The sequence below is a fragment of the Opisthocomus hoazin genome, chromosome 9 (genome assembly GCF_030867145.1).
Source record: "Opisthocomus hoazin isolate bOpiHoa1 chromosome 9, bOpiHoa1.hap1, whole genome shotgun sequence".
Lineage (NCBI taxonomy): Eukaryota > Metazoa > Chordata > Aves > Opisthocomiformes > Opisthocomidae > Opisthocomus > Opisthocomus hoazin.
The window spans coordinates 41,322,385-41,607,826 of record NC_134422.1 but is presented as its reverse complement, the minus strand read 5'-3'; the positions used below and the strand labels follow the sequence as shown (position 1 = coordinate 41,607,826).

At 47.0% G+C, this 285,442-nt stretch overlaps 10 protein-coding genes and 1 pseudogene across 15 annotated transcripts; 10 read left to right on the top strand and 1 right to left on the bottom strand.

The window, feature by feature from the left end:
* Positions 1–7,631: 7,631 nt before the first annotated feature.
* On the top strand, positions 7,632–8,507 carry LOC142362385 (testis-specific serine/threonine-protein kinase 6-like). Its single transcript, XM_075430426.1, has one exon. It carries the CDS (start codon positions 7,647–7,649, stop codon positions 8,475–8,477), a length of 831 nt encoding a protein of 276 aa, XP_075286541.1. The 5' UTR covers positions 7,632–7,646; the 3' UTR covers positions 8,478–8,507.
* A 198-nt stretch (positions 8,508–8,705) lies between these two features.
* Positions 8,706–9,301, top strand: LOC142362452 (testis-specific serine/threonine-protein kinase 6-like). Its single transcript, XM_075431085.1, has 2 exons — positions 8,706–8,729; positions 8,825–9,301. The coding sequence occupies exons 1-2, from the start codon at positions 8,706–8,708 to the stop codon at positions 9,269–9,271; spliced, it is 471 nt and encodes a 156-aa protein (XP_075287200.1). The 3' UTR covers positions 9,272–9,301.
* A 9,712-nt stretch (positions 9,302–19,013) lies between these two features.
* Positions 19,014–19,889, top strand: LOC142362374 (testis-specific serine/threonine-protein kinase 6-like). Its single transcript, XM_075430303.1, has one exon. The coding sequence runs from the start codon at positions 19,029–19,031 to the stop codon at positions 19,857–19,859; it is 831 nt and encodes a 276-aa protein (XP_075286418.1). The 5' UTR covers positions 19,014–19,028; the 3' UTR covers positions 19,860–19,889.
* Positions 19,890–20,087: 198 nt separating this feature from the next.
* LOC142362451 (testis-specific serine/threonine-protein kinase 6-like) lies at positions 20,088–20,683 on the top strand. The gene is made up of 2 exons (XM_075431084.1): positions 20,088–20,111; positions 20,207–20,683. Exons 1-2 carry the CDS (start codon positions 20,088–20,090, stop codon positions 20,651–20,653), a joined length of 471 nt encoding a protein of 156 aa, XP_075287199.1. The 3' UTR covers positions 20,654–20,683.
* Positions 20,684–27,197: 6,514 nt separating this feature from the next.
* Positions 27,198–28,811, top strand: LOC142362450 (testis-specific serine/threonine-protein kinase 6-like; annotated as a pseudogene).
* A 198-nt stretch (positions 28,812–29,009) lies between these two features.
* LOC142362449 (testis-specific serine/threonine-protein kinase 6-like) lies at positions 29,010–29,640 on the top strand. Its single transcript, XM_075431083.1, has 2 exons — positions 29,010–29,033; positions 29,129–29,640. The coding sequence occupies exons 1-2, from the start codon at positions 29,010–29,012 to the stop codon at positions 29,573–29,575; spliced, it is 471 nt and encodes a 156-aa protein (XP_075287198.1). The 3' UTR covers positions 29,576–29,640.
* A 1,611-nt stretch (positions 29,641–31,251) lies between these two features.
* On the top strand, positions 31,252–31,989 carry LOC142362411 (testis-specific serine/threonine-protein kinase 6-like). The gene has a single exon (XM_075430772.1). The coding sequence runs from the start codon at positions 31,252–31,254 to the stop codon at positions 31,987–31,989; it is 738 nt and encodes a 245-aa protein (XP_075286887.1).
* A 9,794-nt stretch (positions 31,990–41,783) lies between these two features.
* Positions 41,784–42,671, top strand: LOC104337241 (testis-specific serine/threonine-protein kinase 6-like). Its single transcript, XM_009943141.2, has one exon. It carries the CDS (start codon positions 41,841–41,843, stop codon positions 42,669–42,671), a length of 831 nt encoding a protein of 276 aa, XP_009941443.2. The 5' UTR covers positions 41,784–41,840.
* Positions 42,672–56,149: 13,478 nt separating this feature from the next.
* Positions 56,150–179,765, bottom strand: MYO1B (myosin IB). 5 transcript variants are annotated; one of them, XM_075430050.1, is made up of 31 exons: positions 179,686–179,765; positions 159,667–159,807; positions 143,239–143,354; positions 122,513–122,607; positions 119,358–119,462; positions 116,404–116,450; positions 113,726–113,789; positions 104,561–104,659; positions 104,083–104,186; positions 102,542–102,689; positions 101,758–101,876; positions 101,040–101,126; positions 100,645–100,710; positions 88,361–88,465; positions 86,724–86,786; positions 85,771–85,971; positions 83,149–83,375; positions 82,729–82,929; positions 81,404–81,497; positions 80,808–80,957; positions 78,266–78,334; positions 76,908–76,994; positions 76,527–76,613; positions 73,392–73,478; positions 70,233–70,307; positions 69,685–69,819; positions 68,672–68,778; positions 64,859–64,991; positions 63,149–63,301; positions 62,034–62,161; positions 56,150–59,042 (listed from the first exon to the last, which is right to left on the bottom strand). In XM_075430050.1, the coding sequence occupies exons 2-31, from the start codon at positions 159,799–159,801 to the stop codon at positions 58,919–58,921; spliced, it is 3,411 nt and encodes a 1,136-aa protein (XP_075286165.1). In that variant the 5' UTR covers positions 159,802–159,807; positions 179,686–179,765; the 3' UTR covers positions 56,150–58,918. The 5 variants fall into 5 exon arrangements, with proteins under 5 accessions (XP_075286165.1, XP_075286160.1, XP_075286164.1 ...); XM_075430045.1 differs by lacking the exon at positions 179,686–179,765 and adding an exon at positions 177,808–177,861; XM_075430049.1 differs by lacking the exon at positions 179,686–179,765 and adding an exon at positions 177,706–177,852.
* A 35,343-nt stretch (positions 179,766–215,108) lies between these two features.
* STAT4 (signal transducer and activator of transcription 4) lies at positions 215,109–255,726 on the top strand. 2 transcript variants are annotated; one of them, XM_075430052.1, is made up of 23 exons: positions 215,109–215,236; positions 216,782–216,926; positions 230,127–230,225; positions 230,989–231,081; positions 233,013–233,091; positions 234,719–234,804; positions 235,682–235,833; positions 237,061–237,219; positions 238,132–238,224; positions 239,046–239,105; positions 240,498–240,515; positions 240,604–240,688; positions 241,518–241,562; positions 244,585–244,668; positions 245,450–245,548; positions 246,753–246,888; positions 247,994–248,046; positions 248,851–248,945; positions 249,386–249,522; positions 249,937–250,128; positions 251,311–251,377; positions 251,818–251,926; positions 254,048–255,726. In XM_075430052.1, the coding sequence occupies exons 1-23, from the start codon at positions 215,109–215,111 to the stop codon at positions 254,072–254,074; spliced, it is 2,241 nt and encodes a 746-aa protein (XP_075286167.1). In that variant the 3' UTR covers positions 254,075–255,726. The 2 variants fall into 2 exon arrangements, with proteins under 2 accessions (XP_075286167.1, XP_009931711.1); XM_009933409.2 differs by having other exon boundaries at positions 240,595–240,688.
* Positions 255,727–257,751: 2,025 nt separating this feature from the next.
* On the top strand, positions 257,752–283,705 carry STAT1 (signal transducer and activator of transcription 1). The gene is made up of 24 exons (XM_075430051.1): positions 257,752–257,832; positions 260,127–260,255; positions 260,907–261,051; positions 262,315–262,413; positions 264,322–264,417; positions 265,146–265,224; positions 266,310–266,401; positions 267,023–267,174; positions 267,444–267,602; positions 268,409–268,501; positions 268,942–269,001; positions 270,110–270,139; positions 270,224–270,317; positions 271,227–271,265; positions 271,785–271,868; positions 272,389–272,487; positions 272,987–273,122; positions 274,934–274,989; positions 276,007–276,101; positions 278,388–278,527; positions 279,901–280,086; positions 280,714–280,789; positions 281,231–281,333; positions 281,873–283,705. Exons 2-24 carry the CDS (start codon positions 260,128–260,130, stop codon positions 281,894–281,896), a joined length of 2,265 nt encoding a protein of 754 aa, XP_075286166.1. The 5' UTR covers positions 257,752–257,832; position 260,127; the 3' UTR covers positions 281,897–283,705.
* Positions 283,706–285,442: the final 1,737 nt, after the last annotated feature.

Here is a 285,442-nt window from a genome sequence, read left to right as displayed (position 1 = left end):
TATCTCTAGAGAAGGAGACTCCACAGCCTCTCTGGGCAGCCTGTTCCAGTGCTCCGTCACACTCAGAGGGACTAAGTTCTTCCTCATGTTCAGATGGAACTTCCTGTGCCTCAGTTTGTGCCCATTGCCCCTTGTCCTGTCGCTGGGCACCACTCTTCTTCAGGCTGAACAAGCCCAGTTCCCTCAACCTCTCCTCGTAGGGGAGATGTTCCAGTCCCCTCATCATCCTCGTAGCCCTCCGCTGGACTCTCTCCAGTAGCTCTTCATCTTTCTTGAACTGCGAAGCCCAGAACTGGACACAGTACTCTAGATGAGGCCTCACTAGGGCAGTGTAGAGGGGAAGGAGAACCTCCCTCGTCCTGCTGGCCACACTCTTCTTGATGCACCCCAGGATCCCATTGGCTTTCTTGGCAGCCAGGGCACACTGCTGGCTCATGGTTAACCTGTCGTCCACCAGGACGCCCAGGACCCTCTCCGCAGAGCTGCTCTCCAGCAGGTCCACCCCAAGCCTGTACTGGTGCATGAGATTGTTCCTCCCCAGCTGCAGGACCCTGCATTTGGCTTTGTTGAACCTCATCAGGTTCCTCTCTGCCCAGCTTTCCAGCCTATCCAGGTCACGCTGAATGGCAGCACAGCCTTCTGGTGTATCTACCACACCTCCCAGTTTGGTGTCATCAGCAAACTTGCTGAGGGTACATTCTAACTCTTCATCCAGGTCGTTGATGAAGAAGTTAAACAAGACTGGGCCCAGTACTGACCCCTGGGGGACACCACTTGTTACCAGCCTCCAACTAGACTCAGCGCCGCTGATGACAACCCTCTGAGTGCTGCCATTCAGCCAGTTCTCTGTCCAGTTCACCGACCACTCATCCAGCCCACACTTCCTCAGCTTCCCTAGGAGGATATCATGGGAGACTGTGTCGAAAGCCTTGCTGAAGTCAAGGTAGACAACATCCACGGCTCTCCCTTCATCTACCCAGCCAGTCATGTCATCGTAGAAAGCTATTAGATTGGTCAGGCATGATTTCCCCTTGGTGAATCCATGCTGACTACTCCTGATAACCTTCTTTTCTTCCACTTGCTTGATGATGGCCTCCAGGATAAGCTGCTCCATCACCTTTCCCGGGATGGAGGTGAGGCTGACCGGCCTGTAGTTCCCTGGGTCCTCCTTCTTGCCCTTTTTGAAGACTGGAGTGACATTGGCCTTTCTCCAGTCCTCGGGCACCTCTCCTGTCCTCCAGGACCTCTCAAAGATGATGGAGAGTGGCTCAGCAATGACATCCGCCAGCTCCCTCAGCACTCGTGGGTGCATTCCATCGGGGCCCATGGATTTGTGGCAATCCAGATCACTTAAGCGATCCCTCACACAGTCCTCCTCGACCAAGGGAAAGTCGTCCTCTTTGTAGGCTTCTTCTCTTACCTCCGGGGCCTGGGATTCCTGAGGGCCAGTCTTAGCACTGAAGACTGAAGCAAAGAAGGCATTTAGTAGCTCTGCCTTCTCCGCATCCTCCGTCACCAGGACACCCGCCTCATTCAGCAGCGGCCCCACGTTGTCCCTAGCCTTCCTTTTGCTGCTGATGTAGTTGAAGAAGCCCTTCTTGTTGTTTTTGACATCCCTTGCCAGCTTCAATTCCAGGTGAGCCTTGGCCTTCCTCGTCGCATCCCTGCATGCTCTCACCACGTTTCTGTACTCTTCCCAAGTGGCCTGCCCCTCTTTCCACATTCCATGGACCTTTCTCTTCTGCCTGATCTCCGCTAGAAGCTCCTTCTTTAACCATGCAGGTCTCCTGCCTCCTTTGCTAGATTTCTTTCTCAGGGGGATGCATTGCTCCTGTGCATGGAAGAAGTGTTGTTTAAAGAGCGACCAGCACTCATGGACCCCCATGCCTTCGAGAGCCCTGGCCCACGGGATTCCTCCCAGTAGCTCCTTGAAGAGGGCAAAGTCAGCCCTGCTGAGGTCCAGGGTTTTGATCCTGCTTATCGGCCTGCTTCCTCCACGCAGGATCCTGAACTCGACCACTTCATGGTCACTGCAGCCGAGTCTACCTCCAACCTTCACATCCTCCACCAGTCCCTCCTTGTTTGTTAACACGAGGTCCAGCAGCGCGCCTTTCCTTGTTGGTTCCTCCACCACTTGCATCAGAAAGTTATCATCGATGCTCTCTAGGAACCTCCTGGATTGCGCCTGCCTAGCTGTATGGTCTTCCCAGCTGATGTCAGGGTGGTTGAAGTCCCCCATGAGAACCAGGGCCTGTGACTGTGAGGCTGCTTGCAGCTGCCTGTAGAAGGCCTCATCAACCTCCTCCTCCTGGTCAGGTGGCCTGTAGTACACACCCACCGTAATGTCACCCTTATGAGCCTGTCCCTTAATTCTAACCCACAAGCTTTCAACTCGTTCCTCATTTGCCCCCAGGCCAAGCTCAATGCATTCTACTTGCTCCCTCACATATAGAGCAACTCCCCCACCTCTCCTTGTTGGTCTGTCTTTCCTAAAGAGTCTGTAGCCATCTATGGCAGCATGCCAGTCATGCGAGTTGTCGCACCACGTTTCTGTGATGGCGACCAAGTTGTAGCCGTCCTGCTGTATAATGGCTTCCAGCTCCTCCTGTTTATTGCCCATGCTACATGCATTGGTGTAAACACACTTGAGCTGGGCTGTCAATCTCACCCCTGGCCTTGGCACTCCAAGCCTAGGCTCATCCCTAGTGAGCTGGGCAATATCCCCTTCCCCCTTCGAACCTAGTTTAAAGCCCTCTCAATGAGCCCCGCCAGCTCGTGGCCAAGAATTCTTTTCCCCCTTTGAGATAGCTGAGTTCCACCTGTCGCCAGCAGGCCCGGTGCTGTGTACACCTCCCCATGATCAAAGAAGCCAAAATTTGACTGATGGTACCAGTCCCTGAGCCACCTGTTAATCAGGTGAGTTTTCCTGCCCCTTTCAGTGCTGTTCCCTGCCACTGATGGGATGGAGGAAAACACCACCTGCGCCCCTGATCCCTCAACCAGTCGCCCCAGTGCCCTGAAGTCCCTTTTGATGGCCTTGGGACTTCTTTCTGCGATCTCGTCCCTGCCAACCTGCATTACCAAGAGGGGGTAGTAATCAGAAGGCCGCACCAGACCAGGGAGTTTCTTCGCAACATCCCTAACCCGGGCCCCAGGGAGGCAGCAGACTTCCCTGTGGGATGGGTCCGGTCGGCAGATCGGGCCCTCTGTTCCCCTCAGAAGGGAATCGCCTATGACAATGACCCTCCTTTTTTTCTTAGTTGAGGCAGTCGTAATTCTTGGGGCTGTCTGACTCGTTCTAGGCAACCCCCTGGATGGAGCCTCACCTTCACCCACATCCTCTGTGGCCGCTCCCTCACATTCCAGAGCCCCATACCTGTTGCTTAAGGGCAACTGGGCCGGTGAGGGAGGCCCGGGGGAGATTCGCTTGCCCCCCCGAGCAGGGACCCGTTTCCATTCCCCCCCATCTCTTAGGCCCCCTCTTTCTGCTCGGTGGCAAGAGGGTAGGGGGTTCTCTGCTTTCTGTGGAGCCGCCTCCTGCTGCCTCTGCCTCAGGGAGGGCAGGGTGCGGCTCCACCAGTCGATCTCCCTCTCACACCCCCGGATGCTCCTCAGTCTCTCCACTTCCTCCTTCAGCTCTGCCACTAGGCTGAGCAGGTCATTCCCCTGCTCGCACCGAACACAGCCGTTGTCTCTGCTGTCCTCCGGTACGAGCGCCAGGCTCAGGCACTCCCTGCAGCCGGAGACCTGGACACCCGCGTTCTGGCGTGGGGCCTCCGTCTGGGTCCCCACACTCCTTCGAGCAACAGCTTTCCCACGGGTGGTAACCATGGCTAGAATATCTCCTGGAAGAGCGATGCCCACTACTTGAGCTGCCAGAAGGGGCGGCTGCACCCTGCCAGTCGCCTTCCCCGCTCGCCCTGCCCGCGCGAACTGCCGCGCGAACTGCCGCGCGAACTGCCGCGCCGCTCCCGGGCTGCTGCGCCGCCTCCGTTTGGTCGCCCGCGCTCCCTGGGGCTGCTCTTACCCGTGAGGGGGTTCGGCCGCTCGCGCTCCCTGGGGCTGCTCTTACCCGTGAGGGGGTTCGGCCGCTCGCGCTCCCTGGGGCTGCTCTTACCCGTGAGGGGGTTCGGCCGCCCGCGCTCCCTGGGGCTGCTCTTACCCCTGAGGGGGTTCGGCCGCTCTCACACTCGGCTCCGCCCCCGCTGAGGCAGAGCTACCGCTCGTTGGCACCTCCCGCTTTCCCGCTCAGGGGGGGCGGACTGGGGTCTCCTCTCTCTCTCTCGGCGCTTTTTGCCGCCTCGCCGCTGCGGTTTTGTCACCGGAGAAAGGGTCACTCGGCGCGAGCCTCTGCTCCAGAACCCTTCACCTTCAGTAGCTTCGCCGAAATGAAGCAAGAAGATCTGGCCATAGACCGGCCACAAAGTGGGGCACCTAGGAATTCCTTGACCGGTCTTGAAAGCTACAACCCCTGGGCAGAATATTCCCGCTTGTATGGAAATGGAGGTATATAAAGAAATCTCAAGGGCTCCACGCAAGTACAGAGGTCATTCTACACGTTGTAACTTACTTGTAAGGTATGAAAATGTGGTTTGTTTTGGCTTCAAGGACATCTGCACTAACTGATGGAGCAGAGCCTCGCTGAGGTTCGGCAAGAAGGCAGCCGCCCAAGGAGGCACGGCACCGACATGTTTGATCAACCCCGGTGTTCCCATAGCAGGCTGGTGATTTCCCAGCTACCTACTGCAGCACAGCCAGGATTTTCCTGCAAGAGAAGACCTTATTATTAGTGAAAAAAACTATGGGATGATGCAGGAAGGAAAAAAAAGTCCTCCTTCTATCTCATGGCGTGTTTGTTCGAAACACCGCACAAGCCCCTTTCGCCCGCAGGATGCTCGTCCAGCGTCCAGCTGCACGGTGCTTTCTCTGGCTGTGGGTTTTGGGGACGTGTCTGTCACGTGAGCTCCCGTTCCTGTTTTGAAAGATACACGGAGCATCGGCCAGACCCCTGTCAGAGCGTACGACGACGGCGTTTTCCGGACGTGCTCCTCTGCTGAGCAGGCAAGGGACGCCTGGTCTCAGCGTTTTCCCTTGTAAAAATGCCCACATTGGTTCAGTTACGTTTCGCCACCTCAAAGTTCCCAGCTCCTGTGAAAAGTCCGGCTCAGACCGCTGCTAAGTCACTGCGGTTATAACTCACGGACTAACCAGAAATGCCAGGAAATCCTGGGTAGCCAGCAAAATGGCTTTCTGCGGCTGGCCTGCTGACTGCTAGGCGGGATTTTCTGGTGTTTAAGTAGCAGCAGTTTATGAATGAGAAGTCCTGGAAATGGCTTCTTTCTGAATCGCTCCAGAAGTACAAAATCGGGGGGCATTTATTTGATGGCTCTCTTCGGAGGAGAGAACGATGGCCCGAGGACATTCCCCACGGGTCAGCAGGAACAAATCCTCCATCGTGCAGCGCACGTGCTGCTCGCCTGGCCTTTCGACGGCGTGCCTGCTGGTACGTGCCCCATACACGCCCAGCAGCTTGCGCTCGACCGCAACTTGGTGCACCGAGATCTGAAGTGTGAGAACGTGCTGCTTTCCGCTGACGGCCGCAGGGCAAAACTCACTGACTTTAGTTTCAGCAAGGAGGCCAACAGCTACCCGGACCTGAGCAGCACCTTCTGCGGGTCGGCACCCTACGCTTCCCCAGAGGTGCTGATGGGCATCCCCTACGACACCAAGAAGTACGACATGTGGAGCCTGGGGGTGATGTTCTACGTGATGGTGGCCGGCTGCATGCCCTTCGACGACACTCACATCCACAGCATGCCCCAGCAGCAGAAGAAAGGGGTTCTGTACCCAGAGGGGCTGCAGCTGCCGGAGCCCTGCCGAGCCCTCATCACCCAGCTGCTCCAGTTCAGCCCGGCTTCCCGGCCCGGTGCGGGGCAAGTGGCCAAGAACAGCTGGCTGAAGGGGGACATCTGAAGGAGGAAGCTCTCCCCCAGAGATCCCAGGAGAACAGTAACGCTTTCATGCAATTAATGCTGTAGCAGAAAACCATTCCTGTGGTTTGTTGGTCATTTTGAGTCCTGGTGTGCCTGTGCGTGGAGCTGGTTGAACTTTGAGCACCGGCAAGACCTCACTGCAGTCATCAGCCCCTGGCAAGGTCCTTGCCATCAAACGGGGCCTCCGCTCTCTTCGGAGGAGAGAACGATGGCCCGAGGACATTCCCCACGGGTCAGCAGGAACAAATCCTCCATCGTGCAGCGCACGTGCCGCTCGCCTGGCCTTTCGACGGCGTGCCTGCTGGTACGTGCCCCATACACGCCCAGCAGCTTGCGCTCAGCCGCAGCACAGTGGACTCCCAGACTTCAGCTTGCCTGTAGAAGTAGCACCTGAAGTGAGAAGGTGGTTTGGTTTCAACCCATAACTTCCACAGCAGATAAAACCCGACATGACGATTACTTGCCCTTAGGAGTCAGGGCGAAGCTCGCCCGCAGCTCCTATAGACCTGCGTCTGCAGTTTTTAATTAATTTAATTTTCTCAAGTGGCTTCAGAGCACTGACAAGGTGGACTCACGGGAAAGATTTTCTTCCGTCTGCAGTTGAGTCTTACTCCTCTTCAGAACCGATTTGCGGAATGAAACCTATATTCCAAAATTAAAAATAGCATTTGGGTGGGTATTTAGGAAGTTGGACGTTGTATGGTCCTAGGCTCCTCTGTGCAGCTGGAAAGGAAATGCGGGCTCCACAGGGAGGACAAGATCCTTGAGCAGCTTGAAAACAACAGCACAAACCAGAAACCACTGTTTGTGAGAGCCGAGGACTCAGCGCGTGGGGGAAGGAGCCAACGCTGGCCTGAGACGCAGCGTGCAATGGGTAGGGATGCTTTGCTGTGGCGACCCAGCCAGCTGCCCTCTGCTCCCGCCCCGTGCTTCATTCGACTGTCACAGCAACTAAAAATGACTAAAAAGCATTTAAAATCTAAACTACAGAAGCTCTCCGAAGGACCTCTGGTCTCACTTCTTTGTAAGTCTCCAAAATACGATTTTGATAAAAATAGAGGGAGAGCAATTCCAAGTCCAAGAAACCGAAAAGCTGTTTCTTCTGAAAGATGCATTTAAAGTTCCCCGTCCGTACCGCCCAAAGTCAGAAAGTCGACCTAGAAAAATAGCCCGCTGAACCATCATAATAAAAAAGTAAATATTTACAGCCAGCCAAGGTGTTTTGCGGTTAGGGACAGTAGAAATCACTCCTCTGTACCGCTCTGTGCCCTTCTGATTTTAATACAGCGAATACCCTGCAGAAAACTGGCTTAGGTCCCCAAATGGATTCCTCCTCCCAGAAAGGGGACATTGAAACTCTCCTCATCCAAAAAGCCCTATTTGGAAAACGCAGGTGAAGAGGCCGAGAAGGTAAAAACTCTGAAATCTCCAGAGGCCCGTGAGCGGAGGGGACCCGCCCGACCCCCTCGTCGTCTCACAAAGGCGCTGCCACAGAATGCGCCACGCCATCACAGTAGCCGGGCGAGCCCCGGAGCCCACCCGTGCCACAATGGGGCAGAGTGAGGGCCAGCAGCCGCCACGCACCATGTGTTAAAGCTTTCAGATCCCAGAGCAAAACACCAGCTTCGGTTAAGGCCGTCGGGATCACGCATCATGCCAAAAGTCGATGCAGGAGAGAAGTTACTTCGTGAGCTGGGCTACAGGCTGGGTCCCACTTTAGGAGAGGGAAGCTTCTCCAAGGTGAAGGCAGCCACCTCCAACAAATTCAAGGGCCCCTTAGCCATCAAGGTGGTGGACCGGCAACGAGCAACCCGGACCCTCGTGTACAAGTTTCTGCCCCGGGAGGTCTCCATCGCGCGCAGGATCCGGCACCCCAACATCATCCGCGTCTTCGACATCATCGAGGTCTGTAACAGGAAGCTCTACATAGTGATGGAGGCGGCAGCCACCGACCTGCTGCAGCTGCTGCAACAGCTGGGGAAGCTGCCCTGCGTCCCCAGGGCCCGGGACATCTTCGTGCAGGTTGTGAGGGCCGTGCAATACCTGCACGACCGCAACTTGGCGCACCGAGATCTGAAGTGTGAGAACGTGCTGCTTTCCGCTGACGGCCGCAGGGCAAAACTCACTGACTTTAGTTTTAGCAAGGAGGTCAACAGCTACCCGGACGTGAGCAGAACCTTCTGCGGGTCGGCAGCCTACGCTTCCCCAGAGATGCTGATGGGCATCCCCTACGACGCCAAGAAGAACGACATGTGGAGCCTGGGGGTGATGTTCTATGTGATGGTGGCTGGCTGCATGCCCTTCGACGACACTCACATCCACAGCATGCCCCAGCAGCAGAAGAAAGGGGTTCTGTACCCAGAGGGGCTGCAGCTGCCGGAGCCCTGCCGAGCCCTCATCACCCAGCTGCTCCAGTTCAGCCCGGCTTCCCGGCCCGGTGCGGGGCAAGTGGCCAAGAACAGCTGGCTGAAGGGGGACATCTGAAGGAGGAAGCTCTCCCCCAGAGATCCCAGGAGAGCAGTAACGCTTTCATGCAATTAATGCTGTAGCAGAAAACCATTCCTGTGGTTTGTTGGTCATTTTGAGTCCTGGTGTGCCTGTGCGTGGAGCTGGTTGAACTTTGAGCACCGGCAAGACCTCACTGCAGTCATCAGCCCCAGGCAAGGTCCTTGCCGTCAAACGGAGCCTCCGCTCTCTTCGGAGGAGAGAACGATGGCCCGAGGACATTCCCCACGGGTCAGCAGGAACAAATCCTCCATCGTGCAGCGCACGTGCCGCTCGCCTGGCCTTTCGACGGCGTGCCTGCTGGTACGTGCCCCATACACGCCCAGCAGCTTACGCTCGACCGCAACTTGGTGCACCGAGATCTGAAGTGTGAGAATGTGCTCCTTTGCGCTGACGGCCGCAGGGCCAAACTCACTGACTTTAGTTTTAGCAAGGAGGCCAACAGCTACCCGGACCTGAGCAGCACCTTCTTCGGGTCGGCACCCTACGCTTCCCCAGAGGTGCTGATGGGCATCCCCTACGACGCCAAGAAGTATGACATGTGGAGCCTGGGGGTGATGTTCTATGTGATGGTGGCCGGCTGCATGCCCTTCGACGACACTCACATCCACAGCATGCCCCAGCAGCAGAAGAAAGGGGTTCTGTACCCAGAGGGGCTGCAGCTGCCGGAGCCCTGCCGAGCCCTCATCACCCAGCTGCTCCAGTTCAGCCCGGCTTCCCGGCCCGGTGCGGGGCAAGTGGCCAAGAACAGCTGGCTGAAGGGGGACATCTGAAGGAGGAAGCTCTCCCCCAGAGATCCCAGGAGAGCAGTAACGCTTTCATGCAATTAATGCTGTAGCAGAAAACCATTCCTGTGGTTTGTTTGTCATTTTGAGTCCTGGTGTGCCTGTGCGTGGAGCTGGTTGAACTTTGAGCACCGGCAAGACCACGTGCTCTCAGAAGGCGGTCAGATACCTCCAGAAAGGAGACACGTGAGCCTGCTGCGTGTTGGGTTTCAGGACACAAAGACCACGGTAAGAGCAGAGCGTGGGGCTGGAGGGGACCTGCACCCCCTGTCCAGCAGCAGGTCGGGGCTCTCCCATGGAGCTGGGGCAGGGCGGCGAGGTGCAACGTGCGGCAGCGCAGTCCTTCACGTTGCCTGCTCCCTAGGACACGTATTGTGCGCCAGAACGCCTGTGCTGCTGCCCCTCTCTGCTGCTGCCCACCTCTGCGCGGGGCATTGCCCCGGGCTACAGCAGGACACCTGCTCTCACACGGGTCTTGGCTTGTCCTCAATCTTGTTCGTCACCAAACTGTGTTTGAGCTGGTGGGAGGGGGGGAGTAGCGGTCCTGCAAACCGCTACTGCGGAGAAAAAATTCACGTTTTTGGTACACCGCTGTGTAGATCTCACAGAGATATTCACAGCCCAAACTCAGAGCAGGATGTTTGCAGGGAACTGGACAGTGTCACCGAGCCAAAAGTGTTGGTGTGGGTTTGGGATCCACACCTTACGTTCAACTACGTCTTTCAGGTATTGATCCTTACCAACATTTGAAATCTCTGCCAAAAGACATTTGATGAGACAGGAGTGCCACTGGCCATGGAGAACCTGAAATGGGAAAGAGATAAAGAGGGAACTGCTTTGCTAACACCCGCTGTCCACCTTCGACATAGAAGGTTACCCATTATTCTGAATGCAACCCCCCAGATCTACAGATCCCTACTGGCAAGCCCCGTTTTCAAAGGGTTAGTTAGAGGTAGGAGCTGGCATCTGAAACGTGCTTTCATGAGACATTTCAAGCCCCCTTTACACAATCTCGGATCTAGCTTCCACCGAAACTGAAGTCAGGCAGAAGACTGCCAGCTGGGTGGTCTGCCAGTCGTCGCATTGCTGCTGCCACGTGAGCTCCCGCAGCCAGGCGACGTCTTACACGAACAAACCAGAGCCCGTGGTTCTGCTGGAAGAGAAGGAAACATCTTTGGTAAAGCAGACGTTCTGGGTCTATTTAAAGCAGCAGTGTAAGTAGAACAAGATGTGGCAGCAGAGCCAGCCCAGGGCTTTTCAGCACGAGCTACAGTGAATTTTGCCACTTCCAGAATAAAGATTTATTTTTTTCTCCTTGCAGCTGCAAAATAAAACTTTATAGTAGCAGCAGCAGCAAAGTCCAAAGCAGAGAGAGCAAGGGACAGAAAGGGTGTCTTGGGGCCATCCATGGCTGTGGATGCAGGCTTGGGAAGGAGCAGGAGCAGGATGGGGATGGAAAAGGAAGAGAGAAGTCGTAAGGATGTGGGAAGCAAGGAGGCAGATTTCAGGGTAGTGAGATTCTCAGCTAGGCTCAGGCCTCCTTTTGCTGCTCGCCTTCCAACCCCGCTGCCAGCCTCATCTCTCTGCAAAGCCACCACCTTCCTTGGGAGAGCTCCCCGCTCTGTACCCCAGGGACCTTCACATCTCCATCCCCTGCTTCGCTCCAGCCCTTGCTTATCTCCAAGCACCTCCCTGCAACCCGGGAAGCAGAGACCTGGTGCTGCTGTATTGCTTCTCCTTTGCCTGTCTTTTCACTTTCTCTCGTTAAAGCTAACATAAAATGAGTTGTTCTAGAACCCAGCCCCTATTTGTCTCCCTTCAGTACCACGCTCTCCTGAACAGTTGCATCTGTTGAGGGCATGAGTAGGGACGGATGACCGATGTTTTGCAGGGATGTGTCCCCTTGAGTGGCTTAGGAAAGCGGCTGGGGTTCAAGTGGCCAGTGGTTTGAATGGGCCACGGGAGACTCGTAAGGCTGCCCCGCAGCCCTCGCCTTCTCCACGCAGACGGCGATCTCACGGGGCCCAGCGCTAACGAGCCCAGAGCAGTCCCGAGACTGCGACAATAGAATCACAGAATCACAGAATCACAGAATAGTAGGGGTTGGAAGGGACCTCTGTGGGTCATCTGGTCCAACCCTCCTGCCTAAGCAGGGTCACCCAGAGCAGGCTGCACAGGACCTTGTCCAGGTGGGTCTTGAATATCTCTAGAGAAGGAGACTCCACAGCCTCTCTGGGCAGCCTGTTCCAGTGCTCCGTCACACTCAGAGGGACTAAGTTCTTCCTCATGTTCAGATGGAACTTCCTGTGCCTCAGTTTGTGCCCATTGCCCCTTGTCCTGTCGCTGGGCACCACTCTTCTTCAGGCTGAACAAGCCCAGTTCCCTCAACCTCTCCTCGTAGGGGAGATGTTCCAGTCCCCTCATCATCCTCGTAGCCCTCCGCTGGACTCTCTCCAGTAGCTCTTCATCTTTCTTGAACTGCGAAGCCCAGAACTGGACACAGTACTCTAGATGAGGCCTCACTAGGGCAGTGTAGAGGGGAAGGAGAACCTCCCTCGTCCTGCTGGCCACACTCTTCTTGATGCACCCCAGGATCCCATTGGCTTTCTTGGCAGCCAGGGCACACTGCTGGCTCATGGTTAACCTGTCGTCCACCAGGACGCCCAGGACCCTCTCCGCAGAGCTGCTCTCCAGCAGGTCCACCCCAAGCCTGTACTGGTGCATGAGATTGTTCCTCCCCAGCTGCAGGACCCTGCATTTGGCTTTGTTGAACCTCATCAGGTTCCTCTCTGCCCAGCTTTCCAGCCTATCCAGGTCACGCTGAATGGCAGCACAGCCTTCTGGTGTATCTACCACACCTCCCAGTTTGGTGTCATCAGCAAACTTGCTGAGGGTACATTCTAACTCTTCATCCAGGTCGTTGATGAAGAAGTTAAACAAGACTGGGCCCAGTACTGACCCCTGGGGGACACCACTTGTTACCAGCCTCCAACTAGACTCAGCGCCGCTGATGACAACCCTCTGAGTGCTGCCATTCAGCCAGTTCTCTGTCCAGTTCACCGACCACTCATCCAGCCCACACTTCCTCAGCTTCCCTAGGAGGATATCATGGGAGACTGTGTCGAAAGCCTTGCTGAAGTCAAGGTAGACAACATCCACGGCTCTCCCTTCATCTACCCAGCCAGTCATGTCATCGTAGAAAGCTATTAGATTGGTCAGGCATGATTTCCCCTTGGTGAATCCATGCTGACTACTCCTGATAACCTTCTTTTCTTCCACTTGCTTGATGATGGCCTCCAGGATAAGCTGCTCCATCACCTTTCCCGGGATGGAGGTGAGGCTGACCGGCCTGTAGTTCCCTGGGTCCTCCTTCTTGCCCTTTTTGAAGACTGGAGTGACATTGGCCTTTCTCCAGTCCTCGGGCACCTCTCCTGTCCTCCAGGACCTCTCAAAGATGATGGAGAGTGGCTCAGCAATGACATCCGCCAGCTCCCTCAGCACTCGTGGGTGCATTCCATCGGGGCCCATGGATTTGTGGACATCCAGATCACTTAAGCGATCCCTCACACAGTCCTCCTCGACCAAGGGAAAGTCGTCCTCTTTGTAGGCTTCTTCTCTTACCTCCGGGGCCTGGGATTCCTGAGGGCCAGTCTTAGCACTGAAGACTGAAGCAAAGAAGGCATTTAGTAGCTCTGCCTTCTCCGCATCCTCCGTCACCAGGACACCCGCCTCATTCAGCAGCGGCCCCACGTTGTCCCTAGCCTTCCTTTTGCTGCTGATGTAGTTGAAGAAGCCCTTCTTGTTGTTTTTGACATCCCTTGCCAGCTTCAATTCCAGGTGAGCCTTGGCCTTCCTCGTCGCATCCCTGCATGCTCTCACCACGTTTCTGTACTCTTCCCAAGTGGCCTGCCCCTCTTTCCACATTCCATGGACCTTTCTCTTCTGCCTGATCTCCGCTAGAAGCTCCTTCTTTAACCATGCAGGTCTCCTGCCTCCTTTGCTAGATTTCTTTCTCAGGGGGATGCATTGCTCCTGTGCATGGAAGAAGTGTTGTTTAAAGAGCGACCAGCACTCATGGACCCCCATGCCTTCGAGAGCCCTGGCCCACGGGATTCCTCTCAGTAGCTCCTTGAAGAGGGCAAAGTCAGCCCTGCTGAGGTCCAGGGTTTTGATCCTGCTTATCGGCCTGCTTCCTCCACGCAGGATCCTGAACTCGACCACTTCATGGTCACTGCAGCCGAGTCTACCTCCAACCTTCACATCCTCCACCAGTCCCTCCTTGTTTGTTAACACGAGGTCCAGCAGCGCGCCTTTCCTTGTTGGTTCCTCCACCACTTGCATCAGAATGTTATCATCGATGCTCTCTAGGAACCTCCTGGATTGCGCCTGCCTAGCTGTATGGTCTTCCCAGCTGATGTCAGGGTGGTTGAAGTCCCCCATGAGAACCAGGGCCTGTGACTGTGAGGCTGCTTGCAGCTGCCTGTAGAAGGCCTCATCAACCTCCTCCTCCTGGTCAGGTGGCCTGTAGTACACACCCACCGTAATGTCACCCTTATGAGCCTGTCCCTTAATTCTAACCCACAAGCTTTCAACTCGTTCCTCATTTGCCCCCAGGCCAAGCTCAATGCATTCTACTTGCTCCCTCACATATAGAGCAACTCCCCCACCTCTCCTTGTTGGTCTGTCTTTCCTAAAGAGTCTGTAGCCATCTATGGCAGCATGCCAGTCATGCGAGTTGTCGCACCACGTTTCTGTGATGGCGACCAAGTTGTAGCCGTCCTGCTGTATAATGGCTTCCAGCTCCTCCTGTTTATTGCCCATGCTACATGCATTGGTGTAAACACACTTGAGCTGGGCTGTCAATCTCACCCCTGGCCTTGGCACTCCAAGCCTAGGCTCATCCCTAGTGAGCTGGGCAATATCCCCTTCCCCCTTCGAACCTAGTTTAAAGCCCTCTCAATGAGCCCCGCCAGCTCGTGGCCAAGAATTCTTTTCCCCCTTTGAGATAGCTGAGTTCCACCTGTCGCCAGCAGGCCCGGTGCTGTGTACACCTCCCCATGATCAAAGAAGCCAAAATTTGACTGATGGTACCAGTCCCTGAGCCACCTGTTAATCAGGTGAGTTTTCCTGCCCCTTTCAGTGCTGTTCCCTGCCACTGATGGGATGGAGGAAAACACCACCTGCGCCCCTGATCCCTCAACCAGTCGCCCCAGTGCCCTGAAGTCCCTTTTGATGGCCTTGGGACTTCTTTCTGCGATCTCGTCCCTGCCAACCTGCATTACCAAGAGGGGGTAGTAATCAGAAGGCCGCACCAGACCAGGGAGTTTCTTCGCAACATCCCTAACCCGGGCCCCAGGGAGGCAGCAGACTTCCCTGTGGGATGGGTCCGGTCGGCAGATCGGGCCCTCTGTTCCCCTCAGAAGGGAATCGCCTATGACAATGACCCTCCTTTTTTTCTTAGTTGAGGCAGTCGTAATTCTTGGGGCTGTCTGACTCGTTCTAGGCAACCCCCTGGATGGAGCCTCACCTTCACCCACATCCTCTGTGGCCGCTCCCTCACATTCCAGAGCCCCATACCTGTTGCTTAAGGGCAACTGGGCCGGTGAGGGAGGCCCGGGGGAGATTCGCTTGCCCCCCCGAGCAGGGACCCGTTTCCATTCCCCCCCATCTCTTAGGCCCCCTCTTTCTGCTCGGTGGCAAGAGGGTAGGGGGTTCTCTGCTTTCTGTGGAGCCGCCTCCTGCTGCCTCTGCCTCAGGGAGGGCAGGGTGTGGCTCCACCAGTCGATCTCCCTCTCACACCCCCGGATGCTCCTCAGTCTCTCCACTTCCTCCTTCAGCTCTGCCACTAGGCTGAGCAGGTCATTCCCCTGCTCGCACCGAACACAGCCGTTGTCTCTGCTGTCCTCCGGTACGAGCGCCAGGCTCAGGCACTCCCTGCAGCCGGAGACCTGGACACCCGCGTTCTGGCGTGGGGCCTCCGTCTGGGTCCCCACACTCCTTCGAGCAACAGCTTTCCCACGGGTGGTAACCATGGCTAGAATATCTCCTGGAAGAGCGATGCCCACTACTTGAGCTGCCAGAAGGGGCGGCTGCACCCTGCCAGTCGCCTTCCCCGCTCGCCCTGCCCGCGCGAACTGCCGCGCGAACTGCCGCGCCGCTCCCGGGCTGCTGCGCCGCCTCCGTTTGGTCGCCCGCGCTCCCTGGGGCTGCTCTTACCCGTGAGGGGGTTCGGTCGCCCGCGCTCCCTGGGGCTGCTCTTACCCCTGAGGGGGTTCGGCCGCTCTCACACTCGGCTCCGCCCCCGCTGAGGCAGAGCTACCGCTCGTTGGCACCTCCCGCTTTCCCGCTCAGGGGGGGCGGACTGGGGTCTCCTCTCTCTCTCTCGGCGCTTTTTGCCGCCTCGCCGCTGCGGTTTTGTCACCGGAGAAAGGGTCACTCGGCGCGAGCCTCTGCTCCAGAACCCTTCACCTTCAGTAGCTTCGCCGAAATGAAGCAAGAAGATCTGGCCATAGACCGGCCACAAAGTGGGGCACCTAGGAATTCCTTGACCGGTCTTGAAAGCTACAACCCCTGGGCAGAATATTCCCGCTTGTATGGAAATGGAGGTATATAAAGAAATCTCAAGGGCTCCACGCAAGTACAGAGGTCATTCTACACGTTGTAACTTACTTGTAAGGTATGAAAATGTGGTTTGTTTTGGCTTCAAGGACATCTGCACTAACTGATGGAGCAGAGCCTCGCTGAGGTTCGGCAAGAAGGCAGCCGCCCAAGGAGGCACGGCACCGACATGTTTGATCAACCCCGGTGTTCCCATAGCAGGCTGGTGATTTCCCAGCTACCTACTGCAGCACAGCCAGGATTTTCCTGCAAGAGAAGACCTTATTATTAGTGAAAAAAACTATGGGATGATGCAGGAAGGAAAAAAAAGTCCTCCTTCTATCTCATGGCGTGTTTGTTCGAAACACCGCACAAGCCCCTTTCGCCCGCAGGATGCTCGTCCAGCGTCCAGCTGCACGGTGCTTTCTCTGGCTGTGGGTTTTGGGGACGTGTCTGTCACGTGAGCTCCCGTTCCTGTTTTGAAAGATACACGGAGCATCGGCCAGACCCCTGTCAGAGCGTACGACGACGGCGTTTTCCGGACGTGCTCCTCTGCTGAGCAGGCAAGGGACGCCTGGTCTCAGCGTTTTCCCTTGTAAAAATGCCCACATTGGTTCAGTTACGTTTCGCCACCTCAAAGTTCCCAGCTCCTGTGAAAAGTCCGGCTCAGACCGCTGCTAAGTCACTGCGGTTATAACTCACGGACTAACCAGAAATGCCAGGAAATCCTGGGTAGCCAGCAAAATGGCTTTCTGCGGCTGGCCTGCTGACTGCTAGGCGGGATTTTCTGGTGTTTAAGTAGCAGCAGTTTATGAATGAGAAGTCCTGGAAATGGCTTCTTTCTGAATCGCTCCAGAAGTACAAAATCGGGGGGCATTTATTTGATGGCTCTCTTCGGAGGAGAGAACGATGGCCCGAGGACATTCCCCACGGGTCAGCAGGAACAAATCCTCCATCGTGCAGCGCACGTGCTGCTCGCCTGGCCTTTCGACGGCGTGCCTGCTGGTACGTGCCCCATACACGCCCAGCAGCTTGCGCTCGACCGCAACTTGGTGCACCGAGATCTGAAGTGTGAGAACGTGCTGCTTTCCGCTGACGGCCGCAGGGCAAAACTCACTGACTTTAGTTTCAGCAAGGAGGCCAACAGCTACCCGGACCTGAGCAGCACCTTCTGCGGGTCGGCACCCTACGCTTCCCCAGAGGTGCTGATGGGCATCCCCTACGACACCAAGAAGTACGACATGTGGAGCCTGGGGGTGATGTTCTACGTGATGGTGGCCGGCTGCATGCCCTTCGACGACACTCACATCCACAGCATGCCCCAGCAGCAGAAGAAAGGGGTTCTGTACCCAGAGGGGCTGCAGCTGCCGGAGCCCTGCCGAGCCCTCATCACCCAGCTGCTCCAGTTCAGCCCGGCTTCCCGGCCCGGTGCGGGGCAAGTGGCCAAGAACAGCTGGCTGAAGGGGGACATCTGAAGGAGGAAGCTCTCCCCCAGAGATCCCAGGAGAACAGTAACGCTTTCATGCAATTAATGCTGTAGCAGAAAACCATTCCTGTGGTTTGTTGGTCATTTTGAGTCCTGGTGTGCCTGTGCGTGGAGCTGGTTGAACTTTGAGCACCGGCAAGACCTCACTGCAGTCATCAGCCCCTGGCAAGGTCCTTGCCATCAAACGGGGCCTCCGCTCTCTTCGGAGGAGAGAACGATGGCCCGAGGACATTCCCCACGGGTCAGCAGGAACAAATCCTCCATCGTGCAGCGCACGTGCCGCTCGCCTGGCCTTTCGACGGCGTGCCTGCTGGTACGTGCCCCATACACGCCCAGCAGCTTGCGCTCAGCCGCAGCACAGTGGACTCCCAGACTTCAGCTTGCCTGTAGAAGTAGCACCTGAAGTGAGAAGGTGGTTTGGTTTCGACCCATAACTTCCACAGCAGATAAAACCCGACATGACGATTACTTGCCCTTAGGAGTCAGGGCGAAGCTCGCCCGCAGCTCCTATAGACCTGCGTCTGCAGTTTTTAATTAATTTAATTTTCTCAAGTGGCTTCAGAGCACTGACAAGGTGGACTCACGGGAAAGATTTTCTTCCGTCTGCAGTTGAGTCTTACTCCTCTTCAGAACCGATTTGCGGAATGAAACCTATATTCCAAAATTAAAAATAGCATTTGGGTGGGTATTTAGGAAGTTGGACGTTGTATGGTCCTAGGCTCCTCTGTGCAGCTGGAAAGGAAATGCGGGCTCCACAGGGAGGACAAGATCCTTGAGCAGCTTGAAAACAACAGCACAAACCAGAAACCACTGTTTGTGAGAGCCGAGGACTCAGCGCGTGGGGGAAGGAGCCAACGCTGGCCTGAGACGCAGCGTGCAATGGGTAGGGATGCTTTGCTGTGGCGACCCAGCCAGCTGCCCTCTGCTCCCGCCCCGTGCTTCATTCGACTGTCACAGCAACTAAAAATGACTAAAAAGCATTTAAAATCTAAACTACAGAAGCTCTCCGAAGGACCTCTGGTCTCACTTCTTTGTAAGTCTCCAAAATACGATTTTGATAAAAATAGAGGGAGAGCAATTCCAAGTCCAAGAAACCGAAAAGCTGTTTCTTCTGAAAGATGCATTTAAAGTTCCCCGTCCGTACCGCCCAAAGTCAGAAAGTCGACCTAGAAAAATAGCCCGCTGAACCATCATAATAAAAAAGTAAATATTTACAGCCAGCCAAGGTGTTTTGCGGTTAGGGACAGTAGAAATCACTCCTCTGTACCGCTCTGTGCCCTTCTGATTTTAATACAGCGAATACCCTGCAGAAAACTGGCTTAGGTCCCCAAATGGATTCCTCCTCCCAGAAAGGGGACATTGAAACTCTCCTCATCCAAAAAGCCCTATTTGGAAAACGCAGGTGAAGAGGCCGAGAAGGTAAAAACTCTGAAATCTCCAGAGGCCCGTGAGCGGAGGGGACCCGCCCGACCCCCTCGTCGTCTCACAAAGGCGCTGCCACAGAATGCGCCACGCCATCACAGTAGCCGGGCGAGCCCCGGAGCCCACCCGTGCCACAATGGGGCAGAGTGAGGGCCAGCAGCCGCCACGCACCATGTGTTAAAGCTTTCAGATCCCAGAGCAAAACACCAGCTTCGGTTAAGGCCGTCGGGATCACGCATCATGCCAAAAGTCGATGCAGGAGAGAAGTTACTTCGTGAGCTGGGCTACAGGCTGGGTCCCACTTTAGGAGAGGGAAGCTTCTCCAAGGTGAAGGCAGTCACCTCCAACAAATTCAAGGGCCCCTTAGCCATCAAGGTGGTGGACCGGCAACGAGCAACCCGGACCCTCGTGTACAAGTTTCTGCCCCGGGAGGTCTCCATCGCGCGCAGGATCCGGCACCCCAACATCATCCGCGTCTTCGACATCATCGAGGTCTGTAACAGGAAGCTCTACATAGTGATGGAGGCGGCAGCCACCGACCTGCTGCAGCTGCTGCAACAGCTGGGGAAGCTGCCCTGCGTCCCCAGGGCCCGGGACATCTTCGTGCAGGTTGTGAGGGCCGTGCAATACCTGCACGACCGCAACTTGGCGCACCGAGATCTGAAGTGTGAGAACGTGCTGCTTTCCGCTGACGGCCGCAGGGCAAAACTCACTGACTTTAGTTTTAGCAAGGAGGTCAACAGCTACCCGGACGTGAGCAGAACCTTCTGCGGGTCGGCAGCCTACGCTTCCCCAGAGATGCTGATGGGCATCCCCTACGACGCCAAGAAGAACGACATGTGGAGCCTGGGGGTGATGTTCTATGTGATGGTGGCTGGCTGCATGCCCTTCGACGACACTCACATCCACAGCATGCCCCAGCAGCAGAAGAAAGGGGTTCTGTACCCAGAGGGGCTGCAGCTGCCGGAGCCCTGCCGAGCCCTCATCACCCAGCTGCTCCAGTTCAGCCCGGCTTCCCGGCCCGGTGCGGGGCAAGTGGCCAAGAACAGCTGGCTGAAGGGGGACATCTGAAGGAGGAAGCTCTCCCCCAGAGATCCCAGGAGAGCAGTAACGCTTTCATGCAATTAATGCTGTAGCAGAAAACCATTCCTGTGGTTTGTTGGTCATTTTGAGTCCTGGTGTGCCTGTGCGTGGAGCTGGTTGAACTTTGAGCACCGGCAAGACCTCACTGCAGTCATCAGCCCCAGGCAAGGTCCTTGCCGTCAAACGGAGCCTCCGCTCTCTTCGGAGGAGAGAACGATGGCCCGAGGACATTCCCCACGGGTCAGCAGGAACAAATCCTCCATCGTGCAGCGCACGTGCCGCTCGCCTGGCCTTTCGACGGCGTGCCTGCTGGTACGTGCCCCATACACGCCCAGCAGCTTACGCTCGACCGCAACTTGGTGCACCGAGATCTGAAGTGTGAGAATGTGCTCCTTTGCGCTGACGGCCGCAGGGCCAAACTCACTGACTTTAGTTTTAGCAAGGAGGCCAACAGCTACCCGGACCTGAGCAGCACCTTCTTCGGGTCGGCACCCTACGCTTCCCCAGAGGTGCTGATGGGCATCCCCTACGACGCCAAGAAGTATGACATGTGGAGCCTGGGGGTGATGTTCTATGTGATGGTGGCCGGCTGCATGCCCTTCGACGACACTCACATCCACAGCATGCCCCAGCAGCAGAAGAAAGGGGTTCTGTACCCAGAGGGGCTGCAGCTGCCGGAGCCCTGCCGAGCCCTCATCACCCAGCTGCTCCAGTTCAGCCCGGCTTCCCGGCCCGGTGCGGGGCAAGTGGCCAAGAACAGCTGGCTGAAGGGGGACATCTGAAGGAGGAAGCTCTCCCCCAGAGATCCCAGGAGAGCAGTAACGCTTTCATGCAATTAATGCTGTAGCAGAAAACCATTCCTGTGGTTTGTTTGTCATTTTGAGTCCTGGTGTGCCTGTGCGTGGAGCTGGTTGAACTTTGAGCACCGGCAAGACCACGTGCTCTCAGAAGGCGGTCAGATACCTCCAGAAAGGAGACACGTGAGCCTGCTGCGTGTTGGGTTTCAGGACACAAAGACCACGGTAAGAGCAGAGCGTGGGGCTGGAGGGGACCTGCACCCCCTGTCCAGCAGCAGGTCGGGGCTCTCCCATGGAGCTGGGGCAGGGCGGCGAGGTGCAACGTGCGGCAGCGCAGTCCTTCACGTTGCCCGCTCCCTAGGACACGTATTGTGCGCCAGAACGCCTGTGCTGCTGCCCCTCTCTGCTGCTGCCCACCTCTGCGCGGGGCATTGCCCCGGGCTACAGCAGGACACCTGCTCTCACACGGGTCTTGGCTTGTCCTCAATCTTGTTCGTCACCAAACTGTGTTTGAGCTGGTGGGAGGGGGGGAGTAGCGGTCCTGCAAACCGCTACTGCGGAGAAAAAATTCACGTTTTTGGTACACCGCTGTGTAGATCTCACAGAGATATTCACAGCCCAAACTCAGAGCAGGATGTTTGCAGGGAACTGGACAGTGTCACCGAGCCAAAAGTGTTGGTGTGGGTTTGGGATCCACACCTTACGTTCAACTACGTCTTTCAGGTATTGATCCTTACCAACATTTGAAATCTCTGCCAAAAGACATTTGATGAGACAGGAGTGCCACTGGCCATGGAGAACCTGAAATGGGAAAGAGATAAAGAGGGAACTGCTTTGCTAACACCCGCTGTCCACCTTCGACATAGAAGGTTACCCATTATTCTGAATGCAACCCCCCAGATCTACAGATCCCTACTGGCAAGCCCCGTTTTCAAAGGGTTAGTTAGAGGTAGGAGCTGGCATCTGAAACGTGCTTTCATGAGACATTTCAAGCCCCCTTTACACAATCTCGGATCTAGCTTCCACCGAAACTGAAGTCAGGCAGAAGACTGCCAGCTGGGTGGTCTGCCAGTCGTCGCATTGCTGCTGCCACGTGAGCTCCCGCAGCCAGGCGACGTCTTACACGAACAAACCAGAGCCCGTGGTTCTGCTGGAAGAGAAGGAAACATCTTTGGTAAAGCAGACGTTCTGGGTCTATTTAAAGCAGCAGTGTAAGTAGAACAAGATGTGGCAGCAGAGCCAGCCCAGGGCTTTTCAGCACGAGCTACAGTGAATTTTGCCACTTCCAGAATAAAGATTTATTTTTTTCTCCTTGCAGCTGCAAAATAAAACTTTATAGTAGCAGCAGCAGCAAAGTCCAAAGCAGAGAGAGCAAGGGACAGAAAGGGTGTCTTGGGGCCATCCATGGCTGTGGATGCAGGCTTGGGAAGGAGCAGGAGCAGGATGGGGATGGAAAAGGAAGAGAGAAGTCGTAAGGATGTGGGAAGCAAGGAGGCAGATTTCAGGGTAGTGAGATTCTCAGCTAGGCTCAGGCCTCCTTTTGCTGCTCGCCTTCCAACCCCGCTGCCAGCCTCATCTCTCTGCAAAGCCACCACCTTCCTTGGGAGAGCTCCCCGCTCTGTACCCCAGGGACCTTCACATCTCCATCCCCTGCTTCGCTCCAGCCCTTGCTTATCTCCAAGCACCTCCCTGCAACCCGGGAAGCAGAGACCTGGTGCTGCTGTATTGCTTCTCCTTTGCCTGTCTTTTCACTTTCTCTCGTTAAAGCTAACATAAAATGAGTTGTTCTAGAACCCAGCCCCTATTTGTCTCCCTTCAGTACCACGCTCTCCTGAACAGTTGCATCTGTTGAGGGCATGAGTAGGGACGGATGACCGATGTTTTGCAGGGATGTGTCCCCTTGAGTGGCTTAGGAAAGCGGCTGGGGTTCAAGTGGCCAGTGGTTTGAATGGGCCACGGGAGACTCGTAAGGCTGCCCCGCAGCCCTCGCCTTCTCCACGCAGACGGCGATCTCACGGGGCCCAGCGCTAACGAGCCCAGAGCAGTCCCGAGACTGCGACAATAGAATCACAGAATCACAGAATCACAGAATAGTAGGGGTTGGAAGGGACCTCTGTGGGTCATCTGGTCCAACCCTCCTGCCTAAGCAGGGTCACCCAGAGCAGGCTGCACAGGACCTTGTCCAGGTGGGTCTTGAATATCTCTAGAGAAGGAGACTCCACAGCCTCTCTGGGCAGCCTGTTCCAGTGCTCCGTCACACTCAGAGGGAAGAAGTTCTTCCTCATGTTCAGATGGAACTTCCTGTGCCTCAGTTTGTGCCCATTGCCCCTTGTCCTGTCGCTGGGCACCACTCTTCTTCAGGCTGAACAAGCCCAGTTCCCTCAACCTCTCCTCGTAGGGGAGATGTTCCAGTCCCCTCATCATCCTCGTAGCCCTCCGCTGGACTCTCTCCAGTAGCTCTTCATCTTTCTTGAACTGCGAAGCCCAGAACTGGACACAGTACTCTAGATGAGGCCTCACTAGGGCAGTGTAGAGGGGAAGGAGAACCTCCCTCGTCCTGCTGGCCACACTCTTCTTGATGCACCCCAGGATCCCATTGGCTTTCTTGGCAGCCAGGGCACACTGCTGGCTCATGGTTAACCTGTCGTCCACCAGGACGCCCAGGACCCTCTCCGCAGAGCTGCTCTCCAGCAGGTCCACCCCAAGCCTGTACTGGTGCATGAGATTGTTCCTCCCCAGCTGCAGGACCCTGCATTTGGCTTTGTTGAACCTCATCAGGTTCCTCTCTGCCCAGCTTTCCAGCCTATCCAGGTCACGCTGAATGGCAGCACAGCCTTCTGGTGTATCTACCACACCTCCCAGTTTGGTGTCATCAGCAAACTTGCTGAGGGTACATTCTAACTCTTCATCCAGGTCGTTGATGAAGAAGTTAAACAAGACTGGGCCCAGTACTGACCCCTGGGGGACACCACTTGTTACCAGCCTCCAACTAGACTCAGCGCCGCTGATGACAACCCTCTGAGTGCTGCCATTCAGCCAGTTCTCTGTCCAGTTCACCGACCACTCATCCAGCCCACACTTCCTCAGCTTCCCTAGGAGGATATCATGGGAGACTGTGTCGAAAGCCTTGCTGAAGTCAAGGTAGACAACATCCACGGCTCTCCCTTCATCTACCCAGCCAGTCATGTCATCGTAGAAAGCTATTAGATTGGTCAGGCATGATTTCCCCTTGGTGAATCCATGCTGACTACTCCTGATAACCTTCTTTTCTTCCACTTGCTTGATGATGGCCTCCAGGATAAGCTGCTCCATCACCTTTCCCGGGATGGAGGTGAGGCTGACCGGCCTGTAGTTCCCTGGGTCCTCCTTCTTGCCCTTTTTGAAGACTGGAGTGACATTGGCCTTTCTCCAGTCCTCGGGCACCTCTCCTGTCCTCCAGGACCTCTCAAAGATGATGGAGAGTGGCTCAGCAATGACATCCGCCAGCTCCCTCAGCACTCGTGGGTGCATTCCATCGGGGCCCATGGATTTGTGGCAATCCAGATCACTTAAGCGATCCCTCACACAGTCCTCCTCGACCAAGGGAAAGTCGTCCTCTTTGTAGGCTTCTTCTCTTACCTCCGGGGCCTGGGATTCCTGAGGGCCAGTCTTAGCACTGAAGACTGAAGCAAAGAAGGCATTTAGTAGCTCTGCCTTCTCCGCATCCTCCGTCACCAGGACACCCGCCTCATTCAGCAGCGGCCCCACGTTGTCCCTAGCCTTCCTTTTGCTGCTGATGTAGTTGAAGAAGCCCTTCTTGTTGTTTTTGACATCCCTTGCCAGCTTCAATTCCAGGTGAGCCTTGGCCTTCCTCGTCGCATCCCTGCATGCTCTCACCACGTTTCTGTACTCTTCCCAAGTGGCCTGCCCCTCTTTCCACATTCCATGGACCTTTCTCTTCTGCCTGATCTCCGCTAGAAGCTCCTTCTTTAACCATGCAGGTCTCCTGCCTCCTTTGCTAGATTTCTTTCTCAGGGGGATGCATTGCTCCTGTGCATGGAAGAAGTGTTGTTTAAAGAGCGACCAGCACTCATGGACCCCCATGCCTTCGAGAGCCCTGGCCCACGGGATTCCTCCCAGTAGCTCCTTGAAGAGGGCAAAGTCAGCCCTCCTGAGGTCCAGGGTTTTGATCCTGCTTATCGGCCTGCTTCCTCCACGCAGGATCCTGAACTCGACCACTTCATGGTCACTGCAGCCGAGTCTACCTCCAACCTTCACATCCTCCACCAGTCCCTCCTTGTTTGTTAACACGAGGTCCAGCAGCGCGCCTTTCCTTGTTGGTTCCTCCACCACTTGCATCAGAAAGTTATCATCGATGCTCTCTAGGAACCTCCTGGATTGCGCCTGCCTAGCTGTATGGTCTTCCCAGCTGATGTCAGGGTGGTTGAAGTCCCCCATGAGAACCAGGGCCTGTGACTGTGAGGCTGCTTGCAGCTGCCTGTAGAAGGCCTCATCAACCTCCTCCTCCTGGTCAGGTGGCCTGTAGTACACACCCACCGTAATGTCACCCTTATGAGCCTGTCCCTTAATTCTAACCCACAAGCTTTCAACTCGTTCCTCATTTGCCCCCAGGCCAAGCTCAATGCATTCTACTTGCTCCCTCACATATAGAGCAACTCCCCCACCTCTCCTTGTTGGTCTGTCTTTCCTAAAGAGTCTGTAGCCATCTATGGCAGCATGCCAGTCATGCGAGTTGTCGCACCACGTTTCTGTGATGGCGACCAAGTTGTAGCCGTCCTGCTGTATAATGGCTTCCAGCTCCTCCTGTTTATTGCCCATGCTACATGCATTGGTGTAAACACACTTGAGCTGGGCTGTCAATCTCACCCCTGGCCTTGGCACTCCAAGCCTAGGCTCATCCCTAGTGAGCTGGGCAATATCCCCTTCCCCCTTCGAACCTAGTTTAAAGCCCTCTCAATGAGCCCCGCCAGCTCGTGGCCAAGAATTCTTTTCCCCCTTTGAGATAGCTGAGTTCCACCTGTCGCCAGCAGGCCCGGTGCTGTGTACACCTCCCCATGATCAAAGAAGCCAAAATTTGACTGATGGTACCAGTCCCTGAGCCACCTGTTAATCAGGTGAGTTTTCCTGCCCCTTTCAGTGCTGTTCCCTGCCACTGATGGGATGGAGGAAAACACCACCTGCGCCCCTGATCCCTCAACCAGTCGCCCCAGTGCCCTGAAGTCCCTTTTGATGGCCTTGGGACTTCTTTCTGCGATCTCGTCCCTGCCAACCTGCATTACCAAGAGGGGGTAGTAATCAGAAGGCCGCACCAGACCAGGGAGTTTCTTCGCAACATCCCTAACCCGGGCCCCAGGGAGGCAGCAGACTTCCCTGTGGGATGGGTCCGGTCGGCAGATCGGGCCCTCTGTTCCCCTCAGAAGGGAATCGCCTATGACAATGACCCTCCTTTTTTTCTTAGTTGAGGCAGTCGTAATTCTTGGGGCTGTCTGACTCGTTCTAGGCAACCCCCTGGATGGAGCCTCACCTTCACCCACATCCTCTGTGGCCGCTCCCTCACATTCCAGAGCCCCATACCTGTTGCTTAAGGGCAACTGGGCCGGTGAGGGAGGCCCGGGGGAGATTCGCTTGCCCCCCCGAGCAGGGACCCGTTTCCATTCCCCCCCATCTCTTAGGCCCCCTCTTTCTGCTCGGTGGCAAGAGGGTAGGGGGTTCTCTGCTTTCTGTGGAGCCGCCTCCTGCTGCCTCGGCCTCAGGGAGGGCAGGGTGCGGCTCCACCAGTCGATCTCCCTCTCACACCCCCGGATGCTCCTCAGTCTCTCCACTTCCTCCTTCAGCTCTGCCACCAGGCTGAGCAGGTCATTCCCCTGCTCGCACCGAACACAGCCGTTGTCTCTGCTGTCCTCCGGTACGAGCGCCAGGCTCAGGCACTCCCTGCAGCCGGAGACCTGGACACCCGCGTTCTGGCGTGGGGCCTCCGTCTGGGTCCCCACACTCCTTCGAGCAACAGCTTTCCCACGGGTGGTAACCATGGCTAGAATATCTCCTGGAAGAGCGATGCCCACTACTTGAGCTGCCAGAAGGGGCGGCTGCACCCTGCCAGTCGCCTTCCCCGCTCGCCCTGCCCGCGCGAACTGCCGCGCGAACTGCCGCGCCGCTCCCGGGCTGCTGCGCCGCCTCCGTTTGGTCGCCCGCGCTCCCTGGGGCTGCTCTTACCCGTGAGGGGGTTCGGCCGCTCGCGCTCCCTGGGGCTGCTCTTACCCGTGAGGGGGTTCGGCCGCTCGCGCTCCCTGGGGCTGCTCTTACCCCTGAGGGGGTTCGGCCGCTCTCACACTCGGCTCCGCCCCCGCTGAGGCAGAGCTACCGCTCGTTGGCACCTCCCGCTTTCCCGCTCAGGGGGGGCGGACTGGGGTCTCCTCTCTCTCTCTCGGCGCTTTTTGCCGCCTCGCCGCTGCGGTTTTGTCACCGGAGAAAGGGTCACTCGGCGCGAGCCTCTGCTCCAGAACCCTTCACCTTCAGTAGCTTCGCCGAAATGAAGCAAGAAGATCTGGCCATAGACCGGCCACAAAGTGGGGCACCTAGGAATTCCTTGACCGGTCTTGAAAGCTACAACCCCTGGGCAGAATATTCCCGCTTGTATGGAAATGGAGGTATATAAAGAAATCTCAAGGGCTCCAAGCAAGTACAGAGGTCATTCTACACGTTGTAACTTACTTGTAAGGTATGAAAATGTGGTTTGTTTTGGCTTCAAGGACATCTGCACTAACTGATGGAGCAGAGCCTCGCTGAGGTTCGGCAAGAAGGCAGCCGCCCAAGGAGGCACGGCACCGACATGTTTGATCAACCCCGGTGTTCCCATAGCAGGCTGGTGATTTCCCAGCTACCTACTGCAGCACAGCCAGGATTTTCCTGCAAGAGAAGACCTTATTATTAGTGAAAAAAACTATGGGATGATGCAGGAAGGAAAAAAAAGTCCTCCTTCTATCTCATGGCGTGTTTGTTCGAGGCACCGCACAAGCCCCTTTCGCCCGCAGGATGCTCGTCCAGCGTCCAGCTGCACGGTGCTTTCTCTGGCTGTGGGTTTTGGGGACGTGTCTGTCACGTGAGCTCCCGTTCCTGTTTTGAAAGATACACGGAGCATCGGCCAGACCCCTGTCAGAGCGTACGACGACGGCGTTTTCCGGACGTGCTCCTCTGCTGAGCAGGCAAGGGACGCCTGGTCTCAGCATTTTCCCTTGTAAAAATGCCCACATTGGTTCAGTTACGTTTCGCCACCTCAAAGTTCCCAGCTCCTGTGAAAAGTCCGGCTCAGACCGCTGCTAAGGCACTGCGGTTATAACTCACGGACTAACCAGAAATGCCAGGAAATCCTGGGTAGCCAGCAAAATGGCTTTCTGCGGCTGGCCTGCTGACTGCTAGGCGGGATTTTCTGGTGTTTAAGTAGCAGCAGTTTATGAATGAGAAGTCCTGGAAATGGCTTCTTTCTGAATCGCTCCAGAAGTACGAAATCGGGGGGCATTTATTTGATGGCTCTCTTCGGAGGAGAGAACGATGGCCCGAGGACATTCCCCACGGGTCAGCAGGAACAAATCCTCCATCGTGCAGCGCACGTGCTGCTCGCCTGGCCTTTCGACGGCGTGCCTGCTGGTACGTGCCCCATACACGCCCAGCAGCTTGCGCTCGACTGCAACATGGTGCACCGAGATCTGAAGTGTGAGAACGTGCTGCTTTCAGCTGACGGCACAGGGCCAATCTCACTGACTTTACTTTTAGCAAGGAGGCCAACAGCTACCCGGACGTGAGCAGCACCTTCTGCGGGTCGGCACCCTACGCTTCCCCAGAGGTGCTGATGGGCATCCCCTACGACGCCAAGAAGTACGACATGTGGAGCCTGGGGGTGATGTTCTACGTGATGGTGGCCGGCTGCATGCCCTTCGACGACACTCACATCCACAGCATGCCCCAGCAGCAGAAGAAAGGGGTTCTGTACCCAGAGGGGCTGCAGCTGCCGGAGCCCTGCCGAGCCCTCATCACCCAGCTGCTCCAGTTCAGCCCGGCTTCCCGGCCCGGTGCGGGGCAAGTGGCCAAGAACAGCTGGCTGAAGGGGGACATCTGAAGGAGGAAGCTCTCCCCCAGAGATCCCAGGAGAGCAGTAACGCTTTCATGCAATTAATGCTGTAGCAGAAAACCATTCCTGTGGTTTGTTGGTCATTTTGAGTCCTGGTGTGCCTGTGCGTGGAGCTGGTTGAACTTTGAGCACCGGCAAGACCTCACTGCAGTCATCAGCCCCAGGCAAGGTCCTTGCCGTCAAACGGGGCCTCCGCTCTCTTCGGAGGAGAGAACGATGGCCCGAGGACATTCCCCACGGGTCAGCAGGAACAAATCCTCCATCGTGCAGCGCACGTGCTGCTCGCCTGGCCTTTCGACGGCGTGCCTGCTGGTACGTGCCCCATACACGCCCAGCAGCCTGCGCTCGACCGCAACTTGGTGCACCGAGATCTGAAGTGTGAGAACGTGCTGCTTTCCGCTGACGGCCGCAGGGCAAAACTTACTGACTTTAGTTTCAGCATGGAGGCCAACAGCTACCCGGACCTGAGCAGCACCTTCTGCGGGTCGGCACCCTACGCTTCCCCAGAGGTGCTGATGGGCATCCCTTACGACACCAAGAAGTACGACATGTGGAGCCTGGGGGTGATGTTCTACGTGATGGTGGCCGGCTGCATGCCCTTTGACGACACTCACATCCACAGCATGCCCCAGCAGCAGAAGAAAGGGGTTCTGTACCCAGAGGGGCTGCAGCTGCCGGAGCCCTGCCGAGCCCTCATCACCCAGCTGCTCCAGTTCAGCCCGGCTTCCCGGCCCGGTGCGGGGCAAGTGGCCAAGAACAGCTGGCTGAAGGGGGACATCTGAAGGAGGAAGCTCTCCCCCAGAGATCCCAGGAGAACAGTAACGCTTTCATGCAATTAATGCTGTAGCAGAAAACCATTCCTGTGGTTTGTTGGTCATTTTGAGTCCTGGTGTGCCTGTGCGTGGAGCTGGTTGAACTTTGAGCACCGGCAAGACCTCACTGCAGTCATCAGCCCCTGGCAAGGTCCTTGCCATCAAACGGGGCCTCCGCTCTCTTCGGAGGAGAGAACGATGGCCCGAGGACATTCCCCACGGGTCAGCAGGAACAAATCCTCCATCGTGCAGCGCACGTGCCGCTCGCCTGGCCTTTCGACGGCGTGCCTGCTGGTACGTGCCCCATACACGCCCAGCAGCTTGCGCTCAGCCGCAGCACAGTGGACTCCCAGACTTCAGCTTGCCTGTAGAAGTAGCACCTGAAGTGAGAAGGTGGTTTGGTTTCGACCCATAACTTCCACAGCAGATAAAACCCGACATGACGATTACTTGCCCTTAGGAGTCAGGGCGAAGCTCGCCCGCAGCTCCTATAGACCTGCGTCTGCAGTTTTTAATTAATTTAATTTTCTCAAGTGGCTTCAGAGCACTGACAAGGTGGACTCACGGGAAAGATTTTCTTCTGTCTGCAGTTGAGTCTTACTCCTCTTCAGAACCGATTTGCGGAATGAAACCTATATTCCAAAATTAAAAATAGCATTTGGGTGGGTATTTAGGAAGTTGGACGTTGTATGGTCCTAGGCTCCTCTGTGCAGCTGGAAAGGAAATGCGGGCTCCACAGGGAGGACAAGATCCTTGAGCAGCTTGAAAACAACAGCACAAACCAGAAACCACTGTTTGTGAGAGCCGAGGACTCAGCGCGTGGGGGAAGGAGCCGACGCTGGCCTGAGACGCAGCGTGCAATGGGTAGGGATGCTTTGCTGTGGCGACCCAGCCAGCTGCCCTCTGCTCCCGCCCCGTGCTTCATTCGACTGTCACAGCAACTAAAAATGACTAAAAAGCATTTAAAATCTAAACTACAGAAGCTCTCCGAAGGACCTCTGGTCTCACTTCTTCTCTGTAAGTCTCCAAAATACGATTTTGATAAAAATAGAGGGAGAGCAATTCCAAGTCCAAGAAACCGAAAAGCTGTTTCTTCTGAAAGATGCATTTAAAGTTCCCCGTCCGTACCGCCCAAAGTCAGAAAGTCGACCTAGAAAAATAGCCCGCTGAACCATCATAATAAAAAAGTAAATATTTACAGCCAGCCAAGGTGTTTTGCGGTTAGGGACAGTAGAAATCACTCCTCTGTACCGCTCTGTGCCCTTCTGATTTTAATACAGCGAATACCCTGCAGAAAACTGGCTTAGGTCCCCAAATGGATTCCTCCTCCCAGAAAGGGGACATTGAAACTCTCCTCATCCAAAAAGCCCTATTTGGAAAACGCAGGTGAAGAGGCCGAGAAGGTAAAAACTCTGAAATCTCCAGAGGCCCGTGAGCGGAGGGGACCCGCCCGACCCCCTCGTCGTCTCACAAAGGCGCTGCCACAGAATGCGCCACGCCATCACAGTAGCCGGGCGAGCCCCGGAGCCCACCCGTGCCACAATGGGGCAGAGTGAGGGCCAGCAGCCGCCACGCACCATGTGTTAAAGCTTTCAGATCCCAGAGCAAAACACCAGCTTCGGTTAAGGCCGTCGGGATCACGCATCATGCCAAAAGTCGATGCAGGAGAGAAGTTACTTCGTGAGCTGGGCTACAGGCTGGGTCCCACTTTAGGAGAGGGAAGCTTCTCCAAGGTGAAGGCAGCCACCTCCAACAAATTCAAGGGCCCCTTAGCCATCAAGGTGGTGGACCGGCAACGAGCAACCCGGACCCTCGTGTACAAGTTTCTGCCCCGGGAGGTCTCCATCGCGCGCAGGATCCGGCACCCCAACATCATCCGCGTCTTCGACATCATCGAGGTCTGTAACAGGAAGCTCTACATAGTGATGGAGGCAGCAGCCACCGACCTGCTGCAGCTGCTGCAACAGCTGGGGAAGCTGCCCTGCGTCCCCAGGGCCCGGGACATCTTCGTGCAGGTTGTGAGGGCCGTGCAATACCTGCACGACCGCAACTTGGTGCACCGAGATCTGAAGTGTGAGAACGTGCTGCTTTCCGCTGACGGCCGCAGGGCAAAACTCACCGACTTTACTTTTACCAAGGAGGCCAACAGCTACCCGGACCTGAGCAGCACCTTCTGTGGGTCGGCACCCTACACTTCCCCAGAGGTGCTGATGGGCATCCCCTACGACGCCAAGAAGAACGACATGTGGAGCCTGGGGGTGATGTTCTACATGATGGTGGCCGGCTGCATGCCCTTCGACGACACTCACATCCACAGCATGCCCCAGCAGCAGAAGAAAGGGGTTCTGTACCCAGAGGGGCTGCAGCTGCCGGAGCCCTGCTGAGCCCTCATCACCCAGCTGCTCCAGTTCAGCCCGGCTTCCCGGCCCGGTGCGGGGCAAGTGGCCAAGAACAGCTGGCTGAAGGGGGACATCTGAAGGAGGAAGCTCTCCCCCAGAGATCCCAGGAGAGCAGTAACGCTTTCATGCAATTAATGCTGTAGCAGAAAACCATTCCTGTGGTTTGTTGGTCATTTTGAGTCCTGGTGTGCCTGTGCGTGGAGCTGGTTGAACTCTGAGCACCGGCAAGACCACGTGCTCTCAGAAGGCGGTCAGATCCCTCCAGAAAGCAGACACGTGAGCCTGCTGCGTGTTGGGTTTCAGGACACAAAGACCACGGTAAGAGCAGAGCGTGGGGCTGGAGGGGACCTGCACCCCCTGTCCAGCAGCAGGTCGGGGCTCTCCCATGGAGCTGGGGCAGGGCGGCGAGGTGCAACGTGCGGCAGCGCAGTCCTTCACGTTGCCCGCTCCCTAGGACACGTATTGTGCGCCAGAACGCCTGTGCTGCTGCCCCTCTCTGCTGCTGCCCACCTCTGCGCGGGGCATTGCCCCGGGCTACAGCAGGACACCTGCTCTCACACGGGTCTTGGCTTGTCCTCAATCTTGTTCGTCACCAAACTGTGTTTGAGCTGGTGGGAGGGGGGGAGTAGCGGTCCTGCAAACCGCTACTGCGGAGAAAAAAATTCACGTTTTTGGTACACCGCTGTGTAGATCTCACAGAGATATTCACAGCCCAAACTCAGAGCAGGATGTTTGCAGGGAACTGGACAGTGTCACCGAGCCAAAAGTGTTGGTGTGGGTTTGGGATCCACACCTTACGTTCAACTACGTCTTTCAGGTATTGATCCTTACCAACATTTGAAATCTCTGCCAAAAGACATTTGATGAGACAGGAGTGCCACTGGCCATGGAGAACCTGAAATGGGAAAGAGATAAAGAGGGAACTGCTTTGCTAACACCCGCTGTCCACCTTCGACATAGAAGGTTACCCATTATTCTGAATACAGCCCCCCAGATCTACAGATCCCTACTGGCAAGCCCCGTTTTCAAAGGGTTAGTTAGAGGTAGGAGCTGGCATCTGAAACGTGCTTTCATGAGACATTTCAAGCCCCCTTTACACAATCTCGGATCTAGCTTCCACCGAAACTGAAGTCAGGCAGAAGACTGCCAGCTGGGTGGTCTGCCAGTCGTCGCATTGCTGCTGCCACGTGAGCTCCCGCAGCCAGGCGACGTCTTACACGAACAAACCAGAGCCCGTGGTTCTGCTGGAAGAGAAGGAAACATCTTTGGTAAAGCAGACGTTCTGGGTCTATTTAAAGCAGCAGTGTAAGTAGAACAAGATGTGGCAGCAGAGCCAGCCCAGGGCTTTTCAGCACGAGCTACAGTGAATTTTGCCACTTCCAGAATAAAGATTTATTTTTTTCTCCTTGCAGCTGCAAAATAAAACTTTATAGTAGCAGCAGCAGCAAAGTCCAAAGCAGAGAGAGCAAGGGACAGAAAGGGTGTCTTGGGGCCATCCATGGCTGGGGATGCAGGCTTGGGAAGGAGCAGGAGCAGGATGGGGATGGAAAAGGAAGAGAGAAGTCGTAAGGATGTGGGAAGCAAGGAGGCAGATTTCAGGGTAGTGAGATTCTCAGCTAGGCTCAGGCCTCCTTTTGCTGCTCGCCTTCCAACCCCGCTGCCAGCCTCATCTCTCTGCAAAGCCACCACCTTCCTTGGGAGAGCTCCCCGCTCTGTACCCCAGGGACCTTCACATCTCCATCCCCTGCTTCGCTCCAGCCCTTGCTTATCTCCAAGCACCTCCCTGCAACCCGGGAAGCAGAGACCTGGTACTGCTGTATTGCTTCTCCTTTGCCTGTCTTTTCACTTTCTCTCGTTAAAGCTAACATAAAATGAGTTGTTCTAGAACCCAGCCCCTATTTGTCTCCCTTCAGTACCACGCTCTCCTGAACAGTTGCATCTGTTGAGGGCATGAGTAGGGACGGATGACCGATGTTTTGCAGGGATGTGTCCCCTTGAGTGGCTTAGGAAAGCGGCTGGGGTTCAAGTGGCCAGTGGTTTGAATGGGCCACGGGAGACTCGTAAGGCTGCCCCACAGCCCTCGCCTTCTCCACGCAGACGGCGATCTCACGGGGCCCAGCGCTAACGAGCCCAGAGCAGTCCCGAGACTGCGACAATAGAATCACAGAATCACAGAATCACAGAATAGTAGGGGTTGGAAGGGACCTCTGTGGGTCATCTGGTCCAACCCTCCTGCCGAAGCAGGGTCACCCAGAGCAGGCTGCACAGGACCTTGTCCAGGTGGGTCTTGAATATCTCTAGAGAAGGAGACTCCACAGCCTCTCTGGGCAGCCTGTTCCAGTGCTCCGTCACACTCAGAGGGACTAAGTTCTTCCTCATGTTCAGACGGAACTTCCTGTGCCTCAGTTTGTGCCCATTGCCCCTTGTCCTGTCGCTGGGCACCACTCTTCTTCAGGCTGAACAAGCCCAGTTCCCTCAACCTCTCCTCGTAGGGGAGATGTTCCAGTCCCCTCATCATCCTCGTAGCCCTCCGCTGGACTCTCTCCAGTAGCTCTTCATCTTTCTTGAACTGCGAAGCCCAGAACTGGACACAGTACTCTAGATGAGGCCTCACTAGGGCAGTGTAGAGGGGAAGGAGAACCTCCCTCGTCCTGCTGGCCACACTCTTCTTGATGCACCCCAGGATCCCATTGGCTTTCTTGGCAGCCAGGGCACACTGCTGGCTCATGGTTAACCTGTCGTCCACCAGGACGCCCAGGACCCTCTCCGCAGAGCTGCTCTCCAGCAGGTCCACCCCAAGCCTGTACTGGTGCATGAGATTGTTCCTCCCCAGCTGCAGGACCCTGCATTTGGCTTTGTTGAACCTCATCAGGTTCCTCTCTGCCCAGCTTTCCAGCCTATCCAGGTCACGCTGAATGGCAGCACAGCCTTCTGGTGTATCTACCACACCTCCCAGTTTGGTGTCATCAGCAAACTTGCTGAGGGTACATTCTAACTCTTCATCCAGGTCGTTGATGAAGAAGTTAAACAAGACTGGGCCCAGTACTGACCCCTGGGGGACACCACTTGTTACCAGCCTCCAACTAGACTCAGCGCCGCTGATGACAACCCTCTGAGTGCTGCCATTCAGCCAGTTCTCTGTCCAGTTCACCGACCACTCATCCAGCCCACACTTCCTCAGCTTCCCTAGGAGGATATCATGGGAGACTGTGTCGAAAGCCTTGCTGAAGTCAAGGTAGACAACATCCACGGCTCTCCCTTCATCTACCCAGCCAGTCATGTCATTGTAGAAAGCTATTAGATTGGTCAGGCATGATTTCCCCTTGGTGAATCCATGCTGACTACTCCTGATAACCTTCTTTTCTTCCACTTGCTTGATGATGGCCTCCAGGATAAGCTGCTCCATCACCTTTCCCGGGATGGAGGTGAGGCTGACCGGCCTGTAGTTCCCTGGGTCCTCCTTCTTGCCCTTTTTGAAGACTGGAGTGACATTGGCCTTTCTCCAGTCCTCGGGCACCTCTCCTGTCCTCCAGGACCTCTCAAAGATGATGGAGAGTGGCTCAGCAATGACATCCGCCAGCTCCCTCAGCACTCGTGGGTGCATTCCATCGGGGCCCATGGATTTGTGGACATCCAGATCACTTAAGCGATCCCTCACACAGTCCTCCTCGACCAAGGGAAAGTCGTCCTCTTTGTAGGCTTCTTCTCTTACCTCCGGGGCCTGGGATTCCTGAGGGCCAGTCTTAGCACTGAAGACTGAAGCAAAGAAGGCATTCAGTAGCTCTGCCTTCTCCGCATCCTCCGTCACCAGGACACCCGCCTCATTCAGCAGCGGCCCCACGTTGTCCCTAGCCTTCCTTTTGCTGCTGATGTAGTTGAAGAAGCCCTTCTTGTTGTTTTTGACATCCCTTGCCAGCTTCAATTCCAGGTGAGCCTTGGCCTTCCTCGTCGCATCCCTGCATGCTCTCACCACGTTTCTGTACTCTTCCCAAGTGGCCTGCCCCTCTTTCCACATTCCATGGACCTTTCTCTTCTGCCTGATCTCCGCTAGAAGCTCCTTCTTTAACCATGCAGGTCTCCTGCCTCCTTTGCTAGATTTCTTTCTCAGGGGGATGCATTGCTCCTGTGCATGGAAGAAGTGTTGTTTAAAGAGCGACCAGCACTCATGGACCCCCATGCCTTCGAGAGCCCTGGCCCACGGGATTCCTCCCAGTAGCTCCTTGAAGAGGGCAAAGTCAGCCCTCCTGAGGTCCAGGGTTTTGATCCTGCTTATCGGCCTGCTTCCTCCACGCAGGATCCTGAACTCGACCACTTCATGGTCACTGCAGCCGAGTCTACCTCCAACCTTCACATCCTCCACCAGTCCCTCCTTGTTTGTTAACACGAGGTCCAGCAGCGCGCCTTTCCTTGTTGGTTCCTCCACCACTTGCATCAGAAAGTTATCATCGATGCTCTCTAGGAACCTCCTGGATTGCGCCTGCCTAGCTGTATGGTCTTCCCAGCTGATGTCAGGGTGGTTGAAGTCCCCCATGAGAACCAGGGCCTGTGACTGTGAGGCTGCTTGCAGCTGCCTGTAGAAGGCCTCATCAACCTCCTCCTCCTGGTCAGGTGGCCTGTAGTACACACCCACCGTAATGTCACCCTTATGAGCCTGTCCCTTAATTCTAACCCACAAGCTTTCAACTCGTTCCTCATTTGCCCCCAGGCCAAGCTCAATGCATTCTACTTGCTCCCTCACATATAGAGCAACTCCCCCACCTCTCCTTGTTGGTCTGTCTTTCCTAAAGAGTCTGTAGCCATCTATGGCAGCATGCCAGTCATGCGAGTTGTCGCACCACGTTTCTGTGATGGCGACCAAGTTGTAGCCGTCCTGCTGTATAATGGCTTCCAGCTCCTCCTGTTTATTGCCCATGCTACATGCATTGGTGTAAACACACTTGAGCTGGGCTGTCAATCTCACCCCTGGCCTTGGCACTCCAAGCCTAGGCTCATCCCTAGTGAGCTGGGCAATATCCCCTTCCCCCTTCGAACCTAGTTTAAAGCCCTCTCAATGAGCCCCGCCAGCTCGTGGCCAAGAATTCTTTTCCCCCTTTGAGATAGCTGAGTTCCACCTGTCGCCAGCAGGCCCGCTGCTGTGTACACCTCCCCATGATCAAAGAAGCCAAAATTTGACTGATGGTACCAGTCCCTGAGCCACCTGTTAATCAGGTGAGTTTTCCTGCCCCTTTCAGTGCTGTCCCCTGCCACTGATGGGATGGAGGAAAACACCACCTGCGCCCCTGATCCCTCAACCAATCGCCCCAGTGCCCTGAAGTCCCTTTTGATGGCCTTGGGACTTCTTTCTGCGATCTCGTCCCTGCCAACCTGCATTACCAAGAGGGGGTAGTAATCAGAAGGCCGCACCAGACCAGGGAGTTTCTTCGCAACATCCCTAACCCGGGCCCCAGGGAGGCAGCAGACTTCCCTGTGGGATGGGTCCGGTCGGCAGATCGGGCCCTCTGTTCCCCTCAGAAGGGAATCGCCTATGACAATGACCCTCCTTTTTTTCTTAGTTGAGGCAGTCGTAATTCTTGGGGCTGTCTGACTCGTTCTAGGCAACCCCCTGGATGGAGCCTCACCTTCACCCACATCCTCTGTGGCCGCTCCCTCACATTCCAGAGCCCCATATCTGTTGCTTAAGGGCAACTGGGCCGGTGAGGGAGGCCCGGGGGAGATTCGCTTGCCCCCCCGAGCAGGGACCCGTTTCCATTCCCCCCCATCTCTTAGGCCCCCTCTTTCTGCTCAGTGGCAAGAGGGTAGGGGGTTCTCTGCTTTCTGTGGAGCCGCCTCCTGCTGCCTCTGCCTCAGGGAGGGCAGGGTGCGGCTCCACCAGTCGATCTCCCTCTCACACCCCCGGATGCTCCTCAGTCTCTCCACTTCCTCCTTCAGCTCTGCCACCAGGCTGAGCAGGTCATTCCCCTGCTCGCACCGAACACAGCCGTTGTCTCTGCTGTCCTCCGGTACGAGCGCCAGGCTCAGGCACTCCCTGCAGCCGGAGACCTGGACACCCGCGTTCTGGCGTGGGGCCTCCGTCTGGGTCCCCACACTCCTTCGAGCAACAGCTTTCCCACGGGTGGTAACCATGGCTAGAATATCTCCTGGAAGAGCGATGCCCACTACTTGAGCTGCCAGAAGGGGCGGCTGCACCCTGCCAGTCGCCTTCCCCGCTCGCCCTGCCCGCGCGAACTGCCGCGCGAACTGCCGCGCCGCTCCCGGGCTGCTGCGCCGCCTCCGTTTGGTCGCCCGCGCTCCCTGGGGCTGCTCTTACCCGTGAGGGGGTTCGGTCGCCCGCGCTCCCTGGGGCTGCTCTTACCCCTGAGGGGGTTCGGCCGCTCTCACACTCGGCTCCGCCCCCGCTGAGGCAGAGCTACCGCTCGTTGGCACCTCCCGCTTTCCCGCTCAGGGGGGGCGGACTGGGGTCTCCTCTCTCTCTCTCGGCGCTTTTTGCCGCCTCGCCGCTGCGGTTTTGTCACCGGAGAAAGGGTCACTCGGCGCGAGCCTCTGCTCCAGAACCCTTCACCTTCAGTAGCTTCGCCGAAATGAAGCAAGAAGATCTGGCCATAGACCGGCCACAAAGTGGGGCACCTAGGAATTCCTTGACCGGTCTTGAAAGCTACAACCCCTGGGCAGAATATTCCCGCTTGTATGGAAATGGAGGTATATAAAGAAATCTCAAGGGCTCCACGCAAGTACAGAGGTCATTCTACACGTTGTAACTTACTTGTAAGGTATGAAAATGTGGTTTGTTTTGGCTTCAAGGACATCTGCACTAACTGATGGAGCAGAGCCTCGCTGAGGTTCGGCAAGAAGGCAGCCGCCCAAGGAGGCACGGCACCGACATGTTTGATCAACCCCGGTGTTCCCATAGCAGGCTGGTGATTTCCCAGCTACCTACTGCAGCACAGCCAGGATTTTCCTGCAAGAGAAGACCTTATTATTAGTGAAAAAAACTATGGGATGATGCAGGAAGGAAAAAAAAGTCCTCCTTCTATCTCATGGCGTGTTTGTTCGAAACACCGCACAAGCCCCTTTCGCCCGCAGGATGCTCGTCCAGCGTCCAGCTGCACGGTGCTTTCTCTGGCTGTGGGTTTTGGGGACGTGTCTGTCACGTGAGCTCCCGTTCCTGTTTTGAAAGATACACGGAGCATCGGCCAGACCCCTGTCAGAGCGTACGACGACGGCGTTTTCCGGACGTGCTCCTCTGCTGAGCAGGCAAGGGACGCCTGGTCTCAGCGTTTTCCCTTGTAAAAATGCCCACATTGGTTCAGTTACGTTTCGCCACCTCAAAGTTCCCAGCTCCTGTGAAAAGTCCGGCTCAGACCGCTGCTAAGTCACTGCGGTTATAACTCACGGACTAACCAGAAATGCCAGGAAATCCTGGGTAGCCAGCAAAATGGCTTTCTGCGGCTGGCCTGCTGACTGCTAGGCGGGATTTTCTGGTGTTTAAGTAGCAGCAGTTTATGAATGAGAAGTCCTGGAAATGGCTTCTTTCTGAATCGCTCCAGAAGTACAAAATCGGGGGGCATTTATTTGATGGCTCTCTTCGGAGGAGAGAACGATGGCCCGAGGACATTCCCCACGGGTCAGCAGGAACAAATCCTCCATCGTGCAGCGCACGTGCTGCTCGCCTGGCCTTTCGACGGCGTGCCTGCTGGTACGTGCCCCATACACGCCCAGCAGCTTGCGCTCGACCGCAACTTGGTGCACCGAGATCTGAAGTGTGAGAACGTGCTGCTTTCCGCTGACGGCCGCAGGGCAAAACTCACTGACTTTAGTTTCAGCAAGGAGGCCAACAGCTACCCGGACCTGAGCAGCACCTTCTGCGGGTCGGCACCCTACGCTTCCCCAGAGGTGCTGATGGGCATCCCCTACGACACCAAGAAGTACGACATGTGGAGCCTGGGGGTGATGTTCTACGTGATGGTGGCCGGCTGCATGCCCTTCGACGACACTCACATCCACAGCATGCCCCAGCAGCAGAAGAAAGGGGTTCTGTACCCAGAGGGGCTGCAGCTGCCGGAGCCCTGCCGAGCCCTCATCACCCAGCTGCTCCAGTTCAGCCCGGCTTCCCGGCCCGGTGCGGGGCAAGTGGCCAAGAACAGCTGGCTGAAGGGGGACATCTGAAGGAGGAAGCTCTCCCCCAGAGATCCCAGGAGAACAGTAACGCTTTCATGCAATTAATGCTGTAGCAGAAAACCATTCCTGTGGTTTGTTGGTCATTTTGAGTCCTGGTGTGCCTGTGCGTGGAGCTGGTTGAACTTTGAGCACCGGCAAGACCTCACTGCAGTCATCAGCCCCTGGCAAGGTCCTTGCCATCAAACGGGGCCTCCGCTCTCTTCGGAGGAGAGAACGATGGCCCGAGGACATTCCCCACGGGTCAGCAGGAACAAATCCTCCATCGTGCAGCGCACGTGCCGCTCGCCTGGCCTTTCGACGGCGTGCCTGCTGGTACGTGCCCCATACACGCCCAGCAGCTTGCGCTCAGCCGCAGCACAGTGGACTCCCAGACTTCAGCTTGCCTGTAGAAGTAGCACCTGAAGTGAGAAGGTGGTTTGGTTTCGACCCATAACTTCCACAGCAGATAAAACCCGACATGACGATTACTTGCCCTTAGGAGTCAGGGCGAAGCTCGCCCGCAGCTCCTATAGACCTGCGTCTGCAGTTTTTAATTAATTTAATTTTCTCAAGTGGCTTCAGAGCACTGACAAGGTGGACTCACGGGAAAGATTTTCTTCCGTCTGCAGTTGAGTCTTACTCCTCTTCAGAACCGATTTGCGGAATGAAACCTATATTCCAAAATTAAAAATAGCATTTGGGTGGGTATTTAGGAAGTTGGACGTTGTATGGTCCTAGGCTCCTCTGTGCAGCTGGAAAGGAAATGCGGGCTCCACAGGGAGGACAAGATCCTTGAGCAGCTTGAAAACAACAGCACAAACCAGAAACCACTGTTTGTGAGAGCCGAGGACTCAGCGCGTGGGGGAAGGAGCCAACGCTGGCCTGAGACGCAGCGTGCAATGGGTAGGGATGCTTTGCTGTGGCGACCCAGCCAGCTGCCCTCTGCTCCCGCCCCGTGCTTCATTCGACTGTCACAGCAACTAAAAATGACTAAAAAGCATTTAAAATCTAAACTACAGAAGCTCTCCGAAGGACCTCTGGTCTCACTTCTTTGTAAGTCTCCAAAATACGATTTTGATAAAAATAGAGGGAGAGCAATTCCAAGTCCAAGAAACCGAAAAGCTGTTTCTTCTGAAAGATGCATTTAAAGTTCCCCGTCCGTACCGCCCAAAGTCAGAAAGTCGACCTAGAAAAATAGCCCGCTGAACCATCATAATAAAAAAGTAAATATTTACAGCCAGCCAAGGTGTTTTGCGGTTAGGGACAGTAGAAATCACTCCTCTGTACCGCTCTGTGCCCTTCTGATTTTAATACAGCGAATACCCTGCAGAAAACTGGCTTAGGTCCCCAAATGGATTCCTCCTCCCAGAAAGGGGACATTGAAACTCTCCTCATCCAAAAAGCCCTATTTGGAAAACGCAGGTGAAGAGGCCGAGAAGGTAAAAACTCTGAAATCTCCAGAGGCCCGTGAGCGGAGGGGACCCGCCCGACCCCCTCGTCGTCTCACAAAGGCGCTGCCACAGAATGCGCCACGCCATCACAGTAGCCGGGCGAGCCCCGGAGCCCACCCGTGCCACAATGGGGCAGAGTGAGGGCCAGCAGCCGCCACGCACCATGTGTTAAAGCTTTCAGATCCCAGAGCAAAACACCAGCTTCGGTTAAGGCCGTCGGGATCACGCATCATGCCAAAAGTCGATGCAGGAGAGAAGTTACTTCGTGAGCTGGGCTACAGGCTGGGTCCCACTTTAGGAGAGGGAAGCTTCTCCAAGGTGAAGGCAGCCACCTCCAACAAATTCAAGGGCCCCTTAGCCATCAAGGTGGTGGACCGGCAACGAGCAACCCGGACCCTCGTGTACAAGTTTCTGCCCCGGGAGGTCTCCATCGCGCGCAGGATCCGGCACCCCAACATCATCCGCGTCTTCGACATCATCGAGGTCTGTAACAGGAAGCTCTACATAGTGATGGAGGCGGCAGCCACCGACCTGCTGCAGCTGCTGCAACAGCTGGGGAAGCTGCCCTGCGTCCCCAGGGCCCGGGACATCTTCGTGCAGGTTGTGAGGGCCGTGCAATACCTGCACGACCGCAACTTGGTGCACCGAGATCTGAAGTGTGAGAACGTGCTGCTTTCCGCTGACGGCCGCAGGGCCAAACTCACCGACTTTACTTTTACCAAGGAGGCCAACAGCTACCTGGACCTGAGCAGCACCTTCTGTGGGTCGGCACCCTACGCTTCCCCAGAGGTGCTGATGGGCATCCCCTACGACGCCAAGAAGAACGACATGTGGAGCCTGGGGGTGATGTTCTATGTGATGGTGGCCGGCTGCATGCCCTTCGATGACACTCACATCCACAGCATGCCCCAGCAGCAGAAGAAAGGGGTTCTGTACCCAGAGGGGCTGCAGCTGCCGGAGCCCTGCCGAGCCCTCATCACCCAGCTGCTCCAGTTCAGCCCGGCTTCCCGGCCCAGTGCGGGGCAAGTGGCCAAGAACAGCTGGCTGAAGGGGGACATCTGAAGGAGGAAGCTCTCCCCCAGAGATCCCAGGAGAGCAGTAACACTTTCATGCAATTAATGCTGTAGCAGAAAACCGTTTCTGTGGTTTGTTGGTCATTTTGAGTCCTGGTGTGCCTGTGCGTGGAGCTGGTTGAACTTTGAGCACCGGCAAGACCACGTGCTTTCAGAAGGCGGTCAGATCCCTCCAGAAAGCAGACACGTGAGCCTGCTGCGTGTTGGGTTTCAGGACACAAAGACCACGGTAAGAGCAGAGCGTGGGGCTGGAGGGGACCTGCACCCCCTGTCCAGCAGCAGGTCGGGGCTCTCCCATGGAGCTGGGGCAGGGCGGCGAGGTGCAACGTGCGGCAGCGCAGTCCTTCACGTTGCCCGCTCCCTAGGACACGTATTGTGCGCCAGAACGCCCGTGCTGCTGCCCCTCTCTGCTGCTGCCCACCTCTGCGCGGGGCATTGCCCCGGGCTACAGCAGGACACCTGCTCTCACACGGGTCTTGGCTTGTCCTCAATCTTGTTCGTCACCAAACTGTGTTTGAGCTGGTGGGAGGGGGGGAGTAGCGGTCCTGCAAACCGCTACTGCGGAGAAAAAATTCACGTTTTTGGTACACCGCTGTGTAGATCTCACAGAGATATTCACAGCCCAAACTCAGAGCAGGATCTTTGCAGGGAACTGGACAGTGTCACCGAGCCAAAAGTGTTGGTGTGGGTTTGGGATCCACACCTTACGTTCAACTACGTCTTTCAGGTATTGATCCTTACCAACATTTGAAATCTCTGCCAAAAGACATTTGATGAGACAGGAGTGCCACTGGCCATGGAGAACCTGAAATGGGAAAGAGATAAAGAGGGAACTGCTTTGCTAACACCCGCTGTCCACCTTCGACATAGAAGGTTACCCATTATTCTGAATACAGCCCCCCAGATCTACAGATCCCTACTGGCAAGCCCCGTTTTCAAAGGGTTAGTTAGAGGTAGGACCTGGCATCTGAAACGTGCTTTCATGAGACATTTCAAGCCCCCTTTACACAATCTCGGATCTAGCTTCCACCGAAACTGAAGTCAGGCAGAAGACTGCCAGCTGGGTGGTCTGCCAGTCGTCGCGTTGCTGCTGCCACGTGAGCTCCCGCAGCCAGGCGACGTCTTACACGAACAAACCAGAGCCCGTGGTTCTGCTGGAAGAGAAGGAAACATCTTTGGTAAAGCAGACGTTCTGGGTCTATTTAAAGCAGCAGTGTAAGTAGAACAAGATGTGGCAGCAGAGCCAGCCCAGGGCTTTTCAGCACGAGCTACAGTGAATTTTGCCACTTCCAGAATAAAGATTTATTTTTTTCTCCTTGCAGCTGCAAAATAAAACTTTATAGTAGCAGCAGCAGCAAAGTCCAAAGCAGAGAGAGCAAGGGGCAGAAAGGGTGTCTTGGGGCCGTCCATGGCTGGGGATGCAGGCTTGGGAAGGAGCAGGAGCAGGATGGGGATGGAAAAGGAAGAGAGAAGTCGTAAGGATGTGGGAAGCAAGGAGGCAGATTTCAGGGTAGTGAGATTCTCAGCTAGGCTCAGGCCTCCTTTTGCTGCTCGCCTTCCAACCCCGCTGCCAGCCTCATCCCTCTCCAAAGCCACCACCTTCCTTGGGAGAGCTCCCCACTCTGTACCCCAGGGACCTTCACATCTCCGTCCCCTGCCTCTCTCCAGCCCTTGCTTATCTCCAAGCACCTCCCTGCAACCCGGGAAGCAGAGACCTGGTGCTGCTGTATTGCTTCTCCTTTGCCTGTCTTTTCATTTTCTCTCGTTAAAGCTAACATAAAATGAGTTGTTCTAGAACCCAGCCCCTATTTGTCTCCCTTCAGTACCACGCTCTCCCGAACAGTTGCATCTGTTGAGGGCATGAGTAGGGACGGATGACCGATGTTTTGCAGGGATGTGTCCCCTTGAGTGGCTTAGGAAAGCGGCTGGGGTTCAAGTGGCCAGTGGTTTGAATGGGCCACGGGAGACTCATAAGGCTGCCCCGCAGCCCTCGCCTTCTCCACGCAGACGGCGATCTCACGGGGCCCAGCGCTAACGAGCCCAGAGCAGTCCCGAGTCTGCGACAATAGTCTGTTACAAATCTAATTACGCAGGTCAAAAATAAAAATCACAGTTAAAGACTCTGAACCAATTCTTACCTGATTTACACTAGTGGAAAATCGGTTTTGAAGGAGAGCAGAGCCACAGCCTGGGGAGGAGGATGCTCGGCCGTGCCCCGGCAGCACGCCCTGTGAGCATCCCTCCCCACCTCGCTCGGCACCGGAGGGACTCCTGAGGTCTCTGCCTGGGCCAAGCCTGCCTCTTCCCTGGGCTTGTCTCCTGCTCAGGAGGATAGAAATGCTCGTTAGCCTTCCTGGGAGTCGATGGAAGTGCCCCTTCCCAGGCTTCTGGCAGATACACCCCGCTATCCCGGCCGTGAATCACAGCGCCCTGCATTTACGGGAGAGCCCTTGACCTTGGAGCGAGCACCCGCAGGAGGTGTAAACAGCTACGCCAGGTCATCAATATTCTCATCAGTCCCACCAGAGCCCTTCTGCGATGTGACTCTGTCCTCCTCAGGCTGTTTGTAACGTACCGGTGCCCTGTGATCTGCAAACGAAGGGTCCTGTCTGTATCAGCACCCAATAAATAACTTCCTCTGGGGAAGCTGATCACCGTGCAAGCCACACAATAAATACACTTTATCGAATCCTTCTTCAAGCACGAGAAGGGAGATGCTCTGAGACCGCATAAGGCAGTCCTGCAGCACGTCACCATCTTGCTCCTGTTGGCTTGCTCCATGGTCTGAGCATCAACCCGTCTGTAGCCCTGTTGTCAGCCGTTGCCGTGCCCCGTGATGGGCTTACTCTGCCTTTCAGATTTTTAAGCTCGTGTCTTGAAATCAATTAGAGGGACTCTCAAAATGATGCTCAGCAGAATGGCGTTTGGTATTTTCTTGAGATGTTTTCTCAGCATCTTGAAGCAATTTTACCCCATTTGATCCGAGAAGAGTGCTAATCATTTCAAAGACGCCTTCCAGACTTTTAGCGTAGCTTTCCTCCCACTGCTCCTTTGCCCAGATTCAGCATCACCTTTCCTGACATGCAGTCTTTATTTCAGGTAAAAGAAAGGAGGGGAGATAATTCACTGCACGTTGACATTAAAGCTCCCTTTTCAGCTAAGCAAAATTTGCTTTCAGGATTTTAGGTCATAGCTGATGTCTCTGATGAGCTTTAGCACTCGGCTAGTTCAAAGTCTACACGTTACAGAGCTCTGGAGATAAGTATATTCGTGACTTGTGGGAAGAACCTGCTGGGTAATGGAACACCTCGCGTGCCCCTGCCTTCGCTCTGGAGCTGGCTCCCTCCGGGCTGCCCGCTCCTGCCGGCAGCGAAGCCGGGCTGCCCGGCCCACAGCTAACGACCTGCTCCAATTACCGTCGGCCGAGCCGGCGCAGGCAGCTTGGGTGAGACGGACCGGGGTGACCCTGCCTCATTGCAAAGGCAAGGCTTTCAGCAGGCATTTAGCAAATAAATACACCTTGCTCTGCTCGAATGCATTAACCTTTCCGTAATTGCACTCTTCAGCGCCAGCAGCCTTTTATCGAGCTTCCTAGCGTCCTCCTCCCTCTTTCCAAGCCCTGCCTCGTACCAAGCTATGGGTGTCCCATGCTTTTGTGTGCATCTTGACCTCTCTTCAGCTTCAGATCCCTTCTTCTCTTTCTTTAGTCCATCGCGCTGAGGGTCTACACTTCGTTACCTGTTGGAAGAGATGGGGAGGGAGGAAGGGGGCCAACATTTTCCTGCTGAGCCATTTGATCCTGTTGCCAAGGTCAGGTTCCAGAGGCTCTTTGTGTGCACAGTGTTCCCTGCAGACAAGAAGCTTTCTGTGAAGAATATTTTCATTTTCACAGTGCCTAGCAAACATTAATCCTCGCACTAGCACCAAGTGGTCAATATTATCCTCCCCGCGCTACAGTGAGCAGACCTCAAGCCAAGAGGATTTCATTTTATATTATGATTCTAAAATTCCCTGGCCTCCAGTCTTCTAGTCAGATCATGACTGTCTTGAACAATAATAAATTCAACAGTATTTGATGGCCTGGAAAGATATTTGAATTCCCTTGCCCAAAACTGCTTCCAAATCAACCTCATTTTATCTCATAAATGCATGAAAGGGAATATACTACAAAAGCAGATGGTCTGAGCTTCTTTTCCATGCTCTGAATAAGGGATCCAAATTTCTTCACTGCATTGAACACCCATTTTCAGGCAGCACCCACGCCATGGCATGTAACGCAAGCCCAGGGTGCCCGGAGAGGTCGTGCAATCTCCACCCGTGAAGGTTTTCAAGGGCTGACCAAAGTCCCAGGCAGCCTGGTCTGATCCCCGAGCTGACCCCGCCTTGGGCAGGACGCTGGGCTGGAGAACTCCGAGGTCCCCTCCTGCCCGAGTCACCCTGTGATCCCACGAACACGGAATTCTGCTGTGAGGTGATGACGACTGTTTCTCTCGCAGATGCACAGACTTCTCCATGCTTTTGACAGCAAGGGTGACAGATAACCGAATTTTCTTGAGTCATGAAAATGTGGGACAGCAAGCAACGCCTGCATCTCCCAGTTAAGTTTTGGTTATTACTGACTTCTCTTACAGGTGGTGACACGACAGAAGCATCTAAAAAGACAGGGCACGGGTGAGCGTGGTTGGTAGATGTTTCTCTTTGAAGTTCAAGAGCTGTACAAGGGAGGGTGGGGCATCTGTTCTCCTTCCTTCCTTCTTTCTCATGTTATTACCAGCCACAGCAGCAACCAACAGATTCCTTGAAAGACATATGTGATGTTATTTCTTTCTCTCAGCTGACAGATGTTCATTAAATTGAGGTAGCACCTAAAATCCCAAAGGTCACAGGAGCGCTGTTAGCAGAGGTCCTGCGTACAGATTTCGTTATTGATCTGCCTCAGCTCTTCTCACCTCTTAAATGAGCGGCACCTTGGCCACAGGAGAGGATCTTCCCCTGGACCATGCGATCTGTAGGTGGCATCAATGAGGATGGACGGTAGGACACCGTGGTGATCCATTTGCCTCACGTATTACCTCACCTCAGAGAAGCGTTTCTGGGCAGCGCAGCTCACAGCATGCTCCGCAATACGAGTGAATTCCCACTAACAACTGGGAAACTAATTAAATGCCTCTTCGCAAGCCAGTTTAACACCAATAACGAGACAAGGTCTATGGCAGCGGCATCAAAGTCAGCGCGGTAGCTGACAGGTTCGCAGGTCGCCTTGCACCCTGGTAGGAGTCTGTTTACAAAGGGGCCGGATCCCACCAGATGCGGAGAACTCTCGAGTCCTACTAAGTGGTTTTAAAGTGAATAGTAGCTGAGGGAACTGAGCTCCCCCAGATAAACCCTGAAGAAATCCCTGACTGCTTCTCCTCCATATGGCCACTTATTCTCCATGTACCATATTGACCCACTGGAAGCGTAACCGGCAACATCGCTTTTTTCCTAACGCTCTGCACAGCACTGTCATATCACTGCATCCTCCAGAGAGGGACAAATGCTCCATTTCCATTAAACCCTTAATTAAAAACACAGCTTGAGCATCCACTGCAGCCAGCGCGGCTTTAGCTGTAACTCAGACGTCGGCGTCCGCAGCCTGAAGGCTGGTGGGAGGTTGGAGATCCAGCCCAAGCCAAGGCAGGGCTCGGTGGGTGGAGGCCGAAGGAGGTTGTGGAGAGGAGCGGGAGGGCTGCGGCGAGCAGCCAGCCTCGTCTGGGGGCACGCCAGCGAGCCGGACGACGCTCTCATTAATTGCAAGCAAAAAAAAAAAATCCCAAAATACACGTTACTGTCTCAAATATAACGATAATCCTTAGCTCTTCGTTTGCCTGCTCGTTAGCTTGTTAATGGGGATACCTGTTATGGAAGACCTGAAACACAGAGTCATGCACAGGCGCACCCAGTCATTAATTATAGCAGTAGCTTCCTCTCTTTCTCTTTGCTGTATTTCTCCCCTGTCCAGAAAATGGTTCAAACCGCGCCAGCCAGGGCAAAGCATAATTGATGAGTAAATCTCGAGGAAAGCAATTTTGCTTTTCACGCATTATACAGCCAATTATCTTTTCCAGTGCCGAGAGCTGTGTTTATTTATTAGCGATGGATCCGGGGAACTGCTGGAGGAGGGACCCGTGGGAGGCTTGGACCTGCTAGCAGCCTTCCGATAAATCCACACAGCCTTCAAATAAATGCACGTATTCCTATAAACAGGGGGAGAAACACCAAAAGTACGTCCCCGCAAACAACCGGTCCTCAAACCACCGTGTCAGAGTAGAAGGAAACTGCCCCTGGCGAAAGAGGGACACAGACATCCCGAGGCTGAGGAGGGAGGATGAGGAAGGACGCACCGGGGGAAGCGGCAGTGGGCAGGAGAGCGCTGGGGACAGGGAGCAGAGCGTGGCCAGCCTGGGCGAGCCGGAGAGTCACTCGTGTCCATCACCGCGTATTTCGTTTCATCTTCACGGCAGAAACAGCAATTTCAGTTTTCTGTCATTTGTCAGACTCTGCTTCGGGCAGCACCCGGCCGGAAGACATCATGGAGACAACCGCGCTGGTGGTTTTGGGACGGAGCGTCAGTCTGTCGGCAGAGTCAACCCATTACAAATGCCACTCTCAAGACATCGCGCGGGATCTAAACTTCAGACCAACAGCTCAGCACAGACCTCATTTCATTCCACAACTGGAGCCTCGTCATATTTTGTCTCTACAACACTTCCAAAGCATTTGTGTGCTTCGCTGCACCCGGTTCTGTTGCAGCAGGGTTTTACTCCACCCCAAAATTTGCTGTGTGCCTCAGATTTGGCAGTGGGCAAGGAGGAGCTGCAGTGCTTCGCTAGCAAAACTCCATGGCCACACGGCCATCCAGGAGGACGCAGAAACGGGCACGGGCCGATGACCTGCGGGGTCATGGAATTTCTAAAAAACCCCCTTCTGCTCCTCACGGTATGAAGTTCCCAAGTGGGACCCGGCCTCACCAAGCGCCACCGCAGAGGAGAGCCCTGTGACACACGTTGGCCTCAACCCTTCAGCCCAGGGGACGACCACAGAGTACCAAACCCTGGCGCGGTGGTTGCCCTCCCGGTTGCGGTGCCTCTCTCACAGCGCCGCGAGCAGGCAACGTTGGGAAGAAACCAATGGCAGCATGGGTCAGGCACGGTCAATAGAGGACTGCTGCTGTCGAGGACGGTCTACTGTGGTAAAGATCTCTTGGTGTTATCACTACGTGTCTTGTGAGGTAGCCCTCCCCGCGGTTTCAAAGAGATGTTCTACCAAAAGAAATCAGCAACCACCAACGACACCGGGGAACAAGCTACAAGGTTCGAGGAGTGCAGGAGACTCTTTTTCTCATCGAAGGCTAGTGGTCGGTTCAGCTGCTGCTGGGGCCGGGGAGGCTGGACATGTGGTTGCTTGGAGGCGGGAGGAGGAGGAAGGGTCATAAGAAAAAAGTCCAGAGACCCATAGAAGGCTGAAGAACACAGGCACAAAAAAAGAACACGTTGTGTCCAAAGAAAGTTCAACAACTTTCCCAGCTCATTGGATTGTGGGAACTTTGCTTTTCCAGGGAATAACTGTGCTATTTTGAGCATTTTTATTGTACAATTTATCACGAGCCGTCTCAGGAGACTATCAACGATCGGTTTCAAGCAGCATCTGACCACAAACACTTCCCCACATGTGATTTAGAACATCTGGAAGTGAGGGAGTCGGCTTCCAAAGCACGCCAGCGCTGCGCTGCCTCCCCGCATTTCTTCTTCTTCCTCCCGTCTTCGCATCCGCTGTCGGACCGCGCGTGGAGAGCGAGCTCGAGGAGGAAAGCTCGGAGGCCCTGACCGTACGTCCATGGTCTGTCTCTGCTGTAAGGGTGTGGGGAGCGGGCACCGCCCGCTTTGAAGAGGAGCCCGGCTGGGGATCGCTGGTGGCACGTTCCCCGCGTCACCATCTCACATCCGCAGGATGGCAGATGCGGTTCTGGGCCTGGAAGCAGGGGAAGCGGTCCAGCGTGAGGACTCGTGCCAAAGCGTGCGCGTTGCACGTCGCGTCCAGAGCGCCAAAAAGGAGGCGCGTGCTTGGCCCCGGCACCAGCTCTGTATTCGGTGCGCGGACTCCTCCGGCAGCCCGGGGAAACCTTTTCGCCAGGGAGCCCCAGTGAGCTTGGTGTAAGCTCACGGAGCCGTTCTTCAGCAAGCCTGAGGAGGGAACGGGGAGATGCGAGACAGGAATCCGGGCACGGAGCAGAGGAGATGAAATTACGATCCCAGCTGGCAGCTCTGTGACCGTCTGCTTGGTGTCCGCGCAGAAACCTGCAGGAGAACGGGGAGAGCTTCTGGCCCCCGCAGCGCCGATGAGAATTTTATCGTCAGCCAGAGGAGGGGTGAAGGTTTCACACAGTCGTTAATTCTGCGTTCATCTGTAATTTCTCCGACTAATCCACGCAAATCCTGGTTTGTACCAACGAAGTCAGCACCGGGCAGACAGAGAGATCTTGAACTGGGCTTTGTAAAGAGCCGGTGACATCGCAGCAGGATCTGTACCTACTTCTTGCGCTCCTTCGTATGCTTTCAAAGAACAGCTGGTAAAATTTGGGGTGTTTGTCTCTCTGACAGGTAGAAAACCCGGGGTGTTGGCACACAGCATCTTTGGAGAGAGCTTATGAAGTCCTTGACACAGGGATGTGCAGCTTCGGCTCCAGCCGAGGCATGAAACCACAGCCTCAGCTCTACTCTTCCAGCCGTTATTAGGAAAGAAATAATTATAAGTACAGGTCTCGTTTGTAGTTGCTAGGATCCATTTTGTTTCCTTTTTTCCAATACTGAGAACTGTTTTCAACTCCATTAGCAGTCACTTCATTCTAAAAAAGAAAAAAAAAAAGAAAAGAGGAAATTTGTCCCTCTGTGTTAAATTATGTTTCTTTATGAGGAAAAAGATGTATCCTTAAAGCCACAGTGACCTTTAGGTCACATTCCACATACAACAACCCAAAAAAAGAGAAAAAAACCAAACAACGAACCCCCCAAAAACGCTGAACTAACGCTCCCACAGGAAACCAGGCACTGCCTCCACAGAATGTCACAGCAGGTTGGAAGGGACCTCTGTGGGTCACCCAGTCCAACCCTCCTGCCCAAGCAGGGTCACCCAGAGCAGGCTGCACAGGACCTTGTCCAGGCGGGGCTGGAATATCTCCAGAGAAGGAGACTCCACAACCTCCCTGGGCAGCCTGTTCCAGTGCTGCGTCACCCTCAGAGGGAAGAAGTTCTTCCTCGTGTTCAGAAGGAACTTCCTCTGCTTTGGTTTGCTCCAAGGACAGAGTGGACAAATACCTTTGGCCGTGAGGAAGGGCGTCCAACAGGTTCACACACGGCGCCCATTTCCCTTCCCTTGGAGCACGCACATTCGCATACCCTGGTTGAGGACACCCCGAGCAGCTTCCCAAGCGCCCTGGTGAGAACAACGCTTTCTCACTGCCATCTCCTTAGCAAACGCGTTTCCCACCGATCAGAGTTGTCATCAGTATCGAACGGAGGACCTACAAACTCCAAAAGCTGCGTGCCAAACCTCGCAAGCTCCCCATGGAGCGGCTGCCGTGATGCCCTGGATTTGGGGCCGAGGTCTTCAAGCTGGAAGAGGCAAAGCAGCTAAACCCGGAGGGAGGTGGCTGTGGCTTAGGAGTTGCCCACAAACTCCTGATGCCTCGCGGCTCAAGCGCTTTTTCCAGGTGCCTCTTCCCCACACCCTGCTTTGGATTCGGTTTCCCTTCAGAAGAGATCTCTGCTCCCCCTGGCATCCCACCAGCTTCTAGAAATCATCCCCCGGCACGAGGGAGCCCAGGCAGAGAGGTCTCGGGCAGAAGGGGGTCGTAGGACACGCTGGGGTGGCGTGAGAGCAGGGGACATCTGGCAGTGCAAAACCGAGCGCGGGGAGAGACCCACACTGAGGGAAGCCTCTGAATAACACCACGGAGCGGGGTAAGCACAGAAACACAAAACCAGAGCAAATCTACAAGAGGCTTTGCTCCAGCCTGGCTGCAGGAAGACGCGGTCCCCCACCCGTGGCATCCAGAGATGATGTCCTCCTCTCTTTGGAAAGGCTTTCCTCGCCCCTTTTGTCCAGAAGAGCCTGGAGGTGGGACTGAAACTCGAAGCACAGATCTGGCTCACGGTCCCCCTTGCTTTTCCAGTTGGTTCTTTTGTTTGCTTGTTCGTTTTACCCGGAGAAATCCCACCTCCCCTCGACAGACGGGAGAAAGCCACCCAGGTGGGATCAAACCCCACATCTCCCAGGACCCTGTGGTGCTCGGGAGCCACGGACGCGGGGGGCATCGGGTGACGTTGGTACAGCAATGCCTCCAAAATACAGCGTTCAAATGAAGGACGGTCAGGGAGAACACCTCTGCGCTGGCAACGGGCGGACTGGGAGCTGGAAACAAGCCTACATTTACGTCGCAGTGAGCTTGCTGTTGGTTTAAAGCAAATGGCTTTTCCCTATACCATAAATCGCTGAAATGTTTTATTATTTTTCGCATTATCCCCAGAAAAGCTCATGAAAACTGGTGGAGCAGCCATCGTGGGGCCACAATCACCATATAATATTAAGTTTGGGATGCAATCAACATTTAGGATCCTGCGCCGCAAGCGCATCCACAATTTTTGGACTTTATTATTAAAAATTAAATGTTAATCAATAGCTTATGGCGATTTTGATCAGACAGCATTGCTTTGAACACCTCCAGCTGGAGACTTCATGGTTAAACTTCAGCCAAGGTCCCTCTTCCCTAGATACAGCAGCATACAGGCAAGTAAAAGTGTTTTTGCAGCTATTTAATGCTCCTTTGCATCTTAATATAAACGAGCTCCCTCCTTTGGGCACCAGCTGGAAACTACCTATTCCACATTCTGATGGATTTCAGGCTACAAGCAGCCCGTCCAGCAACCTCGGAGGCTGCGTGCCATGGGTCAGGCCGGCGGGGACTTCATCACAGCACCGCTCCGAGTGGATTTCTAACAGGAAGAGACCGAGCGCGTCGCAACAGCAGCTTTTCAGGTGTCAGGCTTCAGTTTTGCTTTTTGTCGGAGTTCTGGGAAGCCCTGTCGACGCCGATACAGCTAACAAGTTAACTTGAAAGGGAAAAAGCATCTCCCCTTGGGAGAGCAGCCTACAAGGCATTCGATGTTTCCAAGCGTGAAGGCGAGACTGGGCAGGGGAGCCCGGGGCACTGGGCAAGGACCCCTGCAGCCCCCCAGCACTTGGCCATGTCCCCAGGTAAGAAGATTCCCTGGCCAGAGGAATATTATTTTTTATCTTTAACAATTAAAGACCATAAAGAGTAGAACGTTATACAGCAAAGAGACCCTTACCTTGGGCTGAGCGCAGGGTGCAGCCTGGGGAATCAGTTGTGTTCTTAAGAAGAGATACTCGGATTCTTCCGATTTTCTTTTCATTCATGCGTTTTGCGTTTCATACTTCAGTTTTGCCTAGCCGGTCCACAATCAGATGTCAATGTCTGTAAAGTTTAGGGTGAAGGAGAGAGGGAATCTGTTCCTCAGAATCTTTTAGGACTCCGTTTCATCAGCTGATCGTAACCCAAGTTAACTGCAATGGCCTCACGCTGTCCTAACGCTCATTTTCAGTTGAAGCCCGAAGACCCAACTCATCCTTGCGGGCAAAGGAACAGGAGCAGAACTCGTCCTAGCCGATAACTAGACGAAGTTGATATTCCTCCCACAGCCTCAGTCCTTTACGTAGCACTAGTTCACTGCAGGCAAATACACCCAGACGTGAAACGGCGATGGGGTGCCTTAAACCCAACAAATTCCTTTTGTCCTCTCTGAACGCAGAGACTGGCCCATGCAAACCCGCCCCAACCTACGCAAATACATTTTTACAAGAATTATTAACAGCAGCTGTGAATCTACCACAACCCTCCATCTTCTAGAGACTTCTACAGGTGCGGCAGAGCGGAGAGATTCAGCGTCGCCGAACAGGCGAGTGCTGCTGTGAGAACGGACGTGGATTTTCCACGCGGTGCGTACGTAACGTGTGCTTAGACCAGCCACCGCCCGTACGAGTGCTGGTTCAGCAGGAGCAAGTGCTGCCCTGCCAACAAGCTCTGGCGAGGAGGGGTTTTTTTAATATACTGAACCTCCCTTTAGCTACATCTCTAGGAGGGAACGCTCCAGTCGGTCATGAGACGGAAAGGCTCGCTGTAACTGGGACTGACACACCAAGGCTGTTATTTTAAACTAGATGATGGAAAGCAGTACCCAGAGAATTTTAATCACTCTGAGGGGTTCTGCACACACTGGTAAAGAGTTGTTCCCACCTCCCCGACAGTCAGATGTAACCTACAGCATACTCCAGTAAGGACAGGAGCTAGATCACAGAATCACAGAATGGTCGGTGTTGGAAGGGACCTCTGTGGGTCATCTGGGCCAACCCCCTGCCAAAGCAGGGTCACCCAGAGCAGGCTGCACTGGACCACGTCCAGGCGGGTCTTGAATATCTCCAGAGAAGGAGACTCCACAGCCTCCCTGGGCAGCCTGTGCCAGGGCTCCGTCACCCTCAGAGGGAAGAAGTTCTTCCAGATTGGAGCAAAGGCAGAACTCATGTGCTAGTGGTGCTCGATATTACTTAAAATTCACGCTGGTCGGTGGTGGCAGCATCCCCACAAAACGCTTGCCGCCCCGTCTTTGCAGCACGTGTTTGTTGGGAAGGTCTCACGCCCAAAGCAGCATGGACACGCGCGTCTCCCTCCTGCCCACCACCACCACACCGCAGCCCGGTCTTTAAACACAGCCACCGCCGTTTCCTGCGGAATACGGGAAATGGGCTGTTCTTCGAGGTGAAGGATCTAAAAAGCTTAAGAATTAACAGTGAAATTTACACCAGCTGGGGAAGAATTATTTCAAATCAAAATCTTGAATTTAATTCTGCGATTTTTTTTTCCCAGAACTGTTTAGGAAAAGGCTCTCATTTTGGCAATGAAAACAAACCTGGATTAAAACTGAAGACGCTTTTTCTATTTTAATTTCTGTCTTCCATGATGAACAAAAATATACCTAAATCAGGATAAAATTGTTAAAGATAAAAAGAGAGAAAAAGATCACAAGACAAAACGTGTGGAATATGACAGGTTTGGGCCTCAAAGCCATTTCCTAAAAATCAGGTTAATCTGGCCGTTAATAGTGTTCTTAGGGAGTTGGTCCAAATCCTAACGTTAGGAAAGCTGAGTCTGCAGCACATTCAGAGCAAACGGTGTCAGGGAAAGCAAAAGGTCCCGGTGCGGCACTGAGGAAGATACGCTGCCTCTTGAGGCATCACATACAAGTTTCTCCAAGTCACGCGCCGGTGTTGCGTACATTTAACCTAAAACTCCGTCACCTGCTCTTTTTAGATTTGGTGGCAGTAAGGAAGATACAGATAGAGAGAAAGCATAGGTCTAGGAACAGAATTTTATTTGATTCTGGAAAGTATCATGCAACAAATCTCATTTTTTTTGAACGATCCTTGCCCGGCTTTCAGATGACAAATTAAAATTTACAAGTACAAGCATGCGTAAGGTTAGCACCATAGGAAGACCGGTCTTCTCTTTACAACTCCATTCGATAGAAGGTTATAGAAGAAAACAGACAAAAAGGAAACTAGCTAACCCTGCATTTTTATTTTCAACATCCTAGATACTTCACTCTCAACATCAAGATGCCGTCACTCGTCTAGCACGTCTAAATAATCCATGTTCGGCCAAACTTGCTCTGTCCCTGAAGAAAGATGTGAGGGTCAAGTGGTAACTATCACAAAGTACCAGCTAATGGGCCAGGCAAAAACTGTAAAGGTCCGGAAAAAGAAATGAAACCACAGAAATCAAAGCGAGGGGCAAAATTCCCCTCTGCCACTCTTACGCTAGCGTAGCTGTCACGACTTGCTGCAAAGATCAAAAAAATGAGAGAGGTGTGGGCTGGGTCTGCCGGGGGTGGGTCAAATCTCCTGATATTATCCTGCAACACCCTAATTTCGCAGGCCAACTATCCAGATGCCCCTCATCTAAACTCGCCCGTTTCCTACCTGCCAGCAGCTACGGGATTACATCAGGCTTCAAATGCTTGTTCTCCTTACTTTTGTATTCATTTTATTTGGTTCTTGTGGTTCTTCCCGTAAGGCTTTCGCGATCCTGAGCAGCTTTACAAACCCTCCGATCTCTACCAATAGAGGACTTTGGAGTTTTAAATACCACGTTCCTACGGGCTGTCTTCTTAAGCCAATGGACTAATTGCTTCAAAGTATCCTAATTCTGCATTACAAATCGACCCTACGATTTCCCTCGTAAGCATCTCTAATTAAAAGACATGTAAAATCATTTAAATCTTATTAGCCTGACACAGTTGTTGCCAGAAGGGTTGAAACTCAGATCGTAAGGAAGAGGCAGCTTTTGTCCCCTCTTTTGATGACTCCCACCTCTCAAGGTCGTGCACGTGGACGGTTAACAGCAACATGAAAGCAACCAGCGAAAGCAAATGTTTCGTATCCAAATCACAGCAAAATCGTTTACTTTAACCCAAAAGTAAAATGCGGCGTCTAACCCAAACCGGCCGTTTTTCAGACCGATAACCATTAGCACTAGAACGTCTATCGCAGTAAATGCCAACGCCAGCGTCGAACTACCAGAGGAGCCTTCGCAGCCACCAGCGCTCCGTCACTGTACCACCGGGAGAGTAACGAGACTCTGAACTTGTCTTTACCTTTCCTTTATTTATGCTTGGACCTCCAGCACTGCACGTCAGCCACCCAGGGCCTTACCCTGCCCTGCACCAGACTGCAAACACACAAACGCTCACTCGGCTGTCCTGGCACCGACAAACCAGTCCGTCACATCCCACAGACCCTTCACCCGAGCGGTTACTTCTGGCTAGAAAGGCAGCTCTCCTCTCCAGGATTTCAGCTGACGCTTCTGGCTCGTCAGAGCGTAAGCGCCGTCAGCTACACCGCAACTTTATAACGCGGCTCTCGATTGCGTTCTCTGCGCGCGCATTTGCATCAGGCACGCAAGTTATATCAAGTAGTCTGCAGTACAAAAATATGGTTATAACGTAGGACCACCAAACAGCACAGAATTACAACAGTTTTATTACCAATTTATATACAGACCCCCAAACTAAGGATTTTTTTTAATTCTTAGTATTTTTCCCAAATCGACAACTGTAGTGTACACTCTAAAAAACTGCAGATTAACAACACAGTTCTATTTTAACCCCTACACTGTCTACGCAGTCTGCACCAATCCTCTCTCTTCCACACAAAAATGTATTATAAATAATTTTTCACAAAATGCCGTGTATGTTTTATTGCACATTGTACATGCCAATATCTAAAAGAAAGGCTCAAACCTTTCGCTGGGTAACTAACTGTTTAAATACCTCGCGTTTACTTGTGGTATGAATACTGTTGCATTTTTCAGGCCCTCATCTTAACTGATAATTTAAAAGAGAAAAAGCAGAACAGAAAATATGCCTCGAACCGTATAGATTTTGTCAAAGAAACAAGCTTTTAAAATTTTAATCATTCCTACTGTATAAAGGCATTAAAAACATCTGACCTAATCAAAAATCCCGTTTCAAAATGCCTGCATTTTTTACTGCAAAGTTAGGCGCGTAGCTGCTCGTACGATCGCATATTGCTTCTGTTTTGCAGAACTGGATGCTCCTGTGCCGTGCTGCCTGCGGGGCCGAGCGACGCAGGTCCTGGCCGTGGTGACCGGAGGAGCCGGTGCGTCGGTGAGCCGGCAGAACGCCGGGAACAGGTCGGTGTGAAAAGCCACGGGGCACGAGCGGCCAGCGAGCGTCGCGGCCGTGGATAGTTCCTGTGAAGCGGATCTCTACGCTAAGGGGTATGAGTAATTGATCGTTAATATGCGGGTTTATGGTACGCGGCACTAAAATACGGCCGCTAAAGAAAGGGAACGACTCCTACACGACAGATACGTGCCAGCTGGTAGAAACGCCTCGCTGGGGGGAAACTCTGCATTTCGAGGGTTAAAACTCCGGCAGGACCAAAAAGATTAAAAGGTCGATCGATCGAATGTTTTGCCAAGGGTTTCTGAAGCTGTTAGCCATCAACAGCTCCAGAAAGGGATAAAAACCAGCAAAACCACGCAACTCAGATTGCACTGTTACAAAGAACGAAGTCCGTGGAAGGCAGAGCCGCCCGCCGCGGTTACGGGACGGCCACCTCCAGCAGCCGATTGTTTTTTCGCTTGCAGGTTGGGATGTTGCCGTTTTTCTGGCTGCCTTGTATGAACTTCACGCACACTTTGTCTTGCCTGAACTGGACCAGAAACCTAGGAGAGAGAATGAGACACGTTTCAGTTAAGGGTGGAAAAAACCACGGGAGGAGCAGAGTCTCTGCCTGTTGGCTCCGAGCATCGCTCAAAAAGATGTCGTTTTCAGATCCGTATTAATAGTAACAGTTGGGGAATAAACAAAGAGACATAGGTTATGGCATGGTTTCAGTCTCCTTCAGGTAGTATCTCTTAATTATCACCTTTTGCCTGTAACTCGAGACCTTTTACAACAGTTTGCTATTCCTTTAGAAAGATGGCAGTTTAAAACGGAATTTCTAATGTATCAGAAATGCAGCAAAGACCATTTCCAGCTGCTTCACCGTGGTCCAGAAGGACTTTTCTGTTTCCACGGAAGGAAGATAAATACTTCTGTAGCAACACTGGGAACGCTGCTCTTCTGGTTTATGCTTAATTTAGTACATCTGGTATTCCAGCAGCTCTCATACTTCTAATCCTTAGTTAGCCTTTACAGCCCCCTGCTCGGCAATTGGGAAAATTCTCTTCCTTCCCAGCAATCTCCAAATTTAGGTATTTCCTCCAGCCCAGGGTAAACTCATCCAGATTTAACTCTTTCCTTCTTACTGGAAGATAAATGTCACTTAATGGGGAGAACTGCTTTAAAAACCCAGCGGCGGAGCCGCAAACTTCTCACTGATGCGGACAGCAAGATTAAAAGCAACAAACAGGGCGGCGCTGCCTTTTGGCTCGCACGCGGCGGCTGCTGACCTAAGAAGTCCTTTGCAACACAGCAGATTTTCCCTTTTAGCATCCTTAAAAAGTCCTTCCAGCAGAGGCCAAAAACTTCAAAGAATTTGTTCTCCCGCCGGAAAGCACAAATCAAGCTGACGGCAGAGCTCGGGGGAGGAAATGGCCTCTGCTGCGCCGAGCTGCCCTCCGCTCCCGCGTTCCTGCCGAACCGCCCCGACGCTCGGGGATTAACTTCTTCGGCACTCCCAGCCGTGCCAGCATCTGGAGAGCACGAGCAGGGCTTACAGCCGTCGTCTCCTGTCACCGACGCTGCGTTTTCCTAGAGCCATGGCTCCAGTGTTACACATATAAACGGCATGCCTCTTGCTAGGCATGCGCCTGGATCGACAGCACTCTCACAGAATCACAGGATGGTCGGGGTTGGAAGGGACCTCTGTGGGTCACCCAGTCCAACCCCCCTGCCGAAGCAGGGGCACCCACAGCCGGCTGCACAGGACCTTGTCCAGGCAGGTCTTGAATATCTCCAGAGAAGGAGACTCCACAGCCTCCCTGGGCAGCCTGGGCCAGGGCTCCGTCACCCTCAGAGGGAAGAAGTTCTTCCTCATGTTCAGACGGAACTTCCTCTGCTTCAGTTTGTGCCCATTGCCCCTTCTCCTGTCGCTGGGCACCACTGGAAAGAGTCTGGCCCCGTCCTCCTGACACCCACCGTGCAGATATTTAGAGGCATTTCTAAGGTCCCCTCTCAGCCTTCTCTTCTCCAGGCTGAACAAGCCCAGCTCCCTCAGCCTCTCCTCGTAGGAGAGATGCTCCAGTCCCCTCCTCATCCTCATAGCCCTCCGCTGGACTCTCTCCAGTAGCTCCTCATCTTTCTTGGACTGGGGAGCCCAGAACTGGACCCAGTACTCCAGATGTATAAGCTCTCTTCCCGAAGAGGAGCGTACAGCAGCTAAAGTAAGGCCACATTTTCTCCTCAATTCCTAGCTGTGCTTGTATCCAAACTCAGAAGAGAGTACTGCTTCACCACCAACATAGATGGAACTGCTAAAAAAGCAGCAAACCACTGAAAATTATTTAGTCTGGGTAGACTCAACAGCAGTACACGCTCGAATGCTTCCAGTCTGCAAGACAAGAAATAAAACCACATCCCAAAGTGCCCGACTCCCAGAAAGCAGGCTCTTCTGACCGAAGGCGGGCAGGCAGGCCAGCCTGGTGCCACGTATGCTTCAGCTTTGCTTGAGTAGCTTGTTCCTTTGTAGCCATCGCTAGACTAGAATGGGGATGCCCACACTCTTAGTGGCTAAAAACTAAGTGAGCAAACTGAATCACATCTGGTAGCAGAACAAAGGAAAATGGCAGATGTTATTTGCAAGGAAACGGCAAAACTGGCCTTTAAATAAACCCCGAAAGCTGAACAAATGGTGCTCACCGTGACTCTAGCACAGAATCATAGAATACGAGCGGTGCTGTCCAGCCAGATGAAAGGTTCAGTTTCTGCCTACAGAACTTTTATTCCACTGTTGTTACAGGGGTCCAAACTGTCGTTTTTATTCAAAATGAGTAAAACCACCCCACGAACACTGCTGAAACGAGGGGGCACCTCACACCACAAACTGAGTGTGTAACCACGGTGGACTAAGCGAGGAGTTCAGGAGCTCCATGGCTACAAACACTGCAAGCGCAGTCCTTACTTAAGGCCAGAATACGCAACGGAACCAAGCCGAAAGAAATGCTAAGTTGAGATGGAAGCTTTTTATCAATCAAAGCTTTTTAACAACCCCAAACCCACAACAGGTGGTTCAAACACCATCAGCAGGAACTTCAGCAGAGCTTTATGGACCTCCATTCCTAGCACCATCATGACATGTGGTTGGGAAGAGCTTTTCATTCTGGTTTGGTTCTTCTCACTGGAACTTGGCACCTGGTGCCCGCTCTAATTGCTCAGCGTCTGACAGGAGTATGTGAACTTTAGTCACACACAAAATGACTGTCTCAAACGTGGTATCTCTTCATTATTTCTACAGCAGCAGTTGTGCTTCGTAGCCCTATTTGAAACTACCTGAAGAAAAGCACAGTTTCTCTAGTGACTTCCAGGGAAGTAAGAGCAAAAATGAACACTAGAGACGAGCACACGCTGAAAACTGCATCCTTATTTACAAGTATTCTGTCCAGAGAAAGAAGTACTAGTTACAGAACAGCATTTTGTTTTTCTAAAATTCGATGCTTGACTTTTTAGCGTGTTGCATTGAAGGAAACGCACTTCCAAGCAAAGAAGACACTTACTCGTCAGATATCTCAATGTTGAGCTTCTGCTTGGTTTGGCTGAGAGTAGTGCGGTAAAGTTTAGTGGCCATTTCAATAAGGTGGTCGCTGCTGAGCAGGAAATCTCCTTTACCAGCTGCTCCTGATCCCTGAAACAGAAAGGAAAGCAGTTAGGACTACCAAAACCTAGAAGTAGTGAAATATTAAATGCCAGGTTTTACGGGGAGTCTGCTCTTCCCGGTGCAACGAAACAAGAGTATTTTGTCTGGTGAATTAAGCAGGGATGCAGTGCAGTCTATAGGACCACAATGCAATTCACTCTCAAATAAGCACCAAACCTGTGGAGCAAGTCAAAACCCCCTCCTGACCCTCGGGGAGGGTCACCTTCAGCTGTCCTACAAAACTGCAGAGTTTCTGTATCCCTCCTTCTGGCTATGCCGCAGCAAGCTCACGGTATTTTCAGAAAGGAACAGAAACCAACGGCCAACACCAGGACTAGGATGCAGGCGGTCAGTACGAGAAGGCACTATATATGACGTTCTTCCAAGCCATTTAAGCGAGAATACAAACGCCAGCTTAATCATTTTAGCAGAGCTCTGCTGACAGCGCAGTGAAGCAAATATAGCACTGAGCTAAGTTCTTTAGGACGGAGTCACCAAATCAGCTGTGCCGCAACGTGGATTTCTTGGCATCCCTCAAAGAAGAGAGAAATATTCTGCCAGCGTGTCAGGAAGAATTATACGAGCAGCTAAAAAGGACAACGCTGCCACAAAGCATCCGAAGCAGATCAAAGGCCCATCTTACAAATGGAAAACTCCAATCCTGAAGAGGCTACAGTGAAATATGAAGTTTGATTTTCACAAGGAAATCATAGAATCATAGCATGGTTTGGGTTGGAAGGGACCTTAGAGATCATCTGGTTCCAACCACCCTGCCATGATCATTCATAATGTAGTAACTGTTCTCATTTGGCTTCAGTAGTTTTATGTGAAAGTTTTTACAGATATGGCAAAGTTCAATAAACTTCTGAACCTAGGGAATAACCGCTACGATTTAATGCTACAAGATAATTAAAGAGTTTTTATATCGCCGCATGTAAAACAGTCATGTTATCGTATTATAAAGTTGTAACCGACCTCCTTGAGGTGCACTGCAAAGAAGCCGTCGTTTTGGGAGCTCATGGACACTTTGGTTACATCTCCCAGGGGAACCTCTGACTTGATATTCCCAGATTTCTGATCCGCAAGAAGGACGTTGTTTTTGGTTAATAAGAAAATCCTGGATGTAGCCTGTGAAAATACAAAAGCGCAAACCATTACCTACACAGAGAGACAACTGCTCTGTGCTGAGCACCTACTAAGACGAGCAGCAGTTCATGGAGCTAACAAGCTTGGCCCACATTAGTAAACACGAACATTTGATGTTCGGTAAAAGCTGCAGATCAGTTAAAATCAGGTCAAATTTTTTACGTGTCTAATTACAGATTGAGAAGCTTAGCTCATCTTGGCACGTATGCTTAGATAGAAACAGTTCCTTTAATTACCAGCTTACAGTTATGAAATTCAGCAGCTGAAACTCAGAATCTATGCAAATCAGGATAACCTCATTTCTCATGCTCTGCCAGTCCCCAGGAAAACCAGCGTACCTTCTCAGTGAGAGCTAACTCGGGACTAAGCCTCACTATTTACTGATATTCGCCAAAACTGTGTTGCAGAACACCACAAATCACACAGGTATTTTCAGTGTGACGTTCTCCTCCCTTTATCTACTGGAATTATTCTTGAGGAGGATACTCGTTCATATTTTCAAACAACAAATATTTTTAGAGCGTGAATGTGTGTTCTTAAATTCATCTTAGCAAACAGTGAGAAAGAGAAATGAGAACTTAATTTACATATAGCTTTTTCTCCTGTAAAATTTTAAATTATAAAATCTTAACTATTATAATTAAGAAGTAGCTGTCTTAAGCACATAGAACCATAGCCCATTATTATTATTATTGGTTTTTAATCTTGAGAGCTGTAGCATATGCAAGTACTGGAAAGATATTGTCTTCATTTAATTAGTTTCTTCCAAACCGGAAAATTAACTTGGCATCAACAACAGGCAACCTAATTTCACACCTACAAATGCATAAGTGGCATTTACATCTGAGGAGCTGAGATCTACTACTTCTAATATTTAGACAGATATGGTGAAAACAATTACATTTACTAAGGGAGGAGAATACTTCCTGTTTTAATAAGTATCATTTAAATGCAAAACAAGTTCTGTGTGGGCAGAATAAAAAAGTACCCAGCATATTTAACAGCTTTATTCAAATGATACAAGAAATTTGCCTCTTCACTCCCAAAAGCTTTTGATATCAATCAGAAGCCAGGTAAAGCCAGTGGAGTATGCCACTCACAACTCTAAAACAGCATAAAATGTGATAATCAGGAGCTTCCATGACAGCATGAACCTTGAAAGGGTATGGTTTTCTAAATACTTGAACAATATTCTCTAAATAGTTCTTCTCTTTAACTGGCAAACAGAAGATCTACCTTTGGTACAGAGAATACAGTTAGTTGTGAATCAATACAGTCTGTTGCTGAGATACCATTTTGGTTTGGAAAAGTCACTGAAAACCAGAAACCCAAACAGAATTTTAGTATTCTTTACATAAATTCAAAACCGGTGTTTAAACCCACCAATTTGCATAAATCCAACATTTCCAGCCTTGCCCTCAAAAAAAAGGCATTTTTTAAATCCTCAGACTATCACACGACAGAAACGGAGTCTCCCCCTCGGGTTATTTACAACAAAAATGATCTGCCCTTCTGGAGAAAGCAATTCCATTTCCTTACCTTCCCATTCGCTCTGTTGATCTTATTGACAACCTCGGCAATAATGATCTTCTCATCCACGGCGTCCTTCAGTTTTTTGTACTTGGGGTTCTTGCTGATTTCCAGGTAAGCCCCTTGGAACGGCTGCCCGACGCTGCCCACCGAGGAGAGAAGAGAAACACCAGTGAAGCGTGAATGGCAGCCACGGAGTGACCCTCCTGCAACCGCCACGTGCTGCGTCCGGCTTGGTGGAGCCGCGAGATGCGCCAAATCCCATTTTTAATGTCTCTGCATTGGCAGAAACTTGCTCAAACTTTCACACGCTCTCTGCTCAACCCAGAAAACTCTACTAACGTTTTTTACCTGTTTCAAACAACAGCGACGCAAAATAATTTGCAATTTTTGGAGGGCTAATTTTGTAGGGCTAATTCAGACTGGAACATCTCTCCTACGAGGAGAGGCTGAGGGAGCTGGGCTTGTTCAGCCTGGAGAAGAGAAGGCTGAGAGGGGACCTTAGAAATGCTTATAAATATCTGCAGGGTGGGTGTCAGGAGGATGGGGCCAAGCTCTTTCCAGTGGTGCCCAGCGACAGGGCAAGGGGCAACAGGCACAAACTGAAGCAGAGGAAGTTCCAGCTGAAGATGAGGAAGAACTTCTTCTCTCTGAGGGTGACGGAGCACTGGAACAGGCTGCCCAGGGAGGCTGTGGAGTCTCCTTCTCTGGAGATATTCCAGACCCGCCTGGACAAGGTCCTGTGCGGCCTGCTGTAGGTGACCCTGCTTCGGCAGGAGGGTTGGACCAGATGACCCACAGAGGTCCCTTCCAACCCCGACCATTCTGTGATTCTGTGATTCTGAGCAATACGGAACTGAGCTCAAACAGGGCTTGGTGTTCATTTATGGGGCGCAGCTGTCCTCAGCGCTGCTGCCAAGCGGAGAAGTGCAGCCCCCCGAGGCTCTTCGGGTCGGTACCACCGCCCACTCACCGCCGTGGGGCTGGCATCAGCCTCCGCCACGCAGGCACGCTGCATCAGCTGAGAGTAGCTTGGGAGTTGCTGCGGAGTAGTGCGAGTATTATCTCCCAGCACATCATCCCAGGGGGAGGAGGAGAGGAGGAGGAGGAGGAGGGGTAAGAAACTGTACACGTGTTAGACACAGAATCTCGTACACGTTAAGAGCACAGTGATGGTGAGCAAAGAAATTTATCACCGAAGACAGTAACAGGATTTCCCCCCCCCCCCCCCCTTGCTCTGGAAACATTTTCCAATGACACGGGCCATACTGCAGTGTGTCTCAGACACGAGCTCATCCTTGCGTATGCAATCAATTCTGATTTAAAATCACCCAGTAACAGTCTCCGTGAAAACAGAGGAAATAAAACTGCAGCGGGACCGACGCCTCTGCTCTTCCACGGTATGTCAGAGGGACAGAGGAGAACTCGCCTTCAAGAGTGGCTGCCGTTTGCTGAACGCATCCCAGCTCCTCCTCAAGCCTCGTTGCGCTTGCAGATCGCCCCATCTCTATCCACCTCGGGGTTACAGAGTGTAATGGCTTCGCTATCAGTTAAGAACTGCTGAATACAGCTGCTGCTTGCTTTGTTTGGAAGTTCCTTTAATTACTCGCTTTGATTAAATTCCAAAGTACTAAATGCAGAGCTTTGCCAAGACTGGAGCCCAAGAGGAACCAACATATTGCGTGGAATAGCAATGCGTTTGTAACCGCGTCTCTGGCACGCAGGGAGATGGGAGAGAAAAGGAAGGGCGCTGGTATATTAGTACTCGCAAGAAGTCCCTCTCTGGTCTTCAATAATTATACTGCACACTGAAAATTAGCCCCATCCTATGGATCATTATCATACTAACTAATCAGAAACTTTATACCGTGATTTCCTCCACCCTCAGGCCAATAAAAACACCCACCGGGAGCTCATCAGCTCTGAGTGCAAGACAAAGAGAGATGGAAATGGTTCCAAACGAGCGCTGGGTGGGGCAAGCATTCGAACTTTCTACAGGGCTGGAGCTTTGGGGTTTTTTGTTTTTATTAATTAGCATCATGAAACCATAGCCACCAAAACTGTTGATTCCCTACCCAAACAATGACAACTTCCAAGCTAAAACTGAAACGAATCAACAGTTTATCAGACATACCACTGAAGGATGTCTTGGATCAAAGTAACTCAAATATCTATGGTGCTGTATAATATTGTTCAGTCTTGGTGTAAAAAGCACCAAAGCAGGGACATTAATAAAATGCCTTCCCTCCCCAGGAAGGGGGATGACCAGATGTACTCCGACTCAAAGCAAAAAAACTGGCTTGCTCCTGGAAGAGGCCAGAGGTAGCATCTTTCTCTTCTCCCAGCGGCATAAACAGACATCCCAAAGCAAATACGGACCAAACCACAAGCTAACACATCCAGACTTCAGATAAATGACCTACTGAAGGGAAAAAAGAGAAACATAAACCGAGCCTATCACGTGAAAAAAAACCAAACCCGGGTCTGAATAAAGAAATGAAACAAAACAAACCCAGTAACAAACACACTAGCATCCAAGCAGCGCCTGTCCCTGCATGGAACTGCCCTCATTGACTCCTGCAGATTCCTGTTCCTCCCTCTGCTGAACCTTGCTCCTGCTCTGCTCAAACTATGGCTTCTAATAGAAAACTCTCCCGAGATCGACCAGGCCTTTGTTTTCAAGAAAAACACAATTTCTGAGCTCACATTCACTTAAAAAGTTCACCTTCTTTCAAGGACATCAGGTCTCTATTTTGTCAGTTTTATTGCATGCGAAAAAAAAAGAAGCGCATTCCTTAAGTAAAATCAGATATGACTGCGCTTTCTTGAGTAACGTTAACTCTGCAGATAGCAATGACCAGGATTTATCAGTTTTGAAGAACTCAGTAACGTGAGAAACCAAAAAACTTCTCTGCAGAGATTTCTCATTGTTAAGAAGTCTCCAATTTAAAAAAAAAGACAATTCTAAAATGGAAATGAACTTCCACGCACCTTTTTTTAAAAAAGCATCCTTTCAAAAAGACACGTACTGATATATCTAACTCCTAAATCAGCTAGCCTTCACACTGCAGCACTGTGCGGACTGCACGCGGTGTGACCCCAGGCGAGCTCCCTGGCACGCCGCGCTGGGGAGGTCTTGAATATCTCCAGAGCAGGAGACTCCACAGCCTCCCGGGGCAGTCTGGGCCAGGGCTCCGTCACCCTCAGAGGGAAGTTCTTCCTCGGGTTCAGCTGGAGCTTCCTCTGCTTCAGTTTGTGCCCATTGCCCCTTGTCCTGTCGCTGGGCACCACTGAAAAGAGTCTGGCCCCGTCCTCCTGACCCCCACCGTGCAGATATTTAGAGGCATTTCTAAGGTCCCCTCTCAGCCTTCTCTTCTCCAGGCTGAACAAGCCCAGCTCCCTCAGCCTCTCCTCATAGGAGAGATGTTCCAGTCCCCTCACCATCCTTGTAGCCCTCCGCTGGACTCTCTCCAGTAGCTCCTCATCTTTCTTGAACTGGGGAGCCCAGAACTGGACACAGTACTCCAGATGAGGCCTCACCAGGGCAGAGCAGAGGGGAAGGAGCCTCCCTCGCCCTGCTGGCCACACTCTGCTTAATGCACCCCAGAAGCGCTCAGCGTCGCAGGATCTGTGGGCTGCACCAACATCCAAGTCAGAAAAAAACTGAGGCCAGTTGTAAAGTAAAATGATGGAGGGGCATTGTCAAACAAGGAAAATGCACTTCCCTGCTTAAGATGAAAAGCAAAACCGTGCTTAGTTTCCTAAATTTATGTAAGGATATTGAATTTATTGTACACTGAAAGCAGCAGAATAAGTCATTACCTGGCTGGATATAAAGCCTTCTTGTCCTTGAAAAGTTCGCTTGCTTCCAGCTTTTCTTCGTATATAAGCTTCTGCTGATCTGTGAACTGGTCTCTGTACTTTTTACACTACAAAACACGATATATTAAACAAAGCACAGCGTTATCCTTCCAGATCTGATTTGGAGCGGCAGCCCCACAGGCTCATGTTTGCCCGTTGCTCAAGACGCACATTCCTTGTGTGCCTCAGAAGTGACTCAGCTCCATCCCGCGTGCCACTCCAGCACCCTAACAGGCAGCAGAGGTGTTTTTCTCCTCAGCCATTCTAGGTATTTCTGAATTACACCAAAACCAGTCTCTAAAACGCATCATTTCAGCACGCTGCATTTGAACATGAGCGTAATCTATCGGACACCAGTCACTGGAAGACTGTGCCGAGAAGGTCCACAGAAACATATGTAGTTCCACGATCGTGGAAGTTGATGTAAACAGACAGGAAGAACAAAACATAGCTGAGGGGATGAATTTTGCAGAAAGAAAAACTGTTCCTTGACAATTCACAGAAACCGTAGCCCACAAGATCAGGGAAACGTCTCATCAGCCCTTACCCAGATTCTCGCCGTTCTCTCCGTCCAAAGATCCAAACCAAATTCCAGCTAACCACAGTTCCTAAGTAAAACATTCCACCCCATACTTCCAGTGTTGGTCTGAGAGCTAGTCCCAGTCCTGGCCGTGGGCACAAGTACTGTAAGCTACCAATTAGCAGGCAGCAGGCACACTGCTTTACTATGAAGTGAAGAGCTGATGGCAGGAAGCAATCCTCCCTCCCTAGCCCCAGAAGCGAGCAGGCAGGATAGTTATAGCCCTTGCAGGCCAAAGGCAAGGAGCAAAAGACAGGCTTCTTCCAAAGAAATTAAATATCCTGCCTGGAGCAGGAAGAAATACATCCTAAAAGCAGGCTCTTCACGAACAACACAACAGTACTGAAAATCAGGCAATGGAGTTCTGTACAGACTGGAGCAGAACGTGTCCTACCCTCCACAAATGGAAAATCCTCTTTAGCTCCTTGTCAGTTGAATCCAAGAAAAGGTAAGGTCTCACCGGCCAGTTTTTATCTATCGGTGATAAAGACGGCATCTTATTCTTCATTTCCAGGAAATATTTTTGCATCTGTGATAGAATTGAAGCAAGATGTTTTGTTAATGTTCAAATACCAGCGTTATTGAAATAAGCACGGAAAAGCAGACGCTCTGCGATTAAAAGCACGGTTGCCAAACTGCAACCCTCAGCTTTCATAAACCTGAACGTGGATTTAAAAAGCCAGGTATATTGAGAAATGCAGATTTAGACATCATACAAGCGTGGCAAATGCTTAGTTAGTAGCACTACCACACCTTCAAAACACTTATAACTATCCTTTCTTTACAACATCGGAATATTTAAGCCATCAATTTTCCATACGCTTAGCTTGGACGTTTCCTTACCAAGACTACCCAGGCCACAATACAGCTGCTACTTTTGCTAGGAAACAAAAATGTAAACCACAGAAAATGTACATGTGCTTTGTACAGATATATACATACAAGCCTCTGAAGGGTAAATTCATAAATTTTTCTTCCAGCATTGGCTCTGAAGAATTTCCTGTACTCTCTACGGACCTGCAAAGTTAAACAAAGCCGCAAAGTGAATACAAAGAATGAATTTGTTTGCACAGGTACTCTTTTATAAAGCTCTGTGGCAGAAAATACAAAAAAAAAAAAAAAGCATACAAACATGCAAAGTGGTCCCTGAAATAGGAACACTGACTGGATACACTTAAAATACGGGAACCAGCCCGTGGACCAAGAGGTCAGAGAGTTAACCTCGGATGGTCGGAGTGCAGTCATTGACAAATTTAACAGAGAATGGCAAATACTTCTCTCTGAAAAGGCAAGCTATCCAAATATTGCTGAATTCACAGCATGGATTAATTTTCATAAAGGTGGACTGGGAAAAGTGAGGTATCATCAGTGATACATACTCTACTGTGTCTGAAGTGACACTGAGCTGATGTTAATTACAGAGTTAACTCATGAGCTCTTTCTCATTTTTCTCCTTTAAGATTCTTCACAGGCAGACTTTACTATAATAAAAAGGGATTTTTTTTTCCCAGAGCAGAATTCTGCACAGAAGAAATCCTCACACAAACAGTCCTCATTCAAAAAGGAAAATGAGTTTTTGGTGTTTGATAAAAGCAGAGGTTGCTTAACGTCAGCAAGCTTGCTACTTGCTACTTAAATCTATTTAAAAAAAAAAAATCAGAAAAGTGATCCTTGAGAACCGTTTTTGCAGGTGATACTGATCTTTAACACATACTTGTGAATGCAAGTTTCCCAGTCCTTGTTTTGCCCTTGGTATTTCTATCAGTGCTAATTAGCACAGCATCTAAATCGCCCCCTTCAGAAACCCAATCTGAGAGCCGGCACAACCGGTTTGCAGTTTTAGGCGAAGCCCAGGCTCCCATCAAGTCAGGCGAAACATCCCCCAGCTTTTCTCCAGCTTTGGCACGGCCGGCGACGCACCTGGTCAAAGTTTTGAGCAAAAACCAGGGAAAACGTCGTGGCTTTGCATCATTGACCCTCGAGCAAATTTCGTGGTTTTTTAGCTAATCTCGCTACGTGTTGCTGAGTTCGCCGCAGCCAGAAAATAAAGGGAAACCCACAGAGGGGAAAAAACCCACATCAGCTTCTACGAAAAAGTTTGCTTGGCTTATCCTGGCACACCTTCTGCCCCACACTGAGCATCGTGAGTTCTAAAATAAGCCAGCATGTTGAAAGCAAGAATCTGTCACTATTCTGGGATTAAAAAAACCCCACAGATAAACGGGCTTTGCTTAATTACATATGAAGATGGATCAGCAAAGCTGACAGCATTCAGCTGTCTTCATTCTATGCAAATGCAGCACATCATTTTTTTCCCTCCTCACTTTACAAGAAAAATTATTAGAGTTCTCGTTCACCGACTTTCTGTAAGGTTTAGTGCTGTACAATTAGTGCACATCCTTTATTTATTATTCAGGGATGGAAGTGAACACACTCAAAGCCACTGCAGCCACAAGCATCCCAAATCTCCCCGTGCTCTCAGAGACTCTCTTTAATGATGTTGCTTTATATTATCCCTCGTGAGCGGCAAGGTGTGCAAATTAATTTGGAACACAGGGACTCCTATACACCCACGCATCCTACCGGCGCTGCAGGGAAGCCGCAAAGCGAGCGCTCAGAAATGCAAGCCGCTCCAGAAAAGCCTAAATCTGGAAAGCACCACAAATGCTATTAAAACCTACTTAGCACACAACCAAAAAAAAGGCTTAAGAATTAATGGTTTAGTCTTGATCGCTTATATCAACTCGAAAATCTTCACCTCCGTAAGTCGTGGCTGAAAATACTTTGCCATCAGACAAATGAGAATTGCCTGCGGTAACGGCGGTGTATTGGCACTACAGCCTGTGTTCTTACTCAGAAAAATCAGGTGAGACAGCAGCGCTGCTTACACTATTTAAAAAATAGATTGAAAAAACCACCCCACAGACAGGCAGAAACATATTGCTGCTGCTGCAACGTGCCTTACGGGTTTGGGATGCATCAGTTTTCATTTAAATGCCGCCGCTTGACATAAAACAGCCTCTGAGGTCTCAGGAGGGACATGTTCTTGTTTTAAAATCACAAAACCAGACCCACTTTGGCAGTAGGACCTCAAGTGTGATTCTGATCTGCAGAACAACTTCTTAAAATGGCTCCTTTGTATTGCCAGCTCTGGTTTCCATGCGTGTATTGTAATGGATTTTTTTTATATACATAATATACATATATTACCTATAATTATGTTTCATAAATATTTTCCCCATTTCGTCATTGTTAGAATAAGGACAAGAATGGGAGAGCTGGACTTTATTTTGCATTATCAAGTAAGTTGTTCCCTTTTATACTTCTGTAGTCTACGATATCCCTATGGGCAAAAGCGACACCCAGCCAAACCGAACGGATTCACATTTCCGCAGTTCTTCAGGACTGCGTCTGTAAAACCGTGTTTGAAAACTGCATTATGTAAATTATCTGGGCACAGACTCGAAACATCTCAAGATGCCATTGTCGCAGTCTATTTTCAGAGCAGAACGACATTTTTCCAGATTACAAACGTGTTTTCTTCTGCCAACCAGTCCTCGAAAGCAAAGGGCGGAAAACACAGAGACTCTCGCAGGTCTCGGTTTTTCCCGGGGCTGGTGGCTGCCGCCAGCCATAGGTGACTGCGTGCAATGCCGTGCCCTAAAGGGGCTTTACCATCAGCTTTGCACCGCGCCCTCGACGCTGGGGTCAGGGCTCCAGCTCGCCCTGCTCCCCGTTCAAACGGGCAGAGGTCACAGTAAGAAAATGCACGCTCGTGATCTTTCTGGATAGGTTCTTTGCCAACGTAGGTCAGGTTTTTAGGTCAACCACCATGACAGGGTGCCTTAAATTTGACCCTTGCCTTTGACTTGCAGACTGGAATTCCTGACACGCCGGGGAACGCCAATGCCCAGGTATTGCTACAGATGGGGCATTTTCAGCTTATGAATTTCTCAGTAAAGTCCATGACAAAATCAAGGACCGTAATTCTGTGTCAGAATCATCCCCACTAGGGAGCCCACACAACTGCTTGTTTATGAAGTGTTAGTAGGATGCCACGCTTTATTTTACGTTGACAGACGCGAGCGTTTAAGAAAGTACCTTCAGTCCAAGCCAGTAAGCCCAAATGACTGCCACAGCATGCTTACGCCTAGCCTCCTCCTTCAAGCGTTTCAACTCCCTTCGAGCCTAAAAGGTTTAGATAGTCATCAGAAGAGACAGCCCGACGCAGACAGCACAACGACCAGGAGAAGGCTTCTCCCAGACAGAGCAGCCGACTTACAATCACGGTACAGAGAGGGGGAAGCGCAGCGTTTAACCTCCAAAACCCAACGTGTCAGTGTGAGTTGGTGTGAAGCCACGTAGGAGGTCAGAAAGGCCGCTTACGTGGCACGTACAGGTAAGAACTCTGTCAGCCCCGTTATTCGCTGTCAGTGTTCCCACCTGCTTTTCCGTGCGCACCTCGCAATCAGTGGAAGCATCTGGTAGCTTGGTTCTAACGGAGAACTTTGCCTGCAGCTGCGTGAGCGAATCGATGCGTATGGAAATCAGGACTTGCTAAAATCTCACTGTCTACTCACATCTTCCTCCGGCCTTAAGTGCCTGGGCAGAGCAGAGCCAACTCTGAAGCTACGTACGTAATGATGAATTAACAACGCTGTACCGAAGGCTTTTACTCTGGAGGTTATTTTTCATTTTGATCTTTATGTACTTTTAAAAAAAAAAAAATCTCCAGGCTGGTCAGTTGTGTCTGTCTTTAGGGGATGAAGGGGTAGACCCCCCAGACATAGTGCCTTCCTCACGCACAAAGAGATAGGCGCCTGATTACATTTATATACTTACAAATATCTGCAGGGTGGGTGTCAGGAGGATGGGGCCAAGCTCTTTTCAGTGGTGCCCAGCGACAGGACAAGGGGCAACGGGAACAAACTGAGGCACAGGAAGTTCCGTCTGAACATGAGGAAGAACTTCTTCCCTCTGAGGGTGACGGAGCCCTGGAACAGGCTGCCCAGGGAGATTGTGGAGTCTCCTTCTCTGGAGATATTCCAGACCCACCTGGACAAGGTGCTGTGCAGCCTGCTCCGGGTGACCCTGCTTGGGCAGGGGGTTGGACCAGATGACCCACAGAGGTCCCTGCCAACCCCGACCATTCTGTGATTCTGTGATTCCGTGATTCCCTTTCTAGGAAAGCAATTTGCAAAGTATTCTAAAAGACAAAGGCACACGTGGGTGACTTCATAGGATCTCACATTTTAGGAGATACCAGCGCATTTGTTCTTCAGTTATCTGCTGACAGAAGTCACGGAAAACGAAGCGTCCCGGCGTGCCAGGCCCGGTCAGCGCAGCGCTAGCCGCGCGCCCACAGTCGCCGAGCCGCGTGCTGCCAAGCAGACCCGTAGGGCAGCAGGTCCAGCCTGTGCCAGGCATGCTCTGCTGCTGGAGCCAGGACCGCTAACCGGCGTGAGATGCAGCTTCTCCTCAAGAACATGTTTTCGCCCATCTGCCTGGAACAAGAGCTCCTACCAGGCAGCGCTGCGAAAACAAGGGCTCTGCAAAGCCAAGTATTTGCCTGCCTTGGGGAAAGGGAGGAAACTCAGTCCTCGAGGGCTAGAGCTCTTTATTTTTTATTTTATTTTTTGGTTAAAGCAAGCCATCTCTGAAGATAACTTTTGGAAATTTTTTTTTAAATAGTCCCCTAGGAAAAGATAAAACATCACACCAATAACAAGTTCTATCTTTTATCAGATACAGTAGTTCTTTTTCTAATCTTAATTCAATTTAGGTTATTATCTTTAGATATATACATATACTAGATTTTTTTATACTTAAGAAGTAAGGAGGCAATTTTTCATTAAATTCTTGCGAACCAATTGATAAAAATAGCTACTAAAACATGTTAAAAATCATCCAATTCAAAATATTTAAAGGAGAAGCTCTAGCACAGTTAACACTATTGCATTGCTTTCTGGATGCGTCCTTTTTAATTCTAAAGAAAATCTTAAACCTAGGAAAGCAAATATCACTTCTGCAGTACTGAGCAATTGCTGGGGTGAAAGGAACTCTGGCTAAAAATAAAATAAGTTCTCAGTGTATCGCATTTAAACAAATGTAGAGGAAGCGGCGTGCCTGTCAGCTTGCATAGCTACCTAAATCTCAAGCTAGCGCTGAGAAGATGCAAAGTCTCCCTAGCACAAGGGAAATTCTGTGCGTGTTTGTTTGCATTCCCAGGGCTGCCATTTCATTAGAAATCGAAGAGATTTATATCAAAACAGCAAAGGTCAAACTCCGCGTTCTACTCCAGATGTCACTGGAGCACATTTCTCCCTGTAGTTGGCAAGGTGTTCTGACAACATCCCCCTCACCCCCCGATAACTGGAAGATGTTTTAAACTTAATGTATTTACTGAATGTGATGTTCAGCTCAGTTACGAGCTTATTAATTGGAACCAATACATTTTTGACCTCTAGTGAACAGCATTTCAAATGTTCACATAACCCACAACTGCAGGCTGGGGATTAGAAAGAATCTTTCAGTGGGACTTTGCTTCTGAAAACAAACAGCTGATGCTGGAATTCCTGGGATTTTTCTAGGGCTGTAAGTTTAGAATTGCAAACGAACATCATTTTCTGCTAAAAGATCAGGCAATAAAACCGAGCTTTACTTGTACTTACTGACATTTTCCTACTGGTTCAAATCACAGCCAGGGAATCAATTAAACCAATTCAAAATAAAATTTAGTACAACTTAAAAGCATGAGTTTGAACTTTTAAATGAAGACAGCCCAGGGTGCAGAATAGACAGCCCGGTGAAAACCTCCATTGGGTCTTTAACACAGTGACACTGAAAGCACTTGTTAGGGGGGAGAAAAAAACCCCACCAACACCCCCAACCTTCTCGCCCCCCGCAAACCATGCTTTGCATATTTACAAGCCGTTAAACGCGTTTCCTAATTTGAGAATACTGTAGTCTAGTCATGTTTGATCTAGTCTAACGGCTTGTTAGTGCAAATCACTACTAGGCTGCCATGCAAGGAACTTCCTACTCTACGAAAAGCTGACGCACGGAACGCTGTCGGATTTATTAAGTGTGGCGCGGATGGAAATGGAAGGAATCAATGATCATGCTCTATTATTTTCAAGTCAATTGTATTAGTCATTAATTCTCACTGTTTACTACCGATTAAATGTTGACGTTGTTGGGTAATGAAGGGGAGCACGTGATAGGTGCATGAAGTACCTTATATCCAAGCCAGTAAGCCCAAATAACAGCAATAGCATGTTTATTTCTAGCCTCCTCCTTCAGTCGTCTCAGTTCCCTTCGCGCCTGTGATGCATTTGAAAATGGGATATAGAAAAGCTTAGGCAAGAACAGGTTACTGCAAGCTCCCAGTGGTGCAAGAAAGAAAGAAAGAAAGAAACCAGTCAGTACAAACGGCAAATATTAAAGCGTGTCCCAGCTTCCCAGGCTGCACCAGCTAAAACACGTTAGCAGCAAAGAGAAACATAAAAATCAGTCGTTTAAGCCACTGTAAAATATTCCCAGATCATTTTATCCTGAAGGGCCTCCTTCATTCTAGATAGAGACAATTAAGCACGCAATTTGTGGCCATTTTCTTACCCGGGTACCGTGCCAATAAGCAGCAATTATCGTGGCTGCCTCGTTACAACGCTTCTGATGCTTCAGTTCCCGAAGAAGCTTCCGAGCCTGTAAACAATTGAAAACGTTACTTTACATAAATAAGTAATTTCTTAAGGATATTAAGCTAAGGCACTGCAACCTGTAGATCTAGGCAAAACCAAAACACAAGGCTTCCAAATCCCGGACAACTCAACTGACGACCGCTCAGCAGCCCAACGTTGGAGGATTCTGTGCCCGAGCGAGAGCCTGGGCTGGCGGGGCAGGGAATCTTGGTGCAACGTTTAGTTTGCTCCCAGATTTGCTGTGTCCCCCCGAGATATCTATACGTCCATCTCTACAAATGGCAACAACGCTTTTCCTCCATGCAGGATGTGTCTTATCCATTTAGACGGCAATAAAGAATAAATCACCAGTAAATTGCCTGGCTGTGGGTCGCACTTAAGGCTGCTGTCACACCAGGCTTTTATCCGCAGCAGCGCTACCGCACCAGAGCGTATTCTCTAATGACAAACAGAAAACCGTAACTCAAGATGAGATGATGCTTTTACCCAGTTTTCTTCATATAACGCTCATGGGAAAAGACAGCATGTCAATAGTTAGGCTGAAATGATATTATTTTAGTTTAAATGAGTTAAAGAAGACAAAGTACAGCTCAAGAAAAATAATAAAATCAAATTACGCTAGCTTATTGCTGGCAAATATTAAAACTTTCTGGGTGGGAGAGGACTGTAGAGGAACTGCAGCCCCTTCCTTCCCTGTCCCACAGGAGGGGAACTGACTCCAGAATTAAAGGCACTTCTCTCTGCCCTAAATAAAGCAAGCCATGTTTAGTGGGGTGGAGAAAGGTGAAGAAGAAAACAGAGGAGCCCAGGGACGTTTCTTCTGAAGCTGGGCAGCAGCAGCAGTCGCTTTTAAGCACTGTGGCTGCTTTCATGTGAGCCGTTAACCTCATTTTTACCTCTCATTACAGCATCGCTCCTGAAGTCTCTACTATGGCTGCAGGATTATCCCTTCACGAAGTACAAACCTCTCAGAGAAGCAGCAAAGTTCTGGCAAACGGGGGCAGAGGACAAGTAAACAGGGACAACCCAGTAGTTCAGCGTGGTCCCAGCCTTCCGCTCGCACCATTTGTGGGGATTTGGAGCCCAGGCTGCTTGCAGGTGCCCCAAACTCACCCCTCCTACGGCAAACATGAGTGCTTAGCGAGGGCTGCGGCACAGCCACGGCTCGATGGACAGAAGGCATGAAAGGCAGGAGGCTGCGGGCACCTGGAATGCGATTTCTGCCCTGCTCCGTACCTCCCCACGCAGAGCCAGCCGCAGGCACGGGAAACTCACCTTCCAGCCTCTGATGAAAGACTGCACGACGATAGCCGAGCTCTTGATCTTCTGGTACTTTTTTTGTTGCTGTATTGGAAATAAATACGCGATGCTCAAAAGTGAATATTGCAACTGTAAAATATCATAGAATAAAACTTCCATCGCTAACGTTTGAGAATAGGATTAAGGGTACAAGCACTTGATGTAAAAAGGGAACAACTTTGGACCAAGCAGATCAGCACGAGGGGAGACAACGCACCTCGACAACGCTGCATGGACAACGGCACTCTCTGTTCACAGAAACACTAAGTTCTGGTCAGCAGCACAAAAGTGACATGGATTAAATGCTAACAGAAACAGCTTTATTTGCCTTTTCCACCAACAGAGTAGCTGACAAACACTCACAAATGCTCAGGTCTGTTGGCTGAGCTTTTCACCATCTTCTGATGAGACTTGTGCTGGTCCTGTTACCCACAGTCCCTTTATAATACTAAACATTGGTGATAACTGAGGAACAGGAAGAAAGAAAACCAATGGATTCCCGAATGACATGCTGGAATATTACCCAAGTATACCAGTTTGAACAATAAATTTTCTGGGCAGCTGAGCATTTTCCTTCTTAAAAAGCTCAAGTTCTCCAGCAGACCAGTACAATACTTAGTGAACAACACTCGATGGACTTTGCAAGGAGGCATTGAGACTTCACCCTCAGCCCACTGAATTACAGTGCCCATCTCTGGGAGCAAGCTAGGGAGAATCCCCTCTAGGCCACGTTCATGCCATGGCTGACATCCGTTACGCCTTGCAAGGGCGCAGGCAAGTCTCTGCAGATCCTTCAGCCCAGCCTCCAGCACGAGGAGTTGTCAAAAAGCTTTGCTCATGCAAGGGATTCCTTATGCAACCTTCCAAACCACAGTGCCCAACAGTCACGTTAGGTTAGGAGAACGGTGCCTTCCGTCTACGTGGAGAGCCTGAGGAAAAATCGCTGATGTCACCCATAAGTAATTCTGAGGGGCTTGCTACGATTTCATCCTGCATTCAGAGGCAACTGCTGCCATGTGTCACCAGTGAACCAGTAAAGGTCCACAGTTATATTTGTTTTTATTTCTTTCTATCACAAGTTGTGCCAATCTGGCTGCGGTAACTCCACTTTTCATTCATTAAGGTTGTGTGAGATCATCAAGAAGCCATACGGGCACAATGCTGTTCTGTAACGACGCTGTTTGTAGAAACGGTGCAGCCAATCACAGAAGTTCAGAGAGGAGAGTTTTTACAGTGAAAAAGCATTTATTCCTGCTTTTTCGAAATGCTCTGTACTTCTCTCTAATTATCCAAGGTAACCGAACCAAACACTTAACGGCTTTCAAGGTGATAAACAAGTGCTGGTCAATTGAAAAACAGTGCTTGATAATTCTGCAGCCTGTAGTTTAAGAAGATGTCTTCTTTCCATATCATATATTTTATCAAGCTTTCTGATATGCACACAAGACTAAAATGCAGCTGAGATGTTTAAGAATGGTTTTAGAACTTAAAACCAGTAAATCTTTATCATATAAGTCAATGTTATTTACTAACTGACGAAAAGACACGAAAGAGACAGATAACAGCACTGTTCAGTTCATAACACAGAATACCCACTCTACAAACAGACTGGAAACTGGTTTAGAACTGCATCAATAACAACTACTGAACTACGAGTCTTACGAGCTAGAATTAAAATAAGCCCCTGGGATCCTCCCAAGCAGCATTCTTGAGCCTCAAATGCAAAGGTTCCAAATAAGGCAAATATACAAAAAGCCGTAGGAATGACTGAATTCCACAGAACGACACATGTGTATTACCAAACTTTTTTCTTTTTAAAAACACGTTAACGGTATGTTGTGAGAGCACTAAGTGCCAGGCAGCACAGCATTTTAGCTGAATGAAAAAGGCTCTTCCCAGCTGGGCCACAAAATGCTGCTCTTGCAGAGCTAAAGGACTCTGGTGAGCTTTTTAATTATTTAAGCACAAGCACAAAGTAAATACTTAATAGTGGCCTCTAAAAACGAACTTTTCTGTTATTCACATTTTTGGTACTTCTGTACTAACTTAAAATTGAGTTCTTTCAACAATTCTCCATACATAGGAGCCTATAGGAAAGATGGGGACAATCTTTTTAGTAGGGACAGCAGTGACAGGACGAGGGGTAATGGTTTTAAACTAAAACAGGGTAGGTTTAGGCTGGATATAAGGAAGAAATTCTTTACAATGAGGGTTGTGAAACACTGGAACTGGTTGCCCAGAGAGGTGGTCGATGCCCCATCCCTGGAAACATTCAAGACCAGGTTGGACAGGGCTCTGAGCACCCTGATCTAGTTCGTGGTGTCCCTGCTCGCTGCGGGGGGGTTGGACTAGATGACCTCTATGGATCCCTTCCGACCCAAAACTTTCTATGATTCTATGATTCTATATCAAGGAAACCTATCGTATGAGGTTTACATGAAATATCATATCAAGGTTATATGAAAAAACGTATTAAACAATAAAAAGAACCCCTCATTTAGTAAGGGTATTCTCCTACCGCGTATCTCCTGTACCAGGAAGCAATCACAATCTGGCTTTTCTTCATTAACAAGAAGCGTGTGCGGCACTTCCAGCCTCTATAAATCTTCTCAATCAGAGTAGCCAAGTCCTCCAACCGCTGCTTTCTCAGATCTTCCAGTTTGAAGAGCTGGGTGTGGGGGTTTTTTTAGGGTTGTGTTTGACATCCGAAGAAAAACAGCAGGGGAGAAAAGACAAAAAAACCCGTAAGCAGAGCTATTGTAAGAGAAATCTCCCCTCTATTCAAGTGCCTCTTCAAACACCTTTAGGTTTATTCATCTTCAGAGCTGTAGGCAGACACATCCACAGGGTTTGTGGCAGATACGTTGCCACCAGTCAGTGCACGAAAGTTCCATTAAATTCAGGGTGACAGCTATTGTAGAGTCATGATTCACACTGATTTTAATGGGTCTAACATTAAAAAGTCCCCTTTTTAATGCTATATTCCACAGCAATATATCACAGCACTGTATCTAGAAAAATCCGTAGCAACCAGCTAGTGAATTATGCAGTTCCTAACAGGCTGTCCTCATGAAAGTTGGCTTGATTTTGCAGGGGAAGACATTTTTCGCTTACCGTTCTTGGGTTGCGGATGAATATCTTTGATCTACCGAATGAAAACTCTTCTTCAGGGATTTCCAACTCATTAAACAGTACCTCTACTCCAGCCCTAAACAGGAAGTAAACGAGCTTAGCAAACATGACCCCCAGCTCTAAAACTTCTTAGTTTACATGTTCACAGATTAATTGATGGAAAGCATATGAAAGCATATTTTCAATTCTTAAATAGTGCTTGACATAAGAAGATTGAAAGCCTAACTCCTTTACTCACTGGTTATTTAGCTAAAGGCAAGAATAATCATTGTAAAGACCCAGAATAAGTTGATGAAAAAAGAGCAATTTTTATTTAACATCATCAGCAACGACCTATTTTTTCCTCTTACATCTATAATGATTTTACTAAAAAAAAGAGAAAGAAAAAAGGAAGGGCTCTCGCACTAACGTCACAACGTGAAACAAAGACTGGCGAGTTTGACAAATGCTGATGTTCCACTCTACCAACTGCGTTTTATAAATGTCAACAGAAAAAGGAGAGGAATCGCACAGAACTTTGTGAGGACTGTCAGGGTGCTATTGTTACCAACACCGCTCTTCCACCGTTACCCTGATAACCTAAAGGTTTAAATTGTAGCTGAAGATACTAATCTATGATGAAAGAAATTTAAAGCATGCTACCGGTGGCCAGGTGTAAAAAGAATTAAGAGAAGCTCATTTGACTACCCAAGACGTCGTCTGTAAAAATACATGTGAATACTATGCAATGTAAAATTACATATTTAATAGAATTGATTTGCAAGAGGTATTATCATTGTTCACCAATCATTATGTAAAATTATTCTTGAAAGGACAGAGGAAGATTGCGTGACTGTCTTCAGAGAAACGGGCGTTCCTACACTTTGAAAGTTGGTGATTACAGATAAACGTCCTTCTGATCATTCCAGACCTCCTCGCCTTTTTGATTCCACTCCAGGATCTGTTTCTCTCTCCCCCTGCTTGATTTCAGGCCCAAATGAATAAAGACTGCAAAGCATTCTTAAAACAATGTGCTCTCCTTCCTCGCATGTAGTTCATCACCAAAATGATCTCCTCTGCCAAGGAACTGTAATTTTCAGCCTACTGAAAAGTACAGGTTTCCCAGTGAATGAGCTCATCCAAAATCTGGAACAAGATGCTAAGGAACAACATACAAGTAAAACATTTGAGCCACACTGGCTTAGTTTTTAATTTACTTTTAAAGTACTTAAAAGTTCACTAATTAAAAAAAAAAAAATCAGAACATGTGGAAGATAGTAATTTCAGTCGTTGGAACAGGACAGGTAAGAATACCGCTGTTCTCCTACCTGGCTGGCCCTCTCCAGTGGGGCCATGTCTGCTTGCACAGCATTTTGTACCTTTCCAGGCACGGCTCGTACGCCTGCCTGAAGGCGTAACCTGCCCGCCTGACCCGGACGTTCTCCAGAAGACCGAGGTAGCGGATCTGGTGGCACACCAGGGCGTCATTGAAAACGTGGGCAGCCTTTTTGTCATTGGGCTTGATGCACCTGGAAAGGGAAGCGAACAGGGACACTTGTTTGCGGTACCGTACGTGTCAACAACAGTTATTGTGAGTTTAAACCATAGATTTCAACAGATTATTCCTTGGAGACCATGGATTTTGGGTTTGGGTTTGCTTTTTTTTTTTTTCTCTTTTTTTTTTTTTTTTTTTTTTTTTAATTTAACCAAGCATAACTTCACCAGAGCTTTGCCACTGGGTAATTTACCTGATGTAGTTTGGATTTTTGGTCTGAAGATTTTTCATCAGGGTAGCCACCGAAGCCTTGAACTGTGAACCCGCTGTTGGCGGCCTCTTCAGATTGATCTTAGCAGGGTTACCTTCGGGGAACAACGCCTTGATAAGAGAGTGACTGGCCTTCCACATGGCCTGGGAGAGGTCCCGGTATAGAAGATCGTTATTTTTGTCAACAAATCCTTCCACCTGGTACATAACCTGAGCAATACAGAAGACTCTCATCAGAGCATGTTTTGAACTACAACATAGGTCCCTTCTAAACTGAACCAAGAAATTTATTTCTCCTCCTTTATCACCATCCAAAACAAAGACATCCCAGCTTTCATTTTAACTTTGCCACTTAGAAGACTTTTCACAGAATCACAGAATGGTCGGGGTTGGAAGGGACCTCTGTGGGTCACCCAGTCCAATCCCCTGCCCAAGCAGGGTCGCCTACAGCAGGCTGCAGAGGACCTTGTCCAGGAGGGTCTGGAATATCTCCAGAGAAGGAGACTCCACAACCTCCCTGGGCAGCCTGTGCCGGGGCTCCGTCACCCTCAGAGGGAAGAAGTTCTTCCTCATGTTCAGACAGAACTTCCTCTGCTTCAGTTTGTGCCCGTTGCCCCTTGTCCTGTCGCTGGGCACCACTGAAAAGAGCTTGGCCCCGTCCTCCTGACACCCACCCTGCAGATATTTGTAAGTATATATTAGGTCCCCTCACAGCCTTCTCTTCTTCAGGCTGATCTTGTTGGATAAGATTTCCAGGAACACGCTTCCTGACAAGGTGCGTTTCCTCACGCTGCTAACAGTTGCTCGGGCTGATCAGTTCTGGTTTCCAAAATGGAAAAAACCCTTCTCCCGTGATAACCCTGATACACCACCGCTCGCCAATACCCCCAAACAATCTTCTTTTTTGGCTGACGAAAGGTTTCCTCCCTTTCTTTCGAATCACAACAGCAAGAATACCCTTTGCCTTCCAAGTACTAATGCTTACCTGATCTGCCTAACGAGAACAAGAGACGAAATGTCCCCTCGTGACAGCGCAGCAGCACGCGGTCCTCAGCAGACTGTTATTTTAAAGGGCTTTAACCAGGAAAACAGTGCAATGACAACACACATGAAGGCAGTGCCCTGACCTACGGCTGGAGAGCCAGGAGGTGGCCAGGAGAACTTTACGTCATCTGGCTGGTAACACAGATTCTTCAGCTTCACGAGTTCACAGTTCTGTGTCGCTACGTACTATGTACACAGAATATTGAGCAAAACCAACGCTGACATAACCATATTTTACACAACAGCAAGTGGCTGGCAGCTCAGGTGACATTTTTCTTTGGAGTACAGGTTTCTGTTTCTGACAGGTGTGGTAAATGCCATTACTGCAAAAGCTGTTCACCTGAACTTTGCTTCTGTTTCATAAAAGGAGAGTCAAACTTTGGTTTTCCAGTGATTAGATCAAAATGTTCTCAGCTGAGGATGGAAAAACAACATTCCTTGAAAATAGGGGGAATTCACTGCCTGCTCTGTGGGGTAAGCGAATGCCAGTAACAGCCGAAGACCCTCGCCAGCCGCTCAGACACAATCTGTTTGCAGTCCTTTTCAAAGCACTACTCTCAATTCACTTTGAATTTTGACAGCCAAAGAAGTACCTAAGCATTAATCCCCGATAGATGATATGCAATTACAAAATCTTCTTAGCAAACACGTAACACAAAGTTAACGAATGGCTGCCTCAAAGGCTGGAAGTAGGACATTTCCAGCACTATTCTGAAAGAGCAAATTATCAAGGTGTGCAAAATTCTGAGACTGAGAAAACGTTAAAACCTAGGGAGGTATTAAACAGTTCTAGGAAAATGAAACGCTTCCCAAATATTATTTCCTCTGTGAAATTAGCAGTTCAGCAGATTCAAACAAGAAGCATAGTTTCAACCCCTATGCTTACTTTTAAACTTTTTTTTTTTAAATACGTGGTCTTCTTTTACAAATTTAATGATTTTGATTTTTCATTAATAAAAAGTCATACTGAATTATGCATCAAAACCTGTCAGACTTGTATTCATTCACACTGCTTACACTGTGAAAAGCAAGCCCCTTTGCAAGCCCCCTGCGTAGCATTCTCCTCCATCCATTCAAACACGCAGGCTGTCAAAATAAACTCGGTACCTTCACATGTACCAAAACCTCCACTTTCTCATCAGCGGGACCGAGGACTTCCCCTAGCTCAGTGACAAAGAACATGTTTTCCAAAAGATCTTGCCTTCAGCTGCGTGTGAATTTTTGTCATTCGAGATGGCATTTTCTTGCCTGAGACGTGGCAGCACAAGAGTTCCCCAGCAAAGCACCTGGGACATCTTTCTGCTCTGCTGCAAGGAGAGCTGCCCTTGATTTCAGCTACAGCAGCACCATCTCTGAAAACCCTCTGGCCCAAATCTCGAATCTTAGACTTAAAATGGAAAAGATGAAGGCAGGTCTGGATTTTTTGGTCAACTATTGACTCAAGCAATTCTCCTCCACTGCTGCAACATCGTTTAACGGACAAAGAGCCTCCCCATCGTACCAAACCCCGACTTCACGCAGGTACACCGCCTTCCACGCGCTCCCCGGCTTCGCCCCGTACCTTGCCAGCGTAATGCTGGATCCTGAAGCAGCTGTGAGGCAAGGAGGTGTCGTTGAGGAACCGGGAGCACTTGCTCATCCTGCTCTCAAAATGCTGGTGGGTAGCACAGACTTGGTTCAGTTTTTCTAAAAAGGTGTCGTCAGTGACGGTTCCCGGTCTCAGGCATTCTTCGTCGAGCATGGCCAGGATTCCAGTTTGGTTCTGGAGTTTCAAGACAAGAGCTCTAGTCTCTGTTTCCATCACATTTACATCAATGCATAAAAAGGAGACCACTCTCTCCTGTTTGACTTCTGCTACCCAGAAACACGTCCTTCAAGCCATCTCCAAGTCTGGCCAATTCTCTTGTCCTCACCCCCACTGCCAACAGATTTTTAGCACCTGCGTTTCTGAAAGACTGCTTCTGAAAGCTGAACCTTCCAACCACTTTTTACCTGGGAATTTCCCGTCAGACTGTAGGAATTCCAGCTTAACTGCAAGTACCCAGTTTATGGGTCAAACCAGCATACGTTTCATACTAATGGTTAAAAACTGCTCTTTTCTGATTGTTGAGGAATTCTGTCATTCTTGCCGCACCACGTCCCTAAGAAGTCCTCTTATTAGATACAAGTACTTGCTGTATCTAAAGCACTCGGTAACAAGTTGTTGAGTTTTCCAGTTTCCATATAAAAAGAAATGGTATTTACAACAAAGCACGTGACATCTGCTGTTGAAAACAGAGTTGGGTTTTTTGGTGCAGGTGCTGCTGAACATTTCTAACAAAGTAATATCTAGCCTTATAAAAAATGAATAAAACAAATTTTTACCATACGAAGTAAGATGACTAACACAGTGAGTGGCTTGTTTTATAAAACCAAAGTGCGTGAGGATGCATATAGATTTTAGAGCCAAATTAAATCCATGCATTAAAAAAAAAAAAAAAAAATCATTCAGAGAGATTCTTGAGTATAACTTACATTTTCTATTAGGTCACAAATTATAGCATTGTTGAAATACTCAATGTGGGTCCATTCAATCCCCTGTAAGAAAAAAATAATAACATACGAACAGGAAAACAATCGGGGGAGCTTTTCCTCTAGGCCATTTAGATTATATTCCCGTTAACTAAGATGCTACTTTGGAATTCAGTCCTATACGCTTACCAACATTTTATTTATTAAGAAAGAAACGCAATCATCTACTGCTAACATTATCTGTGCAAACCGCGCGTCCCCGAGGGGCTGCCCAACCCGCTCGCCATTCCTTTCCCCCGCCCGTGTCAGCTTCCCACGCACTCCCCCGGCGCCCGGCCAGGCTCCTCCTGCCGCGCTCCCCGGCTTGTTCTCCATGCTGCAAGCATCCGAGAGCAGAATTTCTAAGCTCTTAGTTGTTGGGGTTGTTTTTTTAACAGGAGGAAGAAAGAGAGCTAAATTTAGATGGGGCCATCTGAAAAATCCGGAGTCTGGCTGTTGTTCAGATATTCCTAATATCCTAATTTTTTTCAAATATCAGTGATAAAATTTCCAGGATGAGATGCCAGTGCATCAGGAGGTAACACTGGTAAGGCAAAGGACTGGAAAAAGCAAACATTAATTTCGTTCTTAGTTTGCATTCTGCAGTACTCCTTACAGTTCCGTTTTTTCAGAGCATTTGAAATATCATTCAAGAACCAAATTGCGGTAATGATGTTCCAGGAGTTTCACCACTAAATGCAAAAAGAAAAAAGGACATGCCCAGACTTCATATTATCCTCAGGATTACAAGGCAGGAACTTTATTTAATTTTTTAAAACGTTTATACAGCAAAATGGTATCATCCAACTCCAGCACAGAGAGCGTCTGCCAGTTTCTACAGCTGCGAGCTGGCATTTTTGTCTGAGCTTTGTAAATCACAGGGTGTGCTGCTAAAACCTATTAGAACTTTAACTTGGTGTTCACTCACAGAATAACATCAGAGTCTGGGCTCCGAAGCACGTCTTAAATCTACCCAATAAAGCTCACACAGCTCCCTTCAATACTTAGCTGGAAGAAAACTCGAACCAAAAATCTATTTGTACTTTCTCCCACCTTGCCTGCTGCCTTTTTACCCAGCCATCTCCCGTTTGAAACGGGACTAGCTGTGGCGTATCCCAGACTCTACTGTGTCATCCAAAACACAGGCTGTAGGGTAACGGCACCAACACCAGGAAGCAGTATTAGTCTGCTAATAAATTAATTAGAATTAATAAAAAATTTAAAAATTTGCTCAGAGCTGCCAATCATTTTTGCCAATGAATGATAGTTGGGTCTGGTGTACACCTGGAGAACTCATAAAGTGAATCACAGAATGGTAGGGGTTGGAAGGGACCTCTGTGGGTCATCTGGTCCAGCCCCCCTGCCAAAGCATGGTCACCCAGAGCAGGCTGCACAGGACCTTGTCCAGGCAGGTCTTGAATATCTCCAAAACCAAAGCAGACATTTTTGATTGATGCAACTACCAGGCAATCCTACACAAGCCTGCAGCCAAAAGGTGACTCTGTTCCCTGAGAAGAGGGTCCCGCATGCACACCTGTGTATCTCCATCGCAGGGACAACGGGAAGAGGAGAGGGCAAGGAAAGATCCGCTCAGGTATTACCTCTCGGATGTATTCCTCCTGCTCTTCTTTGAGGGTCAGTTCGATGAAGATCTGTTGCAACTTCTCATTGCAGTAGTTGATGATGAATTGCTCAAAGCTGTTGTCCTGTCAGACAAAACAGGTTTGCGTTTGCTGTTGTGTAAACGCCCTCTATTAACTACTCCTTCCAGCTTTGCAACGTGATGGTTTGAGCAATATTTTATTGGGGGTGAGATTAGTTTGGAGATTTTAGACCAAATCCTTCCCCTGAGGCTTCCTCCATTGGGAGGGGCCAAAACTCTGTAGGTTCATAATCTGTAACGACTCCTCGGGGCAAGTCATCAGGAGCCCTGCGGCGTCAGGGAATCAACAACAAAAGCTTCACCTGCCCTGATCTGTCCCCACGTGCGAAATGCAGGCTCCTGCAGGTTCTGATCAAGGAAATCACCAAGGCAGCATTAGCTCTTTTCCAAGCAGGATCACTCGGTGGGCAATAAAGTATCCTGTTTCACGACAGATCGAGGGCCAAACTGCTATGCTGGCTGCAGCAGAGCCTGGGTTAAGAGATTATTGGCTCCAGAGGTGAACCCACCTCCTCCTTGCCAACAAACTGCTTGTATAACTGCCCCGAAAGGATGGGAATTAAGAGAACTTTATCAGCCAAAAATCCTTTAAAAGGCTGACTTGCATGAAGGCGGGCCAGGGGGCAAGCACGCGCGTGACCCATTGCAGAGGGGACGGGGGCACGGCACAGACCCCGGCAGGAGAACATTATGGTTATGTTGTAAGGCTGAAAATTTGCAGAATAAACCACTATGCCTTTTTACACTATCAAATACATCTGCTACACCATACCGGTGAAGCTCAAGTGACGGTAATAGAATTTTTATGACTAAGGGCAACTGCAAGCATTTAAATGCTTAGATTAAGGATCTGATTGCTAAAATGAGATTAAGAACACGCAAGCAGATTAGAAAAATATCGAGGCAGCACAGATTACTTTCATTATTTTAGTTTCAGGTAAAGCAAAATCACAGCTGATCACCGAGCCTTCTCCGCCCCTCACACCAACCGCAATTATCAATCAGAGATCGCAAAACTTGCATAGCTCCAGGTCAGAAAGTTAAAATTTGGCATGCGTCCAAACCAGCACTGCACACAAGACATACTTACTGCATTCTGTTGCGAAAAGAAATTACAGAAACTGCAGTCAGTACTTGTACTACTTCCAGGACAACAGAGAATTCAGCTATTAGCATTTATTTGGTGTACCAAGTAGATCAGTCTTATCATCAGACTCGTATTTGTATGTCAATGAGAACAGAAAGAACTCCATAAATGTTATGTATGACGTTGTAGATGAGCGTATCTTTCGGTGCTCTCCAAAGATTATCAAATAAACCAGGGGACCGAGGCACAGCGGTGTAACACAGACCGGCATTCTTGCACTGTCATGGCTCTAAACCACCACGTACCTCCTTCGGTCTCAAACAGCCCTACGTAACCACCTCTGGGAGACACATCTCAGTCAAGGGAGGGGGGACAGGGGAGGGAGGAGAGAATACTGGGGGGAGAATGAGTAAAAATTGATTTGACGCATTCAGATAAGGCCATCGCTTTGGATATATCGGGTTTGAAGTAAAAGGACCCCAACTGACTTACACGTAGCGAAGAGGAAGGGTGAAACACCCTCTGCATCCTCCTGCCAGGCGCACGCCACCCGACGCGGCAACATTGCTTCTCCACAAGTCCACGTTGTCCCAATTACAAGGACTGCAGGACTTTTTCGCTCGCCTATTACACCACACTCTTCATCTTCAAAAGAGGATGGAAACCAAACTGCAAATCCAGTTAAACCATCCAACTAAAAGGTCATTAACAATATATTAAAGTAATTGCTAGATGCTTTCCTGATTGGCTATGTATCTGTGATATTTATGGTTTGCCGAAGAAAGGCAAACCAAAACCCAGAGAGTTCTTCACCGATTACTCACTTCAAGCTATGAAATTCTATCTGACATTGCCAAGCCACTGAAAATTGCTATTCCAGGAAAAAAGTCATTGAAGAGCAGTGGCGATTTTGTTCTTTGCGTATGATACAGACCAAAAGGCTAACAGCTAATTACAGCAAAGGAAATGAGGGAAAACGTTTGGAGTTACTGAAATTCCCAAAACGCTTAACTCTGAACAGACCAGAAGACATTTGATAAATTAAATACACTTCAGAAAGCAGCATTTCCTTTTACAGGTTTTAAGAAACACTATGAAAAACCAACTAGAGTGTTTATCTCTGGGCAGATCTGAGTAAGGCAACTGAGACTGTGAATTCATTCTCCCTTATTGTACACCTGTAATTTTTAACTATGTGAGGGCTTCACAAAGCATAGACAAACGCTCACAAATGAATTGTCCCCCAATATTTCACAGAATCACACAGAAGGTTAGGGGCTGGAAGGGACCTCTGTGGGTCATCTAGTCCAACCCCCTGCCGAAGCAGGGTCACCCAGAGCAGGCTGCACAGGACCACGTCCAGGCGGGTCTGGAATATCTCCAGAGAAGGGGACTCCACAACCTCCCTGGGCAGCCTGGGCCAGGGCTCCGTCACCCTCAGAGGGAAGAAGTTCTTCCTCATGTTCATCTGGAGCTTCCTCTGCTTCAGTTTGTGCCCGTTGCCCCTTGTCCTGTCGCTGGGCACCACTGGAAAGAGTCTGGCCCCATCCTCCTGACCCCCACCGTGCAGATATTTAGAGGCATTTCTGAGGTCCCCTCTCAGCCTTCTCTTCTCCAGGCTGAACAAGCCCAGCTCCCTCAGCCTCTCCTCATAGGAGAGATGCTCCAGTCCCCTCATCATACTCATAGCCCTCCACTGGACTCTCTGCAGTAGCTCTTCATCTTTCTTGAACTGGGGAGCCCAGAACTGGACACAGTGCTCCAGATGGGGCTCCTAGAAATTAATACAACAGAACTAGGAGGGATCTAAAGGACTTCTGGCATTGTTTTCTAGATGGCAATAGAGAATGGTTGATATCAGTGACAGCACATCACTAAAGCCATTCAGGAAAAACAGGCTGGAAGGATCCAGCCACCGGAGATGGTATTTGCTCCTTACACTGACCATCCGCATTAAGTGACAGAAAGGGTTTGGACCGACACAGAAGCTGCATGGTCAGACCCAAAATTTCAGGAAGAGATACTAACTTCTTAGGAAATTTTACAAAAAAAAAAAAAGATAATAAGACCAGCACTTCTCAAAGTGTCAGCTTCTCTTCCAGGCTGTAATTCTGCTGCTTTAATGTTGAGATCATCACTTCGACCCCTGCATTTTTATAGCAGCTTTCAAACTATCCCTTTGAAATCACTGTGGAATACAAAATATAACCTTCAGGGAAGAAAAAAACCCACTCAGTCTCTCAAATTAAATTAAAGTTGCTGGGAAACAGAATGTCACCTGAGATAGGCTTAACGTCATGTTAAATTTATAGATACAGATCAACCAACCACCCCCAGCTTATCCTCTCAATCTTTTGTCAGCTACAACAATATACTTCGGTAGAAAAACTCACTGACAAAAATCAAAGCCCACTTCACCACGTTTTTCACTTCACAAACAACGCTGTCTTGCTCACACAGCTTTATTCTTATCAGCCTTCAAACTACTGGGCATCAGGGTGGCACTTCATCAAGAGCAGGTTTTTGAACTCTAAAAAAAACTCTGCTCCACGTAAAAATACAGTGGTTATATACGCACACAAATCACGATGTTGTACTCGCTCAGGTTATTGGAGTCAACCACGAAAAGATAGAAAGTTCTCATTTTGAGCCACTGCTCTTACACGAATTACATACAGGCACTTGAGAGTCTAAGGAAAATATCTTTTTTCTTCCTTAATATTTTACCTAATTTCTTCTTTGGAAGATTCCTGTCATGCGTATCATGGAATCATATGAAAAAACATATATGGATGTTCCTGACCTTATACATTGTTATAACAGGAAAATACCAATAGCAAACAGACAAAAATATTTTTGTCACAAAAAAAAAAAATAGCCTAAAAGTCTCTTACTGGTCTCGGGCAGAAATGTCTCCGTATGCTGATGCTGAGTGTCATTTCTTGCATTAGATTTATAAACACAAAATACCTAAAACAGGGCATTTTTCAGTTAAAACCATCTACCTCCTAACCTTCGCTCCCCATAGAGAATTCAAATACACTTTTGAGTACCCAGATTCCAGTAATTTCCAGAGACACTGGGGCAACTAAGATGCCTGCTTAAAACTGAAAACTGGGTACTTTGCCTTACTGGTAGGTAGGAATAAATTCTTCTCTTCCCCCTGCCTAATAAAGTCCTAGTTTAAGTGTTGCATTTTCTTGCGTCCTCTCCACTTCGCTGTTTTCCCCAAATCAAGCATATGTTGTTGATCCAAATCTACAGACTAGGCTGTCTCATCAGCATTGCACCTAAACAAGGTGTTGCTCAATATTTCCTCTTCCTTCTTCATCTTCCATCACACCAGTTCTTCGTGGCAGCCAATTCAAAAATCTACATATTGCTCAGTCTACAACCACGCTGACGAAAAGGTGCTCAGCAACACCTTTTCAAATACCTTATATGAACACATACAGCTAAAAAATACATGAGAAGTATTTAAAGGAAAAGCATCATTTAAAAGAAAACCTCAACATTTGAAGCCATGAGACTATCTGTTGAAATCAACAGAACTAATGCCATTAAAATGAACTTTTTGATCAATATGGAGGGGGTGGAAAGGCACACAGAGACTGATGCTTTTGCTCCAACATGTACAGCCCCAGAAAGGAACTTTTTTCAACACCAACGCAGCTCCAGGCATCAGAGTTCTCTGACCTGCCCCTAACACAGGCAGGTGACCCCAGGGAGTCCCACCAGGCCCCTAAACTACTGCTGAAGCTCCTAGAGAAAAAGCCAGATGGCAAAAGTAATGATGATAAAAGACGAGCATACTCGCTTCGCTGAGATGAATGGTGGAATGATTGGTGAAACCAAGCAGCAAATTTCATTTACTGGGGTGCCTGGGGATAGGGAGTTTTATGTATGACCACAGAAGCATGTGAGTTTATGAGATGAAACTAAGAAATATAAATGCTAGAAAAAGAAAATCGGCAAAATGGGGAAAGTGCATTTAAAGAAAATGAAAAAAGACACTATTTTTACCTTAGAAATCAATGTGACCCAGTAATAGCAACTTTTTAAAAATTTTTTCAAAGTTAGTGAAGATATGCTATCAGTATTTACCCCTTACTTTTCTGTTCACATATACAAACATTCGCATAATCAAACTGAATTGAAAAATATCTCACAGAAACTAGAATAAGCCCTGTGCTTTTGTGTAAATATCTCTATAGGCAAAGAATCATAGAACAGAATCACGGAATCGTTAAGGTTGGAAAAGACCTCCGACATCATCAAGTCCAAGAAGCAGAGAAGCCTATCATTTAACTATTCCACAGATATGTAATCAAACTATGTTTCAGAGCATCTAATGGCAGTAAGACACATGCCAAAGCTCCAGGGATGATCCATTTCCCGTATTTGCGTAGCACGACCAGCTTCAGTCCTTATTGAAGCTGCTGGCACTGGTAGAGAACCAGGCCCTCTGAAACCCTTCCGGCTCCCAGCTGTGGTGTCCGGACACGCAGGGCTAAACCATATTTGGAGTTAAAAGGGCGAGAAACCACAGCGAAAGCAGAGCACACGATGCATGTGCAATCCACGGGGAAACCCAGCCAGGTACCATCACTTCAACAGACTCAACCCGACAAATTACAGTCCTGGAACATTAGGAACGACAAATTTTCAAGAACCTGCTCTATAACCATAGCCATTCCTCTGCTAAGGCAGAATAGCCGCCGCAGGGCAAAGCGTTACTCTCACAACCTGAAGCAGAGCATTTGTGTTCTATTCGCTCCAGCATTTCAAAGATTTCCGCTGTTGAAAACAAACAGCCAACGGGATTGACTTCATAAACCTGCTTTTTGCAAAATGAGCCTCTCTAAATACTTTAATTATAATGTCATTAATTGTCTTCCTGGGATGCTTCTGAGCACTCTAGCACTTCAGGAAATTTTTGCTTTAACTGTATTTTAAAAAGTCCCTAGCACCTAGGAGTCCAACCAAGGGTCCCTCTCCGTAAAGCTCCCCTCTTTCACAACGCCTGCCAGCAGAGGCAGTTGATCCATTAGAGATGGCAAATCCAGCTCTCCCCTTTCCCAGCAGACTGGGCTTTGCCCGGCGCGATCAGACTGAGCGTTTTGGCACTGCCGCTTGCCAGTACACGATATGCCGACGGGCGTCGGGAAAGGGCTGAGCAATTTCGACAAGGGAATCTGTTGCAAGGTAGAGAGCCTAGAAGAGGCGGCTGGAAATTACAGTCTGGAGATTAGGGAACTACCAAAACCACAGAGAGCCACGGCTGAGTTAGAGCCCAAGTCAAGACACGAAGACAGGGTCCCCAGAGCCTCAAAGAATGGAGAAAAACTGAAAAGATGAAGATAAAAGAAGATCCTAATAAGGCAGTTTTCTCTATGCTTTTTTCTTCCTCCCCCTCTAATAAGCTGTCTTTCTAGCAAATAACTAGACCCTTCTCCAGTCAAATCCTCCTTTGGGGGGTGCAGGGGGAGGCCTCTGGGCTACCAGCAATCTCTCGGAGCTCAGCGTGCTCCGCAGCTGCAATCGCCTTCACGTCACGAACAGGACAGATAAAGGCAAAGGAACTATTCAGCAACCGGACCAAGGTGTCGTTTAGGTGACACTAAAAGTGGAAGTATCTCCGCAGTTTTTTCATGCCTTAAACATCTCAGGTATTTTCGATGTTTATCCCCTCCTTATTTGGTTCCTTCCCTCTAAAAACAGACAATTACCACAACTGTGAACATGTTAATACAATGAAACTGCATTCTTCATATTTCTAATGTATTCCCTCAATAAAGATATTGGCATTTTATCAATGTCCAGATGACAGCTGACGTAGTACGTGCAATATAACCAAGCTTCTTCCCATCACCACGTGGGACTTCTACGCACAAGAAACAAGCCAACTGCTGTAAATGAAGAGAAGCACTATCAAAGTGCATCACAGACTCTAAGAAATGCACATGGGTTTACTGCCAAGTTGCTTGTTTGGATCTTTTTCGATGGGATTTTTATTTCCTGCTGGGTTTTACGCCGAACGCGATGGACGCCACTACGCCTTTACGTGTCCTTGCGTACCTGGAGCAACAGGAGTTGGTCAGATGCTGTCCCCAAAGGGAAGGCATTCACATCACCTCGGGTCAGCCCTCAGCAGATGTCTGAGGGTCAAATGGAAACAGTCCCGCTCCTTCTGCTGCCCTTTCCATCTTTCACAGCTCCATCCCCAGCGCATCCCCGCCGGGCTAAAATACGCGGAACAAACTTCTCCGCCCAGAGATTGAGCAGAAACCGTTCACACTCTCAGACTGACTTCTCGGGGCCTGGCAAACGTCAAGAACAAGCCTTGTTTGGCAGCCTTAACTTTCATCAAACTGCACTCCAAATCATCAGCTTTGTCATATGGACCTGCTACGCAGCGGCGCCTGAAAACTCAGAATAAAGCCGTTAAGCCAAGGAGCACAGGCAGGCGTTTTTGTCTCTGAAGGCTAGGCAGGATGAAATATTCACACTTGCTCCGTAACATTCATTTTTACATACCCTAGCCCTCGTCGGCGCAGGAAATGCACACGACAGAAAATTAAACATCCAAACCGAACAGGAGGAGTCTTCTGCTCATTTCTGCTGAGACCTGCCAGGCCCTCGGTCACCTGCCTTCCACAGCCTTCATTTCTTCTTCATAAGCACCAACCAGACATTTTGCAGAGATGCAGAAACCGCTTCCGCCCCCAAAATACAGAATAAACCGCGACCAGCCCTAAACCCACCCCAGGAAGTCTGCAATCGGGGTCTGAAATTCCCCGTGCCACCAACTGCCACCCCTACCCCACCTCAAATCACAGCCTTGGCTGCAGACCAGCTATACCCAAAAAGCCGCCCAAAAAGGGGCGGAAGCGTCCTTGGAGCAATCAGCATCAGGCTGCAACCCACGGCTCGAGCTCCCGCAGCGTTACACCACCAGCCCGGTCCTGCAGCCTGCATTTTCACGCTAATCCCACTCTCTAACTCCTTGCCCATAGAAAATCCGCACGGAGACACCCAAAATTTCAGCATTTCGCTTTCGAAACATCCCGTCCCAGCACCCAGCTTACCACAAAGGGCATGGCAGGATTCACAAACACACAGAGCTTTACAGCACCTATTTTGTGGATCGTTTAGCCAAGCTTGCCGTCAACATCTGCCAGAACCACAAAGGCTGAAGATTATCGATAGATTTAAATTCCCTAATCTGAATTTTTGGACAGCCAAGTCCTTAAATCTTCTTTTTGGGATAGCTTTTGGGTTTGCCCGAAAAATGGGGTTTGTACTTGATAAAAATACTATTGGAAACCAAATCCCAAAGAGTATACACCAGCACTATCAGTGCTCCAATATCTTTCCTCTGTGAAGTTTCAAGAAACCTCCAGTTACTTTATAAGTTAACTTCACCTTAAATTACAGAAAAATTGCAGAAATTACAGTGGACAGTAAAGAAAGTAATTTTCAAAAATAGATGAAAAAAAAATCTCATTTATATAAGCTTCATTTTCCATATGATAGAACAAGATTGCTATTAATCGCAGAATCACAGAATGGTCGGGGTTGGAAGGGACCTCTGTGGGTCACCCAGTCCAACCCCCTGCCCAAGCAGAGTCACCCAGAGCCGGCTGCACAGGATCACGTCCAGGTGGGTCTGGAACATCTCCAGAGAAGGAGACTCCACAGCCTCCCTGGGCAGCCTGGGCCAGGGCTCCGTCACCCTCGGAGGCAAGAAGTTCTTCCTCATCTTCAGATGGAGCTTCCTCTGCTTCAGTTTGTGCCCATTGCCCCTTGTCCTGTCGCTGGGCACCACTGGAAAGAGTCTGGCCCCATCCTCCTGACACCCACCCTGCAGATATTTATAAGCATTGATAAGGTCCCCTAAGCATTTATAAGGTCCCCAGCATCAGCAGGTGAAATGTGGGATCGTTCAGAATGGTAAATCTGGATTTCTTTACTCTCCTTACAGCAGGAATTGTAGGATGGTCTAAGGAATCCTCCTAAACGGGAATAAGGCCCAAGAAATATTGTCTGCCCTGCCCGTTACAAAACAAAACAAAAACTACTGTTTTTGCAGTGGAAGCAGACTATTCCGCAATGTATTCCAATAGCTTTTAAGTGAGACTCTCCAGATAAAATAGGTAAAACTAGAGTATCATTAGTGTATTCCTTCTGCAATCCTGATGGGTAATTGTAATACTAAAGGGGAAAAAAAATCAGCTATCAGCCTTCAGTAAACATGTATCTTGCTACTTTTTTCAATGGTACTAAGCTTCATGTGTAAATGTTTAGCGTGTAAATAAAAAACTCCTCTTACACCTACTATGATTTTTGAGGTGTTCTGTCTCCAAGGTACAGGGACACTTCAGGTCCAAGAACATGCACAAATCATAAACCTAGCTGCTCCCTGAGCAGGACCACAATTACAGCAGGCCTTTCCACCTTCCACGTGTCAAAGAGCTTGCAAGTTTAAAATGCACGAGTTTACAGATAAAGAAGTCTTTTAAATACATTTTTGCCAAAAAACATTCTTTATGGAGATGATGTTAGTTCCGACCTTCAAGAACAGAACACGAAATCAAAATCTGCGTCGAGAATTAGGTTCAAAAGGGAGCTGCACATTTTTAGTCAGAGGTTTTAAGCAATTTGTAATTAGATGGATATAGTTACTGCCATTAGCTACACCTCAGCTAGCATCTTGAATGTTTAGCCATCGTGTTTACAAACGTACCACACAGCAAATTCCACCATATTTTTTATGTCATAAATCTGAAGACGTTATTGAATTTTCCTCGAGTTACGGTAATGTACAGTGTTAAAATTTCATTCCTTGATTACTTCGATATAATTAAACAACATGTTTTCTGTGAAGCAGTTACTTAAATTCTCCACAATGATTGTTTTTTGTAAGCATTTTCTCAAGATCTTTAATAATTTTTGTGAGATTCGATCATTTGTTACAAATCTCAACAGAAGTATTTGGTAGGCGTCCTCTTAATCGACCTTACTACGTGGCGTTCGTTCAAGCAACCACAAGACCAGCTACACTTTGCCTATACAGTGTACAGTGTATTTGATTCTGCATTCATTACAGAATCATTTTTACACAATTTAAGGATTATGACATAATATCATATTTTGTTCCAAGCAGAGCTGCATAGAAAACCCATTTTGTTTTACCTTGAAAGAATATCTTTGCTTTTGAGTCAACTGGGAATACGTCAGCAGTTTCTGATTATAAAATTACCCTGCCTGGAGACACACGGATGGCTGAGTGGGTGGTACTGGAAATACAGTTGATCTGGGAGTTTCTAATGGATTGTTTTCCTGTCATTCCCCCTTTGACTTACAGTATTGCCACGCAGTCCCAATACCAGTAACTGCACTAGCTACCTCTAGAAACTTAAACCAATCAAGTTTCTTTTTTCAAATATCTTTAAATTAAAACATGGCATAGTACAAGCCACGTATGTTTCTGGCATACTACCTGACCCCCCTTCTGAATGTTCAGGAATCACTGCATTATTTCTGCGATGCTGAACCGAGACGCTTGGATACTGCTCTCACCACAGGTCTTAACTCACGAGAGGAAGAGTTCCGTTTTGTACGAACGCACTGATGAATTCGACCCCCAAGTCACAAGGCAAGCCTTTCCCACCTTTTCCAGTAAAACCAATAGTCAGCATTTAAAGGAGCGACCAATAACTACCCTTATTAAAGCTTGTGAGTTTGTATGAATTGGGAAAGCTACATTGCAACTCAGTATGAAAAGTGAAAAAGAATCTTGGGTTTTTTTTCATTTTTCTTCTGCAAAACTACATCTCCTGTACTCAGCTACTTACTTACGACCTTCTAAGATGTTGAACTCCTACAAAAAAGAAAGTTACACACAAGAAACCACCTTGTCTCCGGAACAGCATCCGACAAACACAACTACTCAGCTGGCTTGTGTGCTAGTGCACGCTTCTGTCTCCCACCTCACCCTACATGTTTATCCTTAATCACGCATAAAAGAAAGAGCTAGTGAAAACAAGAGTCCCGCTCGGAGATGCCAGCAGCACGATTCCAGTGTCCAGCCTTCTAAAGGTACACCAAGGGCCAGCTCCAAAGAGATCTGGCACCGAGATCTCCATTCAGCCACCTGACCGCTTGCAGTATATTTTCATAAATACGCTCTTATGTTTAATGCAAACAATCCAACCTCGCTTAGTAAACCCTCGAGGCAAGTTTCAGCTTTGTTCTTCCTCTTCACAGAGGTATTTTCATTCGCACGCACTTTGATGTTATGCTTCTGAAATCAAACTTACATCGCCCTCCCATGTGTAACTACTCTTTTCTGGATTATTCCCATCTTCTACACAGTTCAAACACACTCCCTGGATTTTCAAGAGGGATGTAGGGAAGTGGGTAAGGATTGCATGCTTTCTACTGAACTTTCTCCCCAGTACAGCTTCTAGTTTAAACACTATACAGATTCCACCCGAGATCTATAAATCTCTTACAATAAACTATCAGAACAAGATTTATGAAAACTCCCTCTCCCTGGTGTTCTCTAACCCAACTCAAAATTCCTCGTCGACTGTTTTTGTTTCAAAATACCACCAGTCTAAAAACACTATCATAAGCAAACCAGCAGCGAGCCACAGATTATTAGTTAGGAATCAGTACAGAATATTTATCTAAGTGAATCAAGATGAAATGGAATATAATCCCTTGTTTAATTTTGACAGGAGAAAAAAAGTATAGTTTTTGGTGTGTGTTTTTAAAGGATACAAAGCTTGTTCAAAGACATCCACAAAATGCCTCAGGGCAGAAATGACCCTGCCAGCGTTTCTCTTACGCTCAGAATGTATGTCACAACAAAATATATTTAGTTTACCCACAATCAATATTTATTTACCTATGGTGTAAAAACACAAAGTTTGGCTTTTGTAAATCTTTGTTTCAGTTGCCAGACACGCTAAGACATCTGTCTTTGGCTTACTTTTCTAGTGGTTTTTTGTAACGAATGACACACTTGATTACAAATTACATGTATGTTGATTAGAAATTCATGAATTACTCTATTAAGCTTTAATAACAGCTCTCATGTCAAATGTTTAGCATTATAGAAGTCTTACCTCAAAAATTTCAAAGCCATAGATATCCAGCACCCCCATTACCTTCTTTCTCACTTTGGTTTGTGCCTTAAAAAAAAAAATTAAACATTGAGTCAATCATCTGTACATTTCGTACTTGGGAATCAAGAAAAATAACGTATCTCCTAAGCAGGCTGTCAAATTCTGTAAACTAAAATATATTAAGTATGGTTTCCCAAAATACACTTAAAGTGATTATTTTCATAAGCTTCAAAACGGAGCAGACAGAAGTGTGCTGAGCTGCGATACGGTTCTTCACCGGTCCCGCGTGTAGCAGTGCCCAGCCAGGAGCAACGAGACCGACGAGCACAGTTTTGCTGTCCACTTTAACCGAAAGGATCTCTACTGATTTTTTTACCATCACAAACCAACAATACCTTAATGCTCTCATTGATCCTGGTAACGAGCCACGAGAACAGCCGGCTGTATAAATTCTTGGCCAGAGCATCACGGGCGTAATAAGCCTAAACAGGAGAAAGAAGAAAAATGCTGTAAACGCCGGGCTAATGCCAACGTTTTTACGTTACTGACGTATCCTAAAGGTGCCACGAACGGAGCGCGAACGGCTCCGGCAGCAGCGCCTCTGCCCAAAGAGGCACCGGAGCCAGGACTCGCACCCCGCATCCCAATCCTCAGCCAAGGGACTCGGGAAAGGACCTCGCTACTAGCCCGAGCTGGTCAGACACGGGTGGCAATCGCGCTGGCTCTGCAGCCTCCCCGAAACAGAAATTCACACGGCGGCCAAAGTTCTTCTGCAGCCCGGGGCGCAGAACTCGCGTGAAATTACACCAGCTGCTCTGCACGAGAGCAGTCTGCCACGGCGCGTTCAACATGTTGCAGAGAATGGAAAAATGAAATGGTTCTGCACATTTTCCTACCCCTCGGATTTTTGAGGCCATTCACACAAAAAATCAAAACATCCTTATATTTGAACACTTACAAACTGCTGAAGGAAAACCAGACTTATGCTAGCGATCCGTTTTATCCAGTACAGCCTATTAGATGTAGTTTTTATTTGGGCAGTTACAGTTTATCATGTAGAATAAATTGCCAGTTAAAATGACTCTCTCCTTTAAAATCAGGACAACTTTTTACCTGAGCCACGTTTAGCGTCGTCGAAACTTTCTCTTGCTTGGCCTCAACCGTCCGGAAGCTGAAAGCCCTTTCCAGTACAGACTGGTCTATACCTGTCAACTCGCAGATTTCCTTGAGTTCTAGCGTGAAAAAGGGGAGGGGAAATATCATAAATCCCTTCGTATCATGGCTTTTTCTTCCCCAAAACTACGAACTTTTAAGGAGTTCAGTATTTTCCCAAAACAGATTTTCTTCAACAGAAGCGTCCCCCATCCACGCTCTCCCCCCCACCCTGCCAAGCAGTTACTGGGTTTGAAAGCACTTTCTATCTGGTTACTTTTGGGAAGAAACTTTTCTTCCATTTATCAGAGACTAATTATTACGATGAAAAAAAACTTTCAAATGAAAATAAATGAACTTTCAAAATGTATCACCTGCAAAAACACGGCCAGATGAATCTGACGTTACAGGCAGAGCCACCCTAGACTAGAAAAGCACAAAAAGCCCGCGTTGCAGAGTAACCAGGGAGCTACAGAAATGCAGAGCACCATTTAACATCTCAGAAGAAAGCGTTAGTAAAGTTTTAATAAAGTTAAAAAAAAGAAAATAATAATTTTTTGAATTTCAAGCAGAGCGATGGAAATTGCAGCACGGAATTCGACCCATATTTGCCTGCGGGTGAGTTTTGGAAACAACCTAATTTAATTCATCTGTAAGGATACTGCATGTCTACAGAGACTACAAAATTAATAACGACTTCAGACAAATTAGTGGTTTTCCTCCCATCCCTAATCTCACATCTTACCATTTTTATCTTTGATTTTACTTTCATCTAGGCCATTCACGCGAGACTCAGGCTTAAATTCAATATTTCCCAACTTCAGAACGGCTGCCACCACTTCAAAAACAGACTGTGTTTCATGATCCATAAAACCAACAATCTGCATTGCATTCTGGAAAGGGGACAGATAAAATTACGAGCTAAAAGAACCTGCATTTAAACAGATCGTACTTGCAAAACTCACCATTTATCTGCATTAGCATAAAAAAGAAAGGTTTTATGAATTCCTCTGCTACAAAAAGAACATGATACAATTACCATGCTTAGATAAGCAAGCTTTTTAATATAAAAGACAGGTTGCAGAAGAGCTTGTAACTGAGCTGGCACGTCAGTCCAGTCCGCTCCTACGATTCATTCAGTTTACAGGTTTCTAAAATGCAGCACTTTTTTTTATTCACTTAATTTAGTTTATAACTGAACCCAATTTTTCACAGTCAAACAAACAGGTACTTCTCTCTTCTCAGTCCACTCTGTTGCTTTAAAAGCCAACAACTTTTAGAATCTAAGTTTGCAGTGGGTAACAGGGTCCTGTATTCTTCTTGTACCTGAGTAAAACCAGGAAGGATGGAGAGGGGCTTTTCACAAGAGTGTGGTAGTGATGGGACAAGGGGGAACGGCTCTAAACTAAAAGAAGGCAGATTTACATGAGATATTAGGAAGAAATTCTTCACCGTGAGGGTGGTGAAACACTGGCCCAGGCTGCCCAGAGAAGCTGTGGCTGCCCCCTCCCTGGCAGGGTTCAAGGCCAGGTTGGATGGAGCTCTGAGCACCCTGGGCTGGTGGAAGATGTCCCTGCTCATGGCAGGGGGGTTGGAACCAGATGATCTTTAAGGTCCCTTTCAACCCAAACCATTCTATGATTCTAAGCAAAAACATCACGGTAAATCATCTTGAGAACCATCCCAGCCCTGTTTTTTCAGTCTGGTCAGCACCACCTGGTTGACGAAGCTCAGAATCACAGAATCACAGAATAGTAGGGGTTGGAAGGGACCTCTGTGGGTCATCTAGTCCAACTCCCCTGCCGAAGCAGGGTCACCTACAGCAGGCCGCACAGGACCCCATCCAGGCGGGTCTTGAATATCTCCAGAGAAGGAGACTCCACAACCTCCCTGGGCAGCCTGGGCCAGTGCTCCGTCACCCTCAGAGGGAAGAAGTTCCTCCTCATGTTCAGACGGAACTTCCTGTGCCTCAGTTTGTGCCCACTGCCCCTCAGTCACTGCCATCATAAGCATCTACTCAATACAATATTTTCCATCATCTGGTCGAGGGGTCTGGGCTTCCTCCCCCCCCCTTCTTTGTTTGTATTCCCACTAGAATACTCCCAAAACTTGGTTCTTTGCATTTTCCAGTTGTAGCTAAGCTTCCCTGCGCAACCACGCTCTACCCTTGCACGAAGAGTGCTAGTACTTGGCGAAGCCGCCCGCCCAGCCCAGCCCAACGGCGTCAGAACCCCGCGTCAGCGTTGAGCCCTCGGGGGTTCACGCCCAGCCCCCGTTACTGCTTACCCTGACCGTTCTGAAGTTTGCAGCATCGTCCACTCCGTTCACTTTGGCAGAATCCAGGCCCAGGTAGTTGTATCTGCTGAAGTCCCGCTCCAGTTTGAGCTTGCCTAATAAATCGAATAAAAATATCGTTAGTAACAGCATTCTTCTTAGTAGCTCTCCTATCCCAAAACCAGTATTGTCAAGAACTGCTCTTATGATTATCAGGATTAAGTTTTCTCTAAGGAGATTTTAATTACAAGCCTAACGAATGAAAATAGGCGTTCTTCTTTGTTTATAATACATTGCGAAGCTCATGCTGACTCAGGTACCTGGATAATACCAAACCATGTACTTACTTCAAGTATTACTCTTGCCACTACCACCAATGATTTAAAAAATGACTCAGCATCACATTTCCCACAACAGGGGATGTGCGTGGCACAGCACACTGAATATAAAGAAGATTCACATCTGAAAATGGCGCAAGGGCAACACTTACAGAGGAAGTCTTCCGACGCACCAGACAGTATCTGGTAGAAAATGTGAAAGTTTCTTTCACCTCTTGGCTGCTTCACCACACGAGACTTCTCTAGCAGGTCTAAACAAACAAACAAAATCTCTCAGGTCAGGGGAAGATCGCTGGAGCAAAACCCTTTAATATGAATATAATCCCCCATCGTTTTCTCCTTCATTGCTTTATGTCATCAGCAGCAAATTAGAAGATGATAAATGGCCAGCATGAACCTTATCACAATGTATCACATATTTCTCAAATAAGTTCTTTGGGCAAGCCGTAAGCCCAGTGCGCTTCTAAACGCTTCAGTCCATGAGCTGCAAAGAAAACGGAGGTCAGGGAGGCAACACGCCCAAAAGACGTCGACCAATTTACAGTGCCACCACAAAACAAAGATTTGGGGAGAATGACTGTAGGGGTGAAGGTTTGAAAAGAACTGGAATGTTAACAGGCTAAGCACATGAAAGGGGGGTAACAAAAGGGGGAAGCGAAATAAAGCAAGAATTTAATCGAAATAATCATGTAGCACTTTGTGATCTTCAGGTGCAGCAGACCATGAAATAATTCACAGAATCACAGAAGGTTAGGGGTTGGAAGGGACCTCTGTGGGTCATCTGGGCCAACCCTCCTGCCAAAGCATGGTCACCCAGAGCAGGCTGCACAGGACCTTGTCCAGGTGGGTCTTGAATATCTCCAGAGAAGGAGACTCCACAGCCTCACTGGGCAGCCTGGGGCAGGGCTCCGTCACCCTCAGAGGGAAGAAGTTCTTCTTCATCTTCAGACGGAACTTCCTCTGCTTCACGACTGCTTGCTTGACTGCAAACACCTCACACTGCACCGCATTTACCGTGGAGGTGACAGCACAAAGCTTGTTCAGCCGGTACCGCACCGAAAGGCTGAGGGCCCCGGCGCACGGGGAGAGCGATGCGAGAAGAGAACCTCTGGACAGGTATCGGTGTCGCTGGCTGGTTTTGTACAGAAAAACCCCGTTTGTCCTTCTTTTCTCACTGGCACACGAGGGCTCCACACCATTTTCCAGACAGCAAGCCCACAGTTCCCAGTATGCAGTTTCTCTTCAGCTACGCACATTCAGCAGCATGAAGACAGAGACATTCGGCGCCTCATTCCAAGTGCACAGCAAAGGAGATCCCCCACGCACCTACCACTACTGCGTAGCCACCACAGCTTGCTCTGACTGGGGCGAAGTTCTCTCTAAGCTGTGCCCACGCAAGAAGAAAGCCCCAAAAGGGAAATCACCACAGCTTGGATGCCCCCATGCCAGGCTGCAGCCCCCCGGCCCCACCGGCTTTCTGGCTTAGCCAAGGAAAAGCGTCTGCCCCAGAGTTTGCTCCATGAACGGAGGTGCAAGGAGGAGAGCAAGAGAGCATATTCATATTTTCGCCAGCTACAGGCAGCATGCTGTGCCTGTGTTGCCCACTGTAATTACCTAAGCTTACACCCTTTCCTGTGGAATAGGAACCAGAGACCACAATCTTCAACCCACAAAATTATACAAAGCCTAGGAGGCCCTCCTCCAAATAAGCAAATTTCAAATATTTTACAGACCAGAGGAACTATTATTCCATAAACATGCAATTGCTTGAGAGCAGAGGAGCAACCATGGTAGTAGGTGACAGAGAAAGTAGGTGCCAACGACCAGAGCATCTGACTGCATGAAGATGAATCCCTCTTCACCACCGAATGCATCGTGTGACTACGTCAGAACTTCGGCCTTGTTGGAATAGACATTTGTGTTTTTATAATTCAGTAACCCTGCAGTCTCTTCCCTTCCAAAGGTGGCCCTGCTTCAGCACCGGGAAGCTTTGCACATCCTGATGACAAAGTACACCCAAGACACAGCCAAACAAGTGGCTGTCGCATATGGCCAGCAGCTCATCTTTATGGTAGGACAGGGCAGGCTACAGATCTCCACTTTCATTTTTCCCATTTTGTTGGCTTTTTCTTTTGGTTTTTTTTTTTTAATCACAGATGACTAACGCCTGATGGCTGATGCTATGTTGAAAAGGTATAGATCAGAAGGTGTAGTTCTCCCCAGCAGCCTAGTGTGCAACCTCAGCTTCATCTGGAGTACTGTGTCCAGTTCTGGGCTCCCCAGTTCAAGAAAGATGAGGAGCTACTGGAGAGAGTCCAGCGGAGGGCTATGAGGATGATGAAGGGACAGGAGCATCTCTCCTACGAGGAGAGGCTGAGGGAGCTGGGCTTGTTCAGCCTGGAGAAGAGAAGATTGCGAGGGGACCTTAGAAATGCCTCTAAATATCTGCAGGGTGGGGGTCAGGAGGACGGGGCCAGACTCTTTTCAGTGGTGCCCAGTGACAGGACAAGGGGCAACGGGCACAAACTGAAGCAGAGGAAGCTCCAGCTGAACATGAGGAAGAACTTCTTCCCTCTGAGGGTGACGGAGCCCTGGCCCAGGCTGCCCAGGGAGGTTGTGGAGTCTCCTTCTCTGGAGATATTCCAGCCCCGCCTGGACGCGGTGCTGTGCAGCCTGCTCTGGGTGACCCTGCTTCAGCAGGAGGGTTGGACTGGGTGACCCACAGAGGTCCCTTCCAACCCCTAACCTTCTGTGATTCTGTCACTTTACCCAAGGTTGGGGCTCCCCTCCTTGAGCTGTGGTTTATCCTAAGTATCGGATACCCGAGCCTCTCTAGTTTTTAATTCCTAACTGCAAGGGAGAGGCTGGTCCACCACCCCAGCGTTAATACTTGGGGCTGAGCAAGGCGAGGTGAGTTCAGCATCATGCTGGCTCTGAAGGTTCTCCGGAGAAGCACTGGAACGGATCGCAGCCAAATTTAATCTCAAAGAAATAAACAACTTCAGCTCCCGCGGCGGCTACACACGCTTCAGGAAATGGCTGTATTTTCAAAGGATGTTGAGGCAATGCAGTTTGCGAAGCGGTTTGGCTTCTTTGGCTTTAAAAACATTCTATGTATAAATTTACTCAAATGCTGTCATAAAAGCTCAGCTACATATCCTGGCAAAATATTATACGTAAGCCTTCTTCTAATTACATGCAAGCCTTCAGCAGATTGAACAAACAGTTTCTTGAGCATATGCCCAATGAGTTATGTTAGAAGGATAACTGTCTTGGATTTTTCACTGCAGTTTATCTTATTTATATGTTTTTAGAAGCAAGGAGGTTAACTAATTACCAGTCAGCTTTCCAAAGTCCCAATAGTCCATATTCTGTCAGCCTTCACAACTGAGGAAACAGGCTCCAGAAAGCAGTTTCTGACAGAAAATCGGGTATTTACCTTAACAAAGCAGCTGTTACCAATTCTTTCTAAAGCTGAATTCATTCCCTGCTTTTTTTCTTTTATGCCCTGACTGAAATCAGACTGGTAGAAAAGATCCCGACCATCTGCCCTACTCTTACGAAAACTTCTTCCCTTTGTTTGCCCTAATTAGCATTTTAATAAATCAACCAAATACATTCGCCTTAAAGCAGCTACTGCACAACAAGTAACCTTGGCGTTAACTCTCACGTGATTACAAATTCTGTGTTCTGAACAGGCAAAAGAGAAGACACCGAGACGCACGTCAGATTTCTGCACTTGGTAGTGCTGTTTACAGCGGCATGTGCGCCCAGGTGGTGCTTACCCATATGAAAACACACACAAGCAAAACCCCCACACTCTGTACATATGGCATTTTGTTATATATTCCATATAAACTTTGCATCGGGACTATACAGTATTATCTAGAGAGAACGTACAGAACTGCAGATGGTGTATTTAAGTATTGGGTATTCTTACTGCGTCATCTAACAATGCTTCTGCTCCAACCGAAACATTTCACAGGTTGTGGGTACCAAAGCAACTGTAAAAATGAAATTGCTTTGGACAGGCCCAAACTGGAAACACTTCTTCAATCATATTGTTTGAATGTCCACTGATTCAGGTGACTCCACCCAGCTACATCCCTCGGGTTCTGCAGATTATTTGTTCTTCCCAGGTAATGCTGGTTTAAATGCGAGAGGTCCGTGTCAGCATCCTGCTAAACAATTCGACTGAACTCAAGAGGAAAGAAAACAGAAACCGATGCCGAACACCCCTGTGAACTCTAATGCACAAATTTACATGATTTTGCTTTGGTTATTTGACCCATGAACTTGACTGATGCAGAAAAATTTAGGATTCTCTAAATATACTAGAAATGGAATCAACATTCAAGAAAGGAATAAGTAAATATAAAAAAACCCCAATGCTACCATGGTACCTTCTGAATAATCCAGAAAAAGTTTGTTTTAGTCGCATTCTCTTCTGCCAGCCATCACGAAGGAGCTTTTTAGCTATTCAGCCAAAGTTACAGAACATTTTGTAGTCTCGGAAGCTAATCTCCACACCCACATTATGATAATTCATGTTTTCTGTTTTCCTACCTTGATTCTTCAGCTGTCATCAAAAAAAGTCACTGATTAGAAAGAAAATACAGCAGTGGTTTGTCAGGAGCTTTTTCACATTATTCCCACCACGTTTAGAACAATGCTCCCTTGAATTAAGTGATCCGTAATTATATCAAACAACATATACTATCTGGGCAGTATGTGCTGTGGAAAAATAACAATTGCATAATTTTAGGAGTCTTAAATCCTGATTACTCAAGGGATAAGTGATGTTTAAAACTGAGCTAATCAAAATGTTTTGGGTTGTTTGTTGTTGGTTAGGTTTTTTCTTTTAACACTTCCTAATTTAGGCGAGACAATTGCCTTAAAAGGTGGCAACTGTGCCAACTGGAATGCCGAGGGAGATGCTGGAACAAGTTAAGATTAAAAACATCAACAAAAATGAGTCTCTCCTTCCAAAACGTCTAGTTGTAAAATTTGCGTCGTATTTCCCTGAGCAAAGGAGATTGCTAACAGCAATCGCGTAACTAAAATCCACAGCCCAAGCTGCTGCTTTCTCAGTAAGTGGGTAATTACTTCTGTCTTTTAAACTTAAAAAATCAGTTGCAAGGAAGAACAAGTTGTAATCACTGTCAGTTCGCTGACTTAAAAGAGTTGTTGCTTTCGATAAACATAGAATCATAGAATGGGTTGGGTTGGAAGGGACCTTCAAGATCATCTGGTTCCAACCCCCCTGCCATGAGCAGGGACATCTTCCACCAGCCCAGGGTGCTCAGAGCTCCATCCAACCTGGCCTTGAGCCCTGCCAGGGAGGGGGCAGCCACAGCTTCTCTGGGCAGCCTGGGCCAGTGTTTCACCACCCTCATGGGGAAGAATTTCTTCCTAATATCTCACCTAAATCTGCCCTCTTTTAGTTTAGAGCCATTCCCCCTTGTCCTGTCACTACAACCCCTTGTGAAAAGCCCCTCTCCATCCTTCCTGTAGCCCCTTCAGGCACTGGCAGCTGCTCTAAGGTCACCCCGGAGCCTTCTCTTCTCCAGGCTGAACAGCCCCAACTCCCTCAGCCTGTCCTCATAGCAGAGATGCTCCAGCCCTCGGATCATATTCGTGACTCTCCTCTGGACCCGCTCCACATGACGGGTTTCTTTCACGTTGTTGTTGGAAAAATGGCAAAACGGGGCCCTTTCTTAATCACTTGTTACTTGGACTTTAAGCACACTGTGCTGCTTAAAAATGGCTTTCCAGCAGCAGGCATTACGTGTACTGTGCTTCACCCGCACTGCCGTTACCTTCCAGTTAATCATTAAATCACTGGAGGGCTCAGGCGGATCAGGAGAGATCACCTCAACCCAGGTATCTTTCAGCAGGAACTCCCAGATGAAAGGGGAATATTTAAGACTTATAAATATTCTGGGAATGATAACACCAGATCCCTGCTTCTCAAAAGGTCTAAACAACTGCAAGTGGGAAACATTTTGGACTGTACCATGCAAAACTCTTCCAACTATAAAACGAAGTGTAACAAAACCAGTCACAAAACTAACGACCCAAGCACGCCCACAAACACCGCCTGCAGTACAAAACAGACACAGCCTCTGCGGACAGTCGCGTATTTGAGAGCTGCACAAGCTACTGCAATTAGCACTTATTACTTCGAAAATAAACCCATTTACTTCCCACACACCTCAGCTTACTCCACTCTTCACCCCCCTGCCTCAGCTCCTGCCAACATAGGATCAAACCAGTACAACGCATGCTACCCAAAATCACTTTCGTTCTGTAGTCCAAGGGGAAAAACACTCCTGACTGCAGCACTGTACTTCAAATTGCATAAATCACTTTCATCTCAAATTTTCCGCTCTCGGTTTCTTTTTAGGACTGTACACCACGACACAGCAATGTGTCAAATGCCTTACAAGTCAGGGCACTCAGAAGCCCTGAGCGGCCATGCAATGAGTCTAGATGTGTTTTACGCTGTTCAAACGTAAAATTATTTGCAGTTTGGGAGCGTACCAGTCCTGACTTAATAGACGTTACAAACCTCTTCCACAACAACCCCTTCCATTTTACTTTTCCCATTCTAATTTCTCTCCAAAGATATGCCCTTCCACTTATGGCATATTAAACTTCTCAGATCTATCAGCTCCCGCTGAAGCCAGGGGACGTTTCCATTCCCTGCAAAGCGGACAGCAGGGACGTGCAGCATGCACTGCCCCGATAATTTTACCCTCTAGCTCCATCCCGTGAAAGGTTCGCTTGTAGGTGAAGCCCTGCCACTAAGAAGTAAGACCTCGTTGAAGGGCACCAGGAGAATGGCCCAAGGGATGGTGACAACAGCATCAGCCGCTACACAAAGGGTCGTGGGCAGATCCACCAGCCTTTCACAGAGCTTCACGGCATTTCAGAGCAGGCCAGACCAGACCATTTCAAACAAGACCTTTTAGCCTAACAGGTCTCTGTTTACCTTTACCAGTCTGATAAAATTAGTAGTTTATCTTCATCACCCTTCTTGCCACCAAAATGAACTAGATGTTCGCCGCGTCTGCTTCCAGCCACTCACAGTATGACGAACGGCTTGGTGACGCAGGCTGCGACCCAGAAAGCCCGCTAACTTCATTGATGTTTGGAAATCGAGCTCATCAGATGCAACTATTCAAAGTTTAATCAAAATATTAAGAGATCACCTTCACATCATGTGAACACCGAACCAACGGACGGTCAGAAAGCGAAGAATATTTATGAACAAATTAATCATACTTTCCATCTTAAGGATAGGAAATTTTAGCACTACTGGACTTCCTACCTGATGAATTAAGGAGACAAATCCTAAATTTGACTAAACCCAGCATAAATTCTAAGCGATGTAAAAGAATTTAAGCCCCCGGTATCTCCAGAATGGTGAGACCTCACAACAGAAACATGTCTGTCGCAAGGCAATGCTGCAGACGTGTGGAAAAGGTCTAAGGCAGGACAACAAACATGCTTTACAGCTGTACAGAATTCAAACTCTCTTTTAAAGAGAGATGGACGGACTATCAAATTTTGCAAACGTTAAATCAATGATGAGATATATTAACACACAGGTACAGGAACTCAGTATTTCCCTGTGATATACCCTGTCAAGCACAGGGTGTTTCATACTTCAACAATTAACATCTTCTCCCCAACAGGGCTTACATGTAAGGTCATTTTAAAATTAAAATTCATCTTCTCGCTCTTAGATATTTATTAAATGTGAGAAGACAGGGACAAGGCCTAAAGTAGGCATCTTATAGGAAGATCTAAAAATATGTCTGCGCTTGATTGCATATGTCATCACGTCATTATAATTACATGTAATGTTATAATTACAACATGAAAAGAGTTATAAGGCAGATAAACAATAGAGTAACTATTTGGATTGCCTTTTTGATATGACAATATTTTAATTAGATGACTCAGCACAGTACTTTCAAAGACAAACTGTTGAACGTCCACTCTACATAGGAAAGTTCATTTTGATATATATATTTTGAAACTGAAATAAAAGAAACAAACAACACAGCTAGCCCGCTGGAACCTTTTTGTTCACATTTAATTATTGATGAATGCACTGAGTATGTTTGGCCTCTAATTTCATTTACTGCCAAATGTCAAAGTTAATAGATAGCCATAAACACTTAAACAGTGACTGCTTTGAGTTCCAAGATGTACTCTGTCACAAAAAACCGTGCTCTTTCAGGCACAGATCCAAGAGGCGACCTGCTCCAGAAAAAAAGCTTGCCCTGTGAAAAAACACCAAACCCTATATTTATGCGTGAAATTCTTCGCAATGTTTGAAAATGTTTCTGTTATATACGGAGAGTTCAGTTCACCTTGGGTGATTCTCATTATTCCACAACCAGTAAAATGCCAATGGAGTCAAAAGTCAGTCTTTAGAAACAGCGCTGGATTTGGCTGAGGGGGAAGGGAGGTCAAGGCTAGGTCAGTGACACCTAGTGCAGTCACTCACTGCCCTCCTCCATCCCTTTTTAAAAATAAGAAAAACAAACATACTTTATATAGCACAGAAGAGCAATTTCTTTTAAAAGCTACATTTAAACTCTCGCAAGGAAAGCAAGGCAAAGCATCCTGGGCTGGCATTCGGGTTCCCAGCCTCTTTCTTCCCAACGGAGAGCTGGTTAAAATATCGAAATTGCTACAGATTTCACAGCAGCATCCTCACATCAAGTAACAACCTCCGAGGCCACCTCTCCCTCCCTAAACTCAACAGCCGTTCAGCTGCTCTCACGATAAGCCTTCTCCTACACTGAGGCGTGTTAGAATTAGTACCGAACACTTCCATTCCAGACAAACATACCCACCTTGCCGTGTTCTCCAGCATGCTTGGTATCACTTACGAATTACGAAACAGCGTATCTCAGACATCTACCACACATACACAGCCCATCAAATTAAGTAACACCACTGATCCCAGAGATCCCAGTATAAAAAGAGCCTCAGATACCCTTACCCATCTGCTACCAGCGTCGGAGACGATCCACAAACCCCCGCGCACTGCTCAGTGCCTTTCAAACACTACAGTACATTCGTTATTCATGCTGTCTTCTTCAAGTCTGTTTTCACGTACTCTGAAGTACGCTGTTCAGCATCAAAACAGCCATAAAATTAAAAAGCAGAATTTATCACATAATGGAGAGAGATTTGGTTAGACAAATGCAGCTCCTCTTCTCAATAATTTAACCATCTTCCTTTTTGAATAAAACATTTTAAGCTGTTAATACGCTGCTACCAAGAGCAATACTCACAGTTGCTTATAACTCCTCCGAGGGGGTCCCCCTTGAAATCAAACTCAATATCCATGTATTTTCCCTGTGAAAGCAACATATTTTAAGACTGTAAGTTCTGTTTAAGAAAAACTGCTCAAGACATGTTTTTAAGAAGTTAGGTGGTCATCTTTACAGGCTAAAAGAGCAAACTGGCAATCTCCCGTACACGCTGTTGAATTCTGAAAAACAGAACACGGTTCAAAGCTTCCAAGACAATTGCATTATCACACCCAGAGATTTTCCTAAGAAAACTTTTAATCAGGTTTGTAATGCAACGCAGTAAATTTGCTCAGTTTCTAAGGTATATGAAGAAAAAACACATCATACAAACTTTCCCCAGAACACCAACCACCACTTGTGGCCACGTAGCTGTTCCCATACTTTTAAACAGAACAACGCAGGAAGAAGCCATCTTCCATGCAGACTCCTCTCCTCAGTGTCAGACCTTCCCAGAGCTTGATAAAGGCACCTGAAGGATGGCCGCTCAGCTTGGCCTGACGGACTGGTTGGCCACCATTCCTGTTCATAATTGTGAGCTGTCTGGCCCTAAGCGCGTACCTGCCTTGTAAAAGCGATGGATTTTCCCCACCAAACTCTTTCCCTCGTAACTCAGAAGACCAGAGGCAACAATTAACAGACTGTCACTGTGATTTCATTTTTAGCTCTACCGGCGCAGTGCGTTTCCATGACTTCTGCTTGACTTTTCCACAGATGCTCCACTCTTGGCATCATTTTAATTTATATGACAAGTGTTTAATGGCGCAACCGCTACGTTTAACAGGGACAAGATGGAGAGACCCATACTGCGTAGAAAAGGCAAGAGCAGCACAGCTCACGTTGGCAAGGAAGTTCAGAAAGATAAAGAGTGCTGGTAGTAATTCAACCAGATTCCACCAGCCACTCACAGAAACGATCTCCCCACCCTCTGGTGCTGACTTAACAGGGGACAAAACCAACCGACTGAAGAGAGAAGCCTGGCGCTGACGCCTCCTTCTTCATTGCATTTAGGAAGAGTTTTCTTTTTTTCTTTCTCTCTTGATTTTAATTACAGGACATAAAACCCAAGCACATTACATTGGCTCTCTCAAAGATATTTTCTAATTTACTGGGTATTTTGTCAAGATTGGCTTGGCTATTCAACTCGATTCTTCTCCTTGCTGGCAGCTGAGGCAGGCTAGGCAGGACAGTACTTGTAGTTTCTTGTTTGAAGTTCATTCTGAGCTGATTCAAATTTCTGAGATAAAGCATTAAACCAGATAATTAAATTTTAATTTCCCAAGGATTGGGCCAGCTGGATGTTTCCAAAAGTATTTTTAGCTTTGTGTTTATAAGCAAAGACTTGAAAGGCAAAACAGCAGTTGGTTGCACTTTGTCCTGGAAAGACTTCTGTTTGCAAACGGCACCTCCTCTCCTCTTTGCCGCCTCCTCCTCCTTTCTGTAGTACGTCATCTCAGATAGTTGCTTTTTTCCTACCCTTTCTATCAAAAAAATTCTCTACAATGCCTCAAATCTTGGCCCCTGACCTACTGATGAAAGCCCTTTGCTCTGTTCTGAAGCAGGGGCAATGACAGCCGCAGAAGGAGCATTCATAGCCATGGGGAGCAATATCATCAACCCTCGAGAATCAGAAGGGACGGGGAGAGAAGTCTCCCACACGGGAAGAAAGCCACTCTCCAGTAGTGTCACAATATCCCAGGCTTTCCTCCATTTGCTTTTACTCGTAACGCACCATTTTCTCAGGGTATTAATTTGTGTTCTGTTGTCTACTTCACACATCTCGCGATATTGCTCTTCTGCACACGAGTGAGAAAATTACCAAGCTGCACTCAGTCTTCAGATTTTAGCAGGAGAAACTATGATGAGCACTCACACTTCTGAACCTCCCACTCTAGCTCAAACTTTTTTTTTGCGGGGGGGCAGTTGGCAATTCCTATAATTTCACATTCAGTTTCATGCTGAAAAAGCCTGGATTCAACCAGTTGATTATAAAGAATATAAGCAAAAAAGTAACCTTACAAAGGTTTATACTAAAACCAAATTTGTGTACGCAGTTTGAAACATCCCAGAAAGAAAATGAGAACCTGAAGTAGCAATTTTAACAAAAAATGTATAGATATGGATGGCAAACGCGATCACGCAGAAAGATCGACTCGCTAAGCAGACAGGTTGCAAGGCACGTGGTCACTGACATTAAAGCCACCAGCGCCAGAAAATTCAAGAATCCAGCTGCGCTGTACTTCTGTTCTCATCCGGTCACAGACTGTCACATCCTAATTTTTTTTTTCTTTCTTTTTTTTTAGCCTCTACTTTGATTCTTGGTAGAACTCTACACCCACACCAGAAACCAACAAGACTTCTGACAAGGAGGTGCAACATCTTTTAAAGAGAGGGGTGACTGCGACTCCTGCACTACTAACACACTGGGGAAGGAGAACAAGCTCAGTGGTACAAGATGAACCAGTGATTGCTGCTGAAGGGGTCTGTCTTCTCCAAACACCACGGTCCTCACACAGGTACGAGAAAGCGCTCTCTCCAAATTATTCATTCCCTCCTTGGAGGTGCCTTGATGGCTGACAGAAGGTAAGAACAGAAATAGCCAACAACGTAACACACTCCCCTAAAATGGATTCAAATTCAGCCTTCAAGAAAATACTTACAAATCTAGAGGAGTTGTCATTCCTCACGGTTTTGGCGTTTCCAAAAGCTGGAGAAAGAGAGAAACAAATACAACAACCAAATCTATCAGTAAAAAAATTATTTAAATGCTAAAATATCTATGACACTTTATATACTTAAAGGAACCATGGACTGCCGAGAAATAATACCCTGTTCGTTGTATGGGCACCGTCACTGGGGACAGACGGAGCATCACAGACAGGATCACAAGTGAGAAGACACCTACAGAAATCCAAAGAAGTTTTGTCTCAACACTTCCCTTGTTTAAAAACGTGAAAGAAATATCTATGAGGGGAAACGGTTCCAAGGCAAAACTGCACCTGGATTGAGCACATTCTTAGGGTTTGAATCATAAAGTTTAAAATTTTATTACCCAAGTAACTTTAAATAGAGGAAACACTTCTTTCTCTTCAATTCAGAGGAAAAAATGAATCTTAGTTCCCAGAACTGAAGATAGTAAAAGATGGAGGCCAGAACTGAGGAAATTACAGAATGACACTTAAAAATTGTCTGCATGGGAGAGTTTAATCAATGCTTTGAAACTGATTTTTTTACGCTATTCCAACACATTAACACTAGCTTAAACTCAATATTACAATCAGTTGAAACACGTCCGGTTTAACATGAAAGTCTAACACACTCTCCTCAGCTTGACCTAAACTAGCTTTTTGAGTAGCTTGGTTTTAATTTCTTTAGCTCAAGTTTTCTGACAATGAAAACTCCCCAAGAAAGGACTTCCCGGGGCGACATCCGCACAGGTGGCCACCGGCTCAGAAGACAGCCAGGACCAGAACTCGGACTGGAGGACGATTCAAGCTCTAAACATCATGCACTGTCAAAGTACGTCGACTCAAAGAGGAGTGTCCCCTACCTTATTAAGTCTAGCACTCCTATGCCAGCAGGAAACTTTCCTTGTCCCAGGGCTTATTTATATAGCATATATATGTTCAAAGATCAAGTCAAGCCAATGTTTTTTGGGCAGAAATAAATACATGTTTTTTGGCTTCAACAAACTTGCATGAGTAGACTCCTTCTTGATCAAAGAACTGAGGCCAAAAGGAAAAGTTTGTTGCTCCTGAAGGCCAAGGATAAGTGAAAGAATTGTTTTAAAAATCTTTGGGCCCTGCAATAAATCATCTTGTCAACAACCAAATCTCTGAGCTGCATTTTCTTCAACACAGTGCTGAACAGTAGAGTCATTTATAACTGCACAGAATCCAGCACAAACGTTCCATTATAAAGCACGAGACACATTCCTCATTTTCCCTTAAGTTCATTGTTTCCAAAAGTTAATTTACAGTAGCAACTGTAGTTAAAAAAAAAAAAAATCCCATAAGATAAATTATGCCTATGTAACATTTATGTCATTTTCTTGCACTGCAGCTCGACTGAAACAGAGCTACATAACCAAAGAAAAATAAATCTAACCACAAACGCTTAATTTCTGTCTAAAACGTGCATAAGCAGCCAGGCTTGCTCAGCGGCCTCGTGGGATACCCCTGTGTTCTACCTCCCATAAGCTAAACGGGCAGTTACCACCGCACCAAGCAGAACAACGAGTACCTTGAAATGACAACGCACTCTTCCGTAAGCTTGGTCTGTTCCTCTTGCATTAAAATACAGATTCACAAACCAAGAAGAAATCCAACGCATTTGGCAGTCCCCGAGGAACAACCTAGCTTTGGCAAGAAAAACCTCCGTACTTCCCATGCTATTCCTGCGTCCATCTGAAATCTGCCTTCCCGAGCAGCGATAAAAGCGACACAGCTCTTCTCTGTGAATCCAAACCAACGGCAGCTTGCGGTCCCCCCACCCAGCTTTGAATGGGACATAACTGATCGTCCAAGAAAGGCTTACCCAGCATTTCCATTATTCTTAAATATTTCATCCTTTCTTCACAAGCCTTTGCTTACAATTTTTGTTTTGTGTACAGTCAATGGCCACATTTTACCCCCTCAGTTTGCCACTGCTCTCAGCCTACTTTTGCACCCCCTTCCTTTTTTCTAATTTCCCCCCTGTTCTCACTTGCAGAGTGCTTGCTCCCTATAGACTCCAAATCATCGCACACATGTATAGACAGACAGGCGATAAATAAAACGTTGACACTCAACAGTCTTACAAACACTGCATATCATCTGGCCATAATGCAAAATTAGTATCGTACAGCAGTCACCGGAATTCGTCTCGGCACCACAACAGCTTAGGCAGCTGCGGGAAGGACTGAGCCAGCGATCAGCACAACAGACCTAAATCGGTCACCGCTAACCGAGGAACCTCAGCAGGCAATTGTTAGACAACGGGACAAAACTGCAGGCTTTGAGGATCCTACATACTATCTCCAGGAAAAATAAAGATCCGGTTTCTGGCAGCCGACGTCTTTAAATGAAAATGACTGATCAACAAAAAAAGCCTTTCAGGGGAGAGCAGGAAAGGCAGTTGTCCGGAAGACGGGCCAACAGAGAGTCACCAGACCCAGGGAACAATGAGTCTCAGGGAACAACAGGCAGGCGTATGGATTGGCTTCGGTTTTTCTAAGATCCATTTGTTCACCCTTTTTTTTTCTAAAATAAAAACAATGCTTTACAGAGCTTGTTTGTTTACCGGAGACTGTACTAACATAATTTGGAAGGAAATGAATCAGAGGGACCGAACTGGAGTCTTTTGATACAGCCAGGCATCACCAAGGCAGGGTTAAGAAAGGGTATGCCCCCAGAGAGCAGCAGGAGGAGGCTGGGAAACGTGACCGAGCTTCTTCTCAAGAAAACCTCTCCGCAATGGAATAAAATCTTGCGGCCGTCTTCGCAGAATGCATCTCCGATGGTTCCAGACACCAAATAGCAATGAAACAGCAACAGATACAGTTTGCCAAGCCAGCTCAGCAGGAACACTGATGCACAGAGGTAATACGCTCGTACGTGCTTTGTGAGATTCTTACCTTCAAGAACTGGATTTGACTGCAAAAGTTGTTCTTTCACTTGATTAACCTCTGCCCCTTTTCCACACACAGCAGCTACATATGACATGACAAGTTTGCTTGCCTCTGTGGGGGGAGAGCAAAATAAAACAGTGGTAAGTCTGGCAAACAGCCCATCAAATGATTTGCAGACTTGATCTCCGTCACATTTTCACCATGACAGACAAGCACATTTCGTTCCACTTTTCTTCTACATCTTTGTAGCACCTGGAGCTGAGGAAGGAGCAGATCCTGCTATGGGACCCATGCCACGACATCAGCAGCCCTGTTGACGTAAATACCTAGGTCCTTCCCAAGCTGCAGAAGCCACCACCAGTGGGTACGGCCCATTACTTGCTGCTTTTTCATTTGGCCTCAGGAAGAGGCATTCTGTAAGAAAAGAGCATTATCCCTAGCTGACGCACTGGAAATGCTTTAATGTAGCCTGAAAAAATGGGCTCAGACAGTTTCAAGATGCAAAATTCAGTTTGTATCAGCAGACACACAGGAACACACGTGTAAACACACAACGCTATTACAACTCTAAACTACAAGTGAATGAGTAACTGCAGTTCAACATCACATAATATTATACAGTCTGTGACAAACTGTAACGAACAGAGAAAGTGAAGCATTCACTTCAAGAATGAAACTAATCTGAAGGTACAGTGTCTGGAACAACTTTTGGGGTCTCAAAGCTGGGTTTGTATGGGTGTCGATCACATACATACAGAAACAAATATTAAATCAACTTGTAATTTTTTGCTGGTCAGGACAAAGAGCAGCGCAGAAAAGATTCTGTTTACAGAGTCTGTGATGTTTAGTATGATGCAAGACAGTGAAATTTGAGGCAATATCAGCTGATATACAATGTAATTACCAACAGCTGGAATCCCTACCAACTCAAGACAGCGCTCATAAAAAAACCATTACATGTTCTTCAGAGATCTGCTACAAATTTCAGGGAAGAACTGACAAACAAGAAGTTCGCCCTTGGATTTTGATTCTTTCCTATTTAATCACATTTATCTGCTAGTATTAAATTACTACCCTATATCGTAGAGGGAACTGAGCAAGCCCGCAACACAGGAAGCCAGCAAGGAGCAAGAACGATCAGTGTGTCCATCTGGCCTCCCACCTCCCTTAACCGTGCCTCGAACCCAGCTCTCATTTTTAAGAAACCATCCCCTTCAGAGCTTGGAATTACCAAATTATTTGATTTTAAATACTTCCCAAAATGGCCAACACCTTTAAGCAGAGCTACTCAATCACCGAGAGAAGAGAGCACTGAAGCAGCAAATAAGCTATTATAAAATAATATGCATTAAGACAACACACAATGACTTCATGATAGGCTTTGAATATCACTGGAAGAAAATAAAGGCCCTTTCTTTTATTAGGAACTTTTGTTTGGTCCAATCAAGACACTAGGAAGGGAATAATCACCTTAACATCTAAAAACATTTAAATACACCACCCATTCTGGTAATGTACCATGTTTTCTTGCACAATGTTACTATTGATTAGCAATATAAACATGCAGTGAAACAAGAACAAAATTGGCAGCAAATAAAAAAAACCCAGCTGACGACAGTTCCGTTTCAATTCTTCCAGCCCAAACACGCCAAAAATTCTGGCTACCAAAAATCTAAACCAGAGTTAAGCGGGATATGTACTAACAAGTTGATTTCCTCAGCTCCAGGAACTTCCCCCCCATCCCCTTTATCTGTTTTGCAATGAAAACCTGACTTCTCAGCTCACAGCCCCATTTCAGCGACAGCAGCGACAGCAAATGTCAGAGAATAGCACAGATTCCGAGGCGATCAGCGGCCTGAATCTCAAACCCTGTATTCTTCTGCACTTCCATTTATGAAGGAGGCATTCATGTTTTGTCCCATATGGCTATGAAAATTACAGAACCATCAAAATCTCGATAACAAATCAGAATCTGCCAGAATACTCTCTACAAATAGAGAAATTGGGAGACTCAGCCAGTGCTACACCTTTCTCCTGATAAACAAACGAATAAAAGGCAGACCTCAGTTGTACGAGGTGCTTGGTAAGTCACAGCTCCTGAGGAAATCCAGACATTAAACAACACCAGAACTCCTTTCTAAAGTCTGAACTCCTAGACAAAATCTCTAACCATCATATTGATCTGAACTTGGTAATTTTAATACACACTTCTACCGAACACACACGTGTTTCCACGTTATTGAACTGAAAAAAAAGGATTATACTACAAGATTTCACGACCTCTCAATTGGATGCCACTAATCAGATAAAGCAAAACAAAGATGAAGCCTACGCTTCCCATTTTCACAAAAGGCTTGGAAAGCAACTTCTTGTTACCCACTCCAAGTCTGGCTCAGTATAAGCACACAAAGCTCCCCATTTTTCTCAGGTTCAAAGGAAAAAAATCTCTTAAATTATATGGAAGCAGACGTATGTGTTCCTACCCGCTGTTTCTTTTGCAAGTCACCTCCGTTTTAAATTGCTATTTCAGAAAATAACTGGCTTCTTTCCTTTTTTAAGGTGTACCTAAAGTGTTCTGCAATTATGCAATCCTCCCGTGATTTCTACCACTCCGGTTTAAAAATTAGCAGTCATTTTCATGGCAATTTCGGCTTTGCCTGACAAACACAGCGTTCTGGTACACAAGCCAGTCTTAGAATTGCAGCTGAGCACAGCGTGAAGACGACTGATGAAACTTCCAGCTACTATTCTTTATTTTCGCTGGGTAAATAGTATAATCCAGTTTAAACGCATGTATTTATTCACAGATATGCAAAAGTAAGAAAGAAGTCTAGCAGACCAAGGGCTTTCGGTTTTCTCCATCTTCGTGTTTCCCCCCAGGGAGAGCCTAAAAGTTTTCTGGCCCTCGCAACGCTCTATCACAAAGCAGCATTCCTTCAGCATGACTTTGCACGCTGATGAGGATGCTGTATTAATGTGAAAAAAACATTAGTTTATATAAGGTCATACCTACAACAGCAGGCAGGACAGCATTTATTTTCTGCAGCTGCCAGACACAAAGAGATCCCAACATCTCTCAGCCCTTACAGACTCTGGCATCACTTCGCAAGGCTCGGAATAACTCTTGAGTGCTTTTGAATCCGACCAAAACTGCTTCTTACCTGTCTTCCCAGCTCCGCTCTCTCCCGTTATGAGGATGCACTGGTCTTTGTCCTGGTCCCTTAAGGATCTGTATGCTTCATCCGACAGAGCAAAGCTGCGAAGTGAGAGAGAGCCAGCTGAGAATTAGATGAAACAAATACCAACCATAACGACAATCTGTCCTTCACATCTGGGGGGGGGAACCCCACACACCACCACCACCAAAACCCCACGTGCTAGCATTCTGTAAGTGGTGAAGCATCCACTTCTCAGAATATAAAGACCCACAGCAGCAAAATGGATACTTTTTCTCAGTGGCTTATTTAGGCTTTTTCCAGCAACAAGCAAACACGATCTCTGTTTTTCTAAAGGTAGCAAGCTCAAAACAAATTCACAAAATTTCAAGGAAATTCAGTAGCTTTCTTCATGGAACAAAACGTCAATGCATCAGCAGAACGTGTTCTGCCTGAGGACCTTTAAGAAAAAGGGAAGGGGAGAATCCCTGAGCGCTAACACCACCATAAGCTGCGATTTCTACGCTGAAAAGTATGAAGACATCTCAGACCCTTTTAAAATATTGAACATTTTAAGCATTTGGGTATTGCTGGACTTCTGCATAAATACACAGAAGTGTTTCCCAGTAAGCGTGCTCTTAACTCAGTAAGGATGATGTCGTGTAGTGAAATTAAAGAACATAGTAAGAACCAACAGCTTTCCTGTACCAAAAACGCCTTTCCACGGAGCTCAGAACATCACGACCCTGAAACTACTGGGCTGCAATCCGAATTTCCCAGATGTGCTTTGTTGCCACGTAGCACCATGTATTTTGGAGAACTACTACTTGGTTACTTCTATTTAGTTTTCTTTCGCGGTAATTTTGAGACAGAGTAATCTTGATTCTGTTTCAGCTGCTTTTTGCAGTTCATGGAATAAAGGACTCTGGAAACTGAGCATTAGAACCCCTTGCAAAAACTTAAAGCAAGTAGTATCTAAAAAAGGCCATAAAAGCAAAATCCAAACAAGGCGGCACACTTGTGTTGCACAACTGAAAGAAAAAAATCTGGCAGCCAACCATGACATATTTTTACACAAAATAAACAGACCAAATTTACACAAAATTCAACATACCAAGAGCTTTGTCAGATTACTGCCCCTAGTAAAATATTTAATGTTTGTATGTACTTAAAAGTGGATATTGTTTATTATTTATGGTAAAAAAACCTGTATGAAAAATGGAAACAAACTCTCCGGTCAACGTAAAATGTATAATCGCTGCAGGTTCAATGCACCTTTTAGAAACTCGATTCTTTCTTCTCTGACCGTCCCGGAGCTTTGCATTCAGCTGATAACTACAAACAGACCAAGTATGTGTTCTGAATGACGTAGCCATGTAGTGCTTCCACAGGCAACCACAGCCCCTTTCCACACAAGCAAGCTCTTTGCCATGGCACCAGTTAGGGGTAGCGCGGACAACACAACGCGAGTAGTGAGAGCCACACAGAGCCTTTTCTAGGGGCTCCTCTTGCCACAGCTTGAAAGCTTCAAATATTCAACCTACACCTACTCAAAATAGTTCATACTTGTTGCTGCTGCTGTCCCTTAGCTCAGGCAGCTCTTCCTGGCTTCTCTTCCCCACAATGTGTATAGCGAGCACGTCGTATTGTCCCCAATTTATCATCACACACACGTGCAACGCCATTTATACCTCCTTATCCCTCATCAGTATCAGACTCGTCTCATATTTGCTTATTCGGGTTTTGGGTTTTTTTGGTTTTCTGGTTGCATCACGTTATCAGCTCAGCCACCCTGCCAGAGACCAGCACACCACGGGAGTGGTATTCTGAAAAGGTTACAAAGCAGGTACATTAATTACCTTACGGCTCCTTTGCTCCCAAATAATCACACGTTCCCCTCCCTCTCTAGTTCCTGCCAGCGATGCTCGTGTCATTGATGTGTCCCTCTCCTGTCCTCCTCTCTCCCGCAGCCCATCTGCCTGGCCGGTTGCAGGACCAACCCAAGGCTCCAGCTCTCTCACCGCTTCTCTCGCCAGCTTACATTGTCTGAGGCACTAAATTCCAGTTCTTCTCTCCACGCAGATGGCTGGGCCATCCACTTAATGACCTTTGACCATCGTGGCTGTTCTTTTGATGCCCGTACCACTGAACCTGAATTACGACCGACCTCTCAAAACCTCGGACCGCTACGGTGACTGAAGTATTTGAACTCGGTAGTTCAACCGGAGGTGAAAACGTGTTTACGAGAAAGTAGCAGGCTGTAATGTTTTTAGCGTTACAGCAGTGTCAGTCTGTGATGCGGCCAACACGCTGGAGAACTAGCAAAAAAAAAAAACCAAAAACACAAAATTAATTCTGCTGCTGCTGAGAGACCATGACTCAATTTCTGGCATCTGCTTCACTGTCCAGAATCCAAACTACGGTAGCAATAACGCTTTACCAGACTCCCTTACAGGACATATTTAGGAACTGAATAATATTTGTTGAATGCTGCTGCAGATCTACCTGTAAAATGAAAAGTACACTGCACAGCACTCAGAAAAGCTTACTGCAGCGCACATGACATTCCTTTTAGCAAGGAATTAGGAAAAAAAAAAGCAGTAGGATGAAGAGGAAAGAAATAAAACTGCACTGAGCATCCATGGGCCACGTGACAAAGCGTTAGCACTAATGCCGTGGTTTTCCATGGCTTTGCTTGAGGAAACCGTCTTTCAGGGGGAAGGCACGACTCCGAGATGCTTTTCACGCTTCCAGACTGCACGGCTCGTTCTCTGCCCGCTGTCCTTCAAACAATCTCAGCCGCCAACTAGTATTGCACTGTTGAAACAACTTCCTTGGCAGCAGTTTCACGCCGGAATATGAAGTCAGCATCAAGCACAGAGACAGCATTCTCTCTGTTGACATACCGAGTTACCAGTTCATCAGCTTAGTAACCATTCATCTTTTCTAATACCCTGAATTTTAGTTTCTGTCAAAATGTATTTTACTGCTTGAGGTATTTATTAACTCCGCCTGCACTGCATAGTTAAAAACACCAAATCATGCTTTTTCTTCTCCCTCTAACACTGCGACGAGACCTCTGAAGTTGGAGAAGAGAGTGGGATTTCAGCCAGTTCTGGCTTTACCCAATCTAGTCAGAGACGCTTGGCATACACTAACTTTTCCTCCCATCTACACAATCCAGAAAAGCCAATTACTTCACAAATACATCAAATATTATCTACTACAGACACAAAAAGAAGTAGATGCATTTCAAGTGTTCTCAAATCCACCCCTGATGTTTCAACCACTGCTCCAGCAATTCAGCTGGAGGAGGCCTAACCGAGAGTGTGTTTAAATACCTACGATTTCTCTGCCTTTCTGGCACTGCACAAACAGCATTAGACACATGTATGTCAGAGCCTGGACCAAGACCTTTATCTCAAAGGAACAGACAGATCTATTCATTTGTCATGTCGACTCTCACGGCGCACCGTTACACCTCTCAGTCCTTCCTATCTGTTATCGCCTTCTGTCTTTGCAATAATAACAAAAAAACTCCCACAAACCTTGAGTCTTTTGTTTCAAACTCTATTTGATCCAAAAATATGTTTTCATGGTATTCCCTATTTGTTACAAACATATAAAATAATTTCATTTAAGGTCATTTTAGTTTAACACATTTTATCAATCCATAGACCAAAAAGAATCCTTCTATTCTTTTCCTTTGAAGATGGCTCTGTAAAGTCAACATGTGCAACTATAGGTTTAAGCCTCATACCACTCTGAGAGCCACCTCACAATTACAGAGCCTGAGTAAAATTTTAGAACAGTTTGCAGTTTAAAGAGCAGTTACAAACCATGTGTTTTGAATTAGCTGGTGAGTGTGTCAGCAGTGTCATTTACCATACCTTATAATAAGCTCTCCTTTCATTTTTAGGATTTCATGAAAGACGATGACATTCTCCTACCACAACAAACACAGGAATATTTACTGGAGTTCTCTTTTAGCGACAGCTTAAGTATAGAAGCAATTTGAAATCGAAATGCCACCCACACCTAGCTCAGTAAGAAGGCTCTGCTTTTTTATCGCACAGCTTTGCCAGCCGCACAGCTCCAGATGGCCAGATCTGTCACAAAGTCCTAACCCCAAAATTCTGACAAAGGGAAACGGCAAACAGGCCTCCAAGGGGGATCTTCCAAAGGGCTCGAGCAATTTTCAGCAGCACAGCGGCACCTCTGCGCTCTGCCAAAACGCCGGGGTCAGGAACAGACAGGAGCCAGGCTCCCACCCACTCACCCCAAAACGAGCACCAACCGCCAGCGCTTGGTCTGAACGCTCCAGGCTGCACCCACCGTTACACCAGGGGTAAAAACCTTGCTCTACACGTCATGAACTCAGCCCACGGGAGCAGCTCTTCTCTCCTACCGCCTTTTCCCTTCAAGCCAAAATCACAAGGACCAGTATTTGCCAGCTATCAGTACTTCTTTCCACTGTTATTTTCACTCGTCCTCTCATTTCCCTTAGCATTCTCAGTTAAGAGCAATTAGTTAACGCTATCTTAAACTCCCTGAGATTGCTTTTCTCATGCACTAAGAGCATCAGTTCCCTTCATCCCATCTTCACTCGTTCTTGCTTTGATCGAGGAGCTACTGGAAAGAGTCCAGCGGAGGGCTACGAGGATGAGGAGGGGACTGGAGCATCTCTCCTATGAGGAGAAGCTGAGGGAGCTGGGCTTGTTCAGCCTGGAGAAGAGAAGGCTGCGAGGGGACCTTAGAAATGCCTCTAAATATCTGCAGGGTGGGTGTCAGGAGGACGGGGCCAAGCTCCTTCCAGTGGTGCCCAGCGACAGGACAAGGGGCAATGGGCACAAACTGAGGCACAGGAAGTTCCAGCTGAAGATGAGGAAGAACTTCTTCCCTCTGAGGGTGATGGAGCCCTGGCCCAGGCTGCCCAGGGAGGTTGTGGAGTCTCCTTCTCTGGAGATATTTGAGACCCGCCTGCACAAGGTCCTGTGCAGCCTGCTGTAGGTGACCCTGCTTCGGCAGGGGGGTTGGACCAGATGACCCACAGAGGGCCCTTCCAACCCCGACCATTCTGTGATTCTGTCTCCATCCTCGTTTTAAAACATCTGTTGCTTAATCTTAGCTTGCAACTGCCAATCCATTTGCTGCTTTCAAATGAAATGGAGAGAACCTCTCTTCTTGACCATGAGCTCCAGTTGCTCTCGAAGCAGAGCCCCGCTACCGCCTCATTGCTGCTCATCTGCGTCTGAACACACCGGCAGGACAACAGAAGTCAGCGCTGATCAAGGACTATATACCCCGCCAGACTAAACAGCAGTAAAATGTAAATTGCACATACATTTTTAATGTAAATTTTACATTACAAATGTAATTTATATTAATTCTTTCAAGTTGAATTACGAGCATCATGTAAGTTTGTTCCTTCTCCTTCCGAGTGCAACAGGGTAACAGCAAATAAAAGATTTCCTCCTCTTGCAACATGCAGTGGGAAAACATCCGATTTGCAGTTGTTTGGGCATAAAAATCCCTAATAACCTGACGCAGGAACAGTCGAAGCACAGTTTATAAAGTGCTTTGAGGCTTTACGTTGTAAATCATCGCTATTTGCCATATATGCTCCCCCCGCCCACTGAAGCTCAGTGGAAACTTCACCATCAGGAAAAACCACCGTAAGAGATTATTTATAGTATTAGCTCATAGTGCAGAATCATTTAATCTAATTGCCCCAAGGATAAAAAGCGCACTCCCATTTTCCATAATTGCAAACTGTCTCCTGGTCAGCACGCTGACACGCTTGAAAAGAAAAGGTTGCTTAGCCTGCCACCGGAGTGAGTGAAGGACCAGCTAAATTGGCGGAGCACCGGCTAGGACAGACCTTCGCAGGCAAGCAGCTGCTCTTTGAAACGTGCCAATCAGGAAAAAAATAAAGCAAGTTTGAACACCAGGATAAAGAGGTGGGCTAAGACAGATGGGAAGCCTTCTCTCCTACTCCTGTCCTCCAATTTTGTTTTCCTGGTGAGCACAGAAACCTTACCAACACCACTCTGTGGGTAACACGCACAGCAGAAGGGTACCTCCCGCGCCCGCGTCCCCACTTTGTTCTTCCCGTTGGGAACCGTGACGTTATTAGGTGCAGCACCAAGCCAGCGTGTGTAAATCAGCCTCTTTGATTTGTAAGAGGCAGCTGTAAATTATGGAAGGAAAGGGGGAGAGAGGAGGAGAGGGGGAAGAGGACAGACAAAGCCACCCCTGATTTTCAAGAGTAAAACACTTTAAAACACGGACTAATATTAAGCCAGAGAGACTTATTTTCTGTTCCAGTAGACTGGGAATATAATCTACCCTCTGATGCTCATATAGACGTGGCAGGTTTAGCAGAAGTGTTGATTCAGGCCAGTACTCTGAGGTCTGGACAAAAACAAGGAAATGTTCTTTCTGGAAACCTTGCTTTTCCCAGGATGAAGTGGATTTCAGACGTGTCCAACGGGCTTCGCCTCCAACACCTCCCTACGCAGAGGTCCAGCCAGTGCTTCTCCCCCAAACACCGTGCCCGCACAACCTCACAGCTCACCACAGCCCAGGCCGTCCCCGGTCCTCTTCCCTCTCGCAGGATGGCACAGGTTTCCCCTCCAAGCAAGCAAGAGCCTTTATCAGCTTTGATCACTTCCTTTTTACTCACTACCAGCCCAAAAAAAGGTCATTTTTTGCAAGCCAACGGCGGTTGTTCCCCAGCACCCTACACAAAAGCCAAAAATACAGCCTATGATTTTCTGCCTATTTCAACGTCACCAAAGGCATCTTGGAGCTGCACATCAGTGCCACGGAAAACAAGAAGCGCCTTTTACCAGGAGCCTATGACCCAGCTGTTGCGCTATTTTCCTTAAACTGCTGGAAAACAAGGTCTCTGATGCTGAGGATCACCACGTTGCTTTCTAGCCCAGACTACAAAATAAATTGTCCCTCTAAATTTCACCCCAGTAAGGGTGTCCACGTCCCCTTCAGAGCTCAGCCCTGTGAGCTGGTGGTGAGATACACCCAGCAGACCATCAGGAGAGCGACCCGGGCATGGGTCCGAGGTCGGGTCCTCCGAAGCGACGTAACACGGTGACAGAGTGGAGCAGTGGGCAGAGCTTTGGTGCTGCAGGTAACCAAGCCAACAGGTCGGTCTCCTGTCCCAGTAACACGTTAACCATGGAAAGCCCACGAGGGTGTACCAAGCTGAGCTCGCGTGGACCAGCGCCAGCTGTACACACCATAAACACCTGCAGCTGCAGGCACACCACAGGTATAACTCGTGACTTAGATTGCCCGAGGAAGGGAACTGAAATAGTGAGCTCTTCTTTGGAGCTGTTGTCAGCTGCGGTGAGTATATACATAAACCAAGGTGCAGGGAGGACAAGTATCTCCGTGTCACAAGATTTTCAGCAGAGCAGCTTGGCTTGGCTTCCCCCTTGACCAGCCCCGTTCCTTGAAACCACATCAGCCAGCTGGACGCCACGTCACCATCACCTCCTCGCCCATACTCGCACGCAGCCCGTGGGTCGAGCGCAAAGGAGTAGCTCCCACTCCCAAGGCACAGCACGAACCGGGTGAGGAGTCGGTAACCAAAACGCGCTCTGGCCCCGGGCTGCGTCACCGCCAACCAGCTCCTACTGGTTTGCTCCATGAACAAACACCATCCCCAGTTCAAACGGAGTAGCAAGGGGTCAGACAGCTGAACGGGACAGTAACGCAAGAGGGGTGCAAATTGATTTTTCCTCGCTTGGCTTCTGTGAGAGTTTAACCAGAGGAAACAACGTTTTTTAAAACCCCAGTTTACTATTTCACCGACACACTCGCAGACTGGAATTGCACCTCTGAGCTCCTGCACATCTGTGGAAAGGGCTGGCTATCCAGACTCTCAATATTTTACAGAAAATTGAATTTGTTTCTGTACCTCACACAGCACGCGTCGGCAAAATACAGAAGTTGACTGCTCAAACACATGTGGGCAGCTCATGTCAGCTTCAACCAAATTTTACGTAAAAGAAATCTTTTTTCTGCAGAACGAGACGTGCTTTGAGGACGCTGCTGCTCTGCGTGAGCAGCACGCTGAAAGGGAACTCTGCAGATAAAACTGCAGCTCACCTTGACTTAGGTGGCTCAGCATAATACATATTCTGTCAAGATAAAACGCTGAGAAACAATTACTTCTCATTTTTAAAACATTGGTCGTGGCTAAACCCAAGTCCTTACACCTGTCCATAGCTATTTCAAAAAAACAGGCCAAGAGTACAGGTGAAGTTAAATCCTTTGAAGACAAGTCTGTACAATCCTATTAGAGGAACAATCACAGAATGGTCAGGGTTGGCAGGGACCTCTGTGGGTCACCCAGTCCAACCCCCTGCCCAAGCAGGGTCACCCAGAGCAGGCTGCACAGGACCTTATCCAGGCGGGTCTGGAATATCTCCAGAGAAGGAGACTACACAGCCTCCCTGGGCAGCCTATTCCAGTGCTCCGTCACCCTCAGGGGGAAGAAGTTCTTCCTCATCTTCAGACAGAACTTCCTCTGCTTCAGTTTGTGCCCATTGCCCCTTCTCCTGTCGCTGGGCACCACTGGAAAGAGTCTGGCCCCATCCTCCTGACACCCGCCCTGCAGATATTTAAAGGCATTTCTAAGGTCCCCTCTCAGCCTTCTCTTCTCCAGGCTGAACAAGCCCAGCTCCCTCAGCCTCTCCTCGGAGGAGAGATGTTCCAGTCCCCTCACCATCCTCGTAGCCCTCCGCTGGACTCTCTCCAGTAGCTCCTCATCATTCTTGAACTGGGGAGCCCAGAACTGGACACAGCACTGCAGATGGGGCCTCACCAGGGCAGTGTAGAGGGGGAGGAGAACCTGCCTCGACCTGCTGCCCACACTCCTCTTGATGCACCCCAATGATCATTAGAGCCTGGCTTTTCCTGTAAAGATGGGAATATACCGTTAGTTGATTTTTTTTTCCTTTTTTTTAAATTTTTTAAATAGGCTGGATCTTTGGGCCTTACAGTTTGAGCTTGTACAGATCGGCAGCAGAGCACAGATGCTCCGTGTCAATGCGCCCGTGACTTTTTGATCTCGCAAATGAAACCACACCAGCGCTGTACGGGTTGCGAGGTTTTCCTGAGGCAGAGGAGAGGGGAGTGCTGCTCTTACGATTTCACATGGAAAAACGTTTAGCAGACAGGCAGTGTTCCATGTTGCTGCCTCAAAAAATGTACCCCTGCTTCGCAAAAAGAAAACCCTGCTCTTATTTGCAGCCCTAAGAAGCACCACCCTGAAGCCAGAAGGCAGAAATCAGTAATTTCCTCTCGATGCGGTGAGAGCAGAGTTTTGGCTTCCCCAATAAGCGTGCACTGCTACCAAGTGCTCGTGCAGGGACTTCTCTCCCTGCACATAATTTTAGTGCAGAAGTATCACTACTCTCAGACAAGCTTGCGCTGCTAATGAAAAATACTCTTATCCCTGTGTGCTCAAGTAATTCAACGTGTTCCAGTACTCGGGTGAAGATGAACAGCGAAGTGAGGTGCCCAGTTTCACATACCCCATAGCAGGGGACGTGCTGTCAAAGGTCTCACCAGTTTGAAATCTAGGCTCTGTGACACAAAAGCTAGTTTATCAGAGACAACAGTGACAAAACTGCAAATAAAAGTAATTCAGTTATCTGGGAAACATCTGACGGGCAACGTTAACGCTATGCAATTACGCAGATATGTTGCTACTTTACTCAGAGGAGTGACTGATTTTTTTTTAATTTTGCAAGTAACTCTTCAGTCCTCTTAACAAACCAAGTAGTTTGTTAAGAAACCAAGTAGTTTGTTAAGAATTTAAGAAGCCTTCTACAAGTTATTTTTTGCCTCCCAGGGCTCTTTCCCAACCAAAGCATCTCTCATGAACGCCTGGACAAAGCGGGCACTGAAGCTTATCTGAGTTCCTGACCACTTGTTAGCCCAGGTATGACACCAAGCTAACATGTCCTTTCAGTCTATAGAAACGTGTTTGCTTGAGTCTGCGCCTGAGATTTGGGGACCTACACCCAACACTTTCTTTCCATGGGTGGGTGTCGGGAGGACGGGGCCAGACTCTGTTCAGTGATGCCCAGCGACAGGACAAGGGGCAATGGGCACAAACTGAAGCAGAGGAAGTTCTGGCTGAAGATGAGGAAGAACTTCTTCCCCCTGAGGGTGACGGAGCCCTGGCCCAGGCTGCCCAGGGAGGCTGTGGAGTCTCCTTCTCTGGAGATATTCCAGACCCGCCTGGACAAGGTCCTGTGCAGCCTGCTCTGGGTGACCCTGCTTGGGCAGGGGGTTGGACTGGGTGACCCACAGAGGTCCCTTCCAGCCCTGAACATTCTGTGATTCTGTGATAAGCCTTCTTTAGACTGCTCAAACCTTCACAGAATCACAGAATCACAGAATAGTAGGGGTTCGGCGTTAGCTCAGCCCATGTGGGCTGTTTCCAGGGACAATGTGGTTCATCCTTGGTGGGTCTCCTCATACTCAAGGGGCACACCCTCAGCACGCAAATTTTTGCTGTCCCGTGGACACATCCCCACTAAGAAACACCCTGGGGTAATTCTGATCAGTTGCAGTTCGAACTCCACAAGGTTTAGCAACTAGAAATCACTTCTGTCACACTTGAAGGGAAACTGTGTATACAAGAAAAAATGCAGATTTGAACTAATTTACTGAAATGGTCACAATTAAACTTTGTAGTTCAGACCTTTGTTTGTAAATCCCAGTCCCAGCTCTCTTATCTATTCAAAACATAAGCAAAAGATTCTTCAGCGTGCTAGACAGCAAATATTAAGCCTGTGTATTTCCTGATTCGTAACATGAAGAAGTTTATCTTTAATAACCCAAACTACATTAACTATGATGTACCCAGAGTTGAAGAAATCAGAGCCTTTTGCACAAAGTCGCCGATAAAGAGAGACTGCACGGAAAACCTCCTGCCTCTAACGGCGGGACAAGAGCTGGAATTCTACAGAAGTTTCTTTAAGGCTTTAAACATCAGTTTTGTTTATGCTGCATCTAAAGCCCTGACAAAGGCTTCCAGCACAGCAGATGGGCATTTCCTGGTGGGTTCTAAACTGCTAAAAAAAGAACAAAAAAAGAGACAGCCATTAAACACAATGAGACACTTCCACTGAAAGGACGACAGCTGTTCTCAATTGCAGCCTGAAATCTCAGATCTTAAGAGAGTACCAGGCTGCAGATTCAGGAAAAGATGTCATAAAAATTCTGCTCCATGTACAGAGAACGCATAAAACGGGCTTGCTGTCATTTCCAGCAGGGTCTCTACCTGCCCTCACTTTTCAGTCTGCATTTATGGAGCGAAACACAGCAGTGCCTTTTTTAAAGTACTTTGCAGTGTGCAAGAAGTCCCAAAATTCTACTGAAAAGAAAAATGAAGCTCTCAGATCCTTTATCAAAAATCAAGTTATATTTAAAACCACATGAAGTGTTTAAAAATGCTTTGATTTCCAAGTCCTCTCATAACATCAATCAATTTTCTAATCAGAACCACCACTTCTGTTAAGCGGAACAAAAAAGGCCAGTCTTATTTCTAGCCTACACGTACAAATAAAGAGCTGGAAGAACAATTTGAAATGTTGAGAAGAGACAGAGAGCAGTTATGCATTGACAGGTTTGGAGAACTGCATTACAAAACTGAAAAATTACTGTGAGGTCCTTTCCTTGATTCAATTAAGTGCCCATTTCATTCACAAAATTTAGTTGGATGTAGTGAATGGATTCCCCAGCCTTCTGTGTGAATCAGAGGGATTCTACTTTATGTGGCAACGTGAATTAATTAAAAAAAAATCTCAGCATTTCATGTCCTAAAAATATCAATGGCATCATATGAACGCTAGCCAGAAGGTCCCAGTTCCAGGAAAATGAGAGAAATGGGATCTGGCAAAAAAGTTACAGTTAGTTTAGACTACTGGAGTGTTAACACACATCTCCAACTATCCAGCATATACTAGGGCGTGCTTTTTTTTGCCTTTTTTTTTAATTATCTTTGCTCTAACAATATAGCGAAGCCCCAGACTTCTTTATGCTTACAAGTAAACACAGACTATAACAAATACACTCGCATGCAAAAAAAGAAGAGCGAGATCATCACAGCTGACTAAAACCATTTGACTCTCAGCCCCTGACACGACTGAAGTCAAACGTGAAAGTATGCTCTGTGCAGAGGTACGAGTAAATATTTGATAACAGTTCTGAAAGCAAAGTTATTTTGTTGAGGCACTCAGCCAGCAGTTAATTCATGAAGGATGCCCTGAGATTATTTCCCTTCGTACACCACGATGGCAATTATAGAAGCATCTGGAACAGATGTCGAGTTACCCTGACCAACTCACTGTATTTTAGAAGTACCCAATTCTCTTTTTTTTTTGCAGGCTTCTTCCCAAAGCGCACTGGATACGCGACCGCTGGCTGGGCCCACACGTGGCTCTCCAGATGAGAAACCGATGAGTAACCGAAGAATTTTGTCAGGGCAGCACACGCTGCTGTGGCTTCTGAGAGACACGGCGGAGATCGCTCTGTCTCGCTGCCTCTTCCATCCCCTGTGGTCTATAGACACGACTCCCTAGCCGAGGAAGGGTTTAAATGCCACGACGGCGCAGGAATCCACCTGGACTGCACGCTCGCCTGATGTCCGGGCAGCTCCACCCAGGCCGTTCCTCAGCTCAGCACCCTACGCTTCCACGCTGGAAATCCCCTGTCCCGGACACTTACAGCACCCGTGCCACACACAAAGAATTTAAAGCGCCTTTGCATTTCTTAATTTAGGCAGCGCTACTTACAGGACCGACGGAAAGGCTCTGGAATGCAGCCCAAATGTCACTCCAGACCATCTCAAAAATTAAAATAAAGCACCACATTCATCTGTACATCGCTCTTCCAGGTTCTGTTTATATTTCTTGGTGTCGGGTGCATTTTTTGAGCCTCCTGATAACCATACGTCCCGCTATAAAACAGATCCTGTATTATTATGCATTATTAAAAAACTTCACGCACTCTCACACTAGCAGCAAACAAGCAGCTACTGTTCTTCTCACTAAGACTATCATAGAATCATAGAAAGTTTTGGGTCGGAAGGGACCTCCAGAGGTCATCTAGTCCAACCCCCCCGCAGCGAGCAGGGACACCACGAACTAGATCAGGGTGCTCAGAGCCCTGTCCAACCTGGGCTTGAACGTTTCCAGGGATGGGGCCTCCATCACCTCTCTGGGCAACCCGTTCCAGTGTTTCATAACCCTCATTGTAAAGAATTTCTTCCTTATATCCAGCCTAAACCTACCCTGTTTTAGTTTAAAACCATCACCCCTCGTCCTGTCACTGCTGTCTCTACTAAAAACATTGTCCCCATCTTTCCTATAGGCTCCCTTTAAGTACTCTCAGCCTTCTCTTCTCCAGGCTGAACAAGTCCAGCTCTCTCAGCCTGTCCTCATAGGAGAGGTGCTCCAGCCCTCAGATCATTTTTGTAGCCCTCCTTTGGACCCGCTCCAACAGGTCCATGTCCTTCTTGTGCTGAGGGCTCCAGAGCTGAACGCAGGACTCCAGGTGAGGTCTCACCAGAGCACTATACTCACCTCTGAAGCAGAGGGGTGAGCTGGCTGCATTATGTGCTACCCAAACCAACTAAAACAGCCCCATTTACATTTCAGGAGAAAGCTAAATTTATTGCATGCGAGAGAACCCTCGCTCTATACCCTAAGCCTTCAAGTTCACTTCCAGAACGCTCGGCAGGGAATCGGACGGCCATTTCAATACGGCCACATCAAAACCGCCTTCCTCCATCAGCAGGACTTCTGAGGTCTCCTACCGAGGGTAAAACTGGGGGAACCGAGCACCCGGCGGGCGGTATGCCAGCAGGCTGCCAGAGCAGAGGCTCTTCCCAGGCACAGAGCCCTGCTGACTCTCGAAGCGAGCGTGACGCTGCATCCCCTTTTCATCCACATGCTGGATGTGGATCCACACCAGGGATTTACACTCCTGGACACACCATACCCAGCGCTGCCTCGCTATAGAGGTTCAGAGAGGAATAAGCCTGACCCCTTCCAAAATAAGACTTCAGTATCGTCTGTAGTGGTTTTTTTACGCCCCTTCTTTTTTCAGCTCTTTCCTACCATGGGTTTAACAATTAGGTACTCCTCCCTAATTGGTATTTATGATTTCTGTCAGCCATGGATGTTCCCTCCCTGCCCAGCGATTAATTTTGCCAGCTAACCTCCAAAGCGATCATCTGCCCTCGACTATAAATCTCTTCTGAAGGAGGCACTCTGCTGAGCCACACGAACAAGTCCAAAGACTGAGTCTCTGGAAAAGTCAGGAATTACTAGGAATAAGAACAAAAGGTCTGCAAGAAGGGGATGCTGCAAGGTGGACAAGAGGTCTGTAAGGAGGGGATGCTGCAAGGTGAACAAAAGGAGGGGGAGGTGTTAAAAAAAAAACCCACCCAAAAAAAAAACCCAAATGAAAGCAAATGAAGATGAGGAAAGGACAAACTGAAAAGGAAATGTTAACAATAAACATACTGGGGCAATGAAGGACACTAAACTAGGGCACAAGCTCTTACCCCACCACCCCCTTCTTCAACAAATAAAGGTAGCCACTCTGTATCTTAAAGCTCTGCGATCTATGAGGAAAAGCTTAGTTTTACATGTAAGCAAAAACTACCCTTCAAAGCTGGGACTTTCGCATGCCCTTCAGACAAAAATATTTGCTTTACATCAAGGAGGAAAAAGAGTCACTGTAGCCTCGGTGTTTCCAAAGACATGCAGTCCTGGAATACCAGCAAAAAAACCCAGAAGCAAAAATATAACTTCTATATTCACTGCTTACCTTGGCTCAAAACCTGAACAGGCAACAGCAAATTGTATCTATTGTCAGAGTAATTGCAGATATCCACAGGATAATGACTCGTCCCAATAAATATTAACAGGATGATGAATGAAACGGGGAACATTCATAAGTTTCTCACTGCTGCGTCTGAACAGGCATCAGGTTGGTATCTTTGTGCTGGTACCCTACATAAAGGCAAGCTGGCTTTCGGGAGTTGCCTGCAAGAGTTTACAGAATCACAGAATGTTCGGGGTTGGAAGGGACCTCTGTGGGTCACCCAGCCCAACCCCCTGCCCAAGCAGGGGCACCCAGAGCAGGCTGCACAGCACCGCGTCCAGGCGGGGCTGGAATATCTCCAGAGAAGGAGACTCCACAGCCTCCCTGGGCAGCCTGGGCCAGGGCTCCGTCACCCTCAGAGGGAAGAAGTTCTTCCTCCTGTTCGGCTGGAGCTTCCTCTGCTTCAGTTTGTGCCCATTGCCCCTTGTCCTGTCACTGGGCACCACTGAAAAGAGTCTGGCCCCGTCCTCCTGACACCCACCCTGCAGATATTTAGAGGCATTTCTAAGGTCCCCTCTCAGCTTTCTCTTCTCCAGGCTGAACAAGCCCAGCTCCCTCAGCCTCTCCTCGTAGGAGAGATGCTCCAGTCCCCTCCTCATCCTCATAGCCCTCCGCTGGACTCTCTCCAGTAGCTTCTCATCTTTCTTGAACTGGGGAGCCCAGAACGTCTCTCTAAATTTGAAAGCTTTTAATGCAAAACTCTTGTCTCTTTGGAATTACTTGACTTAAAAGAACTAATACCAAGTAAATACAACACACAGTAAAATTGCCTAAGTGGAGTTCAACAGCTGTCTGATGAAAGCCTTCTCCAGATAACTTCCCGCTCTCCCAGTTATTCACCGTAAATACTTCAGTGCGTAGCTAAAACAACGCACGCTGACTCTCAACTCCTCCTTGCTTGCAGCTGGCCATTAGCCCTGCAGTTGCCACCTTCTATTCTGTCCCTCAAAATAATCCCCGGTTCTTCCCAAGCGAGCAAGCAACGCGTTTCAGAACGTGAAGGGGAGCAAGCGGCCCCGCGCCGCCCGACGTCCCAGAGACGGAGAGCTGCTGGTAGCCAGGAGACAAGGTCAAGGTGCAAGCAGGCACCTCCTCTGCAATCCCTTAAAGCAAACCTGTTGCTGGTAGGAAAGCGATACAGCACGGTGGTTACAAATAAACGGGATGAGAAGCTTTTTATTTCCTATTGCCTTCACTGCAAAGACGCCGGCAGCTGCCGTTGTCGCTGGTAGAAGTCACTGTAAACTAGCAAGATAAACAGCTTGGTTCTCTCTCCTGTCCAGGTTACCCACAAGGTAAGCAAAACAGCAATTACATCAACCGAAACAGTAATTACATCAACTGAAAGAGCAGAACAGAAGCGTAAGGACTGCACAAATCAAGCAGCAAACGCTGAAATGTCACACTCTGCCCTGTCAAGTCAGAGGCAAGTTTGATCCTGCCTTGCAGATAAAGACAAAACCAGCAAGATTAACAAAACTTTGGGAAAAAAAAAAACAAAACACAATTAAAAAGCTTGGTGAACTTCCTATTACAGCCATGCAAATAGGCAGACTATGAAAACAAGCATTCAGGAGGCCTAGAAAAGCAATGCTCTATTACATGGTGTCACCACAACAGTGGTGTGTTTAGAGAGGAACGAGCTACTAGAATAACATCTCTCTGATCAAATTTTATCCAAAATCACCTGACTAGAAACTTTCTCCCAGAAATTCAGTTTGGTTGCCCATTCAAAACGTGTCCGTGGCCTCCCTCTGTAGTTTCCAAAGAACATTTGGAAAAAAAAAACAAACTGAAAAACCAAAACCTGCCCAAAGCCTGCAATTAAGTATTAACTAGCGTCACCGAAAGCATCAGTCCCTCTCGCAAATGCTCTTGAGGAAACCGAGAGCAGATGACTGGGTGTTCACTCCCTCCCTTTCAGATCATGGCTAAGCAAACACGGGGACAGATTTTCACTCCCATGGGTGTATGTTTCCTTCAATGACCACGTCTGGAAAACCAAATCTCTAGGTATGGATTTCCTTCCTGTCATTATATACTTCTCATTTTCCTTCCATTTTCATTTGCTCACCAAGCCTGCTATTTTACCAGGACAGCTGGCATTCTCAAGCACCTCCTCCCCATACCGACCCGACACATCCAAACGCTTGCACATACCTCGAGCACAGACAGGAGGACAGAGCAAACTCCTGGAAAATAACCAAAACGGGATTAAATTCTCTGTTTCCCAGGAGCTCCCATACAGATCCAGAGCTCTGGGAACAGAATCACAGAATGGTAGGGGTTGGAAGGGACCTCTGTGGGTCACAGAATCACAGAATGGTTGGGGTTGGAAGGGACCTCTGTGGGTCACCCAGTCCAACCCCCCTGCCGAAGCAGGGTCAGCTACAGCAGGCTGCACAGGACCTTGTCCAGGTGGGTCTGGAATATCTCCAGAGAAGGAGACTCCACAGCCTCCCTGGGCAGCCTGGGCCAAGGCTCCATCACCCTCAGAGGGAAGAAGTTCTTCCTCATCTTCAGACGGAAACATCCCACAGCAGTCTGCTCCAGAGATGCTGACGCTTAAAACCCGAAGGTCCTCTCCAAAATGACAGACCTTGGAGAATATGAGCTATCAGGCCAACGGGTGACAGCACGTTTCTTTCTGTAGGAAGAGTTCTGGTGCCACACAGACCTGACTTCCACAGGAATCTCAAACCACACCACTGCTAGAAATTTTTTTGCAATAAATTGCATTTTTCTAGCTAGCACGAGTAACAACACTAGATTGACTGTACAAAGGAGATGCTGAAAGAAGAAACACTCTATACATAATTTTATTTCTACACACTTTCTAGGTCATATCCATTAGTTTCCTTATACATGGTCAAGAGATTTGGGTTGCTTAGGATTACGCAATAGGAATCCAAAGTCTCTTCCCACAGCACACTCAAATGGTACAGTGCGCTTACGGACAATTCTTCTGAAGAGGCCATGCCTCAGTGGACATTTACACATCAAAGAAAAATAACTATGTACATCTCCACAAATCAATGTGGGGTTTTTTTACCCCCACGTCAGAAGAAATACCACAAATTGCAATTTGTCTTACAGTATCTCTTCATTAAAGTTCCTGAGCAGCTAAAAAAAAACACTTTGAAGATTGCAAGGTCTCTGCAGAAGTGTAGCAACCTCCCCACATACGCCTGAACCCCGCTTTTAACAGTGGCCTGCTACCCCAAGATGGGTCAACCCTAGTATGAGCTGCAAGCTCCACGGCTGGGATGATGCCGGCTCTGTCCCAAACCCAGTTCACGGCCCGTACTGCCCAGCGTGGTCGGCGAGCACCCGGCTGGTGATGCATCCAGCCTTGACTGCAGCAGGACCATATGGTCGCCCCGTAAGCTCACCTCATGGTCCATTACCCAGCATCCACGTACCAGCTCCACGTTCACAGAGCGAACAAGAGAGCTGGCGTGAATCCTTGGGCTACAGCACGAGGCTCTGTATATTAAAGGGGATGAAAAGTTGTTTAGGCTTGTCAGAGATGGCGTAAGGCAGCCTACGCAGCCCTTGTTTTAGACACCTACAATATTTTAGAAGGATCTTTTGAAGATGGCGAGTCGTTTACCGATTTTAGCAGAGACAAGAGAGACTCTCTTGACTCTGCAGTTCTCATAAGCATCTACAGACAGGTGGGAAGGAAAGCAAGGTCACCGTAAGGCAAGATCATTTTATATTTCTACAGTCTGACAAGAAAACACTGTATCTGTAAAAGAAACCACAAGAAAGATTGTTTTGTAATCCTCTATTTTTAAAAGTACGTTGTTTACTTTGCAGGTGTCAGAAGACAAAATATTCACAGAGAAGCAACCAAATGAAGAAAATTTGTAGAGAGATCATATCTGTCCAAGACAAATTAGTCTTACACTGTTCACGACTTGGCACTCAATCCAAACTTGCAAGGAAAATCTATCACCGTCACGCAGTCGAGATCTCCTGCCATAAGTTAAAATTCAACATTTTCTCACTTAAAACTACTCATACAGTGGATTTCTAGTGTTTGGACTCCAGAATTTTCTTGTCTGAGATGGCAGCCTGACCGTACAGTTATTGTCACTAGTGATGAATGAAGTTTATGAAACGTTTTTCTGCCCCTTAAGGCCCTCATAATACATACCAGAATGACTGTTGACCAATTCTATTCTGGAAAACCATCTCTGAAGCGAGATGGAAAACCATGGAGATCAATATATTAACATGTACTTGATTCAACATGTAACCAAGTACATCATCCTGACTTTCAGAACGTCAGACAAACTGTAACTCCCAGATTTTATTTTTAAAGTCCTCCATCATACGACAGCAAATTTTATGCAGCTGAACAAAGTTAGCGGAGCAGAAAGTTCTTTCAGCAGGCAACTGTGTTAATTTAGTAAGCAATCGTGCTTGCTAAACAAAACTGTGAGGACAGAAAACCTGAACGTAGCCAGAGTTCAGATTCAAGAGGGCCAAGGACTACCAGAAGCTGATTTGGTCCGATTAATTGGCTGTCTGCATTTCAGCCAATGTATCTGGAAAAGTTATAGATGCAGTGTGAAGGCAAAAAACTAATCAGAAAAAATAACTTCCAGAACACTTCCCACACATAATTTGCTCTGACCCTAAAAGCTAACACTGCAGGAAGATGCATAAACTTCTGGCCACGTTTAGACACTTTTCTGACCGCTGATCGCTCGAGTCAGTCTCTTCGACCCTGCAAAGTCAGGCAGCAACCTCACCCCACGCTGGAAACACTTCTCTGTCCCCGCATCACGCTGAGGAGAGGAACAGCTGGCTTTCACCTCACCGCCCCGCTGCCCAGCGAGAGAAATCCATCGCTGCAACACACAGACCTCGAAGACAAGGCACCTCCTTTTCGGCCATACCACCCACACCTGTGATCAAAGTCTTGTCCTGCTGTGGACAGGGCTTAGCCACGCTCCGTTACTCGCAATAATTCTGACCGGGCCCAAATAATACGGTCGTGTCAGATCTCTCTAGCCACAAGGGAAGGCCTTTCACTCACTTCTTTGCAACGTGCACCCCTGTAGAGGAATTACAGGAGGGGAATGAAAGTCAGAGATTACACCTGCTTCCCAGCCTTGCTATTCCTAAATTTAGACTTGGAAATTACATCATATGCAAATCGTACTTTGCAATATTATATTTCTGTATATACGCTCTATATTTTAGCCTTAAAATTCGCATTATGTATTTATGGCACTCTGGTTGCCCTCTCAGAATGGGCTCATTGATGCCCAGCACAGAGAAGAGACCACCACGCTTTTATTTCCCTACAGCAAACCATTCAGACACATCCAATACTTTTCCGCATTCATCGCGACAGTTTTTTCATTTCTGCCCTCGTGTAACGAGAAGTGAAGAGTTTCAGATATCAAAAGTAACGCTGTGTGACTCCAACGTATTTAAAACCTACAGGCTTTCCCAAGGCAACCTGGACTTTGGAAGAAACAGATTTCCTCGCCAGCAGACTGCTTGCTTCCCAATGCAGTAACGAAGGCTACTGCTAACAACGACAGGAAAACGTTCAGAAATGCACAGACCAGGATCTAAACATGTGAAACCGAACGGGTAAACTCCTCTTGGCTTCTCTTTAAAACAAGGATGAACTCATAAAGAATTCATTTTGGAGGAGCGGTGGTGTGATTTTTGCTTTGTTTGCTTTCATCAACGCAGACCTGTTGATGAGAGAGGAAGCTGGCACCATCTGTTTCAGGACAGAATGAAAACTGAAACTTCTGCACTGTACTTACATGTGCGGACTGAGTTCATAAAAGTTTCGGTTTCTGTACTCTTCCACTTTCTCTGGAGTATAAATGGGTAGAGGTCTGTAGGGGTTTATCGATATCACCACACTGCCAATGTATGTCTGTTGAAAGAAAACAAAAAAAAAAAAAGGATTTTTCTTTTTAACATACTTTTCCTGCTTATATATTATTCTCACATTTAATACTTCTGCAAAAAGAAACCAACAAACAGCCTGATTGTAGCAATGAATATATATGTACATACACTCCAAAACACCTTTTAGATCTCTCTCAACAATCACCGTCGGGTACCAAGTTGCTCTTCCTACATAACCGAAAGCCTCTTATGCACATTTTTGAAAAGAAAGCCCAATCATATAGTATTTCTGTGACTAATTGAGTTGGGGGAGGGAAAGGGAAGAGGACACAGATGTTCACAAAGAACCGCCTCCATCTGCATGGCAAATGTCACACCAGCTTTGCTGCAGCCCTCGGGCGCTCACACAAAACCACCACGTCAAGGCAAAGCCGGAGTCGGACTGCACTCCCGCACCCGAGGAGAACCTTCACGCCATCTCTTCAAAGCCTCGGGCACCGGAGAGCTTCACAGGGAAGAAACCTGCAGGCTAACAACCTCTGACAGGTTTCCATCAAAGGAGAGAATTACTGGCAGGATTCAAGCCAAAGTCCTGCCGCAGTTCCTCAGCAGACATGAAGCATAATTTTTATTTCCAATTCTAAAAATTTGCCACTACCCTTGGGAAGCAGAGTAATACATTGTCGTGCTCTGTCAGGTCCCGTTCCCTACCAAGCTGAAGAAGGACTGACACTGCACACCCCAATTACTGTATCGGCACCCAATAATTAACCTGCCTTCGTCAAGCCCACTGCCACAAGCCCCGCAGCTCTCTACCACCTCCCTCCAGCTGCAAGGGTACGTTCAAATACACCCAAGCAGCAAGAAAAGACACTACCCCATCCCACCCTGCCTGCAGATACTGATCAAAGCTTAATGAAACCCCAAGTGTTTGGTATCTCTTTCCACAACCATGAAATAACACCTTGTGAAACACGGACTTCCAATAACCAGGGACTCCCTGGGAGGTATAAAGGCTGCAGGCAAAAGTTCCTGTTATTTGGATTACACTTGCTAGTAACTACTGAAGAAAAGCAATGGTTTTTACATAGATCTATGATTTTTAAATGGCTCCTGCCCCATGACACCGTAGCACCTCACAGTCACTGGATTTATCCCCACAATTTGCCTTACAGGGACGTGCTGCAATACAGATTTGTAAATGGGAACGGGGGCACAAGGAGCCCGCATTACTCACCAACAGGTTCAGCACAGCACCGGATTAGCTCCAGAGCTGCAGTCACAAATTAATCACACCGAGCGCTGCAACCCTTCCCTGTCTTTCACATTTAAAGCAATTTTCTGCCGAGTGCTAAACAAATTTGTTCCCAAGCAGAAAGTTGGGAGAGCAAGCTTTCCCATCTTCCACAGCAGCTGTGAACGCACACCGCATCTTCTGTCTCGCTTAAAATAGAGTCGGTCAAAGTAGGCTGCAGCGATACAACAAGTAGTAGGAGGCTTCCAGAGCCTCTCGTCGCTCATCCTTGCAGTGTTTACTACCCAGAGGATGAAACAGAAGCAGCCGCCGCGGACAACTCGCCGTACAACTGCTGCTCTGACAAAACACAACACTTCACTGACTGGGCTCCCAGCTCACCATTTCTGAACACCACGTACTCTCCCCTCGCCTCTTGGAACCAGCGAGAAACTTTCTGCAAAACACTTCCCGCCGTGTGTCCAAGCCCAGAACAGACCCAAGACGCCCCAAAGAGGGTGGCTGCAGCCCGAGAGCCCGCGCAGGGTGCTGGCTCTGGAGGTGCCTCGCGTCCCCAGAGGCATTCAGGTACTGACTGCTGAGAAAATCCCCAGGTAATTCAGATTTTTGCTGCTTTCGAACACACGCCGCACTGCGTGCTTATACACATTTTCTTCAAATAAAAAATTGTTCTAGCTTTGTGGCCATCCTCCCCCCGAAGGAGGAAAGGGTTTTCCATCTGTGCCCAATCTCTTTGGATGAACAAGAAGAAAATGCAAAAACTGCCTTTCTACAGTGTTTACTTTGCTCTCTCAACACATGCGGCTTCGGCAATTTGCAAATCTACAGATTCTTGGCGAGAATAACAGATACCCAAGAGTAAGAAGCTTTCTAGTGTTCACAAGTGCACGCAAACCCCAATCAGGACTCTTTTCCAATCAAGCATTAATAGGTTAACTCCTTTCCGCCAAAATCTTAAGAATTTGTGAATTCAGCCTGTTGTGAAATCAGTGCTGGAAAGTATCAGAAGAGAGATGAAGGCCAGATCTTGAAGACTGCATTTTGAAACAGGAGTTCTTTGGAATTCAAGGACTTGCCCTTTTCCGCTATTCTGCTACCACAATACCATACCATTTCATTGCTGAGTTCCTTGAAGCACCCTGAGATGCCAAGGTAAAGAAGGACAAGTGAAAACCTTGATTTTTAATTTTGAATACTGGCATTCAAATGAGATTTATTTAGAACCATCTCTTCATAGCTAAGTATTGCTTAGCCAACGTATTTTGGGAATTCAAGTCAGCTGTTTATCGTCAGACATGAACAAATACAGGCCATTTCCTAAAATATCAATATTTCGAAAGGTCAAATGACCACAGAGAAACAAAGACATACTGATGTCCATTTTAAACACCACGCCAAAGCGTGCCAAGAAATCACTGGGTTTGCTGCAAAGCTGCTTACAAGGACTAACACGTTTCCTCTTCTGAAATTGCCAGTATCTCCAAGCTGATGCCTAAGAGCTGCTTGCTGCTGGTGGTCTGTGAGATTCCACAAAACGGGGATAAAGAGATCCGGAAAACAGCTTTCCCACATAACATCTGCCTTCCCACCAGAACTCTATTATAAACAAACAAAATAAATGGCTTAAATCCTTGAGCAAGCGACGAGCGCAGGAACATTCCAGTGCTGAAAGCAGAACGCCCAAGAGTAGAGGGAAACCATACTGTGGCACCCCGGGGACTACAGAGATCTGTCATTTTCCCTGTTTAAGGAAAAAAATGAAACCTCAGAGGGACGGCCTCGTGATGCTGAACGCACAGAACGCAGGCAGGAGATTTGGTTTCTTTCTTGGCTTTTAGTCTTGTTATGCGAGTTTGGACAAGATCTGCTGCCTCCTCAAGTTTTGCTAAATAGACTTGTTCAGCCTGAAGAAGAGAAGGCTGAGAAGGGACCTAATATATACTTACAAATATCTCAAAGGTGGGTGTCAGGAGGATGGGGCCAAGCTCTTTCCAGTGGTGCCCAGCGACAGGACAAGGGGCAATGGGCACAAACTGAAGCAGAGGAAGCTCCAGCTGAACATGAGGAAGAACTTCTTCCCTCTGAGGGTGATGGAGCCCTGGCCCAGGCTGCCCAGGGAGGCTGTGGAGTCTCCTTCTCTGGAGATATTCCAGACCCGCCTGGACGCGGTGCTGTGCAGCCTGCTCTGGGTGACCCTGCTTGGGCAGGGGGTTGGACTGGGTGACCCAAAGAGGTCCCTGCCAACCCCGACCATTCTGTGATTCTGTGACGCACTTGATAATACTCCTTCTTCCTTCAAATTTCTACTTTATTGCAATAACCCACAAAGGCAAATTCTGCCTCCTTGGCGTGTCTGTCCAGCACCCGAACCAAAAGGACTCTCAGTCACCGTGTCTCAGTGCGTCTGTCATGTGGCACAGCCACACCGTAACGCGCCAGCATTTCATCGGCGGAAAAGAGCATTCACATTCCCACCGGGTCAAAGAACTCTGCGTTCTCCACCAAAGCAGCGCATACAACTCCTTCCTGTTCAGTGAAGGGTTTAAGACCCCGAGTACGAAGACAGTTCTAAATCACAGCTCAGCTAGAAAAGCCGATCATCTCTGTTACATCGCTTCTACGTGCGGTTGGAGATGCAACACCCAAGGCACTCAGATGCCTCATTTTCTCCCTCCAGGACTGGAAGAAAACACAACCACTTGGGGCAAGATGTTACCGCTGCTTCAAGCTTGTACCCGCCTCGCAAGGCCTTCTGTGCCTTTCTAACCCAAGCAGCTTAAAGACCGGCTTCAGAGGAGGCCTGAAACAGCAACAGAGAGAAGATCGCAGCCGCGGAAGGCAGGGAACGCTACGGACAGCGGTTGAGGCTGCAGCACAGGAGCCGCAGAGCTGGGGCTATTGTCACAGCCTGCTTCGTGTCTTTAAAAGCTTCTCTGGATCCGCGGCATCCTCTGCACAGCACCCTTCGGCAGAGGTTAACAGCACGAAGCATCGACGCAGATCTGCTGCAAACCTTCTGGCAGCGCGCTCCACTTTCGTCAGCTCCGTGACAAGCAAAGCCGCTGCTTCTCACCCACAGCCGCCTCCGACGGTCCCGAAAAACTGCTGCAGAATGCCCAACTGCTAACAAACCCTGCAAGTGTGCTAAAATCCCAGGGCCCAGTAAGGTTGCTCTGCTTATTTACTGTTAAAAAGTTGGAGCACAGAAATAGAAAACAAAGAAATTCTAGTAAAATACAGATACTGATTCTTCCATTTATGCAGACCGATTTTAACACTCCAGACACGCATAATGCACATTTCTTTAGCACTGATTACGCTCGAGTGTGCTGGGTTCCTACGACCGAAGAGTTTCAGATCACGCCATTAAAACAATTCGTTGAAATGAGAGACATTAAAGCAAGATCAAAGAGAGTGCGACTAGATTTTATCGGAACAAATCCAGCACCGAGGCTTGGGCAGTGCTGGTTTCTTTGCAGGGTGGGGGGGCTGTGTTTTGGGTTTGTGGATTTTAGTGTTTTTTTTTTTTAACATGACATATGCAAAATTTTATTTCTATTGTAATACTCATTTGCATTTGTGTTTGCCTGCACCGCTGCAGTTCTGGAGCTTGCTAGCTCATCAGCACACGGGCCGCTGCACGCTCAGAACAGCCAACGCTAAGGAGATTGCAGACCCAGAGGGAAGTCTGTACTTACACGTTCCTGGTTTTCTGAACTGTCTCAAACTCAAACAGAACCCGGCAAATTTAACACTTCACAATGAAGTTCCTCAACTGGATAAACATTCGCAGCAGCTAGCTGTGTGCCTTATTAAAATATCACCTCTTATTTGAACAATCATGCTGGGTGCTCAGATTTGTTTCTCATTGTGGCTGGCCACAATCAAACAGCTAAACACACCCTGCTTCTGGTCCGTGGTGCTTTTTCAGGTTGGAAACACTCAAAAAGTTGCAAGAGGATGCATTTAGAAAGAATGAGGAAAAGAGTAACACCCAGACCAAAAATAAAACCACCTTGGACCATTATTACTCTTTCACAGAATCACAGAATGGTAGGGGTTGGAAGGGACCTCTGTGGGTCATCTGGTCCAACTCTCCTGCCGAAGCAGGGTCACCTACAGTAGGCTGTAGAGGACCTTGTCCAGGCGGGTCTGGAATATCTCCAGAGAAGGAGACTCCACAGCCTCCCTGGGCAGCCTGTGCCAGGGCTCCATCACCCTCAGAGGGAAGAAGTTCTTCCTCATGTTCAGACGGAACTTCCTATGCTTCAGTTTGTGCCCATTGCCCCTTGTCCTGTCGCTGGGCACCACTGGAAAGAGTCTGGCCCCATCCTCCTGACACCCACCCTGCAGATATTTGTAAGCATTTCTAAGGTCCCCTCGCAGCCTTCTCTTCTCCAGGCTGAACAAGCCCAGCTCCCTCAGCTTCTCCTCATAGGAGAGACGCTCCAGTCCCCTCATCATCCTTGTAGCCCTGCGCTGGACTCTCTCCAGTAGCTCCTCATCTTTCTTGAACTGGGGAGCCCAGAACTGGACACAGTACTCCAGATGAGCCCCTTTCTGGGCCTTTGATTTACTGCATTGCTGTGTATCACAAGGTAGGTGTTCGTAGCGTTTGGCGGAGAAGGATGGGCTGGGCGCCTGGAAAACACAAACGGACAAACTAGGGCTTCATCCTGCAACGCCCCAGGGTTTGCCTGCGCTGTTTGGTGACAGCACACAGAAATAAGCTCTGCCTGCAGTCCAAGGCCCGCAGCTGCGCTCTGCGTTCAGCCAGTGCCTCCCACTTCAGTGAGCTCGGGGCACGAGCAGAGCCGCCGGGTACCGTCTGCAACCAACTATGCAGGCACAGCCCCAGGATCCCAAAAAGCAATGATCAAGCAGAAAAAAAACAGGAACTAACAAAGTTTGGTTTCCTTGAACAGGAGTTTCTGTGCGGATTTTCCCATACCCAGTAAGGGCTGGACTCAGCCAGCATCACGCAGCATTAGTCCTCAGTTAGCAAAAGGAACCTCTGTGCTTTGAGTCCTCCCATGAGTCTTTCCCAGCAAAGACAGCATCTCCCCAAAGCTCCTGCTCAGCTCGGGAGAGGCTGCAGTAGTCACCGAGACGCTGCCGATGAGCAGACCTGTTTCTACACCCCTCACTGGAAGGGAAGCCAATGTTAAAAATTTACTCTCTCAAAGGCTGGTCTGCAGTAAACTGAAAACACAAACCAGGCTCTCGTACTCCGCGTGCCTCCATCTCTCCCCCTCTCCTTGATATTACTGAGCATTTTCCACTGCAGTTTGGAAGCCTTTCTAATTATGTTTGTATGAGTGAAGAAACATAATACTGGATTTCTGAACAAACACAGCCTATTCCCCATGATGATTAAAACTCTCTTGGCTCGAGACCACCCTCCTGGACACAGCATTTTCGCCCCAGAAATATCGTGCACAGAGTCTGTACGTTGTAATAATGAAAAGCAAAAAAACAAACCTGGTAAGATATTATATGTGTTTAATGCAGCTATTAATCATGATAGGCAGCCTTGTAAAACCTGGACAGGATGGTAAAGACTAAAGAAAACTGCACAGAAGAGCACTGAATGAGTTCCTGAAATTTGGGGGGGAGGAAATCCAGCAAAAGAAGAAACTGAGGCAACGGTATCCACAGTTCAAGCAAAACCACCTTATTGCTGGAGGAAATAACATTCAGCATTAGGATGCATCACAGTCATGCACCAAATACGTTGATGGCTGATATGACGACTCCAGAAAACCAAGCTCAGCCAGGTAACACAAAGGCAGAAGCGCACATCTGGACCCCAGAGCAAACGACCACGACACAGGCAACCTATGCCAAAAAGGGTAACCAGGCTGCTAAAATAGTCTTCAGCACGGGCTCCATCCTGCAAGTCACTGCGCAGCCCGCAGCGGCCAGGAGCAAGCCCTCAACCGTTCTGCAACCTGGTTTAGATCCGAGCCACGAAGGAAGAGCGGGGCATCTGCCAGAGAAAGACACCCAGAGGCAAGTTGAAGCCAGCACGTAAAGGGGATGTAGCCGCACAGATTATCAGGCTTCTCTCCCGAGTTTCTCCAGGGCACAGAAATCCCTCCTCTGCTCAGTGAGCATTGCTGCTCGCCTTGCCATCGTTCTGACAGACTCTGATGTTCTTGTTGAAGCAGATTAATCACCTCAGCCATCCACCCCTCCGGCTACACTGGGATGTTCTGACACAAACAAGCAAAATTTCCACAGAGGATGCAATGGCAGGTGAAACCTGTACAGTAAAGCGCTGAGGAAGTCCACCCAAAGCATAGAATCACAGAAAGTTTTGGGTCGGAAGGGACCTCCAGAGGTCATCTAGTCCAACCCCCCCGCAGAGAGCAGGGACACCGCTAACTAGACCAGGGTGCTCAGAGCCCTGTCCAACCTGGGCTTGAATGTTTCCAGGGATGGGGCCTCCACCACCTCTCTGGGCAACCCGTTCCAGTGTTTCACCACCCTCATTGTAAAGAATTTCTTCCTTATATCCAGCCTAAACCTACCCTGTTTTAGTTTAAAACCATTACCCCTCGTCCTGTCACTGCTGTCCCTACTAAACAGATTGTCCCCATCTTCCCTATAGGCTCCCTTTAAGTACTGAAATGCTGCAATCAGGTCTCCCCGCAGCCTTCTCTTCTCCAGGCTGAACAAGCCCAACTCTCTCAGCCTGTCCTCATAGAAGAGGTGCTCCAGCCCTCAGATCATTTTTGTAGCCCTCCTTTGGACCCGCTCTAATAGTTCCACATCCTTCTTGTGCTGAGCAGACATGAGACATTTTGAGGACGGCATTTAAATACCCCAGAACGTCAGTGCCTGCCCACTTTTGAAAAGATAAAAACTTGTTGATATAGGCAAACAGTACCTGGAGATCAGATCGCGTCTGCGCCAAGAAACCATTGGTGAAAAACCTGAGCAAGAGCGCTCATTCCAATACGTTTCATTATTTCTGTACGAAGAAAGCAGGGGTGGGAGGGCGATACGGCTCCTGCCACGCTGCAGCCAAAGCTAACCTACGTTCTTCAGGGTGAAAGCCGTGTTTTTACGGTACTTGGACGCTTTTACTTCTACCTCTATTATTTGCCAATCTTTCATTAAATTCCTTTTGTATTTTTGTTTCATACAACATGCGCTGAAACCACTAGTAAACGCCGAAAACATCATCGCCACCTTAGCGAAGAACTACGCAGCACTCTGGGGCAGAGCCAACGCTGTTAGCCCTACGGGAAGCATTTCCTACACCACCTCCTCTCTCCTTTCAAAGGGTCACATCAGAGGCAAAACAGAAAAGAGCATGCAGGGAAGGAGAAGACCCCTACACACAGCCCACAGCATGCATATAATTTTCTGTGATCCTTATTCATGTTTTTCTTACTCCTTTATTCAGATACTGCATACGGCCCTACAACATGCATATAATTTTCTGTGATCCTTATTTATGTTTTTCCTACTCCTTTATTCAGATACTGCATACGGCCCTACAACATGCATATAATTTTCTGTGATCCTTATTCATGTTTTTCTTACTCCTTTATTCAGACATTGCATACGGCCCTACAGCATGCATATAACTTTGTGATCCTTATTCATGTTTTTCTTACTCCTTTATTCAGATACTGCATACGGCCCTACAAACAAGTGCCTCGGACGCTGTGCTCCGCATGGTGGGAGCTGGACTAAAGGCAAGGCAACGAAGCACTGCCTTGCCATAAGCAACTCTCCTCCCACCAAGCACTGCAAGGCAAAAAGCAACCAACCTGCCGGCTGCAAAAATCCTTACTCCTGACTCCGGGCAAGTTATAAAACTTGTTTTACCAGAGCGGGCTGATGCGAAGGGCCAGAGGACCAAGGGGATTTCTATCTAGATAAGAAGCACGGCAAGATTTCCAGGGAGGCAGAATAATTCTTCTTAGACCACAAGCCATCCCGGGAAAAGATGTGCCTTGGGCGCACAAGCCCTTCTTCACATCTGAAGGAGAAGCAGCCCGCTTCAAGGTCCCAGCCCGTGGCAGCTGCAACAATATTATTACTACAACTCCGTAGCTCCCCTCGGAGAGGGAAACTGTTGAGACACTGATGGGAAAATGGCTCAAACCGACACGGGCGTCCCCTGAGGGAGGAAGAGAAGGAGATCTGAGGGAACTCGAGTCCCCTGGGCTCCCACCCCAGGCAGATGGAGGGCTGCTCCGCTCCGGCTCTCAACCATCCTGCCTTTAAGAAACCACTCAGTCACCGCACCGGCCGCTCCTCAAACTCCCAAAGGAAGACCAGCAGCCCAGGCTGGACTCGCTGGATAAACACAAGTAAATAGCTCGAGGTGCAAGTCAGCAGGGCCGGGTCTGGCACGGGGACAGACTCTTCTGCGTGTTGCTGCAGGAGCAGCAGAGGCACGGACCTGCTCCCGGCAGGCATGCACGCAGCTCGGACGGAGCCCAGACCACAGCGGACAACAACCCTCTCCAAAACCCAGCAAAGGACCCCACCTGGACTCAAAAACCACATACTAAAGACCAACGTGATCATGCTGGCATCAGAAGGTAACGAAATTGAGGATTAAACTGAACTTCAACAATCACCCAATCCTATTACAATGAAGATTTTCCCAGCAAGCTGCATTTATGTATCCCGATACCACAAAACCGTCGTTCACAACAGGAGGATATAACACAATATGGAGGGATGTCCACACAATATGGAGGGATGGTCACACCAGGCTGATGCAGAACAAAACAACTGGTCTCACTCATATCATTCTGTCCTCCATTCTCTTTGTCCAAACGTAGCATCTGGAACAGCAGGTACGAGCGCAGCAGGGACAACACCACTACGCCCGACGGCAACTCGCTAAACTCCTACATACTGTACGGTAGCTGAAAAAGGAGCGAATCAATAATCACAGAATGGTAGGGGTTGGAAGGGACCTCTGTGGGTCATCTAGTCCAACCCCCCTGCCGAAGCAGGGTCACCTACAGCAGGCTGCAGAGGACCCCGTCCAGGCGGGGCTTCAGTATGTCCAGAGAATGAGACTCCACAACCTCCCTGGGCAGCCTGGGCCAGGGCTCCGTCACCCTCAGAGGGAAGAAGTTCTTCCTCATGTTCAGCTGGAACTTCCTCTGCTTCAGTTTGTGCCCGTTGCCCCTTGTCCTGTCGCTGGGCACCACTGAAAAGAGTCTGGCCCCATCCTCCTGACACCCACCCTGCGGATATTTCTAAGTATATATTAGGTCCCCTCTCAGCATTCTCTTCTCCAGGCTGAACAAGCCCAGCTCCCTCAGCCTCTCCTCGTAGGAGAGATGCTCCAGTCCCCTCCTCATCCTCATAGCCCTCCGCTGGACTCTCTCCAGTAGCTCCTCATCTTTCTTGAAGTGGGGAGCCCAGAACTGGACACAGCACTGCAGATGGGGCCTCACCAGGGCAGTGTAGAGGGGAAGAAGAACCTCCCTCGACCTGCTGGCCACACTCCTCCTAATGCACCCCAGGATCCCATTGGCCTTCTTGGCTGCCAGGGCACACTGCTGGCTCATGGTTAACCTGTCGTCCATCAGGACACCCAGGTCCCTCTCCACAGAGCTGCTCTCCAGCAGGTCCACCCCAAGCCTGTACTGGTGCATGGGGTTGTTCCTCCCCAGGTGCAGGACCCTGCATTTGCTTTTGTTGAACTTCATCAGGTTCCTCTCTGCCCAGCTTTCCAGCCTGTCCAGGTCACGCTGAATGGCAGCACAGCCTGCCGGTGTGTCCACCGCTCCTCCCAGTTTGGTGCCATCAGCAAACTTGCTGAGGGTACACTCTAACTCTTCATCCAGGTCGTTGAGGAAGAAGTTAAACAAGGCTGGGCCCAGTACTGACCCCTGAGGGACACCACTAGTTACCAGCCTCCAACTAGACTCAGTGCCGCTGATGACAACAATAATATAGGCAGACATAGCGGAGTAAAGTCAAGTCAGAAACAAGCAGGTTACCCCTAAAATGTCAAAACAACACAGACCACTGGGCAGCAGCTCAGTCTGTGGAAGAAGCGCGCCGCAATAGCCGCGCCACCGGCAGGCAGCCACAGGGATGCTACCTCAAGCAGTAAACACTGAGTTATGACACTGGAATGCCAAATATTTAATATTGCGGTGATAAAACAACGTGTGTTCAGTACCATAGGACTGTTCCTGCCCAGAGCAGCCCACGAACTCCACGCGCAGCAAATACAAATTAAATGCTGACATCAGAGAAAGATTCTGTTTTGTTGTCAGAACAAAAAGCAAACAAACATTTTGTTGTAAGGAACAAAATGTTGACCTCTGCAAATTTGGGAAGACTTCAAGAAACAACATAACTGCGGAGAAAAATGTGCAGGGCAGAAGAATAAAGCCGTGTCTGGCCTCTAAAGGCTGACTCCCACGAGCCTACGCAGCTCCGCTCCCCTCCAGACTCCCCACACCTCTCTCGTCGCTTCCATGCGCCCCACAGAGCAGCAAACCCAACGTAAAAATAAGTGGCAGACCGATGTGTATGCTACAATTTATCCCCAATCTCCACCATTCCGGAGTCACCGTAAATACACACACAGACAGATGCCCCCCTCCCACTTGTCAGCATCCCAAATTACGAAGGAAAAATAATTACCGAGCTGGATTGGCGGAGCGTATTCCAGAAAACTTCACAAAGTTCAGAGAGGGAGCTCAACAGAACGAGTCAAAATTCATCAGTCGCATACCAACTCGATTTTACGAATGCATTTGAAGTTTGCCATGGGGTCTCCAGGTCACGCATTTTAACCGCACCACCCGCTCCCTGGAGCCTCCAAACAATCAACATCGTGGGTTCTTCTGCTTGCTGACTGCACTGCCCGGGAGCCCCCCGTTACTGCGTGAGGTTAAACTCTCACAGGCTGTTGTTACTGATATTTACAGAAAAGAACTTTTACGAAAAAGCAACGCAAATTTTAATCACTGAAAAGCTTAAGAGTTGCAAAAAGCATATAGTAAACCGTTGGAGCTTTTTAACGAGGGGTTTTTTTTGGTCAGACGTACCCCAGGCATTTCCAGACATGACTAAACTCCAAGATTCCCATTTCCAATTAACACACGCGTCTTACCCAACGAGCCCTTCCCCCCAGAGCCACTCAGCCTGAGATTACTTCAGAATCTGATGGTCTTTAGCAGAATATTTGGCCTACCTCCAGCTCCACCAGCCTTCACGCTTATTTTTACAGGCACAGCCTCCAGCTTTACGCTCTGGTATGCAACATAACACCCAAGTCCATTAAACTTTCCATCAAATACACATAAAATGGAACAACAGGTAATCAAGCTGTCGTCTGTTCTCTGTTAGGAGTGCTCTTCTTGCCCTGTTTGCACCATGGTATGAAACGTGGCTGATTTTCTCAAAGGGCTTTACAGTGCCCGTGCCCAGGATGGTACAAGAGGACCATCAGGGGTCCAGATCTGAATGGTCTTGGAAGGGGAGATCTTACAGAGAAGATCTGGAATTTCAAAAGGGTAGATGGAGCTGGCACTAGGATATCCAACATCAAACATTCAGCACCAAACATAACTACTGTGAAACAGACTAGAAAAGACAAAAATTGTATTCTCCTCCAGTGGAATGAGCCCATTTATCTTGTCATCTTTGGTTACAGGGAGAGATTTGGCACCGTTCGCTGATGGCTCGATGCGACTCTCACATTTCATAGAATCAGAGAACGGTTTGGGTTGGAAGGGACCTTTTGAGGCAGTCTAGTCCAACCCCCCTGCAGCGAGCAGGGACATCTTCAACTCAATCAGGTTGCTCAGAACCTCATCCAACCTGGCCTTGAATGTTTCTGGGGATGGGGTGTCAACCAGCTCTCCGGGCAACCTGTGCCAGTGTTTCAGCACCCTCAGCGTGAAAAATTTCTTCCTTGTATCTAGCCTAAATCTACTCTCTTTTAGTATAAAACCACTACCCCTTGTCATATTGCAACAGGCCCTACTAAAAAGTTTCTCCCCACCTTTCTCATAAGCCCCCTTTGTTGATTTACCGATCAAGACCAGCTAACACGATTATGCAACGTCTCGCCAACTTTACAGCACTTTCAAAGCTATCCACATTACAGGTCTCATTCCTCACACCAAACCCTTTTGAAGCTTATAACCTCAGCTCCATTTTAAAACTAACATATGTAGCACAGACACGGCCGCCAGTCTCCAGAGAACTGCTTAGAAACTGATGTTGAGTAAGCCCTGGTTTACTGCTGTAGCAACATTTCGACCCACTCATATGGCTGCAGTTTGGCTTCATGTTTAAAACCTGGACACGACTTTTGGTAACGCCTACAACGGAGCACTGACACGAGGGCTGAACTTCACCCCACAACTGAGCCACCAAAGGATAAATCCATTCCTACTGTCCTCTGAAAGGGTCCCGAGAGGTCAGCTCGTGAAGCTTGTCAGAGCTGAAGCAACCTGCACTCTTCGTCAAGCGTCAACAGCAGCTCTTTAACAGTCCGGTTTGGTTTGCACAGCATGCAAACTATGGATTTTACATGGTAAACCAAACCTTATTTCCAGCTTTAACAAAGCCCTCACTGTGCTCAGCTGAGTCTAAAAACAGAAATGCAAAGTGCCGTTTTCATGACTGAGGTTTGGGGAGAAGAGCGTGGGTGGCAATAAGGGGAAGGGAGAGAAGAGTTTACGCTTGAAAATGAACATGCGGCGCTCACCACGAGCACCGTTCCAACTGTCGCTGTCTTAAAAGTTTTCTAAAATACCCAACGGGGGCATGAAATTTGCAGGGCAGCAGAACTCAGCTGATATGGAAAGGAGATAGCATTCCTTGAGTGATTTGGTAAATAAAACCATGCAGCATCACAAACTTGGTAGCTTATCTATTTGGTAGCAGCAGGTGGCACAGGCATTCACATTTATTCTTTCCACCGCTGATGTAGCGAATGTTTTAATACTTGCAAAGATCTGCAGCATTTTGCCTTCATAGTGTGGATTCACAAACTGTACTTGGAAGACCTTAAAAAAAAAATTCACACGATCAAACTAACCTGGAGATAAAAAGGGTAAATGATAGCGCAACTAACTACAAGGGAATGATTCAGGAAAGAAAAAAACAAAAATCATAAAAACAAACAAAAAACCCACCACCAGAAAAATCCCTTAGTTTTGGCAGCAGTTCACCCTTCTCAGCAGAACATGTTGAAGTATTCGGCTTTGCCACCTGCCAGGCAAAGGATCCCGCTTCGCTAGAGAAAAGCGACGCCTGGTATCACTGCGCAGTCTAGGGCAGCTTCACAGCACAGGTCTCTATCCTTAATGCTTCAAATACAGCTTTCAAATACGACCCCAAGCTTGGGCAAGGTAATAGTCTTCTTCAACCTCTAGGCAAATAGCTCCCTTTCCTTCTATTCTCCTCCATATTTTCTTGAGCTAAAGTAGAATGAGATGACTCAGAACCACCCTCTTGTGCTGTAGGTAGTAGGAATATAGAATTAACCCTAAAACTGACGTGAAACAGGTTAATTATACAAGCCACTGACTGGAAAAAACTCGGAATCCCACAAGAGGTAGCCACTGCAGCTGTTGAAGATGGAGAACGTGACAGAAGAAGGATGAAAGAGCAGCAAAGAGAAGCCTGATATCTGCCTGTACCAACATCTAAGGGTTATCAGGAGGGAGCAGACTAAACCTTCAAGGAAAACGGAAAATTTAAGACAACTTTGATTTTTTAAAATATATTTGTTTTAATTTTGGAAATGTAACTCTCAAAAGTATCAGGAAGGGTTTTTTTACCTTGTTGAAGAAATCTTTCTGCAAATACAGATCGTTTTGGTTTCTTCTCCAACCAGGTGTTAAGGGATACTGAGAATCCTTATCTTACTTTAATTTTCTGGTTAATTTAAATTGTCAGTCCGAACTTAAGGAGCAAGTAGGTGGAGGTGATATAACAGCAGATAACTGCACGTTACCAACGTAATGCCTCCAGAAGAGGGAACAGGCATAGTCAAGTAGGAAAATGGCTCCAGAAGAAAGATGCGGCAGACAATGAATAGCAGAGGTACAAAACCACAGGCTGTAACTAAGGGATAGAAGCAGCAAACAAAAATAACACAGATCCTCCCACGCTGGAGGATGGAAAGGAAGAAGTATAATGAAACCACAAAGGATCAAATGCTTAGCAAGAAGGAAAAACATAGTCACACTACAAATTTTAAAAAAGGAGGGGGAGCTAAGTTATAATTAAGTACAGAACACATCTATTTGATTGTAATAAGCTACAGACACAATCGCTTGCAGTTCATAGCTATACTTTGGCTTAAATATTTCAGCTTTAGTCTTAAAAGACTTGCCTTTCACCATCAGCCTTGGGAAGTCTCTACAAATCATTACGTTCACAAGGCCTCAGCGGTATAGCAGATAAAATACTGTCCACATTTTAACAAAAATGGAACAAAGAGAGATGAAGCAGGAAATTAAAGGCTTAACTGGAATCACAATTTGCCTCTTCATTCCCAGGCTGTGTTTCAACTGCCAGTTCACAGCATCTCTCCTATTGAGATTAATATGCTTGAAGATTTTGATTATTTCCATATATGTCCAAGTTCATCGCTTCTAGTTCAAAATCCAACCACTCTAATAAACATAACTTCTTTGCAAATCAAAGCAGGCAACATTTAAGCTCGCCCTAGCATATTCCAAGCACATATTGTTTCTACACCAACCTGCTCTGACATCCTGGAAGTGCCTTCCCTGGAAGTGAATTATTTATAACTGCAACGTCTTCTGACAACAGCAGTATCAAAGTTACTGTCCTCATCAGTTCTGGAACTGTTTTTTATGTAAATCAGAGGTCCGTCACATTGTGCAATGGGGAAAAAGGAAAAATATCCCAGATGGAAAAGATCAAATGCAAACAATGCAGTACAGGAAAGACTACAGCACAAGTAAGGTTTAAAATATCCCTAATAAAACAGATTATGTTCAGACATTCAGTCTATGTGTATCCTTATAAATAAACACATATTTTAAGAATGACAACGTAACTCCTCAGAGGATGTTATTTCTTAACATATACTCACATATACTTCACTGTGATCAAAGCGCTTTTTCAGATTATCGATGAAAGTATCTTCATTCAGTGGCTCTAAAAGAACCATATCTCCTACCCCTATCATGTTGTCTAAAAGCGACGTCTTGACCTCCATTTTGGCCATTTTCTCCTGCAAAGAAAGAAACAAGGAGAAAAAAAAAAAAAGAGTAAAGTCAGTTCAAAATTATTCTAATTATTCACAGGCATTATCAAGTAACGTGATTTGAGGAATACAAGTTAAAAGTCCTTTGAATGACACTGTTTTAAAATATTTTTCCAAGGAACATTCTCAAAGTCATTCTATCTACCCAGGCACTCTACACAATTCCAAATGATTGACTTCTAGCAGTCAACAACGCCTTCTGGTCCACTACACATTAAATGTGAAACTGCACGAAACAGGAACGAAGATTCCATTGGGCACCACATCCACATTCTTTGGATGACTTCTACGCGGTGTTCAAGCGCATGCAAACCCAAGTTTTATCAGAAAGCTTCATCAACATCTCCAGTGTATCAAATTAGGGTTGAGATTTCTCAACACCCTAATCTGAATTTCTTTCTCAACCTTACTTGCATGTCTCCAACCTCACCAACACTTAAATAGAAACCAACTAAGTGAACTCACGCAGAGATGAAACCCGCGCTATTTTATCTTACTTCATACACCCCATACTCCAGAGTGGTGATACTGCGCTCTTGGTTACGTGAGACTACCAAATCACTTCATCTCCTAACCAGACTTATTTGAATTTATCTGTAATTTTCTTGTTTAAGAGAACATTTTCGTCAGGCAGCAACAATCCAGGTGACAAGTGGAGGCTCTGCATCTATGTAACCGGAGTGGCAAAAGGCAGAAGCCAGGCTTAAGCAAGGGACCGGGATCAAACAAAGTAACCAAGTCTGATAAACGAAGCAATCCAGACAAAGAAGTCAAGGTCAGGCCAAAACCTGACACCTATTTGATCCCCCCAGTCTTGTATCCTTCCAATCCAGACACTACAGAAGATTAACCGAGCTCCTCAGGAACTCCAGGCACACAGTCACTGCCTTCAGCTTCCATGACGAGACTGAAAAATGAACGTATCAGCAGTGGTGGCTGGCAAACGGGGAACTGGAGGCGGGAGAACAGCTTTGCTGGCAACACAAACCACGAAGCAACTCCTGCATAGCTACAGCAATACAAAGCAACAGCTGAACTTCACCCGCCAGCCGCAACCACCCAGCTACAAAACGCCATCAACCTGTCCTTGCTCCCCCTATCACCGCAGCATATTTTAATTCTATTTTTAACTCATTTTTCAAAACGTCTTTGAATAGCTATTAGCTTACGCAATCGCTGTTAACCTGCCATAGTAACTACCCATCAGATAACTATTGTAAAACAAGAGAAGCCTTTTATCTCTCGCTTCCGTGCACAGCCGCGGCGTTACTACGTGCTGTTTGATTTCTGAGCAGCGGGTGACGTTTGAGGGATGTTAGATCACGACGTAAGCAGCGTTTGAAGTTTCTCCCAACTCAGCGACGAGAAGTGCAGCTCCACAGGCAGCTAACAGAAGTGGCACAACAAGATCCCCAAAACCCGAACCGAGCCTGGGAATTACTAGAAATTCACACGGAAATGCAAAAACAGTGCTGAACTATGGTAACCAACCAAAGCTGAGTCAACTCTGCTAAACAAACAAAGAGCACTTCTTTTAAACAAAAACACTGGACAAATATTTTTGTAGAGAAAGATACTTTTTACGCTTTAAAAGTTCACCTCTCTGAATCATCAAAAAAATTTTAAACATTCACAAAATCTTTTCAGAGCTATCACTTCAACTGCTGCATCCTATTAAGACAAACTCTTTAAACTACCAGTCTTGTTTCAATGACCTAATTACTTCCCATACATCAGCTAATGCTCAAATAATTTTTGAAGGCTGAAAAAAAAAAAAAGCCTTCAAGTATGGAACTTATTAAATATCGGGTTTGAGCCAAAAAAAAAAAAAAGCCAACATAAAAATCCTAATATGGGCAATTTCAACCTAAAATTTAAGGTCTAAGCAGTATACCTCATCTACCACTGTGAAATTACATACCACCTACCACACTTCATGCATCACTGCTCGGGAATTTCAAGCCCAAGAGCAGCCAAACCCATCAAGAACATTCATGTGTTCCCAAGCGCAGAGGCACGTTTTGCAGAAGAGGTGCACAAACGCACCATATCTACTACTACAAGCTGGATCAGAAAGTTGTACACCAATTTTAACTCATCAATGTATTTGAAAAGTTTGATTTTATGGTCACAATTCAAATTTCAGCTTGGTTTTTTTCCACAATAATTTAACGCCGCACTATGGCTAAAATATTTCCACTAACTTGAGAGCTAAAAAATATTAGAAATGTAGGTGATGCAAAAAATTGGACAATATGCCTAGACATCTTGTTTAACGCTGAATTCCCAAAATCATTTGCAACAGCTTAGCCTCTGTAAAATATTCGTTAAAGATTACCCTCACACACTGACGTATGATTGGGGAATATTCTGCCATACCAACGCCGTTAGCCCCACTTTGGTGGAACCCAACCCTAACCCCTGCTCTGGTTTAGCTGACAACAAAGGAAAATCTGATAAGCTTGCGGGATAATTTGGTTGCCTATCTGAGGTAACAACTGGAAGGGCAAAAAAAGCACTGTTAAGAAAAGCCAACAATGTTTGAACGTACACTGAACAATCCGATTTCATTTAATCTATAATTGAGTTTAATCCACTAGAAGAATTCAAGATCAATATATACAGCACTTCCAAAATGCCAACTACTAAATTTTTAAAAAAGCATTTAAAAATACTCAAAAATCAGCACAATACACAGAAACAAATAAAAAAATAAAAGCTAAATCAAACCCTTGTTACATTGCAAGACTGAACGTCAGTCAAGATTTTCAGCACTACGTCGCTAAGCTCAGAAACCCAACCCATGCCCAAGTGCTTGCATTTGCCATCTATTCAGAGACGCCTTGCAGCTGGAAATCTCTTCCCACCAGTGCTGCTGATGGCTTGCTCACCACCACAGTTTGGAGAACCGAACGGAAAAACAAGTGGCTTCTACCAATATTTGTACTCATGCGCCTTAAAATAGACGAACGTTTCTCAAGAACCACTTTCAAGCACCAAAACGACGAGAGGGACGGGACTGAAACACGCTCCCCGTGTCTGAGAGATCCGTAATGACCAAACCCACAGCTGTGCTGGTCAGACAGCGCCGGCAAATGGGGAAATAGGAAAGGACCGGTATGGGTTGCGTCCTCTAAAACAAGGGCACCTTTCATGATTTTCAGATTGCCGAACGGGGGAAGGTGGATGGAGGCACTGCTGTGAGGCTCTGCTTGAACAGTCCTGTAATTTCAAACTGGAAATTGAATAAAGAATAACCTAAAACACAAGTGGCGCTCCTTCAATTTACCTAATACATCGCTTTTGTGACTGCAAGATCTCGTTCTGTTGACACCAAGAAAAACAACAGTGTTGTATAAAAATTACAGCTGCAAATTACTAATACAGCAACAAATAGTTCAGCAAAAGCCACAAAGTTCTCCCAACGCTTGCAGTCTGCAAACCAAGATTTTTCTTCAAACACTCCCCGATCTCTCTGACACCCACTTACCCCTCAAGCCTTCTCCCAAATTTACCTTTCTTATCCCTAAAGCAAACTTCAGCAGCATTTCAGAGCACCTCCCTTTTCCCTAGTCACTTGTCAAATCTGTTCTTCCTCTCTTTGCTCTCGTATCGAGGCCTTCATTCAATGGAGGGAGAACGTTTCCAACGCGTTCCCGTTCTCAGAAGACTAAAAGAGATGATTCAGTCATCCTTCGCAGCTTGGTCTGCTTCACGCTGGACACCAGGCTCGGGAGGGGAGAAGGGCTGGGCGCGTGAGACGCTTTTACCCGCGCGCTCCCCGCCCCGCGCAGCCTTTCGACAGGCAGCCTGCCGCATCCTCGACTCACATTGCCTGGCACGGCCACCCAGCCGAACCCAAAGCCTTCGTGTCCCTCTCGGCCACCAGGATGGCAAATTAAAAACTACACTGCTCCGCAGCCACAGCAGCGTTATCATCCGCCAGGCTGAAAGAAGAGCTCGTGAAAACTATACATAGAAGATGATACAGAGAACAAAAGCCCCAAAGCCTTGTACAATTAAGTTCATACATTCTCCAAGGGGGAAATGAAGTAATACAGAGCACGTCAGGGAATTGTCCAAGCTTTTCCACATCATCCTCACACAGTGAAGCGGCAGCACTCGTCCACAGCTTCCTGCAGACATGCAGTCCTTGGCACACGGTCGCGTCTGCTGCACCGGAGTTATCGCCGGCTGCAGAGGCACCTCATTTTTCTCCTTTTGAGGCATCGTAGCAAAAGGACAATTTCCCTACCGTCAAAATTAACACAACAGATGTGCTCACATACGCTTCAAGCTATTATAAAACAAAAACAGAAAAGCACCTTTGGTTTCACTGCCACCAACTCACTGTAGAAAACAACCACCTTCTTCTTTTATAAGAGTTGACAGGGACAACCGGCGACATCAGTAATTCAGCAGCGGAGTTCAAACTGATTTCACGTTCCAGGTCTGACCCTGAGCCCCTGCCAGGCTGTAATGATGCTTGCCCACTCGCTCCCATCTTTTCCTCTGCCAGGGAGCAATCAGCCCACACAGAGCGGGGACACGGACAGGCCACCGACGCAAAAAGGAGCAGCCAGGGAGACAGCGTCACTACCTGAACAAAACCACATCCAAAGGGACTACAGCCGTCTTGTACTACTCACGATGAGCTAAGTGCCAATTTAGGGAGAGGCAGGATCAAATCCATCCTGCCCTGCTGCCCGGCAAACCCTGGTTATCGCTGGCCTCTGACCAATGCCCAGCAGGCACACACTCGTGGCAAACACCTTGTGCTGTTCCCCAGGTAAACCGAGGCAGACTCCGCAGCTGAATTAATAAAGTGCCCTTTTGATTCAAAATTAGATTTCCCAACAGCAGCCAGTATGAAAAAATGTCGATACCGCCCAAAGAAAATCTTTGCTTCCCCTCCAGACCCCCTAACTTTTTCAGTCTCTGGCTACTAGATGGGAGCAGCGCACCCAGAATTTCTGATCTGCTCGCAACACCCACACCCTCCTGCCCAGCTGTGGCTGCTCCCAGATGTTGCTCTGCCCCCATCAAGGCGCTGAAGAAAACAGTGTGCAGAAAACGGCGCGATGCTGTGGCCCACGATTCCTTCCTTGACAGGACAAGGGGCAACAGGCACAAACTGAAGCAGAGGAAGTTCCAGCTGAACACGAGGAAGAACAACTTCACTCTGAGGGTGACGGAGCCCTGGCACAGGCTGCCCAGGGAGGCTGTGGAGTCTCCTTCTCTGGAGATATTCAAGACCTGCCTGGACAAGGTCCTCTGCAGCCTGCTCTGGGTGATCCTGCTTTGGCAGGAGGGTTGGGCGGGGTGACCCACAGAGGTCCCTTCCAGCCCCGACCATTCTGTGATGCTGTGATTCCTGCAAGAAAAGGGACGGGCAGATTGCAGGAAGGAATGCTAACAGACGTCGTGACAGCAGTAAAAGCACTCTTCAAGAACTGAAACCCTTCCTCTGACTCTTCATCTTTCCTTCTGGTTTGGCCAATGCCTGAGTATCTTCTGAATTCCCTCTCCTCCCACAGTCCTACCAAACAAATTCAGTGTTTTCCAGACTCAGAAAGTTTGTAATTTGGGGTTGTTTTTATTAGCCAACGTTTCTCACATCTCACCTACCAAGCAAGAGCTGTTGCTTCAAAGCCTTGTGCAACTTCTCTTTATTTTCTGTAGGCGTTGGACATCACGCATGTGTATCAACAACAAACAGCTCTGGTGAATTATGAAAGTAAAATGTGGCGTTACGGGGCATATCTGCACTAGGACTGCAGGAATATTTGCATTCAGCATCAGCTAAAGGGGCCCGGCTCTTTAGCAACATCAGATGAGGACAGAGCCGCGCACCAGTGACTGCAGTTCAGATGACGGAAGATCTGCCCGGCAGAATTCCACAGGAGGAACAACCGCTCCGCGGGCTGCTGCTACCAAACGCTACGCGTTTAGCTAAAGGTTGGGTGATTTTCAAGAAGGAAACAGGCCACTTGAAGGACTGCTGGACAACCAGCTGCGGCCACGTGGAGCAGTACCATCTTCTCGCAGTTTAACAGCGGAGGCTCAACTGCAGCTCGGATAAACCGATAGCGCAACGCTTACGAGTTCATCAGGACGCGTACAAAACGTCCGCTGGGACGTTGTCCCCTGCTGACATGAGCAGTGGCTGAAACTTCCTTCATTAACAGGACTCGGGTCGTTTACAAAGGCAGAGGGGAGAGGTTTGGTGGTTGGTGCTGCAGTTCTTTGGGGGGTTACTGTTGGGGGTTTTTATTTTGTTAGGGGTTTGGGTGGCTTTTTTATTTTTACGTCAGCTTGGTTACAACCTACATTAAGCAGTAATGAGTTGTCACCAATCCCCTGAAAGCGAGAGAGACGCCTCTTTTCAAGACTTGGTTCACACCCTACGTGACGAGACCACGCGCTGCCCTGGTATCACGTCCAAGGAGCACCTTTGCACACCACGAAACCAAAACAGCCCGAGCCACGCTCGCAGGAGACACAGCTTCGCCCTCCTCCTCCTCCCTAACAAAACGCTAATTCACGAGCTGGGGGAAGGAGCGAGGGGCTGTGTTTGCATTTCTCCAAGGCTGCTTTCTGTTACTTTTGCATACCAGTTTGAGCAGCGTTAGCGTGGATATTACCTGCTGGAAGAGACCGTGGGGTATACCTAGTTCTACTTCACGCTCCCAGCAGTACAGGTTTTCAAATTACTTCTGATAATGATTTTGCAACCACAACACAATAACTGCCACCAGTAATTGCACTCGGGGGTTGAGCTCTTTCCTACGTCAGCTTGCAGCCTTGCTTTACTCATCAGAGTCGGTCATTCAGCCACGCTGGGTTTGGGGAAAAACATTCGGGTCCTTCAATGTTGCTAAGGCACCCTTCTTCAGCACCTGCTAAAAGACAGTCTTCAAATCACCAACAGATGTTTGGTACTCCATTTTTACCCCACGAAAGTGCCTTTACATTTTGGATTATATTGACAGGCTTGACAGATTACAGGTGTGGAGTACCTTGTTCAGCAAACGGTTATTCTCGATGCCTGATTTTTTTTTTCTTTTTAAAAATGACTTCTGTCTAATGGGGAGAACACCTTGGGCATTTCCAATGCATCTGGAAATAGGTCTTCACTAACAAGGCTATTGGCGGTCCAAAATTCTGGTTAAATTCCCACTGACTTCAGCAGAAACGGGATCCATGGTGGTTTCTTGCATTTAGGCTTTTCTTAGTCATTGCCTAGCCACAGAGTTTTATATTCATTCCAGGTCCACATCTCCAGAAAGGGACAAAATATTCAGAAGTAAAGGGGGTCTCTTTTTGGCACACACCTTGCCAGGATTCTCTCGAATCTTTTTCAAAATACGGAGCAAAATGTGACTGCAAAACCACAAGCTGTCAAAGGTCCTGCCTTCTTCCCCTAAACCCAAGTCTAGATTTCAGACTGACGGTGTTCTTCGAACAACGTGATTTTTAAAGGTTGTCAGTACAGAACACAAAGAAAACATCCTCTCTTTCAGAAAAAAAATCCACCAAAATTAGCTTTTACTACTGGATATCTGAACTCCACTAAGCAGGGGGTGCCCTTTAAACCGATTATCTTCATCTTTCAAGCTGCCGCTTAAAGTTTTCCTCCCAGTTTTTTGGGATCCTGCCCAATCCAAAGGTTATGTTTGCATAGCTGTTGCAGAACACTGGCACAAAACCCAAGGTAGCACTATTTATTTTGGGGGATCTTCTTTGTTTGTCGTATGTCACGCACCAGTAGCTTGCTACCACACCAGAGCCCGTGTTTGAAAAATATCCCAGCAGCAGATCCTCACAAAATACTACTTTAAAAACAATCAGCCCTCGCAAAGTCAAAACATTTCTTTCACCTGAGGCTTCACTCCTTTGGGAGCGACGCAGCCATCAACTCAAATCTAGATCTTTCATTTCTACTTTTATTGTAATAGGATTTTCACTATTCCCTTCCACACGAGCGTGCGGGCAGAGAGCAAGCCCTGCTTTCCTCCAGCGCAGCACATGAATCCCACACCCCTGACACAGGCAAAAGAAACCTGCTCACGGCGAGGCAACTGGAGGGAACACCAGTTTGTACCATGTCAGTCAGGTGGGTATTAAGAGATACCTTAATACCACAGGGTTAAAGCACCAGAGCACACATTCATCTCCTGCAATGCTTTTGTGCGTTGTCCGTCATGCAGTCACAGAATCACAGGATGGTCGGGGTTGGCAGGGCCCTCTGTGGGTCACCCAGTCCAACCCCCTGCCCAAGCAGGGTCACCCACAGCAGGCTGCACAAGACCTTGTCCAGGCAGGTCTAGTCGGCGATAAGCCTTGCAGATATGCAGAATATCAAATAACAGAACAGGTAACGCCGCAGCTTCGCTCAGCTGCCAACGGCAGAAGGAAAAGCAGCCACAGAAAGTCACCCCGGCAGCCACTGAACCAGGCTTGAAACTGAGCACGGACAAACACAGAGCTGATCCGGAACTTCAGGAAATCCGGATCCCAGCAGAGGTGTTGGTGCCCTACCCACCCACCCACGGTAACCCAGCATACCTGTAACTCCTAGAGCAGACACCGTTGCGCTCACGGAGTTACCCACAGAGCAAGGTCCAAGTTTCCAGGCACCCAGATGCTCTTCCAAGCAGTAAAAGTCTAGGAACAGCTAAAACTTGCAGAGATGAGAGCACTGTGTATTTCCACACCGCTCACTTTCCTTTTCCATTTCAAACAGAAGGAGCAGAAGTCACCCACAGAATCACAGAATGGTCGGGGTTGGAAGGGACCTCTGTGGGTCATCTGGTCCAACCCCCCTGCCCAAGCAGGGTCACCCAGAGCAGGCTGCACAGGACCGCATCCAGGTGGGTCTTGAATATCTCCAGAGAAGGAGACTCCACAACGTCCCTGGGCAGCCTGTGCCAGGGCTCCATCACCCTCAGGGGGAAGAAGTTCTTCCTCGGGTTCAGCTGGAACTTCCTCTGCTTCAGTTTGTGCCCATTGACCACCCGTTGCACTTTCCCCCGCCTGGACACCTCACTGACGGGCTCCCTGTCATATCTGTAAATACTATTTGGAAGGTTTTTAGCCTAGGGTTTTATAAAAACAAAACAAATCACGCTACCTGTACGCATCTTGGTCTACAGATCTATTTCTCATATGTGCCTAATGCTGAATTTCATTCCAAGGACAGGGGAGTAAAGGACAACAGAATAGCGAATTTTCCACGCGTCTGTAAAAGCCGGCAGGAGAGGAGATCTGAGCATAAGCGTCCCACCAAGAGACGCGGGCTGCAAGAAGAACAAGCACCTTATTTAGTAGCACAGAGCCGCTGCAGAAGAACGGCTCCAAAAAATTCCCTAGCCGCAGAAAAGCTCCAAATGGCAATTCTTGCTTCTTTGCAAGTCAATCCGTCACCAGAGGAAAACCCGCAGGAAGTCGGACTCGGTCAGCCCCACTTCTCCCAGGACTAGCTGCCAAGGTAACAGAACAGGGCAAGGTTTCACCCTGCCATTTGCCATCGCTGCCTATTCAGTTTCTCTTCAGCAAAACACTATTTTTAATGAATAGCCACGGGGGGCAGGATGAAAAAATTCAGATGCAAGTGTTGCAGGAAGAGGACACGATATTTGCCCAAACCCAGGCTATGAGAAGCATCTATTTAAGAGCAGAGGAGGCTTAGATAAATTGCGTGTACTGTTAGACGTGTTTTCTTGTCTCAAGCATTGAGCTATATCCACAGTTTTGTTATTTTCACTCTCACCAGGCATTTCCAGTAGGATGCCTGAAATCACAGGACAACAGTCACCGATTTTTAACTCCAGGTATCTCCATCTCCTCCTGTGTATCTCTGGATAAAGGATATCTCGGACAACAGGAGAAGCTCAAGAAGCTGCAATTCAACAGGCAGTAATCACTCTCGTCCAGGTGTCCGTGAAGACAGAAGCCAGCAGACAGTGTTTTTAGTAACATCTAGCACAACAAACAGAGGCATTTCCATAGGAAATGGAACAGAATCACAGATTTACAGAGGGACACCTTCCCAAAACATCAGCAGAAAGCACCTCTCTCCAGCAGAAGGAAAGGAGCCGGTCTCATGGCAGAGAAACTTCACGTCTGCCCACAGGCACCGACTTTTCCCTCGCTTTGTGTCAGCAAAAATGATCAGCTGGCACTTCTGGGAAGCAGAAAGATCTACTCCGGTGGGACACAGCCAAGCTCCCCCCGTGCCAGAAATCTGTTACAAGGTACGAGGAGCTCCAGCTCCGCGCTCGCTCGCCAAAAAGATTTTCCAGGGTTTTTCCCGGAGTGAACTTTGTTCTAAAGAGCCTTGCGCCCTTTGATCACTGGAGGTGATCTCCAGAGCCCTTCCAGCTCCCGCAGCCCGACAGTCTGTGCACTGAACAACGGCCATGGGAGCTCTATCTGCTCCGCGTGTTCCAGACCCTGCCAAACCCACGGTATCGTACAATCACGACCACTGCTTCAGAGCAAGATTTTTCAGCCTTCTGCTATCTCCTGAGAAACAGTTCCTATGATTTGCCTAAATTCTAGACTAAATTTGTTCACGGCCAGTGAATATCCACTCCTTCTTGCTTGTGCTAACACTATTGGGCTTTTGTTTGTTTTTAAATCTAATTGTGTTTTCTACCTCCCAGGAAAATATTTGTGAAGGATGGACTCATGGTCCTCATTCTGAATAAGGCATAGCCAGTAGCGCTCATTTTCCTCTCGGTGGCTTCCCCAACCCCCCCCCACCATCCCAACAGCCCCTTTCTGCCCCCTCTCCTATTCACCCCCATCTTTGCGGAGCAGAGTTAACCAAGGCTGTACAGCAGATTCCCAGTACATCATGGCAGCGATACTTCCTCACCATGACCAGGAATATTCCTTCAAAGAGACAGAGGGATTAATTTTCACTTCCACCCCCTCCACCACTTTTTCCTTCTCCAAGTTTTCATCCGGAATCAGCACGTTCCTAGCCTACCCTGCACAACTAAGCTCGACTGCTTCGTTAGTCACAGACCTACTCACAGAATCACAGGATGGTCGGGGTTGGAAGGGACCTCTGTGGGTCACCCAGTCCAACCCCCCTGCCCAAGCAGGGTCACCCAGAGCAGGCTGCACAGCACCGCGTCCAGGCGGGGCTGGAATATCTCCAGAGAAGGAGACTCCACTGCCTCCCTGGGCAGCCTGTTCCAGTGCTCCGTCACCCTCAGAGGGAAGAAGTTCTTCCTCATGTTCAGCTGGAACTTCCTCTGCTTCCGTTTGTGCCCATTGCCCCTTGTCCTGTCACTGGGCACCACTGGAAAGAGTCTGGCCCTGTCCTCCTGACACCCACCCTGCAGATATTTATAAACACTTATTAGGTCCCCTCTCAGCCTTCTCTTCTCCAGGCTGAACAAGCCCAGCTCCCTCAGCCTCTCCTCGCAGGAGAGATGCTCCAGTCCCCTCACCATCCTCGTAGCCCTCCGCAGGACTCTCTCCAGTAGCTCCTCATCTCTCTTGAAGTGGGGAGCCCGGAACTGGACACAGCACTGCAGATGGGGCCTCACCAGGGCAGTGTAGAGGGGAAGGAGAACCTCCCTTGACCTGCTGGCCACACTCCTCCTAATGCACCCCAGGATCCCATTGGCCTTCTTGGCAGCCAGGGCACACTGCTGGCTCATGGTCAACCTGTCATCCATCAGGACACCCAGGTCCCTCTCCACAGAGCTGCTCTCCAGCAGGTCCACCCCAAGCCTGTACTGATGCATGGGGTTGTTCCTCCCCAGGTGCAGGACCCTGCATTTGCCTTTGTTGAACCTCATCAGGTTCCTCTCTGCCCAGCTTTCCAGCCTGTCCAGGTCATGCTGAATGGCAGCACAGCCTGCCGGAGCATCCACCACTCCTCCCAGTTTTGTGTCATCAGCAAACTTGCTACTCCCACAGGTGAAAACTAGGAAGGGTCTATGGACACTCCAGTAATCAACTGGTTACTGGTTTAGCTGTGGGTTTAACTTGCCTAGCTTGTAGGTCGAACTACACTCAAAAATAATCTGCCTTTCAACCCCCACCGTCTTCCGTCTGACCTCTCTCCAAGCCTGCTGATGAAGAGGTAGAGCAGCTGGCATCCCTGCCGCACGTTAGACATCCCAGGTGTTCCTTCATTCACATCGGATAAGCACGAGCTCCACCAGAGAAAGCTTTTTTCTCAAACACGAAGCTCTGGCAGAGCTACTTGGCGGACGGTGAGCTGGTCCCCAGAGCCCCAGAAGAAACGGCAGCTCTTCATCTCTCAGCCAGCATCGCCGGCACCTCTCCGTTAAGCTACTTAGTGGCTTCCGCAGAGCAACCACGGGGAGGATTAACACCAACTTCACTCCCTCCAACAGCTCTCCGAAAAGCAGGACTAACTTCTCATTACAGTGCCATGCAAAGAGTCCTTGTGCAATAAGGACTTTAAGGATACCTCTCTGATCCAAAAAAACACCACTACCCGCCCTACAAATTATTTCAACACAAAGGCATTAAAATACAGAGAGTAAGAGCAACTTCCTTTGCTCGTGGTTTCCCAAGACTAAAAATTCAACACCCAAAGCTTTCCTTGTTTCTTTTCTCAGTTTTCAAAGGCCAGTGGAAAAGTTCAAGCACAGCATCAGGACATTACGTACGCTCCACTGTGCACAAAACTGGGTACCTTAAGGCCGAGCCTTTACGAAGATATTCCAACCTGAGTGTGCTCTTGCAGACACGCAGAAGAACGCTCTCCGTAAAGAAAATGCAGACTTCATATAAAAGAGTAGAGGCATTTCGGGATGCGACTGCTCTGTACCTGTTTTCCTTTCCAATATAGCCAGTCCTGCAGTTTCATTATTCTTATTCCTAATTCAAAGTACCCTCCCAGCAGCACTTTAGAGCATACAAACTATGAAAATTATGGAAAATTACAGAAAAAGGAGCAGAGACAACAAAGCAGGAGAGCTTGCATACAGAGCATATTTGTGGGCCCAGGAAACTTGTACCATTGCTGACCAGGCTGTGGTCACCAACATTTAAAAACCACTTTCTGCTGACAGTACGGAAAAATGAGTCTCTCCTTGTCGCCTGTATTTAGAAAATAAAGAAATCTACAGCAAGTAACTCTGACGGTACAGTACCCAGCAACCCTTCTGTTACTCAGCACCTACTCCTCATAATTATCTCCTCTTTCTCTCTTTCCTATACGCTCCTTCTTTCTTCCTGCTGTCTTTGCCTTTCTCATGGTCCTCTTGCCCAGCAGCACGAGGATTTCTGCTCATGTAAGACCCTCGTCAGGACTGCTGCCTCTACAAGAGAGGGAGAGCAAGGCAAAGATTACGAACATCATTAGTACAGCCACACCAAAGCAGCACTGCACGAAGTCAGGGAGGAGGGAATTAATTACCCAGACCCCAAGATACACCCACTCCCCACCCCTGCACAGGAGAACATCTTCAAGACAGTAAACGCTTCTCACCCACCCTCCTTGGGACCCAGGCTATTTGGATTCCCCACCCCGGGCCCTCAGCTTGTTTGCCGTACGGCGAAGTCTCGTTGCTCTAGGCTAGAGGCTGCCTCTCGACTGCTTCCATCCCCAAGGCTGGAGCACCGGTGGGGATGGAAGTTTGCATCTGAGAATCACAGAATGGTGGGGGTTGGAAGGGACCTCTGTGGGTCACCCAGCCCAACCCTCCTGCCGAAGCAGGGTAGCCTACAGCAGGCTGCACAGGACCTTGTCCAGGCAGGGCTTGAATACCTCCAGAGAAGGAGACTCCACAGCCTCCCTGGGCAGCCTGTTCCAGTGCTCCATCACCCTCAGAGGGAAGAAGCTCTTCCTCATGTTCAGATGGAGAAGGGGGCTTGATAGGGTTTCAGAGCTGAAGGCGACTTACTTTGAAACTTCGGCCTCTCTCACTGAAACACTCATCGTCGCAGTGACTCTGCTAGCAGAATTAAAACACACCAAGAAACGGACACAAGTTTCCTTGCTCACAGCATATAAGAAATTTCCCAGCATCCAGGAGCCAGGAGACACAAAAAGATTTAAGCATCTGCATGGTTTTCTCCAAAAGCTGTGCCACTAGGTCTTCACGTGCAAAAAGACAGTTTGGATGGCTCCATTCCCACGACTGGATAATACAGCAGTCTAAAACCTCGAGTCTGCAGGCAACTCCGAAGACTCCACAGTTACTTGAAAAAAGGTAAGCAAAAGGTGAGAGAAACTGCTTGGTTCTACAAGTTTCTTCAAACACAGAGCAAAGAGCAGGAGTGGCTGAAAACGGCCCCGTGCACCACAAAAGCCCATTCCAGCTGGACTGAAAGCAGAGCCCGTCACGGGCCAGGCTGGTCCCCGAGGACCAAGGCACCCATTTCACGCCCAAATCCAGGCTACGATTGCAACAAACACGGTATGCCAGTGGCTTGGGGAGGCTGGGGGACAGGTACCAGAGGTAAGTAGACGAGCAGAGGCCGCTTGGTTAGAGAAACAACAGCTTGGCAGGGGACCAAAGGCAAAAACGATGAGCGTGGAAAACAGCCAACGTCCCTACTGAGATATGGAAGGTGGGAACCCCAGACAGGATCACAAAAAGTCTTCCTTCATTTGCTCAGTGAGCAGAGGTACTTCTCCTATTCCAGGGGAGAAACACCCACTACACTACTTTTATATATTTTTATATGTGCGAAAGGACACGGAAAAGCTTGGAGAACTTCAGCTTCCTCTTCCCTCACCATTGTCCCCCCAGTGCTTAAGTCCAACAGCAAAAAAGAGGAGCTCCTGGTCCCCTCGCTTTGTTCAGACACCAAAATCCGGAGTCATACAAACCAAAAGAGCAAAGCTTTCACAATCTACAAGCAAACCGGGGCACAGCTGTAAAAGGTGAATGTTTTGAGACCAGTGCTCTAAGCCACCAGGAAAGATTCACAAAAACACCCTTGTTGCAGTTCCAGTGTCCTCTTCAACAGCAACTTCACAGCGTACGACAGAGTTGCAGCCCTTCCACTATCCCATCAGCGTATAATTAAAATCTTTACTTCTACTTGGTTTGGGTTTTTTTTTTTCACTCTAGGAACTGCAAAACAAAAGAAAACTAATGTGATTCTTTACTGCTTCTTTAGGACAAAGCACGCCTCCATGTTAGTTTATACATCAGAAATCAAGCTCTGGTTTCCTCCTTCTTGGAGGATATGAATGGAGAGGTTACATCAGGGTGTAATAGGAGCTGTTACTTCCTTTCCCGGTTGAGGAGAAAAAGCTGTGGATCAGGTTACAGGCTCCAGGGCTGGTCATCACTAGTGCAGCCTTCCTAAATTTTTCTCCAGTAGTCCCCCAACAGACAGGAGAAGCTACTTAGAAGGCTCTAAGCATTTAAAAAACTAAGTACGTAGCTACTGGGGGGGAGGGGGAAGCCTTTATTTTTGTCTTTCATCAAACTCAGGAAATTCCCCAAGCTTGACGCACGCAATCGCTCAAGTCACCGTTTTCCATTTCAGTTTGTTCTTCGTTAGCACCACGAAACGGACGGATGAAATATCAGGTAAGCTTTACGGGGCGGTCTGCACTAAACGAGCTCAGAGCGCTTGACCTCAGCGGGCACGGCGGGGTTCGTCCCGGCTCTGACCACGCAGGGCAAGCGGAGGGAGGAAACGCCGAGTGTCCAGCCTGGCCCGCACGAGCACTAAGCCGCTCTCCAAACCGCCCCGCTCGCGCCTTCCCCACCTTCCTCTCCAATTCCCAAGCCGCTGCTGTCACTGCTGCCGAAGGAAGATGAGATCAGGCTCCAGTGGGAGGAATTTCGGTTCCCACAGAGCTCAGAGAAGCTGGATGATCTCAGAGGATCATGTGAAGCAAGTCCACGACACTTCCATGAGGCAGAGTATCTTCGGTGTATTGCCAGCAGTTTCTTAAGAGCACACAGTGGGAAAAATTAATGGCTTTGCTTGTGTTTCCAATTTCTCTCTCCCACTTCCTCCTCTCATTTGCCAGACTTTTCCCTTCCCCAAGAAGCACTAATAGGCTTGCAACATACGTTTGCCTTTCTAAAGGGGATTACATCAAGCCTTGCACCACACTGGAAAGGGCTAACGCACACAGACAAATTCAACTACCGTCCCCTGGCATCATTTCCCGCAAAGTTCCTCCCCACAGACGTGATTTAACAAGGTCTCTCACAAAAAAAAAGAAGGAAAGAACAAAAGGCAAGTTTCTGTGATCTAAGATGCTTTCGGGCGTTCTTTCACCCTCGCCCTGCAGAACGCTCTGCTCATTTGTGGTGCCCACATGGAGCCCGAAGCTTTTGAGATGTCCATCAAACATGCCACCTAACAGCACGGGGGTGTTTTCAGAAACATCTTCTTTCCTAAGGACAGGGGGGAACTCGAGGCAGCCCAACAGACCACTAATTGCTACACGATGGTAACCACTGACCACTGCATGTTACTCTGGGAATAACGGGAATGCTACAGCTCTTACACCTTCCCACACAACCGAGCCAGAGGCAGCACGCTGCATTAAACACTAAATTAAAGACATTTTCAGACTCAGGCCTGGGACAACTGGAAATCAAAACACACGAAGGGAAGAACATCGTTACCTTCGATACATTTAAAAGCAGCCAAGTGCTGAGCTCTGCTTTAACAGATGGGTCGGACTATTTCTGTTCCCTGACACCGCGTGCTTTTGGGGGAAGCCTTGTTTTCGACGCGGGGCTTGACAAAATGATGATTCAGTCCGGGTAGCACGTTGCCAGCCTTCAGTCACGATTAACAATAGGGTGGCCGGATACGGGGAAACTCACGATTCGACACAAAAATCGCAGAGTCAGCCATTGGACCCGACCTTTACATTTCCCAGCGCCAATTCCTAACCTGGCTATATTTTAACTAGTTTCTCCAGCGCGCGCTTTAACGGGAGTGAGCTTTTATTTCATATACGTCTGTCCTTTAGGATGGTGGTCCTGGCGAAAGACACAGCAACTGACTCAACCACAGAATCCCAGAATCACAGAATGGTGGGGGTTGGAAGGGACCTCTGTGGGTCTCCAGCCCAACCCCCTGCCCAAGCAGGGTCACCCACAGCAGGCTGCACAGCACCGCGTCCAGGCGGGTCTAGAATATCTCCAGAGAAGGAGACTCCACAGCCTCCCTGGGCAGCCTGGGCCAGTGCTCTGTCACCCTCAGAGGGAAGAAGTCTCATCTTCGGCTAGAACTTCCCAGGCTTCAGTTTGTGCCTGTTGCCCCTTGTCCTGTCGCTGGGCACCACTGAAAAGAGCTTGAAAACCGCACCGTCTAAAGTTGGAGAGGTTTAAATGACTCGAAAAAGCAAACCGCGTGCACACGCATGGATGTACGAGCATGTGGGCACCGTGGGCACGGCCAGGCACTGCCGCCCCGCTGCTCCGCTGCTCCGCTGGCCGCTGCTTCGCGCGGGGACCCTGCCTGCTCCCGGGAACAACGGGTTCCCAGAAGCCAGCGGCAGCAGATGTCCCGCACCGAACCCCGACGCCCTCGGCAGACGGTCCCGGGTGGGAGGCTACACCGAGCGGGCCCCTCCAGCGAGGTCTTCGGGACGAGGACCCTGCCCCGGGAAGCCCCCCTTCTCCAACAGCCGCTCCTCGCCCGGCTCCGGCTCCCCACGGCCCCCCCCCCGAGCCCGCGCTTCCCAATTAAGCGCAGCCGCGCGCACACGCGGTGATTACTCGGGACGAGAAGCAGCAGATGCCGCGGTCCCTTCTCCAGAAAAAGCACCCCCCGCACACGTTCCTGTTTGACGCGGGAAGCCCCGCAGCATCCCCGCGTGTGCGCACCCCCAGCAGCCCGAAGCCCCCCGCCACCCCCCCCCCCATCCCCGATACTAACCGCAGCCGCCGTGCTGCCCCGGGAAGGGCCGCCCCGTCTCCCGCAGCACCCCGGCCCCGCACAGCAAAGGGGGCCGTACGGGCAGTCCCGGCGGAGCCGTACCTCTGCGTCCCGCGGCTGCCCGGCGCCTCCCGCCTCGAACCGGCGGCCCCCGCAGCCCGGCCCCGGCCCCTCCCCGGGGCGGAGGCGCCGCCGCCCCCGCCGGCCCCGGCCCCGCAGCGCCTCCTGGCGGGCGCCGCGCCCCGCTCCCCTCCGCGGCACCCAGCCCCCGCAGCGTGGGAGGCGTGGGGGGGGGGTGTCCCCGGACCCCCCCCTCACCCGACCCCGCCGTTGGGGGGGGGGGGTCCACCGGTCCCGTTCGTTGCCACCCAGACGCCTACAGCTCCCCACCCTCCTACCAATCCTTTTCCCCGCCCGTATTTCACCTTTAGCCTTCAAAAACTGAACCAGAAAGAGAGAAACCGACCTATTCCAGCAGAAAACCGAACACCCCCGAGCAGGTTCCCGCTTCCAGCATCGCCTCAGACCAGCATTTCGCAGGCGAGCACCCAGCAGGGTTTACAGCAAGCTCTGACATATCTCGGCTGCCCCATCCTGCCCCTGATAAGCACAAAAGCCACCAACAATGCAGGGCGACCGCCCCATTGTGTGCCGAGAGAGGAGGGGAAAAAGAAGAAAGAAAAGAAAATACCCCAAGGGCCGTACTCGCACTGTGTTCTGGGCCGTGCCCTGCCCTGAAACTGGGTCGGAGGGAAAGCCAGCAGACATTTTCCCCCCACCCCCATAACTACCTCCCCCCCCCGTTTCACTACGTGTGATTTTTTTCCTAAGAAAACAGTTACCACATCATGTCTTTGTTATTCTTTTCATGATTTCGTTTAGGCTTTTTCCAAGCCGGGTTGTTTTCCAAGCCGGGTTGTTTTCCAAGCAGCAAAAAGCTTCAGGTACAAGCTAACCCCACGTTTGGTAGGTGACAGCAGAGAGGACCCAGCTTATGTCACCAGATTCACCGGACCTTCAAAAAACCTGTGGATGTGGCACTTTGGGACATGGTTTAGCAGGCGTGGTGGTGGTGGGTTGGTGGTTGGACTTGATGATCTTAGAAGTGCTTTCCAACCTTCACAGTTCCATATGACCAGAACTGAACAGTAAAGATACAAAATCCACTTTTAAAGCCTTTCTCATCAAAACACTTCAGTTATTTCAAAGTACTGTATTTTCAGCTACCTATGCTATTCCTTGGCAGTCCTTCTGTGTATAGGAAGAGATTGTATTCTCAGGCAATTTTTCAAATCCATAACTATATCTATGTTGGAGACAGCTTTCAGGTGACCCCCAGGAACTAGAGTCCTCCAGCCCCACTGACCTGCAGGCTCATCACTTTTTTATCATCCGTAGATTTCCAGAGCAGATGCTTAGCTTAGGTTTGTCCTACCCTGAAGTTTTTATATGTCTACAGATAACGATTGCTTTCACCAGAAGCGGTCAAAACTGAAATTTTTCCCACTGAAAAACTGAACCTTGGTCAAAACCTGATTCTACAGAAGCAGCAACAGGCTGACAGTCTCTCCTCAGGGACATCATTTAGGTTTGGGGTGGCCTGAGAGCAGCAGAGGCAAGGACCGTTCCCGAGCCCGTCCCTCCACCTGGTTCTCCGTTCAGGTGAGTGCTTTGCTCGTGACTCAGCTTGCTGTTCTGGGACATAGTTCTTGCATTCTTTCCCAATTAATGAAGGGAAAAAAACCCCATCCAAACCTGATTTCCTTTTACTCCAAATGTAAATGAAAACGAAATTCAAGTTTTTCTAAGGAGAGCAGTCCCTGTCCAGCCAACACTGTTGACCAACAACACACCCAGAACAGCAAGCAGCCTCACCAGGCAGCGACTGCAACCATTTCACAGGGAAAGTATCTATTTCAATTTTACACATTGAAATGATCATAAGTCATTGCATTGGCATAAAAATACAAAACTTTCTACCTCAGAGGTGAAAATTCTCCATTTTATCCAAAAAGAAGCGTCAACACAGGAATAAAGCAGCGTGGCTTTCCTTCCACGGCCCAGGGTTGAGGGCAGCCGCTTCTGGGACGCGCTCTCTGTGCCCACTCGATGCTTAGATTCCTGCAAAGAACAACACCCATCTGTAACAGCTGGCAACGTTTGGCAGCTTTGATAACAGAGATAATATCAAGTGTCCTGGTGAGGCTGCCTTGTCCTCCCAGAAACCAACCAAAACCAGCCAGAGTTTTCCCCTGGCCTTTCAGCACTCCGTTCCCCCCTTGTTGCAGATCTGTGAGAAAAGTAGATATCTCGTTACCTGTCCTCATTCTGGGGCAATTTTCTATTCTCGCTTTTTATAAAACGTGAGTTAGCAGCCTATCTCTAGATCTTACACTCTTGGCTTTGTCCTGGCTCAGTAAGAAGCATCGGGCCTGAAACCTGTGGTCTTTCCCTAAAGCGAGCTGGTAGCAATGCAAAGAGTATCACAACTTCATCTACAGTTTTCTTTTTACTACATCTAGTGTGCTAGCATAATTACCACTGACACGACCTGCAGTAAAGGAAAAAAAAAATAAATCTGAAATAAACTAAAAGCTGTGCCTGGTTACAGACAACCAGGCAGATACCTAGAATTCTCTTCTTTAAGAAATGGCTCATTTCTTCAAACCAAATGCTATATCCTGGACTGTGTAAGAGATCAGGAATAATCAGCATTCAAGGTGCATTCAGCTCTCCCTTGAGCATTAGATATAACCTAGAGGAGATTTAAGGGGAATTTCCAACTACTGAACCATTAAATATGCTTTCTTTAGTGCTCACACGTCATTCTGTACGGACAGAGGCTTTGTTTGGCAACAGCCTAGAGGGATTTCAGAGAGCAAAGGGGAATGCGGCTGCATCCCGGGTTTGCAGCTCGCCAGAAGCTGCTGCAGACATCCCTGCACATCAGAGCAGTTTTGGAGCTGCTTATCTAGAGATGACCCTCTTTTCCTTTTCTCCGATGTTTCCACAGGGTGGATTATAGCTCCTTGATTACAGCCTTCAGGCCTACAGCTTCCCAAGCCAAGCAAGTCAGACACAAAACCAGCCGTCAAACTGGCTGTTGCTGAGGTTGCCAGGGCAGAACCGTGGAGATTCGGGGAGCCGCTTCGACCGACCAAGCCCGAATCAAACACACAACAGCCCTTAGATCTGCCCGTGACAACCCCTGGCAGTTAGAAGAGCACTAGTTAATGGCTAGAACTACCTCCTAGCCGGGAAAAGAAAGCGAAGGACAGCTGAAGCAGCCGCTTCAGAGAACAAAAGCAGAACTCCTGCAAACCGTAATTTGTGCTGCCTGTCAGGATCTGCAGCCAGGCAGGACAGTAATGCCGGTTGCGTTCACGGCTCTGGGATGGGGCTAGTCCACTGGAAGTACAGAAACATCTGACATGGGTAGATAAGACTGTAAGGTTAACGTAGAAGTGGTCTCAAATACCTTTAGTCAGTTGAAACCATGCAGTTAAATACCATAATTAACAAATCAGTACTTAGGACAGATATAACTTAAAATTAGCTTTCAATAGTTTAAAAAAAAACAAAACAATTCTTGTTTTTCTTCATCTATCTTTCAGACACCAAGGATAGTTACTGATTGACATCATTTATTATTTCACATCTGTTTGGATGTACAATTCTCACATATGGCGAGATTAACCATGCGAGATCAAATTATTCCTATTCATAAATGAGTCAGCAAGAATAACTCAACCAGAAAAACACAGCAATTCCTTGACAGAGCTGAAAACGCGATTTAGGTGTCCGTGTTTCTAATCTTATGCTTATCCACAAGACCAAGCTCAGCCATTCTTCCTACACGCAGCAAGAAAATTCTGCGCGCTCATAAAACGTTGCAGCTACACCTCTCTGTTCTCAATCACCAAGAGCGAGTGCACACCACAAGTTTTGGGAATATACCCTACAGGAGTTATAATACTTTTCCATTTCAGGCAAAAAACCCCAGCACTCGTAAGACAACGACAGGAAATCTTGCTCTAAGGCTGAGCACGGGGATTTAATAATAACAGTCTCTGGCTGCTTTGTCGTGGAAAATGGCCACGGGTTTGAACTCTGTCTGCACACGAGCGAATGATTCAACGAACAAGCTGCCGGCGGCCCGGAGAATTCCAGTTCTGTGAGTGGAAAACCAGAAAGCAAAGACCGTACGTGAATACAGCTCACCCCTCTCCCACCTGGGGCAAATTAAACTGCACGCAAGTTCCAGCGAACAAGCGGTGGCCGCGTGCTGGAGCGCTCCTCGGTGCTTTGGAAAGCAGCGGTTAATTCGGTACGGAGACAGGACGACCGCCTTCTCCAGCTGTGGATCCCGTACAGGGTTTCTATTCCCATCTGTCAAAACACTGCCAACTTTCCATTTTGCCCTAGCCTCTCCTCCTTTTGCCAAAGAGGGCCTTTCCCTCTTTGTCCAGAGGCAGCAATTCGCCTTCAATTAGCAGGGTATTTTCCTCCTTTGCCACAAAGACCTGCATGAGACAGCCCGAGGGTCCAGGCTCAGAATTCAAGAGCAGAGGTCACCCCGGGGTAGATTTCACCCCGTGTGTTGGCATTAAGCGCAGGACAGGGTCTGAGAGGCAGCGTTCACTTTTTTCCTGGCTAATTCAGGCTGAGATCAGCTTGGTATGTGACGCAAGCTACCAAGGTCCCCAAACCTGGCTGGTATGTCTCATGCTAACGGTCTCATGATAGCGTGGAGGCAGCTCAGCCCTCGCCTCGCCACGCACCAGGCTCTGTCTAGCAGCTGGGTGCTCCCTGGAGACATCGACATCTTCAGGCCTCTCAAAAGGCACCTCTGGAAAAGCCCCCCCGTGAACGCTCACACCAGCGAGTTCTTTACATTAGCACGACCGAGTTACAGCGGGGACGTGTTAGAGGTTTCATTTCCACAGTTCTTCTCTTTTAAAAAACACCTGAAAACTGACCAGGTATAAATCTGGGGGCAGCTGATTGAATTCAACAGAATTTCCCCGGAAACAGGTTTGGGAGCCCTCCTCAGCAGGGAGGAAGGATGGCGAAGCTCCCAGAGAACTCAGCCCTGGCAGACTCGGCGGCTCCATCAGCCCGTCGTACCAGGGCACGTCCCCAGTCTGATCCAGCGGGCTCAGTAGCCAGACCCAATATCGATCAGGCAGAATGAGCCCCCCTGTGCGGTTGATCTGCTCTGAAGGGCTGAGCACCTCCCTCTTACATCTTTGAGGGGTTATTTTCTGTTTTCTCTCCGTAAGTAGCTGGGACGCAGCGCATGGAAAAATGGGCTCTGCACAGAGGCAGGCACTCCGCTGTCCGATGGACTCGGTAGCTGCTGGATCAGCACCCTGAGTCATGAAACCAGGCGTCCCCAAAGAGGTTGCCCTGTCTTCCTAACCACCAACTTTCCCTGCTAACCTGCTGTAGTAACTCTTCCCAGTGTGGATTCCTCAGTCAAATGAACCACGTGTATCTGTTTTTCAGTTCAAAAGTAAGTGCATCCACTAAAATAAAGAAAACACACAGAAAAAAAGAGAAAATTAAAACCATAAGAAAGCTACAAGAACCTTCTGAACCGTCACCCCATAATTCTGCAAATGTCGAACATATTTCAAGAGCTTGAGGAAAAGCTTGCTCAGAGGTAACATTTGCAATTTCAGACTTCCTAAATAGGATTCCCACACACCCCCAAAGGATTGTACTGGTCATGCTGCAGAAGAGGAGAAAGTTCCTTTTTTTTCCTTGTATAACAAATTAATCTTTCCTCCCTCTGACAAAGAAACTTTTTGGAGATACGGCTGCATGCGTCCCTTCACAAGCACACCCCCCCCCCAAGCAAATCATAAAAAGTGTAATTAAGGGAGGGGAAGGCCCAGTGTCCTGTGGGATTCAGAAGTTCAGGTCAGATCAGTCTTCACATTAAGCATCAAGAGAAAAATCTTCAGTATGAAACCATGTACCACCAGGGACAAAAGTCTCTTTGTGCACTGAAAGACAAACATCACCAGTAACTAACGTATTTGTGCTGCAACCTCTGTCCATACTGGGATATACCGCCTGAAAATCTTTGCAGCTGGGTGATCACGGATATTCTTTTCCCATTTTATATGCTTCTCGCAGGGCGCTCGGGTTTTGTAATGCACGGGTGTTTGTGGATTCCCAAGCACAATATGTGATGTGTTAGAGCTGCACTTCTGCGGAGATTTCAAACCACACGTAACGTGTTTGTGGGGATCCTCCTTCCCACAGGCATATCAACGTAGCAATGACACGGTCTTGTGCTTTGAATGGTCCTCTGTTATCGAGGACTCTGCTTAGAAGCAAAACCTCTACTTGGATTAAGGATATTGAACTATGACTATTCTTGCAAACAACATTACCCAACACAAAAGCTTTGGAATTGAACTGCAGGCATATGCAAACTTCTTTTCAGAACAAAACCAAGTCTATTATAACAATAAATCCCACATGTCACATCTGGAGGCTTAACAAGGTGCTGCAGACTGGGAACGGCCGTTCCCGTGCGGTAGTATGAAAACATGTGGAATTGCTACAATACGTTTATCAAGACTTCTCATGAGGAGTTATTTATGCTTTATTTTTCCCACTATTTAAATCTGGTCTGCAATTTACTCTAGAATTTGAAAAGCAACAGCCTGCTTCTTACAAACGTACCTGGCAGGAGACGTGTCAGAAAAGGAGTGGCACCATTTCAGCCAACAGAAGTTCAACAGAGAACAACCTGGGTCTTTAACAGGAGACTGTGTAATCTTCACAGACGCCTTCCAAAAGGTCTCGTCACAGCGTACACGTTGTTACGTATGAGGAAGTTCTTTTACATCTGTTTCCTTTAGTTACATACGATTCTCTCACCGTTGTGATTTTCTTAAAGAAGAGTTTCAACGGGAACTGACGATGCAAGTTTTAGGCTGCGGACTCAAAACCTTTAGCACTCCAAGCAGACGCGCAGACAGATGGACAATCCGGCCGAACGCTTTGCTGGCTACCCACCAGCCCACGAACGCTAGCAGCAACGAAAGCAGTATGGATAACAGAGAGAAGTGCAGCATGGAAAAATCAATTGCTAAAGAACTCAGAAGCAAGATGTTTCTGGAAGCTCCATCTTCCTCACTTGGCAAGCCTGAGAGCCTTCCACCTCCCCTGCTAGATAAAGAGATCAGCTTATCTAGGGCACGTAAGGACGTTTTTTTCTTCCAACTTAATTACAAGGAAAGCCCGGGGAAGGCAACCCGACTGTGAGGGATGTGACTGCACGCGCCAGACAGACTTTGCCAGCACCAGAGTTCTTCCTTTGTTCCCTGAATGTTAACTACTCACCGGAGATTATGCGTGTCTTATGGGCAGGGAAATAGCAATTCCTTTGTTCTCCAGCTTTACTACAACATAGCGAACTCTTTAGGAGTGCAAATTTTGGCCAACAAGATGCAAATCAGTACCACACGCAGAGAGCGTGTTTCTGCGCCCATCGTAGGTGAATGCAGCGCTTGTAAGAGACGCAATTTGCAGCTTTCTTGAAGAAAAGATCTTGAACCCAGCCCCAGCTACGCCAGCGCGAACCAACCGCAATTCTGCTGGCAGAAGCAAGGCAGCAATGATGTAACTGGTGCCCCAGCCAAACTTCTAACTCCATCCAAGTAGAAACAGAGCAAACGCATCAGTGCAACTTGCCTCTGCTTTGCCCTATTAACTCCTCATCCACGCAGTCACTAAGGCTACTCTACTACCTGTTCGAATCCAAGAATATACTTTATTAAATCACAGAATCACAGAATAGTAGGGGTTGGAAGGGACCTCTGTGGGTCATCTAGTCCAACCCTCCTGCCGAAGCAGGGTCACCTACAGCAGGCTGCACAGGACCTTGTCCAGGCGGGTCTTGAATATCTCTAGAGAAGGAGACTCCACAGCCTCCCTGGGCAGCCTGGGCCAGGGCTCCGTCACCCTCAGAGGGAAGAAGTTCTTCCTCATGTTCAGACGGAACTTCCTGTGCCTCAGTTTGTGCCCATTGCCCCTTGTCCTGTCACTGGGCACCACTGAAAAGAGCTTGGCCCCATCCTCCTGACACCCACCCTTGAGATATTTATAAGCATTTATTAGGTCCCCTCTCAGCCTTCTCTTCTTCAGGCTGAACAAGCCCAGTTCCCTCAACCTCTCCTCATAGGGGAGATGTTCCAGTCCCCTCATCATCCTTGTAGCCCTCCGCTGGACTCTCTCCAGTAGCTCCTCATCTTTCTTGAACTGGGGAGCCCAGAACTGGACAAGAGTACTCCAGATGAGGCCTCACTAGGGTAGAGCAGAGGGGAAGGAGAACCTCCCTCGCCCCGCTGGCCACACTCCTCCTAATGCACCCCAGGATTCCATTGGCTTTCTTGGCACCCAGGGCACACTGCTGGCTCATGGTTAACCTGTCGTCCACCAGGACACCCAGGTCCCTCTCCGCAGAGCTGCTCTCCAGCAGGTCCACCCCAAGCCTGTACTGGTGCATGAGGTTGTTCCTCCCCAGGTGCAGGACCCTGCATTTGCCTTTGTTGAACCTCATCAGGTTCCTCTCTGCCCAGCTTTCCAGCCTATCCAGGTCACACTGAATTGCAGCACAGCCTTCTGGTGTGTCTACCACACCTCCCAGTTTGGTGTCATCAGCAAACTTGCTGAGGGTACATTCTAACTCTTCATCCAGGTCGTTGAGGAAGAAGTTAAACAAGACTGGGCCCAGTCACCAGATTACTACTCTCTCGGTCCAAATGTAACTTACACAAGCACTTGCAGCATCCACTGATTGTCTATGATTTAACTATTCCCTGTGATTATTACTCTGTGTAATATATGGACTCATTTTTACACAAACGAAACGTACACTTTATAACAAAATTCTCTATATTTATGGTGTTGGGTCCTATGCATGTGTTGTCCTATAATACGCGTTACGAACCATCTGCTTTCACAGACCTCATCAATAGACGGTCACAGCCTGTCTTCTCTTCAAAACATCCACTTTGTTGTTTCACGCTCACTTACTAAGAAACACTCGTATGGTGCGAGTAATAAATCATCCTTTCCTCCAGCACTGGTTGGACTAGAGAGGCCCTGCTACTTTTCAAAGGCCTGCAGCCAGTGAAGTGCATAAATCACATTCGTGTTTAAGCGTTATTCCTAAACACGTGCTTATCTGAAGCAGAAGAGCTGGGCTGAACCAGGCTCCAGGCACTGAAAATACACTCTGTAAACCCCATAGCTGCTTAACAACCATCACTGGTTTTGTTCCTCCAACAGATGCCCAGGCTGGGGGCTGACCGTCCCCACGAGCCCTGGGTACCGTGCCCACTTCCAGCATGGGGTAGAAACCGGTAAAGAGAGAAGGACCTCAAGCAAAACCCTGTGCCGAGCCATTCTGGGGGTGTTACCTAGCAGACCGCAGCAGGTCTGAAGGTCACATTTCATGTGCACAAGCAGAGATATTTCTAACTGACACTTACTAAACAAGCAGGCTGGCTACCTGCTATAGACAGCCCTGAACAAATATTAATTGAAACCACCTGTAGGACACGTTACCTCTGAAGTAACTAAAGATGTTTCGTTGACTTTGGACTAAATTACCCAACAGTTTCCACACAGAAAAAGCACATTCATGAAAGAAAGTGATTTACTGTTTTAATATAACCAATAACTGGAAAGGTCTCACACATGACCCCGCGGTTTCTACGATTATTCTCTTTAGGAAAGCACAACAGAGAGAGAGGAAATAGCTAGAAAGCTGCCGTTTCCATCTGTATAATTTGTCTGGGAGCTCTGAAGCACCTGCTTAAGGGACAAATTACTCTTTTTGCTTTAAAAAAACCTAATGAGAGAGGGGGTCCTGACAGAAAGAGATTAAAATGGAACCTTTCCTCCAGCACATCGCCCATTCCAGGAGCCAGTGAGAGAGTTGTGCTTAGTAGAGCACAAGGATTATTCCTGCCACACATCTTATAAGTACCGGGAAACAGATGAGGAAAAAGGGTGCCTGCCCCTCTTCCCCGTCTCATTTGCTTCTTACACCTATACAAAAACAACGAGAGGAGTCCAGACGGGTCAAAGTTACTTGCTGCACTGCCTCTTGTATCTGGCAGTCACCTCAGCTGGGGATACATATGCTGTTCAAGCCCTTGAAAGGAACATCCATGGTGAGGGACTTTCTGTGATCAAATGAAAGGATGGATAAAACACATCTGCCGTGGTGCAAGAATTAGGGCTGGTAACTTTATCAAGATAGCATACCAGAAAAGATAGAAAAGTCTCCAAAAGGCTGGATTCTTTATTACAAACCAAGCTGGCAGACGTCAAGTAAAACTACGTAGGCTATAATGAATGCTTTTGACTGTAGGGAGAAAAATGAATGGCTTGAGTCCAGAAACTGTCTCTGCCCACATACAGAACTAGGTCTGTAGGAGATCCTTAATCAGCAGGTTTCCTACAAAAGACACTACTTCGCATTCTCTTGTTTAAAGAGCAGATAACTTTCTCCGTGTGAGGAATTCCAGCAGAGATGGGCTTAGATGATAGAACGAGCACTGCAGAGACCGCTGCACCTTTCTTACAAGCACCCACCAACCGTTGCCACTTTGAGGTTTCAAAGCTCGTGAGGGAAATGCGTTGGTTTCTTTTTTTTTCCAGACAGAAACTAGGGTATCAACCCTGATTAGTCCACAGTTGCTCACCTCCTGACATTGCCGTTTGAGAGGTACGAGGCCTTAATCAAGCTCAGACGTAGGGAAGGATTTCTTTAAAAGGCTATCAATGTTAATGAACAACTCGGTCTTGTTTAAACATCCAGACTGCGATAAGGGCAGGTATCTGAGCTTATCACGTCCTCAATCTTTTGAACAGCCAGATGTTATTTGCTGAGCACTGGTCAGGCCAAAAGGAATGAGCTTATCTCGAGTGGCAGCAGCTGAACTTGACGTATGGACTTTAGACAGCAAAACGTTCAGGATTCGATGCAATTTTGCCTCAGCCACCCATACCAAGTTTTGGGCTGTCCTTATAAACCCAGAGACTAAAGGAAACAGTTCTGGAGCCTTACTGGAAAACAGAAAGGGACTTTCTTACTCTAAAAGGCTTTGAGCTTGTGCTTCTGTACCTAAACACTAAAAAGAGATGCCAAATCTGTGCTCCAAAGGTAACAACACAAACACAACTGGACGTACTAATGTTAGCTATGGTTTCGCTATTCCTTGTGCACGTTAGGAGCAGAGGATTCCAAATTTAAAGCCATACTGAAAGCCAGAAACTAAAATATCACATCAGTTTTGAAAACTAACCCTTTGGAAAACTAGTCTCTTAATCTCATTTATGAGGTGAATTCATATAGGTTCATTTTATCCTTTGATTAGTTTTTTTTATTGGTTTTTGATTGTGCCAGTAGTCTACAGCTGCAATATTATTGCAAAAACCATAGAAGTATTTAATTTAAAGTAAAAAGACTTTCGTATGATTTTAGGCATGAAACTGTTTCTGCTAATATTAGATTTTTATGAAGCCATTTGAACGTACATCTCTCATACGTAGTGGTTCAGCTCATACACTATTTCCTGTGAAATTAGAATTGCCTGCATAATTATCAATCTACTAAAACAAGGCTTTTCAAATGCTTACTCACCGATCTGTTCTGTGTACTGTTACACAACAGCTTCTCATGAATTTATTAATCACTGTTGAAACCTGCAACATGTTACACTTGGGCTTCCCACTCCTCCCCTCCAGGCAGACTCCTTGCTTACTGCTCTGGCTCACTCAGTGTCCATATCGCTGACTTTTTCAGTAATATTGCAGTTTAATCTTCGAAGTTTTTGAAGAAAAACGTTGCAACAGAAGGATGTGCAGAGAAAGGGGCATGAAATACCAATTAGCATGTTCAGCCACCCGCAGAAACAAAGCCCTACCCTCTGCAAGCGAGATTCGACTCATTAAGGGCCAAATGCACTCTTAATTCCCAACGATTCTCATTCAGTCCTCCGCACCCTTTCCAAGTGGAGAGGAAGAAGGGTTGCACTACTTCTGCAGCCTCTTCGTGCTTTTTCAGCCCTCACTGCCACCAAACATTGAGGAAATTTAGTGACATTCACATTCAGCAAATAAACTGTTTTCTGAAAACCCTGCTCTAAGACTGGAGCTTTGCAGCTGTCAAGTGGTGAAGGACTTCACCTTTTAGCTTGATCCTGCAGCTGCCTCAACACTTCCTCAGGAAAGTCTGGGTTTGTTTTCAAAGCTCTCATCCGCCACCACTCCAAATACAACACATCACGAAGCTCAGACTCCAAGCTATTTACATAAAGATGTGATGGAAATGTCATTGTCAACGTAATCGTCCCTTGTCCACGTTACATCGATAGTTAGACAGGGAATTTCGTTTAGAATAATTTTCTCTCTGTACTTCAGAAAAAGCATATAACAAGGCAAACTTCCTGAATCCCACGCACGGAGTAGGATCCTGCCACTGCTTCACGCAGGGTTAAATTCACCACCACACTGACTTCCAAGACAAGAACACCCAATTATCACTTCAATAGCAAATTTTTCCTTTAGGACGCACAGCTTACCTGGCCTCATTAGCAGAAGACTACGACACAGCTGAGGAAACCTATATGCAACTTATATTTTCCTAAAGGATCCACAGAAACGTAAGCTGAACTAGGGAAAGGAAAAGAGAAGCCACCTGCCCCCAGATGCCAGCTGATCTTTCAAACGTAGGAGCATACCCACCAGCTAGAGCAGCTGGAACCCATGGGTGGGAGCCCCCAGACTGCCTCTGAACCACCTCCACTATGGCCACCGGCACAGCCGTGGCAGAACTGAGCGTACCAAGGGCTGCTTGCATGAGCTGAAGTCAGGCTTTAGGCTTCACTGCAGGCATTCCCTTAGAGTTGGTGTTTTAAGGCATATTCACTCATTTATTATAATATTAAGCAATTTTTTGTTTTGGCTAGGGAGAACATGCTTACCTACAGTCTGGTCTTAAAAAAAAAAAGCTAATCATTCATCTTAGACTCCACATTTTTTCAGTTGGCACTTCAAGAGCAAACAAAAAAGAGAAATCCTGCTCATCTGCTTGTGTCCTTCCATTATCTGCAGCACCTGCCACCCCTTTTTTCTTTCTTTCACCCCTTTCCTTGTTAACCACTTACCTATAGCTGATACCAAACGTGACAGTAATCTATGGTAACTCATTTTACTTGCACAAGCGATGTGTTAAATGTTGTTTTGTTCTCTTTCTTCAGCGTACTCTTCCTAAAAAAGACAAAAGCATTACATATTCCAGCTCCACAGGATGCCAAACACAGACATCTCCTGAGCAAACAGAATAAGTTACTCGGTATAATAACTATACAGACAAGAATATCTTCACAAGAAAACATCCTCTACAGCTGTAAACACTAGCTGCAAGGTTTAATATTCTCTACCACAACATTTTCATGCTGGGCCTATTCCGATTCCTTCTCTTCTCCTTGCTAAAGCAAGCAGAATCTTTTTCCATTATTATGGAACACCTATGTCCCATTTTTGCAGAGAGGACAGGACAGGACACGTGTGATAAATGAGTCTGAAAGCCAACCAAAACTAACACTAGATCATGCATCTCTTGTTTTAAGGTTTGACACACCCCACCCCCAGTCCTCCCCCCAAAAAAGAGAAAAAAACCATTTAAAAAAATCCAAAACAGAAGCAAACAACTTAGGGAGTTTCTGCTTTGGCAGAACGAGAGTAAAGAAGTGGCCAAACACATTGTTAGTGGGATCCAGCCTCGGAAATTTTAAGCCAGCGAAATCACAGCTTGCTTCAGTATAATTAAAACAGATGCTCAAAGGGGGGACTTGAAAGGCTAAGTGAAGAAATTACACAAAATGTATTTTAATAATAAAAATGTCTTGAGCAACCAGGAGAGGGGAGAAATGGTATTTCTATGCTTTGAAACTAAATCAGGAAAACTGAAAGAAAAATATGCATAGTAGTGATGAGATCAGAATTCTCCCCCATGCCCTGAAACAGTTTGGACTAGTGCTATGTATTAAATCTTTTATTCTGTAGGTCTTAATTTTTGCAAGCCATGCAGCTTTTGCAAACATGCAAAGATTTTACAAAGAATTGTAAACCATCGACCAGGGTCTGCCCAAGTGCATGTATTGCCATTTTCTCTGGAACACTGTTAGACATTTTGATGTCACTGCTCAGATGGGCAAACTTCTAGCTACATGAAAAGTGTCCATAGCATTATTCACTATATGTGCATCAGTGTAGCTGCTGTATCTTGATCGTAGCAGGGAAAAAAAGCCATTACCCAATTCAATAACTGGTTAGGGAAAGCTCATGTCTAAGACCATTGGGGCCATCTCAGCTACTCTTGTCAAGCTCCATACAGTTTCTATAGGAAACAATTATCATGTTATAAGAAAACCTGAGTTTCTGTCCAGCTTGTTCAGCTTCTAATGGAGTTTGGACACATTTGTTCATTCTGCTATTTTGAAGTCATTCTCTGCATTTTTTTTTAATTACTTTATAAACAGAGCTGTGAACAGGGCTATTGTCTGCTGGATAGAGAACTATGTCTGATTTCCATCTGTATTAAATACTCCTTATGACTCCCTCTAGCAGTACAGATGATCTTCAAGGAACAGTATGAAACGCAGCCTGACTAGGGCCCGTCGACAATGCCAGAATGAAGTAAAGGGGTCTCATTAGAAAGGGAGATGTCAGGCTCCAGAGCATTTAAAGGAAAAAAAAAAGCGAGTTACCAGCCATACGCACCGATTCCAATTTCTTCATGGTCAGCAATGATCCATCTGGTGACATTTCATCTGTGAACTCTGTCTTTGTTAGCAATATTAAGTAATAGCTTTCTAGTCAAGTGTTCTGGATTGGCGTGTACTGTTGTCCTCAAAATGCTATAGGGGACTTGTGGGAAGAACCTCTGACTTCCACGGCTCAGGCGTTGGTAATTCGGTGGCAGAACGAGGTTAATTCAGACCACAGCACTTTTCCAATCGCACTATGTAAGCCCATAGGATAAGATACAGGTACAGCATACAAGATACATGATAAAAAAAACAAACAAACAACCTTTATCCAGCCTACAACACGGTTCCTGCCCTCCTCAAGATCAACAGTAGAAGCAGCTTCTTACAGCGTCTCCTTCGAGAAATCTGAGGGGAATCATAAATCAGGTCAACACGTTAAGGTTGTTAAAAGTATGAATAGCAGTATTAACTTATTTCAGATCTAGGAGATGTTAAATTGCTTTACTGAAACGCTTCCAGCGGCTGCAGACTGAGCTCTCCTCTGCTGGTCGCAGAACCCGCTCACGGGCAAGCCCGTCCTCGGCTCCGCACCTCCAGCCGCATCGTACATCACCATTTCAGCGCTCCGAGCAGCCTGCTTGCTGGGCATTACACAGAGCAACTGTTCCACATGCTAAGAGATATCCTACACTTTGCAAGCAGATCGAACTTCCCTTCCTACCTTAACTTTGAATAAACAGATGATTATGTTCTGTGATGCTTTTTGTTGAATGTATTCACAACAAAATATCACTTATTTTATCACTGATTGGGAATGAACGCGAATCCAGCAAGTATCTTACATGCATTGTCAAGTGACGTTCTAGAGCAGCTCTAGTTTTTCAGAAAAAGGATAGAAGACACGCTAGTCTGGCAGGCAAAGGATTGGTCTCGTGATCAAATTTAAGACATCAATTCTCTGTTCGTCAAAATTATTTTGATTAGCCTTATCAGCCATCTTATACAGTATAAAAATACAATGGGAAAATAAAAACACTGTTCACTCACCAGGTAATTTTTCACAAGCGTAGAAAAACTACGCTTGAGAATATAGAGTACCACTACCCAGCCTGAAAATCTGCTAGTCAGGCTATCTCTAGTGATCTCACGGTTCTGCTATGATTCATTAATATAGAAATCCATTAAAATGCTTTCATTAATCCCTGATGCTTTTACTGTATGCAAAAGGCATGCAGCTTAAATACCGAATTATACAATGGGCTTTAACCTTCTGCCATGACTCCCTCCCGAGTTTCACGGGCTTAGGGAGGGAAACGCACGATGAATTTGAACTAGCTCAATGAAAAATTTAGAGGCAAGTTAGGGCAAAATGTTTTGCAAGACATGACTACCACGATGATCGCACTTGAATGAATAAACGATGTTCTGAAGGGCACAGTTCATCACCTTTTTATACGAACGGGGAAGCATCCAGCTTCACCTTGCTGAAATAGGTTGTGCAACTCCTGTACAAACTGGTGCGGACAGGAGCTGAGGAACAAAAATAAAAAGCAGTATGTTAGGGGAGGGCAACAGCTTCTTTTATTAAAAAAACACAATTTGCCTCTATTTCCCCCCAACAGTCGCCGATGCTCATTTACGTGCAAGGTAACACAACTGCTTTTGTTGTTGTTGCTCTGAAGACAGTCACATTGTAAAAATTAGGCTCCCTTCCTTTTGTTTTCATTAAGATAACAGAAACAGAAAAGGGAGGGATGGTGAACACGCAAGCAGACAACCAAGGCAGACACACTAACTCCTCAGCGCTGCGTGCCCACTGAAAAGCGGCGATGGCTGCCCCGCACAGCCGCTTCCAGGACTGGCTCCGCTCACGGGAGTCGAGAGCAGTACCCAAACGCGGCCTTTTAAAAACGAAGCACTTCTGCGAAGGCGAGGATGTGGCTTCCCACCTCCTGCGTCCCTCGGCTGCCTCCTTTCAGGTGGCAGTACGTACAGGTAAGCTGGGGAGCCGGCCCCAGCCGCCATCACTTTTGGGCCATTTGCGATGTTCAGCTGCTTCCAGCTCTCTGTCACCTCAAAATGATTCACCCTTACCCGACTCGGGCTTACCCAAAGGTCTCCAAAATACCCAGAAGCTGCTGGGGAGGAACAGTTGTCCGTCAAAACGAGCGTGTAGGAAACCTGCTGAACCGACGTAGATGGAATAACTTTTGTTACTGACACCTAGGAAACAACCAGCGTACGTCCATCTTCTAAAGTTCGCCACAGTAACTTTAAATAAGTCAGACCAAGGAAAAAAACCAAAGGATAAAAAAAGATGTCACATCTAAGGAAGCAATTTTTGCACCACAGGAGGCTTACTTGCACTCTTCTTTCAAACCTGAATTAGCACCCGCCACCTTCTTCTCTCAAACACCACCAAAACTTTTTCCAAGCTCTACTGAGCCTTTAAAGCAGCACAATCAGGACAGCAAGTCCTGTAGCACTCGGTGAGAAATGTTTCCCAGAAGGAAGACAACACACATCTACACATTTAAAAACCAAGCAATAATAATTTTTCGGCTCTCCTTTTGCAGTATAAATTCAAAATGGTCAAATTTTTCTTTTTTTCTTTCTTATTTTTTTAGGAGAAGTTTTAAATTGAATGCTATGCTGCAAATACACTGAGGAGGATTCATTCTTCTTGTTCAGGTTTGAAAGATCAACTCTTCGATTATTCAACTGTACCCCCAGCCAACAACTTGTGGTGAAGCCGATTTTTACAAGTACACAGAAGATTAGCATAACCAAAATACAGAATCACAGGATGGCTGGGGTTGGAAGGGACCTCTGTGGGTCATCTAGTCCAACCCCCTGCCAAAGCAGGGTCACCTACTGTAGGCTGCAGAGGACCGCGTCCAGGCGGGGCTTGAATATCTCCAGAGAAGGAGACTCCACAGCCTCCCTGGGCAGCCTGGGCCAGGGCTCCGTCACCCTCAGAGGGAAGAAGTTCTTCCTCAATGTTCAGCTGGAGCTTCCTCTGCTTCAGTTTGTGCCCATTGCCCCTTGTCCTGTCGCTGGGCACCACTGAAAGAGAGTCTGGCCCCATCCTCCTGACACCCACCCTGCAGATATCTAGAAGAATATATTAGATCCCCTCTCAGCCTTCTTTTCCTCAGGCTGAACAAGCCCAGCTCCCTCAGCCTCTCCTCGTAGGAGAGATGCTCCAGTCCCTTCACCATCCTTGTAGCCCTCCGCTGGACTCTCTCCAGTAGCTCTTCATCTTTCTGGAACTGGGGAGCCCAGAACTGGACACAGTACTGCAGATGAGGCCTCACTAGGGCAGAGTAGAGGAGGAGAACCTCCCTCGCCCTGCTGGCCACACTCCTCTTGATGCACCCCAGGATCCCATTGGCTTTCTTGGCAGCCAAGGCACGCTGCTGGCTCATGGTTAACCTGTCGTCCACCAGGACACCCAGGTCCCTCTCCGCAGAGCTGCTCTCCAGCAGGTCCACCCCAAGCCTGTGCTGGTGCATGGGGTTGTTCCTGCCCAGGTGCAGGACCCTGCAATACCTGGAATAAGAGCATTTAGTAGAACTCTGCTGCATAGAAATCTGAAATCAGTGTTTTGAAATGAATATTGTGGAGTTCTGCAATATCGATTTACGGTTAATCCCAGGCGTGCTCAGGTCACTTCTTCATGGCCTTTAACAGCTGCACACACACATGCACAACCCTTCCCTCCTCAAACCACAACACAACCCACAAGTGTTGTTCCCATCTATGGGGATGATCCAAATCCTTTACTAAAAGATTTTATGCCTGCTTTACATCCAAAATTACATATTAATTCACAAAAGGAATCACAAAGAAATGGGTGGGGTGGGAAGGGGCTGTTGCAAGCTGGGATTGATGCATTTCTCTAGAGCCACCAGCGGGTCCCGTCCCTTGGAGGTCCTGCTAAACCCCCAGTGCCCCTATTCCAGGGGATTTGTGCTCTGCAGAGTATTCCACAGAGCAGAGGGAGGAAGCAGAAGCCTCTCCCTAGCCTGGCTCCCTGCTCACCGCTCAGTGCCGCTCGCTGCAGGCTCACCCCAGCCCCTCTAACAGAGGCATCGCTCCTACCGGAGCCATAGGCAGGGTGGCAAAACACGGGCCCTTCGTGCAGGTCGCTGTCTCCTCGGAGGGTCTCCTAAACATCTCGCCTTGCCTATAAAATTCGGTGATTTCTGCGAGAAGACTCTTGCTGCACACTTCTCAGCATCTGTTTCCTCAGGAAATTCTGCACGGCTCAGCCCAGTGGAGCACACTGCTCTGTTTAAAGGAACGACACCTCGTTTTGTAAGAACCCAAATTTTCAGCGTCTGTCCCTAGCCAGAAAGTCTAGTAGAGGTTGCCTTCAGGGAGTGATATCTGACCATGGCTTTCAGAATCTCCTTCTGAAAATCACACCCCATGTAAGGCTCTGCTGTCGTATCTTGACCTTCCAGCTCCAGGCTGTAAGGACCCGACACAACACTCTCACACCAAACACAAGTTACCTACACAAGTTACCTCGTTTAAAAAGCTCCTTTAACTTAAACAAAACACTACCTCAGAACTCGCTCCACAGACCTGAGTCACGAAGGGACGTGAAATAAAGTAAGTGCTAATAAAATTATGTGGCCCCTTGAGCATAAGCTTTATTTTGGTGGTAATTTCTGCACTGTGTAAGCCGAGGCAGGAGAGAATTCACGCACCCCAGCCGTCAGCCAAGATGGCACGCGATGATTGATCGGTTTTGAAACCAGTGCTACGACACTAGCGGGCATCAGCAAAGCACCAGTGCCACAAGAGGCAGGAGCGTGTGCTGTACTTCACTGGTGGGAATAGCCTGGGAAGCAGAAAGAGTAGGATCCTTCGCAATGACTTCAGTTTTTATTAACATATTTTCACAGGATATCCCAGTTAAGCCAGACAGCTTGTTTACAACAGGGTCCTGTCCAAGGACAGCTTAAAACTATTACACAGTACATACAGAAGGACAATACAGTCCCAGTGCGGGCTACCAGCAGGCAGTAAATCATGTCAAAGCTTCATGTTACACCTGATTAACTGCTTGGCTCCGGTACCACAGCCTATTCCAAGAATGCTTGCTTCGGTGTAGTTAAGAGTTGTCAGAGAATTTATGTCATCTGATGGCAAGTTACATAAAATAGTGCCCCAATGAATCTTTTAAGCAGCGTTACTGGGCATGAGCTGCAAACGTGTGTGCTTCACACCTGCAGTATCCGCTAGTGCTAAGTATTCCTGAACAAGGGACTCTATTTACATGGCTCGTTTACTGGGAGAATTCCAGTATCACCTCTGTCCCAACAGGATTACAACTCTATCTGAGCTACGCGTCATCAAACGCATCCAAAGTTTTATCACTCGTGAGTCAGTCCATCCTCAACACGGCCACTGCAATTCAACCACGTTTCCCACAAAATTTTTCTTGATTCTGCGAAACGGCTTAAAAAGAGACATCCTCATAAAATGGAAGAACTCGCATTTTTCACCAAGCACACGAGTCTGCGAGCGGACCAAACAGTGAAATCTTTACGCCACCTGAACACAAAGTTAACCTGGTTTCTGTGAAGCTCAAAATCAACCCAGGCCACCGAAGAGGCCGATTTCCAAAGCATCCCCAGGTCCACAGACTGCCCGCCTGTCACCAAGCAACGACCCTTCTGAAGCCGGTGTTTATCCAGCCATCGATCTGCAAGCCGTACGGCGTTAACTGAGACGTCACGCGCCTTGATAGAGTCCCATAAGCAGCAAAAGTGCTTAATTGTAAAATCCATTGGCTCTGACCCTGCAAGAAGCTCTGCACGAACTTCGCAGAAAGCTGGAGGTCAATTTTATCAGAAAGACCTTCTACACACACACACACACGAACAGATCTGACATTTCTCTAGGGCTCACTGCACTTGGCCACCAGGAGCCTTGTTCATATGCTTTTATAAGATGATCACCATCTTTTTTTAAAGTACAGTCTCATCATTATTATATCTCTTTCCTCAGGCAAGGCAAGTGATACTTCAGCTTTACCCTCGATTTCATAAACCGGTGAGCTGGTTTGTCCTTCGAGTCTCTGCAGGAAATGTAAACCCAGCAAAGACGCCAATCTCTTGCCTTTAGCATATCGCAACACACGCGGTGGGCTGAGCACCTGAATTCTTCCTCCCGCTTGCTGAGCGAGGCAATTTCTTATTTTAACAATTCTATCACAGTACACTGTAAAACATTTTCTTCTCAGATTGAACAAGGAGCTTGCTTAAAATAAGAGCAAGTCTTCTAAAAATAACAGCAGAGCACCCATCTCTGGACTGCAAGCCTTTTTATCTACTTTTTCTGCTCAGTCATAACAGCTTCTCCACAGCTATCACAAGAAGGGCTATTAACAAATGGACAGCCTGATATTCAACCACTTCTCCCTGGTGGAAGATGGCAAAAACTCCCTCTGGTTTAAGTATGAAGTGAAACCCAAACTAAATACCAAGGCCACAGCAAAGGAGACATGAAAAATCTTGTAGAAATCCAGAGATGGCAATGCAGATCATTCACAAGCTTCCAGGACCTTTAAGGCAGAGGAGAGCACCTGAATGGTCCCCACCATGGTGGCCTTCAGACGCAAGCACCCGTGGAATTGAGAGGCAAGAGAGAAACCAGCGCATGTTGCGCAGCACGGTGTGATGCGAGAGCTGAGCACTGGGGAACAGCGATCCGAAATGGAAATGCACACAGGCGGTTAATGCCGGGAGAAACGTTTGGGGCCGGGTTAGCTGAGGCCAGCTTTCTCTCTCCGAATCCCAAGCAGCACAGGACTTGTCCTTACAGATGGCACGGTTTCAAGGGACGGTAGCTCTGGCAGGACCGCCTCTAACGCTGCCGTGCTTTTGGATTCACAGCTTGCAGCCGGGCACAGCGTACTGGTTTGGACGCAGCGTAGAAGATCTTGTTTGTGGCCAGCAGTCGTGCTGACAGCTCAGCTGAAAGAGCAGCCACGCTGCAGAGGGACAGCTGGGTCTAGGAGGGTGCTCACCGGCAGCCATTGCCATTTAGTCGGCATTTGCAGAGCTCAGCATCTTGAGCAGCCTTGATCCTTGCAGATTTGAGTGGACCATTTTAATCAGCTCTGGTTTGGAAAATACTAAATTTAGTAAATTTGCTTTTACCCAGCTTGTTAATCTCCAGGTGGCTTTCTTTAATGGCAAGAAAAAAAAAATCAGAGGTTCAGTCTCAACTAAGGTTTCAGAGAGTTCAGCTCTTCAAAGTTCAAGGTGCAACTGGAAATCCATGACTAAAGGTAGCCGCGTTCATCGCCTTGCTCAATTACCTGCAAGTGCCTAAGTGCAAGCAGGGGTATCTGCCCATACAGACTGGGTGACTAAGTGCAGATATTACTTGTACGCGATTTTCTTTCCCCAGTCTTGCAAGTCTTCGCCCAGAGCATCAAATACCAGAGCCGTGATGTGTTAACACCACCTTTCCTGTTGACCTGTGCCCTACCATTCCACACCAGGTTTTCAAGCAGTTGCGTGCCTCTGGTAATTCAGCCTGCTAGAGGCACTCGTAAGGCAAAATTAAACGGAAACTGCTGTATTCCTTTCAAATGCAATTGTTAAATTGACTTGCAAAAATACACCAAATATACCCAGGGGAAATAAAATAACAATGTGGATCGCTGCCTGAAATCATTACACAGATAGCTCAGGGCATTTAGTGTTGTGATGAAAGAAAAAAACAAGAGATTAGCAGGCTTCACAGAAGTAACACGGTTTAGTAAACCTGACACTTTCCCTTCCGCAACAGAAAGTTTGACATCACCTAGCTTTATAAATACAGCACTGTACACGTCGGTTTTCCCAGTTTGGAAGTCCCTGCTGAGAAGTTCAATATTATACAGGAAAGACGCCTAGAGCAGGGGGTAGCTGCTACTCTCACTGAGACATACCTGCAGATTTGTGACATTCTCATTACTTCTCTGCACAGCTTTGCAAGAAGAAGTGATCTTACTGCAAATAAGACTGCCTCCTCACGAAAAGGCACACACGTTCAAGTGCAGTACTGAAAGCTAATTAAAGTTTTGCTTTTCCAGTGTTTCAGGCTAGGTAATTCTTGCTGAGGAACACCACAAAGATAGGTAGTGGACTTCAGGATGCCTCAAAGCCAAAGAGTTAGAAGCTGAACTGCCTAAGTACATAGCAAGCCTCAAAATCCTGACAAGCTTTCTCTTAGTTAACTTGAACAGAATTTAAAGGGAAGTCGGGCACCATTTGTAGGTGAGCATAGTTTGATGAAGCTCTGAAAAAATAAGCCTTTAGGTTTTTTAATATTTCCTTTAAATATTCCCATGGTAGTAGTTACTCTTAAAAGAATATAGTGGCAAGTTTTAGCATGTGCACTGAAATGCTATTTTACTACCTTCATGTAAGCAGCAGGATGAGATATCAGAGACGTTAGTCCTAACTGTATTATTCTCCCACTGAAACTACACCTACAGTATTTCAGCATTACAACAGTTTGCACTTGCATCATCTTTTCCCTTATTAAAAAAAAACAACACAACTTGACCAGTGTTTCTACAAGCAACTCTTGCTCAATTAAAATGACATATCCAAACAGACTTCTGCTACACCCTGTTTTGTCATGAAAGTACTTAATTCCAAATGATGAGTGTGTGTGGGTGTCTGCTCATGACTCTGAACTCCTGCTTTAAATGCATATTCCAAAGATAATTTTCATATAGTCAAGGTCAATGGGAAGGAAGCAGGAAAAAACGAATTGTTAAAATTTCACAGAAGGATTAAGAAAGTTACCTGCAAGAAGAGAGCTTGTTTCAACGCTAATCTAAGCAGGATTCAAATCCATGGGTTTTGTATGTTTTAGTTTCTTGAGGCTTGAAATCTTGGAATCCATGAGAGACAGAATCACAAAGTAGAAACTACAGCGTGAACACTAAAACAATAATAAATAACCCGGAAAGTTTTCCCCTAGTTAAGTTAACAAGACACCTGCAAACATTCCTAGCACTAAACCTGCCAAATAACACCTCAGAGTCACGTGTTGGTGTGACCTCCCCAGCGTCTCCCTGGTTTGTTACACACAACATCCCTGCATGTGGATTTCGACAGAGACACTGCCTGTTTGGGATCCCTGTGTCGGGGACCGTCATACCTAGGTGCAGTGTCCCGTGTCCACCCCCCCCAACCAAAAAAGAGTAACAGGGAAACAAAAAACAAAATTAAGAACAACAAAAGTTGACAGAGAATGACTGAGGCCATCTTTAAAGTGACCTACACTGTACTTGAATATCCTTATTTATCTATATCTTGATGATTTTAACAACAACATCTACTTGAAAAAAGTTAGATCAGGCAGTTCCAATTATACCACAAGCCCCTATTAACAAAACTAACACTTGTGCCATCAGAACAGCATCCTCGTGCAAAACCAACCAGAACTTTGCAAGCAGGACAACACCCTTGCCAGATGGATCTAGCTTTTTGCATCTTACAGGCGGGGAAGCAGAGGCACTGAAAGCCAAATGCCTTACCCTAAGGGGCTTTGCCTCAAAGTCTGAGTCAGGGAGGCAGCTGAGCGACTTGACTGCGGCTTCGAATGCTCATCATTACTCCACCACCACCTTTTATTCCCCCTTCTACATTTCTAGTGCTCATTCAACTGCACACCGGTTTACCTTTAAATTATAAGCACTTTGGGTGAGAGATGCATACAATACTTAGCAAAAATTGAATCAGGGCCTCTAAGCACCGTCACTGCACACGCAATCAGAATGGTCACAGTCCTAAGACTGGCTACAGGATGAATGGGAATGACTGCAAGAGGGAATTTTTATTGTAATAAAGTTCTTTACATATTCATCTGGTACTTCTGTTCTGCATAAATGATGCACAGCCTCACCACTCTGAAGCATCTGTGTGGTCATCAAGCTTTTTTCCTCCAGGTCAAACAAGCATAGCTATTAGAGACTAAGATATAAACACTAAAAGAGACGGAACAAAAAAGGAACTATAGTTAGACAATCTCTTTGAGGACAAGACCAAAAGAGTAAAGCAGATATTAGAACAAATGAAATATTTTATTACAGTGAAGTAACGCTTACTGCTGTGATCTGGCAGGTACCGCAATGCACACAGACCTGAATGCCGATGGAAGACCAAATGAGCTTCCACAAATTGCATCTGAACTTTGCTCTGGATTGCTTGAAATGCGTTTTCCAACTAGCCTGTTTTCCATATTCAGAAAGAATATTTACAACACATGGAAGAAAATTCTGATCTTGTGTTTTAATGGATAACAAGTCCTTAGATAGTCTGAATCTCAGTGTCAGGTGTGACTCGCTTTCCAATACACCAGGATTAAACACACCTCAACACCCATTACTTCAGCTGAGTTTCACAAGGTTCTCCACGTCCCGCCCAGCTGGCAGACTATGAAGCCAAGCCAATGTTTAGGCCAGTAAAGGTAGCTATGGGAGCACATCTGGTTTGGAAACAAGCTACATCGAGCGGGTCCAGAGGATGGCCATGAAGATGGCCAGGGGGCTGCAGCACCTCCCCTGTGAGGACAGGCTGAGAGAGCTTGGGCTGTTCAGTCCGGAGAAGAGAAGGCTGCGGGGAGACCTTACAGCGGCCTGCCAGTACTCAAACGGAGCCTACAGGAAAGATCCTTCCAGTATTACCTTTCCACGACATGAGGTAGAGCCGAATTTTACGTACTGTCTTTCTCAACAGGATCTTTCTGAATGGCAACGCAGTCCTTTTGATTTTGGTAACTTCATCAGGATGTCTCCTTATAGCATTCTTCTTGCTAATTACTCGCTGCCTAGCACAAAATTAGCTTTTGGAAGGAAAGGCACGTGGAAAACACAGTCTTTTTAGCTTGGTGAACTCAGGCAATATAACCACATTGCTTGAAAAATGCATTCATGCAACTCAAACGTGGCCGCCTCTGAGTCATCACACAACCCCCACATCAGCACACAACCTCCTAACATTTGAGAACCTCATTAAACCTATCAACACTTGTATCTCGTCAGACTGATGACACGGGAACAGTTTCGAGACAGCAGCAGGCTTTGCTGTCCCCCAGCTATAATTTGCTGAATTTAGGAATTCCCTTCGTAGTTGTTTCCCCTCCTAATGCTAACGGATGTGGCACAAAGACCACAGATACCCACATTTATTCAGAACTAAGATCCTCTGTTTGAGAATAAAATATGCAGTTCACAAAGCAATGTAAAGATACTTGCTCTCAGCAGAACCGCAAAACAACAAATCTTCAAATAAGCAAAAAAAAAAATCCGATTTTTCAAAACCCCCACTTTAATTACTGTGTGGTTTGCTCAGTTTTCTTTTGAAGATGCCTAACATATGGTATGGTTTACACAACACTGGTAGTGAGCTCAAGACAGAAGATTCAGATCTAGCTGCAGAAGTATGCAAAATTTAACACCACGCATCAAGATCATTTTCTTCTCATCAGCTGAGCATGGCCATTTAAGTTTGCATATATAGCTAATCCCTATTGCGAAACATTCTTTTAATACTAAGAAATATATTTGTTATATTTTCATATGTATGGATGCAGCCTTTGAACTACAGAGCACACGGACTCCAGCCGTGCCTCCCTCCCTCGGGCGTTTGCGCAGGTCCCTTCCAAGGTGCCCTACGGCCGTGCTGGGCACCCAGCCATCGCCTGGCCGCCTCTCCCAGAAAAGGGAGACACCACAAGCAGGGTGGGCAAAGCCCCTCAGCGGCCTGGTTTCCTTCTAGGGCTTCAAGGAAAGGAGTTACAAACCGGGCCACATACTACACAACACTACAACTTTTAGTAACACCACACCTTTCAGCACCGCTCGGTGCCCTGCGCTTCCCAGCGCTGTGACCGCTCTGTGCACTTAAATAAAGCCTTATGTTATTTCCTTCCCTGTAAAAGCACTTTAAAAAACAACAACACATAGCTTGTAAAACAAAGTTTAAAAAAAAATACCACAAGACACATTAGCAGCAGTTTAACTGAGAACCTCTTGCTCAGTTCTCAGGAGTTCAGAGAACTCGGTGGTTTCTTTTTTGACAGAAGATAACGCTAGTGGTGTAGGTTATGTGCACCGCCGTAGCTACGGGCGCAGAGCTTCTCACTCTCTGCATCACAAGTAGGTCATAAACCTTCAAGCCTTCACGCACCGGTTCGCAAACCAACTATAAACAAAGCAAGATTTTTTTAAAAGATACGCATACATTCCTAGGTATGGAAAGAACTCAACAAAATCAGCACTGGAAAAATGATAATAATTCAAAAGCTTTGCCTCATTTTTTTGATTGCAAATGATAACTGCTGTGGCAGCACTCCACAATGCATTTGTGATTCATTTTTTCCCCCAGAGAAGTTAGGCAATACTTAAATTTTTTCCAATAAGTTCTGGAGGTCATATGAATAACAAAACCTTGAAAAACACTGGTCGAGACGGCCTCACCGTCAGGGTTCCCTGTCTGAAAACGAAAGCTGGGCGGCAGTTAGGAGCCGAGCAAGGCAATCCTCAGAGTTGCTGCCTGGTCTTTTACACACCTGGAATTTGTGGGTGTCCGAGTGGTGCCTCTGAGGCTGTGCCGCCCACACCCAGGTTTGTCCTACAGCTCGCTGCCCACTTCAGCCCTATGCCAGCTCTGATTCGGGACCCTCCAGTTTGAGCAGAGCCTCAGCGCGCTCTAACCCAGAGCACGAGCTCAAACAACACGCGACACGCACCAGTGTCCGGGAGGAATTCCTGCTGCAGACATTGCCCTCCCCTTCAGATCCATGCACAGTTTTGCAAATAAATCGGTAAGTCAGTATTTAAGGCATTCACACCAGGACTCAAAGACCTGGAGTAACTTCCCCACCAGACTGAGGAACCCAGATATCTCGTCCTCTCCCAGCAGACTCCTGCAATCCTGAAGGTGCAGGCTGCTTCAGAGTATTACAGAGGGAGGATGAGGAGTACTTTCTCCCACAGCCGAAGCTGTGCCGCTTCATCCAGTGAAGCATCTTTATGGCCAGCCACAAAGGCCCACGGCTCTTACTGGGAAGAAGGCTGGGCTTCAGTTCCCGCTGGACATACACCAGACATCGTAACTTCTTCGTACGAAGCGCAAAGTCCTTGGACTCGGGTGCTGGACTGCATGAGTGACCAGGCTACAGTGGATCAGCAAGCTCTCTCCTGGAATCTCAAGTCTGTTTCTCCAGGAGAACATCCGCTCCCACCCCACTGGAGCCTCACACCCAGAGCAGCTTCAGGGACAGTGCAAGATGTCAGCTCAGATGACCACAGACTGACAAACGAACTGAGCTTTGGTTTTACCCGTGTCCTTTTGTGGCCACCAGCTGCTCTCTTGCCTGCTGGTGTTTCACCTCATGTTAGCCAGCTCTAGAAATGACTTTCTTCTCCTTGTAAAGACAAGAGAAGAACACGAGTTTTATTCACACCATCAGAAAAACTTTCAATGCTAAATTTTCACACACAGTCTCAGCTCTTCATGGCACCTACCCCCGCAGACGCTCCAATTGTCTCCCAGTGAAAACAAGCTCGTTTTCGTTTCTGGTATGAACCCATCATACCGAAAGTTGATTCATACTGAAAATTTTGAAATGTGCTACAAAAAGCCACTCAGAAAATTCAGAAACAATAATGATTTTCAGAATAAGTACAGGATCATTATACTCCTCCATACTGCTCCTCCTTCCCCGCCGCCGTGGGAATTGCACCGAGGGAGGGACATGCCATTTTGCAGGTAACCTTCCCATCACAAGGGCCCTTACCCATGGCATGCTGAGGGGCTGAGAACCAGGAAAAAGCAGGTTTACAGAGGAAAAACAAAATCCCATCTCATTCGGATTTGTTACACGAGTCTGAAAAGGAACAGAAGGATCCAAGCAAAATATCACTTTCATGCATCCTAGAAGGAAGACAACGAGTCCAGAACGGGCATGGGATTGCCATCCTCCTTGGGATACCCAGCTGTACAATTACGGTCAACTGTACAACTGCTTCAGATCTGTTGATATCTTATCGCCTAGCCAAGGAAAAAGCTGACGTTATTTCTGAAGATGTGTGCTTTGTTATACAAATCACATGAAAAGATAAGGAGTTTCAGAGGGTAACATAAATCAAGAGGTTCTTTTGGTACCATCAGAGTTAAAACCTGTACCTTCAATATAGCATATTTCAAGTATTATCAAGCAGAGATAATCAGACTTTGGTTTAATTGCTCCCTTTGTGAAAATACTTTATTAAACTAATTAACCAAGTTATCTTCTCAGAGCACGATCCATTATTAATTCTAAAATTATTGATCCTTTCATTTGGAAGTCATTGTTCGGCATCAAACTGGTTTTTGCCATTAGCATATACTAGGAAGCTTAATAAAATTCAAGGACTCCTCTAAGGACCTAAGAGACTGCAAAACGAAAATATTCCTGAGTATGCTCAAAAATTACCATTATGCATAGTCATCTTGATCCCAGGCAAGGAAGGCAGTAAGAAGTCAGCTATTGACAGCACAAATCCCAAGGGAGCTTACCACTAAAAATTTCTCTTTTCTCTTGTCCAGCCGACACGGGCTTACATACCAATCGAGGTGCATCGCCAAGGGTCTCCACTTTGCCTTCCAAGCTGTACCTCTCAGGAACACGTACACAAACCCACAGCACTCCCCAGATCACACTGACTTTGTATTCCTTTCTCACACTCTAGAAACCACTCATCACAAAGTCTTCAGCTTCTGCGCAAAAAGTGATCATTACCAATTGACAGGGAAGTTGTTGTATAAAATAAGAACAAAGTTTCCTGCACACCCAGAGACTATAACAAGCAGAAAAGCCAATTAAAGTCGCACTACTAGCATTCCTAATAATCTACATAACTACAAACATAAAAGGAAACTTGACTCTAACGCAAATCAGGAACAGTAAAACTTAAATTTGCATGATATCATTTAGGAAATGGAAGGGTTAAAGCAATGAGAATTGCTGAAAAAATAGTTACCAGAGGAGGGATACAAGACAAAGCAGATGATATTCCATATATACAATTTTTCATTATCAAAAGGAAGCTTTATTTACACTACAAGGTAATTAATACAAGGTCCTTACTCCTTTCTCCTTGCTCTTTCTTTACCCTCACTTCTTTCCACGCTTCCTCCATTTCTCCATGCGCGCCCTTTCCATAAACAATGACAGATTGGCATTCAGGTGGAACTGAGGCCTTTCAGATCATTTCTCCCTACCTTAATTTTGTCAGTGTGTAGGTTTGCACAGTGACTGTAGGACCCCAAGCAGCATTGCCCTTAACTTCTACAACAGAGATGCACAGGCGTCTTTCTCATTAGAGGAGTACCTCCTTCCCAGAAAAAGCTCACCAGAATATACAAATCTTTTCTCTTGAGAGCAAATACCTCCAAGTTTTCCCAAGATACACATTAAACCACCCAGTGCAAAATTACAAATACGACATCAAGAGGTAAAACGATAAATAAGGCACGTATCAGAGCAACACACCTGTTTTACAACAGTAAAAGAAGAGAACTCCCGATGACCCAGCTTGATGGAAGAACATCTCACTTTGATCTTGCTGTGAACTGATGCAGAAGATCATCAGCAGTAGGGATGGACACAGACCCTCCACTGGGGCCGAAGAGGCCTGGGCACAGGCACAAACCACAGCAAAAAGCCTCAGGAGGGAAGTCCTCTACCTGCAGGGTTCTGACCCCCTCCTGCATTGCTCCTGCACCTGCCAAAAAAGCAAAGCCAGAGACTGCAGTATCCAAAGGCCACACTGCCACAAGAGCAGAGGCCTGAGCCCAGCTCACTGGGAGACAGCTTCACTTTCCATAATCCCCAATTTCTCATTATTCTCTACATGGCAAGTTAATTACTTTTTTTCTAGCCAATATGATCTTGAATTTGGGTGAGAGATGTATCTTTATATGACTTTGTACATCTGCACGTATGGTTCGCTCATTACTGGAAGGGGGAAAACAGTAGGTTTTCCAGCAATTGAGAACAACCAAACAGCCAACCCCCCCATCTTTTCTAAGCATAACAATCATTCTTTTAGCTGCACACAAACACAGAACCAAGAGTTCTTTCCAGCATTCACAAACAGCCTGTTACAACACGTAACTTTGAGGACAACACTGCCGTTCTCCGTCTCTTTCTCCAAACAGAGGACAGCAAGGGATGTGACCTGCACGCACAACTGCTGATTTATGCTGTGCTGACTGAGAGGAACTACACTGTCAGCAAGACAATTTCTCACGATTACAGTGTTTACTAGTCTCACTGAGACCAGAAGTCCATGTTCTGAATGTAAGAAGAAAAGCTATGGACAGTTCAAAGGCAAGACATCCTGCATGTATAACATGTGCAAGCTAAACGTCTCCTTTATGTAAAAGACACATGACACATACTCTAATTAAAGGTTAGTCAAGGAGTATAATGACTAGAGGCCAAATGTAAGAGATTATAATCTCAATTACAGGTTGGTCAGAGAGATCAAAGTAATAAATTGGCTCAGAGTTCCTAGAAACAACTTTGTGATCTTTTGATGAGAAGATTATCGTGTTCTGAATTCCTTCTCCATCACTTGAGACTTTTTCTTCCCTTTAAATTTAGACACTTGCTTCTTATTCTCCTGCTTTGACCGGTGCTGAAGCACTGGTGAAGTCTTATGAAACGTTAGACAGCGAAGATTAGCCTTGACCTGCCTGCTCTCCACTGAGTGTAAGCCACAGCTCCTTGCCCCTGAGCTTCTCATTTCAGCCCCCGGGGCTGCCTCCTCCACACCCTCCTCGTGTGTTGGCTCAGCAGCCATCCCTGCACACCAGAAGCCATCTCCTCCAGGATCCTATCCACGTAGCTCTCCTCCAGAGCTTCCCTGAACTGACCTAGACCATCTCTTTCTTCTCATCTCAGTCCTGCTCCGCAGCAGTTTCCCTCACTTCTCCAAGCATCATCACATCCTTCAGGGTGTGGTAACACATTTCTTCATACGAGAGCATCAAGCTGAGCCATCCAGGTTTCCCCTGACTCGCTGTAACATCATGAGCCACTCTGCTCATTTTCCTGCTTTTTCCCCTGCTGTGAGGGGATCACACCCCTGCTCTTCTGCCTTTGCAGCCACAGCTCATATCCAGCGTTCTGCACCCCCAACAGCTGACTCCACAGCTGCTCTCCATCCATGCCAGCAATCAGCCTGCCTTCGCCCACCGTGCCTGCCAGAAAGCAGGGAGAGGAAGGATTGAGGAGGCAAATAGGAGCCATCTTCCCAGAAACTGGTCTCCGAACCTCAGATGGGGAACGACCTCTGATTGTCCTAGGGTTTGGGAAGGTCACCAAACCGAAGTTTTTTCTCATGGCCTCTTGAAGCAAGCCTGAACAGATACTTGCAGAAGATAACAGGAAGCATAGTATCTTCTTAACAGCAACCACTCCGCCATACAGCTTCTTTTCTAGGTTAAGCAGAGGAACAGCAAGTAAAAAGGTGATCAGAAACCTGTTACTCTAATTTTATCGGGATGGTATGAACTACCTGTCTTCTTATCACTATGGTTAGCAGTTACTTAAAGACGCTCAGAGAATGAGCACTTAATCTAAAAAGAAAAATAGTTACCCATATTTATTTAAAAGCTAAAGAAAAAAAGTACAGTGCAACAGTTCCCCCTACCGACAGCACGAAATCAAATTGCTGATCAATGTTCTTTCCTGGGTGGTCCTCAAATTACTAACTCCATGTCCTGGTGTGGCACCTATACAAGCTTATCGTTACGCAGTAAACCATGTGAAAATCAGCTAACTTAGAAAACAATGAACATTTTCTAAATGGTAGGGAACAAAATTTGACAAAATTCTGGTTGATCCCTATGGTTATTTATCACGTATACAAACTGACAGTGTACAGTCCTATGGAGAGATTATAAAATGGGAGTCTATGTTCTCTCAATGCCATGCCAGGATATCCATCAGCAAAACACAGAAACGTAGGTAAAGTGCAGCTGTAGAGCTTCCTACGCTTGCTGAAACCCAAGGGACAGACGGCAGGGCTGAGCAGAGACTGGCCACACTCTGGCTGTATTTTGGGACTGACCTTTGTGGACAAAAAGCAAGTCCGACCCTCGGTCCGATCCCCGGCACCCAGAAAAAGGCAGTGAAAACACTACCATTCTGCTCTCGTGTCAGCTTCTCCGAGCCAGTGGCAGCCGAGCGAAATCAGAACCAACAGCCACCCACAGAATCAAAACGGGATTTGGGACAAGACGTGCACCTGGTCATGGACACCAACAGAAGCGATTCTCCGGCCTTACACGCCTAGCTTTTGCTTCTGGGCTGTAAAGCTCATGTGAGTTTGCACTCAGGTCATTTAGCAAAAAAATAAGACGCTGAAGAAAATCTTCTAGTACGTTATATCAGCAGTGTGCCCTGGCTGCCAAGAAAGCCAATGGAATCCTGGGGTGCATCAAGAAGAGTGTGGCCAGCAGGACGAGGGAGGTTCTCCTTCCCCTCTACACTGCCCTGGTGAGGCCTCATCTGGAGTCCTGTGTCCAGTTCTGGGCTCCCAGTTCAAGAAAGATGAGGAGCTACTGGAGAGAGTCCAGCAGAGGGCTACAAGGATGATGAGGGGACTGGAGCATCTCTCCTATGAGGAGAGGCTGAGGGAACTGGGCTTGTTCAGCCTGGAGAAGAGAAGGCTGAGAGGGGACCTTAGAAATGCCTCTAAATATCTGCAGGGTGGGTGTCAGGAGGATGGGGCCAAGCTCTTTTCAGTGGTGCCCAGTGACAGGACAAGGGGCAATGGGCACAAACTGAGGCACAGGAAGTTCCGTCTGAACATGACGAAGAACTTCTTCCCTCTGAGGGTGATGGAGCACTGGAACAGGCTGCCCAGGGAGGCTGTGGAGTCTCCTTTTCTGGAGATATTCAAGACCCACCTGGACAAGGTCCTGTGCAGCCTGCTGTAGGTGACCCTGCTTCAGCAGGAGGGTTGGACTAGATGACCCACAGAGGTCCCTTCCAACCCCTACTATTCTGTGATTCTGTGATCCCACTTAAAAAAGGTAGCAAACAAATATGCGATGATACAACATAAAAGAATAACAGAAATAGTCTACCAAAATATGCACTGGACAACACAACTCTCTAAATCAGGATTTTGCAGATTTCTGCTATCATCCTGTCTCTGTATATAAAAACACACCTGAAAAATTGCTAAACACTATTAAAGAGAACGCTGTATCTCCTTTCAAACTTGTGTGCAGTGAATATGATGTCTGCCCAGACAATGTTCAGACACGGGTCAGCTGCTGCCACCCGTATAAGATCTTCTAGAAGGTGCCTATGTATCAAAGCTTCTCACCTCACTTTCATTTCTCCCTCTGCTCTATCGGGAAAATCTAATTACACATCAGCAGGGACACGCACCATCCTCTCAACGGCATCTCCAGCACCCAGCTTTTCCACTTGAGCAAGGTTTCGTGTTCCTCCCGGTGCGGGGAGGGTAATTCCGCTGGGTCGGCTCCCTGGCAGGCTCTGCGAGCGTGCCTCTCGCTCCGGGCTGACACGGCTCCGCTCACGGCCGGGGCTTCTGGCAAGACAAAACGTGACAAATAAAACAACGGTCACTCAAAAGGGTCCTCTTCGGGGCTGACTGCAGGCGCTTCGCACCACGCCAGAGCCGCAGCCCTGCCGCTCAAGCTCTGTGCTGATGTAAGGTGGATTGGAAATGCTCATCATTTATCATTTTCCACCCACTGTGGTTCTAACAGTGCTGCACCTGCTGTTACGGAAATCCTCTTTCCAACTTTAGGGAAAAAAACCATGCAGAGCGCACAACCCTTGCTGTAAGAGTGTTATTTATGGATAGGATGCTGGATCGTTGGGACAGGAACTGAGTTGTCTATCGTGGGGAGACGGTCCCGTGCCCCGGGTGCCACCCGAAACGAGGAACGCTGCCGGCAGCCGCAGCACGCACCACTCCCACCTCGTACCCCCGACCCTGACCGCCGCTGGCTGTCGCGGGAGCCGGGCTCCCCGGGGACCACGGGTCCCGCAAGCCCTGCGTCGGCAGCGGGGCTGACGCACAGGAAGGCTGGGGCGGGAGGCGGGCGCCTCATAAAGCGCGGGGCGCGCGGCGGCGGCGGGCAGGAGGAGGCCGGCGGCGGCTGCAGGGCCGGGTCGCGACCCGCTGCCGCAGGCAAGTCGGGGGGCTGGGGAAGGGGGCCGGGGGACCGGGCGGTGGGAGAGGCAGGAGGGAGCGTCTCCGTACGACGCGTCGGCGAAGCCACCCACTTTGGTTGGGGCCAACGCTCGGCCGCGCAAAAGAGCGGGAGGCGAAGCGGCTGCGCGGTGGCGATCGGCTGGTGCCTGTCGCGACTGGTGCCTGTCGCGACTGGCTGCCCCGCACGAACCGCAGCTAGCCGAGCTCTCGGGCTCGTCCCGCGCCAAGGGAAGCCGTGCTGAGCATGCCACCAGAAATCCCGATTACGAACCCGCGCGTGGGGTCATGGATGCCAGCATCCCCGTGCGACACGCAGAGGGCTGCAGCCGCGACAAAACCTTGCTTTTATTCTTTATATAATAATACAAAGCTTTCCTGCTAATCTTTTTAGGGTAGCGTAATCACCAGAAAAACGCAAGGAAAAGCCCCACTGAAAGGGAACAGGCTCACAGATCTTAGGGTTTGGGGTTTTTTTTCCGAGCGCGAGTTATTGATCCATCGCGGTGAGGTTCCTGGTAGGGTTCTCGAGAAATAGGGTCTGTGACACTTCCTAACAACCAGCGTAGCAACAAACACTCCCATGCCTCACCCCCCCTCAGCAATTTACGGAAACCAAAGTAAACGCTCAAGGCAGTGGCTTTTTCCTCTCTGAGTGGAAGTAGTCAAGAGGAGGGACACGCCACCGGGCACATTTCCACTGACGTTACACGGCGTCTTTCGTACCGCACGCGGCATCGTCCCATCCAGCCTTTGTTAAGGAGAAACCAAAACCTGTCACTTTTACTTTTGCGTAAGTACTCGGGGCTCCGTTACACCTGGAGGTACTTCACCTTCTTTTCTCCTTTTTCCTCTGACTTAAGAAAATGCAAAATGAAAGACCACAGCGTTAAGAATATGATGTATTCTCCGCTTCAGACTGTTGACATCCTGAAATTATGATTCAGAATTGGAAATAGAAAAGCTGTTTATAAAAAGGTCAGCTTCCTATAAAAAAAAAAAAATCAATTTTGATGAAATCTCATCTTTTTTTCAGGAAAAATTTCTATGAAAAACGTTCGAACAGATGTAATATGTTGAGCTGCTGCGGTGCAATCTGTGGTCCGCGGCTGGGTTTCGCGTAGTTTGCTAACGTGGACAAACACCCTCATAAAAGGGAAGGTGGCCTCTAGCATGGGACCAAGGCATGGGCAGAGCCCGCTCGAGGACAGAGATCCCTGGGGCATCCCTCTTCTCGGCTCACCCACCACAGCCTGCTCCCAACCCTGCCGCTGGCTCTTTGTCCGCAGGCAGAATTACAGCCTGGCATCGCCTGCCCTGAGGTGACATTTTATCTTTAGTCTTTCCTGCGCTGAAAAATATCCCAATGAAAATGGTGTTTGCACCGGTGGGATTAAAAATGATGCGGTGCAAGCCTCGAGTGCAGGTATCAGACAGGTAGTGCTCTCCTAAGCGCAGAGTCAGTCGCCGAGGTGTCCACACGGAGAGCCTGCTCACCCAGAACAATCTCTTTAGGTCACGGAGAGGAGCAGGCGCTCATTCAGCCCACCTAAAACCTGCAACGACCAAGCTTCTAACTCCAGTATCTCAGTAAACAGCCAAAACCTACCTGGGAGAGGTTTTTTCAGTAAGAATTTCAGGGCCTGTTTCCTGTAAGGATTTCAATGCCATCATTGGGTGATGCCGCTCTTGCTTGTCTTACAGTTTCCACACGGCTTCATGCTTCACTTTTTTTTTTTTTTCTTTCTGTAACATGAAATCTCAGAATTCTATGGCAATTAAAAAGAGCTACTAGATAAACAATTTGGGCAGTAAAACAAACAGTGCTGTCCAAACAGAAGCTGTGGGGCTCTAGGAACAACACAGTAACAAACCACCATTATGGCTTTAGGAAAAATGTGAGTGGTACGAATTTACTAAGAAGAGAGCAAATGCATTGCTTTCTGCTACTCTTTCCCAAGAATAGTTTTACCTGGATTTGAAGAGTACAGTCCCGAGCTACTTCTCTTGCTGAGAGATGCTGCGTAAATCTCGCTGCTTTGTAAGCATCACACCGTACCCCAAAACGTTTGCACGAAGGAAGGAAGTTGGCAGAGGTGCCCGTTCAAGCACACGAACCAGAACTTCCTTCAGTGGTCTTGCTCACTTTTCTCCCTTTAACTAACTTTAGTCAAGTACCGCCTGTTTTGAAAGACAAAATAAACAGGAACGTTAAAGTACAGAATAAGAACTACAATGAAAATAAGTGATTTATGCACTTTGGATTATTAATTTTTATTCACCTTTCAATGGCAAACATGTTTAATCTTTTCTCTTGCAGTATGTCCCAATGGAGTCAAGTTCAACAACTGGAAATAAAGTTTTTGGAGCAGGTAGACCAGTTCTATGATGATAACTTCCCCATGGAAATCCGGCACCTCCTTGCACAATGGATAGAAAGCCAAGATTGGTAGGATTAAATTTATTCCCTCTCATATGATTTCAATCCTGAACGATTCTTTCCTTATCTGGCAGATTTTTAGGGTGCTCATTTGTGAGCTGTGCAGGCATCTGCACTCCAGAAATAGTATTCCACTAGTTGCAGATTTAGCCCGTTGAACTGTTCAGCCTTAAATTTAAGGAATGTCTGGAGGTAAAGCTTCATTTGAAGTTATTCCTAAACACAATCCAATAAAAATAATCCAGCAAATTAACAGTATTACAGTTTCTTTATAGAAAAAAAAAAATAACGCTAGTTAGTTTTCAAGGGAGATGTTATATGTTTATCTCTTGCAGCATAACATTATTCACTTGTCCAAAACTGCACTTAAAGCTGGATATATAGTTTCGGGGAACAAGCCAGCTATTTTCAGGAACACCTCTAGAAGGTGAATTTACGCATAAATTTGGATCAAATTCACTGAATAGTTATCTTAAGAAAATTCAGAAGTAAATGCCAAAAAAAAACTTACATTAGTCATAACAGAAAGAGACATCTCAATTTTTCAAGCTAAATCCACAAGACTATCGGAGGGCTATTAGAAAAAAAAAGAAATTCCGCTACGGAATATTATCTTTCCTTACAGTTTATAGCTCAGTGTTTCTGGGGCTGTAGGAACACGGGAAGCATTAAAACCCCCTTTTCGCCAGATTTAGCAGGCATATCTCAAACAGGCACCTGCCATTTGGGGGACACGGAGAGAATATCCCAAGGACAAGGATGCCATGTAGTCCAAAGTCTATCTTCCTCTACTTTGCTCGTTAAAGTTATTGCCCTTCACGTCCCAAGCTGTTCCATACGCAGCAGAACCAGCAAAGCCTGTTTCTCTGTGTGTTTGTGTCCTTCGTCCCCTACATACCCTTCACCAGTCGCTTCAGAGCCTTCCTGTATCCCCAAATAGCTTGGCCGGGCGAAGGCTCATCTGGAGCCTGGTGTGAAGATATAAATCTGCTGACTGGCCATCTGGCCACCGCCTCCTGAGGCATGTTATTGCTGCCATTTTCCTCAGCAGAGGCACTAGTTTGGATTCCTCTCTCCTACCAACCTGCCAGTTTTCCGTGAAATTTGTAAGAACACGCTATCTTTTGGACTTCGAGCCCACTGTCAACTTTGTCTGCAACTGGGCAGCAAATTCTGAAATTATATCTGTGTGACTGACAGTGAGAGGGACAGTATGCATAAGCCTCGTTCCCTCTGGGAAGCGGGTGAAAATATTTAATTTAAAAAAAAAAAAATTAAATACTCACTGGACCAGAGAGTGGAAAACCCTGGTTGTCTCCCCTGTCTGACTCCATAGCCTATGCATGCTCACTGTGTCTTTATAGCTGTGTATCTGCATGAATATAAATAAAAGGGTCATAAAATGAATTATCCACAAACCTCTATATGCAAGTCACCATATAATTTAAAGCCTTTTTTTGCTGCCTAAATTTCTGAATGGATTATGGTTTTCTGTAGAAGTAGTTCAATGCTGCTTATGACATTTTAAAACGTGGGTGTTTCTCAATTCTTTAGGGAGGCTGCATCCAACAACGAAGCAATGGCAACAATCCTTCTCCAGAACTTGCTAATACAAGTGGACGAACAGCTGGACCGGGTTTCGCAGGAGAAGAACCTTCTCTTGATACACAACCTGAAAAGAATCCGGAAGCTGCTGCAGGTAGGTCGTCACTTCTGATGACAAACTGCGTACCCTTACCGGTGTCTAAAGGCAGCACCCAGCCGCCGTTGAGCGCGGTTTGTTCCCACGCACAGCTCAGAGCTGTCCCGATTGCTACAGACTCCAAGCAGCTACGGGAAGACCCAAGCCTTCAGCCAGATAATTCAAAATAATAATTCCACTGTCTGTTACTTTGTGGAACAATAATTCGTATTTTAAAGCACTCCGCTCAGATACAATAACGCTGTGACTTCTTAGCTTTAGGTGTATCTGTCTCAGCTCTTAAAAATAAGGTTGTGTAGGGCTTATGGATGTTCACGTTCATTACAAATGCAATGACCGCCTCTCAGACACATACAGGCATTTAACTATGGAATAAAAATGCATATTTTGGGCTTAAAGCAGCACCCTGAAAAAGGAACCCCTGTAAATCATTAGCATGTTTGCTAGTTTATGCTTAACTGGGATTATTTGTTACGAATGGCTTAAAGGATTTTCCGTTAGGCTTCTATAGAATGGTATTTATTTTGATTGGCTGAATGTTTCTTTAATAATTGTTTATCTAAGGCAAAGATTCTCAGAGTTCCACTCCATTAGTCATCTACTTCCTGACATCTGTCTGTCTGCTGCGTAAAACAGAATGCATCTGAGTTTAATGAATGTTTGGGGGTTTTTCCTCTTCTTTGATGGTGTTTTCCATAAGTACTTAAAGGACAAGTATATTGCTTGCAAAACATTTTCTTTATTTGATAGATATATAAATATATCCTGGTCTGGAAAATCTTAGCATCACCTTGCCAATTGTTTGGTTCTCTTTATGGCTGTGTATCTTTCTATTCTTTATCCCTGATGGTGGTCTCTTAAAAATGTGACAGTATTTCCATCGCTACCCCTTTTTATTCTGGTGTTACACAAGCAGGCTCACGTAACTTCAAACTAAAGTTGCTTTTTATTTCCTTTCTGGGTTGTGTAGCAGCACCATCCACAATTTCAGTATGCTCAGACAGCGAATTTACAGACCTGCTTTTGGAGTCAACTGCAGAAAGGTTAATCCTGTGATTTCTGTCATGGTCTTGGGCAGAGACAGAGCTGTATCAGTAAAGCTATGCTCCCACAGCAGCATACATGCAGAACGAGCATTTCGGGGCCCTGAAACAAGCAGCTGCATTGGTGTATTCCTGACTTAAAAGACTGCATTTATGATTATACCATCACAATATGCAGATGCAGAAGGACTGGTATATATTAATCTTGTGGAGCCTATAGATAAAAGCCTCTCACCATTCCTTCTTCTCTTCACACCACTTCTTTTACTCTAAAATTTTTACCAGACTTGAAGTGGCAGCTCTGCAGGCTCTGTGACATTGGGCATACCGAGACAAGTCAGGCCTTGGGTGCACACACGCGCGAGTTTCCATAACAGCTAGTGTGAAAATGGCCAGAATCAAAAACACTTCAAGTCCTGGCGTGTTTGGAAATTACGCTATGATGCACTTCCCGATGAGCACAAAGCAAAGGAGGCTTATTCCAGACAAGCAAGAGAAGGGGGAGTTTTGAGTGATTTCTGATTAAGCGGTTTCTCAGGTGGCAAGGATCCAAGTCACGATTCCAGAACAAGCCCAAACGCTCAGGCGTCCCCGTTACAACGGTACAGCAAGGTCACAGTCACCGTATACAAGCTACAGCGGCAGCAGAGCCAGCTGGAGCTGGTCTGTTCCTTCTCTAGATAAAGCAGCAGTAAAAATCCCTGTGGGGTAGCCTAACCCATCATTTCACTTGATGGCTCCAAAAAGAAATGCCGCACGAGTCGCGCCGTGCACCAGCTTCTTTCCTCTGTCGCCCTGTAAGGCCCCGACTTCGCCAGCCTTCTCAAGCAGCAAGCTCTCTGCTCCCTCGGGCTGCACAGGTCTGTAGGGCTGCAGCCTGAAGCATGACGGACCTCTTGAGAGGACATGTGTGATGCTGGAATTACTCTGCTTTTTAAAACAGGTGTCGGTCTTTGAGCTTTGGAGTAAAATGTTTCCAGCTGAGCAAAAAAAAAATATATAAATACAACAGCTCTCTCCATCACTAATAGTGTTGGCCTTTCTCCATCACACCGAGGCAGCAGATAACCTGTGTTTGGATAAAGAGCTACTCGTTCAGTTTCAAAATACACACGTGAACCACCAGATGCTGAACAACACTTTCACTATCAGAGTTACCCCGATTTCTTACGACCTTTAGCACCACCACCCACAGTCCATTCTGATTTCCAAAATCGTTTTGACAGGCTGGAGTAGGACCACACTCTTGCAAAGGGACATTTATTAATATTATTATTATTTTGGATAAGGCAAAGAATTTTAACTATGTCTGAAGAAATTTGTGACACAGGTATTCTGGATTTTTGTGTAAAACATTATGGTACAACTTCTAATTTTCAGAACACAGATGACAAGTGCATTTTCAGCCAAAGCATGGGCTGCATGTTCTATAGAGCTTCACAGGTAGTCTGCTGAGCTTCAGCTCTTAAAATTGTTTCCTCATTTCTTAGGTAAGTACATCAGGAAAAAAAAATATGCTATGGTAGCTGTAATCAGCTGACATCCTATCCTTATTAATTGTCAAGTATTATTAATCGACTGTGAACTGTACATGGCACATAGTACGGACAGTGTCTGCTGTAATATCCTTAAATTTGAGTACGCAAATTACGTAATTACAGCTTTTTTTTTTTTAATGCATCACTAATTGTATTTTATTGCTGAATATGAGAGAAGTTTGGAACCGGGCCTGTGGCTCCCCACCCACAGCTGGATGCCCTTGCAGATACCCGGCTCTTGCAGTCTGAGCTAGTTTGTGGCCGTTTCGCGAGCCACCAGCAGAAAGAGGTGACCGATGTACAGTGTCCCACGCCACGGTCCCTGTTGTCCCAACATACCACCCAGGGAAAGGAAGACCGGAAGGTACACGGTAAAACCGGCGAGGTCTTTCACTGACTTTGACAGAGGAAGGACCAGGCTCCTAAACAGGAGAGGAAGCTGCATTTGTAAACACCTTTCAACTTCTGGTGACTCCGCGAAGAGTGTTGGTTTGATTTTCGCCGAAGGTTCGTTACCGTGAGCCCCCCTTTCTCTCTGCTTTGCTCTCCAGCGCAGGCAGTTCTTTGAAATTTTGCAGCTCGCTCCTCTTCCTTCCCCTCCACACCACACACACGGACGTACAGACACAGGTACGGCGTGCACACACACACACAAAGCTGTTCAACCGCAGCACGAGTGCGCTGCTCGCTCACTATTTTGAGCTAAATTATGTTACAATATTAAGCAACATTTGTCAAACTAGATAATGCTGGAAACTGGCATTTATCACTAAGTATGCAGAGCAGTGTGTTGAGCTATGGTATAGGTTCCTGAAAACTACAATAACAATGATAGAATAATTATGATTTGAGAACACACAAAAGCCATTCAAAAGCATTCTGTAGTTCTTGACAAAAGGCAAAACGAGCAACTAATGTTTAATCAGAAACACAACCAGGTTGTTAACGAGGAGCAGCCTTAGAAGAGGAAGCCACGCGCGCTGCACCAATGGCTCGTGCGGCTGTTCGCTAGACAGCAAAGGACTCGTTAGGATCCAGATTCCTGGTGCTGCTGCTGAATCTAGAGAGAATCGTGCCTATGAGCTACCAGCACCACAGCCAAGCACACCCCGTCTGAAAGATCTCCCTGGGATTCATTTTTGTGACAAGATGGAGACAAAGTTCTATTCCGAGCCTCACCTGAAACATCTTCATGTAAACACCTTAGTCGCTCCATGAAAACACCGATGGAAGTAGTGGAATAAGTGAGACCTCCACTGTGTCATACTCACAACAGAAAGCTTTGGGCAATCTTAGGCATTAAGAAGGGCAAAGAGCAGAAGTCTGAGCAGGAAGACAGCTCTGCCGGGCACCGTTGCTTTTAGGTAACAGGGACCATCCCTATTCTCTCACCGTTAGAGAAATAACTACAGAACGGGGCATTTCTGCTCCAGCTGCTGACATTTCCATAATTCTCTTGAGGCAAAAAAGAAACATTGCCCAGGAAACGTGCAATCTGACAAAGTTAAAAGCACTTGAAAAAGCGCTGAGGAACTTGGCTAAGCAGCCGAGGTTACTGCTAGCTCTCAGTAATCTGCTTCTCTATCCGTTTCTTGCTTTCACTGAAACATCGCTTCTTGACATTAATCCAGTATAAAGGCACTTACTATATTAAAGTCTGGGTCAGCGTTTTAGGTTAAAATCCTTCATATTTATTTCTTACATTCTTATTATGACTTCTCTAGTCAGTAAATTGGATTTATTTTTATAGCAGAGCAGCCTTTTGTGGCTGTGCTCTTTGGTGGGAGACTGCAGCACAGCCACTTGGTAAATTGTTAAACCTTCTGTCCGCCTTCCCACAGAACTCCTGCTCCCCCCAGCAGCGGTTCTGGAAATGGATGAGGAGAGAAAATGTTTGGAGGCAGAACGAGAAGCTATATCTATACTTCTTTCTCCTGCTTAAAACCTAGCTGGAGAAAAGCAAGGCAGATTAATCACAAGGAGATGGTTTGTGCTGTTGCCATGCCAACAAAGCATCAAGGGCAGATGTTCAGCTCGGGAGAGCTGCCTAGCACTTCTAGGAACCAAACCGCAGATGCAGCAGTCTGCACGACCCTAGCCCACCAGCAAACACATCTCGGTTCTCAGAAGGAATGGTTTCACACGGCAGCGTACCTGTCCCTGATGTAAGCTCCCGCGCAACACACGAGTAGATTTAGTACACGAAGATTGTTGGGGAGGTATGGAGACACTCATGTTAGACAAGCACTGTCCATGTTCCTGACTCACAGGCCAAAGTCCTTGGCTAGGGGAGAGCTGCCGAGCTGCAGTACACCAGGGCAGGCTTGGAGTAGCCCGGGAATCAGCGATGGCCACCATACCCCAGCATCCCACCACTCCATTTAGGAACGGTGCTGGTGGGTGTGGGTCTCCAAGTGGTCCAGTGATGTTCACCTCGGGGCTGCTCTTCCCCCCCAACTCCAAGCTGGTCACCTGGAGCCCTCGGCAGGTACCTGCTAGATGAGATGTAGCTCTGTGGGATGCAGCCAGGCCGTGCGTGGGCTCAGGTGGGCTCCCAGGAACCGAAGAACCGCTGGCTGTGCCGCACACTGCGATGGGCGCGTGACAACTACACCAGGAAAAAGCAGAAATTCCCAGAATCGTCCTACTCATAACTGAAGCTCTCATTTATGCTCTAGTCTCAAGACAACTTTTGAAAGCAATCCCTTCTCACTAATGGCAACGTGCATCTGTGTCACATCACTGTTTACGGTTCTTAGGGGAAAATCGGATTACATAAATCTTACTTTATAAAAGTGAAATAACAGATTTCAGGAATAAGAAGAAGGGCTGCTCTGCTCATTTACCATTGAAGCCTGAGTTAATGAGTATACTGTGTGCTCCGGGGAACAATTTGCTGTAATTTATGTATATTCATGCTATTCATTTGGTACTCGCAGCAGATTCGCAGGTATTGGTGAACTTTACCACTCACCAGCCCTGCTAGAGCCTAAGGTGAGGGGAGGGAGGGCAGGGGGGATTCTGCCTGAGCAAGCAGGTCTGTGCGCACGCCATTAACGCCTTGGGCTGTGCTTGCACAGGGAGAGCTCAGGCACAATCGCTGCATTTGCTGATTCACACCAACCAGTTATATCAAAATGAGCTTCTGGAAGTACTGTAGTTCTACTATGGAGACAGGAGGTAATACTTTAGTTCTATTTCTTCCTCCTGCACAGCCCTACTTTTTTACAGAAAGGCCTGGAATAACATATGAAAGTATCTTCTGTCATCTTAATCAACATATATTAACATTACAGCACTTCTTTCCATATAAAATTCACCCTGTTTCTAAGTAGTACAAACAAATAGCACCTTACTTTGCACGATGCTGCTTAAAAGAGTAACACAGTAGTGGGCTCCTGATTCTGCCTCAGGTTCTCAGTTATACTGCCCAGTTTGTTTCCATCCGTAATGAGAACTGAACAAACATCTTTGTGCTTCTCCAGATAGAACCAAAATGAACACAGAAAGGTTTTCTCGTGCAGGTGACTGTTTATGCAAGTCACTGTACCAGAAAGGTACATGCATGAGGGATCCTAAGACTACTTCTTTCAGTACATCAAAGAAAACGGACAAAATAGCTTTAGATCTGAAATGGGACATTCCAGCTGGTACTTCACAAACAATTCTAATAAGCACTGTGCTGAGAAACAGTTGCAAAGAATGGAAACACAGCCATTGATGTTGAAGTTGCAGTTTCCTGTTACAGCTTACAACAGGGCGAGAATGGAACAAAACAGAGGAAGTTTCTAATACACCAGAGCAGATCCATTCCAAAATGTTATTTACGTGTATTTGGCACTCGTGTAACCTGCCGGATCAACAAAGCAACTAACTATAGCAGGCAATGTCTTTCGAACCGTTGTGTCCTGCTGTCTAATACAATTCAGACTGGTTTTTCGTCTTAGCATCTCGCCCCTGGCGAGTTTTCCTGCTCAAGCATTAAAGCTGTTCACAAAATTTTCGGCGTCCAGACGGGAAGCCCCGCGCAGCAGCCTGTACGCGCAGGCAGCCTGCCGTCAGCCGTCGCAGGCTGGCGACCGCACGCCGGCTAATCCAGATTTCTAAAAACGAGCGATGCAAGACCTAAAAAAGGCGACTTGCTAGAATTAAAATATTTTTGAGTTCCTAGTTATTAAAGAACACAACACTAACAGTTTACAAATGTTTCGTTTTGGTTCTGTAGAATGGATAAGGGTTAATTTACAGAGGTAAAAATACAAACAAACTGAACAACCTCTTGTGGGCTTTGTTCATCCCAGAGTATTCAGGGCCCAGCTGCAGTCAAACATCTGCCTCAAAGATTAGTTAATACTACTCAGGTCTTTCTGTCCAGAACATGGAGCGGGGGGTGAATATATATAAAAAGAGAAAACCATAACCCAGTCCTCTCTCCTCCGCTGTTTTGCTCTTTTTCATAGGCAACGCTGTACTTTTATTTATTGTGAAATAAACCCCATTCAAGTAAGAAGCATCGCTACATTATTCCTCCTCCCTGGCAGCACAGCTCTGCTGTCTGATGATGAGATCCACAGACATATATCTTCTGTAGCTGTATCTCACCCTACCTGCTCAGAAATCTGCCGTTTCTACGGCCTGTTCCTTGACCCGTTTTAGCATCTTCTGGGAGGGGCTCAGCAGTGGAATTTGGGGGCAAACTGGAGGATGGAAAAAGAGATCTCTGTCTTCACAGCTCTTTCACTGTGCTTTGACAGCTTTGCCTATTGCAATTTGGTTGCACGCGCCCTAAAAATACGTGCAGTCTTTTGGCAGTTATGCATTACACGACAGGAGAAAAGCAGAATGACAGCACTGCAGACTTCCCACACGTCGTGGGAGCTGTAGAAAACAATGAGGCTGCCTTCAAGTTCTCTCTTGTACTTTGAGAGGGGGAAGGGGAAATCTAAAAATAAAAGTCTAACAACAACAGTCTAAATAGAGAGTGTCACAGGTACTTCCTCTTAAAGACCTAGATAAAACAGAGCCATCTTTCTAGCAGAAATATTTTCTTAGTAAGAATATCACCTGCTGAAACACAAGCTTTCAAAACCTCCCAAGCACTTTACCTACGTCAGGGTACCACAGGGACCGGCTCTTTCTTTGTATTCTAGTACTGTCCTCATTAGGTTTTCTGCCTGGGTGCATAAACAAAGGTAGAAAACAAATCCGGGTAAAATGTTGTTTGTCGTATCTGAAGGTGAAAACGGGAAGCGTGCGTCTGGTTATGCCTTCCCACCCACACGTTTCTTTGAGATACACAACTAGGCCAAAGTTTTTTCTCTTTCAAAAATAAAACAATAGACAAAAGGTTTTTTTTCCTCCCTGTTTTTAATCATGTAAAGGATGAGATATCTGCTTATCTAGAAAGATGCCGAGTATCAGACTTGGTAAAACAAGCACATCACAAGTAAGCAACAGGGAAGGAAATGTATTTTCGCTTGACTTTATAATCTCCATATCCCACCTCCCTTCCATCAGCTTCTTTAAATATTGATTCAACCTCAACAAATACATCAACAGTCATACTAGTTAACGGTTCCACGCCTCCAAGGAAAGCTCCTATTGGATACAATTAAAGGGCTCAAGCAGGCTTTTTTCTAGGAGAAACAAGAAAAAAATACAGCTGATGTTTTTGATAGTTTAAAAAGAAAAAAAGAAAAAAAAAGAGACTAGCTGGAGGAAGAGAAAAAAAAAACACACCAAAAAATTCTGAAGTGCTCTTTCAGAATTCGAAAGTGCTAAAACCTACTCTAGTCCTTTTTAGGTCACCTTGAAAACCAGAAGATAACCAGGTAAACCCCTGACTGACTTTCTAAAGGTTGCACCGCACATCCTTCTACGCTACAAGCAGAGACCAACAGTTACCAATACCTAAATCCTCTACTTTAATCACTGAAAACAGACTCAGGATACTCAAGAAGGGCATACATAGCATTCATTTATAGATGGGCGCAGTATATAAAGACATTTGACACATGAAAACTGGCCAGTACTACTGTGGTTGGGAGGCATCACTTTGTGATGGAGCTGCCCACAGGAAAATAAGCTACGTTTTGGAAAACTAAAAAAAGGAGAAGAGTAAGAGAATGAATCTCTGGTTTGGATTTCTTTATTCATCTCAGGAAAAGTAATGCATTTCAGATAGTAAAACTGACAGTTGTTTGGTGTTCTTTTTAAAAGCACACGTATTTTAAAGCATCATAATAAGTATTTTAGTTTCTCCCTGATCTTACAACTTACAGAATCAAATCTTGCATTTCCCCCTGCCACCGTTTCATGCATCTTAACTTATCCCAAATAATTCAATCTGTTTTAAAATCTGGCTAAAGGGTCTAAACTCTGCACACTATAATGTATAAATTGTTTTTCCAAACATGCCTCTTTCTTCATGACCTGGTGAGATACTATCACAACAGATGTCTCTGGAGCAGAGAGAGTACATGCTGAGCGGTGGTAGGAAGGTTTTCTCCCAAGGAAATTTCATCAGCATTCAGGGAAAATTTTCACCTGTTCAGAATGAAAGTTTAATTTCCCCTGTTTGCTTAAATTTAGCATCATGCTGGTAGTTATTGAGAAAACAGTCCAAATAAGATCATTTGGTTTTTTGTTGTAAATCATGGTACGGATGACCTCATCAAAACAGAAGAGAGGAGACAGAAAAAATTTCTAACAGAATTACAGTAATATTAGCAGATAAGACTAATGTTTCCATTTGAAACTTCAGATCAAAGGTAAATCCTCAATTTCTCTTTGTTGGTATCTATCAAAAGACAATTATAGGTTTTCTCTATAAATATCTAAACTTAATAACACAATTTTGTGTAACTACAGAATCCACAACCTTCCTCCTTCCCCAGCTGCCAACGCTGATGTCACACTAAGTTAGGATCCCCCTGTCTCAAGCCTTTTTTTTTTTCTTTCATTAAATTTTCTTTGTTTTCCAACTTATACTACTCTTTCAATGACAGGAAATAATTTTCAATTAGTCATTCAGAAGCCAAGGTCATCTCGAGCAAATTCTGCCCTCGACCACAGACAGAATGGGAGTGCAGAGCAGCAAGAGTTGGTGGTAGCTGGATGATGAGGGAATACCGAGTGGCACATTCTGAAGCACAGTTACCTCCGAGAAGTATAAAACGTGGGGAGAAAAAATTCGGTGTTACTATTTTGGAGTCAAACACATTATTGTGACTTTTAGCAATTATTATTTAGTAAGTTACAATTACTGAGATATTTAAGGTTACAACATATTTATGACTTGTCAATTTACTATTGCTGAGTTGCAAATCCATCTGCCAGATTACTGCATCTGTCTGTCGCGACGGCAAGGCCCGTTCCCAGCCTTCGATCGCAAGCGATCGTGTGGCAGATCCACCGTTATTCCAGCTTTTGTCGGCGGGGCTGCTGCGCCAGGAGGGCGGGTGGCAGCTCTCCATTGCCCTGCTTGACGTCTGCTCAAACTGGATCAAGCTGAATAAGCACCAGACAGCACAAGTACGGGAATCACTACGGGCGCAGCTTATTACTAGAGCTTTGTGAGTTAGAGAAGAAAGAAAGAAAAAAGTGAATTTCCACTTCATCTCTTGATTCAGATAGTTTTCTCTTAATGAAACAAAGAAAAAAAGAGAGAGAGAAAGAGTTTTTAAAAGTTTTGCATATGAAGAGTATCTAGAAATGCTAGGAAAGTCCCTAATACCTGGCATTTCTTGTGGGGATTTTAAAACATCCCACTGTCAGAAGATTTTTTTTTTAAGTGTGTCTTCTACATAAATGAATTTTCCAGCTCCGAGAGAGGAATTTATTTGTTCTTGACTTCATTAAATAGCTTTTGTTTGCCTCCTTTTTGCCACAGGGCAAAGACAAAAAGCAACCATCGACCCTTAGAGTGCTCAAATTCCGTGGGGCAGCGGTAAGCCGGGACTAAACACCCCTCAAGCTTTGTAGCTTCACAGAGCCTGCAGATACAAACGTATGGTATGGTCCTCAGGTAGTAGCCATCCATGGGGAAGGTGGGACCCCGCTTTACCAGCAAAAAAATACAGCAAAAACATAAACTGAGGAATTAATATACACATCAGTGGATTTACACCAGTCACAGACTTCTCACCATAGCCTTCCTCCCAAGCCTTGCTAAAACCAGGACTTTTTTCTCCTCTAATGAAGGTGCAGATAGATGAGACGGGCTCAGCGACACAACTGACCGCAGTTGAAACCAGGCAGGCCTCTTCTCCCCTCTCCCAGCCGACCTCTCCTGCCTTCACATGCTCTAGTCCTTAACGACAAACTCATCCTTTTCTGAGAAGTTTCAGTCCCCTGGGGAGCAGAAAGCCTGTTCAGCAAAAAAGCACGGGTGGTTTCCATCCCATTTAGCAACGTGGACTGGGTCAGTAAGGAGGCGGGCACCAGACCGAAACGAGAGAGGGGCTGGCACTGCGCTGCCAGGAGCACGAGCACTCTTTGCAGCAATCAGTTTGCTCTGACTGTTGCTGTTGGACCCTACCATCACCTTACTTCTACACGAAGCTCCGCTCCACCCTTCAGCTTTTGCAGAAAGATCACAGCCATTGCCCACGTTCCCATATTCCCTTCCCAAAGTCACAGCCTGACGCTACGCAGAGACAGCTCGGGAATACTCCTGATAAAGACGACTACGGGTACATTCCCGGACTTGAAGTCCAGTTGTGCTGGAGGAAGCGTGCAGTGAGAACACGGTTACCACCCTCGCAGCCAAGGGCATCGGAAGGCGGCAGGGAGAAGCGAGTAACAGCAGATCTTCAGCACTGTCGCGTGACGGGGACATCCGCAGCGTGTCCTCAGTGCTAAATTCCCCTCCCCGCCACCCAGCAAGGAGCAGGCAGGGAGGGAGTGCTCAGCGCTTCCTCTGAGCCATAGCATCTCCTGGGGTAGTACTACTCACCGCTCCTTTTTTCCAGAGAAACTCCTAAAATCGCAGTCTAGCTCATAACTCCCATTCCTCAGGGTCACTGATAGAAATGATTGCTGGAGTAAAGCACCACCCTGAACTGCTTTTAAAGAGATCAAAGGAGGTCCGGCACTGGGACCGCTTTGGGTGTGCACTGCTTGGACTGCGGGCCAGGTAATTCATTCGTCCTGAGAAGACTTCAGAAATCCTAGACATGTTAGAAAACTTTGTTTCATTGCCAGCAATGCCATGGCAATCAAAGCTTCTCTAGAAGGGAACATATTGTACACCAGTTTTAAGAGTCCTGCATCTTTCACCTTAGTCTCTACCTGGACCTAGAGTATAACCAACAGCATGGCATTTAATACAGAGCAGCTCAGACCAAGTCTCCATTATTAAAATTACCATTTTTACTGAACTACTTCTCTATCTCGTAACTGAAGTCAAAACATATTATGAAAAAAATCTTTCAGATTACTTGGATTTCGTGCCAAAGCACCCAGGAAATAATTCCATTCTGTCTGTCTAGGAAGAAGTGTCAGAAATATATGTTCACTGTCATAGTAACAGTTGGAATATTGCAGCAGTGCGTTCACATGTCTATCAGATATGTTCACACCCTTGTTTCTAATACAACCATTGGTATGAGATATCAAAGGAAAATACAATTTAAGTATGTATAAACTTATTGTGCTATGTGCAGAGAAAGCAAGAATAAATGAAGTTCTGAGTGCCAGCAAAATATGATGAGAATAAAAACTAATCAGAAAGAGGGGAAAATAGAACAAGTCCAAAAGTGGAAACTGCACAGGAAAAGAAATGAACTGGATTCATTCCAATGAATGGCTGAAAACTGTATGAGCACTGAATAAAGAACATCTGAATGAATGATAAGCGAATACTGAATAAAAGACATGAAGGATATCGAGAAACACTGAACAAATACGTCACCGTGAAAGACGCTGCTTGACAGTACTCAGTCATTCCAATTTGATCAATACAGCACAAACCAATATTTGTTCAAATTGCGCCCAGTCCTCAGTCGCACACCAGCAATTCTGCACCTTATTTATGGTGGTGTAAAACTAGAGACATTTTTTGGTTCTTTGGCTTGGAACAAGAGCTGCTTCTTCCTTCGTCTTAGGCACATCATTTGTCGAAGGAGAAAAATTGTTCACAGGCATTACAATTTAAGTCTTCTGCTTTTTGCCGAGGAGGCTTTTCTGCTTGCATCATTACGGTGTTGGGATGCTTACAACTTTTTTGTTGGCAGAAGTGCTACATGCTAACAGCAACGTCCTATTGAAAATGGAAGACGTGATAAAATCGTGCACTGCAGAGGCTGACAGGAAAGCCCTTTCAAACCAGCTGTGTTAGTAGCGGTGGAGCGATTCCATCTCCAAATGATGTGCACCTCGGAGCTGCATCTTTATCACCTCTGTAGAACCTTGTTAAGAATACTTTATGACAATGGCACTAACGGATGCTGAGCTGCAAGGCTGACCCAGCACTAACAAAGGTCAAGAGCAGTAGGGGAGTCTTTTCCACCCACACTGAGCTGTAGCTCGCAGACACTGAAATGCGTTGTTTGTGATTTCCAGAGGGACACCCTGAATTCTGCATTTTTAAAAGTTGTATTTACTTGTTCTTGCAGGGCAAATATCACGGTAATCCCATGCATATAGCAGTAATCATCTCAAACTGTTTAAGAGAAGAACGAAGAATATTGGCTGCAGCTAGCATGCCTGTACAGGTAACAAATTGCATTTTGTTTATCTGCTCACTCGCTTTTAGGGCCAGATCCTGTCCCCTCTTTCATTCCACTGGAGTGATTTGTGTGCACTAGGGGTTGCCAAACGCTACCCTTTAAACTCATGCTGGTACTTTGTTCGTGGCTCTGCTGCTGCAAACATTGCTAGGACTTCTATGTCACAGCTAATCTTCAAATGCTTTAATCTGTGGGAAAGGCTTTAAAGAGATTATTCTTTGCAAAACAGATGTGTATATTTTAAGTTATGCAATGCACAAATTCATGTTAATTACGCAATGCAAAAGACATTCCATCTGACACGTTGCAAAGGCACTGATAGTTCTTATGTTGTTTGAAGAAAGAAACTTTAAAGTTACACATAAAGCCTATTTTGGGGAAATTGTTACAAGGTTAAAACTCAGATGGAATTTTTAAGTCAAATGTGTTATCTTTAGATCACCTGTGGACGTAATACATACTCTTATATGAGTATTGTGAGATGGGTCTTTTCCAGAAACTTAACAATTCTTTAATTTACTAGATGTTTACTGTTTGCAGCATACCCACAGCCTTTCACCTCTCAGATTGCAGTTAAAGCAGCACGTTTTTGAAATCTGTGGGACTAAACAGATTTGTCTGTTTACACCAGTCTCCAGCTGGTTGAAGACCAGGTTCTGAAATCCCTCTCTATGCCAGAACTTGCCCTACAGTTCCTGTCACTCGTCATTATTACTCCTCCACCCATTATCCGTGCAATGTGTTCCAGGGGCCGCTGGAAAAGTCTCTGCAGAACTCTGTGGTTTCAGAACGACAACGAAATGTAGAACACAAAGTGTCAGCCATCAAGAACAGCGCTCAGGTACTTTTTTTGTCCCGTCTGCTGTTTACGCAGCCATAATTTTCATACAGACGTACCTGAACTATCTTCAAGCTGGGTAGCACAAAGACTTTTGCTCACAACCTGCACCAACCATTTACCATTATTCTGAGGACCTCAGCCCAGGTTAAATACTCGGGACATAGCTGGAAGCTCAGGTTTTTACAGTGCTCTGGCTTCAGTGCGAGAGCTCGGTATTTTAAAGCTATCACACCCACCCCTGTGTGAATTGCAGGCAGACGACCGAGTGCACTTAAGAACATACCTACTGTCTCTAAAAAGATGTGCGGTTCAGTAAACATATTTCTGCAACTTCACCTCTTATTTGGGTCAGCAGTAGCTACCCTTTGCAACCTCCAAGTCACGCACCAAGATCTTTGTAAAGCTGAAGGCTACGTGGCATAATTGCGTGTTTTGGAGATGCGAGGAAAGAACAACATCGGGAGCTGATGGTAACAATTCTCCAGGAGTTTCCCATGCCAGTGCAGGGCAGAGCCAAACCTGTAGCTACGGCCCATAGAGACCTTGAAAGCTCAGGGAATACCTGCCCATCCAGTTCAAAGGAGGGTAAGGATTCAGGTTACCTACGGCCTTTTTGCTGTCCCAGCCCCACCTTCAGCTTTGCAGGTCTCAATGCAGAAATTCTATCTGAAATACCTGTCCATATGCCATTCAAGAGCAACACTTTTGGTGTACTGGAAAGAGTCCCTAGCAGCATCCTCTCATCACTGTCTCCCTACATGGGGAAGGAGGGTTAGAGAGACGAAACCCTTAAAAGGATAAAGCTAGCTTCAGAAGAAGGTGACCCTAGATCTCTATCTACGTATAAATTTATAAGATAAGAGTTGCGAAGTAAAAGCAGACAAAGCTGCAGCCCAGCAGCCTGCCATGCTGCTCCTTCTGCCTGCGTGGGGAAGCACAGCACTAGTGAAAATGAGAACGATTTCTAGATACCAGCTTTTTTTTAGTAGGTAATTAAGTTGAACAGAGAAATCAGACAGCTCCTTGTGTGTGTAATTTCATACCTTACACCTATAATTTGAAAGTTTAGTCTCCAAAATCAGGAGGAAACCAAAATGGCTAATCCTGTGTATCCTAATTTAGCAAACGAGGTTTTGTATTTTCAGACACTTAACATGCACATCTCAGGGAAGCAAAATGGATTGTTTCTGAGTTGTTGCCAGAATCAAGGCTTCCTATTAGCAGCACAGAAACAGACCTTTGAAGTAAAACAGATGATTTCCTAGAGTTCTGTTTTCCTTATTACGATGTGTCTTTTTTTGAATTATCATTGTTTGGTTACTAGAAAACACCTTCTAAACTTCTTGCAGTACATATGAAAACAAACCCTTGCAAAAAGCCAAAGCAGCAAACATGTTCCATTTCTTTACCCAAATTCTTAAGTAATCCTCTAAATATAGCCTCTGAGCTCTGCTCCTGTTTCTGGCTCCACCTTTCTTGGCTTTGCATACCCCATTCCAACTTCCATTGAAGTCAATGCAAAATTTTCCCTTTGCCCTGCTTTAAAGTTCCAAGAAGAGAGTTACATTATTGGCATAATAATTTCAGTTCAGCTCAGGCTAAATGTAATCATTCCTGCTTTCCACTATGTCATTGAACTAATAAACAAGAAACAGTTAAGCTGTATCAACTACTGTTTGACTGTGGGAGAGAGGGCAAGAATTGGCTTTCTGAACAAGTAAAATAAATCTGTAATTATAGACATGCATTTATAATTCACTTGTCTTTTTTAAAGCTTACAAGTTAGTAAACCTGCGTTCCCAGAACTGCTTAGGGATTTTCAATGATAGGAAAGGAAAATACTACATTATGCATTTGTCCATTACAAAACAAATTCCTTTTTACATCACTGCGAACACCCCAATAATTTTACTTTCTTTTGCCTGGTAAAGATGACTGACCAGGATGTCAAATACTTGGAAGACTTGCAAGAAGAATTTGACTTCAGGTATAAAACAATACAAAGCTTAGGTAAGAGTTTTTATGATAATTTTTAGATTCTCTAGGAAATGGCTGATTCTGCAGCTAGACCTCAGTATCAGGGGGGTTTTGTGCATTACCCAGATAATATATGTAAACATGAAAAATGGATTTTTATTTTATATAAAGTTATTATCTTGGAACATGACGACTCTTTTGGGGTTAAGAGGGTGAACAGGATCTTGTCAAGCAGTATAGTTATTTTCTATAGCTAAGCTGCATAATGGTGTGAAAAGTAGTAATTTTCTTAATTTAAAGAACCTTTCTTTCAATTTCCTCACCTTTGACACAGCCCTTCCTTGGCAGGATGTAGAAGAACCTCTTATTTCCCAGAGTAAAGTTGTGCAAAACTGATTTTTTTAGCCTCTAACCTGGCTTTCTGTTCTTTTTTGACCACAGTGGTGATAACCAGCTGGTAAGCACTCTGAATGCATGTTTGACCAGCCGATGACGGTTGAGATCTGCACACGGCAACAGTCTTTGCACGATCTCTTTCGGAAAAGAAACTGAGGTCCACTTGTGTCTGCTCAGCTATCTTCATGTTACCTGCCTCTGAACTCGCAATGATATTGAGCTTGAAACGTCTGAGTTCTGAAACACGCCAATCCTGTATGTTTAAGGCTGGATATGGCCAGGCAATCAGAAGAGATCAAGTTGCCATGGCCTGATGAATAATTAGTTGTCAGGCCAATCCTAATTATTGACCACGCAGATGACTGAAACCTGCCCCACTTGCAGAACAAAACATGCTTATGTAAATGACTTTCAGGGCTTAAAATCTCACTGTGTCAAACACCCTGCAGCAGCAGAGCCAGCCTGCAGCACCTTACAACGTGTGTGAGCGATTGCTGCGGCTGAGCTGACGCTCGGTTACTTGTCTGCCTCTATTGAGTCGTCTACCCCAACGTAATGGGAAGATGTCAATCCAGAGCTTAGCAGAGACACAGTGGGCACCAATTTCTTTTTTGAAGGTAGCATAAAAGATGCAAGAGCAAAAGGTGGGGGAAGGTGAGGGCGGGGGGATGAGCCGCATATGAAAGGATATGGGGCAAGCTTGGGGAAGCTTGAAACTGGTGCATGATCCAGAGAAGGAAAAAGAATGACGGAGAGGGGGAAATACCCAGTGATCTGTACTCCTGGCTGCTGAAATCCCCACGGCCATGAACGCTATCTCTGTTTCAAATGCCTAACCTCTGTTCTCTCAGCCAGACGTGTAACTCACACCGAGTCCAAAGAGCTCTAGCCTAGCTGCCAACACCACGAGCATATTTCAGCAGTGCACAGATCAATCATTGATCCAAGCCAGGCGTACAGAATACACATGAGTATGCACATGAATAAGAAATTTATAGATTTCTAGATACCGTCTCTATGTTTCTACCTTTTCCTCTTCCACATACACATCTAACAAGCAGAGTCATAAAACCTTATCTTCAACTTGTGCTAAAGTCAGTCCATTCAAATGAAGCTCGCTATTACATAATGTACTGATGCCTGCAGTTTATCTTTTCACTAGTTCATGCTGCAGTCTGGTCGTGGTTTCTTCCCCTCCTCCCCTTAGAAAAAGGCACAGGCACCCACACGCGCATTTATACCCGTTTTTTTCATCCCCCCGCAGAGCAGAGTGACAAAAACAGCACCCTCATTAAACAGGAAATGTTGGCGTTGCAGGCAATGCTCAATACGTTGGACTACAAGAGAAAGGTTAGTGACACGTTTTGTCATTTGTGGTTCATTTGCTTTCTCCCCTTATTCCCACGTTGAACACTCAAACGCGTACGCGTGCCTTTTTAAATTCTGCTCTCAGAAGAACTGACAGTTAACAGGAGTTACAAATCCACAGAAGGTTTTGGGCGGGTGGTTCTGTCTAGCAGTTAGAAGGGAGGCGAGGGCATCACTTCACAGGACCTCTTACGTCCTGCCCTAAACAAGTCACTTAGTTGGCAATATGTATCTTTTACAGTAAGCAAAAAGCTTTCAAAGCAAATGCAATCTAATAATCGCAGAACAAAAAAACCCCAAACACACACACCCCTCAAACGAAACCCCAAAACAAAAAAACCCAAACCAACAACCCACCAGTGGCACCTTGCTCTGTTCAGTGACCGAGACTTACAAACATGACAAATATTGCCCCGACCACTTCTCTGCTAGCACAGAAAACAGCACATTTAGGCAACTTGTTTGAGTCCGTGTGCTTTTTACGGATAAAAGTAAGCAACCAAAAAAACCCCATTGCACTGGATATGATACAAAACAAAAGGAGGACTTTTTGACCTTGACAGGACTTGCAAATGTCACCTTCTCGGAGGTGCTATGCCCACAAAGATTGCAACTATCCTCCTTCCCTCCCCCAGAGCAGCAGTTCTACAGAGGAAGAGCTCACAGAGATCCAGGGTTAATTTCAAGTACAACGGGCGATGATCCCAGTCACCTCTGAATTAGAGGGACTAAAGCGGTAGTGGCTAAATATGGTTACTTTCAAAGCCATTGAAAGAAAAGTAATCAGCACCTTATGATAATTGCTGAATTTTGTGGCTGTTCCCCATGGCCGGTCTGCGACACCTTTCCTATTTTACAGGAAGTGCTCAGTAAAATAGGGCGGGTGATTCACGAAATCGATATGCTGATGAGCAACATGCTGACTGAAGAGCTGCTGGACTGGAAGAGGCGGCAGCAGATTGCCTGCATCGGGGGTCCTCTCCATGGTGGGCTTGATCAGCTCCAGAACTGGTAGGCTTGCCTCAAACTTGTGTTTCCACCGAAAACCACAGGAAGTCTGCTGTGCATGAAGTAATCTTTCCTTTAGATCAGTTACCTTGCCACAGCAGCAAATTCATTAGCACCTAAGCAAGTAAATAACAAAAATACAATCTGTTTTGGTGGACAACATTTGCTGTTCAGAATAAATAAGACAACAGCGAAGTGCTGCGCCCGAGCCGTGGCAGTCAGTCATTTTTTGGTCTGACAGTTGTTCCAGATACACGATACAAACCCCCTCGGGAGTTTTGCTTGAGTAAGAACCGTGCTGACTTGAGTTTGTCACCCAGGAAAGCGGGAGTTTTGCCTAGGCAGGAGCCGGGTAGACACTTTTATGCTTTGACTCACTAGGTCCAGACTTCAAACTATGCAGGAACTGAATGGCAGTAGCCACTGTGGTGGCAGGTTTAAAGGTGATCGCAAATAAAAAGTAAACAGCATTATATTGAAAAAGATAATGCAGCAAGAGAATGTTAGCGTCCCAGTCATTTCTCTCCCATCAAACTTGTCTTCTGGAAAAGGTGAAGTAAAAAGAATAAAAAAAGGAAGGAAAACAACCAAGAACTCTTTTAGGTTTGAAGAAAAAAAAGTATTTTTTGCCTTGTTTGTGTGGTGTAGGTTTTTTGTTGTGGTTTTTGGTGGTTTTTTTTTTTCCCCCTACAGAAGTTGTTTCTTTTTTTTCCCAGTTAAGATGTTAAAAACAGCTTTAGAAAGTCACTTGTATACACATACCCTAACAAACCGTTAGCGGATGTGCTTGGATTTTATTTTATTTTCCTTATTTACTTTACACTTTCTCAGTCTCAGTAACTTGTTCATTTTATATAAACATTCTCCTTTTAAAGAGTACATTCCACAAAACTACTGAGCTGTAGGAAAGAATTAAAACTGGCACAAGTGCCCTGCATGTAAAATATCAGGACCATGTATGCATTTCTTCCAAATTATCAGAGTGCATTGCATTGCTGTCTACCAGCCCCATTGCATAATATTTACCTTTGAAAATAAAGTAGGTATTATTTGTCTGATGTATTTATATAAACCTGCAAACGAAAGATGAACGGACACGGGTTTGGAGAAAGCTAGAAAGCACCATTTGATACTGATTTCGATCTCTCTAAGCAAGAACTTCAGTAGCCACGATGTTCTAAGAAACAGTTTACATGACAGATTGCAAACTGATCTTTTGCCTCGCTGTAGTTTTACGCTGTTGGCAGAGAGCCTCTTTCAAGTTCGAAGGCAACTAGAAAAACTGGACGAACTGTTGACCAGACTGACCTACGACGGGGACCCTATCCCAGTGCAAAGGCCTCAGCTGCTGGAAAAAGTCAACTTTCTGCTCTACAACCTTTTCCGGAAGTGCGTAAGCCATTGTCCACGTACATCACTTTACCCCAACTGACACAAATCTATTGGCAACAATGACACCACATTGTTAGGAAGAAAAAAAAAATGACAAAAGTTTGAGTCTCTGAAGATCTTAAAGACCCGTTTCCATTATAAAAAGCATGTACAGCTGTCACCAAAACTCCCAGAAGCTGCAGGTGCCGGGCAGCTTCTCCCATGTAGCAGTTAAGCGTTTGTGGACAAGTTCTGCCTCTAGGTGAACACGCAAAATCCACTTGTTTCACTAGGAGTCATGCACATACTGCTGAGAAAAGGTTAGGGGTTTGGGGCTTTTTTGTTTGGTTGGTTGGGTTGTTTTGGTTTGCCTTTTTTTAAGTAAAGTAGCAGGCATTAATTTGTTCCTTGTCTTTCCTCTTCCTCGCCAAGACACTCTATTAATATATAAAATATTATCATTGTTTCTCTTGCCTTTTGTACTGGCTATACGAGAGATATACGACAAGTGACTATGTGAAAACAAAACATGGTCAATTGGGGTTATTTACCAAAAATGAAAAAAGTTAAAAAGATTGTTTAATTTCACTGGAGCCAGGCTCAGTGCATTTTTATACTCCATTTTACGGTTCTGATAAAAGTCTCAGTCTTCCAGACCTTTATCAGTCTGGTATTTTAGGACTATGGAATTTGTTTTCTTTTGATTTTTAATATATTCTAAATATCTGTTTCTTATGGGAACAAGTCAACTGTAAGTTAGACCACTAGATCATTTTGATAACTGAGAGTTGGAATGCACACCTCCCACTTCGGCATCTGTAGAGAAATAAGTTTTTAAGAGATACCAGCACTTTTTTCCCCCCCCTCTAATACAGCTGTTTGTTGCTGCATATTCCTAACAATCTGCTTGTTTCACTTCTCTTCACACAGTTCATTCGTGGTTGAGAGGCAGCCCTGCATGCCAACACATCCCCAGAGGCCAATGGTTCTTAAAACATTAATACAGTTCACTGTTAAATTAAGGTAAGGAAAGGAAATCTGATATAAACGTCTCCATTCGTGTACTGCATTTTATCCTAGGAGAATCTAGAAAACAAAGCAGGCCAACGTGTTAGAAATCCTTTTGACCCCAGGGAGATTTTCTGGAATGGGGATATAAAGACCACAGAATCTGTCACTCATAAGTGGCAACACAGAGGAATCAGTGCAAGGAAGAAAGGCAGATTGTGGCCAAAAGTCAGCACCTCCAGGGTTCTGTATACATTGAATTCTTGTTTTAATGATTTTGCAAAATGAGTAAGTAACCCACATCAGGATACTCACAGCCACTTTTGCACATAGGAAAGAGAAACTTCTGCATTTTGGGAGGCTCTTGTGAATCAATGACAAATTATTTCCCTCCCACTAGCTCCTTGCCTGACTTTGTGAAAAGAGTGAAGACTGGAGAGGAACTCTCACCTCATTTCCACCTCACAGCAACAAAAAAACAAAAGGCATGGAGGGCGGGGGGTGGTGGAAAGGGCACATGAAGGGAAGTACACATAACATCTGTGGTGCAGTCACAGATTATACAAATCCATCTCTTAATTCTTACTACTTTGCTGCCTCCCTAGCCATTCCCTCAAAGCCAGACTAACTTGTCCACATACTTGCAGGGAAGGTAGAACACCTGCCGCTGGACCAGCCCAGCTCCTCTTTTGGAGTATGCAGCCCTGTAGATCATGATATAATCCTAGGTGCCTAATCTGTTTTCAGATACTTTAGTGTGGAGCTGCTGGTCTCTAATATTTTCCGGTGAGAAACGTATTCTCTTAATATTCACTTTCACTTCTTCTGTTTCAAAGGTTGCTAATTAAATTGCCAGAGCTGAACTACCAGATCAGAGTGAAAGCAACTATTGACAAGTAAGAAACTTTAAAGCAAAGATATTCTCTCTCCCCCTACATAAACAACAGAGATTTTTCAATTGCTACCCTGATAAAGAAATTGCTTTAAAAAGGAAAAAAAAAAAAACAACACAACCCCAAAATCAAGTAAAACAACAGGATAATGCTTTTCTTTGTTAATGTGGAAGATATCTTTGTCTCTTTTTTAAAAAAAGCTGCTATGTCTAATTAATATTTTCAAACTGGAGGCAAGAAGTCCATTTAAGATTCGCTTCAAGACTTGGAAAATATTCATCAGTCTGAAAGACTAGCATCACACAAAAACTTTAAATTAAACTGTACTGCATTTACTGAATAGTTAGCTGTGAAATACCACTTAATTCCACCTGCCTTCATAGGCCCAGTACCTTCAATGCAGCCACTCCAGGTAGTACATAAAGCTTGTGTTTGAAAAGCTAGTGCTGTAGTTACTATGGCAGCTTACAGAGCTTTACCTCTGCCTGAATTAAGGCTGCTATCTAAACTCCTCCTTTCCAAGGTGTTTGGTTCTCCTTTGCATTCCCATTATTTCTTAAAGTGGTCCTAAACAAAAAGAATCCCCAGCTTCTTTGGTTGATTCTAATTTCCTGAGCAAAAATCATCTCAGAGCCTGTCTATACTACCTTTGTGAAAACAGTGTGAATGCTGCCTGGAGTGTTTCTATTCGAGTTGATGCATCCTGTCTCTGCAAGGCTTATTCTTTTGAGCAATACCCAGTACTGCAGAGCAAGCTTGGTTACAGATAGGTCAGGGTACCCTAGCATGAGAAAACATGGGGCAGAAGAATTGCTGTCAAGATCTGATTTCAAAATCAGTGAAGGTGATCCAAGTCCTCATCGCCCACCATTCCCAGCCACCTCCCCTTCCTCTGCCGTTCTTCTGCAGGCCTCTAAAAATCATCTTGCCCAACATGGGCATAGGTGTTGGCCCAAAAGAAGGAAGGAAACCACCCAGTGAGGAAGCAAGGGGCAGGAGAGAAGCCAGGACTGCTTCTCTCCAAAGCTGCTTACTGTCCAGTTTGCTGCTGTGCTGTTCTCTCAGTCCATGAGCTACACAGACTTGTACCATCCCAGAACACAGCTGCGCAGGCAATTAGATAGTACTGCAGTTTTTAATACCCATATATCATTCCAATGGCGAGGGAAAAGCTAGATAACATATACTACTTGTATCTGGCCAGATACAAAAGTCTAGCTGGACAGTACGCATTTCAGCTCTTTAATTTAAAAATTGCTGTTATCTCAGTAATAGGAGTTAACTTTGACAGGGCAAAACCTACCGCCTCAAGATACGTTTCTCAGTACAATTTATGGCTCACACATTTACTAATTCACAATGTGTTTCCTCCCCCCTGCCCCTCTTCTATTTTAGGAACGTTTCAACTGTAAGGTAAGAAAATAAAATACCACATTTCTTAAAGTATCCACTACGGCATTATTTGAGTACGTAAGTGTAACGTCCTCCATAGTAATCGTAGATTCGTTCTGTGTGGAACACACGTGAAAGCAATGAACATGGACGAATCCGCAAACGGAAGCCTGTCGGTAGAATTTCGACATTTGGTAAGTCTGACTGCTTTTTTCCTGTTGTGTAGCTCTGGTAAAAAAATTAAAGATTCTTTAAAAAAAAATACACAAGGGGAGCTGGATTATCGTCAAGTCTACACTCATTTTCCTCATATAGAAAGTTTACTCCTAGAACTCCTTTATCCCTTTCCACAATTTATCCATTCCATAAGACTACATATTTTCACAGAAATGACAAAGCAAATCCTAATTAATGCCAGAAAAGGAAAAGACTAATCATGCTGAATTAATCAGCTGCTCAGAAACTGAGTTTTGTTAAAAAACCCCGAACAAACAAATAAAACAGAAAACCAAAACCAAACCACACCAGCATTGTCTAGGGGAAACAAACAGTTGAATGCTTTGGATTTGGTTGAAATTAATGCCCGCCACAACTGTCTTTTGAGAGGCTACGGTGCTGCTTCCGTAGCTTCTCTGACAGCCCAGTGAGTCACGCTTTCTGCCTAGACTCCCTCACCTATGGTATTTCTTTGGGCTTAACCACAGACGCAGTGCCTCCGTGCAGTTTTGCAGAGGCGGAGATTGGCAGTTGTTAGTGCTTTTTTGTGTTATACACTTCGCAAGCACCCTAATTAATTTTTTGTGACATCAACTTAGTTTCCTTCAAAATTCTTTAAAAATATCAAAAGACTATTCCCTGAATAGACTTGTCAAGGCACAGTGTCAGAGCAGTCATTACACTGTATTTCTGTACGGTAAATAAAACCTTCTTATATTAAGAACACCACGGTTACAAATGATGTTCTTTATATGTACTTCTGTCTATAGCTTCTTTGGCACATAAATATTTTTTTGCTTTATACAGCAACCCAAAGAAATGAAATCAAGTGCTGGAAGCAAAGGAAATGAGGTTTGTGCATTTATTTTACATGTTATTTTTGATTACTCTCACAAGTATTTCAGATTGGATTTTACGTAAATCAAAGAGCAACCACATGTTGTTAGATCTTGAAATTTATATTATCCTTATAACAAGTATAGGACCCAATTATCAGGTGATAAGCATAATGAGAATTTTTCAGAACTACTCAGAAATTTTAATTACATGCCTTAAATTTGTGCATTAAAGAAGTTACAACAGAAGGTAGGAAATAATAATCTGAATGTATGCATTCGTCTTTAAGGCTGCCTTTTTGGACATTCATGTTTTAGAAAAAAACCAAGCTCTTTGCATTTTTCGTAGACACAATTCTTTCTGTAGGATCTGTTCTCTAAATATACACTGTGTTGGCCCCCTGACCGAAGCAGGGGTATGATGATAAGTGCATCAAAAACGTTCGCTTGCCTCGACCAGGGCGCGAAGGGCGCGCCCCCGAACCCGGCCGTGGGTTCCCCTCTTGTGGTGACACCACACTATGACATGTCAGCCCCGGGATATGTCACCCCAACGAACCCACACGTACTGGGCAGTCCCCACATCTCAGGGACACGCGGGTACCACCGGGCACGGGCGGTGAAGAGGCACCGCCAGCGCTTGCTTCCTAGCGGAGGAGCTCAAAACCCGCACGCTCTTGCTCTGTGGAGAACAGAAATCGGTAGCGTTGACATCGGTGCTAACCCACCCGTGTCGCTTCATTCCTTCCCCCGCTGCACCCCTGGCAGGAGGGGACGGGAGAGCTGCCCGGGCAGGACGTCCTCACCCAGACACCAAAGGCGGTAGGGCAGGGAGGGCAACGGCACGAGCACACACAAACTCTACGATGGCCATGGACCATCGCCATAAGTTTAGCATTGCTATTGAACACAAAAAGTCCGCAGGTAAATCTCTGACTGAAGCAAGAGTCAGGAGCTTGCAGCCGTACAGCCGCTGCCAACGCTACCAGAACGGTGAGTGTCTCCCAAGGTAACTGAAATCGCAAGATGTTTTTATAAATAACATCTCCTTATCTAGAAAGTGAAACTGCCTACACTGGTTTAAGGTACCTCCACACCAGTGTAACTTTTTTGCATGGTAGAAGTGCTGAGGGTAAAGTTGGCAAGTTTCAAAAGAAATTAAAAAAAAAACCACCACCCCCCCCCCATATCTTGGTCCAAATAGATGTAGTTATACAAGCACAAAAAGTTATCACAAGCAGTCTTTAAGTACAAAGCAAGGGTGGGATCAGCACAGGGAATTCTAACCAGACACCTGAAGCAGAAGGTACTTGTGCACGCTTCACACCGTGTTTCTGAACGGAGTAACTTGCAACCTGATTAGCAATGCCGAAACTCCAGGCTCACCTCCCAGTTACTTTGCTGCTCACAAAAGTCATTTGCATCAAGACAAGCAAATGCAAAAAAATGTAGGCGTAAAAATGTTGGTGCTCTACTTTTGGTAGCGTTTTGCTCCCACTTTCACACATTGCACCTTTATAACTAGATAAAGTAGAGGGCTGTGGACAGTTGGGACAGCTGAGCTGTGACATGGTTCACAGCTAACTGATTTCCTCAAACAGAGTTTCTCCTTGGTCAAATCGCAGTCTGTGAAATCATTATTAGCACGAACAAGATTTTTGAATAACAGTGACTATAATAATTTAAAAACTTGGTTTGTTTACAGGATGTTTATTAAGCCGAGATCATAGCTGTTAAGTATGACTTGCCTCATAAAAAAGGTTGAGCTGCTCTATATTTGAGATTTGTCCTTTCATGCAGATATGCCTTTTCACCTAGATGCTTTTTCCATAACAAAAATCAAAGTTTTTGCTAAATCATAAGAGAGGAAGGGGGAAGGGGAGTTTCATCAACCCTTTTCAACTTTGTGTGAGCCATACAGGTTGAGCTGGATTGATTCTATCTGCATTAAAACATTTGAGCTCATTTGATGGTTGGGTATTTAATTTAAAAGCCTTCAGCCCTAAGCTGGATTTTCCCCTTGCAAGGCAGATTTATTATTCAGATGCCCGAGCATCTCGTGTGGTCTCAACCTCTCATTTACACAGTATCTTTTGTTGCAGTGTCCGGTATGAGGCACTTCCCCAGGGAGTAATTGTATTTTACATTGCCTGAAAGCAGAGTATTTCAGTAAATAGAAACATTTTGATTTGGGATTTTTGATCTTGTTTCTTTTTTAAAAAAAAATCTGACAAAACAAATATGCAATGAAAGAAAAAAAAAAACCACAAAGCAGGAAAAGGACAAATAGATTGTTATGCTTTGACTTCTGGGGATGGAAACGTATCTCAAAAGATCCGTTTCCCAAAGGGCAGAGATTCAGATCTGTACAGAGCTATGCTGGTTTGTAATCAAAACAAAAAGCTCACACTACAAACTTTAATGAACTACGACAAACACATTTCCTTTTTTTTTTTTTTTTGTCCAAGAAAAACTTGGGGTTTTTAATACCAGATTTATTTTGGATTAATGATTCAGGTCACTACTCCTTCAACTAGTACCACCTAAGTATACTTACAACAAACTTGTTGCAAGACAGGGCCCTATTTGTCATTAAAGCTGTGGCTTTTTGTTTTGTTTCTAGGTTGTTTCTCCTTGAAGTTTAACATCTCTGTTTGAATTGGAAGTGTTAATCAGCAAAGCAACTTTAAGTTGGGATACAGCCTCTATCAGACACTAAAAATGATCTGTTAAATAGTCTCATGCGCAGAAGTTAAAAGCACAGTTTTCAACAAACTAAAAGCAAAAGTTTAAAAGTGTTGCTTTAGCAATATCAAGGGTTTTTCTTAGATTCATCAGAAAAAAAACCACCAGTTCTGGACTAATTTATGCCAATACTTAACAAACAAATTATTTCTTTCACTTCTTTCTTTTCCTGCTCTGCTTACACATTTGATGCCGGATGTCTTTCCGGGTTGTGTCATCTCAGCAGTCGGATCGCTAAGAGTGCTAAACGCCAGCTGTGCGCTCACAGCTGTGTACCCTGCTTACTCCCTCAGGGCCCTCACATGGTGACCGAGGAACTGCACTCCATCAGCTTCGAAACACAGGTCTGCCTGTATGGACTGACTATAAACCTGGAAGTGAGTACGCTAGCTGGCTTTTCTGGGGCAAAAATCAAAAGCCTTTTCCAGCAGTTTATGTGAGAACAACTGTGTGGGGCCAGACCATGGATCCATCTACCCTAGGTTTTGTCTTCAGCAGTAATCATAGGCAGATGCAAGATTTCCAGAACTTGTACACACAAAGAAGCGTACACAGGTTTACAGCAATGTTTTTAGCCCTTCTCTTCAGAAGCTCAAATACTGGCTCTCGCCATAATTTTGTTACGCTATGCAAAGGTAATACATCGCACTGAGCAAAGACTGTGGGATCCATTAAAGCCAGCGACAAAATCCATTCACAAAATCCATATTCACTGGCAGGCACTTCCCTCCATTCAGCATTACAAATTCACGCATTAGAGAAAGTCTATGATACCAACTGCAGGTCCTAAGCTGAGGACATTCCTAGGTGCCTAAAATGGACCTTTAGAACCTCTTGTAGCGATTAACGACTGCCACAAATCACTCTTCTGGCTGCAGGCTGCTGTGCCCACACGGTTGTCATGCAGGCACAGCTAGGCTTTCTGTCCAGCTCCAGCTAACCTGAGCCCTGCTCGCCCTCTGAAATGCCACTTCTCTCTTGCAACGCAGGCTAGACATCCACTCCCACCAGCTGGCCCTGCTCCACAGGCTAAGGAACAGTATTTTGAAGGGTGCAGGAACAAAAGAGGAAGGAAGAGGGAGCTAAAGGAAAACAAAAAATAACGTAGCACTAACGCTTTCCTTAGTATTTACACACTGCGTTTGTTCTTTCCACCAGACCAGCTCTTTGCCTGTGGTGATGATTTCCAATGTCAGCCAACTACCCAACGCGTGGGCCTCTATTATTTGGTACAATCTATCAACCAACGATCCTCAGGTAGGACGCCAGTATGCAAGTACTGACTTTCTGCATTTTCACATCGCTATAATTTGGTTACCAAATAGATTCACTCTAAAAAGACTGTGTTTCCCTCTTAAACTAGCCTTATTTTTTTCACGTACACTGTTACCAACGTCATAATGTTGTTTGCTTTATTTTTTGTTCCCTGACCAGATATAAAACCATATGCATGGTTAGCCTTCCTTTTTGCAGGCTAAAGTAGTAGTTCTTAAACTAAGGAAATGCGATAGCCCTTCTCCACAGCTTTTCCAGTTTGAATCTGTCTTTTTTGGGTGCTGTTCACCAGAACTGTACACGGTACAAAATAATTATTCTAGTACAATTCAAAACTGTCAAAGCAGGTGTATAGGTGGGTCTGTAATGTACTGAAGTGCTGCTTTCCCTCCTGTATTTTATAGGAGCTAGCGCTTTCAGGTAGCACCTTCTAGCAGCTCTAACCATGAGCAAAAGCAGAATCGCTCTCTCTCGGGCTCCTGCTGGCTCAGCACATGTTTTAGCTTCAGTCACTGTTACTGTATTTGCAGGATGGTGCTGTGAATAGCGCTCTCAGGCTTTCAGTCAGGGATTAGTGGCAGTCACGTAGATGTTCGGAGGAGAGAAAGGGTAAGACAGTTTACCATGGAGTGCGCCTAACAACGACGGCAGGCCAGCTGACCAGCAGCCTGGGCATCATTATCGCTCTGCGATACTCCAAAGAGGCTTCTGCACAGTCTTCAGTACATTCGTTACATGTACAGTCCAGAAACCGAATGACAAACTAAGAGGAGCGAAACAATTCTATAACATATCGCTACACGAGTGCGCAATGGTTCAAGATTTCCATGCACCAAACGTATCATTGTGATAATATCTGCATTTATTGGACAGGATTTTAGCACATTTTCCCTGTCATAACATACGATACTATCAGAAGCACAGCAAAGTATTTTATCACTCAAGATGCACGCACGGACTCTTGCTCGCTGCGGGAGGCTCCCCTTACAACTCTGCCCAGGCACCCAAGCCAACCTTGTTGGGTGGCTGCAGGTGGGAAGGCCAGCACTTATTTGCCCCAATGTATTCCCCCCCCCCCATTTTTAACACTTCTAGATTCTGCTTGCATACTTGGAGCCTTCTTTCACAGCCTGTAGTGCATTTCATGGTTGCTAACTGTCTAACCAGAGCACTAATTCTGTTGCAGAATTTGTCTTTCTTCAACAATCCCCCTGCTGCCACTTTAAGTCAGCTCTTAGAAGTATTGAGCTGGCAGTTTTCATCCTATGTCGGCCGTGGACTCAATTCAGAGCAGCTCAACATGCTGGCAGAGAAACTTATGGGTAAGACTGTAGAAATATACGGATTTTAATTGCTTCTGGGCTCTTACATTTGATAGTCACAGGTAATGACTTTAAGCATGACCTTCACTTCCAGAGCTGACTTCAAAAATGCCACAAACGGGTTTTTTCTTCAAAGAAAACCATGCGTCAGCTTATTCTTACCACAAAGTGATTCAACTTCTGAACTTTCAGGCTGCTGAACTGAAGAAAGAGGGCATCAGAGTCACACTGAACTGAGATGTTATTTTGCTTCCTTAGCAAGTAATTATCTCCTGCATCTGAAATCAAAAGGAAGTCTTTTTGGTTGCTTATGGGGTTTTGTTTGGGTTTTGTTTCATTTTAAGCACCCGTCCTTGCACGTCTTCAGTGCTGGGACCCATCCTTCACTGCTGACAGCGTAGCAAAAAGGCTCTGTACCTTCAACGAGCTGAACTATCGAACACTTTGATCTGACTGTCCCCCAGAAGGGAGAGGCCTTCAGGAAAGCTGGCAGAAGAAAAGAAAGCCTTGTCTGTTTCTGGAGAAGAAACAATTATGAAATATATTGTGAGGTGTAAGAAACTCTGTGCTGAAGGTGTAACGATACCTCTACTGTCAGGCAAGAACAAAAGCATTTGTCAGAGTGGGGGGAATCTTCACTTCTATTGCTTTCAAAGCTGGGAAGCAAAGACTGGTGTTCCATTTATTCCCACAGTTTCTTGGAGATTTCTTGCTTAGTGGAGTTGAGAGGTGCCATTGTAAATCAGCAAGAATCATAAAAAAATAAATTGTCTTAAAACATGGAAGTTGAAGATAGAGTGAAGGCCGAGAGAAGTAACACTTGGGCTAAAAACTGAAACTGAGCACATAGCATTGCAGAAACCAAGTCCCAGACTGCTTCAGGCAATTATTCCCAACACTACCATTATCAGCTGCTTCAAAAGGATAGAGAAACACTGATCCACAGCTCCTTAGCATGCTGCTTGCAATCCCTCTCCAAGTCTGGATGTACTGTACCCCCCTCTCCACCCTCCCCCCCTAACTAGACATCTATCAAGCTATATCAATTCCAAAACTTAAAAAAATAGACTCACTGTTTCAGGTTTGTTTTTTTTTTTTCTCTCAGGACAACAAGTCAGTTACACTGATTACCAACTATCCTGGGCAAAGTTCTGCAAGGTACAGTTCCAGAAGTAAAACCAGACTCTTCCTTCTCTTAACGCCCGCACGCGTGCCTAACCCTGTCTCTCTGACACTACTGGTAGGCTTCCCACTTGCCACACGTAGGATCGTAGCCCAGCACAATCCCGGTGATTGTAAGAATTTAAATACAGAAATAGCATTTCCAGAAGTCTAAAGCTCGGGCTAAGAGATCTACTTAGTTACATTGCTACAGAGATCAGAAACTGTCATTCTAGCATGCCCTATGCTTTTCTGTAAATGATCAATGATCAACAGATTGTGGTATCAAAGCATACATTTTTCATAAAGCATACGGTAAATTTTTTTCACATGCTCAATTGTGACCTAAATTATTTCAAGTCTGTCGATATACTCAGTAACTTTGATGAGGAATGGAAAAGTCATTGAGAAAGAAGGGTAAACCCATTTTATTCACATTAACTACACCATTTAAACACGTATAGAACCTTGGAAAGAAGTCCTACTTTATCATCATCATTTCTCTCAAAATGTAATTTCATAACCAGGAGGAAACAACAAATGTGGGTTTTTTTCTTGAAAAATGAGGCACTTCCAACGCATTTTAAAAATGTTTTATGTCAGACTGAAAGAGAGACATTACTCAAAACAGCACTTCAAATTTGTCATTCTCATTTGAACAAACTAGATTATTCTTAAGAAATTGAGATAGCTACATCATGCGGCTGTTGGGTAACACCACTCACAATTCTCTTCGTGTATTGTTTTGTTTGTGTTTTGTGGTTTTGGTGGTGGTGTTTTTTTTTTTTCTTTAACCATTAGGAACATTTACCTGGAAAGTCTTTCACCTTTTGGGTTTGGCTTGAAGCTATCCTGGACTTAATTAAAAAACACATTCTTCCTCTTTGGATTGATGGGTGAGCAACAAACAGCTGCATATTTATCTCTTTCTGCTTTGTCTTTTTTCTTTACTAATCTCAGTTTAAGCTATGCAGAAGCGAATTTGCAAAGAGTTTAGTACTTCTGTCTCCCTCTTCCCATTTATAACTTCTTGAAATCTTTGCTGAAAGGGAATACCAGTGAATCTCTTCAAAATGCAGGCTTAGATCTGTTTATCAGTTTTGTCAGCGTACAGCCAATACTGCGATGAATTTTATCATGCTTCGTAGTACTTGGAGCTCAATGCCACACGCCACGTGCGACTCGCATTTTGTCATAGCTTCAAGACCTTACAAAGCTTTTGCAACCACACTTTGAACACCTGTATAAAGTTTGGCCAGATGCACTGCACATTGAAGACATTGAAGTCTGTATTTCTTTTCCAAAAGCAAACCCATGATTTCCTGTTACACTTCAGGTACGTAATGGGATTTGTAAGCAAAGAGAAGGAACGAATTTTGCTCAAAGACAAGACACCAGGAACCTTTTTATTAAGGTTTAGTGAAAGCAATCTGGGTGGAATTACCTTTACTTGGGTGGATCAGTTAGAAAATGGTAAGTACAATTTAAGAAAAAATTAACATAAACCCCAAACTCTGCAATACATCTGTAATACAGGAGCCATGGTTTCTTGGGTTTAAAAGTAAAATTCATGCGTATCATGTCTTGGTGTGGTTTTGTGCAAGGTTCAAGTATCATATTTACTGAAACACAAACCGAAACTCTGAAAGTCTGCCTCTCAGTTCCTTACATTAACTCTCCAAGTTCATTAGGAGGTGTACCTGCTTACTGCAGACTTTAAATTAGTTTCCACATGTGCAGAAAGTACAACCTGAAAGACAGTAACATTAGTACGACCAGGTAAAACCCACGCCAGCATAAACTGCAAAAGAAAGGCAAAAATATGTTCCAGCTGCAGATGCTGATCTACTAGTTATTGGTGGTTATGGTGCCTTTGTATTTTTACAGGAGACGTAACATTTCACTCGGTGGAACCCTATAATAAAGGTCGCTTATCTGCACTGCCTTTTGCCGACATACTGCGCGATTACAAAGTTATTATGGCGGACAACGTTCCTGAAAACCCTCTGAAGTATCTGTACCCAGACATTCCCAAAGATAAGGCCTTTGGCAAACACTACAGCTGTCAGCCAAACGAAGGTTGGGCTCCGTTTCTGTTCTTTACCCTTCCTGCAAAGTCAAGAGGCAGTTTGAGGAATGGGAGGGAGGAGGAAGGGAGTAGATTAAGATGCCTTCTTTAATCGGCATCTTCAAGGGAACTGTTTTAACACGTCTATCATTTAGACAGTTTCATTTTGTAGACATATCATTGGTCTTAGTAAAAGAAGCTAGGAAATAGATCTTGGGGTAGAAAGAGTCAAAAAAAGAAAAAATCTGACCTCTTCCTTCAGGTCAGAAAAAAACATTTTTTTTCCTGACCAATGCATTACAAAATTCAGTGCTTGGGTGTTCAAAGCAGATGAAACTGAAAAGTCATCCTGCTTATCGGCGTCATAATTGTGTTACACTGCAGCATGCTGTCTCTAATTTGAAGTTTTATATTTTCCAAACAACTTGGAAGACCTGCTTTATTCCAGCAGTATAACCCCTGGCAACTGCACTGGAAAATACAAAAAGGCTGAACAAGAATGGCTCCACATATACTCAGGCCCATGCTCTTTCTTGTCCAAGTTGCAAGTCAGGCCATTTTTAGATTAAACTCGCTCTCTCTCAAAAAGCCCTCAAAGCCTTGATATTTCTTTTTTTTTTTTTAAGAGACAATACACATTCTTCTGGACTTTCAGTATAAAAGGTTACAATTCCATTTAAGTTCAAGTCTCTACACTACTCAAAACTACTTGGAGGCTACAAGTGTTTTTCCTCTTGATTTTAATTCAGCAGACTTCGCCTAATGCTCCAATCCTCTCAAAATTTACATATATGCCTAATTTCATGTGGAAGAGATCGCTGAAGCTGTATCTGTACAGACAGAGCTCCACGTAAGGGTCTGCAGAACTGAAATCTAGAGGCTCAGAAGTACCAAGCTTGTAGGGTTACAGCAGATTCGTTTTTGAAAGCCTAACGAGAGCTTTCATCAGCTGCTGTATTATGTTCCAAGATGGTGATTTATACCAAGGGAGTACAGTCAATTATGACACTAAGACTTGAACCCAAAGACTAATGTCAGGAATTCCCCTCATTTTTATGACTGCTTATTTAAGCATAAACAGGGACATTTCTTTTTAACGTATTACGGTCTGCAGCACTTAAAGCAGATAATAAATTCCAAATAAACAACAAAATTACTAGGCAATATTTAATTTCTCTAATGTTGACTTTTAGTCTCCAAGCCCTCAGATGGAGGAGGCAAAGGTTATGTTCCTTCTGTATTTATCCCAGTCTCCAAAATGTAAGTATCCTTACAGATGTATTACACCTCAAATATTTTTATTAAATCTACATATTGTTTCAAAGTTTTCCTTGCCTGCCTTCCCTCATTCAAATAGTTTGGGATAGCAACACATCGCGTGTTTTATTTGGCCAAGGACTGCTAAAGACAGGAAAGGGAAGTAAAGAACTTCGCTTCTACCGGGCTTTTCCCATCCATGTGGCAAAACTTTTGTAAAAATTGAATGCAGGCTTTACAGTACTCTGATCTACTTGTCTTTCACCATCTCCTACATTTTTAAACGTGTACCAGGTTGTTGGCGTGTGCTTACAGGGCCACCAGCAAGCCTCAGTACTAGCTTGACTAACTTAATAAGCATTCACCATACTCCACTGCTATGCCTCAAGTTAGAGAGATTCAGGTTGCTTTTAAGATTATTTTTGTGTTTTTTTTGTTTTAAGCTTAAATGATTCTACAGATCCACATTCTCCATCAGATCTTCTTCCAATGTCTCCAAGCGTTTATGCTGTGCTGAGAGAACACCTGAGTCCAACAGTGATCGAAACTGCCGTATGTTATAAACTTTTCCATTCATAAGTCAATACTAAGGAAATGGGACATGTACAACACCAATGCTGGTTATAAAAAGGCTGCTTGTACGATTATGAAAAAATTAGAACTCTTTCATCGCTTGCTGTATCACATTCTGAAACAATAGCGTAGACTTTTCCTGTTCTAAATGGGACAGCGTGCTGCAAGCATACCTGGAAGCACCACGTTCTGTGAAATTGTCTGACACGCTGGCCAGTGAACCGTGAATGTCCTAACTGAAAGATCTCAGAGTTCTTGCACAAACGAAGCCTTTCCACTGACAAATACATAACCATTACACTAATTCTGTATATGGCACGCAGGACTTGACTTGCTCAGGGAAGCTGCCCAAGGAACAAAAATTCCCAATTCAAACTTGCACAATTTTTCAGTGCTGCAAGTTTCTACATGGGGTACCAAAGTGAGAAATTAAAAGTCACCTAAAAGGTTTTTAGCAAATAAAATTAATATTCACTAAATATATAGAAAGATTGGGAAAATACTGTACTAATGTCCTTTTTAAAAACGTTCTCCTTTACTGACTGACTAGAAAAAGAGTTCTGAATCATCATGGCTTAGGGTCCTTAGAGCACTGATATACACCCACTGGGGATTTGTCCAGCAGACTTATTAGGAAACACAGCAGTGGCTTGGCTGTAACAGCTTTAAAAGAAAACCTCCTTTTTAATACTAGCTCCTAGTTTTCTGTATGTTCAGTGATTTATGATTTTAAAATGGTTATGTATTTAAAAGCCTGTCAACTCCCCTCCCAATGCCTCTCTGTAAACACTCCTCGCCCACAAATCTAAACCAGAACCCTCTGTCCATGACAGCAAGCACAGTTAAACTTAATATACAGAGGAGTTCCTTAATATACACCAAGCTGAAGATCTGTTCAAGAGCAAAACATCTTTTTTTCTTCTTCACCTTTTTCTCTGATAGCACTCACGACAAACTATTTCTTCAGCTAAATTTGACATACTAGCCTAAATGAAAATTCTGCTTTAAAACCTACCACAACCAGTCTCGAGACATGTCCCCACTCATTTGTTGTTTCATTTATACATACAAAAATATTTCTGACCTTCTAAACTGCCTTTGTAAACTACGTATACATTTGCATTTCCCAAAGTTTTGGCAGTGAAAAGAATAGTTGGCTTCACTTTTGTTTATCAGCAGGCTCCAAACATGTTTTGGTTTCGTTTAGCATGCACTGTAACTCTCAAACCAGCTCTGTCCAGAGCTTCCAAACCAGCTGTGACCATCACCATCTTTTGGGGTCGCAACCACACAAAAAGACCGCGTTCGGTGATGAACTGGGAGAGTCAGATACAATCACGCTGCAGTTTTTAAGGGTACTACAGAAGTGGTTCAGTGCTGCTAGACAGTCGATGGATTTCTGGAGGCTCTTGGTAGAAACGTTTCAAAGTTCCGCTAGAAATTGCTGGAAAACATAGTTTTGGAATACTTTTAAAGAATTCCTTCCTCCTTTTTCCATTCTATTTACCTTGCTAAATGGGAATAAGGAAAACATGGAATTTTTTTTCTTTACCATCCCAAATTCACACAACACAATCTACCCTGGGGAAGAGCTGGGCAAGTACAGTAAGCAGACACTCTGCATTATTAAAGCAATACTCCTCCATGAGATGCCAATAAGAAGCAGCATGCGAGATACAGAAAACAAGAGTGAAATCTGCAGCAGCACAAAATATCCTCCCACTCAGTCTTAGCAAGATACACTTTCTGCAGTCTTGCTGAATTCCCTTCTTCCCCCCTCTCCAGATTTCCGTACCTGCCGGGAAAACAAGATATCCAGTAGGAACCTCGCTATATGTATCCATAGGCTGCAAGAACCACAAAAATTGACATGAAAATATATTATTTTTATTGCAACTGTTCCCCTCACAGTGTTTTCCAATTCCTGCATTTTGTAAAGAACTAGAAACAGGATCCTCAGATCCTCACTAGTTTGTATTACGTTGTCAAAATGACACTGCCTTTACCTTGAGCCAGAGCAGGCTTCATCTGCAGTTGTTTCTGAATTAAACGGTTTTTCACAAGCGCAGTGAGACTAATCTTTTCCTTCTTCTCTTCTAGCTGAGTTCTCCTTACTCAACTGACTGAAGTTCCCATATTGGAAAAACGAGTAACCGTGTGAACACTGGATGGCTCGAAGATGCAATATAATTTTTTTCGTCATCTTTGTAAATCAGTATTTCCTGGAAATCATGATGATGCTATTCTTGGGCCTCTTTCTGTTAGCAATACCATGTAAACGAGGCATCTTCTTCCTAGGGATTACAAACAACCTCCCACAAGTCCAAACTGCTGTCCTCACCAATAAAAGGCCAAATTCTTTCTGGCTTGGAGGTCATTTGACTTCAGTGGGGTCCAGAAGGAATACATTTTACTTGCAGAATTAACATCTGTAGAATTGCTATAAATCTGAGAGTATAAGAACAAAATGTTTTGCTTCTGAAAACAGCATACAAGGATAACTAAAGACATTAATGTGTTTGGAGAAACTAGGATTTATCACGTTAAATAGTTTCTGTTTCATCATCACCTTATATACCATTGGTTTAGCCTCTAATTTAAAGCGAATATTCTCATCCCCCCGAGTTCAAATGTCCCATACATGTCCGGGGTTTGCTTTTTTCCAAAGATGAACTACTTTCAGCACAGATTTTTATCTGCCACCACAGCAGAAGATGCAGAAGGAAGGCAGGCAAGCAAGGCCGGGAAGAGAAGGGAGCTCCAGAAAGCAAACAGACACAAAACTTGTGGTGTCAAAAAGGCCATCTCCCATTTTGCCACTGAAAGAGAGGGTTAGCAAAACTTGCCCCTCTCACAAAATAGTTGCAAAAGTAAATCTATTTGTGCATGAAGCACTTGGGTGCTACAGCAAGTACTATCAGAACATCCACAAAGGAAAAATCCTGATCTGACAGAGTTTGCATACTCTCTGGTAAACACAGACTGGGAAACATGGTTATTAAAAGTAGTTACTGAAAAGGTGCAAGCATTTGCTGACTGGGCAATTTGTGCTACATGACAGGATATTACATGCCTGTCAGACTCATTTAATAAGCAGAATAACTAGTTTTTATAGAAGCGGTAAATTGCCTTTTTGAAATATTCTCTTTTTTTCCTTTTGGGCACTGTTTGGTGCTGGGTTTGGGTCATTTGGTTTTGTTGTTGGGTTTTCACCCCAGCCCTCAATATTATCCCTAAAAAACTTTGTTAATAGAGTGATCTTGGAATCACCTGTTTATTATTCTATTTCATGTATGCAGGCTCATTCAAGATTTAAGTCTTGTATGCAGGATACGTGGTTAAAGCATGCAAAGTTCTTAAAACACACACAAACATTTGAGCATTTGCACCTTACACTCTTCTTGAGTAGGTACAAAGTAGGCATCTGGGATGAAAACATAACCTCCTAGAACCAGTAAGACCTGGATTTTACTTTCATTTCTCCTTTTTACTCACTCCTCTCGCCCACATTTGTGACGTTAGCTGAAAGCAAGTAAATGGAAACAGGGTAACGAGATATTCCTGTGATACACGGGAGCAGATTTTAAATGACCCACCATGTCTCCGTTAATTAATTCTGAGTGATTCAAAGCAGGCTGCAGACAGGGAGTCATTTTCTCTCAGAAAGCAGCACATATAAATAACTTTCCAGAACAACAAGAGCAACTGTGTATATAGTTTGGTAACAGCTGTAATTTATATGACCGCTATGAATAAAAACAGATTTTGGCTTAAAGGTGGATACCTGGACTTTTGTGGAATTTTTTCAAGGTAAAAGCAGATTCTTGCCATCTTTTTGTTGATCTCAAGTCTGAACTACAAGCAGTAATACAGACTTTTAAAGTAGCAAGAGTAACTCCACCGTGCATCAGCCTAGTGCACACCTTCTTATTCTAACCTGCTCTCACAACCTTAATACAAACAAAATGGGGGGGTACCCTGTGCTTTTGACCATCTAACCTTCACGAGAAGTACTGTAAAAAAGCTAGAGACACAGCACATGAATCAATCTTCTCTCTCTTTCCTCCCTTCTCCCCGTGCAATGCAGCTCTTCAGGACTCTCAAGCCTTGAGCTGAAGACAACATATTTTGTGTTACTGAACAGCACTGTGGATCAGATTTTGGCATTATAATTTCTGCTGTCCTTTTAAACAGACTTTGCAAGGGGTAGGTTTAACATTCAATTGAAAGGCATATTACTTCAAACCAGTCTGATAGTTTAAAGGAACATTAGAGGCATTATCATTTTCTAGATGATACACATGTACAGCTGAAGCCTGTTTCCATTTAAAAAGCGAGAAATTTGTCCTTATGCCACTATGAGCAGGAATACGGTTCCTTGTAAAATGACCGGGGAGGCAGGAGGGGAGAGAAAAACACGCTAAAAGGGATGCCTCAGATACTGCCAGGAGAAACAAAACATCTGCTTTCAAGTACTTTCACTAACAGTGCTTGTGCTTCCACTGCTTTGCAGCAGCAAAGTAAAAAAATAACAAGGGGTGAAAAAAATTTTGTAAAAAAATCACATAATTGTGCTTTGTGTCTTGCCACATCGCCTTAATGGTTGTAGTTAAACAAATGTAAATACTGTCAGTTACCTTGTACTATAGCTTTTATTTATAGCCACATTTATATTCACTACTGGGTAGCATTTCACCCCACAAAGTTTACCAAACAGACTTTGTTTCTTCCACCGAGAACTGTCTCCTCCATCTGAGGCGAGAGGGGGTTACAAAGGATGCCAAGAAGGATCCAGCTATCCTGGAGACCTGCACCAAAGCCTGGACTTCCAATCCTTCCACTCTTTGTTGCGGTGTCACACAGGAGACAAGAACAAGATCATGCGTGTCCCACAGCGTCCTCGCGAACACGGCTGTTGAAAGCAAGCCCACACGAAAGAAAATGAAACCTCTTTTGATAATCAGTGGGGAGAAAATTCCCAAACTGACAGAAAGCCGGGAACGATTCAAACACTCAGCCGCCTCCTGTCGAGCTCCAAAGCTTCCGTAGCTCGGATGGAAACCCGGGCTCCTGCTGCGTGTGTGCAACCTTCTGCCGCACTCCGCCTTTCCTCCCGAGACAACGGCCGCCCTGCGGGGCTCCTGTGCCCTGCGGCTGCCCGGGGAGGAGAGGAGGCAGGAAGGGAGGGAGAAAGGGAGGGCAGCCCTGTCCGCAGCTTTCGCTTTCGCCTTCCCCTCGGCCGCCCCTTTCTCGCTCCCCGCCGCCTTTCCCCGAAGTCACGTGACGCGGCTGTTCCCGCGCCGCCGCGCCCCTCCCGCCGCCGCGCGCTCCCTCAGGCGGCCCCGCGCGCTCCCCGAGGCGGTCGCCCGGGGCTTGGCGCTTCGGTGCCTCTCCTCCCGGGGGCGGCGGGAGTCACCTCCTAACAGTCTCCGCTCCTAACCGGGACCCCCGGGCGGCACCGCTTACACCGCCCGGGCTCCCCCCCCCGCCCCCCGTTACACCTGCGCACGCATCCTACTTCCAGCAACAGCTTCTCGCTCCCTTCCCGGCAGCGCTGGGAGAGGCGGAAGCCGACAGGAACGGAGGCCCTGGCGCCGGGTTAATAGCGCTGGGCAGCGTCTCCCCGCGAACCCCGGGACCCGCAGCGGCCCCTCGGCGGGAGGGAGCGCCGCGCCGGGAACACCCCGCCCTCCCCAACGCGGAAGGGAAAGGGGCTGTGGGGGGGGCAGCCCGCCGCCGCCGGCTCCCATTGGCCGAGGCCGCGGGGGCCGGGGTTCCGATTGGCCCCGCCGCCAGCCCACCCCCCGGCTCGGCGGCTCTGCGGGTATTTCTCGGCGCGAGCGAGGGTCGCGGTGCGGAGCTGGAGCGTGGCGTCGTTCCCACGAGTAAGTGCGGGCAGGGGGGGCTAAGGGTCGCGGCTGACAGGACTGGCGGGGTTGACATGGCCGCCCGGGGTACCGGGACAGGCCGGGGCTGAGAAGGGGATTGCCGGGGGGCGGCGGGGTTAAGCGCGGTTAGTGGGCAGCGAGGGGGGGCCGGGGCGTTAGCGGGGCGCGCAGGCCCTGCACAGCCGCCAGCAGGGCCCCTTTTCTCCAGAGACACCCCTGGGCCCGAGGGAAGGCAGGGCGGCGAAACGGGCTTGCCACCCCGCACCGCCTCACGCGTCGGCTGGGCAGCGGCAGGCTGAGCCCTCTCTCCCCGCGTCGGGCTCTCTCCGATGCCTACTGCGCAAAAGGGGCTGCTTTCCCACTTTTTTTGGTGTTTTTCCCCTGCTTGCATCGCCAAGGATCATGTCTGCTGCATTATCATAGAATGGTTTGGGTTGGAAGGGCCCTCAAAGATCATCTGGTTCCAACCCCCCTGCCATGAGCAGGGACATCTCCCACCAGCCCAGGGTGCTCAGAGCTCCATCCAACCTGGCCTTGGACACTGCCAGGGAGGGGGCAGCCACAGCTTCTCTGGGCAGCCTGGGCCAGTGTTTCACCACCCTCAGGGGGAAGAATTTCTTCCTAATACCCGATCTAAATCTGCCCTCTTTTAGTTTACAGCCATTCCCCCTTGTCCTATCACTGCACACCCTTGTGAAAAGCCCCTCTCCATCCTTCCTGCAGGCCCCTTCAGTCACTGGCAGCTGCTCTAAGGTCACCCTGGAGCCTTCTCTTCTCCAGGCTGAACAGCCCCAACTCCCTCAGCCTGATTATCATGTTACTCTGTAACTGCCTCTTCAGACAGTTCTCTGCCACCACTCCTAAATCCTTTCCCAGTCTGGTTGCTTTAAGACATAGGAAGATTGGAGTACATCTTCATTTAAGCACTAGGGGAAAAAACATCCATTATCTAAATTCGCACATCTAGACAAATTCTTCCAGTTTCCCTCACATTTAACTGTTTGCCTTGCTGCCACTACAGCAGACTCAAATGCTTTGTTACCGGTAATCTGCACCCCACATGCATCAAAGTCCTCAAAGCCCTCGCTTTAAACGTGATAGCACTTTTAACTCTCACTCGCTTCTCAAACATGGCGTACACGTCACTCGGCAGCCGAGGAAACTGGCATACAAACACTAACGGGCTTTGCCAGAAAGCCACGTAAAAGATAGCCCTTCACCCCCATGCTGCCCTGTTTCATGCATAGGTTCTACCACTCTTTTTTAAACAAAAAAAAAAAAACAAACACCACAACATTGCACATGCAAGTGGACTTGCATCTCACCACCTGTATTCTCTGCCTGGACTGTTCCTTGGACATACCTTTACCTGCCATTTCCACTACAAGGTGCTAACCTGCAGCCCAGTGAGGAGACGGCAACAGATCTGCAGCCAGAGACCACCTATCAGAACATACATAGAATCATTAAGGTTGGAAAATACCTCTAAGATCATCAAGTCCAACCATCAGCCACTCTGTCACAGAAGCGTTGTTGTACAGCGTGGCTTCTCTCAGTCGTATCAGTTCATTTCAAGTAACCCGTGTCTGCTGCAGACATTACTTAATATAGCCTGAAAATTTGATCATGGGAACTAAAGCATATAGTAGAAAAAAAAGCTCTCCAATACTTCTCCATTTAAAGCACCTTGAAATCTAGCCCATTTTCAGAGCAGGTAAGTTGAGGACACAAACAGCACCTGAAAATGTGGGCCCCCAGATGTTTCTTTGATTTTCCACTCACACTTTTTCCACCTCTTGGTGATGGGGAATACATCTGCACCAACAAAAGGGGAAACTCCACATACAGGATCTCGATCCTGCAGGGTACAGCTACCAGACACACAGGTGCTCATTCCCATCTCCCTAAGCCAGAGAACAGTAACACTACCAGTACCCTAAATGCTGTGACAAGAGGTTCAAAGGAAATAAATGCAAGCGCTCCCAGAAAAGGGTAATATAGCTTTGAGTTATTTTTTCATCCAATAACGCACTGTCTTGATTTGCAATTTTTAGTTTTTTCTCATTTTTAAATTAAACACAGAAGTTGTATTCTGTTTTAGTGATTAGCTTTCTAAAATTGCTACAGCTGAACGTAAAATGTTTTTGTTCACTGGAAACACTTTTCCTTCCTACTCCTCCAATTATGCCATTGTTCATGAATGCTTTAAATGAGTTACTTTTCACCAGTTCAGTCCAAACACTACTTAAACATTTACACTGATTTTTTTTTTTCCACCCCCTCCTCCTCAGGATGACTCAGTGGTATCAGCTACAGCAACTTGATTCCAAGTTTTTGGAGCAAGTTCACCAGCTATACGATGACAGCTTTCCTATGGAGATCAGGCAGTACCTGGCCCAGTGGCTGGAAAACCAGGATTGGTAAGCACATAAATTGGCCTTCAGGTTGCGTGATGACCAGTGTTCCCATGTGTGTGGTTCAGGCAGCAGGAGAACACTGGGGAAGCAAGCTGCTAGGTGAGCCTTTGCTGGTAGGACACTTCAGTAGCTGCGTGGGTGCTGTAGCCTGTGTTGCTGCCTCGGAAAGCTTCAGGGCTTTCTAGAGGGGCCCGACACCTCGAGCACCAGGCATACTGTCTCATGTTTCCCTCAGCTGGTCTGTGACAAAAGTGGCAGTTTTAAGAGCGATCAGTTACTACCTTGGCAGCTCAGTCTTGCTGATCACAGACGTTGAACTTTTGCCAAGGTTTCTGTGGAATGCCTTCTTTGAGAAGAGCAGTACACCACACACGTGCATCAGGTTCACTTTGAGCGTCTTGATGTGCATGGCATGAGCAAACAAAGTTGCACAGAATGCGGCAAGAATCATACAGAGGAAGACAATGTTTCTATACCAAGCAAAATAAAGTAAGAGTCAAGAGAATGAAACTGTGTTATGTTTGAAGGTAGTTCTTAACTGCTTGCACCTACTGCAGCTGGAGTTGGGGATTAAGAATAAAATATTCCTGTATGCATTTCTTGAATGCTGTATTGAAAGTGTATTTAACACAAGCATGCTTTAAATTATTCTAGGGAACATGCAGCCAACAACGTATCTTTTGCTACGGTGTTATTCCATGACCTGCTGTCACAGCTTGATGATCAATTTAGTAGATTCTTGATCGAAAACAACTTTCTGCTGCAACACAACATAAGGAAAAGCAAGCGTAATCTTCAGGTATGGCTGTGGTATATGCCTGTACATTTGCTTGAATTGCTTAAATAGTGCAACTGGATGCCTCTAAGCAGGCTACCCTGCCGTGAGGGATTTTCTCAGACAAAGTGTGAGAATCTCAATTTAAAAGCCAGAATTCAATTGTTGCTCTGTTTTTGTTTTACAGTTAAAAAGTTACTGTTTCATTATCAGTACAGTTACAGTTTGAAAACTCTAGGAAAAAGAAAATTGTAGTTTGTGGGGGCTTTACTATATGTATTTGGAGTGCTTACTCAAATGTAGTTTCATTTACCCCACCCCTTCCCCAGCTGGTTTCCTTGGTGCCCTAATAAGCTTCTGATGCAGAAGAAACACAGGGAAAGAAATCCTTCCCATGTAACTGCAGAACTATAGTTAATAGCAAAGGACTTGTCATTACACAGCACTTCCATGCACCATATTGTACTGACAGACAAGAGAGCCAGAGAAATTGGTAGCAAGAAGCAGTGCAGAACAGATCCTTGGTGGACTTTTGTTAGTTAGTCCCCCCCTCCTCCCTGCAGGGCTCTGTGCCAGTGGATCTTCCACAGAGTCGCCTTCTCCACAGCCTATTTGCCCACACACCTAGCTTCTCCTCACAAGCAGGAGACTAGGGGACTGTTTTCTGAGGAGAGGAGAACATGACCAGGCTGACAGTAACTATAGATCAGAAATGAAAGATCAGTCAAGAAGGCTGGTGCAGCTCAACGAAGCCCTGGGGCAGCACCACCCCGGGCTGAGCAGGGCAGTGCTCAATCCACAGCATGTTTCAGCTTTGTATGTGTGTAAAGCACTAAGGTTGAATTTGTATCCAGCCTTGACTGCTTGTTATAAATGGCAGCTAACACCTCCTTTACATCACTGAGTAAGAGCCATAGCTGCCAAACTAAAACAGCCACCCTTCAAAACCAGCAGCTATGCTTCAAAGGTGTGGGAGGGTGGCTCGAGACAGAGGATGAGCTCTTTCTGGGACTGTAGGGTAGTATCTCGCTTCTCCCAGAATTGTCTCTGACCCTTTCCCGTTATTTTGTGCTGAGGCCCATCTCCCTGTACACTAATGAACTACAACAGAAACTCATTCTTGGAGGTTATTGCAGCTGTCACACTCCCTGTAGTCTTGGAGCATGCTATGATCAGCATGTGCCCCGAGGCTCACAGTCACCCGCTAATCGTTTTGCCAATCAGTTTACTGAAGGACAAAAAGAAATATGGATGTGAACTTTAACAATAGACTGTCTCTAATGCCAGGATAACTTCCAAGAAGACCCAATACACATGGCAATGATCATCTACAACTGTCTGAAAGAAGAGAGGAAAATACTGAACAGCGCCCAGCTGTCAAATCAGGTAACAGTCTTGGAATGTCTGCTGCAGTTGTACCTACCCTTTCCTGTTATTTGGGACAGAAGGAGTGGAAGAACACCAAAAGAGGAAGCAGGCTGTCCTCTCTGCCCAACAGTATGTTTCTTGCAGACAGAAGGGCAAACACTGATACGTACCAGGTGGACAGCATGGCTTGTTTGTGCTGGATGAAGCATTTGAGGGGAAATGGCCAGGAAGTAATCTGTATTCCTTGAGTGATGCAAAAGCTACACTGTTTTTTAATACTTCTGTAGTACAACCTGATGCACTCAGATTTTACTACAATTTAATAATTAGTGCTTGCCTTATTTCACCAAGATTTTAACTTTTTCTTCTGTATTTTACTCCTGAATTTACTCTGCATTAAGCAGCCTAGCCTCAATGCATGTCTGGACTGTCTCTCTGGGAAAATGATAGATAGCTTCCCTTCCCAGTTATCTCAAAGTATTTCTTTCTATTTTTGTTTTTTTTCAAATGGAGCCCATTTCTTTCCTCTGAACCATAGGTGAAGCTGTACTCTTTTCCTCCTTCATCTGTTCTCTGGCTTTTCATTTTTTTTTGTCCCCCTTTGCAAGGGGAACTGTTTTGCAATAAAAAAAATTTCTGCAGTTGAGAAAGGCATGCAAATTGTATAGCTAGCTGTAATCCACTTGTGTAATAATAAAGCGATGACTGACCAAGCATGTTCAGTTCTAATACTGAAATACTTCCCTTTAGGGCAAGCTTTTGAGCACGTGTTGGTAGAATGGGAAGAGCGCTCAGGCATAGGCTTGCAACAAGGGGCCTAATGCAACTGTGTCCAGAACAGCTCCTCTAAAAATGAGACTGGCAGAGCCCTTGTAGCTGCAGCGCAGCTGTTCAGCTTCTGTTCTGGCATACGACGTAAGCACTCACAGCTGCCTTTCCAGCATGCAGTGTATCTGGGTCATCAAAAAGGGAAATAAGTCCTCCTGCACTTACTGTTGGTACTAGGTACAGCACCATGGCCTACCCCTGCTTTCTGGGAAACACTCATTTCCCAAAGCTGAGAAGATAAGATGCAGAGCAAGCACAATTAGAAGCATTATAAAAACTGGAGTATCCTGAACATTAGAGTATGCTCAGATTGCCTTAACAGTCTGACTTAAGTCTATGATGGGGGACCTTTGGCAGTTTACCAAAATGAATACTTTACATAATCTTAGCTTAAGTTGAAGCATTAATCAGAGCAACAATGCGTACCTGACTGTCCCGCATTGGAGGAACAGCAGGTTTCTAGCACCAATAGTACTGTTAACATATGGAATGAAAAATCCTGTCCTACCAATTACTGCGACTCTCCCTGAGCCATGTCATGCAATAAACTTCCTGAATGATGTTGAGGTGAGCTTTCAGAGACACCCTATAGAGATCTAAAATGTGCTTGAATGCCCTGTAGGAAAGGAATGCCATACCAGGTTACCCCCTTTGCCTGCACACAGGCCTATCTTGTTCTTGCCCTTAGCCCATTTCTCCCCGTATCCTGTATGGATGAATCTAACACTTGATGTAGATGTCATCCAGCCTGCAGGGTGGTTGTTTTCTTGAAGTACATTTAGAAGATACACAAAGATAAGCCAACAAAAGAATGGATTTGTGCAGAGAGAAAACAGAATAAGTTTGTAGCTTGATATTGCTATGATAAAAAAATGCAGCACCACCACACAGACATTTTTCATCCTCCTTTCTGTCTTGCAAATTCACCTGAACTTGATCTTACATTATAAAACCTTCGTATGATTTATCAGATCAAGCCACAGGTCATCAGGTTGTTGCTGACAACAAAAGGCACTAACTCACATTAATGAAAGCAGTATTTGCTGTCGCAGGTCACTCCAGTTTGACATCTGTTGTTGTTCCTCTTGTTTCCCTCAGATGGAAGTGGGGAGCATACAGAACACAGTGATTGGGATGCTGGACAAACAGAAGGAGCTTGATGCGAAAGTTAAGGCTGTGAAAAACAGCGTTGTAGTAAGTATAGTACAGCTATTTAAAGTGGTGTTTGTTGATTCATGGATGTTGAAAAGCTTTCTGTCCACAAGACTTTCTGAAATTACAAACATAAGGTCATGGTTTGTTTTTCAAGTCTATAACCAGTGATTGTCTGCAAATAGAAAGTGATTATTTGTCAGTAGCACCATAATACAGAGTGGGATTTGACTGGTATAGCAAGGTGAAATTTCTTGTGCCTTAGTTTTAGCAACAAAAACATTTTAACCATCTGAAATACGGGCCACTGAGGAAGAACTGTTAAGAAATCATATACTGACCAGTTTGTTGTTAACCAGAAGATAGATTTTCATTTAGCATATAGATGTGTATTGTCTTAACAAAAAGCCTTTCTCCAAGCAATACCTAAGAATATGGATGTTGGTTTAAAATGCTGTGCGCTGTTCCAAGTTTTTGCACTGTAGCCTGGGTTATCCTAAACTCTGTGGACTTACATGGCTAGACAATGAAGGCTTTTCCGTATTTTATAATTAACAGATTTTAGTTAGCTGAGAAGAGGGAGGGAGAGTGAATAGAAGGTGATTAAGTCTAGGGATATTTCCTGTTAGGGAGTTCCAGAAAAAGGCATTGCTACAAAACTGGACTTCATCTCTGTAAAGGGCTGGTACCAGGCAGTTCCTAATCTGATGTACTGCAAGACTACTTCTAAGTATTGAATCATTGTGGTCACCTTCTTTTGTGCTTTATAGGATGTAGAGCAAGACATCAAGACTTTAGAGGATATGCAAGATGAATATGACTTTAAGTGTAAAACCTTGCAGAACAGAGGTGAGCAGTTTATTGGAGACATACCCTATCGCATGTAGTTTGTAAGAGTAAACTCTGCTGTCTCATGTCAGGAAACTAAACCTAATGATAGGCAGCGAAACTTACTGGTAATGTCCCTCCTTCATTAATTCTGCTTTATGCTGAAACCTAAACTCCTGAAAATGCATTCTCTGCCTCTGTCCTTACAAGTAAAGGAGCCTTTTTGTTAATGCAGCATTCCTTTGACCTTTACGTCCCTCTGCTACTAGAAATAGCAAACCCTATAGACTGTGTGACTATTCAACCATACACCTAAGTAGTTAAGTTTAGGCTTCTCTTTGCCATCTTGTATTTCACAAATGCCTTCCTGCTTCAAGTTTTGTAGGCTCTTGTGTAGAGGGAGGCATATGCAGCTGCAGCCCACACTGGTTTCATTATATAGACCTGTCTTTTTGACTGCTTTGTTCTAGCAAAGGCCTCAGTTTCCAGCACAAATTGACAGTTGATTGTCCCTCAGAAGAGGGACATGTTCAGAAGATACTGAGGGGAGCACTGAGCCACAACCTTGCTCTTTGTACTTGGTGGCAGGTAGCACATCTGCGAGGCAGACAGGGAACCTCTAACTTCAGGTCAGTAGGCAGCAGAGGTAGCAGCTAGGGCAACTATGGTAGGGTCTGTCAGCCTGGCTGTAAACATCCTGCCTTGAAATAAGTTAACCTCTGTTGCCAGGTTAAGTAACATGAACGACTCATGTCTGAAGTCAGCATGTGAACAAATCGCTCAGTCTGTATCTTTACACAATGTAATCATTATTTTAAATCAGGTTCTTGCTCCAAAAAGCAAGCAAGCTCACATCTCAAATTACTTAACTGGGACAGTGGCTTTTCCTTGTATTAGTGCTTTAAGTGTAGACTCTGTCCTTTCAGAAAGCGGAAAGGAGGAATCAAAAATACCTAGGAGGCAGTAAATGTTTCCTCCCTTAAGCTTTAAAGATACACTTCACTTGACATTAGGCAGGCAGGTCCCCTCCTCCCCCCTGTGTTTTCCCCCACCCATACTTCAACGCTGCTTCAGCCTCACCTCCACAATTTGGATTTATTTTACAGAGCACGAGTCCAATAGTGTGTCGCAGGAGGAGTATAAGAAAGAACAGATGAATCTCCAGAAGATGTTTTTATCACTTGACCTCAAAAGAAAGGTAGCACTCAAGTTTTCTTTCAGAAGGCAATAGCAGTTCCTTCTGAACACGTATTCATTTTCATTGGGTTGATGTAATGAATTACATAAAAATATTTCTCCAACTGTCAGTTGAACTAAGATTTCATTCTTTCCATCCTGACTGAAAATCTAGAATCTCTGTAAGCAATTTTATTTCTCTTCTAGCAACTTTTATCAAACTCTGTCAAGTAAAGCTAGAAGAATGAGAGTGAAAAGATGTTCTTGAGATAAAAAAATTATTAAAATATTTGCAGCTGTATTAGAGTTAGATGTGCTCACCCTCATTGCAGTGCTCAAATCTACAGCAAGCTCGAGGTCATCCCAGATAGATACTTGGGACATATGTGGATGTGAGACACTGGCTCTTCAGAATTCAGTGATACTGAATATGCTTTGTTTTGCCATTGTTTCTCTACTTAATCTGGCAAATACTCCAGCTAAAGAGAAGTGGGTGTTTGTAGAAAACATCCTCTGTTGACAGAAACTATTACTTTGAGGTCCTTGCAGAGTTTTGCAAGACAGATGACCTTAGCTAAAACAGTACTTAGTTTTCCTCTGTGAAGTATTTTTAATAAACAGGGTAATTTAATATTCTCTGTAGGAAGTAGTGAACAAGATAATACAGCTGCTCAACACCACAGAGCACACACAGAGTGCTCTTATTAACGAGGAGCTGGTGGAGTGGAAACACAGGCAGCAGACTGCATGCATTGGTGGCCCACCCAACGCCTGCCTTGACCAGCTACAGAACTGGTAAGTCTGGTCAAGGATTGCATTGAACAGGAACTTAAAGCATATTATGAAGGAACACCAGATCTGTGAAATATACTGATTGTGTTATGCATTTTCATTCTGTCACAGTGTAACTACATTTAATTGATTTTATTACCTCACCACGTCTCCACTGAGCAAGAAGAGTGCTCTGTGCACTGCCTCGTCCTTAGGGACAGTCACCTGGCTGGCATCTCAATGTTATTGCAATAAAAAAACATGCTAAAAGTAATAAGATTGTGTAATTGTAGGTTCACCATTGTTGCTGAAAGTCTACAGCAAGTTCGTCAGCAGCTCAAGAAGCTTGAGGAACTAGAACAGAAGTTTACCTATGACCCTGATCCCATCACAAAAAATAAACAAGTGCTGCAGGACCGAACATACAGTCTTTTCAAACAACTCATCCAGAGGTAACAAACAAGGGTCTTTTTGTGTTTGTGTGAATAAATGGACAGAGAGCACCTTCCCTTCTGTTCCCTCAATATTTCCTGCACGCTAACTTTGCGTTTTCTGAGATCTTCCTAAGTTTGTCACAAGCATTAAACTAAATGACCATTTTTGAGATTTACCCTGTGTAGGGTTTCCACGGGTGGAAAGGGTTTGTGATCAGGTATCACTGAAGTTAACAGGAGCTGTGCTACAACATGCATTGATTACAGAATCAAGCTCCTAGCCTGGTAGTCCATTTCTTGCTTTAAGCTCCAGCCCTGCAAAGTTCAGGTAAATGGAGGCAACAAACCATCCGCACCAAGCTACGCCCAAGATCCATACACACTAGGTTCTCCAGCCCTTTGTCTCCAGACACGTCCTCTTTGTCTCCAGTGTAGGGAGGCTGGCCCTCTCTCTGTTACATAGCACTGTGGTCACCCTAAGAATTTAGCAAACAAAGCAACACTCCTCACTTGGATTATGCTAGTCACATCACAGTGTTTACAAGACATTTGATTTCAGGGAAGTTTGAGGTAACACTCTCCCTCCTCAAGCCATCAGTATATTTAGGAAAAGCTAGCCCTTATGCAATTAAATTTCTAGCCCTGTTGATACAAATGAAAGAAACTTAACGCAGAGACCTCTGTGTGGATTGAAACTGAATGAATGAAGTGTATAGTACCACTGGTAAACCACCATTCTTTCAGAGTTCACTTTTTATGCAGTTCCTTGTTCCTTAAAGACAACATTGATAAATCAAAATGCCTTTCATCTGTTCTTTCCATAGCTCCTTTGTGGTGGAGCGGCAGCCTTGCATGCCAACACATCCTCAGAGGCCATTAGTCCTGAAGACAGGAGTACAGTTTACTGTAAAGCTGAGGTATGTTTCCCCTTCCCCCTTCTTGTTTTTGGTAAGCCTTTCATGTCATTAGCTTCCTGCAGCTGAGAGGACTGCACATCTTACTCTGTAGCCCAGCTGCCAAGGTCAGGAGGAGGAAAGTGCCATGTGGCAGGGGAATATCTTCTAGCAAAGTTTGGCTTCCATTCAGCATTTACGCTTTACCAGAAGGGGAGGGGGGTATTAAGTGTATAAGAAACACAACCAAACAGAACAGACACATGCAGACCACTTTCTCCTGCAAAAGAAGAACTCATTTGCCCATCTAGTTCCCTCTCTAAATGCTGTTATGTGTGGCACAAGCTTGGAGCCTCTGCGTGGCTCCGAGAGGCACAGCTTAAGTATATCTGTGACAAGCGATACGATAGAACAGAACCTGTCTTTTACAACTGTAGTCATTTTAACAAAATTTCTCTTTCCAGATTGCTGGTGAAGTTGCAGGAATTGAACTACAACTTGAAAGTGAAAGTTTTATTTGATAAGTATGTTGCATTTTTCTCATTCCTGTGTACATTAATGGTAAGCGGTCCCTGCATTCAGAAATCCAACAGGCAGTTGAGTTGGCCAGGAACAGGCTGGTTCTCCATGGCAGCAGGTACATCCTCCCTTTTTCTTACCCATGCCCTTGCTCCAGGGTCTCTCCCTGCCATTGGAGATGAGACTTCACAAGGTACAGCCAGCCAGCCTCAGCTTCTTGCCACCAGCTCCACTCGAGCTCACTACTGCTAGTAGGCACAGAGCAGCACTTGGGCAGCACGTGCACTGCAAAACCACTTCTGTCATGGGTGCTTCACTTGGGCTGGCACTAGATAAAAGCTTAGAATTGAACTCCACTGTTTCCAGTCACATAATTCAGTCATGTCTCTAAAACATCTTTTTGTGCAGACTCTAGTGAGGAATCTAGCTATCCTAAAGCTCTCTTTGAATTGGGGGTATAAACAGTCCACCTTGAACATATGACAATGATAGAGGGGATTGTAAGAAACATTCCATCTTCGAATCAACATGTTCTCAGTGAAAAACTTAGAGCAGATCTAAACAGACCACTGCCAATCTTTTGTAAGCAATACATTCAGATGAATTTAGCACTTGCTTTAAGGGCAGGGAAATGTAACAGGCTCTCCAAAATAACAACAGTGGCTGTGCTTTTAAGAAACCAAGCGAGTCTTTGCCCATTCAGGTCTTTAAGGGCATTCTGTTCACTTGAAGCAGATATAATGCAACTCAGTAGAAACCTGAGTGGTGGGAAAACCAATTCAAGTGATCCAGCAATTTATTCAACAAGTATGGTTTGAAACCAGATTTAGAATGTCAGTACTGTATAATTCCCTTCTCAGAGCAAGAGTTAAAACCCATGTAGTAAAAGAAATTACTTCCTGTGATTATAAGGCCCCATAGCAAAATCTAAGCCTCAGTAAGAAACAGCCTGTGTAGCACAATATTTATTTTGACTGCTTGAACCAATTGCCACTTCCTTTGCACAGAAGCATTTTACCAGTTCTCAGTCAGCCACTAAAACACACACACATTTTCTCTGTCTGTGGCAGAATCCTTAAGATCTATTTTGTCTTTTTTTCTTTTTTTTGACAGAGATGTAAGTGAGAAGAACTCAGTCAAAGGGTATGTGGCATCACAGTTCGGTATATTAGTGTTGGGTTCTTTCAATGAATTTCGGACTCTTAATTCTTTTCTCTCATTGTGAAGGTTCAGGAAATTTAATATTTTGGGAACAAACACAAAAGTAATGAACATGGAAGAATCTACTAATGGAAGTTTAGCAGCAGAGTTCAGGCATTTGGTAAGGTTTTTTTTTCTTTTATTGACACATCCATTTAATTGTGTAGGTAGAAGGTGTGGTAGGAAGGAGACAAATCACTTTTGTTACTGAAGTCATTGTTTACTTTTGTGTAAGAGGAACTGGGATCATCTCTACTTTTTCTTTGTTCTTCCCTTTTTGAAATCTTTGGCCTGGTTCAGTTGAAATGCTATTGCTTTTGTCACTGAAATAGGGCCTGAAAAGCAAACAAGAGTATTTGCTGCCCTGTAGCTTATGTTGCAATGAGTTCTTTGGAGGAGGAAGAAAAAGACACCTAGAAATGCTGGTTTGGGCCTTTCAGAGGAAGGCCCATAGGTAGGAAGGCTTGGAGTAGTTCAAAAAGCTTTGAGTCTGGAAGACTAAAGTTGTCTAGGAATGGACAGCTACAAGAAATTCAGTGCCTTCAGCAGACTATACAGCACTTTTGATATGCAGATTGTGAGATAAATCAGGTTGGTTCCATCGTTACAACAGGAAAGGAAAAATGCAAGTCCTGAACCAGTGAACATGGAAGTCTCCCTTCCTCCCTTCATTGTCCAGAACAGCCACCGTCTGGAGCTTATTGTGCACTTCAGAGGGGTACTTTGATAAACCAGTATTTCATCTGATCCTTCCTGATTTCACACTGCTTCTGTTCTTAGCAGGCCTGTTACATAAAGGGATCACGTCTTAATGGTGCAATATCTGTTTTCACAGATCAACAGTTTATAAAACAGTAGTTACCTGCAGTTTAATCCTTTGGCTTCTGCAGCTTAGAACCAAATAGAATCAGACACTGGTGTGGCAAATTGGCATAGTTGAGCAACTAGGAAAGGTTTGCATGCTCATCCTCTACCACTTTCATTTGTGGCTGAGGAAAACGAGTGACAGGCTTTTTTTGTTCTTTTGCAGCAACTGAAAGAACAGAAAAATGCAGGAAGAACAAATGAGGTAAGAAGCACTAACCCTGTCTGTAAATCTTTTGCATAATACTGAAAAGGCATTGAGGCATTTAAGACCATGCTCTGCTCAGCCCCACGAAGAAACACACAGGATGACAGATCAATAAGAGAGGAATTCAGTGTTTCTAGGAAGTCATCCCTGTAGGAGGTGTCCACAAGTGAGAACTACTGCCAGAATAGTGTCCCTCCAGACTCTCTGTCACTGGCATCTAGCTTTAACAGGACTTTCTGGCAAGGACTGATTTTTCTATGGCTACTAGGTAGGAGCCAAAGAAAAAAAAACCACCAAAGGTGCCTATAGAGTACCTGTTCTAACAGGGAGTTTTAGGAAGTTGGCATTATCACTTGGCTTTAACCTGTAAACTCTGTCTGAGGTCTAGAACAAGTAACCACAGGCAGAAAAAGGTTTTTACCCATGATAAATTCTCTTACCTTTCCCCCAAGCAATTTTCAGTCCCTGAAAGGTTCCCTTTTTCCTATCTCTTTTTTTTATTATTATTTTTTACAGGGTCCTCTCATTGTAACAGAAGAACTTCACTCTCTGAGTTTTGAGACACAGCTGTGCCAGCCTGGCTTGGTCATAGACCTAGAGGTACGTCTTAGATGAAACAGAAACTCCTGTATGTCACTCACTCATGTGGACAATCTAAACTTTAAGTCCTGGGATATCAAGCACTTTCAGTTATTTCAAAATACAAATGATACTTCACACAACATCTCTGTGTAGACACACACAGCGAGAATGCTGTCAGATCTCTGGGTGAATAAGAGTAGAAGTGCTTTGCAAAGTGTCCCATAGCTTAAAACACAGGGTTGGTTCTCTAGGTCTAATTTTCCATTCATTTCAGAAGCAATATGCTATGAACTCTACTGTTACCATCAGTGCTATCATAACTGACACTAGATGAAGGTCTTTATCAGACAAAAATCACCTAAGTCTTTCTAGTACTTCACCATACTGACATTTTCTCCCCTACGTACAGATTTCGAGTGAACAAGTTAAGGCTGTGTAAGCAGAGAATTACAATGGAAATAGGCTTGTGGTTAATCTAGAGGAGGACTGCAGCAGCAGTACAGGCTAGTCTGACTGTTTCCTTCTGTCTCCCTTTCAGACCACATCCCTTCCCATTGTTGTCATCTCAAACGTGAGCCAGCTTCCAAGCGGATGGGCTTCGATCTTATGGTTCAACATGCTGTCTACTGATCCCAAGGTATTTGCAAAAAAAAAATTGCATCAGAAATACTATGTGCAGTTTTCAATGTTTGTCTGTATACAAGTGGCTGCTGCTTTTTTCCATGCACATGATTCTTCATGGCTTTCTGGTGTAGAGAGGGAGGCACAGTGACTTACTTGCCTATCCTAAACAGACCAGTGTTTGAAACCCCCATACGGATAGTATGCATTGTACTCAGTATGTACAGTACACAGTGAGAAGCCAAATAAACATTCAGGAATTCCATTACAGTGCACTTCAGTGATGTAGGAATTCTACCCACTGGAGAAGACGTGTCCAAAGCAGAGTCCCAGAGATTGCTTCTCCTGGTAAAGAGTGCCTGTCAGAATAGCAGCCAGCTTTTGCAGAGCTGTCTCAGGCTGACATCCACTCTGAAATCTGCATTTTGTTTTGGCAACACACTTTTGTAAATTCAAATGGCATTCCAAAATTAATGTTTATTAACTGTAGATTGTGTTTTTCCCTTCCATTCTAGAACTTGTCCTTCTTTCTGAATCCGCCTTATGCAAAGTGGTGTAAACTTTCTGAAGTTCTGAGCTGGCAGTTTTCTTCTGTAACAAAGAGAGGACTTAATGCAGATCAGCTGAGCATGCTGGGAGAGAAGCTACTTGGTATGGTCTGCTGCCATCACAGATGGCCTGTTTGAACTGAAGCTAATTCTACATCTTTTCTGCAATCTATTTTAAGTTTTCATTACCTCCCACACATTTTCCCCCTCACACAATATCACTTTAATAGCAGTTCCAGCTTTCAGTGTGGCAAAGTTTGTAAATTAAGGTCAGGGCATGAAAAAAATCTGCAGTTCTAACTTCTGTGCATTAGGTGAGTGGAGACTGGAGCTACTTCTGTCTTTTCAAGAGCTACTGAAGTAATGCCTGAAGTCAACCTCTGAGGTGGCTGATTCTTGGGATGTTTTGGTTTTTAAATCCACCTCCATTAATTTTAACTTCAATGTGTGCCCCCAACTACAACAGAGGTTTGCTCTGCATAAACTGTTGCAAAATCAAGGTGTAAACACTGTGAAACTATGAAAGGATATCAAACTGAACATCTCCCAGACCACAGTCCTTAGTAAAAGTCTAATCAGCCATGAGTTTCATTTCCAGACTCCTTGTCAGTTTGCCCAGTAGGCAGGGCACTCAACACTGCTACTGAATTTTCATAGTAGACTCTAGATAAAAATACTGCTGATCCAGTATATTCCACTAGCCTTAAGTTTCAGGAAGCATTTAAAAGGATTTGAAATTAGTGGGTCTAGGTGGCAAGTACAGCAGTCCAGTCTCCAATTCCCTTCCTGTAATTTACCCAAGACACAAGATCTGACAATAAGCTTACTGATTTAATAGTTTACTTTTCAGAATTCTGCAAGGAGAGTAATTTTTTTTTTTTAGTTAATTAACCATCATGAAAACAAAGTCACCACTGACATATTTCTATGGTCAGCTTGCATTTCAGAATTTCAGAGATTTTGTCAAGCTCTGGTAACAGTAGGGATGCTATTTAAATCTTTTCAGCTAAAATTATTTCACTACTGAAAAAATTCAGGTAGTTGAACACTGATGTTCAGGCTTCCTTAGTGCAAGGGGACACAGAACCTAACAGGGTGCCAGGATTCAACTTGCCTGATGTTTTTGCGAAATGGAAGTTGACAGAGTCTTGGTCTCTTAGCACCAACAGCACCAGAAACAAGCTCCCTAACCCAATTTATTTTTAGGGAGATAAGAGGGAAAAGCAGCATATTCTGACTTTATTGCAATCCATAGCATGATCAGAGATGGAAAGAATTTGGTTCCGAATAGTCAGAGTCTGCAAAGATCTGAGTACTGTGGTCACAGCACAGGATTTTCTTTGCTGTTCGGATGTGGTTATGAAACACTGTTGACAAAAACGAGGCTGGGGGAAATGATTGCAACAGGGATGAGATGAGTCTGTGGTTGGGGCAGACCAAAGAATCAAGAGTTTCTGGGGTAAACGCCTACCAGAATTGAGACAGGAAAGTGCTTAATCTCAGAAAGCTACTGTAGGATCTGCTGAGCTCCTACAGCAAAGCTTATGGGTTGCAGTTTTCTTGTTCTGCTGGAGAAGAAACATGCAAGATTTCAGTCTCTGTCCTGGAAACATTTTGAATCTGGCAAGCGTTAGGTGTAGCACAGCAGAGAAAGTGCCTGAATGAGTTGGTTCTTATTACACACGGTCTGTTCAAATATATCTAGTCACTCTGATGTAGTGAACTTCTCCAGAGGGGAACTTTGCAGGCTCTCCCTGCACTAGCTGTGAAAATACAGTAGCCTTCCATTTCTTTTCTTTCTTAGTCCAACAGCTCAGAGTTGTAAATAAACACGCAGAACTTGGTGCTAGAAGTACTTCCCTTTCAGCCTAAGTAATTTATGGACCATGACTGAACTCAATTTTTTCTGTTCAGGGCCAACAAGTGGAGGATCTCACGATGGCCTTATTCCTTGGACAAGATTCTGCAAGGTATGAACTCAGTTTAAAAATTGAGATGGAAGAAGGGCTTTCTCTTAGTTAATTGTGGGGTTTTTTTTTCCCCAGGGTGCTTTCTTTTTCAGCAGTGTACCCTCATTATGCTAGAGCTTACATGGTTGTGGGAGGTTTTGGTGGCGAGGTGAAAGTAGCAGCAGCAGGAGGAAAAAGGGCTTGGAATAGCAAGGAGTAGATGACCGAGATTGTTTTTGAGCCATGTAAACTGCATAGAAGATTCTTCTCTGTCATAGTGAAGGACATTTCTCAGACCAGGGGCAACTGGATTAGGGTGAGGATTAGCACAGGGTAGCCAAGAGGGTCAGCATGATGGCAGGAAGCGACATCATGAGATTTCATAACCCTGGCTGCAGCAGGACAAGAGGACTCCTCACATTTTCTGTGGCTTTAGATTGTAAGCTGGTATAGATAAGCAGGAGATGACAGCAGGCAGGAGCAGACTCCAGGGGAAGTGCAAAGCTCTTGTGACCTGCAAGTACTCAGGTTTACTAATATGGGTGTCTCATGGGTGAGGAATTGAAACCAGAGTCTGAACAGAAAGTGTCTCCGAGCTGTTTTGCTAGCCAGTCTGGTTGAAAGCCCCATGGGATAGTTTGGATGTCCAAGAGACCCAGTAAGGACAGTGCCCAGGCTGGAATCAGAGCCTTTTCTCTGCCCTTCGACCAGTGGTGTTGCAGAGAGGTGATGGATCACACGTTTGTGGCTACTATGGACTGGCAGGCATTTCTCACATGCTGCTTCTTGCCTTAGGATTCAGTACATGCTTCATTCCCAGTAGTTTCTGTCCTTCTGGAGTAGAGAAACAGAAAAGGGGGGGGGGAATCTTAAGAGAATACAAGGAGGGTGGGAAAGAAGAAAGAGAGGAGAAAAAAAGCAAGAACAAGTAGATGCTGGCAGGATTGAGAGCTTGCTGCTTCTCCGCTTAACAAAACTCATGTTTCATCATCCCTGCTCCCCCCTCCCACCCCTGCCTTTCCATATTCTGAATTTCAGGAAAATATAAATGATAAAAATTTCCCCTTTTGGCTGTGGATTGAAGGAATCCTGGAGCTTATTAAGAAACACCTCCTGTGTCTCTGGAATGATGGGTAAGACCTGATGAAGCTAAAGATGTGGTCATTGCCTCAGACCTCTCATTTAAGCTAGGAATTGCACCCTGCAGTTGTGAGGTTGTTTGTGCAGATACTTTGGATCCAGTAAAGCGGAACTTGCAACCCGAATAATCTGAGGCAAGTGAATTCTAGTAGTGAGAAAGCCCCTAATGAGGCAACTGCTTAAAGCAAACGTGTCAGATGACTAAAAAGTCCCATTTAAGTCACAGAGCAGGGCTTTGAATGTTAGATTTTTGGTTTTTGTCTCTGCTCCCACTGTAAGTGGGTTCTTTGCACACCCTAGAACAGAGCTTCTTTTGTGTTTGACAGGAAAGACTGAAGTACAACAAAGTAGTAGTCAAAGTGATCATCCATCTTAAAAAAAAATAATCCACACAACGCACCTACCCGCCAGCAGACATTACTGTGAGCGTCCGGTAGGTGGCAGCAGCCAGGCTCTGAACTTCTGTATCAGCACTCGAGTCCAGAGAGGAGTCCTTACTGATTTTAATAATTATTATTAAGTAGTAAGACTCTGCTAGATGGAAAGCCACTTCCGTTTTCCCTTTAGTACTGGTTTAGTAAGCTTTTTGTTCTGGTATTGCCGATTTCAGAAGTAACTGCTGCCAGAAACAGGCTTAACCAAGGTCACAGTACTGCATTTTAAGTGTAGCCACATTATGAAACCCCATCAACAGTGTGCTCACAGTGGAGCATCCCAGGGTCCCACAAGTTCACAGGATCGCTCTGTCTTGCTGTGTTCAGGAGCAGACTTCACATTATTCCCCCTGGCTGCAGAGGAGTTCTGTCAAAGCCCTTTATAGCACAAGCCTTGCTTCACTGCCTGGAACCTACAGATTTCTTAGCTCAGTGGACTCTGGTGCAGGGGGAACTTCTGCCACCATCATTGGAGCAGAGTTGCAGTTCTGTTTGGTGCTCCACCTCAGTACAGCCATGCACTTACTGAATTGTATGCCATCAAAGCCACCTCCAGAAACAATCTTGAGCAGCATTACTCATTGCTCTCAGTTATGAGAGCAATCCCTGGGTTGGGATTTAACAGAAAGAAGAGGTGAATGTAGTCAAAACCAGAGATTTAGGACTGTTCGTTTCTCCTCTCTTGGGGGGCTTCATTGGACAGCCACAGATCTTTGTTTTCTAGACAGGTAAAAGGGAAACTGAAGGGAAACCTTGCCAACTGCAAAGACACTTGAGTGTGAAAGAGAAAAATCTGTAGTATTCATTAGGATAGAGACTCCCATTGTACGCAGAAGCCCGACAGCCTCAGGAACACTTGCCTTTCTTCATACTTCAGGGATGGGAGGGCAAGAGACTTCCATTACACACAGCACCTTTACTACCAAACTCACTTGTTACCTAAAGCACGCCATTCAAAAAAAAAAAAAACAAACACAAAACCAAACCCCATAAACAGGATAGCTTACAGCACCTGAAGTTGTAAGCAAAGTCATGATTATTTAGTAGGTTTTATGCAAAAAGCGCTTTCCCCAACTTAATGCACAGAAAGACAGTAGTAGTAGTACTCAAAGCTTCATTATTGATGGACTATTTTAAGGAATACACAAAGAAATTGTGACTTTTCTGAAAAAAAACAAAAAGCAGTTGGAGTTTGACCAGGGTGTGTGCTGGCCTGTACAACTCCCTCCCTCATACCTGTTCAGACCAATCTGTCTCTTACAGTTGCCACACTGGCCTCCTTGCCTGCACAGTGACATTTGCCAAGCATAGTGAGTTTGGGTGGGTGAAGTCACACAAGCTCAACAGCTCACCTAGAGGACATGCACGAGGAATGAAACACACCTGTATGGGTGCAATCTGGTAGCTGGCAAACTCTGTTTCATCAGCCAAAGAGGAGAAACAACTGCTCCTTAAGACACTTTTAAAGTTAAAACCACCAGCTGGGATCTGGCCATATTGCACACGCACACACAACTTCGCTTCTGCTTCCACAGCCCGGCTTTGACAGCTAAAACCAATCTCTTTTGTTCTGAGCTCCAAAAAAATATATTTGTATAAGCCACCAAGCAAAAGGAAAAGTGCCAAGGGAAGCTGTGGTGATTCACAGCTTCCACAGGGCAGCTCCAGCCTGCCAGCCCTGCTGCTGCCTTTCCAGCTGTTCGCAGGACAAAGCCTTCTGTGAGGCTTTTACAAGTAACTCAGCTCTTTCAAGTGACAAAAGCTTTTTCGTTTTCCTAGGTAGCCCAGCACAGCTTAGATTTCATTTTGAGGGGTAAACTCAACTTTTTCTTTTCAACATTGCAGCTGCATCATGGGTTTCATCAGTAAGGAGAAAGAACGCGCTTTATTGAAGGACCAGAGCCCAGGAACATTTTTACTAAGATTCAGTGAAAGCAGCAGAGAGGGAGCAATCACATTTACTTGGGTAGAAGGATCTCAAAATGGTAAGTCAGTAACAGAGGACATCTTTGTCTTCAAAATATAAGCTTACATCAGAATGAGAAGACTTTATGCTCTTGTCATCCACATGGAGAACCAACACAATACAGCACCCTAGCAGTCCCCACCCTCACAAGCAGTAGCAGACACACACCTTACTTGGAGTAGCTCATAAGCCACACAGTGGATTGTTCAAGATCTCAGCTAGGACTACTAATGCTTCCCAGGTGCTGCTTCTGGCCTGCAAGTTTGTCAAGGACAGACTGCCTAGGCTGTCTCCCCTGCCTCCTTAGGTTCTGTCTTAGCAAGACACCTTTAATACTCACACATCTGCATTTGCCTCCAAACCCACATCACCTTCCCCAGCAGAGATGCCTCTCCCAGGAAGAGTTCCCTACAGCCACATTCAGCCACCTCTGCTCTTCTCTCCCACTATTTCACCTTATGGTCAACACTCCTTTCCCAAGCAGCTTGCTTTAACTCACAGTCCAACATATCTGCTCCTTCCTTCCCACATTCTCCCCAGGTAAACCACATCTTCACTTACCTTATCTTTCTAGCAGTTCTCCTTTCTCCCATTTCTAGAAGAGAGACTGATGAAGAGCTTGGTTTCTCACCCTCTCTCAAGGAAGCCTAGGGACTTAAAAGCTGCAAAAAGATATAATCTCCCCTGTATCCAATCAGGGTTCTTCCCTTCTCATACTGCTTAAATCAACCCACCTGCCAGGGTGCTGCAGCTGTGGACACTTCACTTCAATGAGCCTACAACAGCAAGCAGAGAAACTGCTGAGTGTACTTGATTGACTTGTTTCCCTTTGCTGCCTTCGTACCTAAGGCATCCAAAAATGGAGCAAAGAAGGGTGGTAGTGTTTGGAGCGTGCAGGGAGGCCTTATCTGTCTCTCCTTCTGATTCGTAAGAGCCCCAAGCGGTGTGTTAGGCTCAAACTTCCTAATACTAGAATTTAAATGATATAATTTGGAAGAAGGTTGAAAAGGTAGCATAACTTAAATTAGTTAATAACATATTTCCATGGAGAGGTCACCCCATTCATTCCGAATACAAAATACTCCCAAACCATCACTGTATGCTGTCCCCCCACACAACAATTGTGCTCCCTTTGACAGTCACAGAATCACAGAATGGTGGGGGTTGGAAGGGACCTCTGTGGGTCACCCAGTGCAACCCCCTGCCAAAGCAGGGTCACCCAGAGCAGGCTGCACAGGACCAAGTATTTACCTGCAGCGCGGTAGGTGTCATTCGGGTGAGCCTTTTGCTCACGTCACCGCTGACTTTGTGGAAGCGGCTGCGCCTTTCCTGGCCAGTTTTAGAAAAAGCTTTGAAGCCACCTTCAAGAGCTGCTGCTTCTGTCATCCGCAGAGCCCCAGTTCCACTCGGTAGAACCGTACACCAAGAAGGAGCTCTCTGCTGTTACTTTCCCTGACATCATTCGCAACTACAAAGTGATGGCAGCTGAAAACATTCCTGAAAATCCACTGAGATTTCTGTACCCAGACATACCCAAAGACAACGCCTTTGGCAAGTACTACTCCAGGCCTAAGGAGGGTGAGTGCTACAAATGGCTCACGCAGCCTAAGCGTGGTGTTTGTTCTTGAGGTACGTGGGCACGGTTTGATTTCTGTGGCATGGCCAGAAAGGGGAGCAGCTGGACGGAGCGTCTTTGCAGCCTAGCCCACGCTGGAGTGCTGCTCAGCTGGAAGGTGAGGGCAGGCACCTACGCTGCAGCAGGTGAAGAAAAGGTCTGTTGTTAAAGACGCACCACACGCGATCCGGTCAGATCGAAAACTGAAAACGTAATTGTCGCCGGCCCTCATTCAGCTTTCGCGTCTGCCTGGGCGAGATTTCAGAGCCGCGGGTTCCCGCTGACAGCTGGAACCGTGGCTCGTACGACGCTGTTACGCAGGGCGGATCCTGGCTGCGTGGGCCTGGCAGCATGTGTTGGTGCAGCTACATCAAAATTCAGGGGAGGTTTTGTTCCCCATTTTTTACTGGGGAAAAGCTAAAAGTAAAATCTGACTAAAAAGCAGAATGAATTCACCACAGTGCTGTAAAACGTGAGAGAGACACTTGTGTATTCTCTGGCTTACAGGCTTTATTTTTGACAAATAAAGATGGCAATGTGAGGTAAACATGCTAAAAAAAAAACTTTTTTTTTTTTTTCTCTCCTTGAAGCACCAGAGCCTATGGATTTGGACAGTCCCAAGGGCAACGGCTACATCAAGACGGAGTTAATCTCTGTATCTGAAGTGTAAGTTTCCACAGAAATGCTGGGTTTCTAGGACCTAATAATTTTTTAGCTGTAGCTCGTGTGCCTTCACACTATTTAAGGCCTAAGTGCCCCTGTTGAATCTTTCCCCTCAAGGATGTGATCACACCATATTCATACAGTGCTGTGTTTGAAACACCAGTTTTGGGTAAAAACGCTAGAAGCTTGCAGGTAGTTGTACTGGCAAATGCTTTCTTGAAAAGCAAGTTCTTAAAGACTTGTTGGCCTGTAGATGACCGAGTAGTCCCAGCTCTCGTTTAACACCGTGCTGGTTTTGCAAAGCGTGGTGTAGCGCTCACAGGCTAGGTCTTCTTCACAAGGGACCTCATTCGTGGCCCCTGGGGACTCGGAGCCAGCCACGGTACCCCAGCTGTGCCTCACTTCTTTAGTGACAGTCTGTCCCTGCTCTTCCCTTTCTGTTAGCCACCCTTCCCGGCTCCAGTCTCCAGAAAATCTGCTCCCCATGTCTCCTGAAGAGTTCGATGAGGTGTCTCGGATCGTGTCCCCGGCAGAGATTGATACTGTGGTACGTGTCGCAGAGCAGCCTCCCGCGGGAGGGTTGAGCCAGAACTTGCTTTTTCCTTTTCCTTCCCTTCCAACGTAGCTGAACACCAGCTGACGCTGCAGAACGCGTCCCTTCGAGCGCGTGGGAGAAGCTGCGAACCCAGAGTTAGGCTCGTGTTGCTGCGAGTTGTTTTTCCTCCTGTCTGTGACGATAGGGGTAAAAAACAGGAGAGCAAAGCTTCCAGTGTGCATCTTGCAGGGGGAGGGAAGACAAGAAGGGAGGAAGCAGTAACGCTGTGGTGCTTCCGGCGAGGTCTGGGTGGGGAGGGAAGCTAGAGCAGGGACGCAGCTGGGAGGCACTGCCTGTTAACCTTCCGGGGCGTGCTTCAGAACAAAAATCCAGATTCAAGCATGGCCTTTCCCCGCCCCCACGGCAGTCTGATCCTACAGTGTGACTCTGCTGCTGTTCGGGGAGGACCTGCTCGTGCTCTGTGGGTAGCAAAGACTAGAGTGTTAGGGCTTGACTTGGCTTGTTTGCCTGACGTGCTCTTCTTGTTGCAGATGTGTTCAGCGTATTCGACTTAAAGGCTGGGCTTCTTGCGGCATCGTTAACGCAGCTGATTAGCTTATGCATCCTGCTCTGCAGTCAATGCCTTGGTGACACGCTTCACTTCAGTTCTTTGGTTCCTCAACCGGAAGGGCCAGTAGCATTTATCAGCTACTGGCGACACAAACAGCGGTCTGAGTGGCCTCCTTGCATGCACTTTTCTTGTTCAGAAGTTCTTTGTGAAAGAATTTCCAGTTAGCAAGATGCCATGCCAGAGAGGAGGAGAGGAACGAGAGGGCCTCAGCAGAAGTGATGGCAGAAACATGCTTTTTTTGTTTAAAGGAATTAGTTAAATGTAACGTTGAAAGCAGTTGGCTGTACATAGTAGGCTTCAAAGGAAAGCTCGTTCTTTTGCAGAGATTCTGTTCAGAAAGCTTGCACCTTCTGCATAACTGCTTCTGGAGAATTTCCACAGCTTTGAATTTTTGTCTGCATCACAGAAAGGAGGGGAACACCCTGCAGGTGTGTGCCACACTGACCCCACGTGCTGCTGAAGCCTCTCCTGGTTTTATCTTTTCTAAGGGCTTGGCGTACTGAGAGAACGCAGGCCAGAAACGTTGCCCGCAGTTCATTTTTACCTGTTTCTTCAGGCAAGGTCATCTTGCAGGAAGTTCAGCACAGTCTTTCTCGTGAAGAGCACTTCTTAGGACACCACCTGAAAGCTGCACTGGCACGTGCTGAGCTTGTGACTCAACGTGCACAGCGAAGACTAAAGCCTCTGCAGTCACGCCGTCTAGCAGCAGCGTCGGACAAAACGAGAACCTGCTCTTAAGAGCGTGAAAGGGGTTGGAGTATGTTTTTACTCACTGTGCTCAATCTACCAGGGTGAGGATCTGACCACTCGTACCGTTTACAACAACACCCACCCCATTTAGGTTATAACAGGTGGAATGGAACTTCGGTGTCTCATGTGCCCTACAACCAGGGCATCTGTCTAATTGTTGATCTGACTGGGCAGGAGACCCTAAAGGCTGTGGTAAGGAAGTGCTTTTGCAATTCGGGGTAAGGCAAAGAAATCAGATTTATACTGAGCAGTGGCTGCAGGATGTGCAGTCTTCAGGACCTGAAGGACGAAGCTGTGCTTCCACCAGAGGAGGAACAGCTTTGTTTCTCAGCATGTTTGAAGATAATTAGCTACACACAGTTCAGAGGGAAGGCAGTCTTAAGCAGCTGGTTAATTAGAAGGCAGCTGAGCAGAGGGACTGCCCAACACTCACGCTGGGTCCCACACCTTCAGGCAGGGGACCTGAGTGACCAGCTCCACGTGGCCCTGCTTGAGCAGGGGGGTTGGACAAGCTGCCCTCCAGAAGCCCCTCTGAGACGCAGCTGCTGCTCAGGAAATAACCACTGGTTCCGTTCTGTGCAAAAGCTGGGGAGGAAGGAAACCTGAAGGGCCCCAGAGCAGGTGACATACATATTTAAATAGAAAGCACCACTAAACTGACATTTTGGGGGCCCTGGGTGACTGAGGGTAACAGGGCTACAGAGTATCACAGCTGGAGACTTACTATAGGGAGCTGAATGTGTACCTTCACTGCGACACACAAATCCAACGCTTGTTTCTTGAGCTACGCCTCGTGCTGGTGGTCTGTATGCAGCAGTTCGTTTTCCTTGCTTTTGTACTTCAGTTTTATCGGCCAGGGTGAAACCTTCTCGTGATATTAGAAGCAGTGGCCTTACTCGTGGCTTTGTCTTTACACAGCCAATAGCTCTAATATCAGCGGTTTTCTCCCCCACTGGGTTATTTTTGCCATTTTAAATAAACGGACCTGTCAGGTTGACACTTTTGTCCTTGTGTTTTGACTGCTTCTGTAATAAAAGGTGAGGTGTCTGCCAGCAGCCCACTGCGTGTCTCCTTTCGAACGTGTTTGCGCAACTGATCTGTTCGAGCTCTGAAGCCTAGGGCCCTACAGATGCTTTTGATTCACCACATTGGTCTTAGAAGGTGGCTGCTAGAATATTTTTTGTTATTATTATTGCTTGTATCACATCACACCTTCTTCTTCCCCAGCCAAACTCCACTAAACTCAGCCTGAACTGCCGATCGGAGCTGATCAGCAGGGTAACTGAGGTGCAGCCACACGTGGTGAGCTCCCATGCTGGCCCACTGCTGCGTCGTGTGCTGCTGGGGCTGCGAAGCGACACCGTCCCCCGGCTCACACCTGCAGGCTTTTATGTTAACTACACAGCCGGCAGAGTAACAGCAGGAAGGAAACTGCTGGCGAGGTGAAGGAGAGCAGGAGTCAGCAAGAGAAGGCTCGAGCCGATGAGGGCACTTGGCCAATCCGCCTCAGAACCCCAGCCCTAACAAAAAGCAGCCCGGGAAACGCCGCCGCTCTAGAGGTGGAGGTTTAAAAAAGAAAAGCAAGAAGCAAAGCTAGATCAGATAAACTCCTCCTGATTTCCCATAAGCTTTGCACAACGGAAATGACCGGAGTAGGTTTTCCTGGGCAGCCTTGCAGATAACCGAAGGCTTCTTTCGCCAGCAGCCACACAGACAACCAACAAAACCCACCACCGCCGCCATCATCATCGTGGTAATTCCATTTATTATGCTGTAAAAAGCAACGCTATCTGGATTTTATTTCTTAAAATAAATAACTTTCATTTTCAGAACCAGTACAGCTCAAGTTTAGATTCATTCGTGGGAAACTGCTAGAAACACATTCATCACCACCAGTTCCCCACAGTGTGGAATCTCAGAGCCGAGCTCCGCCCGGTCGGTTCCGACGACCAGAAGTACACCGCCAACAAGTACAGGCACTGGTAGCCCAGCTCGGAAGCCAAAAAATCCGGTACGCTATATTTTGTTCACGAGGAGAGGCTAATTAATGCTAGGACTATCACAATATGTCTGAGTACAAAGCATTAAGTTAGCGTAACGATTTTGGGTTGTGATACAGAAGAAACGTACGTGACATGAAAACAAAAGGAAGGGGGGGAATTCTCTTTGGAGCAGAAGTCAGCCAGCATTTGATAGGGTAACCAAAAGCCATTTACGGTAAAATCTACATGTGGGCGTAGGTGATGATAAACAGCCGAACCAAGGTGCTGCATATATGTATATTTATAAATAACGCCGTCTCTAAACAGCTGCATCGCTGAAGGGGGCGTCACAAAAGAACGCGTCCTCCTCACCACCAGAAAACACGAAAACCAACCGGCAAGAACGCACTGAAGCTAGGACCCGCTAAAAGCGCTCGGCACGAGCCACGAAAGCGTTCGGCTCGGGGACGGCCCTGATCTTTAACGGTAACTCTGCCAGAACGCCGCCAGGACTCGGTCACAACGTGTACGTCTGTGCCACATACCCCAGCCTGGAACGATGCCAGCAGGAGCAACGCAAATTTCACCTAAATAAAGCTAAATCCGGTATTTTTCTGAGAAGCCAAAGGATATGTTTTAACAGGAAAAAAAAAATAGGGAAGAGGATTAGCATAGAGCGATATTTTCAGATGGATTCCAGTTCGGCGTTCGGTATCTCAGTTCCAACGCCGACAGCCCTCTTGCCAGAGCAAACACGC

Coding starts and splice junctions, on each gene's coding strand:
- LOC142362385 (XM_075430426.1), top strand. CDS start 7,647: ATGCCAAAAGTCGATGCAGGAGAGAAGTTACTTCGTGAGCTGGGCTAC.
- LOC142362452 (XM_075431085.1), top strand. CDS start 8,706: ATGGCCCGAGGACATTCCCCACGG. Junction 8,730..8,824: donor CCCGAGGACATTCCCCACGG/GTCAGCAGGAAC, acceptor ATACACGCCCAG/CAGCTTACGCTCGACCGCAA.
- LOC142362374 (XM_075430303.1), top strand. CDS start 19,029: ATGCCAAAAGTCGATGCAGGAGAGAAGTTACTTCGTGAGCTGGGCTAC.
- LOC142362451 (XM_075431084.1), top strand. CDS start 20,088: ATGGCCCGAGGACATTCCCCACGG. Junction 20,112..20,206: donor CCCGAGGACATTCCCCACGG/GTCAGCAGGAAC, acceptor ATACACGCCCAG/CAGCTTACGCTCGACCGCAA.
- LOC142362449 (XM_075431083.1), top strand. CDS start 29,010: ATGGCCCGAGGACATTCCCCACGG. Junction 29,034..29,128: donor CCCGAGGACATTCCCCACGG/GTCAGCAGGAAC, acceptor ATACACGCCCAG/CAGCCTGCGCTCGACCGCAA.
- LOC142362411 (XM_075430772.1), top strand. CDS start 31,252: ATGCCAAAAGTCGATGCAGGAGAGAAGTTACTTCGTGAGCTGGGCTAC.
- LOC104337241 (XM_009943141.2), top strand. CDS start 41,841: ATGCCAAAAGTCGATGCAGGAGAGAAGTTACTTCGTGAGCTGGGCTAC.
- MYO1B (XM_075430050.1), bottom strand. CDS start 159,801: ATGGCCAAAATGGAGGTCAAGACGTCGCTTTTAGACAACATGATAGGG. Junction 80,958..81,403: donor TCATCCGCAACCCAAGAACG/GTAAGCGAAAAA, acceptor CCCCACACCCAG/CTCTTCAAACTGGAAGATCT. Junction 70,308..73,391: donor CTTACTGGCTTGGACTGAAG/GTACTTTCTTAA, acceptor TTAACTTTGCAG/GTCCGTAGAGAGTACAGGAA.
- STAT4 (XM_009933409.2), top strand. CDS start 215,109: ATGTCCCAATGGAGTCAAGTTCAACAACTGGAAATAAAGTTTTTGGAG. Junction 248,047..248,850: donor CCTGGGCAAAGTTCTGCAAG/GTACAGTTCCAG, acceptor TTTAACCATTAG/GAACATTTACCTGGAAAGTC. Junction 250,129..251,310: donor CAGCTGTCAGCCAAACGAAG/GTTGGGCTCCGT, acceptor GTTGACTTTTAG/TCTCCAAGCCCTCAGATGGA.
- STAT1 (XM_075430051.1), top strand. CDS start 260,128: ATGACTCAGTGGTATCAGCTACAGCAACTTGATTCCAAGTTTTTGGAG. Junction 272,488..272,986: donor TGCTGTCTACTGATCCCAAG/GTATTTGCAAAA, acceptor CTTCCATTCTAG/AACTTGTCCTTCTTTCTGAA. Junction 280,790..281,230: donor TTAATCTCTGTATCTGAAGT/GTAAGTTTCCAC, acceptor CCTTTCTGTTAG/CCACCCTTCCCGGCTCCAGT.